Consider the following 288358-nt stretch of genomic DNA (forward strand, 5'->3'; position numbering starts at 1 on the left):
AAGTTCTGCTTTGTTTTTTTTTAGCTCTAACACCTGCTAATAATGCTAAAACTGATTAGGTTGGAATTGTTTGTAATAACTTGGCATTCACAACACTAGAATTACATCCAACCTTTCCAGTTCAATTGAATTTTAATAATTTTGGCAAGAAATATATTAGAGCTGATTAACTCTCAAGCTTTAAAAAGAATCTTCCTTTTCTGCAATGCAACAAGCTATTGAGTTCTGATTTTTAAAAGCACTGAAGCTGCCAGCATTGAAGGCCTAACATCCTCCCTAAATTATTATTATAAAGTGTTTCCCAAGTTCATTTCAGCAATCGGTCAGAATTAGAAGGTTCATGCGATGTGAGGTTAAAGGTGAAATAATTACAATAGATTGGCATGCTGGAAAATAAGTGTGGCTGGGAGGGCAGCAGGAGGGAGAGTTGGTGAACTCTATTACCAACGCTCCCTGGAGAAATCAAGCAGCCCCATGTCCTCATCTAGGATAATTGCAGCACTGAACACTCTGAGCAAAAGAGTTGATTCCCACACTCAAAGGGTGTGCCCTCTTGGAACAAATACACATAATGTAAGCAAATGGCAAAAATAGCATCAGGAATCTCTTTCACAAAACTTTCTATGGTAGGAAGGAAGACATGAAAAGATGGAAGTGTTCCTCCCATCTCAAATTTAAAAGCATAGCCATACAAAGTAACTACAACTGGATTATCAGTACTGTTTCAGACATTAACAGTTAAACGTCTCAAGACATTGTAACAGGTGATGCTTCACAGAACAATCACTTCTTGTATGAGCATCGTATATATAAACCCTTATGTGAGGACAAGTTAACCACAGCTTTAAAACGTAAAACAGAAACAGAACACTTGCTGGAAAAGCTCTGTGAATATTTTGAGTTGCTCTCGATCCAAGTCGTTAAAAATAAAACTGAGCTTCAAAACAGGTCGTGCTATTGATCAAAATCTAAGCACTGTGGATGGTGGGTTAGTGACGTCGTTAAGTCCAGACTGAAGTCCATAAAACACAGAGACAAGATGCTGCTCACACAGCAAGAAGGCCAACTTCGGCTGGAGAGGGAAGGGAGGCACAAGTCACCCACTTGGATGCTTCTGACTTCAGCTGTCACAGCAAAACGTATTTTCTCTCCGCTTTTTGCTATTTAAAATGTACTCCACATTTTACTAAAAATTTAAAGCAAAACTTATGTTCAAGAAACAAAAATTATACTATCCTATTAAATGCTTCTTTTGAAGCCCTGGCTAAATTACTTTGAAGTAAATGGACTCTGTGAGTGATGACAATGGAGGTGACGCTCTCAGTCTATCTCTTCCTCTGGTTTCTGTGTCATCTTCTCAGTTCTATTACACCCTGCAGAAGGTAGACAAGGAAGCAAAAGCCTCACAGATACCCGGTGTGCTGGACGGTCATAAACTCATCTAGACGCAGAACATTTTGGTTTTCACAGGCTTGGCTTTGGCGGGGGCGGGGCAGGGGGAGCTTATTCCCTAGGCTTTTTCTTCCGCATTTTTCCTGTCTTTTCCAGAATACTGTCATCAACCTACTTAGCCAAATAACCTAGAAACACAAAGTTGCCAGCACAAAGGAGTTCTTCCTCTCCATCCCAGGCCACACCTAAGCAGCCCTCAGCAAGTTATCAGATCCTAATTCCCAGATAGGTTACTTGCATTGTTTTCCCACTGTCCTTGTCACACAAGCTTGTGCCCCACCTGTGTGGCGACAGTATTGGGCCCACCTGCTTTCCTGTCCTGTTCTTCTCTCTCTACCTTACACAGCTAGATCAGCAACTCATCGACAACACAGAGTCCGACCCAAGGAATCTCATCGAACCACTGTGAGTGGCGTCACTGCTGCTGACAGGTTAAATTACAACCTCTTTAATTCCTTGCTCACAGGCTTCCATGATCTAAGCCCAGACTGACTCTCCATGACACCATCGTGGTTTTGTTGTATTCCTTGTGGTATTCCCAGGGCCCAGAAAAGTCTCCAGAATTAACGAATACCACAAAACAAGTAATAAATATCACAGGAGCGCTCCCATTGCTGACTGAGATACACAGCTGAGGACTTCTGTCTCGTTTCTGCCACTCCCTACTCAGCAATTTGTTCTCAACTAACATCAAAGGCTTCTGAACTTGCCGCACAAGCCTGCAGTTCCTTCCTCTGCCCCTGTGGGTTATGATAGGCTACACTTCTTTTAATACTCACTTGAACCACAGCCTGGAAGCATCCTCTAAATCCTCCTCATTGCTCCAGCCTTCCAAAGTATCCTGTTAAAAACCTTTAGCACTGAACTAAAGAAAACAGGAAGCTACTTAATCCTTTATTTTTAAATTATTCATAAATGCAAACATATATATATATATACACATAATCATAAAGGCTTCACATATGGATGGGATTCCATTTGAGGTAGATACTCCAAGTCCATTCTTACTGATGATTGTGTCTCATACCAAAGGCAATCAATAACAGTAACTGTTATGTAATCAAAGACTAAGTCGAGTCTGCCCAATATTATGCAATAGATAAAATTTACAAAAGCTGTTTCTTATACAGAATATAATAAGTTACATACATTTTTATTCAACATCATCAAAAATATATTGGCAACCTTTGTTTTCACATATTTACAATATAATCAAAGGCTTTTCATTTCTGTTTCAGCCCAATATTCTCTAAACACACTTGGTAATATAATTTTAATATCCTATAATGCTATAAAATAGCAGCATATTATATTATCATTGTTATTAGATATTTAGTATACATTTCATATATGTGGATATCATCTAAGTTGACTGTGTTTCAATTGCCAACCGTCCCTTTCCCTAGACACAAGCTGAAATATACACAGAATATTTCGACAGTGACTGGCTATTGAAATCATGATGAATTCTTTTAATTTTATAGCAGGATTAAAATTTTTGAAGTTTCTGTACATATATATGAATATATTTATAGTTTATAGTTACATAAATACTATATTGGTAGAAATGAGACCTCATAAAGTACTTTCATATGCATATAAAAGAAAACATGATCTTTCTAGTAAACCCAAGTCTAAATTTCTTTCATAAGTAATCAACAAATAGCTAAACATAGTATTAGTAAGAGATTCTGACAATGTGCTTAATGGATTATTTAATAAAAACTGAAAATTACAAAATCATTTGGCATTTTCTCTAAATACATAAGGATAGGAAGGCTAAAGGAATACTGCTTTATTTAACCAGCTGGATTCTTTGGTCCAGTGTCACCAAACTTATTCTATATGCAAAATACTAGAAATAGAAGGAATATGAAGACTATATACTTAGCAATTTTATAATTTATAAGGATTTTTATGGTCTGAAGATACACAAAATGTATTAGAAGCTTGAAAATCATTTTTTAAAAAGAACTTAACTGGTAGATTGTTCATGAGCTTACATCCAGTGAGCATCAGAAAGAATCTAGACAGTAGTTTGAAGGGATGAAGGCAGCTAAGACACAGCATACTAATTTAAGGATAAAGCAAATTAACCTGAGGCTGTGGACCTAAGTAGAGGAGATGGTAGGAGTATCTCCTATAGAAACTTTTTGTTATTGTGTATTTCTTATTGAATAAGAAAAATGTTAATTTTTCAATAGAGACACTTTTCTCCCATTGACTCTTATACTCATTTTTATTTATTGGTGTCATATAACTTGCTACTTCTATTTTAATAAGTATTTATGTACCAATCTCCTCAAAGTCTTTGAAAGCGTGTACTTGGTTGATACCACCTTTGAATTCCCAGAGTTTGAATTTAAAGTTAAAATGAACTTACACATACACTCTTCTCTCTAAAACTTTCTTGTCTTATATTACATGAATTCATTTAATTTTCTAGCACTAACATCCTATTCAAAAAGCAGGTTTGAGTCCTGCTCCATGTGGGTACTGTGCACTCGTGTCTGTGCCAGGGTACGTGCAAAGAGACATTTTACAAAGGGCAAGTCTTGTCTGTCTCTGCAGTTCACTAAACAATATGAGGTTTTACAACTGTGCTCTCTACAAGCACATGTATTCTGTTAGGTAAAACAATTCTGAGTTAATGGGCTCTGAGACAATGTAAAGTCAGTTCTTTTGAATGCTTATGACAACTCAAAGCACTGAAACTCTAAGAAGTGTAAACAGCATGAAGGTGGATGGGGTGGGGGAGACGTGGGAAACGTGAGGGGTGGGGTGGGGTGAGGGTGGAGTGGGGTGGGGGAGACGTGGGAAACGTGAAGGGTCCTGGGTGGGGTGGGAAGTAGTAGTGTTTCTTCAGGATTCCCAGAAGTTTGCATGGAGCAGGCTGACGTGTGTCACAGCTGAGGCATTACAAACAATAACAAGTAACAGCCTGGAGTTTCTAATACATAATTATATTTGAAGATTAAAAACACAGGCAGCAAAATCTTCAAATGAATTAAATAAGAAATGACTTGTAGCCAGGCCCACATTGTAACTGAAAACTTTGTCCAGATAGCCTAAAGAGTTCGAATGCCATGTAATCCCTGTATATTTAGCCCAAAATTAGGATTTATACATTAAGCTACAGTACATTAGTTACTCTCTTGTTCTACACACGTCATTCTTGTGAGAATTTCTGATGAGGAAAAAATTTCAAAATCTACGTCAAGGCTTAGAAACTTATGCTGTGTGAGCTGACGGGATGGCTCAGCTGATAAAGGTGACTGCCTTACAAGCCTGACAGGCGGCATTCACTTCCCAGAAGCCCCTTAATGGTGAAAGGAGAGAAACAACTCAAAGAGTTGACCTCTGACCCCCAAAACACATACACACACACACACACACACACACACACACACACACACACATACACGCACAGGCACACAAAAGTACAGATGCATTTGTACAGGCACACACCTTTAGGTTTTTAAAAATGTGTTGTTTTGGAAAGATCAAAGGACTGCATGGGAGGATTGGATGGAGGAAAAAGGAGGGCCAAAGATATGTGTGTGTGTGTGTGTGTGTGTGTGGAGAGAGAGAGAGAGAGAGAGAGAGAGAGAGAGAGAGAGAGAGAGAGAGAGAGAGAGAGAGAGAGATAGAGTGTTAAGTTTCCTTTTTTATACTTTTTATTATAATTTATTCACATTACATCCTGATTATTATCCCTTTGCTCTTATTTTCCTGTTCCCTCCCACCCTCCCTTTTCCACCCTATATCCCTCCCCTAGACCTCTGGCAGGTGGGCTCCTCCTCCCCCACCATCTGACCACAGGCCATCAGGTCTCATCAGGATAGCCTGCATCCTCTTTGTCTGTCTGTGTTCCCACAGGGCCTCTCCACCAAGGGGAAGTGATCAAATCACGGGCACCAGAGTTCATGTCAGAGGCAGGCCCCCATCCCACCCCCTTCCCCGCATGTAGAATCAGCTACATCTGAACAGGGTTCTAGGTTCTCTGCTTCCAGTGTCCCTGGTTGGAGCATCAGTCTGTGCAGGCTCCCTCCCTGCCTCCCCCTGGTCCTGGTCCGCCAGCCTTGATAGTCTCTCTGCTGAGCTCCTGACAAGCCTTCCCATCCTTCCAGCCCCCAGCTCTTCCATACAGCTCGCAGCACTTTGATGATATGTAGCATACATAAATGACCCCAAAAAATTCTACCAAGGAACTCCTACAACTGGTAACACATTCAGCAAAGTGGCTGGATACAAAATCGACTCAAAAAAATCAGGAGCCCTCCTGTATACAAACGACAAATGGGCTGAGGAAGAAATTAAGGAAACTACACCCTTTATAATAGCCACAAATAATATAAAGTATCTTGGTGTAACTCTAACCAAGCAAGTGAAAGACATGTATGAAAAACAAACAAATAAACAAACAAGAACCAAAAAAAATTCAAGTTTCTAAAGAAAGAAATTGAAGATATCAGAAGATGGAAAGTTCTCCCATGCTTGTGGATCAGGAGACTCAACATAGTAAAAATCTTTCCAAAAGCAGTCTACAGATTCAATGTAATTCCCATCAAAGATATAATTTTTAAAAGTTAAATCATTATAGAAATGTTTAAGACTTTTAAAAATATATTGCAATGTCACTTTCTCATCATATCTGCCTCAGTGCATAAAGTCAGATGTACACGTGTCTCGCTTGATTCTAAATTTGCAGGCTGCTGCAGAATTCTTGAAGGTTCGCCCATCTTTGACTCCCCAAGCTGGAAGTAACAATCGTGGGGGGAAGTTATGCTCAACCCTACCAGACAATATGCAACAAGCGTTCAGATGCTGTCCTATGAAGGCGTACGCTCTGAAGAAGTTGCCTCTGTGCTCCTCTCTTAAGAAACTTCACAAATGGTCAGCAGTGTTGCACTTTGCACAGGAAATATCTTAAGCTTTTATTCCCAGACTTCCTAGTGGACTATGGAGCATCACAGAGCTCAGCTTTATTGACTACACTCCAGCAACTGCTCTTTAAAGAAAACATGGTATCGGGAGGAGAAACAGCAAACTCCCCTACAGTACAGAAGACACCTTAGAAGTGGAATTTCAGATGTTCTCATTACACTGTATGTTCTGTTTTTGCAGCGTATCCTGGCACTGTGCTGTACGACTGTCGCACCCAGAGTTGTTGCAGTAACTGAGCAGCTGGGAGCAGTATCGCTAACCCAGGCTGAGCAGTCCAGATATATACATATATTCAGAATGTCTCAGGCTTTTGGCCGAATGACACAAACTATAGTCTAATAGTTACATGTACTTGGCTTTTATTATGAAGGTATGTGGTAATGTCAGTTCAGAACTGGTGTCAGATGAACCGCCCCACTCGCTGACTCTTAGAACTCACGGGGCTCTAGGTGCACAACTTGGGAAACATTGGAAAGAGCAGTACCTCAACGGAGCTCTCACTCCCTCTTGTGGCAAGTAAATGAAATGTGCAGACAGGAGCCTAGCGCCACTGTCCTCTGTGAGGCTCCACGCTGAGTGAAACAGATGCTGACACCCACAGCCAAACATTAGGAGTCTTGGGGGGCGGGGGAAGACAGAAGAAGACAAAGGAGACAAGAACTCCACAAGAAGATCAACAGAGTCAACTAACCTAGGCCCATGAGGGCTCACAGAGACTGAAGCACCAAGCAACGATCAGGCACGGACTGAAACTATGCTGCTAACGCATACATAACCGATTGATTGGCAGCTTGGTCTTCATTTGGGTCCGCTGGCAAGTGGAGTGGGGGCTGCCTCTCACATGGACTCACTGCCTGCTTTTAGGTCAGTTGCCCCTAGCTGGGCTGCCTTGTCTGGCCTCTGTGGGATAGGATGCTCTTAGTCCTGGTGTGACTACGTGTGCTGGGGTGCGTTGGTAAAAGGCGCAGGCTCGCCGGGCGGTGGTGGCGCATGCCTTTAATTCCAGCAGAGGCAAAGGCAGGAGGATCACTGTGAGTTCGAGGCCAGCCTGGTCTACAAAGTGAGTCCAGGACAACCAAGACTACACAGAGAGACCCTGTCTCAAAAAACCAAAAAAAAAAAAAAAAAAAAAAAAAGGAGGCTCCCTTTTTCTGAGGATAAGGGGAAGAATGGGACCCAGAGGAGAGGAGGGGGGTGCGTTTGGGATGTAAAGTGAATAAATAAATACATTTTTAAAAAGAAAGATTATGTGAATACCGCCCATCAGATTAAACTGAGCTTGAGTCCCCAAACCTGAACTATAAATCCTAAATAGAATTAATCAGATACAAAATGAGTTCTACTTCTTCAAGGAATTCACTAACAGGGAAATTCACCCTGATTTGGGGACTACATTGTTTAGTTTTGTTCAATATGCATCACTTCAAATGTCTATGCTTCTTCATACATAGTACTAAACTACCTGACTAAAGGCATCCAAAGTCTTCAGACCGGTGTAAACTAAAATCGCCGGCTTAGAACTCACACCTCTCTTGGACATTGTGGTCCCTGCTGGTCACTTAGTAACTGACTCCGTTTATCCGATAAACTGTGGTCTTGTAGAAGAGCTAGTGCTAAATATCTCATTTAACTTAGTAGTAACCCTGAACCGAGGACTCAAGACGATGGCAACTGAGATGTGACAAGAGATGCTATCACGTGTTTCCTGTAAGTGAAGAGGCATAAGTGTGATAGGATGCATCGACTTTATTACAATACGTTGTTGTAATTGCTTTGTTATGGGTTATTGTTGGCAATCTCCTGCAATGCTTTATGAATTGAGCTTTATAATTGGTACATATGTATAAAAAAAACTGTTTTGTGTACACGGAGTTTGGTACTATCTGTGATATCAGGCAGCCAGTGAGCTATATTAAGATATATCCCTTAAAGAAATCAAGGAACTGTTGTTGCTTCCACAGACACTTGTATTTTGATATCACTGAAAAATGGAACAGGGTGAGGTTTGGTGGTGGTCATCTATAATCCCAGCTGCTGTGAGATAGAAGCAGGAAGATCCTAAGTTCAAGACCAGCCTGACTACAAAACGAGCTCAAGGCCAGCCTGGTAATTTACGAGATGTGTCCATATGCCAAAAAGCAAGATTCTCAACATAAACGGTCCCTTTTGGGTTCTCCAAGACCAACTCAAGTAATCCAGTTGAAACGGCCTTATTTTAAAATTTAGACTGAAATTTAACTCAGATGTACTGTTCTCTGCTCCCAGTCACTGCACAGAGCCTTGACCTGCCTCTCCAAGAACTTCAGACCAGTACATCTGCCTAAACCTCCCCTACTCAATGTCTTACACCCTTGCCCATCACACTACACAATTCTACAATGTGTCCTGTTCATTTCCTTTAGGACAATTTCCAGTATCTAAACACACACACACACACACACACACACACACACACACACACTGCACACAATAAATGGAACCAGAGTATAAATGTTCACTTTACATCTGGGAGTCACATTCATAGGGACATTTCTAGAGATCAGAGTCTTTAACCTACAATAATTCACATCACACTTTAAAAGAAGTTAAAGTACTGAGCAACAGTTTCAGTGTGTGTCAAACCAGGAGTATTCTGCACACTGCCTCACTTGACCGTCACAATACCACTGATATAGAGTTTGTTACCTTCGGTTTATAGATGAAATCTTGACTCACCCAGGGTTGCGTGTCTCTCTCGGTGGCTCCAGTTCTTACAAATAGGTTTGTTTAGATCCCCAGGCCAATGCAGCTTACAGCTACCAAATAAGGACCTAATTCTGGCCCATGTTTTTCGGGTGACCTTTGAGTCTCAGATAAAGATAGCCTCTATGTCTACGCCTGACAACCTTCCTCTGAGTTCTGAGTTATTCCCAGTCCTCAAATATGAAAACATTCTCAGAGTAAACACATGAATATGAGGTCATTGGACCAATTTTCACTTCAGTCCCAGAATTATCATGATTATTATTTATAGCCTTTTATTGGGTGCTGTGTTGCATGATGAAATTCTGTAGAATTCTAATTGGACGGTATCATGAACCATTAGAAGCGTTTGAACACTCACTTCAATCTTTCCCCAATTATTTATTGAAAGCTATGAGCCAGTTCTGTGACAGACACGGGAGATGGCATGGACCAGTCATTAGAGTTTCTAGCTGTGGAATTCTAACTGCAGCGGGGATGTAATGGGATAAGAATCACAATAGGCGTTTAAAAGAGAAGGAAGAAGGGAGCAGAGCAGGAATCCACCATTCCCAGGAGGACTGGGGCTTGTCCCAGGAAGTGGCCAGTGAAAGATAAGATGAAAGAAGTTCCATGCAAAGGAAAGAGTGCAGGGACTTGGACAAACCCAAGGTACGTTAACAACAGTACCTTGTAGGGTATTTGATATGAGAAATGGGAGAAAGAAGGACAGGTTGGAAAAGACCTTTAAGTTGAGGAACTGAAGCCCTTTTATGAGGAAATCTGGGATCATAGTGAAACATCTTGTGAGTTTTACTAATAGCTCCACAGAACTGCATGGAAAGAGGCCATGATGTGAGTAAGACACCCACAGGGGCTGCTTCAGCGCCTAGTATAGAAGCAGTCAGCTGATTAAAGCACACACATTCAGCGGTACCTGAAAAACATGAGAACTGTTAAAATGGATAGGTGACAGGATTATTTATGTCATATATGTGCATACACATATATGATATAAGTCTGGAATGAAGGGGCAACTCAAAGACCAGCTAGACAAAAATCATCTATAAGCTACAAAATAATAAAGAAGAGGGTCTAAGTAAATGAGTGAAATATAAGTGTGTTTGGTATTTCAGGATTTCTCCTGGTTCCTGTGTTAGTCCTGATCTTAAATCCGGATATTTTGTAGTTTGGATAAAGATGAGGCTGTTTTCAACAGCAGTGTGGACAGCGGAAGCCTGGAGCGACTGTCTTAAAGCCAGCGTGGCACTCCCTAAGGCTTGGAGTGCGCCTGACTGTCTTAAAGCCAGCGTGGCGTTCCCTAAGGCTTGGAGTGCGCCTGAGAGTGAGGAAATGGCCTTTCCAACTTGGGCCTGGAGGAATGGCTGCCTCCAGTAAAGGTGAGGAAAGCGAGGAGGGTCACTCTGCCATGAGGGAGGTAGGGACCCAAGAACACACCATCCACATTCGCAAGTGTATCCATGGGGTGGGCACTCCAAGGAATCTGGAAATCTGCCATGAAGGAGACGGAGACTCCAGATGTTGTCATTGGTACCAGGTTCAATAAAGCCATCTGAGCCAAGGGGATAAAGAAGTGTCTTGTATAATGTACATGGACATTTGTCCAGAAAACATGATTAACTGCTGAATGTCAAATGAAGTTACAGCACCACCACCAACAGAGTGATTAATAAATATGCATGATTGCTCAATAAATATGCATGAGTGCTCAATAAATATGCATGAGTGCTCGGTGAACAGGATGGAAGAAGGGGAGGAAAGAGTGTAAGAGCCAGTGGAGGGGAAGAAGAACACAGAATGCTGTCTTCTGGACTTGAGAGAAGAATACGTAGCAGCTACAGCTGCCTGCACTGGGCCTGCCGACAATCAATCCTGGGTCAAGGAGGTGTTCACAGGTGTACCACTTCCTACGACGGAACCATTTGCTGCTAATGGATTCCGGGTCTGGGGGGTAAGAATAGACATGAGCTTCAGTCATGTACCAACTGATGAGCCCAAATGGAGAGTTCCACAGCTATTGTCATAGATGGTCCTGGTTAAAGTTAGTGGGTCATAAAAGGCACAAACATGAGAAAAGTACTTGGAGAGAGAGAGGAAGGAAGGTTGGCAATGGTGGTGGGGGTAACCAGACAAGGAGAGCGGAAAAATCAGAATGTATTTATGAAATTATCAAAGAAGCAAATTTGATAAAATTAATTTTTTAAATATAAGAATGACGAGACAACGCCTGACCTATTGTTTATTACTGCTCAGCTGTCTACCTTCTGAGGCACACAGAGGAACAGCTTCATTCAGAGGTCGTGCTGTTGTCTTAGCGTTTCTATGGCTATGATAAAACACCATGACCAAAAGCCACTTGGTAAGGAAAGAGTTTATTTCAGCCTGTGGTTCCACATCAAAGTCCATCCCTGAAAGAAGTCAGAGCAAGAATTCAAACAGGGCAACAACCTGGAGGCAGGAACTGATACAAAAGCCCTGAAGGAATATTGGTTATTTGCTTGCTCGCTAGTCAGGGCTTGATGACCCTGCTTTGTTATACACCCCAAGACCACAGGCCCAGGATGGCCCCACCCACAATGAGATGGGCCCTCCCACATCAACCACTAATTAGGAAAATGTGCCACAGGCTTGTCCACGAGCCAATCTGGTGGGCATGTTTTCTCAAATTGAGTCTTCCTCTTCCAAGTTACTTCAGTTTGTGTCAAGTTGACATAAAACTAACCAGCACAGCTGTATTGGTGACCAAAACAAAAGTCCAGTGGAAAAACAAAGTACACACACACACTACTCACAAGTACACATAAAGATAAAAAAAATGTTTTTGTTTATTTGATTTTAACATTTAAAAGAAGTAGTGAATGTCCAAAGCACCCAGAACAGAGAAGAAGGAATGGTGGTGGGATGACAGGTTATAACAGGAAGAAGTCACTAAAGACACAGGACTCCACAGGCTGAGGCACAGAACAAGACAGTTTGTGCACAGGGACAGAAGTTACCCAAGATAGAGGCAGAAATGTAGACAAGACTGTGAGTCAGTTTCCTATTTGGAAAACATCTTTAAGAGTATAAACCGAATGCTGAGGACTCACTTTAAACACTGCACAACGAAGCTCCTAAAACAAACCCCAACGGTGTTAGCGTATATGCATATAGTCTGTATTCCAGGGCCAGCAAGATGGCTCAGCAGGCAACAGTGCTTGCCTCCAGGTCTGACAACCTAATTTCCCTTGGTCCTACATAGTAGAAGGAGCAAACTGAGTCCATCAAATTGTCCTGACCTCCACACATACACCATAGCGCATGTGCACGCACACATATATACATACACACACACATTCTTAAAATTAAAAATTATGCAGAGAGTGAGAAAGAACCCTTAGAACACTCAGTCCCAAATGGGGTATACCCATCAAATCCCTCCCCTCAGAGCCCAGAGAGCCCTGCTGAAGAGAAGGCAGGAAAGTCTAAGAGCCGGAGGGTGTGGAGGACAGAAGCTGCAGCACAGTCTCCGTCCTCCCTTGTGTGGTTGGTAGGTTGGAGATGTGGAAACAGGCATCGGGGCCGTGAGCAGAATGAGACCGGAAGGACTTTATTAAGAAAATTTCCAGGCCGCTGAGGGTGGATCCTGACTCCTCCGATCAGGAGTGAGACTACCAAACCCACAGCAGTCCTTCATGTTCCCCAGGCCGCTGAGCGTGGATCCTGACTCCTCCGATCAGGAGTGAGACTACCAAACCCACAGCAATCCTTCATGTCCCCTCTACAGATCTCCAGGTTCACTGTCTACTCACACAAACGGCCTGAGGAGAAATGCCGAGACCTCAGATCTTTCTGAGTGTCAACATGTATAATTTCTCTCTCAAAGTAAGAAAAAAAAAAAAAAAAGGTTGGCCCAGATAAAATTATCAGCAAGTTTTAAAAGTGAAAGTAGAGAGAACAGTGCTTAAGCACATCCCTTTCAAGGAATAGGAACCCTACTCACCTCACTGTCTTCAAACAGGATGCACATGTGATGAGTGGTGGGGGGCGGGGAGCTTGCAGAAGCAGGACCAGCACAGGGCTGCTAAGGTGCCTCCTAATGCTGCAATATAAAGTAAAACTCTCAGATCTCAGACCCAGATAGACCTGAGCTCTTCTACAATTAGCTCTATGGCTTCTAATGGATATGTAATTTTCTATTTTATGAAATATAGACAGAAACGTCTGCTAGAGGTGTTGTAAGGGTTAAATATACCAAATCCCACAATAGATGGTATAAAGTAGGTATTCAGTAAATTTGCTTTTAAACCAAACTGTTGTTGCTATTGAAAGAAGAATTTATCTAACTTGTACTATTTACAATAATCACGGTCTAATCAGACTAGGTGCACACCAAGAGATTATTGATCTAAAATAAATGCATGTTGCACAAAGGGCTCTTCATTAGCTGTAAAAAAAAAAAAAAAAATGTCACTTAGGGAAGAAATTTGTGCAACTGGAGTCTATCATAAGCATAGTTAACCAGCAAAGAAATAATTCATGTTTCTCTCATATGTAGAGAAGAAAAGAAAGACAGTAACCAAGCGGCACTGAGAAAGAGACAGACTGAAAGAGGGGAAAAACACACCTTAACATAGGGGACAAAATTTTAGAGAAAAGGAAAGGAACTCAGAGAAACACACACACACACACACACCAAAAGTCGCAGTAACATCCATTAATTTGTATAACTAATGATAATGAAGAAACAAAAAAAGTGTATTTAATAGAAACAAATCTCTTCATGCTTGGTAATGACTTACTTATCACTTTAATCTGTACTAAAAGGGACTTTAAATCACTTTAAGATTCAACTGACCTTAAGAATAATTTCATTTTTTATTAGTTATTTACTAAAAGTCACCCAGCTAAGAACTTAATTTCTCCATAACAACCTAAAACTGGGTAGCTCTCATACGTACATCTTACTGTCAGTATTTAGGAGTTTCTAAGAATTCATTTGGGATCAATTTAATCACCAATGTGTACTAAGCCATCTGTGCTGAAGTAAATATTCTTGCTCCTGGTCACTAGATCAGATATTTCTTTGTCACAAAATATATACAAGACTTTCTCATTGTCTAAATATTAATTGTATTCAATATCACTGTCCCCTAAGAACTAAGCTTATGCCAAAGGTTGCACAGCATTAGATTATCTTCTCACAAAATTGTGAAATGAGTAATTGTTCTGGCAGCAGCTCCTTGTCGGCAGCAAAATCCAACACTTCTTTCTGATGTTATGTCCTCAGCAGTTTTCTTTTAAGACATCAGTAGAGGAAGCCCCTCAGCAAATCTTGACTCATGTGACATTTTAACTAGCTGCGATTCTCCACAATTACCATTTCTCTCATATTCCCATGAATATACAGACAGAACATCAAAGACAAATCAGTACGATATGAAAGAAAAATTTTGTGGGAATTATCATTAGAAAGTATGAGATTCATTCTGATTTAATACATACTAACTCTGTGGGTTGTAAGTTGCTCAGCCAGTTTTTTTCTCTGTGGATTGTACACACATTCTAGTCCTGTAGAGAACATAGCACAAAGCACCTTGAAGAACCTCCCATGAGTACCCAACAAACGCTACTTCACTTTAGACTTTCCCATAATAATAACTGCCCAACCTGCTTGATAGTTGCTGTTAATAGGAAGAACTCCATAAAAAGAAAATCCTACATTAAAAGCCCAGCTTTGCTCATACACCACCGATTACATTCCCTTGGCCCTACAATATTAGTCTTACTTATAGATAACATTTATACATCTCAGAGAGCTATGAGGAAGATAAGAGAGTAATTTTCCAAAAACATTATCTGTGTTTGTGAGATATATATATATCTCCTTTGATTGCTCTCCACTTTAGTTTTGAGATAGGGTCCCTTATTGAACCTTTAGTTCACGGATACAGTTAAGCTGGCTCACCAGTGCGCTAGAGACCCTCACACCTCCCTCCATGCCAAACCCCAGCAGCATGGTTGCACACACACACACACACACACCATCATCTCTGACTTTATGTGGGTGCTACAGATCCAAACTTAGGGTTTATGCTTGTGCAGGAAGCATTTACCAACTGAGCAATCTCCCTAGCTCCCAAGCCCAATACTGATTTTTTTTGAAGCACTTCTATGCCTGGAATTTAAAGTAAACAATATAGATTTTGTATAAATATTGCTTACTAAAGTCTTAATGGGTGTGAGAAAATGCATGTGCTTAGTACATTGAATCATACATGCGTCTTCAGATAGTCTTTACGTCTATTTGGTTGAGTCCCCCCACTTCATATCTTTTCTTTTGGTTTGGTTTGAACAGATCTATGAAAAGTGACGCCTGTAGTATCAAATCGGAAGATGTTAATGGAGTGAAATTTTACGCACCATTCTGAAAACACAATAGTAACTATTAATTTTCCCACTTATCAGTAGCAAGAATATGCTGATGGACTATTTGCTAAGATATCTAATGTTTGGCTGAGAATTATCAAAACAGTTTTCTATGAATACCTGTATTTGTGGAGCCTTTAAGAATGGACTCACAGCGTCTGTTGTTTTAGTGTTCGTACTGCCGTTGTTCTGCCCCTTCCAGTGAGAAGCTTTAGAAACGCAATGCATCATGACTGTGTGTGAAACTCCTAATTTCCTGTGAAATTTCTTCCTCAAGGGAGAGTAGAGAGGAGGAGGTGAAGAACAGGAGGAGAGGTGACCTCAAGTAGGCTGAGCAATAATAAAATGTAATGTCTTTAGATCCACAGGACCATAGGCTACTGTTCCTGTGGGCCATAGGCTAATGTTTCTGTGGACCATAGGCTAATGTTCCTGTGGACCACAGGCTAATGTTCCTGTGGGCCATAGGCTAATGTTCTTGGGGGCCATAACAAATGCTGTCTAACAAACTGTCCTCTGAGCTTGGGAACAGATGCTGGAACATCTGCTCCACAGTTCACAGAAAACAAGGCTAAGTGCGTTGGAGGATTCAGATGTGTTCTTAAGGAATTATATAGGCCTACTGTGCATTCGGGATACCCAACACTCTGATTAACAAAACATCTGGGAAACTTTAAATTGGCAGCTAAGTTTGAGAGCCTTTTTTGAAACAAAGGATAGGTGTGTCAGTTTTTATTCGTTATGAGGCTCCTGCAAGCTATTGGAAGATTTTTCACTCTATCTGACAGCTGCTAGCTGCAAATACAGGATCCCAGAGAAAAGCAAAGCCCCCTCCCCCCCCCAACATCACAATAAACACAGCAAGTTACCAGCAGTCCTAAGCATCTCAGGGTTGGGGTGGGAAGAGGAAATCATGTACCTTAGCCCTGCACCCACAAACCCAGAGCCCCAGTGTAAGCTCTCCACCCACACACAGCTGCGTGGCCCAGTTTTAAGCATGAGATCTTGAGAGGGAAAAGCTGGGAAAAAGAAACAGAGTGATTGCACAATTCCCAAATTTTTGCCAAAGTGCTCTACGGCTCGCCCTAGACACCCTCAATCTGGCTCTAGACAGGCCAAAGGGCTTCCCTTGATCTCCACAAGGCCAGAAGAAGGGCAGATGTAGCAGCCAAATGACTCTCCTGGGCCAGTCAGACTCAAGTTTAGCAGCCTTGGAACATCTGGATGCAGCAAAACCCCTGTGTCACTAATGCAGCGTCAGTCCAACATGAGGCGACATGATCTAAAGACAGTCGGCCTTTCAACCCTTCCACATACCCTTTCCCTATGTAAAAATGGTTTGTTTTCAATCAAGCTGAACAACAGGCTTCTCTCTTACACTGTCTTTTCAAAAAACAATTAGCTGTGAAAAAGCATTAAACTACGCTTAGTCAGTGAGGAACCTCTTATAGATATGGCCCCTGGTCCTCTCATTCTCCCTCATGCTCTGTCCCCATCTTTGTCTCTTATTCCCTGCCCTCTGCCCCTCTGGAGCAAATAAATCTCTTTTGTGCTGAGAACCAAGAACTTTGGTCTTGGGGTCCTAAGGCAATACTTTTACCTACAGAAACTACATACATGCCTTAGGTTTCTATTGCAATGATAAAACAAGGGCCCAGGCCAACTTGGTGAGGAAAGAGCTTCTTTCCTCTTAAACCTTATGGTCAAGCATCAAAGGAAGTCAGGGCAAGAACTCAAGACAAGAACCTGGAGACAGGACCTGAAGCAGAGGCCGTGGAGAAGCGCTGCGAACTGGCTTGCTCCCGTGGATGGCTCCACTTTGTACATAACCGGAGACCATATGCCTAGAGTGGTTCCGCCCACACTGGGCTGAACTCTCCCAAATCAATCATTAATCAAGAAAATGTCCCAGACTTCTGTACAGGCCAATTGGTTGGAGGTATTTTCTCAGTTAAAGTTCTCTCTTCCCAGATGTCCTTGGCTTGTGTAAAGTTGACAACAACAAACAAAAAAATCTAACTGGCACTTTTCCAATTTTCCTATACAATTAGACATGTGATTTACATTTACATTTAGCCCAGGTGCCGATGTAACATACCAAACAAAAGGAAAGTGTTCTTTAGGGACTGGGGAGATTAGCACCTTTGGTAAAGTGCTTGACTTGCAAGTATGAGGATATGAGTTCAAGTCCTGGAATGCACATAAAAATACAGAGCATGGTGGTATTTACTTATAAGCTTCACCATGAGGACTCAGCAGCTGGAGGATCCCTGGGCCTCCCTGCCCAGCCAGTCTAGCAGAATCTGTGAGCCCCAATTCGAAACTACATAAAGAGGGTAGGTGCCAATGGTCAATGGAAAGGATGTGAGAAACATCGTGCACACTTCAGCAACTCAGAAAGCTGTGTTGAGGGCTAACTCTAAACTACACCCAGCACCACCCGCATAACAGGCTTGGACAAGATGAACATCCTTAAAGAAGCCTGAGCAACCTCGAGGAAAGCAGGCTATTCAGTTTTCAAAAGGCACAACTTATTTTTATTCATTACAAAAGCAAACCGGCAGCCTGGAGATCCCCTTATTGGTATAGAAAGAAGTGGCTTTTATTATGTAAAACAGAAGGAAACAGCTTTACTCATTAAGAACATTTTAACTGTTTTTTTTGTTTGGTTGGGTTTTTTTTGTTTTGTTTTGTTTTGTTTTTTTGAGGAATCTTAGCGTGTCCTAAGGCTGCTGTTTTTAATTTTGCCCTTATCTGTGTTTCACCATCTGAGGTCATCGTTATGAGAGAGGATGGGGCCCTTACATTTCCTCGCTGTCTACAGATTTCTAGGTACTTGATTCTGGATGCTGATTGCCTACCTCCATTCTGTGTGCAATATTATTAGCAGAAGATTCTCCTAGCACAGTTCTGCCGGCTCTTAACCTGTGGACACTTTTCCTGTATTTGTGCTCAGCTTACCGCAGGCAGCTGCGGCTTCCTGTGCTAAGGTGATAACACTTGCCAGGCTTTGTTGTTGGCTGCTAGAGTGAATAGGGAGACCGTGCCCTCTGACCCAAGAGAAGTACAATAAAGCTTATCAGATCCTCACCAGATATCATTAGAGGAAGTGAGTTGAGGAGGCCACCTCGGTATAAAGCATATATTTTAGAAAGCTGTCACTGCTAATCTGCTGTGTTGTGGCATTAGACAATGGTTTCTGCAAATATCAGTCCTTCCAGACAATGACACCCTCCCAAGGTACACTGCAGTAAGCAGCAAGAAAAGCATATCAGGCCGTAAATTACTCTCGCCGAAAAAATATTCACACAATTATTGGGAATCAAGTCTGAACGTCATTAAGTAAAAAGGTCAATGACTAATGCAAAATTTTGTAAACTTTAAAACAGTAAGGTTCACTGTGTGTGTATGTGTGTGTGTAAGGGTGTTTTGCCTACATGTATGTCTGTGTACCAAATGTGTGCCTGGTGCCAGTGAAGGCCAGAAGAGAGCATTGGCTATGCCCTGGAGCTAAGACAGTTCTGAGCAGCTGTGTTGGCACCGGAGTGCAACAAGCCCTCTTAAGTGCCGAACTGTCTCTGCAGCCTTCTACTTAATTTCAAACTGTTCTTACTTTAGACAGCTTCAATCTACTCCTACAGATTTTGGAGCTTATTAGGAGAACTCCAGAATTTAGGTTTCTGTACCAAACAGCACAATTTTATAAAATGTTAACAATAAATACAAAATTCCTTCCTTTCTTTCTTTCTTTTTTTTTTTTTTTACAAACATTAAACTAGACAAATAAAACAAGACAGCTGCTTTTTCCCCCAGGGGCACTATTACCCACCATCTAGTCTATGGTCTATAATATAGTCTCGACTACAGTCTACAATATGCAACCCTCCAGCATTGCACAGAGTTCATATGGGGAGGTAAATTATGTCTCCCTTTTAAAGAAGTTTTTCTTTTTTAATATCATGAGAAAAAAAAATGGTGTAAATAATTTCAGAGGTTCATTGCAACACACAGAGCTCTAGACTCAGTTCTGCCCCTCAGGGTGACAACTAAGTGCTTCTGAACTACACTGAGTTCTAGTTTTACTCTAAATGAATTTTAAAAAAGAAAGAAAAGAAAAGAAAGAAAGGACTTGGGCAGAAAAATCACAACCATGTGAGGACTTCCTATTGGGACTCTCGGTGAGAGAAGTGTGGGAGAATGGGGAAATAGAGGGATCCAGAAGGTCCTAGAAACTGACAAGAAGAACATCATGATGGACAGATCTGGACCCAGCAGGGTCTGTACAACCTACTGCACCAATCAAGGACAATACATGCAGTATATATTGAACCCCTACTCAGATCTAGCCAATGGGCAGGACATTCTCCACAGTTGAGTGGAGAGCGGGGACTGACTCTGACATGAATTCTGGTGCCCCATATTTGACCAGTTGCCCTTGGTGGCACTTACAAAAAGAATAAGCAGGCTACCAAGATGAGACTTGATAGCCTCTGACCATATAGTGGAGGAGGAGGTCACCCTCAGTCACAGACCTAGGGGAGGAAAATAGGGTGAAAGAAGGAGGAAGGGAGGAGCAGGAGGAGACAAGTGAGGGGGAAACAATTGAGATGTAATCTGAATAAATTAATTAAATTTAAAAAATCACAACCATATAAGGGATTTATGCTTCTTACATGTACATAGAAACATGTGTCTTTCAACTCCAAAGTCTGGTAGAGCCAGAGGCAACAGAACAGGGATTTGTGTTTCAAATTTAAGTGTGGGTCAGCTGCATCAAAGCCAGAAGGCACTCTGTCCTCTCGCCATAGTCCTTTCTGACTTTATGACCAGGGGAAATCTCTTGGTGCCTAGAGATTCCTAGACTCTCTAGATACTCAGGGAGAGGAGGACAAACTAGACTTTACATTATGACTCCTGGAGAGGCCGTCTGAGCTCCTGGTTTATACCACTGCCTCAGAATCACAATGTGGCGACAGGAGCCAACATACTTGAGATGCACACTGGGCAGCGTGCTTCTGTTTCCAAGGAACCCTCAGGAGAGAAGACAACGTTTGTACTGTTAGGCAGCCTCTCCCTTGGCAGCTAGGGCTAAGAGTGAAGCATGGTTATTGGTTTTTCTGGGTGGTGTCCAAATGACTGATTTCTGTCTTAGCTACTTAAGAACACTGATGAGACCAAAAAGACTCCAATGAGACACACTGTCCCTTTGGAGGATACCTAATACAGCAAGCAGAGGCCAAATGAACTTAAGGCTGTTCCCTCATGAAGGCAGGCTTGTGAGGAGCTGGCATGGCTCTCCACCTGGGCGAATAGGCAGGTCCCGGCAGAACCCGGATGCTTGGAGTCCATGGAAAGCAAAGGCCAAGAGCTGGTATGCTACTGTTCTCAAGGATGCAGACAGATAGTGGCCTACAGACCTCTGTGGTGGAAGAAAGGTGTTCTAGCTTTGAGGAAAGATCCAGGAAAGACCCCTCCTATCAAGCCGTAGCACCTATAGGATGCTAGTAAGACCCAGGGTGTTCCAGAAGCACCAAGAACAACAGATTTGGGTAGCAATACTGCTACTTTAGGGGACGCGTAGTATAGCAAACCAGTACAAGAGAGGGAGTCATTGAGAACATCGAAGAAGAGCAGGCGGATGATTCTGGTAAGCAATGTGCACTGACAAATATGAATGGAAAGGGCAAATGGGAGGACTGGAGAGACAGCTCAGCAGTTAAAGACACTGATTGCTCTTCCAGAGGTCCCAGGTTCAAATCCCAGCACCCGGGTGGCAGCTCACAAGTGTCTGCAGCTCCAATATCTGACACTCTCACACAGACATACATATAGGCAAAACACCAAATCACATAACATCAAAGTAAATAAATTTAAAGGGAAAAGAGGGTAAATGACCTATCAAAAATATAAAACATTATAAATATTCAGAAACCCACTATTAAAACATTTAAAAAATTTTTAACCTGTTAAACAGTGCAAAACAAAGATGCTGAGTGAAAGCTCGTGACATTGCACAGCAGTAAACGTACTCAGCACAGAAGCTTGACTATCTGAGTGTGTTGTCCTGAGTCTATGGAAGAAGAGAAACTATTCCTAAAATTGTTCTCTGACCTTCACACATGCACTGTGGCACTTGAGTACACAACACACACACACACACACCATACACATGACAATAATAAATAAATAAAGACTTTCAATGAGATAAAGAAAATTACTCCTTGACAAATGAGAATTTCAACAAATGGAATGTTTTATCTCTTAACTGGAGCTGCATAATACAGCAAGCGAGTAGAAATTTCACGAAAGAATGCCAGCAGAAAATCTGGTAAAGCCCCCTTTAAAACAAACAAAAAAGAGCAAATTCAGAACAAGCCATTTAAATTGTCCAGTCAATGGAACAATGAAAAAAGGAAAGTGTGAAGCAGATCTAGGGAGTTGTGAGCTTCCATAATGTGTACCATAGAGGCTGAAGAGGAAGAAAGAAAAAAAAAATGAACCTGAAGTTTTGTTTGTTTACTTTTAATGGCCAAAAACTTTCCAAAACTAGGGGAAGGAGTGAATATCCAAGTGAAATGAGTCCAAATGACCCCACATTGAGATGACACAAACAGGTTCACAGAAAGCCATACAGTGGCTTAACCAGAAAAATCCAAAGATAAAGGGGACAGCAGCTTGTTACATGAAAGGAGAGCTCAGAGTGTCAGGGCATCTCTCTACAGGACCCTAGCAGAGCAGCATGGAGTGTGAAGACACCTGCCAGTGGGGGTGGGGACCAGGAGTCAATCCCGTATCTACAGAATGACCTACAGCACTGAAGGAAATACGAGACTTTCTCAGACAAACAAAAGCTGAGCATATCCATGTGCAACAGATCTGCTTCATAAGATGTAAGGGGAGGAGAGAGTCCTCAAGTGGGGACAGGAAGATGTAAGGGGAGGAGAGAGTCCTCAAGTGGGGACAGGAAGATGCTGAATGACAACAAAGCACGGGACCATATAAAGGGTGAAAAGGTAAAACCACTCACAAAATACAGACCACTGTAATGTGGTAACAAAGACACACGGAATGTTTTTAATTTTAGGATAGAACCAAAGGACAAAATAAAGAATATGCAGTAAAAAAAAAAAAAAAAAGATAGAGATGCAATTTGGGACCTCAATAACATAATGTGGAACTTGGAGAGATGGCTCAGTGCTAAAAGCCCTCATTGCTCTTGCAGAGGGCCCAAGCTGGCTCTCAGAATCCAACATGGCTGCTCACAACGTCCTGTAATACACCTCTTCCTGCCTCTTTAGACAGCTGCTATCATCATCATCATCATCATCATAAAAGCCAGTAATAACATAAAGTGGAGAAGAGCAAAACTATGGCTTTTATATAGTTGAACTTGTTATTATCAAATTAGATTGTTGTAAATATAAGAAATTTTAGGGTAGCTTTATGGTAACCAAAAAGGAAACAAGAAAAACAATATATATAGTTACACACACACACACACACACACACACACAATCATGACCCTACCAAAAAAACAAATATTAGTGGGAGAAAAAAAGCAAAAGAAAAATAAAGGAATCTCACACAACAGAAAACAATTTAACAAATAGAAATAATAAGTCCTTCTTTGTCAGTAATTAGATTGGGGAAGCAAAGAGGTGTCTCAGCGGTTAGAAGCACACACTGCTCTTGCAGGGGCCTGAGTTGGCTCCTAACACACAGGTGGGACAGCTCACACCCTCCTATAACTTCAGTTCTGTCGGATCAGAAGCTCTGTACGTTCGCTCAAATGCCCACACATACCAACACAGACACCACGTACACTGAACTAGAGTAATCACCAGAGCAGCTGGGTGGCTCTATGAAGCAGTGTCTTCCAGACACAACAGGACTGATACACATGTGAACTCACAGAGACTGTGGCAGGTACACACAGGGCCTGCAGGGGCTCAGGGTAAATGAGGTCCTAGCCCAAGAGGAGGAAGCAGACACAAGTCCTACACTTTCCAAAATGCTGTTTGTAATTGACTTGTACATGCAAATAAGCAAAAAACAGTTTTTATCCAATGGAGTCTCACTGAGTATACTACCAGTGCTTAAGAGTAGGCCCCTGCCCAGCAGTAGATGGTCAACACCAAAGGACCGTAGTGGTATTTGGGGGGCACTTTTTCCCTCATATTGCTTTAAGGTTTTTGGTGGTGGTGGTGGTGGTTTGGCTTGTCTTACTGGTCTTTTACTTGTACATTATGGTTTTATGGTTTCTAATTCCGTGTTTTTATGGTGTGTGTGTGATTCTTATGGTTTTTTTCCCTTTAATTCAGTTTGTGTTGTTTGTTTGTTTGCCAATTTTTTTGGCTAAACAGAAGGGAAAGGCATGGAATTGGGTAGGTAGGAAGGCAGGAATGGTCTAGGACGTGGGGCAGGGGAAAGGGTGATCAGAATGCATTGTCTGATAAAAATTTTTTTCAATTAAAAAATAAAGAAGCCAAAGTAGTTGTAGTTACACAAGAGAAAAAGTTAAAAAATAAAGGGAAAAGTAAATAAATATTTAAAATATAACTATTTTAGATATTTATATATATTACCTAAATGCAGTAAAGAGTAGGAGTTTTTTTAGTTTAAAAAAAGCAAATTCAACTGGAAGTTGTCTACAAAAGGGTCACTTTAGAGTAGGAACATAAGATGAAAGTAAAAAAAAAATATTCTAGGCACACAAAAACCAAAGGAGAATAAAAATGGCCAAACCTACATCAGAGAAAATGGGCAAGTCAAAAATTATGACAAGGGACAAAAGAAGGCATTTGTAATGACTACAGGGTCAATCCATTAGGAAGATGTAGTTGTTACAAGCCTGTGCACCAGCATCAGAACACCTGAGCATGGGACCCACACTGATGGGACCACGGGGAGAGACAAACACCAGCACAGCAGTGCGAGCCTGGGATGCCTCACTTTCAAAACTGGCAGAAAAAGCTAAAGAGAGGAGCTGAAAAGCGGCACAAATCAAATGCTGCAGTGTGTGTGTGTGTGTGTGTGTGTGTGTGTGTGTGTGTGTGTATGCACATACACATATGAATATTCCACCCAATTCTACCTGACCATACAATCTTTGCCACCTGGACATTTCTCTAAGACAGGACACACATGAGGACACAAAACAATCTCTAAACAAAGTAAAAATATTAAAATTATGCCAGAAACATTTCCAGCTAAAATGGAGTGAAACTAGATTTCAATAGCAGAAGGAAAACAGAAAAGTCACAGATGTATGGACTTAAGTGTGCTGTAGAACGAGCACTTCAGAAAAGAAATCAAAAGTGGAAAACACTTTGGAACAGTTGAAAACAAAAATAGAGAATAGAAAAATTTACAGTACACACACACACGTGTGCGCACACACACACTGATAAAATGGAAGTGTACAGAAGTAAAAAGATGAAGTATGTCAGAAAGTGTATTCCCATTCAATGATGGAACTGTAAAATGAACAAATTAGGTTTAAAAATAGGAGAGAGAAAGAGAGAGAGAGAGAGAGAGACAGAGAGACAGAGAGAGACAGAGAGAGACAGAGATAGAAAGAGAGGCAGAGAGAATAACATCAGAGTTTCAGAGATGAAATTAATAGAACAAAAACATTTTGGAAAAATAAGGTCAATAAATCTTTAGATCAACTAGAAAAAAGATTGAAGTAGCAAGTAATAAAATTAGAAATGTGAAAATCGAACAGCTGATACCATGGAAAGTTTTAGGACATAATGAACTGCTATGAAGAACAATGTTTTAAAACTTTGAATAGCCTGGTAAAAATAGTTTCATTCCAGACACAACATCCTAAAAAAACAAGTCATCAACAAGGAGAAGAAATATGTTCTAAAAGATTCTCTGTTCTCCTATAATATGTGAAGGCAATGCTAATGAAGTCTCCATTAGTGAGGGAGATGGACGCCAACTGGCCATCTCTTGTCACCAAACAAAGCTTCCAGCACCAGGACTGGGTTTCATTCAGTTGAGTTGTTGGCTGAAAGGGTCCCAAGGAAAACCCCAACATCACAGGCTGCTGCCAAGGCAGTAAGTTGGTCCTCACAAACTCCATTGCTGAAGACAATACACATACAACTCACAGAACCTGGAGAGGTTGAGCTGATGCCTACACAGAACCTTCCACCACCACTCCTACGTGCTAGTGTCTACTCAGACTACTAAGAGGGATGAAAACCCCAACACAAACACAAAACCTTTGATCTACAATATATCCTGCATGAAAAATATGTCAGAGCAATGGTGGCATAAAACTTGTGGGAATAAGCAACCAATGCCTTACAACCTACTCCCTGAGATGTAACCTGTACCTAACACTGCTTGGGTGACCCAAAACCAGAGATCAGATATTCCAGAGACTTACTGCTAGTGCTGGTGAAGAAGGAGGAGGAGGAAGAAGAGGAAGAAAAAAATGAACACCAAGAAGAGGAAGGGGAGTGGAAGAGTAGGAGAGGAAGAAGAAACAGAAAACAAGAAACAATAATCCTTAATGATATTCTGCTGTACTCATAGATGGGGGCCTTATTCGGCCACCATCAGAGAAGCTTCCTCCTACAGCAGATGGGAACAAATACAGAGAGCCACAGCCAGGGGAGAAAGAGAGACAGAGAGAGACAGAGACACAGAGAGAGACAGACATAGAGGGAGGGAGGGAGAGAGAGACAGAGAGACAGAGAGACACAGAGACAAAGACAGAGACACAGAGAGACAGAGACAGAGATGGAGGGAGGGAGGGAGGGAGGGAGAGAGACTGGGAGCTTGGAACACACAGCTCTAAATGAGATGTCTCAATCAAAAACACCATTCCTCAGGGCTCAGGGAACCCTGCAGAAAAGGACACAGAGGGAGCAAGGGAACAAAGGGGATAGAGGAAACTAGAAGAACCTCTAAACCAACTGAGCAACGCTCATGCGAACTCACAGAAGCTGAAACAGCACGAACGCGGCCCACACGGTCCTGCACCGGGTCGTCACATACACTATAGCTTTGGTTTAACTCGCTTATGCGATTGCTGGGTGTGTGAATGAATGGGTCTGACTTCTGCGCCTTCTCCTGGGGCTCCTTCATTTCTCTGTTGGCTTCCCTTGTCCAATTTCAGTATGATGGTTTTTGTTTTAGCTTTTATTTTATTGTGTATGTTTTGTTATCTATTAGAAACCTGTTATTTTCTAGTGGGAGACAGAAAGGAAGCAGATACAGATGAGGGAGGAGGCGGGAGAGAGCTGGGAAGAATAAATGGAGGGAAATTGTGTACAGATTATACTGTATTAGAAAATAATATGTTTAATTCAAGGGGGAAATTTTTAGATTCACCAAGACAAGAAAGATGTTTTCTTCAAGGCTGTCAAATGCAAATAGCCAAAACACCAAGAATGTAACATTTATATAATTCCTGATTGTGTCATGGTTCTTCTTGCTATGGGTAGTTTATTGTCCATATGTGTAATAATATAAATGTATATGTAAAAAGAAGAACAGTAGTGCTAGAAAAAGCTTTAAATGTCCATTTAGAATTTTCTTCATAAATAAAATCTCTAGAGAAATTAAAACAAATAAACCCTCGTACCCGTCTCCTGCCAATGAGAAGCTCAGGGTGTGATGATGCCAACGCTGGCCGTATACGAACCTCTGACGCTCAGGGCGTGGTGACGCCAATGCTGGCCGTGTGAGAACCTGTGACGCGCAGGGCGTGACGACATCAAAGCTGGCTGTGTGCGAACCCGTGAAGCACCGCCCACATACCCTTCTAAGCCGCTCTGGAAAGGAGTCTCCCAAACTCATGCTGCGGGGCCAGCAGCGGGGAGTAGCACATCCAGCTCTACACAGGAAGGAAATCTGCTGTACACAGCCACAGAGATGAGTCTTCAGGAGGGCGTCAAATAGAACACACCAGTCTCAGGACAAACAGTGCACGATTCTCTCTGTATGTGAGGTTCTCCAAGTAGTGAAATCCATTAAAGTGAAAAGCACGCTGGGATTTGTTAAGGACAGGCGAGCAGAAATAAATGCTACTCAATGGACGCAACGTCTCAGTCACACAACATGAAAAACACCCTAGAAACCAACTGGCCGTGAGAACCTGTACTTGAGAAGGTGACAACAAACGACAGTGGTTACACAGCACGTGCCTCACTTGGGTGATGTAGTCAATGACATAATTCAAAAACCAATCATTGGAACATTTGTATAAACTGTCTGGCTTTCTTATAACTGGATAAAAGGCAGCTCTTCCTGTGAGGTGTACCCTGTAGTCCTTGCCATATTTTGACATCTTACAAGCAACAAATAAGATGCTAACTTTTATCTAGAACCTCCCAACAACTGACTCCCACTCTCAATCTTGGATCCCAGAATAGCTTTAAAACTCTGAGCTTAACTCTAGCACTACCCTCCACATTTATGGATTTAAATGTTACTTTTAGATCTCTGTTCTCTGCATTTTTTTCATTTCCCCCCATAAGCCACGTATCTAATCACTGGCCTATGATAAAGCAGAACCCTGTCAGGTCCACATCTTATGAAAACAGCTTCAATAATCTGTTATAGAATCCTTTCTACAGTTTCTATTCTTGGTACCAATATCCTAACATTTAGTGAAAGCCCCCCTTTTTTTTTTAAAGGAACAAACTTACTTTATACAGAAAGGTGGACAGGTTCTATGGTAAACTGCATAGAACCTACAAGTACAAAATGTACTCTTACAGAAAACCAACCCTGAAAACTGACAGCTAGCAGCACTGGCTACTTCTCTTATAGAATCTGCGTCCAGGTCTAACTAGAAAAGCCATTATCCTATTCCTATGAGCTTTGTAACTTTAAATAAACTATGTATTTAGTTAGGTGTTTTTCCCCCTAAATGAAAAAAAAAAGATCATAAGTTTACCTCCAAATAAAGCTGTTGGGACATTGAGGACACAAAGTGCTCAGAATGGTGCCTATAGAAGGTAAGTGTTCCCAAAATACAAGCCGTTGGATGGCCTCTGCTTGTGTGTGTGTGTGTGTGTGTGTGTGTGTGTGTGTGTGTGTGTGTGTGTTCCCAGTCGCTCAGCTGAACATGGCTGAACATAGCTTCCATCCCATACTGTACCATCACGATCACCCAGCCCTCCTCCTTGAGTGGCTCCTTCTGTTTGCACCATGAAAAAACAATACAGTGTGGGACAGTAATGACCCCAGGGTTACAGAGGAAGAGTTGAGGGAGCGTCAAGCCTGGATGCCTCAAACAGGAGGACAGAAGGAGTTGGCTCCCTCCCCTAATTAAGTTGGTCCCCCCTCCCCCGCCCATGCGCCATCAACCCTGACAGTTATTAGGATTCAGTCCTGGTTTGACTTTACAAGGTCCCCGCCCAGCCCCTGCAACTCCGAGCATGCAGATGAAGCATCTTTCAACACCCCTGCCCTAGTCAAGGGCACAGGGCCACACAAACCTTACCCCAGAGACCCTGGCCACCTCCCCAGGGGAATAATTGACCTTTACTCCCAGGAAACTGAACCAGTTCTCCAAAGCTGTTCCCAGGTGTGTCCTGGCTTAGCTTCCCTCCCTCCAGTCCAGGCCTGGCTACCTGGGGCCTCTCCTCCAATGGCCTAAGCGATTACAATTACTAGGTACAGCAAGGATTATGAGGCACAGGGTGTAAAGCATTTCCATATACTGGAACCTATGAATGAAAAGTGCTGAATCCATTCACTCCTTATTTGTGATGTTACTGGATGTGGTTACTGTTGTTTCTCTGCTGATCTTTCTAACAATTTGATGGCACAGACAGGGCTAGATACAGAATGGCTCACTTCTGTTCCATTTGATCATGCCTTTTGTTTACGCATCAATGCAGCTACTGTACATTAAGCAGTTGTTTCACCTCACTAGCCATTGGTTTCTGAAATGTATAGTGTAATTTTATGTAAATCAGTGTTTCTCACACCCTTTTTCCATATATTCAGATACTGCAGACGTTCTCTTTTTTTTTTTTTTTTTTTTTTTTGGTTTTCGAGACAGGGTTTCTCTGTGTAGCCTTGGCTGTCCTGGACTCACTTTGTAGACCAGGCTGGCCTCAAACTCGCAGCAATCCGCCTGCCTCTGCCTCCCGAGTGCTGGGATTAAAGGCGTGTGCCACCACGCCCGGCTTCAGACGTTCTCTTATGAGCTGTAGAAAACAATGCAGACAAAAGAACAGCGACAAACTCTTTCCTTTTTTCCCCCAGCTTCAGAAAAGAGCATACACATTAGTGGGTGAACCACAAACAGCAGAGTGATACAATCTAGAAGGCCTCTTTCATCCAGACAGAACTCAAGTTCTGGGAGAATCCTTCGAGTATGTCCAAACCTTGACATTACAGTGCTTTGCCGTCTACACAGTTCACACTCAAGAGCCTGCAACTGTGTTACCAAAAACTGAGAAAAAAAAATTCATGTTTTAAATGAGTTTGTAACTCGGTATTGGCTCACTGTCTTTAGCCTGTGAGGTGGCATCTGCCATCCGGCTGCAGGTTGAACACTCCTGCTAAACAACCTAACCACAGAAGTCAACTGCAATTCCCCAGTGCTCTAACAGCCAATCATAGTGAGAACGCAAAGATTCAGTGAGTACTCTCAAGAACGAGCCTTCCACATGTGCTCAAGAGAACCGTGGTGACTATTCTGCAGGCTGTGAAGGACTAATAAGACAAAACTCTTCCTTAGTTATTCATATTTGCTAAATATATTGGCAAGGATATATGGAGGTAATTACTCAATTCCAAACCCAGGATATGTTTATACTCTTAACAGTAACTTTTAAGATATCAGAAATATCTCGATTATAGAATAATGATTCATTTCTAAAAGCATCCAAGTTTACATTGGGGTAATAGTTGAATATGGGCCTTTCTTGAATTAAAAAAATTGGTTTTTTTTTTCTCTCTTGGTTTTGGCATAAAGCAGACATAACTCTAAAATTATTTTCACTCCTAATTACTAGGATAAAAATGCTTTATTAACAAAAACATTTTGCGTCTTATCTTACTCCACTATTTGTGCAGGGCCTGCTATCCTCTTCTGCTGAGCTATCCCCAGGGAATATGTGCTACATTGGTGGCAAAGAGAACAATCCTCTAGGCACAGGATTTCCTGTTCGGTGGCTGCAAAGTCACAAGGACCTTGATTTGGAGTAACTTTGAGCCAAGTACTGAATACCAAGTAATAATAGCATATATTTGACAGACTCCAGATAAAAACCCAGGCCTAACTACAAAATAACATTTATTTTATTTCAATTTGTTTTAAATGCATTCACTTATATTTTTTTCAGTTCCAGGGAGTAAATGATACATCATATTCTTTTTAAAGTGTATATTCCCCTTTCTTTCCTTTCTTTCCTTTCTCTCTCTCTCTCTCTCTCTCCCTCTGTGTGTGTGTGTGTGTGTGTGTGTGTGTGTGTGTGTGTGTCTCCAAATCTGGGGCCTTTTTTTCCTTTTAGGCAAGCATAGTACCATAGGTTGAGATAAATTCACAACCACTTCAGGATATACATACATACATACATACATACATGCATGCATACATACATGCAGGCATATACACATGCATACATACATGCATACATACATACATGCATGCATACATACATACACCTTTTTATGACAGGCTAGAGCTCCAGGTGTCCTCAAAGATTATATGTATTTAAGAATTAATTACCTTGAGCTTTCTTCCAACCACATGCTGACACTGCAGGTGTATACCACCACATTTGTTTTATGCTGTGCTGGGAATCGAACAGAGAGGCTCCATGTATGCTAAGCAAGTTCTCTATTAATTGGCTACATTTTCAGCCAAAGAGTTATCTATTCTCAACCTAAGATAAGAAAATACAGCTATTGACTAAGTTAACGGCAAGACTATAAAGATAGCATGGCTATAGTGCTCTTATTTATTAAATCTTCCAGTTAACTCTCCTTTTTTTACACGATGATGTGACAATCATGTTTAAGATTAATTCTAAAAGAATGACGTCACATCTTAACCAGTAAACATTATAGTTTTCACAGATCTGAAGCCAGTTTAGAAACAATAAAGCAGTCCCAACAAGTGGATCCCAAGCGGGAAAGTCCTTAAGAAGGAGGAACTGCAATCACTTAACTAAACTGAGGCAATTTACCAGGAAAATGCTAGGGACCAACTCCTGCCAGGTACAGCACGAAGCTGCTGTAGAAAGCAGAGGCGGCAAATGTTGAGCGAAGAAAATTAGAATGTTCAAACGACAAACCCCCAAATCCCAATCTGAACTTTCAGGTAAGATGACATCCTTCTCGGCAAGGAACCCCACCAACTTCAAGGGACACAGTAAAGCCACTTAAATGAAAAGCACTCCGTAATCTATTACATGGGAAGAAATTGTAAGCTGCACCCTTCCAAGGTTCAAGTGAACGATAACAACAGGCTCCCGTGACTCTCTACGGCTCTTTTTATGTGTTTTTTTAATCACATTCTTTTACTTTTAAAAATACTACACAAGATACTAGATATCTTTAGGCCATTTTTAACGAAGTTGTCTTTGCTACATCTCTGCCCCTCCCCCCATTTCTTCCACCTCCTGCCATCCTCTTCCTCTCGGTCGTCTGTCATCCTCAGGCCCCATGTGTGCTTTCCCTACCTCTCGCCATTCCTCATTTCCTAGCTTGGCCCTCTCATGGCCACCTTTCTAGCTCTCTAGGGTCGGCCCACATTTTTCACCCTTTCACGTATAGACATGTGTGAATTGCTTCATTGAGAATCAGGACACGAGAAAGGATGTGGAGTTTGCGTCTTTACGAGCTGGCATCATCTGGCTTATACTTTGCATATCCATTAACTTTCCTACAAAAAGCACAATTCCATTTTTTTCTTTATAGTTGTATAAAGCTCCATTGCATATATATATGCACCATGTTTTAATCTGTTAATCTGTTCTTCTAAGCTGATTCCGCTTCTTTGCTAGTGTGAATAGAGCAGCAATGAGCATAGATGTGCAGGTTTGGTTTTTTTTTTTTTTTTTTTTTTTGTCATAGAATCTGGAATCTTTTGGGGATATAGTATATCTGGGTCACATAGTATATCTATTTTAATTTTTGGGAAAGTTTTATATGGACTTCTACAAAAGCTGTACCAATGTACACCCCTCCCACCAGTGAGTGAGTGTCTTCTTTGTGGCACCCTCCCAAGCATTTGTGATCAAATTTCCTGATGACAGCCATTCTGAGGGGATGAGGTGGTATCTCCAACAGCTTTGATTTGCATTTCCATAGGGACCAGTGATGTTAAACACTTTTGTAAACATTCATTGACTGTTTGTGTTTATTCTTTTGAACTCATTTCATTAGCCTACTTCCTAATTGGAAGATTCAAGGTTTGGGCACTTAAATTTAACCGTTTTTGGTAAATCCTTATATTAACCCCTCTGTGTGAAGCATATTTGGTAAAGATTCGTTCTCATTCTGTGGGGGAAAAATACTAAGGATAAAGAACGCAGCATCTATATACCACAATACCTGGACTCAAAATACACTACAGAGCTATTGTGACAAAGACAGCCTGGTGGCGGCCTTAACACAGATGGAGAGACCACTAAAACAACAGAGTATGAGATCTAGAGAGAAATTATCAAAGCTATGGCCGTCTAATTTTTTTCTAAGGTGCCAAAAACATACGGTGGAAAAAAAGACAGCCTATTTAACAAATAGTGCTCACAAAACTGCCTATCGGCTTACAGAAGAATAAATCTGGATGCATAATTTTCACCCTATAGAAAATCACTTTGGAAAAAAACCTGAAATTCTGAAACTTCTAAATGAAAACATATGGAATGTACTTCAAAATGTATGCATAGACAAGACCTTTATGGACAGAGCCTCAGTAGCACAGCTGCTGGGAGTCAGCTCTTTCCTTCCATCTTGTGGGTCTCAGGTCATCAGACTTAGCAGCAAAAGGTTTCGGCAAAAAACAAACTTAACTCAAAAATAATCTTCAATCTAAATTATGAAGCTATACATACTGTTTTAGTAACAAAACATTTCGTATCTTATCTTATTCCATTATTTGTGTAGGGCCAGTTACCCTCTCAGGCTATTCCCAGTGAACGCTGTTCTACATGAACAGCAAAGGGAACAATTCTTTTAATAAAGGCTTTCCTTTGGGTACGTGCTGAGCCAGCCAGCTGGCCCTCCACGGCTCTCCTGACACTTCATTACAGTTGCAGTGGAACGTCCTTAACTCCAGATGCCACTGGTCTAAAGGTAGGAAACCGGAAGAGAGCGACTAGTGAGAACACAGTTTGTGCCCACCTCCATTCCCTCTGCAAAAGATGAAATGTCTTGGTTCAATGTTCTCCAACAAACTTCCCCTGGCTTTATATACTGTTTGAACTGTCACATGGCTGTTTCTGAGTCTCTGCGAATAAAGAAAGTGGACTGATTACCTAAAGAAAGCAATATCGCTGAGCAGCCCACAACACCAAAAGTCTGCCCAAATGTAAATGTTGGGACTCTGTAAGAATTAAAAAGGGTGAGTCTATGCAAAAGGGAAAAAAAATAAGCTACCATCATATGCAGTGACATATGGAATATTCCAAAGCACCCTATGTGAAAGAAGCCAGACACAAAGACTTGCTACATAATCTAAGATATGCGTGTCATTAAGAAGAAGGTGAAACCAGCCTTGGGGGAGGGAGGCTGCCTGCAAAAACACATGAGGGGGAATATTTCTGATACTAAAGTGTTTTTTCATCTTGACTACAGTCATTGTTATCCCCTGTGAACTTGACAATAGTCCGTAAAACTGCACCCCCTAAAAACCTGAGCACTCTATGTATGTCACACTAAAATAAACTAAAACCATAGATGCTGCCTCTTGCAAAGCTGTCTCTTATTACAGGTCCCACTATTTCTCTTTCTCTCTGGGACCCTCAGTGCATTTTGAAACTCTGTCTGTCTTGGGATCTGGAATGAAGTCCTTTGCTTAAAGACCCTCCCAGACAAGTAGCCTTATCCTGGAAAACCATGTCAGCGGAGACTAGTTAGTTTAGAAGACATCCACATGCACCAGGAAGTTCCTGGAATAATCTTAGCACTTGTGTCAGCCCAAATCTGTTTCCCATGGTCAGCAGCAAAGCCTAGAGCCAGACTTGGCAGGCAACGGTCCCCTGGCTGCTCTCTCTGAATCTGGTGTGCCTGTGGAGGATGGCTAATTAATACAAAAGGGTGACCTAATGTGCATAATAGCCGTCACAGTTCAGTAAGAAGCCCTTTAGGAGATGTTAGGCGGACGGAATTTTACTGCATGGAAGCTCCCCTGCACAAAGTTCTGTGCTTTCATTCGAGGTTCTGAGCCTCTTTATGCTGTTTCCGTTATATTACTAATATTCTGGATCAAGAAAGTAAAATACTGAGTGTTTCCTTGTAGTACAAAAGTCCTGGCCGGGCATGGAGGCACACGCCTTTAATCCTAGCACTTGGGAGGCAGAGGCAGGTGGATCGCTGTGAGTTTGAGGTCAGCCTGGTCTACAAAGCGAGTCCATGACAGCCAAGGCTACACAGAGAAACTCTGTCTCAGCAAAACAAAACAAAACAAAAGTCCTACTGCTTATTTTAATTGGCATGGATATCCCCCTTTTGGTGTAAAGAATGCCTCCTCTCTGGCACCTAAGAGACTGAGGATAGGATTTTACGTCTGTTCCTACATGAGCACAGCCACTAGTGTGTAGAGGAAAAGCCACGCTGGCTGGAGGGGAAATGTGCAAAGCAAACACTGAAGTCAGACTGCAGTCACATGGGCCGTCTCCACAACACAGAAGTATTTGTTTCCTTGTTTGTTTTTGTTTTCATTTTCATTTTTTAAAACCTAATAACTTTCTAGGTGGCCACAATAGTGAATCTGAACATAATGTTGATTTTTTTAATCTCTTTCTCAATCTCAAAACTCTTAAGCAAGCATTTGATTTAAATTACTTTCATTGTTACTTTATACAGATAAATTGAAACATGATAGGAAAATGAGGGATGAGAAATAATGAGACCAAAATAACCTGAATGGAATTTTTATTTTAAGGTGACTTCACGAAAGTCGTTAGACATTTGAATGAATATTTGTCCTTATTGAAACAATGGACAATTCCCTGTGTCTGCTTCCACGATGTAAGTAGTGATTTGCTGCCGGCACCCACCCGCTCTTTAATCTTGGAAGGTCAGCTGGAGGTCACGCAGGGGGCTGCTCTGCCTTCAGAGTGTGCAGGACCTCACGTGTACCTTCAGAGTGTGCAGGAGCTCCCGTGTGCCTTCAGAGTGTGCAGGAGCTCCCGTGTGCCTTCAGAGTGTGCAGGAGCTCCCGTGTGCCTTCAGAGTGTGCAGGAGCTCCCGTGTGCCTTCAGAGTGTGCAGGACCTCACGTGTGCCTTCAGAGTGTGCAGGAGCTTCCGTGTGCCTTCAGAGTGTGCAGGACCTCACGTGTGTCTTCAGAGTGTGCAGGACCTCACGTGTGCCTTCAGAGTGTGCAGGACCTCACGTGTGCCTTCAGAGTGTGCAGGACCTCACGTGTGCCTTCAGAGTGTGCAGGACCTCATGTGTGCCTTCAGAGTGTGCAGGACCTCACGTGTGCCTTCAGAGTGTGCAGGACCTCACGTGTGCCTTCAGAGTGTGCAGGAGCTCCCGTGTGCCTTCAGAGTGTGCAGGACCTCCCGTGTGCCTCCGAGTGTGCAAGAGCTCCTGTGTTCCAGCAGCTCACCTCGTGAAGACTCCCTGAGAAACAGCTGTTCAGCTGAGTAACCAAACTTAAAACTCCAAAACAAAGCATTTCTATTAAAATAACTTGTTTTGGCACATCATTAGTGTTGTGCTATTATTAGTTTTAGCAAACAGATGTCTTCCTGCATAAAATCCAAGCCAGAAATATTTTTTCTCAAGTGGGCAACATGTTAAATTATACTTTTTTTCCAGACCTTAATAAGTTTTTAGAAAAAAATTGCAAAGTGGTTAAAAGAGCCATTTTGTGCAGACAAAACAATTTCAGGAAAACATTTAGCTTACTAATATTACAAAAGCTATTAACATGCATGCTCATGTTTTTTATTTAAAAATAAAATAATTTTAATTCAAAATAAGATATGCAATCTTACAATTCTATTATAATCAAAATTTTCATATACCTCTTTGTAACAGATGTCATTATAATTTAATTCTTTATGAAAGCAAGATAGTAAACAACAACTTTCCCAAAAGTTAGGCAGATTATTTATAACTTAATATGATGATTTTTCATTCCTTAAAGCTGACCGATATGTGTTAACATTCTTTCTAAAATGTGTATACTAATGTCAAAAATTAAAACTCCCAACAGAACCACCACGTACAAAGGCTGCAACTTTCTGCCTCAATTCAAAAAATTTTTCTTTTCCATTTTTCCACCTAAAACCACAATTCAATATGTTTTCCAATGTCAAAGTAATCTTTAACATTTTGGTTTTTGCAATTTTGTTTTTAAGAACATTAAGTGTATTTAAAACTAAAAGAAGTGTAGAAGACAAGTATGGAGACTGAAATACGTTCCTCCTCCTTTTCTTTTTTTTTTTAATATCACGGGCATTCCTAAATTTGCATCAATACCTGATTACCCATATAAATGTCATTTTCCCATCACCGACAGCCACGTAACCGTATCCTGCTCTATGGAATGCACAAGGAAGGATGAGAACAAGTTTCAGATCAATTCCTTGATGGAATAAAAAAAAAATCCTCTATTTTTCTTCTTTTGTCCCCCAGGGCTTCCACCAATGAGCCTGTTCACCTTCGGCAGACATGAAAGACAGGGCGGCAGGAACTTGAAGTCCTGATTGACCATAAGGAGAAGAGCCATTTAAATTCCCTGAACTGCTTGCCTGCATATAGAAAGTTCTTAACGAGGCAGGATAATCCCAGTCACTGTGTGTTGTATTTTTTATGTCTGCTTCGTCTACCTGATGCACCAGGTCTTAGGGTGCAGTTAAATCGTGTATAGAGTATGTGAACTGTGCTGGAGGTCACATTACTTTGCTCATTAAGCAAACTGGGAAGGATTTTTAATCCATGCAGTTCAGCCATGGATACCTCTGTCACCAATAGCTATGGTTTGGCAGGGTGCACTCCATAATTCATGTTGAACTTTAATTTCCAACACCATAATAGTAAAAGGCACAGGCCTCAGGGGGTAACTTGCTCATAAACCCCACTCCTGTGACCAGGACTAGAGTCTTACAGAGGTTTAAGGATGAGAGAATCACGCACTTGAAATTTTATTCTTCTTAGAAATGAATACACACAAACATGTATTCTAAACAAAATAGAAAATGAGAACTATTTTGGAAGTATAGATAAGGAGCCATCCTTATCAGATACCAAACTTATCAGCTCCCTGGCCTTGGACTTCCCAGTTTCCAGAACCAGGAAACACATCGCTATCCTTTATCAATTACCCATTCTGAAGTCATTGTTTGTAAGTACCAATGGACTAGCACATTATGCTTTCCCACGGAAATAAAACTCTGTGTGTGTGTGTGCGCGTGTGTGTGTGTGTGTGTGTGTGTGTGTGTGTGTGTGCGTGTGTGCGTGTGTTGTGTTACTTGGCATCAAACCCACTTCCCTCTCTAATTCATATAGAAGAGTCTGCCTCTAAGGTACACCCCAGCCCCTAAGTAACTGTTGACTAAAATAGCTGTGAATTATAATCACTTAATGAAAAGTGACTAAACTTTCACTCTAGAAACAGTTTTCCACTTCAAAGTCCTCCCCATGTCTTCAAGAGCAGCAGCTGAAGATGACTGCTAATCTTCCTGTGTTATAGCTGAATCCTTGACAATTCTATCTCATGGTACCAAGTCAAATGAAAACTTTTTGGCTGTTAACAGCTTTGTTGTTACTCAAAAAAAAATCACTTTTTTCTTTTATACATGGGACACATGGGTTAATTCCAAGGTATAGAAATATAATTAATGATATGAATTTAAATTATAATTTTTACTTTTTGACAGTATGTGATTTTTTCTTTCGTTTTTAATTTTCATTTTTATTAAATATTTTTACATATGCATTTATATTATTACACATATATATACACAATAAACTACCTACAGCAAGAAGAACTACGAACCAGTCAGAAATTATATATACATTACATTCATTATCAACTTAAAACATCTCTCTAGACCTAAAAACATCCTAATCCCGAAACAACTAAGCTTAATTGTAAAACTAAACTATCTGGTATTCAATCCCATCAGAAACTTGAGAAGGAATAAAATTGATTACCTGAGTGTGCAGGGAGTGTAGGTTAGGCAGCTTGACGATATGTGGAAATTTTCACACACACACAAAAAAAATAATGTTCACCAAAGAATTAGCCAGCTGAGCTGAGGACATATGTCAGGTTGGTAGAGTGAGTACCTAGTGCACTTGCCTTGGCTTTGACCCCCAGCGCTGAGTAAACAGGCATGGTGGCTCACACCTGTCATCCAAAAACTAACTATGGCCATGAAAGCTGAAAGATCAGAAGCTTAAGGTCACCCTCAGCTATGTGACAAGTTCAAGTCCAGCCTGAGTTACGCATGACACTGTTTCAAAAATAACAGTAACAGTAAAAATAATTAGGCGAACTAGTTCCACTAAGTCAAGGCTCAGAAGTCCCCACCTACCTACCTCCTCATTGCCAGTTCACTCAACAGGAAACACCGAGTGCACTAGGCCATTTAAGATCTCAGCAAAGATGACGATACACTGAGGAATCAAACAGTCTGCGAGTCCCCAAGAGATATGTAGAAAGATCTGTCGACACTGCAACCATACGGTAGCAAGGCTCTGTAGGATGCAACCATCGTGCACACTGCGGTGGTTTCTCACTGGGTTTTATTCTTGCAGGGAAACTACAGTCACAGAGGTCTGGCTTCTCTCAACAGTTGGCATCACCTGAGCACTCGCTCTCCATCACCTGCAATTCTCAGCTCCTGAAGACACTAGTTCCACTCTGTCATGATTTGACCATTTCAGCACAAAAGGCAGATGCCACAAGTAGCCTGCTTCTGTGTTCTCTCATTCTCAAACCTCCCAGCCCATCCATCTGGTAGGGGCTTTCTTGGGATTTCCTCTTGTTTTCTGTGGCATTCTTTCTCTCTTTTGTTTTATAATTTATTTTATGTAGCTATTAATAAGCCTTATAGTGGCTGACAATGTGCAGCCTGAATTTAATGACTAAGCTAGAAATGGTAATGCTTGCTCTGTGAATTAAATCCAGCCTAGTCTACACTGAGAGTTCCATGTCAGCCAGGCCTACACAGTGAGCCCTCTTTTCCAGAACAAAACAAAATAGGTGAATTATTATTTTCATGTTTTTAGGCAACTGAGAAAAGTGTAGCTGTGTAGGGTGGGACAGATGGGAATCAAAATTTGGGCACTAGCAATACAATGCAACCATTGCCCTCTGTTCAAAAATCACAGTCACGTTATAGAAAAGTATATGGTGGTGATCTGTTCCTTCAACCATTTTGAAAGCAAAGAACGAGAAACTCCCTTCTCTGTTACTTTTCACAGTTTGGGGACAGCTCGTGGCATAGAAGAAGCGGTGGTCACATTGCAGCTATAGTCAGGAATCAGAGAAGGATGAACGCTAGTATCCAACCAACTTGGACTTTCATGTTTAGTCTGGAACTGCTAATACAGGCAGGTCGGTGCTGCCCCTGTGCAGGGTGAGTCCTCCCTGCTCAGTTAAGGGTCACTAGAGAGACCCACACAGACAAACCCGGAGTTGTTCCCCACACGTTTCTAAATCCAGCTAAGTCAACAATGCAGATTAACTGTCACAACTAGCCTTACTTTCAGAAAGAGAAGCTTCCCTCCAGCAGCTGCTCTTTTTAAAAAAAAAAATATCTTTTTATAAAAGACCAATTTATTTATTTTATGAGTGCTCTATCTGCATGTACACCTGCCTGCCAGAAGAGGGCATCAGATCCCAAGATAGATGGTTGTGATCCACCATGTGGTTGCTGGGAATTGAACTCAGGTCCTCTGGAAGAGCAGACAGTGCTCTTAACATTGAGCCATCTCTCCAGGCCTGAGACCTCCTCTTTTCTGAAGAGGAAACAAAAGGTGAGTTGGTCTTCGGGAAAAGGGAGGTGGGGTTAGCTAGGAGGGGTGAATGGAGAGAAAACTGCAGTTGGTGTGTATTGAATGAGAGAAGAATCTGTTCAATTAGAGAAAAATTTTTATGATTTATTTTTGAACTTTATTATAATAATTGTTAAATTTTTTCTTTTGATTGATGTCCCTGAGGGTCTGTTGTGTTGGTCAGTTTTGAATCACTATGATAAGACACCAAAGTTTGAATAATATGAAGAAAAATTTACTTGGATCATAGTTTCAGATGCTTGAACCCAGAAGTCTCCTGACTCTGTTGTGTTTGGTCCTATGGTAAGGTATAGCATCATTGTGGATGGCACATCATGGAGCAAAGCTCCTCGCCCATGATGCTGTAAATCATCAGAGGACATAGAGAAGCTGAGACTTAAGTTTCCCTACAGTGACTCCACTAAGTCCCACCTTCAAAGAGTCCACCTGCTGTAGATAGTGTCCCACCAGCTAGGAACCAAGCTTTTAGCTCCTCTGCCTTCAAGAACTATAGCAAATGTGAAATCTAGTTTTGCCTCACAAAATGATAGAACTGTGATTGCAAACCCAAGTGTGGGGGAAAAGCAAAGTTTCCTAACCTGAGGTTTTCAGGCCGGTTAGTATTAGAGTGATGGAGTATGAGGCTCCAGGCGCTGAGCCCTGTGCGTTTGGTAAAGTCTTCGCAGATCTCGGCAATGCACATATGTATGCATGAAAACTGCTGATCTGCAATCTCACTAAAATCCAGTTTGAATCGCCTTGTTCCTCTGCTCCCTTTCTTTCAGTACCCAGAATCCATCAAGTCATACAACACATTTCATAGTCACTGTCTTTACTTCCTCAGCTCTACTTGGTCCTTTGCCATGCCCATGACTTCACAGAACCTTCTTGTGTATGCATCTCCAGTAGCTTCCTAATTCAAAATTCATTCATATATCTCATATTATCTCATAAGAGTAGGCTTTTTGTGGCATAAGATGCCAGTGGCTGCTCCACTCTTTTTTTTTTCAATATTAATTTATTCATATTACATCTCAGTTGTTAGCCCATCCCTTGTATCCTCCCATTCCTCCCTCTCTCCCACTTTCCCCTTACTCCCCTCCCCTATGACTGTGACTAAGGGGGACCTCCTCCCCCTGTATATGCTCATAGGGTATCAAGTCTCTTCTTGGTAGCCTGCTATCCTTCCTCTGAGTGCCACCAGGCCTCCCCATCCAGGGGACGTGGTCAAATATGGGCCACCAGAGTGTGTGTGAAAGTCAGACCCTACTCTCCACTCAACAGTGGAGAATGTCTTGTCCATCGCTAGATCTGATTAGGGGTTCCAAGTTTACTGCCCGTATTGTCCTTGGCTGATGTCATAGTTTGAGCAGAACCCCTGGGCCTAGATCCGCCTGTCATAATGTTCTTCTTGTAGGTTTCTAGGACCCTCTGGATCCTTCTATTTCCCCATTCTCCCATGCTTCTCTCACCTAGAGTCCCAATAGGATGTCCTCCTCTCTGACCCACTTTCCTGGTAAGTGAAGACTTTCATGGGACATGTCCCTTGGGCTAGTGTCCAGATATAAGTGATTATACACCATGTGACTCTCTCTGCTGCTGGGTGAGCTCAGGCCGCTCCACTCTTCTTGACTACGGCTACTGCTTCACTCTTTCCTGTTGAATCTGTGTTCTAAGACTTCCTGTCTCACTTCTAAAGTGTTCTTTTTGCAAGATTTCTGCCTCTATCCTTTTCCCTCCTTGCTAAATAAACTCTGGGTTTATGGTGTTTAACCTTCATTGTCAACCTGACTGCATTCAGAGTCACCTACGAAAGTTCTGAGTGTATCTGTGAAGGAGTTTCTAAAAGGATTAAATGAGCCGGGCAGCCCCAAGTCATTTTGTCCATTTCAACCACCGTCTTCGTTGGGGTTTCTATGGCTGTCAAGAGACGACTTGGCCACAGCAACTGTGGCTGGCTTACAGGTTCAAAAGTTTAGTCCTCTACCGTCATGAGGAAATACGGCGCTGGGCAGGCAGACACAGCGCTGGAGAATGAGCTGAGAGTTCTACATCTGGACCCACAGGCGGCAGGCAGAGAGAGTGAGCCGCTGGGCCTGCCTTGAGTTTCTGGAACCTCAAAGCTGACCCCTAGCAACACTCTAGCCAGGCCACATGTCCTAATCCTTTCCAATAATGCTGCTCCCTACGAGCCTATTGGGGCCAATTTTATTCCACCCACCACAGGCACCATTTCCACCTCGGACTTACCCACTAGATGCACATGTTGACAGCCAAATCCTGTCAGAACTTATGCCATGTCCATCTCTCTGTTGCTTCAAGACCCCTGAGTCCCAGTTTCCTGTCTTTCCTGCCAAATTTCTATCTCTTCTTGAAGTCCCAACTGATTATGAATGTTATCACTGAGTCTTCTAAATTAGAAAGCACCAAAAGTTTTTCTTAATTCTTCAAATTTCTGCTGCCATAAGAAATCAAGAATTTTTAGCATTTAGACAAAACTGTTCTTTTCAGGGGCCTTTGATTCATCCTTTTAGAAAATATTAATTGCCAAAAAAAGAAAAAATTAATTGTGCTGCTCTTATGTTCCTTTCACTGTTTTAATCACAATTAGAAAGACAAACATAAACCTACTCCTATTTTATATATTTTACATATGTGTGCATATATATTCTTCATCTTAGAGTTCTTTCTTTATAAAATGTAGTCAATATAAATAATATTGTTTTGCAAAAATGGGAAGGGCATGTAGACATACTAGCTTGCTCAATATTTCTCTATGATTTCTCTAATCTATGAGATAATTACTATTCCCATACTGCTATAACTTATATTTGTTGCTTTTTATTAAATATTGGCTTCTTATTATGCCATTGATATTATGGGTACATTAACATTGAAAAATAATAGCATAGTAGAATAGAATTTTAAGAAAATTAAAAGAAAAATTGTAAATACATACCTAACAATCATTGATTAATAATTTTAAAATAACTAATGAAAATCAGAATATCTTGACCTGATACTTGTATCTCAAAACTTAATAAAATACTGACTATATTAAAAACAAATGTCTTAAACTGTACATTTTAATGCATTTTATGTCCTGTTATTAGAAAAATACTTAGGCATGGATTTTTTTCACTTAAAATACAATGAAAACTGGACTTGGCAATGCATACATCTAATCCCAGCACTTGGGAGGTAGAGATAGGTGGATCTCTTTGAGTTTAAGGGCAGTCTGGCCTATATAGTGAGTTCAAGGCCAGCCAGAGCTACATAGTGAAATTTTGTCTCAAAAAAAAAAAAAAAAAAAAAGTCATAAGAGTTACAGAAGCTCTTACTCATGAAGAAGATGTAAATGCACAACAAAGGACTTTAACATATGTCTAGACACTGACTTCAAGCATGTTTTCTGTACTTAATGTAAGACAAAGCATAACTCAGGGTAAAGCTAACACAAACAATGCTGCTTTATGAGTCAGCGAAGGGAAAAGTTAAAAAAAATCTAGCTTACAAATCACACAATGTATCTTCAAAGGAGCAAGAGTATATTCTGCATGGCATTAAGTTATTCAATTATGGCTCATATCCTTTAAAGTGTATTTATAAAACAGAAAACAGAAACAGGAAACATTATATGTTTGATCTTCAGAGGTCAAATGTCTTTCATAACCTCCTGAAGAGAAAAGCCACCAACCGAAAGCCCTGAGCACAGAGACAGGAACTGCACACGTTACTGCCTTTCCTGTGTGAGGTTGTTTTCACTTCGAGTCCCCTTGATGGGGCTCAGCAGCAAACTTTAGTTTATACAGCTGACTCTGGATGGCTTAAGAACTTAGGCAGAGAACTGTTATTGCAAAGCACAAGATAATTGCATTGTCGAATTTCAGTTTAACACATCATCATTCGGGAGCTAAGTAAAAACTGATTACAAATAGGCCCTGACCGCATGCTTGCCAAGACAGCATCGGGTGCAGTGCTCTGCTGCCACCTAGTGGAATAAACATAGGATCCCAGTGCTGCCAAGAGACCTTTTTCACCCTATAGACCCACATACATTCACATAGATATCTACAAGACAGCCTTAGTGTCAAAGTAATTAAAATTATTTGGAAAAAAATTGAATATGGAAGCCATTGGATCTCAAACAACACCTCACCAACGTGTATCTTAATGAAAATGAAAATTAGCTTACTTTAAAACAAAAATCAGATTTTATTTTCATCAAAATTCTAAATTAAAAACTCCTTTGCTAAGGCAAAACCACCTATCCTTTTCCACATTCTGTCATCCATTCTCCAAAGTCATGTGTCGGTTAATTTAGCTGTGTTCGTTTTGTTTTATGTTCATGTCTGTGTCCTATAACAACTTCTTAAATCCTTGTGTTTGCTTCCCACAAGTGAGTTGAGGACTTGACCCTAACCCTGTTACTCTCATGAAAGAATTGCATTATACGTCTAGTTAAGCTGTCGCTGACGAGCATGTCCTGAGCGTGGCAATGCTGTTCAGAGGGTGCTGGATGGTAAACTACAAATTACTGCATGGTGATTCCGTTCTGCATCCCAGCAACATCCATCTCACTGATCTCTTGTTGTTGAAGACAAAGTCTGTTTCCCTCTAAGCCTAGTTCTCTGGATAAGAGAGCAGAGTAAAACTTCAATGGCAATATATGAGGGGTGTGTGTGTGTGTGTGTGTGTGTGTGTGTGTGTGTGTGTGTGTGTGTGTGTAAAATCTCTGGAGAAGAGAAGTGAAGAAGAGGAAGAAGGAGAAGGCAGAGAACACGAGGAAATATGAGAGTACACATTACATTACTCAACTGAGTTCTTGGTGTCAAGCAGAGCTGGCATCCCATGCAGCAGGGCCATCTTCAGAACTGTGTTTCAAAACAGCCAAGGGTGGGGCACTAAAGCCCCCAACCTTTTCAACTATGCCCAAATTCATACTGAAAGTCCTACTTCCTGGCTACAATTTCATTGCAAAGAAGTTAGGATGACTGATCATATGAGTGACATCTCAGCCTCACAGTAATCGGTCAACCTGGCAAATAAGAGTGCAGGGACCCATGGCCAGACATAAAGTAAGGTCCTGCCAAGTTGGGCTCATATGAAGTCCGTTAATCACCTGGCTACTGGGTTGAAACTATGATCCAAAGATTGCCTAAAGGATTACATCCAAGACCTTCTCAGGAGGTTTGTTTCTATCTATATTAATGATTTAACAAGAAGTTCTGAAAGTGTCTTAAAAGGAAACCTACTCAATACTTTTGGCACATCCTGTCTCATTTATCAGTGCCATTCTCCCAGGCACCGCCATCTGTAGAGCAATAGATGCTGTGATTGCTTTCTAATTATGGGACCAGGAACAATGAAGTCAAGAGGCCACAGACAGAAACCTCTGAAGACGTCCAAGTTTTTCAGCTATTTAGTTGCAGAGATAGAAAGCTAACTGGCATAGCATTATGTAGGTAAGTTAAACACTTTGTATATTCGCTCAAATTTTGAATATTTATCCTCCAGCCCCCCACTTTTTTTTCTTTCCCTCTGGAAAATGCTAGAGTATGTGCTCTCTAACCATAGAAGCAAACAAGTGAAGACAGCGTCACAGCCACAGAGAATCCTGTAAGGGGTGCACATCTTCAGCGTAACCTGTACACAAGTCTCATGCAGTAGCCAAAATTATCCAGAGCACCAGATCATTTATATTCCGAGGGCTACATAGAGCCATGTGACTGAGGCATGTCATCACAAGGACAAGCCACATGTGGCAAAAGCACGCTTTTCCATAGAGGCATGTAATGAATATAAGCTGAAGTAAATCCGTTTCTATCTGCATGGGAAGGACCATGAAAACATATTCCAAGAACAATCCTGCATTTTAAAGAAACTAAGTTCACAAGACTGTTGGCTTGGCTTCTTGGAGTTTCCTCACAAACCCTAAGAAATCTCACATGGCTCAGGTCTTGGACCCTGTTCCTCTTCCTTTCATTTTCTTACATAGGATATCCATACTGCATTTGATCTGAGATGTTGTCGATAAATCTGTCATTTGATGCCTGAGCAAATTGTAAACATAATGAATAATATTAGAAGAATGAAATCATTATGTATAATATACACTGCCACCAAGATCAACATTGAAACTATGTCCAATACTACTGTGTACATTATTGTGTTGATGAGAAAGATCTAGAGCAGTGGTTCTCAACCTTCCTAATAGAATTCCTCATGTTGTGGTGACCCCCAACCATAAAATTATTATTGTTGCTACTTCATAACTGTAATTTGCTAATTATGAATTATATGTAAATATCTATGTTCTCCAATGGTCTTAGGTGACACCTGTGAAAAGTTTTTGACACCCCCAAAGGGGTCACTGAGTGTTTGGTTTGGGGTCATGCAAATGAAACACCATGGGTGAGAAAACCTTTATTTCCAGGCAGAAAAAGAAACAAATACTGACATCACGGACACAGTCCAATGTAAGGGCATTGAAACTGTGACAACCAGTCTCTGCCAGAGTTAGTTTATATAGGCAAAAATCACAATTTGCTCAAGCAGGAGGTTGCCAAGGGAACAGGGTGGTCAGCAGTGCAGTTGGCTACAACTTAAACTAAATATTTTTTTTTAACTTTTTAGACAAATCAAGTCTTTTTGACCCCTATTCTGGCCAGTTTGGACATGGACAGCTGCAATTGTGGGTAGGGAATTCTCATTCTTGCTGATACGTTTAGTTGTAAACACAATCTGTGGCTGAAGTAACCTGGTTCAGGGTTACTTCAGGGAAGGAGCTGGAGGTATAGACATTGTTTCTTTAGTGAGCTTGACCTCATCCAGGGAGCCCTTCCGGAGCCAGAGTTGTAGGTCCTCTGTGATACAATGGAGTCTCATAGCCCTTTAACATAATGAAGTCTAGCTGCTGCTAATGTGGCCCATGTTAACCTGGGTCCTGTGTACGTGGGCCCTTCATTCCCTCCTCTGAAGTCATATCTGAATCAAATCCTTGACTCTGTTTCCCTGGTGGGTACAGCAGAATAATGAGTTCGGAGGATCATAAGTTTGACTGAAGATGAAAATTATTTATGCACAACCTGACCTTGTATGAAGATTCTTTTACATTAGCAATGAGCTGAAATGATGGGGCTGGTGAGCCTGAAATAAAAATATCTATAGTTATGCTGCTCAAAGTGAGCAGGCCTCAACATTGACCCAAAGGTTGAGGACCACTGATCTGGAGAATAGTTTGAAAAGAGACCCATATGATTAGCAGTTCTGGTCTCTTGTAGAATGTGAGTCCATATTTGCCCTTTCATAGGAACACAAATGTTTTGATGTCCTATGCAAGTTGGGAGTGATTTAAATCCCAAGGAAAAATTAAACATGGTCCCTTTATCAGATGAATGAATGAGTCTACCACAACCCCAAGATTCAGGCCTGAAAACAAGGAGTCATTAGTAAAGACAACAGGAGCTGGGTGCACCCACCTACAAGCTGAAACAAAGAGGATAAGAAACATAAGAACAACTCAAGTGCTCAGAGGCACTCGCCACAGGTGCACACATCAAAGCAGCTAACATGGACAGAGAAAGATGCCTAGGTGACAGGGCTTTCTGTGATTCATAAAATGACTTCTCCTTTGGTGCACAGGGCCTTGACTTGGCCAACGGTGGGTAGACTTGACTTCTGATGATATGGTTGACGCCTTTTGCCCTTTAACTGGGGGTTTGCTATGTTTCTGGTGACATCCATTGTCTCCCCACCTCTCTGCCCATGTCCTTGATGGGCTGGGCGAGAAGAGATAAACAGGGATCCATAATGTTTCAGTGGATCCATCTGCAGTGATACCCCTCCCCAATTTTCTTCTACGGAAGTAAAAACAGGGCAGGGTAATGCATCAGCTTGCTAATTTCTTTCTGTAATAAAACTAGGGACACTAGAGTGTGCACAAGTGTAAGTCTATTGCTAGAAATAATTCTAAAAATTAAGCAGAATCTGAAACTGTATATAAAGATTTATGAATTAAGCATAATAGATGAATTAAAATAGCCAGTTCTACCTACTCAGCTGAGGGAAAAAAGAAGTATAAATTGATGAAAATCTGGACCATGAATCCCTCCTAAGGGTTTATATGAACCATCAATAAAATAAGTATCTGCGGAATGGGAGAAGGTTGAACAATTTTTATAAACACAAATTCAGTTTGTATGAGAAAATCTCATTGCTTGCCAACTAGATAATGATTTCCTATCCTTCCATAGTAATCTTAAAATGGAATTTGAAAATCCACAGAATTCTGTAACACTCAAAAACTGACTGTTAGTTAAGGATACTATAATACAAGAGGAATCAAACCCATAGAATTGTTATCAGGACCTCCCTGGTGCACTAATAAAGCCAGAAGTATAAGGTAAGCAGTTAGTGTTCTATGGCCTTATGATATAAATAAATCCATTCCAAAGGCTTGTCCTCCTGTGCTGTAATACCTGTAGGAGATAACTTAGTGGGGAAATAAATTTAAAGGCAGTGAGGGGTCCACACAATACACAAACAGCTCTTTTAGTATGGATTCTAGAAGCTCTAGTTCTTTTCTTGCCTCTGGAGATAATATGTAAGGACTATCCAAGCTGCCTTTCCTTATAGAGCTCTAAATAGATTGGTTAGTTCATAATTGGGTAAACATTTTGGTTTTGCTGAAATTGCACTGGAATCATCAAGCGTTGTGCACAAGGATAGGGAGGAATTCAGAAATGAATTCCTTTTACCTGTGACCTAGCATGCCTATGCTGTAAACTTAGCGTTTTCATATGCTTTCCTAGGTTCTCCTCAGAAAGTGGAGAGAATTCAAGATTAGATTATCAAGTTCCTCACCCCATGCTTCAGGGTCGTTCTTCAGGCAGTGGAAGATGCTCCAGTAAGGGAGCTGAGGGAACCTACACGGGCACAGTTGTCAGTGCTACTGTTTTCTCTGAATGGGTAAAATCTACTTTTGTGTATGTGTGTGTGTGTGTGTGTATGTGTGTGTGTGTGTATGTGTGTGTGTGTGTGTGTGTGTGTCTTTTGCCAATTTTAAGCTGTGGGTTTTTTTTTTTTTTCAGTTTATATACATTCAACAAATTGTCTGTCTCTTCCTCATGATTAATACCCTCCTTTTTTTCCTTAGGCATTTTGATAACAGTCCAAATTAATGTTCAAGTAACACAAAATTGAGCAGCGACCTTCTCCCCTGGCTTATGTGCCTTTTCAATATTGTTTCAGACTCTATCCCCTACTTCTTTAAACAAACTTCCTTCTTTCTGGAAACCAGGAATTATAATCATAAACAACTTGCAAACCATCTAATAGTTGTTATTTTAATACTGTGTTCCTCCTTTCTTTAAAAAGTGATGTGCAAAGCCTTTCCTGTTTGTCCCATTAGCCTCACTCACAGCCTCTTCTCTCTTATCTCACAGCCAGCTTCAGGTCCTCGCTCCAGGCACTCCTTGCTTAGTGCTCTCGAGGCAGTAAGACCTGGGAGGATGGAGCTAATCAACGAGGCAGACTTGTCCCACACAATAGCCAACCTTATCCAGAGCATCAGACAATACAATTCTGAGGGTTAAGTACAATCGCATGCATGAAGCATACAGTCACAGGGACTAGCCCCACACATAGGCAAGCCACACATGGCAGACACGCTGCACGTGGTGGGCAAGCTGCATGGGGCAAGAACTTGCTTTTCTATAGAGGCATATACAAATAACCTGAAGTAAGCTCGCTACTACCCACTGCACCTTGGAGGAGCAAGGAAACGCAGCCCAAGAACACACCCGTGTAGTGAAGAAAGTGAGTTTGGAAGACTCTTGGCTTGCTTTCTTGGGGCTTTCTCACAAGTACTCAGAGAAATCACACTACTACATTCTTGGACTATGTTTGGACAACGTGTGTGGCTTGTGCTAAAGAAAAGCTGCCTCCGTCACCTAGGCTAGGCTATGGAGAGAGAAGAAAACATGGTACCAAGATATCCTTAGTGGCATGGCCCCAAGTGTCTGCTTCTTTCACTGAGCCCCACTCCTAGGTTTATCACTTCCTAAAGCCCTTCAGCTAGCGAGTGAGCTTTTAGTACAGGACCTGTGAAGGAAAGGTTGTTTTAATCCCAACCATAGGATTTAGAATGAGACAGTGGGACTGTAAAGTAGACTATCCTTTGTCTTACAGTGTCATGGGTGTTTGTGACAAAATTTAAAAAGGAAACCCATACGCAATAATTCATTTTTACTCTAGACCATGTAATCATGCTTAACCTTTATTTCTGCCACTGTATCACTCAATTTCTGCCTTCTCCTCTTCTTCCCCCCTTTCTCTACCCCTTCATAGACACACACACACACACACACACACACACACACACACCACACATAAACACACACACATATACACACCACACACATATACACACACACCACACACATACACACCACACACCACACACACACACCACACATAAACACACACATACACACACCACACACATATACACATACCACACACACACACTACACACACACAAACCACACACATACACACCACAACACACACACACACACCGTGTAAGTTCTTCAGCACACCCCTAGAGTTATGAAGTTTCTCATCCAGGACTGATACTGAGCACTAAGGACCCTCAGGTAGAGTACAGAGTTCCTGTCTAATTCTAGTACCATAGCCAAATTACTTCTCTGGGTCTCTTTGATACCTACACATACTCCACAGGGTAGCTGCACACATTTCCCATTACATTTGACAATAGTTCTCATTGCTTAATGCTTTATCTCTTTTCCAATCAAACAAGTTTTTAAAAAAAAAAATATTTCTTGGGGCTGGAGAGATGGCTTAACGGTTAAGAGTGCCAATTCCCCTTCCAGAGGGCCCAGGTTCAATTCCCAGCACCCACATGGTGATTCACACCTGTCCATAAATCATGCATGTGGCATACAGATATATATGCAGATAAAATACCAATATACACAAAGTAAATAAAAATTTTAATTAAAAATTTCTTTACTGTTTTCATCTGCTTTTCTTTCTCTACTTTCTTTTAAAATTTTCTATTAATTAGATATTGGATCTCATATACACCTTCACAGTGTTTGTATTTGAATTCTCTCTGTTTCTTTTTGTGTTGCCTGGTAATGGTTGGGTTTTCTTTCTGTTGCTTTAATGGGAGGGGGGACTTCCTCAGTTCCCACTATCCTCTTAGTCATCTGCTGTTATTTAAGTGTCATATTTTTTGCAGCATTTTAATTTTATAGGTTTAATCGATGTCTCTCTGAAAGATGTTATGATGCCTTTCATGCCTTCGTCTCTGCAGCATCTTGGGTTTTGGCTGCTTGATCTATGTGTGACTTCTTCATTTCTAGCTTATATTCAGTCTAGCTGAGGAGCAGAGCAAGGGTCTGAAGCCGAGGCTCTAAGTCTGCAGACCTTAGCAGCCCTTAGCATAATACACCACTGCTGCCTGCTTGTGTGCATGGGGCCTTGTAACGGAAAGTCCTGTTTTACTTCTCTAGTAAAATAAACCTTTGCTAATGTTCCTGGACTGACACAGTTGCCTAGATGTTAAATAAGAAAGGAGCAGCCTCCAATCAACTTTCCTTTAAAAAAAAAATTATCCTATAGCACCCTCTAATTGGCACAGATGGTTGACCCCATACTTCCATAGGCTCTTTTGGAATTCTTCAAATTAAATGGGATTGGTTTTTACTTTTTAGGCATAAGTTTTTTAGCATAAGTTCACCAGATTGCCATCATCAGTCATTACAATTTTCAAAATAATGTGTTTCCAGGAATCCCAGGGTTCTTATCAGGAAAGGGTAGGCCTTGTCATCTCCCTGAAGGTTATGTGATGTTCCTTAGAAGATCAGGGATTCCCCAGATCAGGGCTTGAGAGAACCCAGCTTAGAAGACAGCCCTCGCCATCTTATACCAAGCTCAGAGGCTACCTGGAAATGCCAGGTTTCAGCATCAACCGAAGGGTCCCACATCTCCTCCTGTTTTCTTTTATACAGGAGAGATGGCTTTACAGCCTTCAGCCTCTGTGCTGGGGACTGCTTGGTGTTGAACACGAACCCACCTGGCAGTGCCCTCAGTAATATCGCTCATCTGCTGTTTTAAAAATTGCATGAGGCAGGGTGCAAGCATTAGAAAAACAAACAAACACAGCATTATCGGATAGGTGTCGGTAACATAAGGGATTACTGAACCTACTTAACTGCTTAGTGGGTTGACATCTCAAGGATGTGCAGAATTTTTTGAGGGTATCAATAGTGATTGCAAATAACAGTTGATACATCGACATAAACAAAGCATTTCCCCTCAATACTATGCAAGTCTTTACATGTGTGGCAGTCGCTGGGTCTAGGACCTAGCAAGAGAGCTTGTCTGTTGCAGGAGGAATCCAAGGCTGTAAGCGGTAGATGTTCTCACCTGAATAAGCTCATCTCAGAAGTTCCCCGTCAGGTGTGTCTGGCCTGCGTGGCTGCTGTGTGATGGGACCGCTCATTTCAGTCTGGGTGCAGTGGCTTCCTCGTCCTTCTAGAGATAAGCCTGTGAAGTAAGCACGAGGGGCAAAGGCCTCTGGCAGCTGGATAATCTATGCACGAGGCTATTTTTAAGAAAAGGAAGTAACACTCAGGTTATTCCAGTAACAGTCTGATTGGCAGTGCATCTTGCAGGCCCTCGGGGGTAGAGTAGCTGCTTGATTAAAAAGAGGAATGGCCCTAAAGCATGGACAGGTGCCATTTCACCTGGCTGGAGTTACCACAGGAGTGTCTGTGGGCACTACAAAAAGCAAGGGGCAAGGATTAGAGGAATCTCAGTCCTCATTTTGGCATCCTTTAAGCGTGCAGTCACCCGTGTCAAGTTAGGAAGGCAGGGGAAGGGCTGGGGATGTCTCTCACCTGCGTAAAGAAGCTGAGGGATGAAACATCGTGTTAATTGTGTATCTGACGGTTAAAGGCTTGTCTGTGAAAGCTAAACTGGCTTTATTAATAGTTGCGAACATATTTCATTTGACCTGTGAGGTGGCTCCAAGATACATTAGCACTGACATTGTCTGCGATCTGTAAACAGTTTTGGGTCAAAAGCATAAACTGTTAGGAAAATCAAGTATTTAAACAAGTTTTGGGAAACCCGAAGCCCAGTGGCTTAACCCCCAAATGCCCTCAGGATGGCAGAGGGGGGAGGAGACTAGGCTCCAGGGAGGGCAGAATTCCAGTGCACATCCAACATCTTCCCATGCCCTAGAAGTTCACCAGTGCTGTCCTGCGTGTGTGCGGTGAGTGGGCACCTGCCGAAGGTGCCAGTCCACGGTGTTGCACTTGGGGCAATCTGTTGGGAAGGGCAGGGTTCATGTGGATGCTGTTGCCTCCGCCATGGGCGTGGCGACCCATGGTGCCTGCTTCTCCCATGGCCCATATGTAGCAGACTCACACCTGTGCGTGCAAGGCCAGGGATGGCACAGGCAGGGCTGGTGCCACCAGGCAGCTAGCTGCAGGGTGGGTGGGATCTTGTGAGACAGAGGGAGGCAAGTTATTCTATCCCAAGAGTGAATTGCACAGAGACTTGTCGTTGGTAAAGTCCTCTGCTGTGCTTCTGTGGAAAACGTTCCCTGTCTAAGTTTACCAAATCCTCATGGGGCGTGTTCTCAGTCCTGAGTTCTCGAAACTTGTTGGAGACATTGTCTCTGAAATAGGCTTCCACTGTCCATTAGTGGGCCAGGCAGGGAGGAGCAACGAATATCTCTCCAGTCTTGGGGCATATTTAGGGTGGCAAACCAGATCTGCAAGAGCAATTTTGTCCAAGGTGCATGGATGCCATTTTCCTTTACTGCCTGTCTGAATTCTTTAAAATCTGCAGTTTGGTGTGGGTACCAGTTAAGTGTTCTAACTGGGAATCTTTGGGACTCCTGAAATTCTGGCTTAGAATCGGAGTCATGAGTAGAAGCCCAGGCAGAATTCACCAGCATTTTACCTTGAGTTTTGTTTGTCTGTTTGTTTGTTTTTGCAACAGAATCATAGAGATTGCAAAGCTGTTTCCTGGGAGAATCACAGAGATTGCAAAGCTGTTTCCTGGGAGAGTTGGGGGTGAAAGGCCATAGAATTACTCAGCTTTTATTTTTCATTTTTTGGCAGGCTTTTGCGGGGTGTGATTTTGTTGACTAGAGGAAGGAGAAGCAGGGACCACTCCCTTTACCTTGGTGGGAGGTGGAGTAGGGGGAGGGGAGGGGAGGGTGATGGGTTATCTACTTTTATCATAGAGTTCTTGGGGGGCTGGGTTATTTTGTGGAGGAGGAGGTGAGTGGGGCTAATGGCTGGAGGATCTCCCAAAAGATATTTGGGCTTAAGGGTGGGTACATGGCTTTGATTTCCCATATTAATTTGGCGAGGGCCATGAGATGTGAGGTGGAGCAGGCTGTAGAGCCCTGATTCTCAGACTCAGCTGGCTGGAGAAAGGCAGTGTTTTGGGTGGGGCCTGTTTGAGTCAGTCCTAAGCACTGGAGGACTGCTGCTAAAATGGACAGAAAATGGGGAGAGGTTTTTCCTCCCTGGCTGTTTATTTCGGATGAGAGAAGTGCCATGAAATCAAGGTTGTAAATATTACTCATGTGAGGTGCTATCTGCAGCACATCCTCCCAAAACGAAGAGATTTGGTTTTTGGCTAAATAAATAAATAAATAAATAAATGTGCCATGACTTTAAAGAAGGTATGTGTCTCCCTAACTTGAGGGCCTTTTCTATGTGATGAATTGTTCCCTGTGATAGATTAAGATAGGAAGTGATGCTGGAAATAGTCAACACTCTTGAGGCAATTGTTCCAGGAGGGATTGGCACACTCCACCAAACACAAGTCTGATAGCAGATTCAAGAAGCTGGCAGCCATCCTAATGATGATTACATGGTCCCTGCATTACCAGGTTTTGTTTTGCTTTTTTTTTTTTCCTCTTCTTTTTCTGAGAAGCTAAAAGGTCATTGATTACACCCGAGTTGGGCTGGCAGGGTTCAGAAAGAGTGTAAGGAGCCTTCAGACAGGACTGGGGAGTGCCCTGACCAGGAGGCCTCTGCTGCTCCACAGACTGGGTCCAGTCCCGCATCCCTCTCAAGGCACAAAAAACAAAGTAGAAAAAATAGAAATGCCCCCCCTCAGAGTGTGGAGGCTCTTCGAGCCAGGGCATGCTCACCCTTTTTGACTCTAAACAGGGATTCTGTCACCCTACTTTGGGTGACAGCTGTCATTCTGCATCCTGTGGGAGCCGGGCCTTTCCCGCTTTCTCCCCCAGGAAGCTCTGGTCTCCCTCAAGCACAAAACTAGAAGTGCACGCTCCAGGGTAGAAAGGGGGTCAAAGGAGCTCAGGACTCCGAAAGCCAATCCAGGAGGCAATCCAGGACCCAATCCAGGTCTAGATAGATATTTTAAATTGATAATGACAGTATGTGATGGAGATTGGTTTACATTCAGAAATTTAGATGCACCAAGATAGGAAAGATGTCTTCTTCAAGGCTGTCAAATACAAATAGCGAAAACACTAAGAATGTAACACTTATATAATTCCTGATTGTATCATGGTTCTTCTTACTATAGGTAGTTTATTGTATATATGTGTAATAATATAAATGTATATGTAAAAAAATTAAAAAAGAATTTAAAAAATATATTTCTAGTAGAAGGCTGGAGAGATGGCTCAGAGGTCAAGAGCACTGGCTATTCCTCTGGAGGCCCTGAATTCAATTCTCAGCAACCTCATGGTGACTCATAACCATCTACAATAAGATCTGGTACCTTCTTCTGGCCTGCTGACTCACATGCAGGCAGAATACTGTATAAATAATAAATAAACGTATCGTTTTAAAAAAGATTTCTAATTGAGGCAGATGGTGGTGGCACATGCCTTTAGTCCCAGCACTCGGGAGGCAGAGGTAGGTGGGTCTCTGAGTTCTAGACCTGCCTGATCTACAGAGCAAGTTCTAGGACAACCAAGTCTACACAGAAAACCCAAGTCTCAACAAACAAAAAACAAAACAAATAAAAATAAAAATATTCTAGTATATTAGGTCTCCCTTAGCCCTGTTCCTGAAGTATTTTTGCACACACACAGCAGCCCCAGGCATGGTCAGTCCTCTCACGCCAATCTTGTTGTCCGTCATTTCTATGCTAATTACACATCCATGTTGAGAGCAGCAACTGACTTCTTCCTCTGAATTTGATTACTCTTCTTCCTTCTATGCCAACACTGTAAGTCTAGCTTCTTTACATCTCAAGTTGGAGATACACTAATTTACTAATATCTGCCTTCTACCGATAATTGTATTAATAATTAATTCATTAAACAAATTCATCAATTCATTGATTCTTGGGGGGAAATATGCCTTAGTAAGTAACATGAAGGAGAATAATGTAAATTTAAGGAGAAATTTTAATTCTTCAAGTTAAAACATTTGCAAAAAATATTACTCCTGTCACCAAAATTTCAAAAGACAAAGAAAGCATATGGAACAGTCACCTGACTCTAAAGCTGTTTCTACAGTTTTAACTGTCAGATATAAAAACAAATGTCATCCAGCTAGACTACAGTTCTGTTCAGCAATCTGTACTTTCTCTTTTTAACTCCTATGAGAACATGAATACTGTGAGTTTTACCATGCTTCAAAATGGAGTTAATGAACTGCAGTCAATTTATATATAATTTACAATTTAAGTATGCGAACTTTTTGAAAATAGTACTTATCACACATGAAGCAAATACCATTCTAAATAAAAGTGTAATAGCTTAAATATTTATTGCTGTTTGATTTTTCAATTCTTAAATAACTAAATGCATGCAGGCACCTTCAGGCACATGGAGAGCAGTGGTGAACAGTGAGTATTTGAACCACCATCAGAATGAAACCCAGCTCATTCTGTTCCGTAGAAGCTATGAATTAACTTAATTACTTCTGAGTCTTAAATTATAAATGCTAGTATATAAATACATTTACAATGTATTTGTTCTTGGGGTATTTTTTTTCCTTAATGTGTCTTGTTTTCCTTTGCTAATGTGTTTGACTGTTGCTGATGTTGGAAATATGGTAGTGTAGCTGTTAGGTCTTTATCAATACCAAAGCAAAACAAAGTTCACTCGGGTCAAACCATGGACCAGAGGGCCCCATGGCGTTGATGCAGATGTCTCACGCCTTGTCAGAGCTGCCGTAACCACCACCTTCACACCAGGCTTGGGCGTTTTCCTTTCCAGTTCTTGACCTGCTGCTCTAGTTGTCGGTTTCCTCCTTTGACAAGACAGGGTCGGTGCCTTCCTTGTTCCTGTAACCAAACCACCAAGCAGAGCTCTCTCCCACTTTCTGTTTCTTAGAGAGAATCCAGCAACACAGCTCCTCATTCAGGAACCGTGACTGAAACTGTTGACTAATATTTTAGGATAGCTTCAATTTGGGAGATAGAAAAGAAAGGTCAGACGCAATTTAAGGATTGTTGGGTCAACCTTTCATAGCTTGAAGAATCTTCCTCAAATTTAGAGGCTGTGATACTAACTGAACATCTAATATCCAATCCCTACTCGAAACTTTAGAGTTTCTCCTAGCTTTAAGACCAACACAGCCCAGCACACACACACACACACACACACCTAGCTGAGCTGCCTAGTGCTAGCCCTATCTCCTCCTCCTTCCCTCAGCTACTTACTCCTTGTATGGTGTTGTGAATCACTGGGAAATGTTTGTGGAATTCTGCACATCAACAGTCATGGTGAGATTTTTTTGTTTTTGTTTTTTTTGTTTGTTTGTTTTTTGTTTTTGTTTTTGTTTTGTTTTGTTTTTGTAAATTTTTTATGGACGAGAAATGCGCAGAACGTAAATTTAGCCTCCGGAGCCTACACTATAACTGGGTCTGTGACTGCCCTAACGTACAGATCACCAGTTGTGCCTAAGAGCAAATCAGCAAGAAGAATGCAGGTTTGCAGCTGTGCCTGTGGCTTCCGGCTTGGAAGTCTACAGGTAGACCTCGGGAATCCCCCCCCGCCCCGCCCCAACTCCTGCAAGGCAAGCTGGGGCAGAACCACCGTCACCACGGCAACCACGCGCTGCAACGCTGTTGCCATAGAGACCCAAGGTGCCTCCGAAAGCCTGGCGCGGAGGCGCAGAGGCAGCCGGGGATGCTTCGCGGAGGCGGTAAAGCCTCCGAAAGGCAAAGATACTTGAGCAAGAGCCTCATTCGGCAGCAAGACCAGGCGCTGAGCAGCAGCATCTATCTCCTGCGACAGATCGGTCCCACCGGCTTCCTACTGAGGGAGGAGGAGCCCGAAAGCGGGGATTTCCGAGTAACTACCGGACTGGGGTGGGGAGGGGTTGGGGAAGACAGGACACCTCAAGTGGACTTCACAATCCCTGAACAAACATGGGCCTCACACAAGTAGGAGTCATCCCCACAAATGCGCTCCAGACTTTAAAAGATGTGCAAGTTACAACCGAAAATAGTGTTTTCTAGAGAAGATTCTTTCTGGATAGTTAGGAACACAGATTGCGCCCAACTCCTGTAAGATGATGGACCTTAAGTTTTAGTATTAAAAACACTTATAGGAGAGGGTTATATGAACATCTGGTTCGCGGTATGCGTATTCCGGAAGCCTTGTTAATGCTCAGAAGCCCTGTGAGTAAAATGAAAATCCTGTTATCGTCTAAATGTTTGCTAATTAAAATCAGTTTCTCTGTAATAGTCTCTGTGATCATTTTCTTTTTACCCCCCCCCCCCCTTAAAACTGTAACATTTCATTAAAGGGTAGTTTAAATGTTGATACTTTTAGAGTATGTGTGTGGGTAAGAGTTCTGTCTCATTTTGCTATAAAAGAGAACAGATGTTTCATATTTACTTGTCCTGCTATTGTCTGTCAAAAATGAGCCACTGATCACCTTACCGTTGCTTTACACCTTACCCCTCTGTAGGTTTCTCAAAGGATACCTTTTCACTTTGCTGATTACACAGTTTATTGGGCTTAACACTTTTGATCTGTATAGTTTTGAATAAAACTAATCCTTTCTAACGAAAGTAAAGTTAAGTTACAAAAAAATAAAAAATAAATAAATGAGCAAGCCATCTTGCCAAAGGCATTAACAGAGGGAGAGCTTTTAGTTTTAGATTTAATCTCACTTGAGTACAGATGACCTTTAGAAAATGTGCTGCCATAGTGTCAGGTGTTAATCAAGGCAAAGAAGAAAGAAGTGCAAACCCAGCCTAGAATGTCAAGAGAGAATATTTCTCCTAAGGTCCCAGTCAATAATGACTCAGTTCAAGTCACTAAATCAATTAATGATTTAAGTCTCTTTTAATCTGGTTATTTTATCAATTAGTTTTGCCCTAACTCTTAAAGTTAACTGAGATGTTTTACTTTTCTTTTAAAGGTTTTGCTAGGAAACCCCCATGAATGCAACTGCCCCACGTTTCTGAAGAGGCGGGAACTGTGTAAGCACATATGCTGGTAAGTGACTGTTGGCAACAGTCTTCCACAGGAAGCATGCTTTACCACCTTTCCTGGCTTGACTACAACAAGAATAAAGAAGTTTGATATTGAGGGAATTAAGAGCTAAAATGGCCACAATTTACCAATGTGTGTCTTAGTATTGCGAGTATTCCATTTAAGTCTGAAAAGCGAGCTAATCAACTGAGGAACATTTAATAGTATAAAGTAGAAAAATACTGATATATATTACGGGCACAAATGTGATTATTTAACTATCAAGTCTATGGTTATCCTGAGACATTACTTTCTTCAACAACTTCCTGTCTCCTGAAACACACTGTCATGAAAATCTTGTTTGTTTTCTATATGTCAGGTTTCAGGCATTTTTCGCTTTCAGTATAAATATTTTGAGATAAAAATGAGGACTTTAACTGAACGATACCTCTGAAATCTGAAATTCCTACAGTGTTAAGGGAGCCTATGTACTGGGTAGGTACTTCCCACACGTGGAAGACAATCTCACCATTTAGGTAGTAGGCCCTACTTAAGTTTGCTTTGCCTTACTATACTCACACCAAAAAAAATCAGTAAATACACCCTTAAAACTATTTAATTTGACTTTTGTGGCACATGACTTTAATGCCAGCACTCAGGAGACAGAGATACTGGGATCTCTGTAAGTTCAAAGCCAGCCTGCTCTACAGAGTGAGTTCCAGGACAACCAAGGCTACACAGAGAAATCCTGTCTTGAAAAAAATTTTTAAATGTATTTCTGTGTGTGTGTGTGTGTGTGTGTGTGTGTGTGTGTGTGTAAGTGTGTGTGTTACCTGCCAGTGTGCATGCATGTACACCATGTGTGTGCCTGGTGCCCACAGAGGTCAGAAAAACATGTTGGATTCTCTGAAACTGAAATTACAGATGGTGGTGAACTGCCATATGGGTGTGGAGAATTGAGCCCAGGTCTTTGCAAGAACAAGTGTTGCTGCTGCTGCTGCTGCTGCTGCTGCTGCTGCTGCTGCTGCTGTTGTTGTTGTTTTCTGAGACAGGGTTTCTTTGTGTAGCCTTGTCCGTCCTGGACTCATTTTGTAGACCAAGCTGGTCTCAAACTCACAGCAATCCACCTGCCTCTGCTGGGGTTTAAAAGCATGCACCACCATACCTAGCTTAAGAACAAGTGCTCTTAACCACTGAGCTGTCTCTGCAGCCCCGGTAAATGCATGAGAGACCTGTGTATCTTGCTTTCTAACACTGTTCCTTGCCTGATTTGGGGCTGTTCCATTTTTGTCACTTTTTATTGCTTATCTACTGACACAGGTTATTGGTTCTATTTGAAAGAAAGATAAAGATACTGTCCTTTCAAATGAACAATGGTCATAACATTTACAATAGGTGTTTTCAATATTATCTATGACATAACAGGGTATTGTTATTCTTGTCTAATTATAATATACTATAAGTCATTTCGTATAATATTTTAACCATAAACTAAATGTATTATCCAAATATATAATGTATATTAATATTAATGTAATTAATGCTGAACCATGTTAGCTATATATTTTTTTAAAGTGTCTTTACTCCCTCTTTAAAAGTCACAATTTTAGTAAGATTTGAAAGTTTTCTACTGTGCATTGAAATGATGGATGTGGAAAAACAGGTATTTGGCATTCACTTGCAAGGAAGTCAAGAGAGTGCTGTGACTTCCTGGCTTCCTTCACCAGCCCTGGAAGGACTTGTGCCTTGAGAAAGAAAGGCAATCTCTCTCTCTCTCTAATCAGTCTGTTTAGCACAGACATAATGTGCCTGTCAATCTCACATCAATTTATCTTAAAACATAATTATAATTAACATAAAAGTGATTAAGTTTAAGTTTACTCATAACATTTTCTGCATTAAATAAGTCTCATTGTAGTCTACATGTTTAAACAATATTTTGAGATTATATAAAATAAATGCTTTAATTTTTTTTCTACTTGTGAATATTAGGGTGTTGTTGAAAAAATTCAAGCTTCCAAGGAATCATGAATGTAAGTTTCTGGCTTTTTCATTTTCTAAACTCTTAATAATTTGAAGCTAACAAAAATATGAACTTTTTATTGAAGCATTTCTAAACTTGACTGCCTATTTTCCTAAAGAATCTAGTAGCTATCTCTTACCAAACTTTTTCATGCTTCAGAAAGTTCAGTTTCTTCTTAAAACTGTATGTTTGAGCTGAGTGGTGGTGGCACAGGCCTTTAATCTCAGCATTCAGTAGGCAGAGGCAGTCAGATCTCTGAGTTTGAGGCCAGCCTGGTTTACAGATCGAGTTCTAGGACAGCCAGTGCTACACAGAGAAGGCCTGTCTAGAAAAACAAAAATCAAACAAACAAACAAACAAAAAACCATAAGTTTGTATATCCCACTCAAATCAGGTTCTTCGTGGAAACAGGGATGAGTGCCCCCAGAGACGGCTCTGCAGGTGGAACTGTTTGCATTGCAAGCCTAAGCCCAAGCACCTGAGTCTAGTCCTTGAACCCACATGGGGCAAGGATAGCCCCAACCCCTGCAATGCTGTCCTCTGAGATGTGTACAAGGATAGCCCCAACCCCTGCAATGCTGTCCTCTGAGATGTGTACAAGGTGGCAAATGCTCACCTGAAGGTGCGTGCACACATTAATAATAAAAGTGCATAAAAACTGACACAAAATAACAAGTGTTTCCTTGAAAATTTGTACAAGATTAAATTTTAAAAAAAGCAGAGATGAAACAATAGTGTTATCTGAAAGAAAATAATTTTCCTTATTCTAAGCAAAGATTCGTAGTGGTTTTGTATACAATTTTTGTATAGAATAGATAAAATTTGTCAGGTACAAGGATTGCAATGACACATAATGGCATTCAAACCTACTTTGGCTAAACCAGACATGCATACCTTTAATCCCAGTGCTCAAGAGGTAGAGGCCAGCAAATATCTGTGAGTTCAAGGCCAACTTGGTCTACAGAGTAAGGTCCAGGATGGCCAGAGCTACATAGTGAGTGAGACCCTGTCTCGGGGGGGGGGGGGGAGGAAGCAATACCAAAAACCAATTCAGCTGAAATTTTTGTGCACAAATGTTTAAATATTATTACAGTACTCAAATTGTGTTTTAAATACTTCAAAAATAGAAAAGAAAACATGCTTCATTATATAGATACTGTTGTCTTCGCAAAAGTACTACTTACAACTGAGGGGTTGTTGGTCTTCAGCCTAAGGGATTAATTTTGAATTTTAGTAACGAATGTTCATATTATTCATGAAGTATCAAAGTGACAACCTAATTTAATTTTTTAAATTCAACTATTATATACATATGATGTTAAAAATAATTAACATTTGTGTTTCACATGGAGTTTCCTCTTGGTCTCTTAAGTCCAGGTAGTCTTTCAGAAATGCCTCCTATTTTTTTTATTAGAACTCCAGTTGTTAATTTTGTACTGCTGACTGCCACCTAACGACAGGTCAGCATTTCCAACTGCCTTCTGGACAGCTCATTCTGAAGATCCCATGGGCATTCTGAGCAGCAGTTTTCCATGATTTGTGATTCTCTATCCTATGCCCTGTGTCACATACTGTCTCAGTCACTGTCCTGTTGCTATAAAGAGACACCATCACCAAGGAAACGCTTAGAAAAGGAAGCATTTGATTGGGGGGCTGCTTACAGCGTCGGAGGGTTAGTCCACTGTCACTGTGCAGCAGCAGGCAGGTGCTGCCGCAGAAGCTGAGAGCTACGTCTTGATCTGTAAGGAGGGGGCAGGGGGGGGGGGAGGGGGGGGCTTGGCATGAGCTTTTTGAAATGTTCAAAGCCCTCACCCAATGGCACACTTTCTCCCACAAGGCCAAGGCCACACCTACTAATCTGTCTAATTCTATCAAAGAGGACTCCTTGTAGACTAAGCATTCACATATATGGGCCTATGGAGGGCATTCTTCCTTAAACTACCACATAGTCTGACTTCCCCTTTTATGTCCTCTCTAAACCTAGAAATCATACAGGTTCTTTACTTGGCCTCCCACAGTCCTCTCCGTGTCCAGTTGTTCTGCAGATGCTGTTTATTTTGCATCTCGCCTTTTCCCAAGGGCTCCTTCCTGTGGTGTTCGTAGGACTGCTGAAGCACCCTCAGCCCTCACTGCTCCCGGCCACAGCTTCACTGTTCTCACAGCCTGTGCTTTGCACCTCCTTCCTCGGCTCTACAAATCCCTTCTGCACGATGACAGGCCTCTGCGGTCCCATGCGTACTTTCCTGCCTATTTCTACATTAAGTTTAAGTGCTGACTTCCTGCAAAAGTCTCATTCTTGCTGTTCTTAACGTTGCCTTCCCACGTCATTTTCACAAACTTCCATATTTCGGTTGAAGAATGGAAATACAAGATGAGTGATGTGTGAAATTTTGTAATTGCAGTTTTATTAACTGAGAAATAATTTAACAACATAGTTCAACTTAATACAGCAGAATAAAATGTAATTTGCAATTGGAGTAGAAACTAGAAACACTTATTCTTTCTTTTATTTTCTGTCCTCAAAATCTAGTGTGTGTCATAACTTCTCAGGATCTGTACTCAGACACTGTATTTCACTTGCTAACATTTGATCTGCCTCTTGACTAACGTATGAAAATGTCAATAAGGAAATTTATTACTTTATATGTTAAGTATGTCTGTTAGGTACATTTTATGAATTGAATAATGTGAATTGATGTGCATTTCTAATATTTTAATGTTTTCACTTCAAAGACAGCATTTATATATGAATCACTCTAACATTTCATGTGTTTTCTTAGCATATATTGAAGGCAGAAACCGTTGTTTTCCTAACAGTACAGAAAGTATAAAATGATTTAGATTGTCTATATACATTAATTTAGACATTTTATACTTCCTACTTAAATAACTATTTTAGACATTGAACTCTGTTTCTCTCAAAATTATATTCCTAATAAAACTTAAATCTAGTGATTTCTTTTTAATGCAATGGTATATGAAGTCATCTCTTCTTTTATTAAATTGCTTATAGATAAATAAAAACCATACTAAAAATAAAACTTTCAAATTCCCACCAAAGAATATACAAAAATAAAAATATACACAAAACTTTATTTTCTATGTTGCTTTTATGATTTTATACATGTATATTTAAACATAAACATATATGCACAGACCTATTTTGCAAGAATTCTGTATTCTGCTTTTCCCAAACAATTTCTGTCACTTCTTATTTTCACTTCTATGTACTTGTTGCAAATTCACCAGATGTCTAATGTTCCACTGAATATGGCATATTGAAATTAACCCCGAATTATTAGTTACTTCAATTCTGCTTTTTACAATCTTTTATATGAAGCTTTCTTGTTTTAATTTTTAGCATAACAGATTGTTGATTTTTAATATCTGTGTTAAGAATTTTTGATTGCTTCTCATGTGAATTGCTCTTTTAAATACTTTTCACTGAGCTGGCTGTAGTGGTGCAGGCCTTTAATCCCAAAACTTGGGAGGCAGAAGCAATTAGATCTCTAAGTTCAGGGTTAGCCTGCTCTACAAAGTGAATTTCAGGACAGCCCGGCCTATACAATGAAGCCCTATCTTGAAAAAAAAAAAAGTATAAATAAATAAATAATTTTCACTGATTTAACAGGCATTCAATGTATTAATATTTTTCTGTATATTTAAGTTCATGTTCAATATAACTTAAAGATATTAACCACATATTTAAGTCTCTAATAGAAATAGATATGCTAATATTACTGTAATTTTAGGACAAAGCAGACTGAGTCATACAAAATACAAAGTATGGCAGATGAAAATTACAATTTTATTCATTCACATCTCCTAAATTAAGCAAGAGAATTGTTTCCACTCTCCCATATGTCAAACATTTCTATACAGAATCCAAAATGACTCCAAACAATGTTTTAATTATAAAAAGTTTATACTTTCATTTATTACTATTTATTTAATAGATTTAATTTAATGTGTCTGCCTTATTCTTGTTTTAATTCACTTGAAAGAGGGATGAAAAAAAATTTTGGTAGTACACGGAGGCAACTGTGTGGCAATGCAGAGACCATTGATGCAAACCAAATACCATCCTCCAACCTACACCAACACAGCCTCACTGGATGCTGCCACAGCAAAAGCAAGAGCCAGAAAAATTACCAAGATTGTTGCCATTATTAAAAAAAAGAGAGATGGTTTTGGAAGGACTGAAACAATGAACATGAAAAGAAAAAGAAATAGGTTTAACGGCACGAAGAGGCTATGTGTAAAAATAAAATAAAACCCACGGAGGAACATAGGGAATGCAAGGAACACATTTGCAAAGATTGGTAATCTCGGAAGTGTTTTGAAAGAATGTTGTTTCATTCCAATAAACAGCCATAGGATAATTTATACATAAAGAAGTCTGAATAGCAAACGAGGAGATGGGTGATAGCCTTGCAAATTTCATTAGGAACAGAAAAGAAGTGAGTTAAAAAAGGGGCTCACACACTAAATACTACTTAATAAATATGCAAATGCTTTCTTTACCTGATTTTCTCAGACCACGAGAACTTTAAAAAAGTGGTAATTGTGCAATGGACTGAGATCATTAGACAAGGCTAGCTCCCTTGTTCTTACCTTACAGAATGTCCCTGTTGGTCTCATACATTGCTTTTGCTCATGGTCCCACAGTATTTCTTATACCATGCAGAACCGTTTCTGGCCAACATCTTTTGTGAAATTCTTAAATGTGCAATCCTCACTCTCTGCCTCCCTCCCTCCCTTCCTCCCTCCCTCCCTTCTCTCTCTCTCTCTCCCTCTCTCTCTCCCTCCCTCTCTCTCTGTCTCTCTCCCTCTCTGTCTCTCTCCCTCTCTCTCTGTCCCTCTTCCACCCTCCCTTCCTCCCCCTCCTCTCTCTAAGAGAGCGGATCCTGCTGTTTCTCTGTGACAAATAACCCTCCTCCTCCAAGGACTGGGTAATTAAAGTTTGATTTCCTCCCACACTCCACCTGCACGTGCCACATCACCTTGGGCCAGAAACAAAGGTTTTTGTATTGAAACAGAAATACCGTTTTTGTCTTTTGTTTTTTGTTTTTGCAGATCCTTCAGTGTTTAATTGGAGATTTTTCCAGGAAATCAGAGCTTTCACACTTGCATATGTTATTTAAGTTACATGTATTTAAGATAAACAGAAGCAAACAGGACTAACAACTGGAATTTAAATTGTGCTGTGGTAGGAGGAGAGGGCAGGCAAGCAAAGGAGCCATGGGTGGGGAGAAAGACTCTTCGGTTCTAGGACTAAAACTACATACACCACAGTTGTTTAGAAGAGCAGAAAGATGGAAGAAATTCATAAGTAAAGAATGCACATCCCAAGGGTCCAGTGCCTCAGAGGCTGTCCTGCGGAGCACTGTCCAAGTCCAAGTCTGACATGAATGAGATGACCAAAGCACTCTCCCCCCCCCCCCACCAAAGCACTCATTTCTATGGATACAAAAATAAACAGGAAATGAGGCACAAACAATCTGCCCCTCTGTTTCAAACTTAACAAACACTGGCTTTATGAGCCTGTTCCCATGCCCCTATTTTCTCTTTCTGTATTCTTAGTTTTTATTTTAATTCGTTTAAAACTGTATTCATTTCTCTATTTATGTTTGTGTATATATTTCTGAGTCTCTGTGTGTGTGTTCTATGTGGGGGCATCCGCCGAGTCCAGAGGAAGGTATTGGAATCCCTGGAGCTGGGAACTGAACCTGTGTTCTCTCCACGAGCAACACAGGCTCTTAAGCCCTGAGCCATCTCTGCAGCTCTCACTTTAACACTGTTGTATGTAGAAGGAGTACTTGCTTGCAGGCATATGGAAGGACCAAAAGATGTCATCATGCTGAGAATCCCAGGGTAAATATTATCGCATCCCAAGCCTATGGTACATCCTGCGCTATTGTCAGTAACAAGGCAGAGGGAAGGCAATAGCCTTATTTGTATAAATTACTCTTTTCTAACCACTTTTCCTTTAAAAAAAAAAAAAAAAAGTACAAACTGGTCAGCGTGACTATAATAGTCCAATTAGTACTATCTTTCTGATATTTGAAAGAAAATTATAGCTCACCCTTCTATTACATCCTTGTGTTTCCTTTCCTGCCACCAAATTCTCATGCTTTGATGTATTTTTCACTAGCTGCTTTCCAGCTGGGTCTTGTGGAAGGACAAATAAACGACTTGCTGCGGGGGATACATCAGGCCCAGACTCCCCAGCTTGGGGCGGGTGATGAGCATGCGCGTGTGGAGGAAGATGGCTGTCTTAAACAGAAAGACATCAGTGCAGGGGACATCTGCCCCATTTGTCAAGAGGTGCTGCTGGAGAAAAAACTCCCGGTCACCTTCTGCAGGTGACATTTGCCTTTGGATCCTGAAGGCTTACAAAGCTCTAGCTTAGTATTCCTATGAAATCACATTATGAGATGCCTTGGTAGAAAAAAAATAAGGTTCCTCAGTGTCTAATTTGTATTTCCTTTGTGTTCGTTTGTTCCCTAATATGTGTCTTGTGAGACACCCTGTTCTTCTAAATATTTCTAGGATATGTTCTAAAGGTAAAATTTTAAACTGTAAGTCAATAGTAATTTATTCCCGTGCTTTAAGTATTTGGAAATAGGAAGACATTTTGGGGTTTTTTAAAGCATTTTTACGTTTATTGACTGAGTGGCTTGGGGAATGGGTGGGGTCATGTGCATACCTTGGCGTGTGCGAAGGTCAGAGGGCAACACGCAGATGTTGTTTTTCTCCTCCACCACGTGTGTTCCAACGATCAGCTCAAACTCAGATGACTGCACATCCATCTCACCAGCCCTCCCTTTTTATTTATACAGGAGGAAAAAGTATACGACTGCAACAATCTATTTGAATGTAAAGAGTATTTCACTTTGAAGTTATAAGCATTCTTTTCAATTTTTAAGAAATTTTATCTTCTACTTAAGTTCAAATTTTTAACCTAGTAAAAACCTGCACTGACAGAATCTCATTCATACTATTCTTCATGGCACTCAGCAGTTGGACTTTAGAAACTGAGGCAGCCAAGCTAGGTGTCTTAGGTGTGTGCCTGTAACCCCAGCATTTGGGAGGCAGAGGCAGGCAAATCTCTGAGTTCAAGGCCAGCCTAGTCTACAAAGTGAGTCTAGGACAACCAGAGCTACACAGAGAAACCCTGTCTTAAAAACAACAACAAAGAGAGAGAGAGAGAGAGAGAGAGAGAGAGAGAGAGAGAGAGAGAGAGAGAGAGAGAGAGAGAGAAGAGAAAAGAAGAGAAGAGAAGAGAAGAGAAAAGAAGTTTGAGGGAGCCGTTTGCTGCTTAACCCTTTTCATTCGTTTTGCTCTTGAATATTTGCCAAATACTTGACTCCTATTTTGCGTGTTTTCATGTGGTGGCTCCTATAGTTAAAAAGAACTAGGTACTCCCCAAATATTGTTCAGCAGAGATTGCTCATTTGTCTAAGATGCTACCTGATTACTCAAAAAAGCGAGAGAGAAAAGTAGGGTCAGACTCCACCCTGTATTTAAAGAATTAATGTTTTAGTTTTGCTTTGTATTAAACCTACACTCATGCTGGCCTTATGAATGAAAAATAATTTAACAATGTGAAATATGTCACCATTTTCTTTAAATGAAGAAAACGTTGTATTGGAAACTCTGATAAAGATGATAAATTAGACTTCTGTCTATCCGTAATCCAGATATATCTAGAAGTCAGTTCAAGGTACTTTAAGGAATAAAGCTGCCCCCAGCGAGGTTTTAATTTATATAAATATTTATAGCAAATAAAACGATAAGTGATGAACTTGAATTTTATTTCCCATAGATTTGGCTGCGGCAATAACGTGCACATAAAATGCATGAAGATCTTAGCTAATTACCAAGATACGGTATCGGGAAGTTCCCTGGTAAAATGCCCACTATGCAGGGAAGAGTTTGCACCTCTAAAACTCATTTTGGAGGAGTTCAAGAACTCTAGCAAACTTATGACTACCTCTGAGAGAGAACGGCTAGACAAACACCTCGGAATTCCCTGTAATAACTGCGAGCAGCTGCCAATCGAGGGGACGTGCTACAAGTAAGTTCGCAGTAGTCACAGCTCTGAGCAGCAGAGCACTCGGCCTTTAAGCTGCTCGCTCTAGCCCCCCCCCTCCTTCAAACACTGTACTTCTCTTATGTGATGACAGCTCCTTTGGGATCTCATTTTGTTTTCCCCACTTTTGCAAGAGCATTGGCTTTGCGTTCTCGCGTGGGTTGACTACAAAGCAGCTCTGGCCTTCTTAGTTGTTTCTATGGCCTAGGTGAGTTTTCACGCTCAGGGCCCTGCTAGATATCTCACATCCTGTAACACCGTGGACTATGGATGAGGGGGTCGTTGCCAAAGTCTCCTAATAATCACCGAAGGAGGTGTGTGTGTGTGTGTGTGTGTATTGATTAGACTGGCTGAATTTATAATCGATTTCCACCTACCCAAAATTAGAAGCTACGTTTCCATCTGCCTTGTCTATGGGTTTTGTTTTATTCATATTCGCCTCAGTGATAACAAAAGCAATATTATTATTAGAGAAAGCAGTTTGACTGCTTTATGTATAACCCACAAACCTTCCTGTAAGTGCCACAGCTACCGAGTGCTGTACCTTGGTAAGTACCACAGCTACTGAGCTGCTATACCTTGGTAAGTACGATTTCTTTTAAGTTGTATATTTTTAAATCTTTCGTTTCAGTCTTCACTAAAATTTCCCTAATCCCATCACCTGTGAGGCAGAGGCAGGAGGGTATCTGAGTTTGAGGCCAGCCTGGTTTAAAAGCAAGTTCCAGGACAGCCAGAGCTGTAGAGATTAAACCCTGCCTCAAAAAGAAAAATTGCTGAAATATACAGTGTATTAGCAAAACTAAATATTTCTTTCAACATTCTGACTCATTCCAACAGCACTTTTATACCTTTGATCAATTTTAATCTTGTTTTCTGTCAGAAGAAAATTAATCATTAAGAAATAACTATGGAAAGAAATATAATTTTTTTAAAAAGAAAGAAAGAAATCACTATGGGAAGATGGCTGGCCTGAGAGGGCCCCAAGGAGCCATCTACCTTGAGCAAGAACAGGATTTGTACAGATATTTAGCATGAGGAGTGCTAGCCCGGGGATGTTGGATCTCGGAACTACTGTCTCCAGCAGCTGTTGTGTGGACAGTGGATTGGAAGAGTCAGGGATCAAATGTCGTACATGAGACACAAGGCTGTGAAGAGCAACGGTGGGGACAAAGCAGCAAACCCTTGACCCTTGTGCCCACGTATTCCTCAAAGGGTTAATGTGTGGCTCAGCTGATTCTATCAAAGATGGTCAAATACTGCGGTCATGTATCGGATGGATGGTGGTCAAATCCTCAGCCAGGGTGTTGTCTGTTTTCTGTCCCGGCATACTGTCCTTCCAGAAACTGCTAAGTCAAGTCTTTCTGTTCTGCGCTTCTCCGCTCCACGCCCAGTCACCTCTGAGGATAACTTCCCATCGCCTGGCTATGCACATGGCTAACAGCCACCAGTTCTGAGTTCCTTGATTACAAATCAAAGCTGTGTCTGTGACATGTGTGACTCCTCCTCCTGCTCTTTGCTTCAGGTACCGAACATGTCAGTCAGCCCAAAAGTGAATTCTGCTGAGCGTAAGCAGCAGCTTCCCCTTAGTTAGTGCGTCACGATGCAGCTGATTCATCTTTAGGTCAGTTCGTAAAACATCAGATGTATGTTAAGGTACAGAGCTACTTAAATTTTTTATCCCAGCACACTCAGATGTATCAAGTGAACTGCAACATTGCTCGTCTGTGATGTTAATTAGTAAGAATCTACATATGTGAATAGTAATAACGGACAAATTAGCACTTGTGTCTTCTAAAATGTCTGAGGACAATATTTCTCAGGGAAATAGCCTTCTAAACATTAGAAAAATTCAATTTAAAAATAATTTTTTGGCCATTTTCCACAATACTGTTTATTTGGTGACTCCTGTAACAAGGAAACTAAAATCACATGTGGTGAAATGCTTACTAATACCACAAGCTTCAAATTGGGCTTCTGTGAAAAAGAACATTTCATATTAATGGTTTTTGTTGAGAATTCACACAGTTATACTTTCTAATTTGTGGGGAGAAAAAAAGAATATGATTCTGTTGTCAAAGAATCCTGTTAATTGTAACCTCATTCTTCATGAAGCAACTGGAAGGCAGAGCTGCATAGACACATGACAAATCATGTGTCTGTGGGCTTAGAAGGCAGAAGAAAGAAATCACTGGGGCTGAAATTGGTCTGGAAAAGCATCCTGGGAAGGATGTGGGAGAGGCAAAGCAGTAACCGTCTCCCACGCATACCCACAGGCTTATCACAGGACTTGGGTACCAGGCTACAGCTCAGAGGGAGTTAAGCTTTTGATGATCTAAGGTTTCTTACCAATTGACCTTTAAGTAAGATGACCCTGGCCTGTATACACCCAATATAATCACAAGGCTCTTGAGCATGGAAGAAGGAGGGGATAGAGAGATAGAAATACGGCCATGGAAGAAAGACAGGAAGTGCTGTTAGTTACCTTAAAGATGTGGCAAGGACCCCAAGCTAGGAAGTGTAAGCTGCCTGTGGAGTATGATACAGCCAAGGAAACAGATGTCCCTCTGCAGCCTCAACAAGTGGCACAGCTGGGCAAACACCTTGCTCCTATCCCTTTGAGACACGTCCCGCCTCCATTTTTACAGAACTGTCCGGTAAAACTCTACGGAAGCAATAAGAAACTAACTCACAAGGCGACCAGTGTGGGCTTTGCCACGTGTGGGTCATCTGCAGGGAGAGGGGCCGACACTTTCACCTGAAGCCGTGGCAATGATTAGGTTTTTCTGTCCTGTGTTTTGATGTGTTGTATTCCAGGTGCACTGAGTGTGTAGAGTATCACTTATGCCAGGAATGCTTCGACAGCTGTTTCCATCCTCCCCACTCCTTTGCGTTTCGCGAGGTAAGATGACCTCGTTAAGTTCGTTGCGTCACTCAACACGTTCTGAGATCAGTAAATCTAAGAGCACGAAATGTACACAACACTCTGCAAGGAAGGAAGTGGCTTTCAGTTTTAACATTAAGTTTAGAATTCTCCTGTAAGTGTGTGCAAATCAACCAGTTTTTGTACTACTGGTGCTTTATAAAATCCATCAGCACAACAAGCATTGGGTGTCATAAAGAAACCTTAAAGAGCAGGCACGGTAGGCCTCAGCCTGAAAGGGAGCTGTAGAGACCCCAGCCTGTAGAGACCCCAGCCTGTAGGGACCCCAGCCTGTAGGGACCCCAGCCTGTAGGGACCCCAGCCTGTAGGGACCCCAGCCTGTAGAGACCCCAGCCTGTAGAGACCTCAGCCTGTAGGGACCCCAGCCTGTAGGGACCCCAGCCTGTAGGGACCCCAGCCTGTAGGGACCCCAGCCTGTAGAGACCCCAGCCTGTAGGGACCCCAGCCTGTAGGGACCCCAGCCTGTAGGGACCCCAGCCTGTAGGAACCCCAGCCTGTAGAGACCTCAGCCTGTAGGGACCCCAGCCTGTAGGGACCCCAGCCTGTAGGGACCCCAGCCTGTAGCGACCCCAGCCTGTAGGGACCCCAGCCTGTAGAGACCCCAGCCTGTAGGGACCCCAGCCTGTAGGGACCCCAGCCTGTAGAGACCCCAGCCTGTAGAGACCTCAGCCTGTAGGGACCCCAGCCTGTAGGGACCCCAGCCTGTAGAGACCTCAGCCTGTAGAGACCCCAGCCTGTAGAGACCCCAGCCTGTAGAGACCCCAGCCTGTAGAGACCCCAGCCTGTAGAGACCCCAGCCTGTAGGGACCCCAGCCTGTAGGGACCCCAGCCTGTAGAGACCCCAGCCTGTAGGGACCCCAGCCTGTAGGGACCCCAGCCTGTAGAGACCTCAGCCTGTAGGGACCCCAGCCTGTAGGGACCCCAGCCTGTAGGGACCCCAGCCTGTAGAGACCCCAGCCTGTAGGGACCCCAGCCTGTAGGGACCCCAGCCTGTAGGGACCCCAGCCTGTAGGGACCCCAGCCTGTAGGGACCCAGCCTGTAGGGACCTCAGCCTGTAGGGACCCCAGCCTGTAGAGACCCCAGCCTGTAGGGACCCCAGCCTGTAGGGACCCCAGCCTGTAGGGACCCCAGCCTGTAGAGACCCCAGCCTGTAGGGACCCCAGCCTGTAGAGACCTCAGCCTGTAGGGACCCCAGCCTGTAGAGACCCCAGCCTGTAGAGACCTCAGCCTGTAGGGACCCCATCCTGTAGGGACCCCAGCCTGTAGAGACCCCATCCTGTAGGAACCCCAGCCTGTAGGGACCCTAGCCTGTAGAGACCCCAGCCTGTAGGGACCCCAGCCTGTAGAGACCCCAGCCTGTAGAGACCCCAGCCTGTAGGGACCCCATCCTGTAGGGACCCCAGCCTGTAGGGACCCTAGCCTGTAGAGACCCCAGCCTGTAGGGACCCCAGCCTGTAGAGACCCCAGCCTGTAGAGACCCCAGCCTGTAGGGACCCCAGCCTGTAGAGACCCCAGCCTGTAGGGACCCCAGCCTGTAGGGACCCCAGCCTGTAGAGACCTCAGCCTGTAGGGACCCCAGCCTGTAGAGACCCCAGCCTGTAGAGACCTCAGCCTGTAGGGACCCCAGCCTGTAGGGACCCCAGCCTGTACGGACCCCAGCCTGTAGGGACCCCAGCCTGTAGGGACCCTAGCCTGTAGAGACCCCAGCCTGTAGGGACCCCAGCCTGTAGGGACCCCAGCCTGTAGAGACCCCAGCCTGTAGGGACCCCAGCCTGTAGAGACCCCAGCCTGTAGGGACCCCAGCCTGTAGGGACCCCAGCCTGTAGAGACCTCAGCCTGTAGGGACCCCAGCCTGTAGAGACCCCAGCCTGTAGGGACCCCAGCCTGTAGAGATCCCAGCCTGTAGGCAAGTTTATCATATTTCTGACACCATTATGGTTTTCCCTTAACATTTGTCATGCCCACAAATAATCATAGAAAAAGATTTTGTTTGTTTTTCACTCATTCCTTTATTAAGCAAATATCTACTGGACATCTGACATGTGACAGACACTATTCTGGGTTTTGATTTATAGCAGTGAACAGGCAAAGAATTTTTGTGGTAGTTCAGTGACATAATCATAGAAACGTTTAGGCGTCCTTTGAATTGTTCATTTTAAAAGTATCTTCTGAAGTTGGGTGTGGTGGCACAGACCTGTGATCCAAGCACTCAGGAGGCTAAGGTAGGACAGTCATATGTTTAAGGCCAGTATGAACTACTTATTGAAAGCTGACATTAAATATATAAATTTTATATATATGATATATATATATTTATATCCTGATGCCTTACACTTTTTCTTACTATAAAAATAAATCATCTATGATTATAATTAATATTTTTACATTAAGAAAAACTGGGTAAGCCAGAAAAATAACTCGGTGGGTAAAAGTGTTTTCTTTCAAGCCTAATGACCCGACTTCAACCCCTGGGACCTACATGGTCGACAGAGAGGACCTATTCCTGTAATTTAACACCTGTCTTCAATGCAAGTGCCATCTAATGTACACACACAAAATGTAGGGGCCGGGGGAGATGGAGAGGGAAGACAGTGACAGAGAGAACACTAAACAAGTGCATAATCAAATACGAGGAATAGAAGCAGTATTGTTGGGCATGGTGGTACACACATATAATCCCAGCTACTCAGAAGGCTGAGGGTTGCAAATTTGAAGCCAGTCTGGACAATTTAGGAAATCCTGCCTCAAAATTTACAAAAGAAGATACAAAACACTTTTTCAGTGGCTAAGATCCAAGTACTTGCCACTTCTCCAGAGGACCTGTACGGTGGCTCAGAACTCTACTGTAACTCCAGATACAAAGGACCCAGTGCCCTACTCTGCTTCTATGGGCACCAGGCATGCACATGGGACACAGATATGCATATAGGCAAACGACCCATATATATAAAAACTTTTAATTAAAAATAAATTAATGAATTCAAAGTTGTGGGTGTTGCTCAGTGTTCCATTGGTAAAAACCCTTATTGTCCAAAAAAGGAAATAAAGTCATTCTCATAGCCTCTCAGTAGGACATGAGGTTCACTAGTAATTTTAAGATGTTAAGTTAGTCTTATAGTATTTTACAATATGATATTATTAATATGCAGTCTTGATAATTTAATTAGAAAACAACTTTTTATGACTTAGAAAATAACATCTACTCTTTTTTTTTCCCACCCATTTCAGAAGAGAAACCAAAGGTGGAGATCAGTAGAAAAAAGATCAGATGTTGTAAAATGCTTAGATATTAAAAATGAGGGGGAAGCAAATACGCCACAGTTTCAAGAAAAGCAATGGTGAGAGACTCAGGAAAATGTACACTTCTTGTGTGATGGGATCTTTGAATCATATTTTGATTGGGTTGTATGTGTTCCTTGGTTTCATACTTACTAAGCAATTGCATATGTTATCCCAAGCAAGCTCACATCCCAGCAGAGAGCTAGGGTTTTGAGTCAGCCCACTGGAATCCAGACCTAGGTAAGCACACACTACCAAGATGGCTTCCGGGACACGAACTTCACCGCTCTCTGCACATCTTATCTCCGGGGTAATTTTGTACCCTACGGGCATATATCTGCAGAGTAATGGAGCATTAACTTTTCATCAACTATGTGAAATATGATCCAAAACAGCACCTTTAACTACACTTTTGTTCTTAAATACCATTTTGTCTGCTGTACCACTTGCTGATGGCACTGAATACCAGTTAATTCACAGTCTATCACTGTTATGGCAATCAGGACTTTTAAAGTTACACTGTTAGTCTAACAATATTGGGGTAAGCACCCCCATGAAATGAATTTTCTCACAAACTGTCATCTACCAATTGCCTTCAGTATCCCTGGTTATTTGAGTTTAGTGTTGTGCACTTCATCGGTTGACAAATAAATTGCTTTGGTTTCCTAAACGTATAACTATTTGCCCAAATTGAAATAATTTCAGCTTATGACCCTCAAAATGTTGTCATTCTTTTGACTTTAAAGTATAAACAAAAAATCTCATTAATTAATAAACTGTGTTTTTTGAAGTCAGGTTCTATACAACCAACAGATTTATAATTTCTGACTCAAGAAAACCTTGGGTTCCACTGTTTTATTTATATAGAAAATATGTGCTCTAAATTACTGCCTGATCTGCAATCACACATGAACATGTTTACCTTTACTCAGGCAATTTTACACACCAAAGCAAGTTGTAAAGTCGCTGCCTCTCCTGCTAATTACAAAGAAAAGCAAGCTGCTTGCTCCAGGGTACCAGTGTCGACTCTGTTTGAAGTCATTTTGTCTTGGTCAATATACAAGACTGCTACCATGTACTCACAAGGTAAGTGCCACGCCCCTTTCTACCGTGTACTCACAGGGTGAGTGCCACACTTCTTTCACTTTACTCTTCCTAATGGGCCATTTCTCATGAATGAAGTGGCAGTTGAAGTTTCTCCTTTTATTTTTTGGTTATGCTCTGTGCAAAGATGCTCACTGGCACAGTACATGTGGACCAGCTCCTGCAGAGAAGGTAGCCTGCCTTCATGACAAGTTTGCATTGAGCAGGACTTGATTCTTTATACACTGTCTAGTTAGGACAAATGCACGTTAACTGCGTTCTTTTATGGACTTTTGTTACGTGTAACCTAGAAAAGGCCTACAGCATCGTGCCATGTGTTTTCACAGCTCTCTAGACAAAGTAGAAATGCCTTCATTGAAAATTATTCATAAGAACTCACTAGAATCAAAGTCATATGTTGACAGCCATAGTTAATAATCATAGTTTTCCTGAAATAACATTGCTTACATAAACATGTAGAGTTTTAAAGTCATACTTTAATGGTCTGAGAGTGTTTTTATAACCAAAAAAAATCTCTCTGTGTGTTACTTAGTATCTCATGATAGCTAGACTCATCTGCAACTCAGTTGGTTATGACTTATTAATTTTTTCTTTCATTAGAAGTAATTAGCATAAACTAATACCTTGAATGGTGAGCTGCTAACAAAGCTAAAAAGGCACTATGCATAAGGGGCTGTGCATTTTACTGTGGAAGATGGAAATCAGTCAGTATAGGCACTGTATTTGTCAATTAACTTGTTCAAAATATTTTCATAAAACTTGATAAGTTAGAATTATCTTCCTCTTTGTTCAAAAGTTTCAATATACAAGTAGGCTGGAAACAGTTATGTAAGTAGTGTCACAGTCGGTCTATTAACTTACAGCCTTTCTGTTTCAAGTTTCACAGGAAATGCATTGACAACTGGTTATTTCACAAGTGCAATTCATGCCCTATTGATCGACAAGTCATATATAACCCTCTGACCTGGAAAGGGACAGCTGTGGATGGACAAGCACACACGCTGGCATCAAACAAAGACGTCGCCCATTTGTCAAAGCAGCAAGACCAAAATCTTTTTATTCCTGGTAGTGGATTAGTTTTAAAACAAAATAGAACTGGAATTTTACCTAACATTCCTCAGTGTGATTCTAAAATATTGACTACATTTCAAAATCCATCAGACAACTATCAGAATATAACAATAGATGATCTATGCTCAGTCAAATTAGATAATTCAGATTCAGGAAATCTAGCGCATGGCTATAAAGTCAGCCAACATTTCTCCACATGCCTGCAGGTTGCAGCCGCTGGGTCATTTGGGACAACGCCGCCTCAAACATTCCTTCCCTCCCTTTCTCCTAAGAATATTATTTGTCTCACTGGAAGGGAGAGCCCACACACCTGTGGCAAATACCATACTAGTCAGAGTCAAAAGACAACCAGAGGTTATGAACATATGAACTCTAAGTCAAAGAAATGTCTCAGAACTAAAGTAAGACAAGACAAGAGACCGAGTCCCTTACCTACAGAAGACTTACATCTTACTATCAACTGGGGCACGACCAAGTTTAGTTTGTCTAAAAGGCATAATAGTTCCATGGGAAAAGTTAGACAAAAACGTACTTGTCCACCCAGACGGCCTGCACATCCTCCTTCACAGACACCAAGTGCTGCACTGTCTTTAATAATGGAAGGAATTCAATTATGAAAAACAGCATGCTTATAACATCAGAAAAGTTTAAATATTTAATATGCAAAATATTTTATTTGTAGAACATAAGAATCTATGTACACACTTGACAAATGTATATAAAATACTCTATTGTCATTTTGCCTACCTGTCTGTGAATGACATACTGTGCTTACAGAGGTTACCCTGCTACACGGGAGACTAAGATAAATAGGTGTTTTAATGAGAATACTCAAGATGTTATCTATTGTGGATAATGAATAGAGCGTTCATATCTTGTTTTATGCTGACTAGTTTTTCCACTAAGGAAATAGATTTTTCCCTGCTTTGAGTTTCACTGCTCTAAAAGGGCCAGAGAATAACATTTCCTGCAAGACTGCTTCCAGGGAGCTACATAACTTCCCATTTTTCTTACACTAACAATCACTGAAAACCTATACAAAAATCCTAAAGGTGATTCTTTTTTTTTGTTTCCTTAAAGCAGTTTTATTGCATTTGAAATGAAACTATTACACACTTAGAGTGGTTTTGCCATTTTACTTTTAAGAAATATGCATTTTTATATTTTTTCTAATCCTGAGCTATTTTAAAATAATCATTGCTTCAAAATTTCATCTGCAAAATACAACTTTTAGATGCATTTTTATCTATTTATTTAGTTAGTTGCATGACTTTATGGTTTTTAAATCTTACTTTGTTAGAATCCTTAGTATTGAGAGGGAGGGTACACAGGATTACTCAGTAGACACTGACTGTATACTTTGAGGCAGGGTCTCTCACGAGGATGGGGGCTCACTGATTCAGCTAGATCTGGCTGTCCACTGAGCTCCAGGGATTCCTACTTGCCTTCAGTTCTGAGCTTACAACACTGCACCCAGTTTTGTTTGTTTCTTTGTTTCCTTGTTTTGGGTTTTGTTTGTTTGTTTCTTTGGGGCTTGGCTTTGTTTGTTTGTTTGTTTGTCACAGGCACTGAGGTTCAGGCTCAGATCCTCATGCTTATGCGACAAGCACTTTGTTGACTGAGCCATTTCCCAGCTCTTCAAATAGTGCTTTTTCTTTTACGTGTGTATGCGCATGAGTGCACACACGTAATGTCATGACTGTAGAGTGGAGAGGAGGACTTGCAGGAGTTAGCTCTTTCCTTCTAGCACGTGGGTTCCATGGCTGAGCTCAAGTCAACAAGCTTTTAGTCATGTGCATTAACTCACTAATGGATCCTGAAGGCCCCCAAATATTATTTTTAAACATCATGAAGTCACTGGATTTTATAATCTGTATCATGGACTGAAACCGCCCATGCTTTTGTTGTGATGATAATGGAGTACACAGTTCTGTGAAATAATTCTAAAACTATGGATGTTCTTTGAAAATGGCATCTGAAGAAGAATATTTAACATTTAGTTTTTAATGAACCAACTGTGCTTCCATTTAAAAGCTAAGAGTAAGAGTCAAAACAAAGAAAATGGCATTTGCACTTTTTAATTTTTATTGAAAATATTCTTCTCTCATGCGATACATTATGACCACAGTTACCCCTCCCTCCACTCCTCCCAGCTCACCACCATCTTCCCTCTCTAGATCCACTCACTTGTGCTTCCTCTTCAGAAAAGAGCTGACCTCCAAGAGGTGACAGCCAAACAGCACAAAACACGGTATAATAAGATAAGGCTGAGCAAGGCACCCAATAGGGGGAAGAGAATCAGAAAGGCACCTGCAGGCAAGATGTCCTGGGCAACAGGAGGACAGAGCCTGTGGGGGTGGCTAACCAGTGTCTGCTTTATCATGTACAGGAGCCCATGCCCTGTGCTGGCTGGACGGCTAGACACTGGAGACTGGGTAGCCCAGAGACCTAGGGCAGGACCAAACACAATGAGAAAAAAAAATCAAGGAAATGATTCCTAATGACATTCTGCTGTACCCGTAGGTCAGCGTGCCTTGTCCAGTTCGTCAGAGAGGCTTCCTCCACTGGGAGCTGGTGCCCAGACCCACAGCCAGACCGTGTGAAGAAGCGAAGTTTCCACTGAGTCCCTCCCCTCAGAGATGGGGAAGCCCATGAAAGGGCCGGGGAGGGGGGATTATAGGAGGCATTTGAATTTTGAAAAAGTATTAACTAGAGACTAATCAAAAAGAGAAAGTAATTGCAAAAATATACCAACAATGAATGAGCAGGAGCCACATTTTAAAACCGGATGGAAGTTTTGACACATTTCTGATATTAAAATGGATAGTCAGACCACTTGGTCAACAAACCAAGAATTTATCAAACTAATTGTTTGGAACATAGATTAAGGAAATGCCAAAGCAATTGTTAAGCCAGATATTATCTATTTTCCAACAATTATTTCAGTCCTCTCAAAAAACATCCCTAGGAAAAGGATGAAATGTTTTAGAGAAAGCAGAGCTGTAAGAGCTACAAAAGGACGAAATGACTGACACCCACATGCTAGACAAGAGGAACGATGCTGTGAAACAGCTTCATAAGAGAGGTAAAATGATGCTAGCCTATGGCAGCCAAACCTGGGAAGGTTTTACGATGACTTTGGGGGTTTTATTATTACAATAATATGCTACAAAACACACATGGTCTAATAGCAGTTCCTTAGGATGACAAACAGGAACAGTGATGACAGTTTGCGATGTGAATTTTGGTGACTCAAAGAGGAGAAGCTGGCAAATTTTGTTGTTGCTTTATTAGACAAATCCCAGGCAGAGTATCTTTCTGCTTATGACAAGGGAGAAACCCCTGGTCCCATTGACGTAGTACTGCCTCGTAGGCAGTGGTTTTCCTACCAGGCTGGGGAGCTCCTAGAACAATAACTAAGCCAGCGTGTAATGATGTGCCGGCACCGCCCTAACCCCCTCCACTAGGAGAGAAAAAAGATGCCCCATATCACTGCTAAGGCCACCCTGGGGGACTATTTCACTGCTAAGGCCACCCTGGGGGACTATTTGCCGTTCTCTTTCGTTTTAACCTTCTTACTCAACTGACCCATTCTGAAACCAAGGCCTAGGTCTTTGCTCCTCACAGTCAACTTAGAGTTGGTCAGTGTCCAAAGCTGGAGGATAGCATGGGACTCTGAGCTCTTTGCTCAAGCGATTATCATCTGACGCAACTAATGCCCAATACTGCATGTGCCAAATCCACATTGTGATGCATTGCAAATGAAACCAAGCCCCTTTACAATCCTTCAAGAGGGAAATGGAAGCCAAGTAAAGTTGAACTTCCTTCCCAAGTTGCTGTCAGTTTATCTCAGCAACAGAAAGCAAGCTAGGGTAAGTAACTGTTCAGACCCATACCTTCTCTCCCAACACCTAACAATACACAATAGTAGGATAATATCTTCTTAAAGATATTAGGCCATATGGGGACCAGCGCATCCCTGCCTGGGTTTATCAGTTGAGTTAGTAGCTCCAATAGCACACCTAGTGACCATAACAAAAGGCAAAGACAAATCCTGAGGGAGCACATGAAGTCTGATGGAAAACAAACAAAACACAACTGTGTTCAAAGAAGGGAATCATTAGCTTCTGCATTTTCAGAGAGGTCAAAAGAGTCTGGGCCACAGGTCTTAACAGAAAATCATTACTATAGTCTCTGTCCATGTGACTGGGTGGCCGGTTTTTCCTAGCCATGCTGTGAGCTTGGAATAACCTGCCCGCACTAGTTGGACATATATTATGACCTTTTCTGGAGCTTGGCCATACCACTAAGGTTCGGAGTGTTTATGTCGTCACCGGGGGAAAGTCCTCTAGCCTTCACATTTGGTGTTCAGTCACCCACAGCATTTCACTCTTGCTTTCCAGGGTAGCTGTGAGCTCACCAGTGCCCATCTGTTCTCACTACCATTAGAGTTCCTGGTTTGTTTGTTTTTTCAAAAGACTCATAACTCCCACCAACTAATGCATACCAGTCTCATCCAGTTCCTTACTTTTAACAACTGACCAGCAAGGCGTTTCCATAACTGGTCACTTACCTAATCTCAAAAGATGGCCTAGTTCCATAAACGGAAGAGGATCCTCATTGCCAAAATGCCGGAAGTGATCCAGGTCACAAACCCTGAAATCTCAATGGCTCTCTCAGACCTCTCCCATCAGCAGCTTCCAAAACGAATTGTTTAAATGCAATTTGGTGGGCTGGCTCTGTGCTCAGCAGTAATACCAACAAAAAGAAAGGGCCTGACTCCACCTGTGGTGGTTAGTTCTAATTGCTGACTTGAAGCGAACCAGATGCACCTGAGAAGAGAGTCTCAGTGAGGAACTGGCTGCACTGGGCTGGCCGTGGCTGGCAGATTGTCTTCACTGTTTTAACTGATATGGCAATGCTACTCTAAATACGCACATCGCCTTCTGGTAGTGGCCCAAATAAAAGGGCATGGAAGCCATGGAAGGCCTTTATTCTTGGTGGTGACAGACCAAAGTGACTCCATTTTTCTTAAAACCTCCATTTTGTACTAAGATGACCTAGTCCTGAACTCTGGATCCAGGAGAAACCACAGAATGTACACTTGGCACAAAAAATAGAATAATCAATCAGCTGGAAACTAGGAAAGTATCAAAAGTCCAGACACTACCTCAGATTTTCTAAAAGTTAACCATTTGTGGTCTGGCAAATAACAACAGCCAATCAGGGACAAATATGTCTGTCTGTTCAAATGTCATCCAGCCATATACTGTAAAACCAATTTCTTTGTCTAAAACCTATAAAAACTGTACATTTTCTAAATTCGGGGCTCTCATTCCCAATCCACTGTGTTGGTGAGGAAGGGAGTCCCTGTTCCAGGGCTTGAATAAACAATGCTCATGCACGTGCATTGGAAGTAGCTCCTGAGTGGCCTTCGGGGAATCTCAAGATGTGGGCATAACAGTGTCAAGTTCATCTATAATGGTGCTGCTGTTGCTAATTGCTTTGCTGCTTTAGATTCTGTGCTTATTGGTTTTATTTCAACTAGACACAAGCTAGTGTCATTTGGCAAGAGTGAACATCAGTCGAAAAACAATCATCCACTAGATTGCCCCGTGTGCAAGCCGATGGTGCGTTTTCTTGGTGGTTGACGTTGGAGGGCCCAGCTCACAGTACCTCCCCTAGATTGGTCGTCCTTGGCACTGAAAACAGACTGAGACATCCATGAGACACAAGCTAGTGAGCCACAGTGCTTTATGAGGTCTGCTTGAGGGCCTGCCTGCAGATCTTTGCCTTGAGTTTCCCCTGACTTCCCTCCATGGTGGACTATGATGCGGATATGCAAGCTGAAATAAACTCAAGTTGCTTTTTTGCTGGAATGTTCTATCATAGTAATAGAAACCCGACTACAACACGAAATGAAGACCAGAGACTCTGCAGAACCCTCCAGGCCTTAAGTGCAGGTTGAGACTGCTGAGGCACCCAGCCTCATGGACTGACTACCAGGTTCTCAGCTTGTCCGGTGTAAGGCAGCTGGAGTAGTCCAATAACATGGGATAAGCCAATTTAATAAACTCCCTTTCAATGGGGTTGCTCTATAAATTCCATTTCTCTACATTCTAGGGAACCCTGTAAAATGCTGATATCTTGTTTATCTTCTTTGCTTTTTTTACCTGTATACAAAATTTGGCAGTTAGAAGAGTATTACTCTTCAGCCCTGAGCATACTCCTGTCACAGTGAATTGTGGGCTCACTGTCATTGGAAGAACTTGACAGAGCCTGAAAAAACAAAGCCTCCCATTGATACTCATAATGAAATAAATGAATGCTCTCCCGTAAGCACTGATGGAGAAAGTTAGAGCAAGGTGCCCTTTAGGACATTACTGATAACATTGGGGGAAAGAAAAGCCCATGGCAATTCTTTTCTCATGTATAAATGTTGTCGCTCACTAGCTTCTTCCCTCCCAATTCCGTCGCAGTTAGAGTCATTTAACCAGCTCTGATCAAGGCTATAGGGAGAAGGTAAAAATAGTCTCTTCCTGCCTTAGACGGTGCAAATCTTCTGCATGTTCCAGGCTCTCCTCTGTAGCCAGAGTAGGTAGAAAGCCATGTCTTCCAAACTGTACCAGAACAATCTCTGTCACCATCGTTCTTGAAGTAAGCAAGTTTAGAGTTCAGAATGGGGGCTGGGGTGTGAATTTAAGATTAGAAGTAATGGCAACACAGTAGAGAATTACATAAGTGGGTAATCTCAACTAAGGGTGGGTAATGAGTAAACAGGACTTTTGATAGAGCTCTCAAGAGTGACAACATTTAAAGGTCAGTAACAGATGCTGGCTGAAGAGGCTGCGAGACAGCAGGGAGTGCTCCGATCTGAGAGCGAAGAGTGTAGGTTCAGTTGTGTGAGAGGAAGTGCCAGCAGTTTTAGCCAGGACAGCTTAAATGACTGTTGTGCACATGAAATGGGCTTGAAGGAAGAGTGGCTGGTGGGGACGTGGAAGCGGGGCATATCCATAACTGAACAATGCAGACCATGGCTGGGAGGAGAAAAACAGTCCACCCTGGAAAGGGGCATCTAATTCCTTCAAATATCCGCAATGTTTCCAAGTATCTGAAGTCACTGTTGTGTGCAGGTGTGATAAGTGATATTCTGACATTCAAGGGAGAAATATACAGGTTGTGGTACACTTTTCTGTTGTTTTTATTTTATTTATTTTATTCTATATTGCCCTGCCTTCTGCCATCAGATGCACAAAGCTTAACACGTAGGGAAGCATTAGAGGTTCTCTCATCTTTATGACAGAAATTAAGTGGTTGAAAATGTCTCACCTAAGATTGCAGTAAGTTGGAGACAAAAATGACAAAAAAAAAAAAAAAAGTTCCTATTCGCTTCTCTCTGATGGGACATGGTTTTGTATTCCCAACTTCTTAATTGACAGAACATTAACACTATTGTCAAGAATTTTGCTACGGGGCTCTCAGGAGTTGATACAAGCAAGCCACTCCAGTGGGAATAAATTAGCTTGCTTCTTACCAAAGATACACTGAAAGGTATCTCTATAACTATTATTATGACTAGTGGTATATATAAAAATGGGTGTGGCTTATATATATGGCAGAATGTCTTTGTTCAAAGAAACGATTATAAGGAAATACTCAGAGGTATGTGCTTGCGGGAATGATCAAAGGGGGTAATTAGAGCATTAACTAAAGGCACCTCTTTTTTCCCTAAGTGCTGACTAATGTGAAACCAGTTCTTCTTCTGTCTTCTTTTCATAAGTTAACCATTTCCTTCATGGTTAAAGTGTCATTAATGGACGGATAATGTTTGCCATTGCCAGGGATCATTCAACCCTTGTCCACTGTTTTAGATTAATTTGTTTTTATTTCATAGCATAAGTGTGTTGTCTACACAAGCACAGTGTAGGCCAAGAGAGGGCATCTGATTTCCTTTGAACTAGAACTGATCCCAGGTCTTCTGCAAGAGCAGCAAGTGCTCTCAATTGCTATGCAGCAGTACCTCCACGCCTTGGTCATTGTGGGCTGAAAAAAACATGCACATAAGCTTTTCTCACTGAGAAAATAGTTCCAGGGCGACTACTGGCTCGCTCTTACTTGGAGCCCAGGGTTACCTCCTTTCCCTGCTGGAGCTCAAACCCAGCGCGGTTGTCTCAGAAGCCTCCACGCCAAAGTTGACTGCACTTTGAATGGACAATCTGAAAAATATGTTGCAATTAAATTTGGAAGGTTGTCAAAAAATTGTGGAGTAACACCAAGACATCCCTTCCTTATCCTCACAGAATGACTAGGACATCCTGTTAGCAACCTGGACTGCTAGCCCTCTGGAGTCCAGTCAACACAGCTGTTCAGAGCTGCTGGCAAGCCACAGCGTTCAGTCATTTTCAACGGGCGGAACGTGTCTGTAGTAACCGCCTATGAACAAGAGTCTCTACCGCCGGGACCAGCCCTCTTAAAACAAAAAGCTCTAAAATCAGCCAGAATGCCCCTATATGTAGAAAAGGCCACCTAAAACCTGATGGCTGCAACCCTAACAGGAGGTAGCGTCTCAAAACCTGGCATCAGTCCTAAACAGTCAAAATCCAGTCACAGAGGTACACACCCGCACTACCAGAAGAGTGTCTGAAAACCCCTGAGCCACAAATGAGCTGTAGCTGGGTACGAAAGCTACCAGTGAGGTTTTGGGGCTCACACTGCAATTCAGAGACGCAACTCAACTCAAAGCCTTCCTTGCAGAGAAGGAGACGTTCTGCCACAATAATGAGTAAGAAACATGAAGTCACTTTTGCTCCTGGGCTCCAGTCAAATTGTCAAGGGGCAACGACCAGTAAGGGGGGAAAGCATGGTAAATGTTATTATTTGGGTGTGTGCATGATCCCTTGAGGATGAAGGAAGCCTTTTCAGGCTACACACGAAAAACATTTGATTCCTATAAAGACAGGATCACAGGCTTAGATCAATGAGAGTCTCAGTGCTTGAAAGGGTATTTTCAGTTTGTAAATAAACGCTGTCTTGTAACCATATACTTTAGAACTGAAAGAAATTTCCAAGATTTTTACTTACTCAATATCTTTGAAACCCTGAGAGAAAAGAGTAGAAGAGAGAATTCTGAAAGGAAACCCCAGACATACCCTCAGATCAGTCAGTATAATAGTTACTTACCAGAGTTTTTACAAATAGGGGTCAAAGATAATTTAAATAAGTTGGTTTATTCACAAATCAAATAACAGACTAAAGGCATGCTTTACTGGTATTTTAATAATCTAAACAAAAAACTCAAGGTAAAACTTCTTTTCACCCTGTGAATTACTGTGGAGCTATGAATTACAGATCTAAGCTAATTTGGCTTTCTCCCAGCTTAGATCCGTGAGGTTCTTGTGCTTTGTAGCTTTTCCTGTTCCAGGTCTTTCTCTCTGTTTCCTTCTCTCTCTCTCTCTCTCTCTCTCTCTCTCTCTCTCTCTCTCTCTCTCTCTCTCTCTCTCTCTGTTCTCTCTCTCTCTTCTCTGTTTCTCTCTCTCTCTCTCTCTCTCTCTCTCTCTCTCTCTCTCTTTCTCTCCTGATCTCACTTCGACCTCTTCCATGGCTGAACTCCCCAATTACTCTTTTAACTCCTCCTCCCCTGGCTGGCAGAAGTCCAGCCCTATTCTCTTCGCTGCTCAGTGACTGGTTGTAAAAATGCTTTATTGGCATATCAGGAGACAATTATGGAGCAGTGTTTACAGAGGATTGAGACAGGAGATTCTTAGAACAAGGATTGCAACCAGGTACAGAAATCAGCAATTTGAATTACACAATAACCTCATGCCTACAGGCCTGGCACTGTCTCCAAGCAAAACCAGTGCTAACTTTCTTGCACTGCTTGCCAGAGTCTTGCTCCCTGCTCTTCTGCCCAAGGTTGTGAGGTAAGGTAACCAGGCACCACTTGGCTTGACAGTTCCAACAGCTTCATCCATCAGTGCTGCCTGGAAGAGGAGGGTTTGTGTGCCTTTTCCCACACTGCAGCAGTCCCTGTACTGATTTCAAACCCAAGGCCAAGATCGACCGTCTTCCTACTCCCCTTAGTGGTACACAGCTCCTTTCTTCTAGGGTTGTCTTAAAAGTGAATGAAGGCTCAACACATTTCTAACATGAGGGGGTGACCAAATGTCCCCCTCCTGTCTTCATCACCTCCTTAAGTATGTATTCCATACATATGTGAAATTGTCTAAAAACAATTGAACTTTTAAGTACTAACAATAGAAACATCCCTTTAAAGTTTGGACCCTTACCAACTTTTTACAGCCTCCCTCCTATATCCCAAAGATGCTATAAAGACTGTTTAGTTTGTGGAAAGCCACTAGGCTTACCCTTTGCTCTTGTAAAGATAGCCCAGTACATGAATGGCAGCTCACTTGATGTGTTGGTGGGGCAGAAGTAAAGAATTTTATTATCATCATCGTCATACATTTTTCAGCATGTGATTTTTTTCCTAGATAATGTCCTGCATGTGCTAGAGAAGGTGTTCTCCTGCCATTAGAAGTAATGATATGTTTATTAAAAATTTGACCTTATAAAGGCCTTTAAGTCCATTGTTTCCAAATTAATCTAATTGTTCTTAGAGAAAATGATTGTTTTTATCTATCCATTATTGAAAATGAAGTATTGGAGTCCTTAACTATTTTTGTATTGCTGTAAAAATTTCCATGCAGACGTCAACATTTGTGGTATATTAAATACCCCAATGTTCAGGACACAATTATTTACAACTATTGGGTTTTTGATTGGCTAATGCTAAAAACATTGGTGTTATTGCATAGTTACTGACTTGAAGGCTGTCTTGTCTAAAACACCCACAGACAACCTGACATAGTTGTCCTGTATGCAGCATATTTTTAATCTTGAAAAATAGTAAAGAACAGTATTTGATTGGTCATTTTTAGTTTCAGGCACTGTACATCATTTGATTAGAGAATTTATTCTTTTGCATTTAAAGTAATGATTGATTTAAAAGACTTCTTATTGACATTTACCTTGTTTATTTAGTAATTCCTTTATTTTTTTTCCAGTTTTCCATCTTTCTCTATGGTCTGCTAAAATTTATAGTACAATGTTCTGATTCCTCTGGACTTAGATGCTAGACATGAGTACTGCACCCATGACAATCCCTTCCGACCTTCCACTCAGACCCAGCCCTAGGCAAGACATTACTACCACTGCCTTTAGGCTCAGAGAACATGGTGGAAGACAGAACAGGAAGTGTGTAAGAATGGAAGGCAGGGTGATGAGCTACAAAGGGCCATTTTCTCAACTCATATGATTGCCTGTAACTATTCTGGGCTCACACAAGACCCAGCAATAAGGAAGTGTTCGCGGGATTCTGCTCTTTCCCTCTGGTAGATTCTGTCAGGAACATCACTGCTTTTGGTTTTGTACCCACTGTTGAACCCACTAGACTCCAGTGGATAGCTCTAGAGGAATTACACACACACACACACACACACACACACACACACACACACACATACACACACATACATGCACACACACATACACACACACATGATATGAATTTGTGGAGAGAATGGTATGGGGTTAGAGTGGTCAGTATGTATTCCATACATGTGTGAAATTGTCTAAAAACAATTAAACTTTTAAGTACTAACAATAGAAACATCCCTTTAAAGTTTGGACCCTTACCAATATTTTACAGCCTCCCACCTATATCCCAAAGATGCTATAAAGACTCTTTAGTTTGTGGAAAGGTATTAAGCTATTACGATTACAGTTACTAGAAAGGAGGCCATGTGTATGCTCGTGCGTGTGTGTGTGTGTGGAGGTGTGTGTGTGTGTGTGTACTTGTGTGTGCATGTGTGTGTGTTTGTGTGAGAGATGCACTGGGTGGGTGTTGCATGTGCACTCACGTGTGGCACAGCACACACGTGTGTCTGCCACATGCACACATCTGTGGGTGCACACACAGACCATCCCTCCAGACGACACACAGGAGATCTTTTTCCTATCATCCTGCTGACATCACAATCTCTGCTTCTCGAAACACGTCAGCTATCTCCACTGAACAAAATCTATTACTGTGTAGTCATTAATATTTCTTACATTATTACAGAGGTATGATTGGAAACTAAGGGTGTTAAAGCACAGCTCCTGTTCACAGAGATCCTATGATCTTAGCAGACATACATAAGGTAAAAGTTATCGGTACGATGTAAGACCCTAGACCATCTCATACATGATTAACATGCAACCTTTCTTCTCTTTAAAAGTGAAATGTGTCTTGGGCAGATGGAGTTTTAGAAATTGTCTGGTTTACATTGAAATTGTTTTACTAAAATTAACTTTACTGGTATTAAATTTTGCCTTGACTTCTAAAAGAAAGCAACACAAGATATATAAGTCTCCATAAGAACAGGAACAAGCACAGTTTCTATTGTAAATAATTTACAGCTTGTTCTCTGACTGTAAAGGAAAATCACAAACGGGACTACTTTCTGAGGAACAGGAGTTTCAGAAAATAACTATATTGTATGGGTTAGTAATCATTAGCATAAAAATCACTTTTTAGAATCCTTTTAAAAATTAATTTGCCCTTTTTATCAACAAGAAAGAAAGCACAATAACTGGCCAGGCAAGTAGCTGTTTTCCCTGCTCTCCTTTTGTTATTGTAAATATAAGTATTCCCTAGAGCACTAAAGTCCTGAGTTACAAACCTCATGTGTTAACCACTGACATCTGCCTTAACAGTCAGTATTCAAAGCAATAGTACTTACTAAACAGTTAAAAAATATGTTGTATAAATATATGAAATATTTAAAAAATAAAAAGTATTTAATTATTCACAGAATAAAACACTTTAAAATTAGGAACAAACACTAAATGGAAAAAATAAGCAACAAGAAAATTTGTAAAAGCATAAATTAATAATTGAATTTTTCTCTAGTTAATGAACATAAACATTTCAGAGATTATCCAAGTTAGAAATACCATTTAATACAAGATGCTGATTAGTGGAGATAAACTTGAGCATAACTTTTAACAAGCACTGTTTTGCATAAGACAAAGATACATTGCTTAAACTGAAATGGAAATATAAAATAAAAAGTATTCTGAGACACTATTTGGCTTTAGCCACCATGGTGCTTTCCCGTGCTTGTAGTTTTGAATATTTTTTTAATGAAGTTGTCAGAGCATAACAAGCTTAGAGACTCCTGGGGCCCTTATTATCTGGTTTGTTTTGAATCAGGCTGTCTTCAGTTAGTCTAGCATTTTAATAAGGTCTACAAGGATTAGAGACGGGGAACACATGAATTATGAAACCCACTGTCAACCTGAACAACAGAAGGAAAAGAGCCAACTCATGAAAAAAAAAAAAAAAAAAAGGTTATTCCTACAAAATCAGGAATTCTTATTTAGCAATACAACTAGTGCAGTTGCAAAGGCCAGGCCATATGGGGTTCAGCTAAGAAAGGGTCTGTCCACATACACCTTACCATCTGAACAGAAATGCCAGAGTGTTCGCTTGTTTTAGTGAGAGATCTGCCACTACAATATTTTGACAACTGTCACCATAGGAACTGAGATCTTTAAGCACAGCTATTTCAGGAAGGAAGTTATTGACCCTGAAATGAGCTGTATGTACACATTAATGAGCTCATTCTAATGGTGATTTTTCCAAAATAGTTTGCATTTAGCCTTGTAAACTGTGATTGAGTTCTTGACTCGCTTTTCTGGAATTAAACTATAAAGATGTCTTTAAGGATCTGAATGAAATAAAGATAAGAATATCAAGGAACTAATCTTCATCTGAGAGCAAAGCAAATCCAAACCCGGCAGTGAAGCAGTTTCCTCTGCCCTCGCCCGGTGTGAGCGCATACTCCTGGAAAGAAGCTATCATGTCATGCATTCTGACAAAGGGATCTGTTATTAGATGCATAAAGAATTGTTAATTATGGAGCCAAGATAAAGCAACACTGTGGCCTAGTTTCATATTTTCCATTATGTAGCCAAAGGCACAGGACCCTGGTTATCTGGTCCAACTATTTGCTTGTTTGTTTTGTTTTTCAAGATAGGGTTTCTCTGTGTAGCCTTGGCTGTCCTAAACTTACTTTGTATACAAGGCTGGCCTCGAACTCACAGCATCTGCCTGCCTCTACCTCTCGAGTGCTGGGATTAAAGGCGCGTACCACCACTGCCCGGCCCTATCTGATCTAACTATTAATAACATAAGTAGAATCACTTTCCATAACATAAAAATATCCCTTGTCTCCACCCAACTTTTCTTTTCAGCTCTTTAGATTTCCCATCACTGTTTTCCTGAGATCAGAGTCTCTCAAGCAGCTCACGAGTCTCATTCCTTCGATGGCTGTACTTCTGATCATGACAGCCACACCTTTTCTCAGAATCCACCCTTGGTTGCATTTAACACCCAGGCCTTGGCACAAAGGTAACCAACGTCCTGCTTGGAGCTTGCAGGGCTCCAGGTAGAAGGCTGCAGCAGTGTCGGTGGAGTTAGCGTGTCTGCAGTACGGCAAGCTAAGTGACTTCAGTGTCCAACACGCACGACATCTACCCAAACGTAGCTCCGGACACATAATGAAAGGCACTGGAGAGGTCTAAAAACCTGGCAGCCAGGATGATGCTCTAAAGTATTCTAAAGCCTCAGATACCACCTGCCTGAGCCTAGACATTGTTCAGCTAGCTAAGAGAGGACCTTGGGAGTCGGTGTGAAGAGCCTTAGAGTTATCACTCAGTGTTAGGTCAAAAGACCAAAGGGTATTCTTAAGAGAGGTTTTATATCATTCTCTGTTAGAATTGAAAATTATAGTTTTAAAATGTCTGTGAGGGCAACGAATGCCATTCAATAGAAAACCAGTTGTCCATGCTCAGCTTCAACAGTAACGCTGGGAATTCTGCAAAGAGAAGAGCAAGGAGTTATCAGTTTCACTGTGTACACGTGGCTAATGCTATTGTGGGGCACCATGATTAAGAAATAAAGAGGAGCTGGGCAGTGGTGGCGCACGCCTCTAATCCCAGCACTTGGGAGGCAGAGGCAGGTGGATCGCTGTGAGTTCGAGGCCAGCCTGGTCTACAAAGTGAGTCCAGGACAGCCAGAGCTGTGTTACACAGAGAAACCCTGCCTGAAAACAAACCAAAACACAAAACACAAAACAAACAAACAAAAAAAGAGGAGTAAGGATTTACTAGATTAGGGAGGAAGACATTGCCTCTTAGTTGAAATTAAACACTACAACAAGTAAACACTACATTTAGATTGACTTTATTATCCTCAAAGAACTGGAACATTTTACAAACCTTTAGACTGTTCAAGAAATACAGTAACAGCAATAAATACACCGAAACATGAGATTTCTTTGATGGAAGAATACAAGGAAAAAAAAATAGAAACATCTGGGAACAAGAGGACGCGACATCAGCTCGAGATCTGAAGTGGAAACCGACAGTCAGCTCTCCCTGTGATGTCAGCCCACAGCAACAGGTAACTCAAGCCAGAGAAAGAAACATGGAGATGTGAGCTTCACCTTCCTGGGAAGTTTGGAAGGACAATATTTGAACCCCAAAACTTTAAAACATATATATATGTATATATGTATATATACATATATAGATATATATTATTAGCAGAGTATCCAAATACACAGAAACTGGCCTGACAGTAATTGCCAAAGCAAAGCAGAGCTCTTATTCCTCAGCATTTGTGATCTTTGTAGCATACTGTGAATTATAAAAGGGCATGATCCTTATTCAACTGCAGAAAGTCGTAAAAAAACGGGTCTTATAAAGTTTCAAGGTCATGTGTATTCAAAACTGCACATAGCTGTGCCTTTGTAAATGAATCCAGCTGATAGCTTTGCCTTCAAGATACATCCAAACTATGTACAAAGGATCTGTAAGTGTCAATGATTCGTAACCAAAATTGTCTCATTTACATATGCAAAAGTTCTGCACTGGCTTCCAATTTACAAATTTAAGGAAGTGGCGAGTAGTGCTGGTTTATCACTTGGGTTAAGAAAAAGTAGGTGGCTTGAGCTCTTTAGCAGGGAACCGTGAGCTGCTCGCCAATGAGAAGCCACAGTCTTCTGACGAGGAAAGGTAAACTGCCCAACACTCCCAATCAAAAACAGCAAGTGCAGGGGCTTGGGTTTTTATTTATTTATTTATTTATTTAATTTTAAAGTATTTTGTGAAATTAAAGTTCTACAGAAGCCCTTAGGATACACCATCTCATTTCCCTTAGACAAGGATGAGAGAAGTCACTGGCATACTCGGGTGACATACACTCATATGTTTATATGTGTATTTCATTGCCCAGTTGAGACATGAAACTTTTCTAAAGGTTAAGGAGAGACACTTGAAGTGTTGAGGAGGTGCAGCATTTTACATTACAGTTCCAAACCTCATTCCAAGATAAGCAATTTATCAATATATTGTGGGTTAAAAAAAAAAACAAAAAACAAAAAACCCAGCACGCAAAAGATAATGTTACATGCGAAATTCATTGTTCCAACGTGAAACACTAGGTCTATATTTTTAGTAACTGCACATCTGTTGAACTTGGCTAACAAAATGTACACTGAAGAAAGATGTCCCAAACCCTCCTAACGCACGTCTAAGTCAAAGGCACTTCCACAGAGCACTAACTCCTGAAACCTCTCCAAGTCATTTGTGTCCACGCAGCTCCTGATCTCCTTCTGTGCAAGACTGACAGAAAGCTTCCTCTAATACGCCTTAGCACTCTACCCCGAGTGGTAAGCATGCGCGCTACCCAAACACATATGAAGAGGGGTAACACACAGAACCATAGGCAAAGGTCTTTGCATTCTTTGGGTTAGATACAGAAAGCCAGGAGAGATGTGACAGGCAGGGTATGTCAGAAGTGACCAAAGAAAAAAACTGGCTGAAGTCTGTAGTCTCGTGGAGAAAAGCTGCTGACTTCCACCTTACAGCTATCTACAATTTTACAAATTCGGGGTGTCTGCTTTAGTTCCCTCAAACTTGTCTAGGTGGCTTGAATCTCTGCAGCTCACACAGCAGGGAGCGAGAACAGTTTCTTCCCACAGAGTAAAAGGGGGAGTAAAAGGGGGAGCTGCTGCACGCATGAGTCCTCCTGAAAACCTGTGAGCAGAGCGGGGTGGTGGATTGCGTTGAAGAGCTTTTGTTAGGAGAGTTGAGGACATATAATTAAAAACAGCTCCTGAGTTCACACTGAGAGAAGGACAGTGATAAATGCCTGACGCTGACAAGAGAGGCTGCCTGGGCTCAGGGAGCAGGGAAAACTGCCCCCCTTGAAACCCAGACTGCTTTCCTCTAACATCTTTTAAAAGTGTCAAAATTTAGAAATGTAACTCATACTACCCTGGGTTTGGGTTTTTTTTAATACCGGGAAATTGGCCTTTCCTTTCCTGGCCAAATACATGGAATATTTATTTCCTTTATCTCCTCCACATAGCCTATTTGCTTTTTGGCATTCACAAGAAATTTTCCTATTTTTTAAAATCAAGTTTGATAGTCTCTAAATGACTGAATTTGAATTGTGGAGATGACAAAAAGATGTATTAAAAGTCATTTTTAGCCTGTACGGATCAGTGAACCTTAGACTCGGAGCCTCCTCTCAGCTAGCAACTAAGGTCACTTCACTCGAAAATAAAAGACTAGATCATAGTTTTCTCAAATTCCTACAAAGGCAATACCTTATGTACTCTGTACACCTATGTTCCAAATCACCAGAGCTGGGCCTCCTCTTAGTGAACTAGGCGCTTTCTGCCCATGTTTTAGGAGCACAGGGTTTACTTTGGTGTTGACAATCCACAAACCATGAATCTTTTTTTAAAAAGTGCATTTGGTCCTTAACGTTCACCTAAATAAACATTTACCATGTTGTTGTTTTGAAGCACAGGCAGAAAAGGACATCATATCACGCTGCACGAGGATGAGGCTTTCTAAATGTTCCATGAGAGGCAAGGCAGAGGCAAGTTCGGAAAGCAACTTTAGCACACATTTCACAGTTGTAACCTTGAGAGTCCGCACCAATTGGCAAGCTCAGCAACGTTCTTACACAGCGTCTTCACATTGTTTTACATTTTGAAAACTTGGATATCTTCATCACTAAAAAAAAAAAAAAAAAAAAAGAGAAAAAAAGAAAAGAAAAACTGAACGGACGAGAGAGATCATTTCTGGTTTTTGAACGATTGTTTTGCTCGAGATGTGTCTAAGACCCATGAGACTGCTCAGTCTTAGCCTTCTAAGAAGCCTACACACCGCAGTTTACAAGAAGCAAGAACACACGCCAAGAGACTACGGAGAGACGAGGCTTGCATCATTAGTTCATGGGCATCAGTGGGCGTTCCTCTCGTTTCTTCCAGATGTTGGTCTTGCTATCTCTTTTGGCTAGTGGTGGTGGCCGGCCTCTCCTTTTAGTGGGAGATACATTGGCTTCAAAATCTTCCACAGTGCTTTTCCTTCCCAGAGACTCTTCCCCGGGGTGCTCGACAATAACTCCGCCACCTCCATCTAAGATATGCCTCAACGCGGGGTCCTCGGGGGAGCAGACGGTGGTTCCGCTCTCGCTGCTGCTCAGGTCTAAATCTTCCAGGTAGAGGATCTTGGGCTGATGCACGTTTTTGATGAATGTCTTCTCTCTCTCCAGCTTCCTGCTTGAATGATGCTCATTCATATCCACCCCAGAGTCTAGACTTGTGTCATTGCTCTGGGTTCTCTTGCCCTTTTTCAGGTCTATAAAGGAGTGCCTCACTTGCGCCACGGGCTTTCCGTCAAGAGACACGAACCACGCCCTAGGATGGGGAGAGGGCTTGCCTTTGGACAGCTCTAGGAGGGTCTGCTCTGAGATCCCCTGAAGTTCTGATGAAAAGGGAGTCATCACAACAGCTTCGTTTAGCGTTCCCGGCACAGACACGGACTCCAGCAAGCTGCTGGAGTATCGGCTCCAGTCTGAGGTCTGGGACGGCAAGCTCTGCTGACCTTCAAGCACAATGTCCTCTTCTGTGGTGTCTGGGGCCTGGGCATGAGAATGCATCGGCATTTTGGGTAGTGTCTGCGTAAAGTTCTCTCTGTTCGCTGGTTCCATCAGTTGGCCATAGACTAACTGTCCCTTCCTCGGCAAAGTGGCAGACTTAGCAGCAAGCAATTGCTCTGGTGTGGGGAAAAGGTCTGATGTCTGAAGGATGGCAATGGGCTGGCTGTAGATGTGCGTGAGCTGCTCGGGGATGTGGGAACGGCCATATGCCTCTTCGTTCCTTGTGAGATACCTCTTTTCCTCCCGAGCGTCAGCCAGCGATGGAGAGAGGTTGTTGTTAAGGTGCTTGGCTTGCTTGGTCCCTATAATTGGCTCCAAAGACTGTGTTGGGTTCCTCGAGTAGTTACTGTGATTGACCGACAGAAAGGAAACATCTTCGTTGTAGATTTTAAAATTGTCCCGAGTTTTCACCATAGGAACTCTTTCTTCTGCCTCCATCTTCGCGGCTTCTTTTTTCTGGGGGCTGTAGGAGGTTTTGGCATTGAATAGCTGTGGTTTGTCCTCGGCTTTCAGTGCAACTTTGACTGAAGTGATATGGTTTATGTGTGTTGTTGATGTCGTCTGGTCCCTCTTGAGGATCTCAAGCTTAGTGGCGTTTCTTTCTCTTTTCTGTGCTTTCCCACACTTCCCCCTAGAGTAGAAAAACAAAAGGCAAAGGATACAACCTATAAGATTCACCAAAGAACAGCATACCAAAATACACATCTAATGATGTTAGAATACATTTCTTTTGATTTCCCATCTACATATATTAAAGACTAAACAATTTATTTCTTTGTATTTTTTATTTTTATTTGCGTGTGTGTGTGTGCGTGCTCAGTGCCTAGAGCTGGAGTTAAAGGCAGATATGAGTGCTAGGCACAGAACTCATGTCCTTTGAAAGAACAAGTATTTTTGTTTTGATTTTTGTTTCTATTTATTTATTTATTTTTTGAAAATAGATTATGCTCTTATACAATACATTCCAGCCAGTTTCCCTTCCTTTCACCCTTCGAAGCTCCTCCTATCTGCCGTCTCCCCCATCTACTCCCCCTCCCTTTCCCTTCAGAAAAGAGCAGGCCTCCAAGAGACAACAACCAAACATGGCAAAATAAGACACAATAAGACAAGAAGAAAGCTCTCATAGTGAGACTGGACAAGGCAACCCAGCAGGTGGGAAATAGTCCCAAGAGCAGGCAACAGAGTCAGAGGCACACCCACTCCCACTGTTAGGAGCCCCACAAAACCACTGAGCTAACAGCCGTAATATACATGCAAAGGAGCTGGTGCAGACCCTTGCAGGCCCTGCGCTGGCAGATTCAGTAAGAACAATTGTGTTTAGCTGCTAAGCCATCTCTTCAGCCCCTAAGCAATTATTTCTATAAATGAACTTTATAATGCTCATAACATATTGTAATTTAACAGCTCTGTGTCTATGCACATAGATTAGTGCTGCTCTTACCTGCAATAACAAAGCAGTACAGCAAAAAACCCAATGATGATGACTACCGTGCCCCCTAGTATGGCTGTAAGGAACACTGTGTGGTAGGCAGTTATGTCTCTAGAATCTTCATTTATACCGGAACCTGCATGATTCAATGTAAACACAGAAAAACTGAATGGATTATTTTGGGTTAAGACTTTTAGAGTTTTTTTTTTTTTTTCCTGAATGAGGCAGAATGAGTGTGTGTTTTCACTTGCGTTGGTTTTTTTTCCCTTCTTGTGGTAGACGTCTGTGGGTAATGCACATTTTTCATGCCCTGTGGTATTAATCAACTGACTTGCTTCGACCAATGAATTTTGAGTGACTATGTGAACAGTTTTTTTTTTTTCCAAAATACCATCTGCCTTCAAACTGAACCTTTTGCCTAATAAACTGAATACCTATTCCCCGCCCTTTCTCCTTTGTGATGCTTTCATACCCTTGACCCAGAATAATACATATGTGTTATAAATTGGGGTTTCCTTGTGTTCAGGCTCCCCGCATAAGTGATGAATACTTTGTGGTACAACAGCACGGGCCATGCCTGTTGAAGATTTCTTGGCGAATGGCCACCGGCTTTCAGCCGCCTCTGTTCAAACTGTCAGATCAATGATCATTTTGTGTTTCGTCTCTCTGCTCTTTCAAAACAATCTGCAGGCACTATTTTCCCACAGCCTTTCCTCTCACGTTGCCTAGAGTCATCCTCCTTGGAAATATCAGGCACTGTGTGAGGAGAGACTGAAAAGGACTAGAGTCAGTGGCAGCCACCTGGTGAAGACAGTTTAGCAGGCTCCAGTCCGGTTTCTGGAACTGCCACAGTGTGTGCCTTCACCAGGCTCTTCAGCCTTCCCCAGGATCCTGCAAACTACACACATAGTCTTCACCTCCTAAAAAATTACTCAAAATGCTCTTATTGATTATAGCCACAGAGGCTCTAACTGAGCTGGGTAGAATTTATTCATAAAAACACAAACTTAAAAATACATAAACAAACTTCAGTCTTCACAGAGTCACTAGACATGACAGAGACTCAGAGTTCATGGAGTTTGATCCTTTGGCTGTGTGCACGAGAAAAGGAGGCGCTATTTCAACTTTTGTTTATCTGGTTCGCGGCAGTACTTAGCCTAAGCTGGAGGCCAGCTGATATCAACTACAGCATACTATGTGCATTAGTCTCTTAAATCACTTTGTTTCATTTTTACAATACCTCTGTCTCCTGGGGATGGAGCTGCTATCCAGTATCCCAAATGTGGTGCATCATAGGTCCAAATCAAGTGACTGCTATACTCCTTGACTGTTCCCCAGCCATGATGCACCCAAGCGCCTAAAACATGTGGTAAGTGAAAACAACAGTTAGTTATAGTTTTAGATCTTAGAGCTAAGGTATTAAAAAAACAGGAGCTTGCTGGTAGTCATGTAGAGAATACAGAACATTTCAGAAATTATAAATACCATGGCACTAAATATGTAAGATGATAAATATTAAATATTATATCATACTCACAATATAATTCATGCAAAATAACATAATGTGAATTATTTGTCATGACCAAAGGAAATAAAACCATTGTAACAAAACTCAACTTATGTACCCTGAGATACCTTTTAAGAATGTGAGGAATAAAATTCTAATTTAAAGGCTAGCTCAGACATAAAGTGCTTGAATCCAAGAGCTTAACCTCCATCAACAGACATGCAACAAGAAAGAAATAAATGCCAATTTGACAGATAGCTATTTATCACGTGTCCTGAGATTGTGGCTAAACACTTACAGCCTGTTTTGTGGCCTCATCACTTTAAGAACCATTGTTCTAATGCTACTGATAGTGTTTCCAGAATCATTTCTTCTCTATCCCAGAGCCACATCTATGAATGAATCAGACTTCACACGAAATTTTCATCCAAGATGTCTAAAGTTAAAGCAGGTCACCGCAGGCGCGGAGCGGTAACTGAGAGGCAAGCCCTGACCTGCTCCCACTTGCCATGGAGATTGGAGTCAGAAGATCAGCAGGAAAGGATTAAGTGACCAGCATAGGACGCAGACCACAGCAGCACTTGAGAGTAGGTGAGCCTGGGGTTGACGGCCCTCCCCAAGTGCCATTGGAAACCAGCGCCTTCCCACAAAACATTCCTCATGTAGCCCACATAGGAAAACACAGCCTCACACTAGATTTTGAAAAGCTCCAACTGTCTCTTAACTTTAAAAATGTCTGTCTGTTTCAATGTTTTGTCATCCATAGTAAAACAAATTGAGTAAAACCTAAACCTTTGATAAAGTTTTATGTACAAATAGCTAACACAGGTACTTAAAAGCCTGATATATATATATATATATATATATATATATATATATATATATATATATATATATATACACATATATATATATTAGCTTATTATCTACAAAATGTAAAATGGGCTCTATCATTTTTATCCTTAAGTCACACATCTGTACATGTTTATGGCGTACAGTAGAATTTCAGGAATATTCATAATGTGTAATGCACAACACATTACATTTAGGTGATGAGAACCTCTGCGCTCCTCTAGTTATCTTGGAACATATCAGAAATTATCAGAGCTAAGTGACCCCACGAGATCATGGAACACTAAAGCTAATCCCTTCTGACTGTTCCGTACCCCTCAAGCCCTGTTCACTCAAGCACTGTTTACAACAGCCCACATATGGAATCAGCTGTGTCTGCCAATGGACGAATGGGTAAAAAAAAATGTATCTATAAAAGATTAATTTAGTCAGTTACACAAAAGTGAATAAACTCAACCATTTGCAGCAATGTTGATCAATACTGATTAAAACTGAGCAATAAGATAGAGAAACTTGAGATGATAGAATGACACCGCCTCTTGCTTTTAGTTTAAGTTAAAATTAACATGGCATATATTATAAATCAATTACAAATTTATTATTACTATTATTATTATTATTATTATTATTATTAATTATTTGTGTGTGAGTGTGTGGGATGTGTGGGTGCATGGCATACCACTCACATGGAGGTCAAAAATCAACTTTGTAGAATAGATTCTTTCCTTCCATTCTTGCTTATGTAAACACCTTTCGGATATCTCACCAATGCTCAATTAACAGAGAATTCACTCAAAGGACCATTCAAGAAAGGACTTTGTCAGGAAGGAGGTCAGAGACCAGAACTGAACTAGCACATTCCTCTTTAAAGAAATTTGAAGACACTGAGTCCCAAATCACTTAAATGACTTGTCCCATGTGACACTGCTGGTAAGTAGACGAGACTCGGATCTCATTTGAACTTAACCCCAAACCTCTCAGTCGTCGATGACCACTATCAACTGTGTAGTTCCCTCTAATCTAAGCAGCACAGACATGCGCAGCTTTTCTTCCGCAGTGGGCATCTGTGTGGGTTCGGCCTTATTATCCTCTCTTTCATCTTCAGCGTCGTCTCGATACAAATCTCCCTTGGGTTTCCTTTCATGTCTTGTTCTCAGATGACATGGTGAGTTTGGGACTCCATACCACACCGACATGTGAACCAATCCTATATAAAATGTGTGTGTGTGTGTGTGTGTGTGTGTGTGTGTGTGTGTGTGTGTGTGTGTGTTCTTCTTGCACAAAGTCTATTCTTCAACACAGTGCATTGAAGGGATTGTATCTTCTCCACTAGTCTGCAACCTGGCTACGTGTACAGTCAGAAGATTTCAAAAATCCTGTCTAAGAAAGGTTTTAACATAGAGGAAATGGGCAAGAAAGGAAATAAAGCAAGTCCCGGGAAACTGTCCAGGCTCTGCAGCATGCTTTGCACAATGCCTTCCTACAGGACATAGTACCTTTTTTTTTTTTTTTTTTTTTTAACTTACACTATTACATGGGAATAAGAACAAAACTAAAAAGCTGCAAAGAGGAAACAGCCTCCCATTTGCCACCCAGGAAGCAAAATGCAGTTGGTACCTAAAGGCAGATTATCACTCCTTTCATCTCTTGTGCAATTTACTGTCATGACGTTAGCATACGCTTTTGATGGTCTTAACCATGCTCTTTGGCAAGCTTATACTACCTACTAAATTTTCATGAGGAAATAGTTTTTTAATATTAAATTATTTTTCCCTCAAAATGTTAGAGGGAAGACAAGCCAGCCTAGATGAATAATGTTGAATTGTTTGTTTGTTTTTACATAAGGTATACAATGGTTAATCTCTATCTCAGTTCTCAACCCAATGAGGTCTTGAATCACCTTGGGATATGGGTCGACTCTGGCGTGCCTTTGGTGAGTTATCTGAGAGGGCTAATGGAGTTAGACACACACACACTGTGGTTGGCACCAGTCACTGGGCTAGGATCCTGACTGGTGTAAAAAGGAGAAAGCGAGCTGAGCACCAGCCTTCCTCACTCTGTGCTTCCGAGAGTGTGGATGCAAACATGAGCAGCTGTCACAACCCCTCCCCTATGGCAGCTTCCCCACCATGGTGGGCTGTCGCGGCTATACGCCAAAATAAATCCTCTCTCCCTTAAGTTGCTTTAATCAGGTTATTTTATTACAACAATAGTAAAAGCAACCAAGGCAATGTCTTAGCATCATTTCCTCTCACAAACACATTTACCGGCGAGGCCGGTTATGGTCCTTAACAGAGTACACAAAACGGTAATGTGTGAAAACCTGGATTTGTACCAAACCCTAAAATGATATACCCAGATATCCAAAAGAAAAATACTCTAATTATTTACTTTTTGCTATCTTACCTATGTTCATATCAAATGTCCAAGCAGGTGTGCGATCTCCCATCTTTACATTCTTTGTATGGAGGAGAGGAAGAGAAATATGGATGGGGCCATCCACCTTTAATTCTTTGCCTCCAGAATATATTTTCACACATATTGCAGCAAGAGGAGTCAGCTCAATGTTTTCCAAACCTAAAAGAGAGTAAAATCTATTAGAATTATGCAGAGGAGCCGGGCAGTGGTGGCGCACGCCTTTAATCCCGGCTCTCGGGAGGCAGAGGCAGGCGGGTTGCTGTGAGTTCGAAGCCAGCCTGGTCTACAAAGTTAGTCCAGGACAGCCAAGGCTACATAGAGAAACCCTGTCTCGAAAAACAAAACAAAACAAAAAAACAAAAACAAATTATGCAGAGATTGTATATACATAATGTTATGTCTCAACTATGCTCAACTATGTTCATAGCTGCTTTATTTGTAATAGCCAGAAGCTAGAAACAACCCAGAATGGATGAAGAAACCATGGTACATCTACACAATGGAATACTACTTAGCTGTTAAAAACAAGGAAACCATGCAACTTTCAGACAGAGAGAGAAAACGAGAAAAGATTATCCTGAGCGAGGTAACCCAAACCCAGAAAGACACACATGGTATGTACTCACTTATAAGTGGATTTTGGCCATACAATACAGAAAAACTCAAAATGTTTAAAAGCAGGATTTTGAGAGGAAAGCTTATGTGGCCCTGGCCAAGTTTCATGAGCTTTGTCTTAAACACCCTCCAGCACAACGTGAGCTCACCTGTGACAGCCAGCATTGTCGCATTCCCGTAAATGCCTTTATTTCGTACACCCTCTAGCTTACATCTACCAAATTGTCAGCTGTCCTAGACTCTGACTCCTTCGAGAAACAGGCGTTGGGATACTTTGAGCAGGAACTGACTGGGGACCTAATCCCTGGAAACAACCACTGACGAAGTAGAAGCTTAATCCAGAAGCCAGCATGGAGGTGACGAAGGGGAATTCCGGGGCAAGCCCACTAGCCAAAGCAAGGAAATGGAGTGCTCAACACTTCTACGCCCGCCCCGTGTAAGAACGAAGCCTGTTTCGTAGACCAGGCAGTGCCCTCAAGCAGCCAGGCTTGTGACACAAGAGTGGGGCTCATCAGCCTGGGACACTGATATAATTTATAACATGTATTGTTTATATAATATACTCTTGTTACCCTCATTTCTAGATGTACCCAAAAGGAACTAAAAATTTGACACAACTGAAATACTCAAAGTTACAGATCGTCTGAGGCACTTAAAAACGGTGGAGTTTCAGGTAGGCTTACAAAGAATAGTAGAAATGGTATGGCAAATGGGGTTGTGTTTTTAATTAAAAGCAAAACTCCATTAATTTCTTAACCTTTAAATCATTAGAATCTATCACCAAAGCTGTGGAGTCTGGAAGACGAATCAGCTTTTATTAGCTAAGCTAGGTCATGTAGAAATTATGATTGCTTGTTCACCTCTGTAAATTTGGTCAACATAATGCATGGGTCACCTAAATAGCACACCTTCCCTGACACTTCCCACCCCCTTGCTAAGACTGCATAGAAAATCACACTGGGATATGCATCAAAGTCAAAGTTTCTAAATGAACTATTTTGAAATGTTTTATAAAACCACAATTTTTTTTTTTTTTTTGTATTTTGGCTTACTTGCTTTTGTTCAAATGGTATTTAATGAATTAAAATGAAAAGACATTTTGACTAATTCGATGTATAATGTATGTCAAAGACTTTGGTATAATTATTCTTTTTGGGGGGTTGTTTGTTTGTTTGGTTGGTTGGTTTTTGAGACACGGTTTCTCTGTGTAGCCTTGGCTGTCCTGGATCTCACTTTGTAGACCAGGCTGGCCTCGAACTCACAGAGATCCGCCTGCCTCCTGAGTGCTGGGATTAAAGGATCATGCCACCACACCCAGATTAATTATTGTTTTTTTGGATAAAAGTAAATTGCTTATAAATAATTTAATAGTGGATATTTCAAAAGCAACATGTAATTTACAAAGCTTAGATGAAAAGCAATGTGTAATATTATGCACCTAAATAAATAGTCTTTGATGGAAAATACATGTACTGATGCTTCTTAGAAATATGGTTACACATTTTAAAACTAGAAAATACCTGGTTTAAGAGTGATTCCAGTCGTATACAGAAAATTGTCCACCTTTAAAAACTGCTGTAGAACTGTTAGATAGCCAGTCACGTTGCTAATATGATGGTTGTCAGGAAGTTTAATGAAGGCTTTTGAAAACTGAACACTTGGTTGAGATTTGGCATCTGGACAAAGGAAATCACATTTAACACATAGACAAAATATATACATATTAAAAGCAGCATCACGGGAAGGTAAGTGCAAGGGGATTACAATCAGGATGTAATGTGAATAAATTATATTTAAAAACAGTCAGGACATCTTCTTTTTAATTAAATAACTTATTAAATTTACATCCCAGTCATAGCCCCCTCCCTCTCCTGCTGCTCCCACCCTCCCTCCCTCTTCCTCTATCCCCCCTCCCTCTCCTGCTGGTCCCACCCTCCCTCCCTCTTCCTCTATCCCCCCTCCCTCTCCTCCTGGTCCCACCCTCCCTCCCTCTTCCTCTATCCACCCCCTCCCCTGTTCCTTAGAGAAAGGACATTTTCTTTTAAAGGATGTGGTGATAATGATTTCTGAGTGTCACCAACATCTCACATAATTACTTCAAGTTCAGAACTGAGAGGCTCCCTTTTATATATTTATATAATGAGTATTTTTATTCCACAATAGTATCAATCTGTGAGCCAAAACGAGCCAGTGATATGTACACACATATATGTAAGAAACTTGAGTGTAGAGCAGAAGTCGTGGGGAAAGATGTCGGTGACATACAAATGCTATAAAGTTCTGGGCTCTAGAGAAGGTAGTGTACAGAATCCACACATCAGATCACCAAGCGCCTCCAGACTACAGCTGCCCAGAACTTCTTTGTGGCTTTTTTCAGGTCACGCTTCAGGGAAGCACACATTGACCATCCTCAGCTGGCATGGGCTGTAGCGGGAGTGGGTTGATGGTGTGTGTGGGAATGGGCCAAACAGTCCTCTGGTTCGTGCTTAATATGGGGCTAGTCCCAAACTGATGAGAAGGGAGGGTTTGTTTTTCTCCCACCACAGGGTCCTGTCCTGTCACCCAAAATGGGAGCTTGTTTGAAAACGCAGGTGATGTTGACAAGTTGAGAAGTGGAGAGGGAAAAAAAAAGTCTTCAATTATTTCAACTCAAGTCCTTCAGAGTAAGTTGTGCCCAAAGTTGACCCTGCTTTGTCAAAGAAAAATACTTTTTCTTTGGGCTTATGCTAGTTTAGGATGCGTTTCCAGTAACTTCAAAAATAACTGCCCTCAGGGCATTTAGCCACATACTGAAATGGGTAGATTTCTCCATCAGAGACCACACAGTAATTTTTACAAGTCGTCCAAATGCCAGATTCCAGAAATATACATACCACTTCATTTCATTGGTGTTGAATTGACTCTTTTCTGATATTTATCAATTGAGAACTCAGTGACATGTTGATATTTCTATAACCAACACAACTTAACAAGCCAAGGATCAATTCCAAAATTAAAATGGTAAATTATCAGATATATTACCTTTGGCCTTGAACTTTAATAAAATCACAGATAAAGGCACAAGTAATCATTTAAGTGATTAGGGTAAAATGTATCAAATTTTAAAGATTTGTATGATTATAAAAGAATACCGTACGATAATTTTCAAAATCGATTTCCAAGATTTTGCATAAAGGGAAAAATAATAACTGCAAAATACTGGAGCAAAACATCACAATTATATAGTCATTATTGTTTGGCTAAGATATTTGAGAAAATAATCTGGTATCTTCAGATTATTTGCATAACCTTTACATACGAAGATATCATAACAAAATTCACTATTCTTGTATGCTAACTTAAAAAAACAAACATTTTAAATGTGTGGCTGAGTCATGCTGAAGACACAAATTTCTTATAAGTAAAAACATGCATCATGTATAAATTATCTGCATTTCCTCAGAAAAGTTTCTAGTTTTTTCCATCCCTCTGTCCACAAATACCTTCAGGTATCCTGAGCACACTTCTATTATATAAACCAGATGCCTCCTCGGCCAAGTATTTTATAAGTGCTAAGAAAAGAAGTACGTAATTTGCAGAGAGGCGCAACGTCAGAAACATCTGTATCTAGTTTCATTAAAGCCTCAAACAGCACTAAACCAGGCCTCTCTGGAGCACATGGCTCCTGTTTACCGTCTAATCTCCACACACAGTGCTACGTCATATCCCGCCACATGCTGGCAAAACGAGCACCAAGTGCTTTAACATGTAGGGAAAGAGGATCTATCGCGTCCTTGCGTAGTAAGTCGCTCCAAGATTAATTAACCCCAAACTCAAGTTCCAACTTGAGTACTACTAAGTTTTCTCATGCAATGCTTCAGAAATGCCTAAGTGTGAGCGTCCACAAGCCATTCTTTAGGCCCTGCCTCTCTCAGCGGACTCATTCATGGAGATTTCTTGCCTTTTAGTCATTTCCATTACGTCAGAGCTGAGCACTAACTTATCAATGCAAATCAAACAGTTTGTAATTTATACATGTTATCAGTTTCTAGGATTTCGCATATGTAGTATGTGTCAAATGGGAAGCAGGCTGTCTGAGTTTCTCCTACGCGCCAACTAAGGGACACACAGAGGGAGAGGGGGCTTTCGGACTCTGTCTTGTGGGCATGCAAGCACCAAGTACCACAAATGAAGTCTGCCTACAAGACCCTGAACTCCCCAGTCACAGGCCTGTCCCCCATTAGCAGCCAGATTCATCTGGGCGGCACAGGAGGGAACAGTACCGAGTTAGGGAGCCTGAAGGTGTGGGAAACACGTTCTGTCCTTGTCACAAAAGTCCCACTGAGAGATAAGACATGAGGAGGACAGGAAATAATCTCCACTGTTTCCTTCCATCATATTATTCCCACATCCTGTGAGTACTACAGGTAATTATTTCCAATACACAAAAATATAATCTTATGATAAGAACTGGTTTAGATCCATACACAACTCAGACTTTTGCCAAGTTATAACCAACCCTGATTTCTCTTATAAAATAATAACTCTAAGGATTTCCTTACTAAAGAAGTATTACACTTACTTACCAGATAACTTTCCAGTAATCAAGACAGTGTCTTCAAAGAGCCATATATTTGCTTGGCTTTGCGGGAACAGTGAGAGTGTAACGGAAGAGTATACTGTGAAATAGGACAACACAATCAAAATATTTAATGTAGGCAAAACTGAGGCAGGTATAGTCCTGTCATAGTATGTCTCAAACCTTTCTTGATCTACCCAAAGGACTCTCCACCCTACTACAAAGACATCTGTTTGCTCATCCATATTCACTGCTGCTGTATATATAATATCCAGAACCCGGAAACAGCTGAGCTGCCTACCAGTTGATGACTGGATCATGAGAAAGTGGGACATTTACCCAATGGAATAGTACTCAGTTGTTAAGAAAAATGAAATTTGCAGGTAATCTGATGGAGGGAGCTCGAAACAATAATCCCATGTGAAGTAACTCGGAGCCCAAAAGACAAATATTTGTATGTTTTCTTTTGTTTTTTGTATGAATGTTAGATTTAAAGGCTTAGATACCTACGCGTTTTGATTAAAATCATCACAGAGGGTAGGTACCCAGTAAGTGTTCAAGGCAGAGGATGGGGCCTTCCAAGGAAGGGGAAATTGACTAAAGTTATAAAGAGATAAAGGGGGAAACTAGAACCGGAGGGTTACACGGGGAGGTGTGAGAGAGCACAGTAAGGGAGGGGCGATGCGGAGGGCCACTGACACTAGAGGCCTTTTCAAAGCCATATGGAAAACCTATTACAATAGAGGCTTCATAAAATACATACAACATTTTAAAGAAATTTGGATGGAATCATCCTATGACAGGAAAGACAACACACCTACTAGACATCTTAGGACGGTAAGTAAATCCCTCGGCGTCAGGAATGGGTTACGTCGTGTTGAGTCACTGGACAAAGGGGTCCCATAGATCCCCACCCCCAAACACCACAGGCAAGTGCCAAGGCTGCTGGTTACACTCACATCCTAACAGTAAAGGCTCTATTGCTGAAGATATCACATACTTACGTCACCAAACACAGAGACATCGAGCTGGTGACCAACTGATTGTAATTCGTGGTTCTGGGAAGTACTCTGCACACCCCCAGAGGAGAGGGGTACATCAACAGCACCCAGCTACAAACCCTGAGACCCACAACAGTGACTTGTCTGCAAGATAGACTGGTATCATAGTGGCCCATGTATTACAGGGCTAACCAACCGCTTTATTGAACTTAAGGTTCATTCCATGAGATTGAACCCATACCTAATATTGCTAACGTGACCAGGAACCTGAAACCAAATAGGTCATGGGCCCCAGGGGAAGCCTTGTATAATCATTCTGCTAATGGAATATAGCAATAAAATGGCGGCTAATGATATATTGCTATACCCATAGATCAGTGCCTTATTCTGCCCTCATTGGAGAAGCTTCTTTCAGGAAAGGATAATTACCACAGGCACCCACAAGTGGTCAATGTACAAGCCTCTGTGAAAGATAAAGTCCCTTCATAATTGCTGAGATCTCAGTACTTTAGTCAACCTTAATTTCACCACCAAGGAAAGGTATAGTGTTAAAAAAACTTTTGGAGTAGTTAAGTTAAGAAAGCAGAGGCTTTGTCAATGAAATTAGACTGCCTTAAAAAAAAAAAAAAAAAAAAAAAAAAAAGAGCCCCCAAAGCTCTTCCTTCCAGGTGAGGCCAAAGTGACCAGGTGACATCTATAAAAAAAAAAAAGTGGCTCTGCAAATCAGAAAGCAAGCTCTCTCCCCAGCGAACCCACTGGTGTTCAGTCTTGGTCTTCCTCGCTTCCAGAACTGTGTGAGATCTCTCTGCTGTTTACAAGCCACCTCATCCGCAGTGGATTGTTCTAGAATCCCAGACAAAGAGTGTTTTCTAGGGCTGGAGAGATGGCTCAGTGGTTAAGAGCACTCACTGCCTGCTCTTCCAAAGGACCTGGGTTCAATTCCCAGCACCCACATGGCAGCTCCCAACTGTCTGTAACTCCAAGATCTGACACCCTCACAGCAATGCACATAAATTAAAATTAAATAAAATATTTTTAAAAAAAAAAGGGTGTTTTCTACAAGTTCTCCTTCCCTCCTACACATGTTATATGGATGTCTTAGAGGTATTTTCATTTTCAGCTCAACAGATTCCCCTCCAACAAATAGAGAGGTCACTTACATTTGTTTTTTTTATGTGTAGTTGTTTCTTTTTAAAATTTATATATTTATTTTATATCTTGATCATCGCCCATCATCTTCGCCCTAGCCTTCCTCCCCTTCTCCTCAGAAAAGGGAGCCCCCCCTTACTCACCCACCCCAGCTCATCAGGACTGAGCTCATCCTCATCCACTGAGGCCAGCCAAGACAGCCCCACCATGAGGAAGTAATTGAAAGCAGGTGATAGAGTCCATGCCATAAACAGCACCTCCTCAACTCACTAAGGGACCCACATAAAAATCAAACTGCCTATTGGCTACAGGACCAGTCTGTGTATGCTCCGTGGAGCTTCAGTCTCCGCAAGCCTCCATGGGTTTAGGTTAGTTGACGCTGTTGGTCCTTTTGTGGTATAAATAAGTACTTACTTGGCATCCTTCCGGTTTTCCAAGGCAGAGGTGTCAAGACGTAGCCCTCTTTGTAAGCAATAATGGTTAAGCTGAGTCCTAATTGGTAGGGCACTTTTATCAATACTGCTCCATTGTTTCTGGTTACTGTAGAATTTGTCTTTGTGTAGTTAACAAACACCTCCACAACTGCTTGACTCAGGTACTGGCGACTGATGATGTCATTCACCTGGACTTTTAGCATAAATACAGACACTGGAAGAAACAAAACAAAACAAAACAAAACAGAAACTGAATAAGGTTGAACCCTAGAACATATGGCATTGCACATTAAAACGTCATTCAATATTTCTGAATAACAAGACAAAACTTTTTTTACACTTAAGAATATATATTTAACAGCTGTACAAAAGGGTAAAAGCAGTGCAACAAATTCATTATTCTTCCTAAACCAAAGTAAATTAGAATATTTTTTATTAATAAGGCACAGTAATATTATCCTAATTTTTGTCATTTAAAAGGAGAACAGTGAACTGCTCTTGAGGAAAATACATGTTTACTCTGTCTGCTTTCAACTTTACAGAATTTTAACACTACTTCAGCACACCCATTCAGGGCAAGGTCCTTTGCTTTCTGTTGGCTAAAGGCAGGGGATGCATTATTGTTTCAACTACATGAAATGTCACACAGAAACCTTTATCAAAATATGAAAAAAAAAAAAGCCTACACCATTCTTCCTTGCCTACACACGATTTCATGCTAATCAAGAGAAGACAATGATAATTAAAAGCAGCTCTACCCAGCCTGCTCGTCTCTGTCCTCAAGAACAGGTCTGCACTGTCTGGTCACTGGCATTTACCCCTGGTACCTGGCCACAAGCAAAGACCTTGCACAAGGATATGCCTGTGGGAGCAAGTACCGCAATGTCTTTGCCAAAGATGGTTTCTGTTTTCCCTGTACGGAGGCTCTGGGGCCAGGCAGGATCCATTACACCATTCCTTATATGTGTCACCACAGGTCCAAAGGCTGGGACCCCGGGAGAATGGAAATCACTCTAAAGTGACAAAACAAAGTTAACGCTAATGTTTGGTTGTTATCATGATCATTAGTAACAGTTTTTTCTTCTACAGTTGGAAAAGCACACCACAACCATCCCACGACTTTTGTCACTACCTCATTAAGGACTGATGATACTTTCATAAACAAACTCATTTTTTTTTTTTTTACTTAACACCATTTTATCAAGAAAGCACGTCAAGTAAAAAGAAAACTCCTAGTTACTGTTAACTGAGCCACACTACTCTCTCTCTGCTAACACAGCACTAGTTACTGTTAACTGAGCCACACTACTCTCTGCTAACACAGCACTAGTTACTGTTAACTGAGCCACACTACTCTCTGCTAACACAGCACTAGTTACTGTTGACTGAGCCACACTACTCTCTGCTAACACAGCACTAGTTACTGTTAACTGAGCCACACTACTCTCTGCTAACACAGCACTAGTTACTGTTAACTGAGCCACACTACTCTCTGCTAACACAGCACTAGTTACTGTTGACTGAGCCACACTACTCTCTGCTAACACAGCACTAGTTACTGTTAACTGAGCCACACTACTCTCTGCTAACACAGCACTAGTTACTGTTAACTGAGCCACACTACTCTCTGCTAACACAGCACTAGTTATAGTGTTAACTGAGCCACACTACTCTCTGCTAACACAGCACTAGTTACTGTTAACTGAGCCACACTACTCTCTGCTAACACAGCACTAGTTACTGTTAACTGAGCCACACTACTCTCTGCTAACACAGCACTAGTTACTGTTAACTGAGCCACACTACTCTCTGCTAACACAGCACTAGTTACTGTTAACTGAGCCACACTACTCTCTGCTAACACAGCACTAGTTAGTGTTAACTGAGCCACACTACTCTCTGCTAACACAGCACTAGTTACTGTTAACTGAGCCACAGTACTCTCTGCTAACACAGCACTAGTTACTATTGACTGAGCCACACTACTCTCTGCTAACACAGCACTAGTTACTGTTGACTGAGCCACACTACTCTCTGCTAACACAGCACTAGTTACTGTTAACTGAGCCACACTACTCTCTGCTAACACAGCACTAGTTACTGTTAACTGAGCCACACTACTCTCTGCTAACACAGCACTAGTTACTGTTGACTGAGCCACACTACTCTCTGCTAACACAGCACTAGTTACTGTTAACTGAGCCACACTACTCTCTGCTAACACAGCACTAGTTACTGTTAACTGAGCCACACTACTCTCTGCTAACACAGCACTAGTTATAGTGTTAACTGAGCCACACTACTCTCTGCTAACACAGCACTAGTTACTGTTAACTGAGCCACACTACTCTCTGCTAACACAGCACTAGTTACTGTTAACTGAGCCACACTACTCTCTGCTAACACAGCACTAGTTACTGTTAACTGAGCCACACTACTCTCTGCTAACACAGCACTAGTTACTGTTAACTGAGCCACACTACTCTCTGCTAACACAGCACTAGTTACTGTTAACTGAGCCACACTACTCTCTGCTAACACAGCACTAGTTACTGTTAACTGAGCCACACTACTCTCTGCTAACACAGCACTATCAGGCCTGTGTAGTCCAGCTTTGTTAAGCCACACTTCTCGTTGTTCTTGGATCATCTTATGTACAGACCTAGTGAACAGTCACCCCGTCCTCGGGAAGGCGCAGTTAAGCAGACTGAAAAACCAACTAGTTCTGCTCCTCCCCAGAGCCCAAATATGAGGTTAAAGGTCACATTGCTGTAGCTCAAAGAATATATTATTGCAATCATTACTCAGAACATTAATTCCAGACTAAATTAATCCCAACTAAAAAGAAAAAAAAAAGTGCCGCTATGCACATGCATAAACACGTACACACACCCCAAATAATGGCTTCCAACTTTTAAAAAGTTATTTATTTCATATTATAATATGATTATGTCATTTCTCCTTTCCCTTCCTTCCCTCCAAATCTTCTGATACAGCTCTCCTCTTGACTTCACAGTCCTGTTTTCAACAACTGTTGTCACACGCACACACGTATGTATATATGTGTGTGTGTGTATATATATATATATATATATTCCTAAACACATAAGTACAACCCACTCGGTCTGTATGGTGACACTTGTATATGTTTTCAGGGATGACCATTTGGCGTTAAATAACCAATCTGTGCCTTTTCCTGGCGATTACTAGCTCCTACCATTTGCAGCATTCCTTACTTTCCTTTCTGTAGGTTTGAGGCCCTCTGGGCTGATGGCTTCCAACTTAAATGGGAGCCATAACCCTGCAGAAGCAAAATATTTCCATGTACATAGCACAACGGCTTTCTACACTAAATATCCTTGAATGATTAGTATAAAAAAAAAATCTAAGTAGAGGTGGCATGCAGCTGCCACTCAGTCGGCCACCAGACCCACTGAGGTCAAATCTGCAGTACCTCAGGCAAAAATAAAGACACACAGAGGCTAACGGTGCTGGAACTAAACTATCCTAGAAAAACTCTGACATCTTTCTAGCCCACGTGTTTTTGGCATAATCCTTCCTGGGAGTTCCCTGCATTTATTAGGGCCAGAGGCTTGTCATTTGCTTCTAAAACACAAACCTTAAAGCTGCAGTGTACAAGTATAGATTGTTGCTTACAAGTATAAAATGTTGCTTAGTTTACGGCCCACATTATTTTGTATATGAGAAAGTAAATGAAGGAAGAATAATATTAAATACCCTCCCCCCCCCGCCGCAAAAAAAGAAAAAAGTCAAAGCAAAACCTCAGTAAATGCAAAAGTTAAAGGAATTTCCTATTTAAATTTGATAATGTACTTGTAGCAACAAAATATACTTAAAATAGCTCCTTCCATCCTGGACAAATAAAGCCTAAAGAGGGTTTTTATTAATTCATGTGATTCAAATATCAGTCTGAAAAAATTCTCAGAGCCTTTGGATAAGAGTATCCTAATGTGTGGATGCGATCCTAAAGGAAATTCACAAAATAATTGAAACTGCCATTTGCTCTAATTTTGTGAAATAACAGCCGAATAAAGAACACTGGCTCCAAATGGCCCAACTCGGGGCTCACCTGATAAAATGATGTAAAACAATCCCTCCCCGAAACGTGCTACAAATCTGATGAGAAAACAGACGTGGAGGTGGGGCAGGGGCAGATCATCAACACTACAACACCTGCCTGGTGACATCCGCTGCAGCTACACTTTCCATCACCTAACAAGCTTAGGGGAGAAGGAGATCCGGCCAGCAAACTCTTCTCTGGTCCATTGGAGAAAGACTAACCAGCTTTGCTTCCGCCCCAATTCCATCTCTCTCTCTCTCTCTCTCTCTCTCTCTCTCTCTCTCTCTCTCTCTCTCTCTCTCACTCTCACACACACACTCACACACACACACACACACACACACACACACACACACACACACACACACGGTTCATTGCTGGAACTACATGCTACTGTATTTGGTAACCCTGAAAGGTATCTCCTAATGCTAAGGCAGGGGTGGGGGGTGATCCTTCTGATGCCACTCTCATGCTCTTTGTCCCTCATTACTCCTTAGCTGTGATTGGCATCGCATTTACTGGTGTATCTCCACTCCACCAATGCTTAAAATAAATGTCCGTTTGCTATCTCGGGGCCTCTTTTCCCAACATGGTTTGTCTCTTACCCCAGTGTAAGATACGGCAAAAACATTTTGAAAAGAGGGGAAAGAAGCAAAACCTTGGATGAAAGCTTGAAAAGTCTTGTCAAAGCGATTCAGAAAAGCATAGGCTATAAAGAATTATCTGCTCGGGTCTGACTTCCACAGGGCAGCTGATGACGCACACAACACTGCATGTCCACAGAACCCCACAGCCCTACTCCCAACAGAAAGGCTTTGCCACTACCTGAAGTAGATCCCTTGATTAACTATATATAATTTTCAGTGAGCAATGCAATTGTCTCCATGATCTGTCTACTTTTCTCCATTGTTTATTCGGCTTTCTGTGAGTGTATTATTTTCCCTGTCACTTAATTATAATCATTATGTCATGCCCACATAATCTTCTTTTCAATATGTCACCATTAGTTTAAAAATGGTCCAATAACAAATGATTTCAAATGCACCAGAAAACATGTAATTTAAATACTGTTAAAAAAAAAAAAAAAACCCTAAAATTAAACAGCTGTTGCTGAGTGAGGTCCTGGGGTTACTGAGTACTACTTAGCATATGTATTAAGTTGTGTGGATCACTAAAGTCTACTGAACAGTAAAGCAACATAAGGAAATGTCCTTATAAAAGAACAGCTCCCTGCCCTACAGGCCTGGGTGATTCAGGTTCTGGAAAGGACTTTTAAAAAGAATCATAGGTATATGTTTGGCTGATACTAACATTTTGATGTGGGAGGGGTGAAAAATCATTACAATCCCACTGCTTTCTGAGAGAATCTGGCAACATGGCATGTGTTGTTTCCAAAATGTAGGTTACAACTGCGCAAAGAGGACACCACTGAAGATCCAGATTTCTCTGGTATAAAAACCAGCCTACATTTTCCCCAGGATGCCTCAAGCAACTGCGATAATTTCATTTGGTATACTGCAATGTTTCCCTAGAAACATTGGAAATTAAACAGTAAATACTTTAGTGAAATAAATTCAAAAGACTTTAGGAGAATATGTCTCAGTGAAAAATAAGCAGAAAATGAAGAATGTTCCGAATAGGAGCAAATGTTTACCCCTATGAATTCATTTAACAAATGCTCAGGGACTGCTGATTTCTGGTCACATCAGCACTGGGCTACTGTTAGGGATTGAAAAAAAAATAGAGAAGAAGGCTTTGGAAAAGTTTAGCCTGAGGAAAAACAACACGTGAGGGGTAAAGGCTGCAGAATTTCTGACGACAGTGATAGAAAAAGCTCTACTGAAACATACAAAAGCGTCTCCTACAGTAGCTAATGTGCTGCTCAACAAAATTAAGCACAAGTCACTCCAGAGCTGATAAGCTCACAGTTCCTACAAGAAGCCAAGATGTGGCTTGGGTATCTAGTTTGGAGTCAGTTTACACAAGTATTTTAAACAAGGACCACATTGACATTTCGAGTCCAGAGACTCAAGTAGAAGACCTGCCCAAGTATTCTCTGACTTTCTCTAGGACCTGAACTAAGGAACAGTCACAGTAAGAACTCCAGAGATGCCAAATTTCTGCCTCTGAATTCAGCCTTCAGTGGGGGCGTTCAGACGCCTTGTTTGCTCTCCATATACCACTTTAATACATTTAATATTCAGTTACAGAAATGTCTTAATATACAGCTGGGCATACAACTATCTTAAGCTATAAATACGAAACATCTGGTTCTCATTTAAACGTCTGTGTATTTATAACTCTGAGGAGAGATTAAACCAGACTTGGTTTCATTGAAGAGCATATCAATTCTCAGCGCCAGGCTGCATCCAGAATCCTCTGGCATCTGCCAACATTTTCCTGTGCAGCCTGTTTTCCTCTAATCCTGTCCTTCCATCATGCCCTGGCAAACTGCAGTCTGCGCACCAGCTCTGACCCACTGCCTGGCTTTATAACAAAACTCTCGTAATGCAGTCAACCCCACTCATCTGCAAATCTATGACTACCTTTCTTACACTTTTTTTTACAAGTTGACAGTTGTGCCAGTGACCAAACGGCCTGCAAAAACTAACGCGCCTAACATCTAGAATTTTACAGAAAAAGTTTGTAGGACCCCCCTCTATGTTGCTACACAATGGATCATTATTCATTAACCAAGACCAACTATACACTATGCTGGGTAGTTTTCTGTCAACTTGACAAGCTAGAGTCATCAGAAGGGAGGTAGCCTTGATTGAGAAAATGTCTCTGTAAGATGGGGCTGCAGACAAGCCTTTAGGACATTTTCTTATTGGTTGATGTGGAAGGGCCCAGTCCACTGTGGGTGGGACTACCCTGATCTTATGGTCCTGGGCTCTATAAGAAAGCAGTCTACTACACGAGCATAGAGAGCAAGCCAATAAATCACACCCCCTCCATGGCCTCCATGTCAGCTCCTGCCTCCAGGTTTCTTCCCTGTTTGAGTTCCTGACCTGACTTCCTTTGATGATGAACAGTGGTCTGGAAGCATAAGTCAAAGAAACCATTTCCTCAGGCTGCTTCGCTCATGGTCTGTTACCACAGCACTAGCAATCCTAGCGAAGACAACTTTTTTTGTTTGTTTTTCTAGACAGTGTTTCTCTGTGTAGCCTTGGCTATCCTGGACTCACTTCGTAGAGGAGGCTGGCCTCGAACTCACAGAGATCGACCTGCCTCTGCCTCCCAAGTGTGCACCACCACCGCCCGGCTGACAAACAACTTTTATAAAACCTCTGTGTTAGGTTTCAAACCTGGGACAAATGGCCATGATGCCTCTTTAACACATCAAAAGTGGACCTGGTGGCCAGGTTCTCCCTGCATCCCTCAGTCCCTAGCTGTTCCAAGGCCCTCCTGGCTGGCATGCCTAGCCCCCTACCCTGAACTCTCCATCCCAGGGGTTCAGTTGCTCTTTCCCCTGCTGTCCTTCCTTATATAACCTAACGATTTGTGTTACCTGCTCTCTCTGTACCATTGGGTCTCCTGGCTGCTGCACCTGGTTCGGCTGTTCTCCCCACATGGCCCAGCTCAGTCTGGTCACGTCCACTCTGGACTCTCCTGGGTGTCCCTGCCTCTGGCTAAGCTCTGCCACATATCACAACGAATTTTCTCCTCCACTATACCTAGGCACAGTCACGTCCTTTCCTCTCCTCTTTCTTTTTCATTCATCTGGTGCTGAAGCCCAGGACCAGTCATTTTCTTTCCTTTGTATTTCTTTTTGTCTTTTTTTTTTTTTCACTCGCTCTACCTATGGAAATTTCAGTCTACTACTCTTCAATTTAAGTCAAACACCCCCTTTTCAAATATGTTTTCCTCATGCCATCTCGATTCTATTCTGACAGGTCCCAGAGCACATGATACCCACTCGTGTTTGCTTGGCTTTCCACGTATCTGTCTTCTCACTCTGCAAAGCTAAGTTCCCACACGACTTCCTGTTCTTCTGGAGCTTGCTAAGGGTTGCCACGTGGATGTGCACTGGTTGGGAAAGGGTGAAGCAAGGAAAGGAAGCGGAGATGGGGAAAGAGAGTTGTAAAGAGGAGGATGAAGAAGACCGGAAGTGGCCAAGCGCCTGGGGAAAGCAGGTGGCACCGGGTCAGCAGGTGACACCGGGGTTCAGCAGGTGGCCCTGGGATCAGCAGGTGGCTCTGGGGTCAGCAGGTGGCACTGGGTCAGCAGGTGGCACTGGATTAGCAGGTGGCACTGGGTCAGCATGTGGCACTGGGTCAGCAGGTGGCACTGGGTCAGCAGGTGGCATGAGGGCTAGGCAGGTGGCACTGGATCAGCAGGTGGCACTTGGGTCAGCAGGTGGCTCTGGGTCAGCAGGTGGCACGAGTGCTAGGCAGGTGGCACCAGGGCTCAGCAAGTGGCACCAGGGTTCATCAGGAGTCCCCTGAAACCACCACTTGATTGTAATTCAGTACTAAATTCTGAGCCTAATCCACAGTTGCCAATGTGCATCACTACAATAACAATAAACATGGTTTCCTTTGCTTTTGAAAATTAGCATGACATTGCATGAGAACATTCAACCTGGGAAGTTTACTACAGAATGTACATGGGCAAAGCCTCTTAGACGTTAGATGAAACTTTTTTTTTTAGTCAGTTACAAATAAGCACCAACAGGGCAATTTTCCAAGCCTTTCTTGAAGGATGTGAGTTCAATTTCCCTGTTTTATTGAAACAAGAACAGAAAGTTTAGAAAGGAGCTGAGGACAGCAAAGGAACTTAGAAAGAGAAAGGACTGGATTCTGTAAGGCAGAGTGGAGAAGGCTTACACAGCTTAATTTCCACAGCGTTTCAAACAGACATACTAGCAACCTTCTGTTAAAGGTGCAAGTGGCACTGAATTAAAAAAACAAAAAACTCAGTAAAATAGAAAAGCCACCTTTTCATTGCTTGAGCCCCAGAATTAGATCCAAAAGTATTATTGGCTGTGGAGAGGGAAGGGAAAGGATGGGAAGCTGGGGGGAGGAGGGAAGGGGAGAGGAGGGAAGGGGAGAGGAGGGAAGGGGAGAGGAGGGAAGGGGAGAGGAGGGAAGGGGAGAGGAGGGAAGGGGAGAGGAAGGAAGGGGAGAGGAGGGAAGGGAAGAGGAGGGAAGGGAAGAGGAGGGAAGGGGAGAGGAGGGAAGGGGAGAGGTGGGGATGGGAGGAGAGAGGGGCAAATAAAGGAAAGAAGGAAGGAACAAAAAAACAGACAAAGAAACAAAGAAGGAAAAAAAGAGCAAACATGAAGCTTTCATCAATTGTTTCTTATACAATTTTAAATAATACTGGAACAAAATGGAAGCTAGCCATAAAACAAACAAACAAACAAACAAACAAAAAACAAAAAAAATGAGAATTTAGGATAGGAGGAGTATTAGGAAAAAAGACAACTCATGGGAATAATTTAAGCGCTTTTTGAAATCAGAGTTTTCTGATCTATTTCACACGAATTTGAATTTCTTAATAAAACTGCTACTTTAAAAAAAAAAAAAAAAAGGGGAATGATCCACATGACATTGGGAGAGAAATGAGCTAGGGACCTGAGTGGAAAGACAGTGAAGATGGGTGGAGATGATAGTAACGATCAAGGCACACTGTACATGTGCATGACGATGTCAGTGAGCACACGAACACAATGCTGTTAAACTAAAAGACAGCTGAAGACACAGCTGAGTGGTAGAGCACCAGCCCTGAGGTTGGGGGGGCCCTTTACGTCGGTGGAGTCACTTGGGACGCTGCAGTAGTGCTGTAGTGTGTGACTATGAAATGTCCCCCATGAGCCCGTGTGTTTGAGCACCTGGTCCCCTGCTTAGCGTGCTATTTGAGAAGCTTACCGGAGCCTCTTGGGTTGCGGTCTACCTGGTGAAGCTGGGTCAGTAAGGGTGATCTTTGAGGATTATGGCGCAGACCAGCTTCAATCTGGTTATCTGGAATCTTTCCACCAAGTTGCAGAAGCCTGTTGCCACCTGACCTTGCAGCTGTCCCTGCCACCTCACCTTCCCTCCCACGGTGCTTTTGTCCTCACACCGTGAGCCCAAAGAGATCCCTCCTCTCCTAGTTGCTTCTGTGAGGTGCTTTGTCACAGTGACGAGAAAGGTCCCCAACACAACCATTTTTAAAATGAGCATTTTTTTTTATCATGAGCCCTTGAGATCCAAGGTGTATATATGAACAGTTCTTTTGCTTTTACAGCTCAATAATACTTATGGTAGTTATAGGCTCAATTTTCTTAACCAATATATTTGATTAACAACTTAGTGACCAAGCATACATCACTTATAACCCGAGTAACCAAAACAATAGGAAATGAGGATTAATGGACACAATAACAAAACCGTAAGGATATCAGTTCCAAGGAATGATTCTCCTGGCACAATCAGCAGGATTTCTTCTGCTGGAACCTTGAGTAACCAGAATCCAGAACCTCAGCAGGAGCCGGAGCCCCCGAAGCCTTCCCTCGAGCGGTTCTCTCTAGGAGTGTCTCGAAGTGGAGTAATGAACAGCTAAAACTATCCCAAGTCTCCAAAAGCCCCTGCCTCCAGTTCTGGGCTCATTTATATATCTCCTCCCAGAGTCTGTTCACGGGATCTTTTCAGCTGGCAACAATTAAGCTCCCGCACGAGGTGGTTGGTCTTCTAGTGGATTAACCTCACCTGTTCTCTCACAAGCCATTCCAATCCCGCACTTGGGATCCTAAAAAACAGGTTTATCTCTCCTTCAGGTAGTGATGTACCCCGAGTCAGGTTTAAACACGTACTTACTGTAAGATGTGTTGTGTTCTAATTGGTACCATTTTAAACATAAACAAACCAGGTGTGAACATTTGCTATACACACACACACACACACACACACACACACACACACACACACACACACACACATGTTATCTACCAGGGATCTTTCAATAGCACTAATTGGACTACTACGTCTTTCAAATACATTGGTGGAAATAGATATGGAAAAGACAAAAATATCATCCAGGAAACCACAATTCTTGGGTGGTTCTCAATGTTCCCTCTCATGAATGAACAGTGGAAATTGGGTTAGATTCATTAACTAGGGCACAATGTTCCCTTGAGGACTGATTAAGTGTGAATTATTTGAGTTAGACATAGAGTGCTCTAGCTTTCTTTGAAAGTTAATGATGTCATGTTCTTAAGTTTGGTATAACTGATGGACAGAGACCAGATGAGACAAAGCACTTCCCAGGCCAATGGGAGAACTGTCCGCTGATATAGTTGATACTGAAAAGTGCTGCATCTAAGATTGAAAATGCCCCCAAGAAATTCCTCAAAATCTGTCCTCAAGATTTCCTAAAAGGACTTGAAATGACAGCTATAAGATTTCATTTGATATTCTTTACTATTGTGCTACATCTTTCCTTACACGTCTTGAAGCCAGGGGACCTGGGGTCAGGAAGAACCAGTTTCTGGGGTTGGAATTTACCCATCCCCAAAGAAAGGCTTGTAGGGCAGATCTCCCTGTGGGAAAGCCGGAGGCCTCTCTCTCATGTCAAAGGAAGAGCCCAACGCTGCCCGATGGTCATCAATCCTTAGCATTGTCCATTTCACAAAGACAATGTCTTTACCAATGGTATGCAATGCACACAAGTTCCAAACACACTGATGTTTGAAAATGCTAAAGTGTAAAAGGTGTTGATCTCAACATCAAAGACTGTGATCTTCACAGACTTCAGTTAGCATGGGGCCTTGAGTTTGTCTAAGTGCTTTTTTTGTAAACTCCCTATCTTTAATGGCTTCACAACTGATACTAGAAAGGAAGGGTATGAGCAGTTTTCTCTCTTAAAATGTATACAAAAGTTTAGCAGTTGAATAATGAAAGTGAGCCACATGGCTAAAAATCAATAAATACATCATGAGCTATTCCTAAAACAAAACCCCTAGAAGCTGAGATCTGAAACCACAACTCCCAAATAATATGCAAAACACAGCAAAATTATAAAATAGTCACAGGAGTTCCGGAAGCTATTTCTTTGTCCATATAAACACAACACACACTAACACCCACTGGGTACCACACAAGAGTTTGCAGTCTTAAAATTCTACCTCTTATCACTCAATTCAATTACATTACAGTTCTGCTCTGACAGACAGCAAACATAAACAATAACTTTATGTGAACTTAAAACAAGCTGAAGTCATTTGGAAAGAAGTAACTTTAATTGGCCTGTGGCCATTTTCATGGTTGGTGAAATGCTGTGGAGTGCCCTACTCACTCACAGAGTTGAGTGGGGTACCACTCTGGGTAGGTAGTCCTGAGATGCATAGCAAGCCAAGAGGAGAAAGTGGGTAAGCAGCATCCATCCATGGCTTCTACTACAGTTCCTGCCTCCAGGTTCCTGCCTTGAGTTCCTGCCCTGACTTTTCCTCAGCGATGGAGTATGGCCCGAGAATTATGATAAAGTATGAACTGAGAATTTTAAGATGAAATAAACTTTTTCCTCTCCAAGTTGTTTGTGACCGTGACATTTATGACAGCAATAGAAACTCTAATTAAGAAAAGTTGTGGGGAAGAAGTGCGGTGACAGTGTTCAGTCTTGTCACAGACTGTGTGAAGTTTCATGGTGCCTAATAGACACAGCTATCTCATTACATATCTAACAAATACATACATATTTTTCCTCAGCTGGTTAGTGTTATTGAAAATTAAGTTGTATGGACACAAAAAGAACTCACTAAGGCATCAAATAAGCTGAGTCAAGAAGGTTTAGGAGTCTCATGTTCCATACTCAATAAGCTATACTGTAGGCAAGATGTATTCTATTCGCTGAAAAAGAGACAAAGGAATAGTTATCTTTAAATATGTACACTTACTATCTAGAAATAATAATAATGTGGAGAAAAGTATAGACAAAATGTCTCAGAGTTCAGTTATCTGCACAATTAAATTATTCTGGTTAACAATGTTAAAGCAAGAAATCAGTCATGTACCAACTCTTCTTAACTTTTTATAAATTCTTTGTAAATTTCACATAATGCACCCCAATCTCATTCACCTCCCCATCCCTTTGTATCTACTCTCAACCCACGTAACTTTGCCCCTGGAAAAAATAAAATAAAAACAAAAAATAAAGAATTAAAATATTGTTGGGCTTGATGGTGCACGTCTGTAATCCTAGCACTCGGGGAGGCAGAGTCAGGTCAATCTCAGTGAGAGGCCAGCCTGGTCTACAAAGGGAATCCAAGACAGCCAAGGCTACACAGAGCCAAGGCCTTGAAAAACAAAACAAACCAAAGCAATATCTCGTGTGAGTTTGTCCCATAATATATCCTTTTGTCCACACATCTTTACTTGCGAATGTCCATTACCACTCTAGACTCTAGATTCTGGGCCTCTGGCTTCCACTACACCATTAGTACTGGATCCCGATGGGGACTGCTCTCAGATATCCTGCTGTGTCATGGAGATCCCACAGCTTTGTATCTGCAGGACTGAACCATTCACATCCTCCAGAAGTTCATAGATGGGGTAGATTTGGAGGGGGCCAACTAAAAGCCCTGGATCTGGGCCTGGGTGACAGCTGAGTTGGTGAGCTCCCCAACTCTCCCACACTCACACCACCAGGGCAAGCTCTCCAGGACTTCCCCAGCTAGCTCACCCAGTGCCTCAGCCAACAAGGGTCAAGGCCAGCTCTCCCCTTCTCATGCCCTGGGGATGGCTACCCACAGGTCCAGCTCTACTGTGCTACCCAGGGTCCACTCTCCTGAGCGCTACAGCCCTCAAGGGGTGGGGCCGGCTCTCCCGAGTGCCACAGCCAGCGAGAGGCAAGGCCGGCTCTGCACAACTCTTGGACGTCAACATTATCTCAGAGGCAGCCAAGACCAGAGACAGCCCCCCCCCATGGTCTTTGTGGTAACATGAGCCATGGGTAGCAACAAAGACCTCAGATGCTGCATGGCCATGGACCCAGATATGCCCCTTGGTGGCAGCACAGGCCAGCACTTCTCCATGGCTTCACAGGCTGCTCACACCCGGCTGTTCCTCTCCACTTTAGGTCTTCCACTCACCTCTCTTCATAGCGCTCACACCACCCCCTCTTATCTCTCTCCCATCCCTCCACCACATGCCTGCACACTGTAGTGGCTCCCATCGTGGGAGCTGCCATGCGGCAGCCAGGCCACTGTGTGTCTTCTTCATATATAAACGCTCAACAGCATACCTTACTAGAAGCATCTGAGAACGTTGCCTTTTACTTTAAAGGGGCTTGCATGGCAAGTGTGCGTGTCCACTTATTTTCTGAATACACAATTGGTTGCTTTTTTTTTTTTTTTTTCACAATTGGTTGCTTGAATATACGAAATAACGAATGTAATCTTGTTAGATCATATCAGTTCATGAAGTCAGGGGAAGCATCCAGTCAGTAAAGTACTTGCTGTGCACCATGAGGACCTCAGCTAGCTTGACACCCCAGCACCAATGTGAGAGCTGTGTGTCGTGGCAAATGATTATAATCCCTGTCTGCCCAGCAGGACCCCTGGGGCCTGATGACCATCAGCCTGGCCTAATTAGTGAACTCCAAGTTCACTGTGAGACTCTGTGTCAAAAAACAAGGTGCAGAGCAGCTGAGGAAGATATCTGATGTATATCTCTGGACTCCACGTGTGTGCACATACACATGCGTGTGCGCACACACACACAGACACGAACATATGCCACACAGAAGGATTACACATTCGTGTAGCGTGTTGCTGGTGTTACCTTTTCCAGAATGCTTAATCGCTTGACCTACGATGACAGTTCTCGACTCTGATTAAACTCAGACTTACCTGGAGAAATGTTACTTATATTCCTTGGGTCCATTCCGGTCTGCATTTAAGATGGGAACCAGTGAAAAATACTCTTACTATACAAGTTTTACTCTTATTGTCAAAGGTGCACAATGTTTTTAAAGTGCAAGCGAGGCTAAGAACCGCTGGGCCAGAGTGACAATCAGGCTTATCAGGTCTGACTTGAAACCATCCTGTCACGGTCCACATATAATTTTTCTTTTAATATAACAATGCAAATTAGATTTTTAAAAAATCTATCACCCTTTCATGGCTCCTTTGCTGGGTACTCTTGGAGGTGTGAGCACCCCAAAGTAACAGATACAGTGTGCTGACAAAGATAAAAGCTGACCTGGGGCAGCTGCGTCTTCTGATGACTATTGCCAGGTTACTGTTGGGGAAGAAGGAGAATTAACCACCGATTCCTAGTGTTTTCTGGTCTTTCACTTCTGTGTCTTTCCCATAGTGAAAATACCTGATTCTCTATGCGTTTATTCAATTCATTTCATTGCTGTATAGAAAATTTGGAATTTTGAAAAATCTAAAGGAAAATAAATTTTTCTTGTTTTAGTTCTCAGAATTTGATTCATACTCAGCACTTTTTAAAAACATAATGAATAATACAGATCTACAGAGCTTAGATTGCAGTGTGTGTGTGTGTGTGTGTGTGTGCGCGCGCGCGTGCGTGCACACACACACATGCACACATAAGCATAGATTAGGAAGAAACCCAGTGAACTGTGCCCGTTGACCATCTCAACAACCTCAAGAGCTCAGGGTCTGATTCACTACAGTTAAATGTTTAAGGAAGGGGACTAAAAAGAAAATTAACTACTAACCAATGTGATTGTGCTGTGTTTCTAAGATCTCATCATAAGCCTAAGTCCATGGTATTCAATATTCTTCAAAATTAGCATTATATGATTAAGACGGTTCCACGGGTCACTGGAATATCCTATTACAGAATGATTAGTGGTGTATAATTTCTCACATTTGCAAACAGTGCTTTAATTAAGATCTAAGTATCTTTGTCTGAGCCCTTGATTACTGTCTGGGAGGAGAAATAATAGGTCAAAGTATGGATGCTTCAAAGCTGCTTGATGTGAATTGCGAAAATGCTTTCCAGCTCTAGAAACCAGTTCATGTTTTCAGCAGAATACGCCTATCTTCTTTTACTATAGTCAATGTAACAAGGTAATTGTGCCGGTCTCCCCAGGGAGCCAGCATAACAGAGACTGTTCGATAAAGCTTTAAAATCAGCATGTTTTCTGGTAACTTATTTTTCCCTCCTTGTGTTGCTGTTTGCTTTTGTTTTTCACGACATCCTTTTTGTGGGCCGAGAGAACTCTTCTTACCAGGAAAATTAAAGACACAAACAACAGACAGCGAGCAAGAGGTTCCTGCATGTCCTTTTGATGCTTTGCAGTGGGTTCATACACTCCAATCGCAGGAAAATAAAGCAGAAATGGCTCAATAAGACCCCTTTCCTCTTAAAGAAGGATCCGTAGGAAGTACATTTTAATCAACGAAAAGAAAGCGGAGCTTACTTAGAAGCTGTCCGGTGCACACTGCATCCAGCATGTCATTTAGAAATGGTTTGGAACCTCCTGCCAGGGTTCCATTGAACCAGATGGAACCAAGGAGCAGGAAGAGTGGTCAGGTTTTTTAATGGAATGGGTCTCAGCATTTCTCCACGGGGAAAAATGTATGATTGTCCTGTAACCTGGCATCTGAAAGGAGTACTGGGCAGCCAAGAAAAATTCAGGTGCCAGGAGAACACGGTCTGCCGAAACCTTAGCCAATGCAAACTGACAGCAGGAGTCGGGTGTAGGGTGTGGAATTAATTACAAGCAGTACAGCCATTCATTTATTGATCCTTTTCAGTGCAAAGTAAATTAAAAGATCACAAAGGGCAAAGCAGACATGACACGATGCAAACACAATATACATTTCGCATGAAAGGAGAGTCCGTCCACAGGTAACACTTCAGCGTTAGATGCCAATTAAACTCACCTCAGTAAACCTTCCTGGATTATGAAAAAGTCAAGCCCAGTATGAGCAACACTGTGGGGTATGTGAGCCATGGGACCAGGCAAGAGAGCCAGGAGCGAGAGTAAGATCGAGATGTCCAAACCCTGAAAATCTCATCTTGAGACCAGCGGGACTAAGAACTGCTCTGGGCCTGCAAGCCCTGATGCATGGAGCCTTATGACCCCCACCTCTGCCATCCTCGAGGTAGTCCCGTAGCTTGATGGCCAGGTTTCCTATTTCCTTATAAGGACATGTCCAGCGCGCACCTGGCAATTCCTCTTCATGCAAATGAAGCATTCCCAGCATGTCAGCCCTAGCCAATGACAGAAAATGCCACCCCAAAAGTCCCTACCTACCTCCTCAAGGTTTATTTAGCCCTTACCCCGCTGCGCCCCCCTCCGGAAATAAAGGAAGGCTGTTTTCCTGAAAACCATGGGCCTTCCTCCCACACTGACCACTGGTCCAAGATCCTGCTACCCCACTAAGCTTCATTCCTTCCTGCCCAGCACGCAAAACTGCCTGGACATCCCAGGGAAGAAGCAGGCCGGGAATGGCACATGTCACACTAGTTTCTGTTTATCCATTGCACTTTTTAGTTATGTCAGCAAAGATATTAAATTTTAATGCATGCTAATACTGTATCTGATTTTCCTCGATTTCAAATTCATGGTAGTTCAAGCTCTAGTGAGAGGATCATATAAAACATGGGATGGACAGAGAATTACTGTTGTACCAAAAAGAAAAGAAAATATAAATTCTAGTCAAGATAAACTCTAGTCAAGGGGGCGACACAAGGATCTCCCTGGGAAGGGGAGATAGATTTCTCTGGTGGACTGGGGGCGGGTACACTTGGGAACAGGAGGGATCAAATGGGGGAGGGAAGTATTGGAAGCAGTGACTAGATTTGGGGGGCACTTGAGGGATGAGGTGAAAACCTAGTGCAGTGGAAACTCCATGAGATCTACAAAAGTAGCCCTAGCAAAGACTCCTAATAACGGGGGACAAGGAGCCTGAACTTGTCATCTTCTGTAACCAGGCAAGGCCTCAAGTGGAAGGATTGGGACAGCAACTCAGCCCCAAAACCTCTGACCTACAGATTGTCCTGCCTGCAGTGTGCTGGGACCATCATCAAAGAGACCAGAGAGACTTCACCCAGAAACTGATGGGAGCAGATACAGAGTCCCACAGCCAAACAGTGGGCAGAGCTCTGGGAGTCCTGGGGAAGAGTGGGAGGAAGGATTGGAGGAACCAGAGGAGCCAGGGACACATCAGGAGAACACAGCCCACAGAATGGGAGCTCACAGAGATCAGGGAGCCTGTAGGGGTCTGACCTGGGTCCTCTGCATATATGTTATGTCTGAATAGCTTGGTGTTCTTGTGGAAATCCTAACAGTGGGAGCAGGGGCTGTCCCTGACTCCTTTGCCTACTTGTGGGACTCTTTTCCTCCTACTAGGTTGCCTTGTCCAGCCTTGCTGTGATTATATGTTTCTGGGTTTTATGCCATGTTTGTCTGATGTACCTCGGAGGCTTGCTCCTCTCTGAGGAGGAGGGGATGGGGAGATCTTGGGGAGAGGAGAAGCATGCAGTTGGAGGGGGCAACACACTGGGGAGACGGGAGGGAGGGGAACTGCAGTCAGGATGTAATATATGAGAGAAGAATTTTAAAAATTAAAAAAAAAAGAATAGGTTGAGACTAAAAGTCAAAGAGTATATTACATAAATTCTAAAACCTAGAATTTGAGGTAAGGGCACACCTGGAAGAAAGGAACGCATGAGGAAAGTGTCACCAGGGTTTTCTTTCAAAGGGGAGAGAGAATTGCATGCGTTGTGAAAGGGGATGATGATGACAGACTCGCCCAGTAACCAAGAAAAACCGAACTGGGAGCAGTGGACCCATGCTGCCCACAAGGAAGGTCCAGCTGCTCTTGGCAAGACATTTGGGGTATTAAAAAGCCCCCCGGGGAGCAATTGGTAAAGCAAGCTGCATGGTGAGAAATTGGAGATGGCTACTTAAACATAGGATCAAAGGGGCAGGCGGGAGTGGGGTGGGGGTGGGGTGCGGGTGGGGTGGGGTGGGGTGCAGGTGGGGGTGGGGTGCGGGTGGGGTGCGGGTGGGGGTGGGGCGAATAAAAACTAGAGCAAAAGCTGTAGGAAGGAGCCAAAGCCAAAGCAAGCTGGCAAGCAGTCAGTGCAGTACCGGGGTTTGTAACGCGTGGAGATGTTTGTGCTTTGAGGGTAGTATTTACCTAACAATTATTTACTAAGCAGTATGTGTTGATTGGAGTGATAAGCTGTCACCAATGCCCGGCCAAGAAGAACAAAATTGATCCATATTCTATGAACAGAAAGTCTCTGGGAGGCTGCAGACAGATCAATAGGCCATTTCAATTGCTCGCAGGGAGCTTCGGTGAGGCAGACAGTAAGGCCAGGACACAAGGCCAGACCAAGGGCCGCCACAGCTCCTGACAGAAGGCCAGCTGATGTCAGAAGCACCGAGCAGGGGACAGGTGGAAAGGGGACCAAGCACTAGGCCCCTGTTCAAATTACGCTGTTTCTATAAAGCTAACCCGACCCAGTAAAACTTTTGTATAAGGACAACTTATATAATGTAACAGTCATGGTGATGCTTATTATTAACACTATAGCAACCAGATGCTGATCACATGACCCGCGTTTGTGAGTGACCAAAACACTTGATTTGCTTTCTTTCCTTCTGTCAAGCAAGTAAAATGAGTTGTACACTTAAACATTCTTTGAATTGATCTGGGATGAAATGGACAGAAAAGGTCTAATTTGAAGTAAAGATTTATTTAGTTAAATAAACATTGGCTAAGCAGAAAAGCCAACACTGGGAAGTGTTCTAGGCAGCTCACATATTAAGTCCCTTTTAAGTCTCACAAATCCTTCAGATATTATCTCCAATTTTAACATGACCAAAAAAATAATAATAATAAATTGTTCGACAACTCTCTATACAAAGTAGGGAAGAGTATTTCCCAGTTGTAAAAATCTTATTTTTAAGCTGTGTGGTGGTGACACACACCTTTAATTCTGGCAGTTGGGAGGCAGAGGCAGGCAGCTCTCTCTTAGTTCAAGGTCTGGTCTACATATGTCCCCCCCCCCCCACCCCCAGACAGCCAGAGCTATGTAGAGAGACCCTATCTCAAGAAACAAGACAAGCATATAAGAAAAATCTTATTTTTATGCAAGTAGAAGCACTTGAAATATCAAGATGATAGCAGCAGAAGCATGATAAACAATTGCTAGGGTAGATGTATGCACGGAACATAGAACATAGCTGAACCAAAAATTACTCCTCAACACTGATGTCCCTATTTGGTTTTGTCTCAGTGGCTGTGTAAGCTCCCATTGGACTCAACCTTCTTTAACCTGGGAGCTCGTATCGTAGAGAAGACTGTCTAATAAACAAACACTATTTGGCCATGATAACTCGTGGCTTCCTCTGCTTCTTACTTACAGACATGGAATGAATGGAAAGCCATTTCTGAATTCTTTTAATATGTGATTTTTTTTTGTTCATTTCAAGGAACATGCCTTATGTAGCACATTGCTTTGCTTTTTTAAAAAAAAGTGGTAAATTAAAATTGTTTAGATGGGCCTACCATACCAATTATAGGATTAAAGCAGCCTTAAATTTCACAGAGTACAGTGTGTTTGATCTGATCAATAGGGGAGTCAATCAGCTCCCTCCATTAGGAGGCTAATGTCCTTCTCCGGTGTGCAGCAGTGAGTACATTACTAGATAGAAGGACAATTCACTACTCCTTTGCGATTAAGTATTTGTGGGGAAGGGAAAAAAATTCATCTGCTTTCCAGCTGAATTTCTTTCTCAGGGCTCATATTTTAGTGACACTGCCCCAGCAATGGCCAATCCAGAGAGACAAAGGCCAGGACGTGAAACACTGTGGGTTCTTAAGTAAAATGCCATTTTTTTTCCCCAATAAGTTTTCCAAAGGAGCAGGGCAGCTTTAATTGGCTTATTTGTATGCTGAGAATACTGTTCACTCAAGCTAAGAAAACGAGGAAGACAGAAGCTACCGTTGTTTGATTTAGTCTTTCTCATGCACCAATTTATCCTCTCAGCAAAACGAAAGGAACCAAGGGGATACTGAAAGACTCAAGCTCAGGGATGGGCTCCTCACTAATTTTTTTTTTCTTTTCAACATATTTCCCTTGTTTGCTTTAGATGATGTTTCAAAGGCAATACTGTTTGTATGATTTCTTTAAAAAAGAAAACCAGAAATAATTTTATTCCATAAAATGACAGCACTTCTTAACTGAAGCATACATATACTTTTAGAGTGGAAAATAAAGCCACAAAAAACAAACAAACAAACAAAAAAAAACACAACAACAACACCAAAAAAACCCAAAAAAAAAAAAAAAAAAAACCCTAGTATCAGATAAGGTGGGGTACATTTCCTTTTTAGTTTATTCACCCTTTTCTAACATAATATCATGAAACTAAAAGTCTGTATGATAAAGATGGTCATATTTCTACAATACTTCCTAAAAATCACCCTAAGGATGTGTAGTGACAAGCATGCGGGTTCGGTCCTAGAATCCCAGGAAGGGGTGGGGGGCAGTGCTACCATGAGTTCACAGTCAGCCTGGGCCACAGTATGAACTCTCTGTAAATAAATAATAAATAAACAAAACAGGATGAGCATCCACTGAGTCCTAGGTGTCATATATGCACCATCTCTACCCCAATTCTGCCAGTAACTGTCATTAACCACATCTTCTGGACAAATAAATTTATTTGTTGTTCACCTAAAAATGTTCCATAAAAGATAAAAGATACGGATTTGAATTCTTTGTGCCGGTGTCTTAGCACCAAAACACACGTTTTGACTACCAAGTTGCATAGCCCTGGATGATTTCTCAGCCACCTCCGTCACACAGGGAAGCCGTGTGACTGGGCAGAGCCCAAGGCTGATGCTGAGCTTGGTGGAGGGTGAAGCCAGCCTCCTCACACCCCATGCCAGCCTCACCTCCCACCTTACCCTCCCTGTGCTCACACCTACCCATCTCATCCCTACCCAACCTCACAGCCCTGAAGTGTTACAGACTTAGCTACTCAGTTTTATAAAGAGCTCAGAAACATCGCATAGCTCCGTCATGCTTTTTGTGACCCACACAAATATAAACCTCACATTTGGTGGGTGTTGAGGACAAACTAGTCTATGAATGTGCAGTGTATATTTAGAAGTGGGTCTTATGTGTCAGAGGTCAGTATTTTTGAGAAGAGGGGCGGGGAAATGGAAAGATTCCTGTTTACAAGAAAGAATCCTAAGAATATCTAAATTAATCCTGTAGAGTGTGAGGAAAAACTGAAGGTGAGAAAAAGGAGGACAGCAGCAGTGGGGAGGCGTGCGGTCACAGCCTGGACCCAAAGGTGACAAACTAAGTGCTAGTGAGAGATTTTATTTTTTTAAGTTGAAGTGAAAAGAAACAGAAGTATAGAACTGGGAAAGAAACTTCCCCAAGAAGGCTCTACACTTGAGAATGGTACGTTGAAATATTGATATGGAAGAAACTGGCAATTCCCAATCAAAGTGTATCACAGGGTCGGTGAGCTCGTCATCTCCTAGTTCATAAGACTGCCAGGAGCATTTGCCCTGGACTCATAAATCTGGAATAAACCCTGTTAACTAAAAAGCATTTTGGAGCCATTGGTGTGTTTCTTTCTCATGCAACAGAAGACCAAGAAGATACAGTCCAGAGTCTCACACTAACAAGGAGACAATTACCAATAAGTGCCATTCTGCGTATTTCTTAGCCGCCTAATGTTAGGCGTTGTAGATATATAAAATGAGTGAGTCAATACAGTTATGATCTAAAGAATAACAAACAACTGGGCATGGAGACAAATTAAGCAACGTATTATCAGGCACAGACTCATCCAATAGAGAGTCTGAGGTGTCTGTTGAGAGACAATTGTGAGTGAGCAGAATTAGGTGGACTTCTGCTGGAGTTAGAATAAGGAGGAAGCCAGAGAGCACTGTAGGGAAGAAAGAGTCAACAGATGTAAAGTCTACCTGGCATCAAGAATCGTGTGGGAAATAACAGAGAGCTAGTTAAGACTCTTTCGGCCAGCAGCCATACAAATCCAGTCAGGAGTTGCTGATGCAAAGATGGGAATTCGTCCTCCTGAGGAATCCAAGAAGGTGATTTACAAAAGCAAGCCACAAAGATGGAAGTCATCCAGGCAGGTCTTAACTGGTAACCTTCCTCTTCTCTGCTTACAGAATACCTGACTCTTCAGGTAAAGGCCAAGGCTAAGCTCACCATCTCCATCACAAGTGTGGAAGGATGGGGCAGCATACACAGAAGGCGGGAAAGAGTGGACAAGGAAGGGGGACATCCACTGTGAGAGTGGACAGGGCAGGGGAAATGGCCCAAGACTAATGAAACAGTGGCCATATAGGAGGCATGGCAGAGAGTGATACAGCCAGAAATGTCCTGAGGAAGAAGACACAGGCAATCTGATGAGACTTGATGGACTGGAGTCAGTTGGTAGGGGAGAAGGGCTCGCCTTCTCTGAGGACTACGGGAGGCATGGGGGGAGGGAGGGACAGTGGGACTGACCAGGAGGAGATGAGGGAGGGGGCTACAATTGGGATGGAAGGTGAATAAATTATATATATATATGTGTGTGTGTATATATATATATATATGTGTGTGTGTGTGTGTATATATATATATATAGAGAGAGAGAGAGAGGGAGAGAGAGAGAGAGAGAGAGAAGTTACTAACAAAAAGGATGACTTTGGCCTAAATAAAAAAACAGAAACAAAAACAAAACACAGTTTTACCACCATACTGGGTAGCCATGGACATATAAATGTGTTACCTGAGCCAACATTAACAATGGAAGAGAATCTTCAGATCTGCCACACACACACAATCTATATGACTCACTTACTCATTTGTCATTTTTCTTCACCGATTCTCATACAGTTCTTTTTCAAGGTTTCAATAATTGTTTCATTCCAAAACTTCCCTGCTGAAAGTTAAATAGATATTAAGAGAGAGACAAGCTAAAGAGTTTCAGAATGAAAACCCAGATGTGTACGGTTTTCACATGGCCTCGCAAAGCAGGGTGAGCATGTATGTGTGCATGCGCATGCGTGTGCGCTTGTGTGTGTGTGTGTGTGTGTGTGTGTGTGTGTGTGCTTGAGTAAGGGTATTCATAAGAGAGATAGGTAAATGTGGTGACATTTTAACAGGTGCCCTATCTCTGAAGAGTATGTAAATATCCATCACTCTATTTCAACTTCCCCTCATATTTACAAATATTCATTATGAACAATTAATTGTTGGTGAGACAGGTAGAGGGCTGATGGAGACGTCTAGCATAGCAGCAATATGCTGAAATTCCATTTTTATATGAAAATTTATATTCTTCAGGGGAAAAAAGTGCCAGGAAGATGCAGAGCACAAGGCTGTTTGAATTAAAAGAGGCAAGGGAAGCCAATACACGATTAACCAGAGTCTAAACAGATGGCCAGGGGAAATGGCCGAGCAAGCAAAATAGCAGAACGGACACAAAGCCCACTGTGACTATTTAAGAAGCCAGAGAGAACCTAGACTCCATGATTATTTCTGGCTCTCTGGGTAGAATAATTGATGGAACGGTAGAACGGAGTTCTAAAGTAGTTAGGACAATGTCTTTTCACTGCGTAGATTAATAACTGATTTGCTGCTATTAATGACTGGGGTAGCAGAGCATTACCTTCCGCTTAGCCTCTGAAAGCCCAAAAAGACAGCAGCACACCATCCACGTACCCTGAGAATCCTGGTCCAGCCTGAGGGAGAACAGGCACAATCTGCCCATATGCTTCCATGGGCAGCCACCTGCCTCGTGTCTCAGCTCTCCCAGCCTGGAGGATTTAAAGAACTTAATGGACTTCTTTAAAATGTAGAAACTGCTATGCCAGAGTCCTTAAGTGTGTGTGTGTGTGGGGGGGGGGGGGGGAGAACAATATAACCTTTCTCTTCCTTTCTAAACTGTGAACCTCATAACAACAGAACTCATCTGTCATGTTTTAGCACCCAGACCCCAGGTGTTCTCAAATAAATAACTGAATAAAATGCATGAAAACAGAAGTACAGCTTACGGTCAGTTTGTTATCTTTTCTTCAGCACTGGAAATCCCCAGCTACATGGCCTCCTGTGTGAGCACATCTCCACCTTAACCTGAACTTCATGAATAGAATTCCTGATACATCGTGGGTCTCACAGGCCTCCTCACTCAGCAGAAAGAGGCATCCCTATGCGGAAAACCATATCTCACAGAAGTCTCCATTCGGATACCATAATGACGCTAAGTAATGAAACTTAGGGCTGCTGACAGGGAAAGAAGGCAGGTTAAGTGTTTTCATAAGGTTAGTACACGCCATAGAGAGGCAAGAGAGGGAGGTGTTAACAGACACCAAGACGCAGCCCGTCTGTTAGGTGATGTGGAGGACTGACAGGCTAAGAATATGAGAACATGTGGTCAGGGCCATGACACGCCCATGCTCTTAAGAGCAGAGAAAATTTTCTGCCATATGTTAATGTGCTGGCTGGTTTTTATGTCCACTTGACACAAGCCAGAGTCATTTTGGAAAAGGGAATCCCAATTTTCTCATTTGAGGCTCACCCTTCTTCTCGCCCATCCTCTCAGCTTCCTGCTCTGAAGAAACAAGAGCTGCAAGGTCCTGTCCCCAGGCATGGTGTCACCATGAACCGGGGACCAGAGCAAGCCCTTCCCTCCTTATATGGTTTCTGTTATGCATTTGGTGGCAGATACAAGACAAGTAACATCAGTAGCATGCACAGTATCTGACAAATAGTAGCAAAAGTAGTTGCTACTTTTATTTCAAGTTAAAAACATTCAGGGCTGGCGACTAGCTCAGTGTAGCATACATATCTAGAGTGCATTAAGGCTCTGGCTTTGATCTCTGGCTCTGGTTTAAATCTTGGGTTTGGAGGTTGGTTGGAATTTTTTTTTTTTTGATACAATACCTTATTATGTAGCACAGGCTATCCTCAGACTCTTCCTCCTCCTGCCTCCACCTCCCAAATGCTACAACTGCAGACATGTGCCTCCTTGCCACCTTCAGCACCGTCGTGTTAAGAAGTCTGGGGAAGACATTGGTTGTGCATGGTGTGGTGGGAAACTCTGCAGGAAGAGCTCAGGGAACCTTAGCACATAGCTGGCCTTTAAAGCACACTGCAGTAGATGAGGTCACCCCATGGAAGAAAAACTGAGAGCTAAATAAATAATAAATAAATAAAAACGAAAATATACTAATTTTTGTTATTGGATGTAAATATATTTAATGAGCATATATTATAATACCCAACAGCTTTTCATGGTCATATAATATGTAAATGCAGTTCTTTGATTTAACCATTAGATAGCAAGTTGCTCAAGAGTCATGGATTTTCTCCTGCATTTCTGGCAAGGAATGCTGATGGGAGAAGGGGAGGAACTGAGTCAAGACATTTTCCTCTGCTGTTGTCAAGCCTGCCTCGGAGCCACCAGATGCCTGCTGGACCCACACAGTCCCCGAAGTAGACCGTACATACAGGAATCCCAGAACTGAAATGGCCACCAGCTCATGGGTTTTCAGGGACATCTCCATCCTTGCGACATTTATGCCTTTCCCTCACATTCTTCTCTGAAGATGCAGTCTAATGGGGTCTAAACACGTACCTACCTACTGCTTATCTTCACATTTCCCCGTCTGGGTTTTCAAATGCAAGAATAATTTCTACAAGATAGATGCAGTCCTCAAAGCAGAGGCAGCCTTTCTCTCTTCACAGTACCAGCTTTTCCAAATCCATTAATTATTCCAGAAAGCCAAAGAGGCGTGAATGAAAAAAGTAAGAAAAATATGTTCCACTGAATTTAAAAGACAGTATTAGTTCCAAAGCCTGGCATACTGTTGGCAGTGAAAAGTGGTGGTTACCTCACAGACATAAATCTTTATGGGCTGAAGTTACGACTTTGACCTGCAAATTGTTTAAAGACCAAAGTTTACTATTAAGCTTTAAGTTTCATAAAAGCCTTTTTGCAGGAGTTTCTAACCGTGAGGTTATCCGTTGTTTGCTGGGACTGTTCAAGGCTTAGACTCAGGCCTGGCAGAGCGTGAAGACCAGAGTCATCCCCACAGCCTAGATGAAGGCCATTCGCTCAGTCTCGCTGCCTGTCCTTCAGTAAGCAACCAAGTGACAGATTATAGCCGCTGCCTAAGCAGCATGTTTGGGGGTAGAAGGTGCGCTGCCAGCTTACTGCCTAGCAGAACCTATACGTAAGCCAATTCCAAGTCATGTAACTTATCAAGGGTTATTATACAGGGCTATTACATATCGGTAGCCACTATACAAACAGAATTAAGCCAACCCTGAAAGAACTGCCCTGCCTGCAAGGCTATGTCCTAAGAACTTGCTGTTTTTAATCTGGAAGGGTCAAATCTATTTCTGTCAAGCATCCAAATCGTACCCATCACTTTTGCAAAAATAATAGAAAAATTCAGATGTTGAGAAAACGCGCACACACACACACAAATTATTTGAGGCTGAGTGATGCCTTTGTTCTTTTCCCAATGAGACCATTTAGAAATGTTTACCCAACCAGGGCAAGTGTTGTTAACCCTTCGGAGTACAGGGAATCTTGTAGACATTGAATGCTGGACAGCTGATGATGCACCCCTCTGACAGTTCTCATGAGCCCCCACATCCTTCCACCGGCTCCCTAGAACCCCTGCAAGGTAGTTAAGAGGAGCAAGGAATCCTTCACGTACGCTAGAAGAAGAACACTCGTCATGGAAACGGCCTTCCTTCTCCGGGGACCACCAGGTAAGTCGCAGAAAGGCCACCATGCATTTGTGTGACCTCTCTATGACCTTCCGGTAGTTCACTTCCCACACTGGCTTACTTCCTGCATTTGATAAGTTTCTAGACTCACGAGTCCTCTTCCCTCCCTGAAATGCAATAGCACAGAAACAATTTTAAAACCCACAATTCTTTTGACTTATAAAATTGAACCATGTGGTAATGAATGTCTTAAATTACAATAAAAACTTACTCTCATATTTGCTAAGAGTTAAATTAGATTGTCACTAATTAGTAGCTTTATTGGCTGTGGTAAGCACCAGGTGATACAATTTCTTCAAAGAACCTGTCTTAGCTCATCTTCACTTTTCAAACATCTCCAGAAAAATCTCTTAAGACAAGGTTATTTTCATTCTGCCCCAGAAGCCCAGATTCCCCAAATCCCGTAAAGTACAGATTCAGGTATAAGTGACAATAGGAACACCTCGGATTTTTTAGTTATCTATTTTCAATTTTTGATATTGCTTCACTGTAAACTGAATTTTAAAAGATTAGTTATTTCAGACATTATTATAATTTTTTCATATATAATTATAATGAAAGTTGAACTCCAATTAATACAAAGAAACACTAAGGCAGACATACTAGCTTATCCCTGTAATCCCAGGTGCTCAGGAGGCAAAAGCAGGAAGATTACAAGTTCAAGGCCAGCCACCACAACTTAGTAGTACCCTATCTCTAACTAAACTAAATAAAGGTTAGTGTAGTTTGTACTCTTGCCTAGAATGCTGAATCCTTTGGACTACAAGATGAAGGGAAGAAGAGGGTGGAGGAGAAGGAGGAAAGCAAGAAGAAAGAAGTTATATAAATCATAGCTTTTCTGCTAAACTTCCAGAATCCAATAGCACAAGTATACTATAAAATATAATTTGGAGGCTGGGTGGTGGGCGTGCACACTTGTAATCCCAGCACTCAGGGAGGCAGAGGCAGGTGTACCTCTGTAAGTTCACAGCTAGCCTGGTCTACAGAGTGAGTTCCAGAACAGCCAAAGCTACACTGAGAAACCCTGTCTCATATATATTATATATATGTAAATAAATAAATAAATTTGGGGTCAGGTATGATAATACATGCTTTTAATCCCAGTACTGAGAAGGCTGAAAAATGAGAATCCAAGACAGACTGGGCTACACAGTGAGACTCTGTCTGAAAACAAACAAACAAAGCAAAACAGAGGGCCAGGTAAAGTGACACATGCCTTTAATATCAACACTTAGGAGACAGAGGGCAGCCTAGTCTACAGATCAAGTTCCAGAACAGCCATGGCTACACAGAGAAACCATATTTTAACAAACAAACTGATTAATTAATTAATTTTTAAAAATTAAAAATAGAGGATAATAATTTGGGGAGCAATTAATTTAGGAGGCCAAATTTGTCTTTAAATGTATATATAACCTTGGAAATACATCCATCTAAATAAAAATGAGTAAACGTTTTTTACTTCAGGGACACATATTTAATTATTTACAATATTCATTTCACAGCACACGCTTTATCATTAACCCATATACAGTTTGTTTTGCCCACTTAAATAACTGGATGTGCTTGACATTTTCAGTGTGGTCTCTCTCTATTTCACTGTTACAGGAAACGCGTACTCATTTGGTAACTCTGCGAACTCTGCCTCGGTCACCCAGACATTTACAATCCAGTCCTACCAGTTCAAATGTGAAAGAAACGGAGCGTGTGTTCATGTTTTTGAAGAAATATAACCCACTTAACTCTACTGAGCCACATTCGGATACGCGACTTTGGACTGTTTCCTGAGAAACACGGGAGCAGGTAGACGTAGCGTGTGTCACAACATCACAACATCGAGGGAATCTGCATTCACAGGTGGGCTTCTTAGTGCAAACAACACTATAGGGAAAATAAAACAACCTATTTAGCCCTCTGATTTGTTACTGTCAGATCCGTACTACAAACAAGTGGGCAGATAAACTCGGGAGCAACAGCACTACAAAGAGGTCAAAGTGCGGATGTCGGGGATGTACCTCAGACACAGGTGGCCTTTGTAAGCTGAGCCCTGGGGTGAAGCTAGAAATTAGCCAGCTCCTAGCTGGCCAAGTGATCAGCCAGCTTCTGGGTCTGTACAGAGGAATGACAGCTGGCTTGGCCCAGTAAGCACTCCAAATTTCAGCAGAACAAATGATTAAAATACGTCCATTACGCCATGAGCAGTGGTGCATGCCCACAATCCCAGCATTCAAGAGACTGAAGCAGGAAAATCATAAATCTAAAGCCAGCCTGAGCTACATAAAAAGGTACAATCTTTTAAAAGAAAAATAAATAAAAAATATACAATTTAAGAAGAATTAAATAAATAAAGTAAAAATATAATTTTTAAACAGCATCCTTTTTTACTGAACTCTAAAATTCAAGCACAGTAGACTGTACTATTTGGCAAAAATTTTATTTAAAATTTAAATGGTTCCCTAGAGGATGCAAAACATAGAAATTTACTTGGGGTGGGGCATGTTGAAAAGAAACTGAAACGTCATTTGTAAGTGAAATTAATTTCATATCTGTGCGTTGGTTCGTTGGGTACCGAGGTGATTCTGCCACATTGGAAAGGACGGAAAGTGCTGGCCACTTGCTCATCATACCCCCCATGAGAGAACACTGGGAATCCCAAGTGAATGTGCTTCTAGTCCCAGGCATCGCTGGGCAGGAGTGAAGAGGACAGCCTAATAATAATAAAGGCAGCCATTAAAAAAAAGTCTGATGAGAACAGAGATCTCATGTCCTGGACATACAGACTATGTGCTCACAAAAGGCCAGTTCAAAAGGCATGCCCCAACAGAATCTTTTGTTCTTTGTTTTTGTTTTCCTGAAAGCAGGGTTTCTCTGTGTAGATTGCCTTGAACTCACAGAGATCATCCTGTTCCTGCTTGCAGAGTGCTGGGATCAAAGGCGTGTGCCACTGCCTGGCCCCAGAAAGAACCCCTTTCCCTAACTCAGGTTTCAATTAAACACTGAAATGCAGAACTTTCGTGGTTTTAGAACCTTCTTCGTGAATATGTGTTCCAAAAAATGTGTTCTGCCGATTGTAGATGAGCAACACTGTAGTCATTTTTTAGTTAAGGCGATTTGGACAAAAAACAAAAAAACTAGGCCAAGCAATTGAATGACATTAATACTGTGGCTGACCCAGTCAGACAGAACTTTGAAAGAGAATCAAGTTCAATATTTATGTTCTTGAGGGAAGAGTTTTGTTTCAGGAGAAAAAAAAAATTGTTACAGTTTCTAATGAGTCACATTAAGAACACTGTAAAAAAACGACCACAAAACCAACTGGACACTCAAGGTCGACACCATGGCATGTGGTTTTCAACCTGGAATCAACATCTACAAAACACACCCCGTGGTTGTTAAAACCCTAAGTGCCCACCTGGGAACGCGGCCTTTACAGCGTGAACACTTCCAAACGAAACCATTTCTCATCCCACTTCTCCTACGAAGTCTACAAATTCCTTGATTACAAAAAAAAAAGTACATAGGCCCCTTTTCACAGATGGGAGGGAGATTTAGACAGAAAATGATGGCTGACTAAGAGGGAGGAAAGCAAGGCTCGGCACCAGGGTACAAAGTTGCAAAATTGTAGACTGAGTAGGCAAATCAAAAAGTAGGGAAGAGAGCTGTAATGTTGTGTCATATGCTGGAAATGTGTCGCGAACACACTTTTGGTAACTATGAGGTGAAGACGGGCGTGACGCTTAGCGTGGCAATAGCTAACTATTTCACCGTGTGTGTCAGAATATCATACCGAGTACTTAGATAGGTACTGCACATTTTTTTCATACAAATATAGTTTCAAGTCAAGAGAAAAGTGTACATACTTCTGTCATTTAACTAACTAGTCACGAGATTAAGTGAGATAGGTCCCAGCTATGTAGAATAGTGCGTCATATCCAAGTGTTAAAGCATGCCATTTGGCCCAGCAGTTCCACTCCTAGGCATTTATTTACACAAGATGCACAAAAACCACGTCCGCACAAAGGCGAAAGGAGGCAGCAGCCGCAGTCACCAGAGACAAGCTAAATAATCGTAACAGAAAAGGCAACAAAATGACCTTATAGGCGCTTCTCAAATGGAGAACACTCCTCAGCAGCGAAGAGAATAAACTGCTAGCATGGTAGAAAATTAATGAAATAAAAAAGAAATACTGTACAGCTAGAGAAGAGGAACACGAAAGATGAATGATATGGGAATCCATGTTTGCATAATGACCCCAGAATGATCACAACAGCACAGAACTGTGGGTGAAGAGCAGGGATAACCTGGGAGAGGGGCGATGGAGACCTTCCAGTCAGGAGATGCACACTGCATGTCCAGAGAGGCATGCTTAGATGCAAACACCTATCTACCAAAGAGTAGTAACATGTACATTTACATGTGTGTGCATATCACCAGAAAAAAAAAAAAAAAAAAAAGAACTGTAACCGAAAAATCCATGTATTAGAAATGGTCAGATGTGTGAGTGAAACAGTAATAGCAGACTTTTGAAGATAAGTAACTGATACAATCTACCATGCTATTGTTTATTTTATATATATTCAACACACACACACACACACACACACACACACACACACACACACACAGAGACATAGATATATAGAGATATGTCACCAAAATACGTGATTAAACATTTTCAGACCACAAAAATTACTCTTTCCAGGATGCTATGTGCAAAAGACATCTGTAAAGAGGCATAGAGGGGCCCACATCTGTGCTTCTCATGGGGAATTTGAACGCCACTCATTATTTTCTCAGCTCCCCTCACCTCCAGCTCCACATGTGTCCCACCTAATGGGCCATCAGAGTGAATATGACACGGCTGTTGCAGCTCCCACCAGCTCCCAGCCTGATTCTTTGCTAGCCCCTGAAATATCTATTTCTAGCAAACACTGGCACAGATGGGGGAATCAAGATGTGTGCACGTGCTGGAGGGAGCAAAGAGGCTTCTCATCCTCCTCCTCAGACAATACTCCCAAGGGTAATGAGGAAGCAGAACCATACTTTTGAGAAGTAATATATTCACTTTTTGTTTGTTTGTTTTCTGAGACAGGGTTTCTCTGTGTTAGCCTTGGCTGTCCTGGACTCAGTTCACTTTTTAACCTTTCTTACTTCTCAACAACACAGATAAATTTTCAGAAGCGTAAACTGCAGAGAGTAACAACCAAGGCTAATGGTCAATTCCTTTGCTAAGACACACCACTCAATGTGTTTTAGTTATATCAAAATTTTTCCTGAGAAAAAAATTCCATAGTTTTCACTTCCCATGTCCAAGGCGTGAGGACTATCACAAAGAGGCAGAGAACAAATCAGGCGCAGCCACAACTATTTAAAGGTGTAATACGTTAATACCCACCTAGGCTGCAAGAGGATTACAAGTGCACTTAGGTTAGGAATCTTCTTGACAGAGCCTAGCAGCTGCCTCAAGTGTCAGTACCAATTAGCTCTGTACAGGCAGCCTAAAACAAACACTGAAATTAGCTAACAGTAAAGAGCCAAGCTTTCATACTTTATCATCTATACTGATAAATCTTTTCGTATAACATTTATTTTTATACAAAGTCTAATGAAGAACTTCACAAGATTAAATATTTAGCAAATACTTGGGGAGTGAGATCCCCGCCCCCCCCCCCCGCCCGACGATATCAACACAATCATCCATCTCTTCTCACTCATCCAATGAAGAGGTGAGTGTCTAGACATACCAAGTGCTTTCTAGGCGATAGAAACAGGGACCGCAACAAAGTCTACGCCCTTGCCGGCTTACTGAGGAGGGCCTGTGAGATGGTTCAGCAGGTCAAGGGATTGCCGCCAAGTCTGATGACCTGAGTTCAATCCCCCAGGGCCCATGTAGTGGAAGGAGAACCAGCTCCTGCTGACCTCCCCATCGTGAGTTCTGTGGCACCTACTCTCCCACATACATACATACATACATACATACATACATACATACACATATATACATACATACATACATACAAATAAATAAAAATTTTTAAAAGAAGGGCTTAGTGTAACAGGTGGGGTGTGAGGGATAAACCAGGGCAGAAGAGGCTGAAGGTGAGGAGTGAACCTGCAGACCCAGGCTCTTTAAGTTTCAGAACTCCACACAGAGAAAGCAGGAAGTGCACAAATCTGGCACCTGAACCCACTGAAAATGAAAGAAGCATTTGGCCACTGTGGCTTCTATGAAGAAGGCAGGCTTCTTGCCAGGCCAAGAGCTGCAGGAGGTAGAAACCAGAAAGGCTAGATCCCTCCACAGGATCGTCATGATGTGAGCATAGGCCACTCTCCTACTTAACACGTTTATAGAAATGTCTGGGTGAAGAGCAAAGGTTGAAATGTGGAGATCACAAAGAGCTCAGGGGGCATTTTACCTTCATTTGTGTATGGACTGTTGTCACTGTTTAATTGTCATCCCAATAGCTGACCGTAATCTACTGAGCTGTTCTTGTTTGCCACTGGACGGGGTGTTAGAGCCGTTGAGAAAGACAGCATGTGCTCCTCTTCAGACCTTAGTGTGAACTGCCAGACAGCAGATCCTTTACCTCAACCAAACTAAATAAAACAGGGGTGTCTGGCTTCCCAAATAATCATCCTTTTCCAAAGATCCCTCATAAATACCAGAAAGCAAATAGTGTAACTTTCACTCTAAATACAAAAGTCTCAAATTATTGCAGCTATTCAGAACATATTATGACATGGTAATCAAGGCCACTTCACAAATACTCCTGGCAGGCAACAATATCAGGAACCATGACGCTTATCAACACTCTCCCAGACTCCTACTGCACTGATGATGTAAGGAATCTCCCTTGTAATGAAAAAAAACGGTATCTCCAGCTTCCCCAGACTTACAGTGTATACCCGCCAGCTTCATGCATTCCACGGTGTCAGCATTTTCAGGTACACACAAACACACTGCATACTTTTCTCGTTTTAGCCACCTTTGAGTGCTATTAATCGGTTTAAGGGGGTGTCAGGAAACACATGCTTTCTCCTGCGCACTGTGCTCAAAGCACTCCAAGAAATTAAATCATCGGGGCTGTGTCATGAATCACAGCTGGCATGCCTCTGAACTGCTCTCTGATGATGAGCAAGCAAGATAAAAACTGAGATGCTGATTCCACTCTGCAGAATTTCATTTTCAGCATCTTCTATAATGTCACTAAGCAGGTTTTAAAAGAAATAAACAAACGAAAATCAGTGTTATAACACCGCTTATCTTGAGTTCGTGGCTTTTAATTTTAAAAACTCCCCTTTCTTCCCAAAGCCCAGGCAGAATCTACTGCGTAGAAAAAAGGTAACTAACTGGGTTGGGGGCTGGGTAAAGGCTATTTAAATGGATAACCCAGCTCTTTGCTTACCGCAGAGCTTTTAATGGGGGAGGGGAAGACAGAAAATAGGGGACTGTAATGGCCATATGTACTACACCCATATTTCATCACTCCCGCCGAATGTGTCAAGAGATAGCTCGCTTAAGTTCCACTACAAGGAGATTCCCCTGGGGGGGAGGGGCTGGCTATGCTTCCCAAGCATCAAAGCTCCAACGCTTACCCATCTGCCTCCCTCCCAACTCCCTTCCTTCAATTGCAAACTCCTGTTTCATTGTTTTCTTTCGCCTTATTGTACCAAATGCATTTTCTTTCTTTCTTTCTTTCTTTTTTCCCAAGCTGCTTTAAGCCTTTCCTGGGCTAAAAAGAGAAATATAATGAAATAAATCGAGATTCTCGCCGCCCCCCTCCCTGCTCCCTTCCCGGTTCTAAATTTAAATACAGCAGGCAGGGAGAAACAGTGCAAAAAGCTGTGTGGGTGTATATGGCAAGACTCCGTATCTAGGAGAGGGCTGAGAAACAGAATGGTAAAGGGATTTGAGAACGTGTGTGTGTGTGTGTGTGTGTGTGTGTGTGTGTGTGTGTGTGTGTGTGTGCGCGCGCGCGCGCGCGCGCCCTTCCGCCCGTTCGTCCACAGCAAGAAGGAAGGGAAAATAAAATTGATCAGTGTAAGCAGGCACCCACCCACCACGACACTCTCCACGCCCCACCCCACCCTTCTCAAGCCCACTGCAGTGCTCTGCGGGGAAGATTTCCCACCGAAGCAAAGAACCAAAGGCTGAATGGGCAACCTGGGAAAACGAGGAAGGGATGGGTATCATCAAGGATAAGCTAGGCGCATATGGGAGAGGAGCTAAGAATCCGGAGACGCTAGACGCGCGATTGCTGGCACAGACGCAAAGCAGGGCCGGGATGCTGAGACTTACCCGGAACCGTCAAAGTAGAAGATGCTCCGGGCACCTCTGGCCTCTCCTCCTCCTCCGCCTCCTCCCTCTGTTTTTGCTGTTGCTGCTGCTGCTGCTGCTGCTGCTGCTGGATGAGGCTGAGGTCGGAGCGGCTGAGCTCGGCTCTGGCGGCCGCGGGGACCAGCCGCGCCTTCAGCAGCACAGCGGCCAGGCCGAGGAGCAGGGCGCACGGGACGCGCGGGCAGAGCCTCGCCATGGCCGAGAGCCAGCGGGCCACGGAGGCATATTGCGGGGCTGCGGGCGGCGGCGGGCGCCAGGGCTGCGGAACCCAGCCGCGCCCGCTCCCTCGCTCGCTCGCTCGCTCCCCCTCGCGCCGTCTGCGGTGCACAGCCTCGGCGAGAGGAGGAGGAGCGGGCTGGAAGCAGGAGGATGGCGAGCGGCGTTCGCATCTTCGTGCACGTGACCGCCGCCGGGAGGGAGGGGCGAGCCGGACTCGGGCCCCAGCCACCACCCTGTGAGTGCCCAGATAGGTGATGCTAGTACTCAGTCGCTTAGCTAGGCGGAGACTAACAGGCGAGACTTTCTTGGGGCTGGAGGACCTCTGGACCCGCAATCTTTACGGAGGCAGGGAGATGTGTACAAAGTGAAATAAAATTCCTCCCACTTGTACCCACATCCATGGTTCAAAAGCCAGGCTCCTTTAAAGGAATCCTCTCTGCTGTGCCATGGCCCAGTTACAAGATAAACTCACCCTCTCCAGACTTTCAATAAACTTTCTTTTTCTGCTTAAATAAGGATTTCTTTCTTCATAACAATATTCGCAATTACACCTTTTCTAGTTGTAACCGAGACTTTTTATGTATTTTAGATTTTGTTTGTTTTGTTTTGTTTTGTTTTGAACGTCTTCCAGGCCTGATGGCCCTTAATTTTACTACTCAGGAGGCAGAGGCAGGCAGATACATATGAGTTCGAGGCCGACCTGTTCTCCATAGTGAGGACACCCAGGGCTACATCAAAAGATCGTATGCCCAAAAACAAAAAACAAAAACAAACAAACAAAAACCCACAAAGTCTTGCTTAACAAATACATACCTAGCACTTGAGTCAGGAACTTAGAATAAGTAAAACAAAATCCCTTCATTCAAAATGCTTACATTCAAAAAGCGGTATTTAAGCAAAATACAGTCCACCATTGTGGTTGCAACTGAAGATGCAATACATCTAGAACTTAACACAGAGTTGGAGGAAATTAAGTATGGTGTGTGGAAGACACAGAAAAGAAATTCACAGAGAAATCGAAATAACCAAGTCCTCTAAAACCTGGAAGGGAGGGGTGAGGCGGGGGGTGGGGTGGGATGGGGTGAGGTGGGCGCACAATGTGCTTGGCAAAGTGTGAAAGCAGTTGCCAGAGGAATTACTAATCCTTTTCTACAGGGACAGGAGAGTGGAGACAAACTGTTTAAAAATAACTAGCAGACTCTTGTATAGTACTTACTGTGTAGGGGACTGTTCCAGTGCTTCCCAGCTGGCAACTCCGGCCATCTTGGTTGCTCTATACACAGAGAGCTACACTAAAGACTGTTTTGAATGAGGTTAAGCAGGACAGAGATGCCCTACCAACCATGCAATTTTTTTTTTTTAGGGACCACTTTGCTATCAGCATGAAAGACAGATATGGAGAAGAGAGACAGCCACATCCGAGGCATTTGTTATTAAAAACAAAAACAAAAACAAAAACAAAAACAAAAACAAACCGAACAAATAGCAACAAGATATGGGAAGCCTCCAACCATGCATAAACCTGGAAACAGAAGAAGTAGGAGAATTGGTAAGCAGGGTTGGGACCACCAGGGATGGCTGGTTGCAGTGGCTGGGGAAGGGGTAAGCTGTGTCTAACTTGAGGTCTCTACAGGCAAATTGTCCCCTCTTACGGTCACTCCCCTCATTGTTCTCATCTTGGTGGGGACAACAGGCTGGCTACTCAGTGGTAGGAAATGAGTCAAGAACATAGAATGGTCAAGAATATAAAAATGAGCGAGGCAGTGGTGGTACACATCTTTAATCCCAGCACTGGGAGGCAGAGGCAGGCGGATCTTTGTGAGTTCGAGGCCAGACTAGTCTACAAAGTGCATCTGGGACTGCCAAGATAACACAGAGAAACCCTGTCTTGAAACACCATCCCGCCCCCCCCAAAAAAGAATATAAAAATGTCTATGTAAAATAAAATAATAACAGATATTTATAAACATTCCCTCCTTATATTATCAAAGCAACTCTAGAAAGTAACTCTCAGTTCAGTGATTGTGGCGCACGCCTTTAATCCCAGCACTCTGGAGGCAGACACAGGCAGATCTCTGAGTTTGAGGCAAGTCTGGTCTGCAGAGTGAGTCCAGGACAGCCAGGGGTACACAAAGAAGCCTTGTCTCAAACAAGCAAATAAAAACCAACAACAACAAAATCAGTATCTCAGGTGCATCTTAAACAATTATTTTACCTTAAAGTAAATGCATATTCCTTTACCAAGGTCCAGCTTTGGGGGGCGCAGGAAGGGGGGGATAGAAAAATATTTGTTAAAACGGAGCATTTGTAACTTTTACTGGTACATTGGTGGGTTTTAGTGTCATTTTAAATAGTTGTCCTAGATCACTTTTCTCCTTCCCTGCCTCCCTCCCTCCCTCCCTCCCCCCCTCTCTAAATTCAAAGAATGTTCTTCCAAATGAAAGACAATTTGTTGGAAAGGACTCTTGTTTTAGTTTCAAAAACAGCTTCAGTTAACTGGAGCTGGAGAGACAGCTCGGCGGTAAAGAGGCAGAAGACAGGTGGCACATTGTCATTTGGCATTTGTGTTGAAGCCCTAGATTGTAGTTAGATACCAGAAGTCTTGGTCTTACGGTTGCCAGGAGCCATTGAATTAGGGAAGTTCAGTAAGTGGGCAGGCTTTCTGGAAGGCAGTCTGGTATTTTGCAAAGTCTATACTGTGATGCGCCCCCAGAATTGCTTCCAGCCCTGGACACCCCACCCCTTTCTGTGCTGCTGTATCTCTCAAAAATTATGGCATGGTGTGAGCCCTCACAAACCTACAGGATCTTTGTGAAGATGCTCTGCTGTTCAGATGAATTAATTCCTGATGGATAAAGAAACTGTGGTACATTTACACTATGGAATACTACTCAGCTATTAAAAACAAGGAAATCCTGAAATTTGCAGGCAAATGGAAAGAACTAGAGATGCTCATCCTGAGTGAGTTAACCCAGAGTTAGACTCACATGGTATATACTTACTTACAATTGGACACCAGCCCAAAAGGGATGTCACATGACAGTCTTCACTTACCAGGAGATCGGGATAGATGTGGGTACTTCCTATTGGGACTCTAGGTGAGGGAAATATGGGAGAATGGGGAAATAGAATGATCTAGAGGGTCCTAGAAACCTACAAAAAGAACATCATGATGGACAGATCTGCACCCAAGGGTTTCTGCTCAAACTACTGCACCAATGAAGGACAATACATGCATTAACATTGAACTCCTACTCAGATCTAGCCAACGGACATTCTCCACAGTTGAGTACAGAGCGAGAACTGACTCTGACGTGAACTCTGTGCCCCATATTTGACCACCCCCCTTTGGTGGGGAGGCCTGGTGGCACTCAGAGAAAGGATAAGCAGGCTACCAGGATGAGACCTGATAGGCTGTGACCATATGGTGGGGGAGGAGGTCCCCTCCTGTCACAGACCTAGGGGAGGGGAATAGGGTGAAAGAGGGAGGGAGGGAGGGAGGCGCAGGAGGATACAAGTAAGGGGATAGCAATTGAAATGTAATCTAAATAGATTTTAAAAAACACCAAAATATTTTTCTATCCAATCATTTCTTTAAAAACAAAACTAACAAACAAGCAAACAAAAAACCCCATGAAGTGTATGTATGTTTTCTGCCACTTTTGTTATGTAACTATTGGGACAGGAAACCTAAAACTGTACATTAATGTTCTTTCAATGTGTCACGCTGTACAAAACATCTGCATCCAGCTTACTGTCCCTGTCTCCTCATTGTGATGACACTGATCACACTACAACAGCACTCTTGAAGCCCGGATGTAGGGCACTTTGTCCGCAGCAAGCTCACTTCATCTGTGTTGAGCCTTCCTGCCTGAAGCTCGTGGGGTCAGCGGCGTTTCAGACTCTGAAGCGCTAAGGGTCTTGACGCTGACTGCTGACTTCACAGCAGGCAGTCTGGGATACAGGAGCAATATGGATTCAGGTACTAAGATTTTTTGTTCCACTAGAGCTATAGATACATTTAAAAAATTAGAAAATGAAGAGGCAAATGTACATGACTTAAAGCAACCCCGATGGAATAAAAATAATAAAGTTCAGCACAGTGAAAATCGGAGATCATTCGCTCAGAAGTAAAAATATTCTTTCTTCATTTCCAGCAGATTTGTACTTACCCTAAGGGCTTCTGTTTTCTTAGTGTATGCTAGTATAGAAGCAATGGGGTGCACGATGACATCTGTTCACGGGTGTCACGTACCCTCTCCTCGCCCTCCCTCCCACCACTTGCCTTCCTCGTCCCCTTCAACTTTGTCATTTTCTCTATGTGTGCTATAACCAACAAGCAATAGGGAACACGCAGCATCTTTCTGATTCCTATTTCACTTGATGATCTCCATATGCCATTTCCTGCAAATGGCGGCATTCTTTGTTACAGAATAAAATTCTACTATAAATACATATCTCATTTATCCATCCATCCATTGACAAACTCCTAGATGGACAGTGCTGCACAGTGCTACAATAAACACGGATGATCAGCCGGGTGTGGTGGCGCACGCCTTTAATCCCAGCACTCAGGAGGCAGAGGCAGGTGGATCTCTGTGAGTTTGAGGCCAGCCTGGTCTACAAAGAGAGTTCCAGGACAGCCAAGGCTACACAGAGGAACCCTGTCTCAAAAAACAAACAAATTACACATACATGGATGATCAAGTGTGTACAGGGTGCTTAGCTGTGTTTACCTGCTATAGCAGGGTCATGCAATATTTCTGCTTTTAGTCTATTATGTAACCACCATACTGATTTCCACAGTAGCTATGCCGGCTTCTATTCTCCACAGCTATGACTAGGATTTGCCTCTCCATACACGCTCCCCAGCACTCGTTTGCTTGCTAGCTTGTTAAATGACAGCCACTCTGACTAGGTTGAAACTGAATCTCAGTGTAGTTTTGATTTACATTTTCCTGATGGCTAACATTGAACATTTTCCATGTATTTACAAGTCTCTTATACATCACCTTTGCAGAAATGCCTGAGTATTTTACTTGCTCATCTAAATGACTAGATGGTGTGGCTTTGTGGGGATCTTTACATACTCTAGGTTTTAGTTCTCTGTAGCAAGTTAAGCAGACACAGGTTTTCATCTGATCTGTAAGCTGCATCTTCACTATGCTGTTTCTTTTCATATGCAGAGGCCTTTTCATTTCAAGCAATCTCACTTGCCATTTCCAGAGCTGCTGACATGCCAAGAGTGTATTCTCCTCCCTAAGAATGTGACTTAACACTCCATTCCCTTTGCTTTTTGTCTGTTGGCTTCCTTCCTTTAGATAACTAACTCTTAAAATTGTGAACTTTCAGGGAGCTGTGTCGCCACCCCGAAGTCACTGTTTTGATGCGTCATTGCTGGCTCCTGTAATTGGGACCATAGGACAGAATGGAATGCACACACACGAAGCTGGCACCGTATGTTCAAGTTTATTGTACAGACCCAAGTTACACATTGGAGAAAAAAAAAAAAAGCGGAACATGGAACCTGCTTTCACTAACTTAAACCAAGTTAGCAAATGGCAGATTTCAGAACGGACTCATTTTATGTCTCACCCAATGTGGGTGATTGCCAGAGAAGCCAAAGAAAATTATCTTCCATGTTACTTAGAGGGCAAAGTAATTTGAGACACACAACTTTCAAGTTATCTTAATATACTGAAAGTGTTTTTAAAAGTTGGTAAGGAATAGTTCATTTTCCACCTAAAATAAAATGCAGAATGGATGGTTTAGAGGTAAAAATAACACCTGCATATCTACAACTACAGCAGAATTGCTCTTTTTTGCTAACAAAGAAATGCTAACAAATTTCTATTCAGATTAAGTTCACTGAATTAATAGTGACTTATATTATCTACGCTTTGTTACATTGTTATATTGCACTTCAGAACATTGACAACAGAATTCAAAGATCCAGTATCCCTCACAGGAAGTCCATGACACATCAGGAGTTACAGTGAATGCCAGTGTATACTGCAGATGGCACATCCACAGGTTCACGGTTCAAACAAAAGGACCAACAAGCTCGAAGAAATGGTTTACAAACCACTAGACATCAAGCAATTTCATTTACCACTTTAGATCTCATGATAATACATTTTTTGTTCATCTTTCCCCCTTACCCATCAAATTAAATGCACAAGCCACCCATGAGTGAAACCGCAGTGACATTCAGCTAGTCAATGCCAATCACAGGTATTCTAGGACAACTTTCTCTTGTTCTTCCACGAGGCTCTTCCCAGAATTCTTCCACGCGGGAGCAGGTGCCACCATAGCATTCTATTGCCCTACAAGAACCAGCTGCTCTACTGTAAGTTGCCACCGAAATCCCTCCTTAGGGTTAGGCTTGCTATCAGAACTCTTACTGCTCTCTTAAAACAGTAGCAAAACTCTTGTCTGCTATTAGTGAATTTCCTTATCATATAACAAATGTTGCATTCATGAGGATTAATTATTAATGAGTAATTTTAGAATACAGGTAGATTTAGGACTTGGCTGTTTCACCTTTAATAGAACATAATCAGAATTATGATGATAATTAAATATAATGGGGGAAAGCAACCCTCACACAGATGTTTTTAAAGTATTAACTCTAGAATACATATCTCTACAAGAGATCAGTATCAGTGCCAGTATATTTCATGTGTGTCAAATGCCCTCTGGATCAGTCAATTTTTTTAAACTTGGAAATGAATTCTAATTCTCAGTAAATTACAAATGTGAACCTAAAATAATTTCTTAATATTTTGTGGAATATATTCATATGCTGTTATAGAATAAAAGAAACTCAACTTTTTTTTCAGAGAGTTGACTTTGAAATTATGGTTCCTAATTTTATAGAAATACAAATTTATATTTTTTGAAAGAAAATCCATATTGTTGAAAAGTACACATCGAAATAATTTCCAGTTACAGCATCTTTCAATCTCTAGTAGAAAGTTACTCCTTGGCGTAGAAGCCATAATAGAAACAATTGTAAAAGAAAAAATAAAAACTAATGTTGATTCTATTGCCAAGGAATGAGTTTCATTGATTTTTCAGGAATGGCAGCTATTGTGTAGAAAGACAGAGGTGAGAGTTTGTATGGGCCAACTAGTGTGTGGGGGTGGGCAATACTTGGCTCTAAGATAAAAAATATTTCTTAAAAGAATTTAAATTTAAATTTCTTGGTTAAAAATATTTATTGCATATATATAATTGTGATCTTTCAAGCCATTAATATATTCTGTACCCCAAAAGTCATTAATTTAAAAATTCATTAAAGCTAGATATAGGGTCCTGTCTATATTCTAATTTCTACAATTCACCCAAATGTGCTTCATGTTATGAAAATATATCCTCCAAATGAGCTCAGCTGTATGCTCATGGAATTAACATAAGATATAGTGAGACAAATTTCAATTATTTTTAAAATGTAGAAAAATATTCAATTATTTAAGAGAAATATTTTTCATTGCTTAATGAAGACAGCAGTTTAAAAACCAATTAAAATTCTCTAGTGCATAACATGATGTAATTGCACAAAAATAGCTATAATTGATAGTCATCCTGGGGCCTTGAGGAACTGTGAATAAATCACTGCCACTTAAGACCATACCTTGCTACCTCTGCTGTCTTTATTAAAGCCCCAGAAAAGTGACTTAAGAAGTGTAAGAAAGCTTTAGAAGGTTTCCAGCAACATTAACTGCTTACAAAAGCACTTTTTTTTTAGCATTTATTCTGGCAGCCGAGGCAGGTTTTGAGCGCTGCCTTGCTTAACCTGAGCTTAACTCATGCTATCGCTAGAAGCAAACTAGTGAGCCACCTTTGGGATGCTGATTCCAAACGGTCCTTGTGGGGTAAAGGGCCGGAGATCCAGGTTCTTACAGGTTTTAACGATGATCTTGACCCCTTCTCAGTTTTGGAAATAGAAGGAAAATATGAGTACAGGAGGAAAATAATTTAACATTAATTAAAAGCTCCGGTCTAATTAAAGAATGTATCCTTATGAGCAATTTCAGCAGAAGGCTACAGAAAGAGTCATTCATTCAAACTTCTGTATGTTGCAAACAGCCGAACAAATGAAGTAGATGAACTTTAGAAACAACTTCCAACTCCTATGGCTTTAACCATCATGACTATTTAGCTGAACTCATGCTATTACTTAATGGGTATTTTTAATTATAGAGTTTTTCAGCATGAAATGGCTTAAAGGATTTCATATAGAATTTAAATTACAAAAGTTAAAATACAATAAAATACAAGGCAGGCTAAACATAAATAAAAACCTAATGTCCATATAAAAATACTGTACCGTTGTTAATACAGGAAGCCTGTCATCCTCATCCCTCCCCCCCCCCCCCAGCACTGAGGATTAACCCAGGGACTTGCACATGCTAAGCACACGCTAAGCACTTGCTAAGCACATGCTTTTGAAGTGAGCAATAGTCCTGGGAAAGAATCTCGATGGTACCGTGGTTTTTTTTTTTTAAGTTCTACTCTGTAAATATTAAAATCTAAGTCCATGCAACTGCAAAGTCTTCAGTAGCTTACGAACAAACTCAACTGTAGTGTAAAGTGTACTAACGTTCTAAATACCTGTGCAAAATTACTGACACTACGGTCTAAATCTGAATTAGTTTAAAATCCTAATTAACCTAACATATCACCGAAGAAGAGAGAGATCCCACATAGTAACTCGGAAACAGGAGCTAGAGAGGCACTATGCTACATAACGTGGTACGTCAGGCACTGTCTGTCTTATGGACACTGAGCAAGCATAGTCACTTGAAATGTCATTACTGAAATGCCTAAAAACACACATCCGTGTATTGAAGTAAATGTAATCTGAACCTATTCATGAAGAGACTGACTAATTATTCATTTCCGATTTGTGGGTAAACTGAGGCTACGGGGTGCCCTCAGCCATCCAGCCTCAGAATTCTGTTCTTCGTGAGAGATATTTAAAGCTATCGTCGAGGCGGCATGTGTGCAGGACGCGGGTGCAGTGTAGGGAGCGCAGTTATGTTTCCGAGTTCCCCTCACCATTCTCATGGGGCTGCAGCTGTTCTCTCTCTTGCTCTTCCTGGGGTGGTCGGACGCGTTTAAAGAAGCCCATCTGCCAGGTCAAGAAGAGGCACAGTTCTCACTAGGCAGCAGAGCACGGGATGCTAAGAGTACAATTGACTCTGGTACCACTTCGAAAATTCGGAGGGCATTTGTTGTTTAGTTTCCCACGCTGAAGCAAGTCCTATTGTGCCTCCCTTCCTTCTTGTCTTTACTCCTTTCCTCCTTTCCTCCACCGCCCCTGCCCTTTCTCTGCTATCCTGTCTTCCCACCACTTTAAAGCCCATTACTTACCCTGTACATTACAAACACCAAAACAGCTAGTAACAGCAGCCCTGCAAGCACTGCCAAGACAATCACCCACACAGGCACAGGCATGGGCGCTGGCTGAATGCCCCAGGTGATGTTAGTGGTGACCTGTTGGGGACAACACATTGAGATTTAACTAAATAACTAATGGACTTAGTGAGTCCTTGACTTACTTTAAATTTTTATCTTAGTGATACTCACATAATGTTCTTTTTTTACATATATAATTTAGTGAGTCCACGTTAGGCACCAATAGTGCTTGAGTACAACACACACACACACAGAGTACAACACACACATACATACACACACACAGTTACACACACACATACATACACACACACAGAGTCACACACACATACACACACAGTCACACACACACAGACATACACACACACAGTTACACACACACATACATACACACACACAGAGTCACACACACACACACACACAGTCACACACACACATACACACACAGTTACACACACACATACATACACACACAGAGTCACACACACATACACACACAGTCACACACACACATGCACACACACAGTTACACACACACATACATACACACACACAGAGCCACACACACACATACACACACAGTTACACACACACATACATACACACACAGAGTCACACACACATACACACAGTCACACACACATACACACACAGTCACACACACACAGACATACACACACACAGTCACACACACACAGACATACACACACACAGTCACACACACAAAATTACAAGGTTGGAAACTGACTACAATAAGTATTTTGAAGATATTTAAGTATTGTAATTTTGTGGAGAAGGTAACCCCAAAATATCCCCTGACAGATTAAATATACAGTCCACACCCTGTTACAAAGAGCACAGATTAAAGAAGAAGAAGGCTCTAGTAATTCCAGGCTAAGGGAGTCAGTCAGGAGTACCACAGGGCAGGAGCCAGGGCCAGTGAGACAGCTCGTCAGCTGAAGGCACTTGCTGCCACACCTGATGGCCCAGGTTCAATCCTCAGGTCCCAAATGATAAAAGGAGAAAATCGGTCCTGGGGAATTGTTCTTGGAACTGCGCGTGAACGCCGGGACATGCGCCGCGTCCACAGCAACAGCAAATGCAATTCAAGAAGAAGAAGGGGGGAAATATGCTTCCAATCCTACAGTACGTAATCCTCTCGAACAGCTTCCTTACTTTCACTCATTATGGTTAGGCCTCCGCTAGAAGCGCTCCACGCGTGTATCCACTCCCGAAGCCAGCGGCTTACCAGTGTGGAGTTGAAGAGGTCCTCGATGGGAAGATTCTTGTAAGGGAACTCTATGATGTTGAACGACGCGGACGACTTCAGGGCGTAGGAGTGGTTCTGCTTCTCCTTCTGCAGAGGAATAACAAGAGCACGGTGTCTTAGGCGGCAGGCCTCTGGCATCCCCTCGGAAGATGGGTAGCCCTGCCGGCACCTCTATCTGCTTACGTTCATAAACGTCTCGGTCCACAGCAGGGACTTCACATACAGAATCGCGCTCTTCCCCCTATCCAGGCGCCCCACCTGGCAGACGATCTGCAAGCACTTAGCAATCCCACAGCCCTGCGAGAACAAACCATTCACAAAGTAAGAGCACACTGCATTTTTGTTTTTAACATTTGAACACTAAGCATTCTAACACGACGGCCAAAGAGATTCTTCTGTATGCTGTAATGCTTAACAAACAGATCAATAGTTAACTGTGTTTCATCATCATCGTCATCATCATTACCCTCGTGTATCACATCCTGACTCAGTTTCTTCTCCTACTTCTCCTGGTCCTCACCCCTCCCCCCTCTTCTCTTCCTGAGACCTCCTCTCTTCCTCCATTTCCTTTCAGAAAAGAGCAGGCTTCCCTTGTTTTTGTTTGTTTGCTTGCTTGTTTTGAGACAGGGTCTTGCTACACAGCCTTGGCTGTCTTGGAACTCACAGAGGTATGCCTACCTTGCATCCCCAGTGCTGGGATTAAAGGCAGGTGCCACCACACCTGGCAAAAGCATTGTTTTTCCTTTTAGTGTAAATTATTCTAGAAACATAAGATTTATAGTACTAAAATGTTCACTTTTATGACAACCCAACATTGTTTAGGCAAACCCTGAACCTGGTAATTTTAAGACACAAATATCAGATTCCAGTAACTGTGGAAAAGCAAGCAGAGTAGTGAATCTTTAATGGCTATCCTGTGTGAGACCTGCAGAAAGGAAATCACATGCTGAGGACATCGGCCACAGTTAGTGTCTTCATCGGGACCTTGAAGGTTGGTGGCTAAGGGAAACAAATATCTGTCACCTTACATGTGCTGGCCACACTGCTCCATGTCACATGCACACACCTAACAGCCATGCTGTCTGGTGAGCGGCACCAGCAGCTGAGGAACAGGAAGGGAAGAAGTGCACTGCCTCCACCTCATAAAGGGCACCTGTTAAAGAAGCACAACTAACTCCACACTCAGTGGAAGGCCACGAACAAGGCCAAAGGGTCTGGACATGCTGCTTCTAGTCAGCTGCACAGGTCTCGTCAGGAGGGGTCAGCAATAACATAATAAACAGATTTTTAAAAGCTACCTCTGAGTAGATGAAAAAGTCTTATGTATTAAACAACAACAAACCACAAGCAAACTACACTAAAACCAATAAAGTTCTAATAAGCAAGTACAGAAACAAAAACAGAGCACAGATCTTACAGGGTCCAAGTTCAAAATAGAAATATAACTTGTAGTTTGTACACTTAGCAACACCATCAAAAAGAGCAAAAAAAAAAAAAAAAAAAAAAAAAGCATAACTAAAAGTGCAAAGCTAGTACACTAAAAACTATGTGGGTTTTTAAAATTTTGTTTTGTGTTTTGTTTTTGTGCAAACACTTTGAAAGGAATTCAAATATTATTGAAAGGAATGAAAGGAAACCTAACTGGATAGCCTGTGTTCTAGAACGCAAGAGTTCTCAAACAAGCTGCTAATGAGATACAAAAAGCCCTAAGAAACGTACCCTGATCCTAAAGTTTATAATGAGTCGCTAAAAACGCCAACCATCACAAATAACCTTAAAAAGGAAGAAAATAACCCAAATGCAGTGGTATGAGCTTGCAATCCCAACACTCAGGAAGCTGAGACAGGAGGGTAAGTAAAAGTTCCAGACCAACATGAGCTACAGTGAGATCTATGCTTGAAGGGAGGGAGGGAGGGAGGACAGGAGGGAGGGCAGGAGGGAGGACAGGAGGGAGGAAGGGAATTTTCAAACCTGCTAGAGAGCTATAGTAATGAGAACAACTTGTTCTCATCATTAAGAATGCACATATAAATCAACTAACTAGAAGTAAACAAGAAGTAGGGATGGATCATTCAATAAAGTAGCTGTGGGCAAGCTTAAGGACCTGAGTTCTGATCCCCAGCACCCACAGAATAAAATCAAGGTCTATAGAAGCACATGCCAGCAATCCTACTGTTAGGAAGGAAAGGACAGGAGAATCCCTGAGACTTGCTAGCCAGCTACTCTAGACAATAAAAGAGCTGCAGGTTCAGTGAGAGGCCCTATCTCTACAGAACACACTAGAAGGGAAGCTTCCGTCTGAAGAAGCTAATTACACACAAGCAAGTGGGTAAATGATCTACCTCAGGGCCCAGCTACACTACTCTTCAGTACATACCCCAAGGACCCTTACACCATGCTGCAGAGACACACCAATGCAGTCACTCCTGATGGCACACAGTTATGCCTATAGATCGGTGCCTAACTCAACCCACATCACAGAAGCTTCTCCTTACAGGAGATGGGAATTAACACAGAGACCCACAACTGTGCAGGGTGCAGGGTGAAAGCCTGAAGTGCTCAGCCCTAAATGGGCACCATGCACAAGACCTACACAGACTCAAGCCAAAAGGGGTCCCAGCACTGAGCGGAAACTGGACATGAGGCCTGACCCCTAACTAAGAAGGTATCAGGCCCCATGCCCAGCAACAGTTGGCCAGTACAAAAGGGATTCAATAGTATTTTTGTGGACTTTTTTCCATTTTGCTTTGTTTTGTCATGTTTTTGTCTTATTGGTCTTCTGTTTTTCTATTTTTTCTCTCCATTTTTGTGTTTTTGTGAGATTTCTGTGTGTCTGTGTTTCTTTTTTTGTTTTGTTTTGTTTTTTGTTTTTGTTTTTGTTTTTTTCTTCAAAGAGATAAAGAACATAAAGCCAGATGAGTAGGGAGATGGGGGAGAATCTGGGAGGAACTTGGGGAGGGAAAAATCTTATCAAGATATATTATATGAAAACACTTCAATATAAAAATTAATACTACCTATTTTTTTTAAGCAAAGAAGGGAAGAAAGAAGCCATGTGTGGGAGACAAGGCACATACAGAGAAATAGCGAGGGCCTAGAATGCGTGAGGTCACATTACATCCTCTGACAATGTTTTGTGAATATTTTATTTTCAGATATGTGTACCTGTGTAGGGATATGCCAACAAGAATGCAAGTGTCCTTCGAAACCAGAGGTGTCGGCTCTCTGTGGAGCTGTGGTTACAGGGAATCAAACTTAAGTCCTCCTTAGCCAACTGTAATTTTTCTCAGTCAGCTGAGAAAGTTCTGTAGGGACCTACGCATCAAAGGATCACTACAGGTTCTATGGCAAATAAACGCTAGGAGAGAGACGGGGCATAAAGTCAGAGGCCACAGCTGGTAGAAGTCAACAGAAGGGATGGAGTTGGTGCAAGTGGATTAGAATTAGGTGTTTTTTTCAAAGTGGATGGTGATGTAATTTACCAAAATGCAGGGTGTCGGTCCTGAGAGACAAAGAGGAAGGATTTATACAGAGAAGAGAGTTGATTTTCACTACATGTGATCTCACTGTGGAGAGAGAATCATTGTGAAAAACTCCATATTGTATTTTCAGATTTATTATTTTATGATAGACATTTAAGAGGAATTCTAATCAGCAGCTAACCAGAGCCTGAGGTTCAATGTAGGGGTTAGAGTTCTAAAACTGAAGAGCAAGGAGGAGATGTGGTGGCAGACAGGGAACCAGGAGATGCTGACGCCCTGAAAGTCATGATGTGAAGGAAGCTCAGTTATCTGAAAAATGAGCCTTTGACCCTAGCACTCAGTTATATAAAAACAGTGGTTGTGGGGCTGGCAAGATGGCTTAGCAGGTAAACGTTCTCATCAGCAAACTTGAGGACCCACATGTTGGAAGCTAAGAAGTACAGGCATTGGATAACCTGACTTAATTAAAGTTAAATCACTGAACTAATTATTCCCTTCAGACACTTTCGTTACTAGGCCTCCTGGTTCCTCCTGCAATGTGGCACTAAAGTGTCAAAGAGGAAGATGAGATCAAAAGGCTGGAAGATCAGTCAAGAAAGTCAGAATACAGAATGCTTTTATTAAACAATCTATTAAATGGGTCAGTTGAGAAGTCTCATTAACGTAACTAGGAATAAGAAGAGCAAGAAGATAGCCAGCACTCGGGAGGCAGGGGCAGGTGGATCTCTGTGAGTTTGAGGCCAGCCTGGTCTACAAAGCAAGTTCAGGACAGGCAGAGCTACAGAGAGAAACCCTGTCTCAAAAACCAAAAAGAAGAAGAGGAGGAGGACGAGGACAAGGAGGAGGAGGACCAAAAGACACACTGCTGAGATGTTATTTGTCTTCTGTCCTGTGATCCTGTATTTTTAGCTGCTGGTCCTTTGCGTACTTGAGAAGGCACTTACCAAAGTGTGAACATCTCCCTCGCTGACGGCGGTGACATCCCGCTTGGTGACAAGGTGATTTCGTTCACCTTGTGCAGCCGCTGTGTCATTCTTTTCGGGCGTCTGTAATGATGAGACATGAATTACATTGTAAAACAGAGGTAAAATGGTAACAGAAAACATTTCACATAGACACTTGGACATTAATACTTAAATATGATTAATATCCAAGCTATGAAAACGTGATACGTCAGAAAATTTACCACTTAATAGTTAGTGAACAGGGAAGACAGAAAATAAAAGACAATGTCATTAAATGTGCCCTACGAATGTTAGCTTTTCCAAACCACTGCTTTTCCCATGCATCCCCAGAGGGAAACTGATACCAATGCTGAGAGAACCTCAAATTCTACAGTATATCTACGAGTGCCAATTAGGAGTATTGAGTCTGATTTGTTTTGCATGTTGGAAACAAGAGTATCTCTATATAGCCCAGACTGGCCTTGACCACAAAACGTAATCCCAGATAACCTCAATCTTGTTATGGGATTACAGGTATGTGCCATCAAGCCTGGCTTATTTTATTTGTTTTCTGAACTTCTCTCAGACTATTTATGATGTAATATTCATATTCTTTCTTTCTCTCTCTCCCTCCCCACCCCCTCAGTTTTTTGAGACAGGTTTACTTTGTGTAGCCTTGGCAATCTTGGAAGCTGTAGACCAGGCTGGCCTCAAACTCAGAGATCAACCTGCCTCTTCCTCCTGAATGCTGGGATTAAAGGCCTCCACCACCACCACCACCCCACCTGGTGTGATGTTCTTAGTTAAATATATATTGTGGAACAAATATCACTGTCACCAAAAATGCATAAAGTCCTATAAAATGGCACTTTCCTACACTCTGCAGATCAAAAATCCCAAGTAAAATGGTATATCTCATTCTAAAAACAGAAATTCTACATCAAGGTAGCCTTAGATATGACACCATACATTTGATAAACTGAGATTGCAGTGAGTAGCCACTGAGCCACAGTAAAGAATAACTCCTGAGGCCTCCTGAACACTCACAGGCATGCGCTCCACGCCGATTTCACAGAATTGCTGCTTACCTGTTGCACAAATGGGCTAGTTTTTGGTGTGCTAGTTATGAACTAAAACACTTTTTTTTTTTTTTGCAGAGCTCATACATTAAGATAGCTTTTTTTTTTTTTTTTTAATTTCACGCATTTCATTTACATTTTTAGGAAGAAAATGAAAATCATGACAAGGAAGAGCTGTGTAAAGCTCAGTAACCTTAATTCTCAAGGGATTGATCTCGGTGTCTGCAGTGCAGTTCATTGGCCCGTCGATGTCATAGTGGAGGACGTACAGCAGAGTGTCGTTGTTGTAGCTGTAAGGCCACTGGAGATGGAGAATTGCCTTGCTGAATGAACTTGGGCCGTTGTTTCTCAGCTAATAAGGAAAAGAAAATGTGAGCGCCTCGAACGATGATGAGCTCTCTAGCCCTTCCTGGGTGTTTTTACTGGAAAGCAGATCTGCAATGGGGTCTGAGGAGCAGCAGCTTCTGCCGACAGACTTTGCACATGGCCATCACACACATAGGCCAAACAACAACCTACCAGGGTGAACATGTTAAGAACACAGCTAAGGCATTACTGACTGGTGACTTAATAGCCTTCTGATAGACAACAAAAAACTTGGCTTAATGACACATATCTCCAGTTTTTAGTCAGAACTTCAGAATGCCTTGGAGCACATACAAGGGATGTTCCTTTTATTCAGACAGAGTTATTTTGTGTTCTTTAAACACAAAGAGATTTGTGTATAAAAGTGAACTTATAAATAGTACTTCTGGTGCATGTTCAAGTTGTACAAACTCCACGTAAATATTACATAGGACTGGTTTTAAAAAGAAGTTTAACTGCTCTCTCCACTGGCTCCCCTCACTAGCTTTCTCTTGAGTCCAGTCACTAACTGCAAACCTCATAGATGTGCTGAACAGCGGGCCCGACATCTTCTTCAGTCTCGGGGTTTTCCTTGTACTCCCAGTTTGGAATTGGAAGAAAGATGTGATCTGGACTCGAAACTCTAAACAACAACCAAAGAAAACCTACCGTGAGTATCAAGCAACACAGTCGGTCCACTTCCCTAAGTGTTCTCTATTCAAAGGTATAAAATCAGTCCTAAGCTTTAAAAGCCTTAAAGGAAAAGCTTGCTAATGAACAAATGCATAACGGCGTGCATGAGACGAGCAGGTCAGAAACTGCTGCTAAAGCTCAGTCAGCATACTGTAAGGTTGTTGTTAGCATCCCTTCTCAGAAGACCACCAGAACGACCCTTGGGGCTCTGGAGCACTTTCAGTGCCTCATCCCTACGGAGCCTTGGAAACGCAGAGTGCGCTGGGCTGGCTGCCCACAAGAAGCCAGAGTCAGGTAGCCACACCTCAGAAGCAAACACAACAACAGGATGTTTAATTTGAGATTCTCACTTACCCTCTTATCTCAACAGCAGCCAAAACAGCAAGGTCGACTTTATAAGACACAACCGGACTTACATTGTCAAAAGAATTAGAGCTGAAAAGAGGAAAAAACATGCTCAGGACTGAACTGGGCCCCTTTATCATCAAAGTCATAAAAGGGAAAACTCAGGGGAGCGAAAACTAAAGACTTCAAAGCAACACAGACGCTAAAGCCCTACCAATTATTTTAACTGCCATTTAATTCAAAGATGATGAAACGTTTCCTAAGTGGTTAATTGTTTTATAAACTGAAATTGACAATACAATCATTTGTATAACTAAATACTTATTTAAGAATCCTATAATACAGTGCTGAAATTTTAATCAGCATTATTCCATCTTTAGATGGTAGTGTGTACGATATTTATAAGAAATAATGGCTATTTGATCCTAAATATTGCTTTCATACCTTTGGATTTTCAAGTCAAACTTCACAGATGTATCCATCTCTGACTGCTGGTGCACACTGAAACGAAGACCAGCAAGCAGCTGAAAGAGGGAAGGTGACAATAATGGTGGTCAGTGTCTTCTTCAAGTTAGAAACTTCAAGTTTGGTAGCCAAATAAAAAAGTGTGTTCTAAATTATACTTCTTGTGAGTTTATGGTAAAAGTGAACAAAATAATTACATCTTATTTTCCACTCAAGTCATAATGGGGGCTACTTAAAAATTATTAATTATAACCATGCTGACCCATGATATTAACTGTCTTTCTAAAAATTGCAATTTTCAATTTCCAATAAAAGCACTGGACAATTGAGTATTAGACTTGACTCAGGAAGCTGACAACTGACTTAGAAAGTCAGACTGGAAGTGCTGGAGGGTTAAAAGAGTTGAACAAAAAGCAGACTCTCCCCCTCAGCACCTTGCAAGGTCCCTTTCGCTAGCACCTAATTGCTAAGCCCTGAGTGGGTGGGGGAGAAACTGATTAACTTCAAAGAAAACAACCGATTGATCTACAGTTATAAAAAGAGAAGGCTTCTTGGGGATCACATAACTGGCATGAAAAAAATGACACCTCTGTGGGGCTACACTCACATTACAAAGCCTTGAGTTGGCGACTTAGAAAAACCAGGAATTGCTGTGCATGGTGGCCCATGCCTTCAGTCCCAGCATTGGGAGATTGGGGCTTTTGGGTCTCTGAGTTTGAGGCCAGCCTGGTTTACAAAGAGAATTTCAGAACAGTCAAGGCTACACAGAGAAATGCTGTCTTGAAAAACTAGATAGATAGATAGATAGATAGATAGATAGATAGATAGATAGATAGATAGATAAAAGGCACACGCCTTTAGACCCAGCACTCAGGGAAGCAGAGGCAGGCAGATCTCTGAGAGTTTGAGGGCAGCCTGGTCTACAAAGAGAGTCCAGGACAGCCAAGGCTACACAGAGAGACCATGTCATGAAAAAAGAAGGAGGAGGAGGAGGAAGACGAAGAGGAGGAAGAGAGAAGGAGAAGGCAAAGAAGTGGAGGAGGGAGGAGAGAAAGACAGAGAGGGAGACAGAGAGAGAGAGAGAGAGAGAGAGAGAGAGAGAGAGAGAGAGAGAGAGAGAGAGAGAGAGAGAGCAGGGAGAATAAGGGGAAGGAAAATAAAAACTCTTTTCTGGGAACATCTACACAGAATAACACCCGCGTGTGGAGACACTTAGAAGCATGCAATGCTTAGTCCGCAGCAACAGCTGTGCACACAGCTGACGTCAGTGCACCTGCCATTCAGTGACTCTGCTTGTAAAGCATCAGATATCCAGCCGTGTTTCCCTTAATTCCAGTGGCACACACATACTGCTTCCTTTCTAGGGGACTTGAGAAGAGCGTCTCTGGGAGCTTGGCTCCCTGCTCACTGTCAGAAGGCGAGCCTGGTCCAACTACTCTTCTCCTCCAAAGCCAGGCTTCAGGTTAATGATATAACACCATCCCACCTAGGAGTAACAGGCCCTGGCATTTGCTAGGATGGCTTTTAGGCACCCTGGCTCAAAACACTAAGCTTATAATCTTGGTCTTCAGTTTAAATCATATTTTTGTCTGTTTAACCCGACTTAAGGCAGTGTGGAAGAGTATAGAGTCCCATATAATTTTAGCATCCTTGTTAAAATGAGCAGAACGCGGCAAATAACTAGGCTCTAAATCAAAACTAATTTAAAGCTAATACTTGAAGGTTAAGTGAAATGGCTCAGTAGTGAGTGGGTAAAGACATGCGTGACCAATCCTGGTGGTCCAAGTTCAGTTCCCACGTCCTACATGATAGAAGGAGAGAACCAACTTCCAGAAGTTGTCCTCTGACCTGCACACAGCACATGGTCACACACATGCATGTAAATAAATGACGTTTTTAAATAAAAATATAGTTCCTAGAGCCACCATGGCAGTGCACTCCACCCTTCCAATGGCAGCGCTTAGTGGGCAAAGGAAGGAACAACTTGAGTTTGTGATCATGCTGAGGCTGCATAACAAGATCCCATCTTAAAAGCACACGCAAAGAAAACAGGGCTAAATACATAGCTCAGCAGTGAGCCATTGCCAAGCATGTGTAAGGTGCTGGACTAAGTCCTTAGCACCACACACACGCACACACACACACACGCATGTGTAAGGTGCTGGACTAAGCCCTTAGCACCACACACACACACACACACACACACACACACGTGTAAGGTGCTGGACTAAGTCCTTAGCACCACACACACGCACACACGCACACGTGTAAGGTGCTGGACTAAGCCCTTAGCACCACACACACACACACACACACGTGTAAGGTGCTGGACTAAGTCCTTAGCACTACACACACACACACACACGCACACACACTAACAAAGAAAAACCCAATTTATTTTGAAATTACTATAAACAAATGTAGAGGGGAAAAGACATAGTATTCTATTGATAAGGAGAAAAACCCATTCAATTAAAACTTCTTACTTGAGTTCCAGCCTTCATTGGGTTTCCAAGGTCACACACCACCTGCCGTGTTTGGTTTTCTGTCTTAAATGCACAGGAAAGTCTTGCTAAGGCCTTTGAAAGGCAAAAAAACAAAAGATTAAAATAAATAAATAAATAAGGATGAGTAGGGTTGGGATTTGAAAAGAGAATCAATAGTAGCACAAAAAAAAAAAAAAAAAAAAAAAAAAAAAAAGCAGAAACTACAAAGCCCTTACCCAATACTATGTAGATATTTAAATTCCTTTTTTTTTTTAATGAAGCAAATAAATCTATTTGAGCAAAAAGAGAAAGAAGCTAGGCTGTTGCAGCTGTTCCATGTACAAGCGTTGGGAAGACCCTGGAGGACTGATTCTGATCACAGTGCCTCTGACCAGCGGCATATCAGGAAGGCTTCCACACTGCATCTAGCTGAGCCCAGTTTTCAGACGCTTGCCTTGCAAACCTAATAATTCCACATCAGTATATTATGCTAGGTATGAGGCCTGAAGAGGATTCTGTGAGCTATGCACTCTATTGTCTAGTAATTTAGTTTTAGATAGGATGGCTAAGCTTGGGCTTCCCTAGATAGGGATGACCTCATTAATGTTTTGGTTTCGTTTGGTTTGGTTTTTCGAGACAGGGTTTTCTGTGTAGCCTTGGCTGTCCTGGACTCACTTTGTAGACCAAGCTGGCCTTGAACTCACAGCGATCTGCCTGCCTCTGCCTCCTGAGTGCTGGGATTAAAGGTGTGTGCCACCACCACCCCGGCAACCTCATTAATGTTAACAACGCCTGGGAGTGTCCAGAGGCAGCCTGCTTACTTCATTGTTTCGGACGACCCCGATGAAGTCAGCCTGCGGGGGGATGGTGACTATGAGCTCCGCCTCATAGGCTCCTTCTCCCTGGTTCTGCGCCTTCACCGTCAGTGTCAGAGGGTTGTCGTCCCCAATATAGATCTTCTTCTGATCGCTGGAAGTTAATTCAAATCCAACAATGAAAAGAGACTACCTGGGGAGTGGGTGGCTGCTCAAAGAAAGAGGAGATGAGGCATACTGCTGGCATCCTTTCCCGTCTCAGGAAAGCTCAAGGCTCCTCCACAGCTCAACAGAAAACAGAGACTTAGCACCCTGGGGTGCAATTTCAATGTTCCTTTCTGCTTTGCTGAATGCTGGTGCCAGTCACACATCACTGCTGTCTACCTGTATCTGTGCGTATACTTCTAATTCTTTGATTTTCTTGCTAAGAGGTGAACTATTCTTTTGCCATAATTCTCACAACAGTGTTCCATGTGTCATACTGAGTGGTTACGGACGCTCTCGGTGCAGGGCATGCCACAATGAAGTATATGAAGAAGATAAATAGGGCTCACAGGACAACCAGAGCTAATGGTCATGAATCCGCCGAGCCAGGCACCTAGTGAAACACACTGGGTGTTTTTAACCACTGTATTAATTGCTTTATTATGAAGAAAATCATAAGTTATTCTTTACTGTAAGTGACTCTCCTTCCAAAAAAACCCCTAGCATTTTGAATAGAAAGGTGTGTTTTTCCATTTAAATTTCTTATCTCATATATTTACTGCTTAGAGTAAAACTTACCTATCTACAGAAACTTCCAGTTTAGGTTTACAGACATTGTCTTCCCCACAGTCAAGTAGAATATGAGCCTAAAAGAAAGAGATATTATTTTCTAGTGAATCCTGGACACTCATCTCTAAAATGTCAGTGTAGTTATCAAGAATAAGGGGAAAAAACAGAATGAAATATAATTACTTAAAAAAATTGTATATCTCAAATTAGCTCTTAACATTTTCGAATAAAGTTTAGTACAAGAAGTGAGGGCTGGTTGTAACTGTGTTCCTGGCTAGCCTATATGAACAGGGACAACGTGAACATCCTTGTAAGGGTTCCTCATTATGATAGTGGCCTCTGCTGCTATCACAGAAACTGGTGCAAATATTAAGTTAAGAAGAAAATGGTCAAAATAAGTCCAGTATATGCAAACCCATTGGGAAATACATGAAACAAACAAGCAAAGAACCCCGAAGCATTAAAATAATAAGCCAGAAGAAAATCTAAACATTTTTTTTTCTGGCTCTGGCCAAGGGAATGTGCCTCAAAGAACAGTGTGAAAAAACCCTCTGAAGAGAAAGAATGCAAGAACACAGATCTTGGTAGATTACATAGAAGGAACAAATCATAAAGAAAAGAAAAGTCATTCTTGGTTTATTCGTTGCTATTTAGTGAGAACTTATCTAAAAAAAAAAAAGAATAGTAATAATAATGATAAAGATTTCTAAAATAATTCTAGAGCTATAAAGAAAAATAGTCATAGCCTATATAGCAAAACACTTATTATAAGGCACAGACAAGAAGTTACTTCTAAAGAGATTCTCAATTAAATATACACACCAAGAAGCTGAGATGTTAAATTAAGCATCAATACAATATCCATCCATCCCCAAGTAACAACTGCAAACACAGAAACTATGTTCACAAGTTCATTACTAATGGATAGCCAAAAAAAAAAAAAAAAAAAAAGACAAATACACTAAATTATCAAGGTACAAAACAAATGTTTGTTAAAATACATAAATTACACGCACTTTTTAAAAGATTTCAATTTGCCTTCTATGTTGTCAATATTAGCACTTTCAAATTCTACCCCCAGAAATAAAAGCTGCTTTTAAGGTCTTAGAAAGTTCAAGAAAAAATGATAAGGTAGGTGTATGCCTCTGAAGCCTATGATAGACCTAGTCCAAGGCATGTGACAAAATACAGGAGCGAGGTGGAAATACTATTTGGGAGCAGGCGGTCCTAAGGAAGTCCTGTTTTAGCCGAAGCCTTCCCCATAGAGTTCCGGCTTGAAGCTGGCAAAGCCTTTCTCTAATCTCAGTGCAAATATGGGCAGTGTGTGCAAGAACGAGCACAGAAGCTTCCTCCTCCCAGATGTTTAGTCTGTCATATAACACGCACGCACGCACGCACGCACGCACGCACGCACGCACGCACGCACACATACACGCACGCACGCACGCACGCACGCACACACACACACACGCACGCACGCACGCACGCACGCACGCACGCACGCACGCACGCACGCACGCACGCACACTCCACAACACATAATATACACCCAAGATAAATGAGGCGTTGTGGGTGTTTAGTAAGTACTAAAAACTGGACTTCCGTTGTTTCCCTTGGATCATTTCACTACTCTATGTGTGTGAAATGTGGCCCTGTCTTTCAGTGCACATGACTACTGAATAGGTTTAAAGATCTCAGACCTAAATATTCGGATCATTTCCCTTCTGGTTTCTTTAATTAAACGTCTACCAACACTGTGGAAGCAATCCCTCGTGACACTTAAGAAGACAAATGTAAAACTTTAACAAAAGGCCAGAGGGCGGGTAAGAAGTAACTCGCGAAGCGTATTACCTGCCGACTGACATTGGCTGGGGTGAACTGGTTCAGGATGGGTTGCAAGCCTGTTGGGTCAGCAGCCGTTCTCTGGTCCAGCCGGTACTCCATGAAAATAGTGATGGGAGTGAGTTTGTCTCTAAACTCAGATTCATCCTGAAACAAAAGAGCTTCAAGTTAAGGATGACACCAACCTCAACTGTTTGGAGAGAAACCCACAACTGGAGGGACCACAGAAGCTGCTGAACTCATTGCTCGAAGCTGTGGCCCTAACAGCCTCTGAGAAACTGTGCTAACCGTAGTAAGCATAAAGTCAAACTCAGATGGTTGATCAGTAAGAACTATTCGTCAAGGTTAGTGTTATGATGTAAAATGTCACACACACACACACACACACACACACACACACACATACATGACACATGTTAATTGTGTACCAAAGTTCTCTAAAGAAACTACATGTGCATAATAGCCTTCCACGAGCTGATCTCTGCCAACTATGGAGAGTGTAATACTTCAGAGTTGTTGTAGACTGTCATTAGTTCTTTTTAAATAACTCTTAGCGACACATCTGACTTACCTTGGCCATTGCTAGCTCAAACTACTAGAACCCATCAGGGACCCTGGTGGATCTCCCACCTCTAGCAACCAAAGAATGAGATAGAGATGTGAACGCTGTAGATTCTCCCCACTTCTCAAAGCTGACATCTGAAGCCCACAGAAGAGGGTCCACTGTCTTGGCCCCACCCACTTGATGGCCCCACCGGTCTCCCGCTGTTCTGTGTAACAGGAGCAACACTAATGTGGCTTTAAGTTGCCCGGCTGTTGCCCGACTTCCTTTCCTTTCAGCCTGCTGAAACTGCAGCTCACCTGCCCCTGCTCGCTCTGCTGAAATCACGTGTTTCTAAGCCTGTCTAGACATCTTTTGTGGTCACTTCTTTGATGGTGGCTGATATGTACACGCCCAGTTTGCTGGTGCCATGTTTTATATACCGCGTGTCGTTAAACGGTGTGTTCTTCGTTTGCGGTTCTTGTTTCTCTTTCAGCTAACTGAAAATGGGTCATACACAGTCTTCAAGTTTCTCTCGATTTAATAATTTAAGACTCATCCTTGCTTCTTCAGTGCCCGGGAGTGTGTTACCGGATGACAGTTTGTCTGTTCTAGGGTTTGTTTTTGTTAAATGATAACCCTATATAAGGACAAGACTTGCCAGTTCTGTGCTACCACGTTGTATTTCCAGAACCTTCATGCCAACGGGGAAGGATCATCAGCAACAAACGAGTTTCCTTCCATCACACCTTGGCTAGTTAACAAACACTGTCTGGCTTAGATTAAATTTAATTTGGATTTGTTGAAATTCATGACTGTCTCCTAAATCCTCAAGAGTGCATTATACCAAAGTGTTTTCTGTAGCCAAGTAACATGATCTTGCTTTTGTTGTTGTTTTACTTCTTTATTCGTGTAGAAAGCTCACCTTCTAAAATCTCCCCACCCCCACCCCCGCCCAGTTTTTCAAGACAGGGTTTCACTGTGTAGCCTTGGCTGTCCTGGACTCACTTTATAGACCAGGCTGGACTTGAACTCACAAAGATCCACCTGCCTCTGCCTCCTCAAGTGCTGGGATTAAAGGCGTGTGTCACCATGCCAGGCTGGTGTAAAGTTGTTTTTCTTGTTTGTTTGTTTGATTGTTTGTTTGTTTTGTTTTTTCTTTTTTATCAGCACTTGGAATGTGGAGACAGGAGGATCATGAATGCAAGGTCATCCTCAGCCACAAGGCAAGTTCAAGGCCAACCAAGATGTCAGAAGACACTGTCTCAAAAACAAGCAAAACCCCAAAACTAACTTCAACAAATGTTCCATTTTAAAAATAACTGTAGGCTGGGCATCGTGTGGTGCATGCCTTTAATCCCAACACTTGGGAGGCAGAGGCAGATGGGATCACTGTGAGTTTGAGGTCTTCCTGGTCTACAAAAAAGCATCTAGGACTGCCAAGAAAACACAGAGAAAACCTGTCTCAAAAAACCTAAAATAAATAAATATAGCTGTAGAATCACTCATATATAGCAATATATGTGACCCTATAGTTATTGGTTTTTCGTATCTTCTTATGACAGGTGTGTTATGAATGTCTAACACTATTCTTTTTTATCCAAGTTTTTTCCCAAATGTTGGTTATTTAGGAAATTTTGTAATTTGTCTCAATTTTACCTATCATTATGTCCTTCTCAATTTCAAATTTTATGTGTTTTTTCAAATTTGTGAAAAATCTCATATAAATTAAGTAGCATCTAAAGTACATGTACATTTTCCCTATATCTTACTTCTATGATAATCCACTGCAATTATCAAGAAATTTGGGATATTCCTTTAAAGAGATGGTAGGAAGCTCATTGCTACGTCTTTTTTTTTTTTCCTTTCTTTGCTTCAAAGTAAGTGTGGTGTGTGTGTGTGTGTGTGTATATGTGTGTGTGTATGTGTGTGTGTGTGTGTGTGTGTGTATGTATATGTGTGGTGGTGTGTGTGTGTGTGTGTGTGTGTATGTATATGTGTGTGTGTGTGTGTGTGTGTGTGTGTGTTGGGGAGGGGGAGAGTGTAGGTTGTTTCCTATGGGGCTGGAGAAATGAGTTCTTGATGCTCTTCCAGTGAGCCCATGTTCAGTTCCCAGTACCCACATGACAACTACAGCTCTGTAACCCGAGTTCCAGTTCCAGAGGCTGGAGTGCCGTCTCTGGCGTCCACAGTCAATGGGCAGACACATGGTGCAGATATACACATGGAAATGAAACAGCCACACACAATAATAAGTAAATAAACAAGTTCCTGCTTGACTGAACTTCACCTGGTTCCCAGATTGGATTAACCCCGTGCAAGGGTCCTGCACTTCCTCATGCCAGAGTCAGGATGTGTCTGTGCCAGGAGCCCTGCAGTGTCAGGCAAGCATCAAACAACCCTCGAGCTGCAGAAGGCCCCAGTTAAACCCCAATCCCTGGCCAGTGTCTACAATCAGACCCAACGCTGCTTCTGGCTCCATCTCTTGCCTCAAACTAGGCTCATCCAGTGGCTGACATCTCGGATTTTAAACTTAGCCACTGGAGGTATTTAGTGGATTGCTTACTTTTTGGTCACTGGACAGTTTTACAGACTTGAGAGTTCGGCAATATTTAAGATGTAAGGTTTATTCCCCCATGACTCATTCAGTGATACTGTAGCAGAAAAGCCCTCTTTGAACACCCGTCTGAGACGAATAACCTCTCTACCTCCTTCGTTAGTGTTGGCACCAGAAAGGCCCGTTTTCTCAAGCATGTTTCTCTGAGCTTTTCAGTTTGCCTAACCACCAGTTTGCAGAAAGGAAAAGTCATGCGCATGAGAGGGGGAAAGAGAAGAGAGAGCATCGCTTACCCGCAAGTAGGCGACCAGTTCCTCACACTGCATCTGTGCCCCCTTGAAAACTGTCATGTTCTTGGCGTGCCCCGGGGACCTGTTATGGAGAAACAGTGCTCGTCGGATTGCTCCCTTTTGCTTGAGTTTATCCAAAAGCAGCTCCACCTGGAAGTCTACACAAACCAGAGCGTTTATAACCAACACGTTCCGTCCCGGGAGATCTCTGTGCTAGCAATCTAGTTTCCCTGTGAGCAGAGATACTCGTTTCTGAAAGCTAACTTACCTCTAAATTCATTAAAATGCCTGGCCATTGTGGTAAGACAGTAACAAATTTATCCCAGAAACTAATAACTAAATGGCTTGCTTGTTCTCCCCTCCCCCCCCCAAAAAAAGCCAAATGCAATTATAATGACAGTGGTGAAACCAAGTTATCAGAGAAAAAATACTGACTTTTAATTTAAGCCAAGGGAAGGATGACCACAGAATGAAACAGGTGCAGACTGGTGGTAGAGTGCAGGAGACCCTGGTTCCATGCCCCTCACAGGCACAAACAACACACACAACTTGTACCCATTAATCCAAGTAATGAGTGTCCTGCCCATCTCAGTAAATATTAATTAGCGTATATCCATATCACTATAAAGCATACTATGAGCAGTGTGTAACACTTGCAACAGTGTTTCCAGTGAAGCTGCCCTTTACGGTGACAGCTGAATATGGCTCTCCTGAGGCATATGTGTGACCAAAGAGACACTGATGGGTTAAGAATTACTTAAAATGAGTCCACAGGCAATTGTTAGAATTGCTGCCTTCTAATACTTATTTCTTTAAGCAGTTTCTTAAAAAGAATTTATGATAGAAAGTTTCAAAATCTCAAGACTCTTTCTAAATGTCTTCAGATGTTTAATTTCGAGTGCAGGTATACTCCAGGTGGAGAGCTTTGTGGTCTTCACAGCTTCATTGTCTTCTCCTGCAGCTTCCCAGATCCACTGGGCTCACTGCACTGCAGGCTTCTCAGATCCACTGGGCTCGCTGCACCCCAGGCTTCTCAGATCCACTGGGCTCGCTGCACCCCAGGCTTCTCAGATCCACTGGGCTCACTGCACCGCAGGCTTCTCAGATCCACTGGGCTCACTGCACCGCAGGCTTCTCAGATCCACTGGGCTCACTGCACCGCAGGCTTCTCAGATCCACTGGGCTCGCTGCACCCCAGGCTTCTCAGATCCACTGGGCTCACTGCACCCCAGGCTTCCCAGATCCACTGGGCTCACTGCACCGCAGGCTTCCCAGATCCACTGGGTTCACTGCACCGCAGGCTTCCCAGATCCACTGGGCTCACTGCACCGCAGGCTTCTCCTCAGACTTGCTGTTTCCAGGTGTGGAAACCGTCCTAGGGACATCCCTCTGCTCTCCCATTTCCTTGTGGTCTCTGCAGAAATCTGGTGCTCCAGTGAGGTCCTCCTTGCCACCCTCTGCACATTCACACTGAGAGCAGCCAGCTCTTCTAGCATTCTTCTCTGCCCTATGCCTACTCAGTAGCAGAAGCCACTATCCACTCAACTGGCAAGCCTTGCTCCGAGGACCACATCAATCATTTCACCAGAGAAGGAATGGTGTTAGCTACTCAGACTACATGTAGCTGCACAAACTTCTCTCCCTCTCTCGGGAAAGGCTAAGGCCTTCCCTGGTTCTCAGGAGACCATGGACTCAAACAACAGCATTTCCCCGACACCTCAGTCACCTCACACCCTTCCCCACTCAGCATGCTAACTGCTGCCACCTATTTACCATTCTCACGCTCACACTGTTCAGTAACAAATACGCTGCCTCCGAAGTGGCCTACGAGCTGCCAAAGGATGCAGCAACTATGCGTAATTATGTATCTTACATGCCTTCAAGCATAAGCATTCAGATTAAGATGATAACCACAACAATAACTTGAGTGACTGCATTGTGTGCCCTGAAACACAAGCATTGTACCCGTAGTGCCATCAGCACACTGACTCTGCCCAAGATACTCACTGAGCCTCCTTGGAAGTGTTCCTTTGCCATCCGCCTTTAAGCAGAATCTGACATTAAAACTGCAAGGGAAGAAAAAAATGTTTTCAAATGTAAACCCTATAACCCAGTTCAGGTACACTACTGAATCCCACCCGAATCTCACATTTCTAATGTAACGATGTATCCAGGGTGGTGAGCGGTGGTTCTAGCAACCACTGTCCTCTCTCTCCTAGACACCAAAATCAGTGGGTTTTCCTGATCCTGAAGGCTGGTATAAAATGATGTGTGTCTGCATACAGCTGCTGACATCCGCCAACTTTAAGTCACCCACAGAATGGTTATAATGCTTAATACAATGTAAATACTGTGGGAATGTCTGCCAAATTGTATTTTGAAGGAATGACAGAAGAAGAAAAAAAGCCTGCACATACCCAGAAAAGATACAATATTTTCATACATTTCCACGCACAGTGGGTTGAACTGACAAATACAGGTGCAGAGAACGGATGGATGGTCTGCCTCACAAACGTCTCCATCTTCCTTCCTGTCTGAATATCCCTCTGGTATGTGCTTATGTGTTAAGTGTGTCTGTCTGTGTTTGTATGTACATGTATGCATACATTGAGGGAGGAGCTCATCTGTGTGTACACAGGTGGAGGTCAGGAGGTCCACTGTGGGTGTCTTCCCTCAATCATGCTTTGCCTAATTTTTGAGACATGGTCTCCTATTCATTGAGATGTGGTGTAAAATACATGTGTGACTCTGCGCCATGCCCACAGCTGTAAGAATAGGAATCTGCGGGTGCTCATGAAAAATGGGGTTTTATCTGCACACACAAGGCATCCTTATCATGAAAATGTAGCAAACATCATGAGAATTTCACACGCAAGACATACGATACAAACAGCTCAGACCAATTTTGACTAAATATGTGACACTTACTGAACATCCACCGGAAAGGTGAGCACAGAGGGAAACAGTAAAAATGGCAGCTAAAGCCTTAGCAGCTTGTTGCCAACCAGCAAAACAAAGCACTAGTGTTACATTCTGCTTAACGTAATCCAGTGGAAAACAAGAACTGCAAACCTGTCGTGTTTGTGGTACTAACGTCCTTCTTACACTTTTTTCAAGAAAGGTTTTTCCTATCTCCTCATGTGTCTGTGTCATCACACCAGCTCTATCTGACTTTTCTGTGTAAGGACGTGAAGAGTGTTCCGCAAGTCAAGCCGCTGTCACTGTACATGAGTCAAGACTTTTGTTGTTGTTTTGCTTTGTTTTCCGAGACATGGTTTCTCTGTGTAGCCTTGGCTGTCCTGGACTCGCATTGTAGACCAGGCTGGCCTCGAACTCACAGTTATCCACCTGCCTCTGCCTCCTGAGTGCTGCGATTAAAGGTGTGTGCCACCACCGCCTGGCTTGAGTCAAGACTTCTTACTAGTTAATTTTTACATTTGTTTTGACATACATGGAATTTTTAAAGTTTTTAAAATAACACGAGTCAATTAAATAAAAAAAAAATAACTATAGTACAGTTAAATGAAAATGTAGCAAAAATCATGAAAATACCATATGCAAGACAAAAAAGAAATTATGATACAGAGAACTCAGACACTAAATTTATTTAAAAAATAATATGTGTGTATGTGTAACGAGGAAAAGATCAACAAAATATTAAAGAAAAGTAATTTTTGTAACATTCACATATATGAAATATGAGAAAAAACACATACTGTTATAAACTTAAATTTTCAGAAAGGCCTGTTTATAATTAAGATTAAAATGTTTTGAGGTCTGTTTATCTTTCCCTTCTTTTTGACTATACTTTTGACCATATTTAGTACATTAAAAATCATTCTTATGTTAGCTTATAAACTATTTGTGGAAGCTTCTAGGTAGCTTCTTTGAAACTCGACTGTATAATCTAATGTGTAACATAGACAAAGACTGTGTTCATAGGAAGGGCCTTAGTGGCCTTTCAGCCCTGCCAGCTAACTCTGTGTTGCTCGTACAATGATTAAACTACTAGTCATCACAACTACTACTAAGCAAAGATCCTTACCAGGAAACTTTGAGAGCTGTCCCAGGCAATGGGCAGATTTTATTGTCTTGATTTAAAATGCTAGGATACACTTCAAGGCCAGCATTTACGGTGACAACGGGTCTGGCTCTAGTTTTAAGGAAAAATAAAAGGGAGGAAGCAGAAAAAGAGAGAGAAAATGTTATGTTTAATAGATTGGTTAAGTTCTCGTCCACCACCAATGCGATTCAATGCCCATCACCGTTGGGAATAGCAGCAACCATTGTACTAGCCTAAACGTAAACATCCGATGACCAGCTGTCTCATTTCACCCACAACTGACCTAATTCGGTCCTGCGTCTTGGCAAGTGCTCAATTCCAGGCAAGTAGGATGATTGGCCAGCCTATCTGAGCCCAGCACAATAAAGTGGAACTGTTACCAGCTGAGAGGACACGGTGAGGAACGTGAGCGCCATAAACATGCCTGTGCTGACAGACATTGTATGAGACACGAATAGCAATGCGGAAAGAGTGCCCACAGATAAAGGAAGCCTTCACAACCAAAGGCGGACTGGTTAATGAGCAGAATATATACAGAATGGCATTCATCGTGTGCTTACTGTGTGCTCTTCTTAAATATTTTTTTAACTTTTAGTTATGTGTATGGGAGATGGGGATGAGCACAGATGCCTGCAGGCACTGGAAGAGGGCATCAGAGCCCATGAAGATGGAGTGACAGGCCGTTTGAGTGGCCTGACAGGGGTGCTAGGAACCGAATGTGGGTGCTCTGCATGAGCAGTACATGTTCCCGGCTGTATTCTTAAAGGCTCAGTCATCTCTCCAACCCATGTTCGACCTTTAAAATTACTTGAATATTTACCTGATTCAAGTGTTTCTTTATTAACAATAATTTTTTAAATATTTTATTTTTATTTTTTTATTACATTACATCTCAATTGTTGTCCCCTCACCTGTATCCTCCCGTTCCTCCCTCCCTCCCACTTTTATCCTATTCTCCCACCCCCACCCAAGGTCTGTAACAGAAGGGGACCTCTTCCCCCACCATATGGTCACAGCCTATCAAGTCTCATCCTGGTAGCCTGCTTATCCTTTCTCTGAGTGCCACCAGGCTTCCCCGCCAAGGGGAAGTGGTCAAGTATGGGGCACCAGAGTTCATGTCAGAGTCAGTCCCACTCTCCATGCAACTGTGGAGAATGTGCCATCCATTGGCTAGATCTGAATAGGGGTTCAATGTTTACTGCATGTATTGTCCTTGGTTGGTGCAGTAGTTTGAGCAGACCCCCAGGTCCAGATCTGCCCATCATGATGATCTTCTAGTAGGTTTCTAGGACCCTCTGGATCCTTCCATTTCCCCATTCTCCCATATTCCCCTCATCTAGAGTCCCAATAGGAAGTCCCCGCATCTATCCTGATCTCCTGGTAATTTACCCTGTGGAATATTATTCAGCTATTAAAAACAAGAAAATCCTGAAATTTATGGGCAAATAGATGGAACTAGAAATGATCATCCTGAGTAAGTTAACCCAGACCCAGAAAGACTCATATGGTATATACTCACTTATAATTGGACACTAGCCCAAAAGGGATGTCCAATGAAAGTCTTCACTTGACAATAATTTTTTAAACTAAAATATATACTGATTGTTTCTTTTTTCTTTTTGGTTTTTCAAGACAGGGTTTCTGTGTGTACCCTTGGTTGTCCTAGACTCACTTTGTAGACCAGGCTGGCCTCGAACTCACAGCCTCTTCCTCCCTGAGTACTGGGATTACAGGCATGCACCATCACACCCAGCTCTACAATGAGTATTTCTATATCCTGAAAGTTCAATGTGAAATGCTATGGACTCTCAAACAAACAAAAAAATTCAGTACCAATGAGATGCTCAAAATGTTAGGCTATTACAAGTTTGGATTTTTAGACTAGAAATGCTTAACTGGCAAGTCTTTGCAAATACTTAAAAACTCATGAAATTCCAAAATCTCTAACATGTCTGGCTCCAAGCATTTCAAATAAGGGATATGCAACTGCTAAATATAGTTTTGCAAAATGAGAGGCACAACTCTAAGTTGTACACACACACACACACACACACACACACACACACACACACACAGATCAAGTCAATCCTAGAAATCTGGAAGCTTACTTCTCTGTGGCTATGATGCAGGTGATGGACTGCAGTGACATACTCCTCTGAAGACATATAATACTGAGGCACAAATACCAACTTAGTTTCAAGCCTCTTCTTGGAAAATGAAAATCTCTATCATCTTAGTTCATTTTTGTGGGGGTCTAGGGATAGAGCCCAGTGTTTTGTGTACACAAGGCAAGGACACACAAAAATGTGCTATTCATACATTTCTGGAGAGTTGCCAAACATGCAGCAGAATGTCTTCAAACAGAACTGAAGGGTAATGAGGGAAAATTCTGAATAAATTTTAAAATATTAAAAAAACTGTAGCTCTCTGTTCTTTCAGGGTTTCTTGAATATTTACTATTTATAGCAAACCTTGAGTAGAACAAATAACTTCAGCTGAGCAATGGTGGCTGGCTCACGCCATTAATCCCAGCACTTGGGAGGCAGAGGCAGGCGGATTGCTGTGAGTTCGAGGCCAGCCTGGTCTACAGAGCAAGTGCAGGACAGCCAGAGCTATAAAGAGAAACCCTGTCTCAAAAACAAACAAACAAACAAACAAACAAAATTGCCACTATTTCAAGAAAACTAAACTGAAACTCAAATGGGTGCTTAACTTAAACAGTTAAAATGATTCAGGGTACCCCTGTGTTAAGGAATATGGAACGTACCTGTATAAGACAGCTCGATCCACACCAAAAGCTCCAACAACTAAGTCTTGAGAGAGAGAAAAACATGTTAGTAATAAAAACTGTTTTAAAAATATGCATTACTCTATGGCATACTTAATGCTCCTGGGTTTTACTCTCGAAGCCAGAAGTTTTAAGATAATATTCACAAGGCAAAATTATTTCCAAATAGTGAATAAGCTCTCATCCTCAGTCAGAGTCTCACTCAGGTAAACAAGAATATTTTTAGGAGCTGAGAGACAGCTTGGTGATTTAGCTCTAGACATGGTAGTACAGGTGTTTATAATCCCAGCATGCCCCTACTAGAAGATGGAAGAATTTCTCAAAGCTCCCAGGCCAAGCCATGCAGCAGCATACAGACCCTGTTTCAAGTAAGGCAGAAGTGCAAGAGTCAACAACACAGAACCTCCTCACTCATTCAGAACCACAAATATAATCAAATACCACCCCACCACACACTGCAACACACACACACACACACACACACACACACACACACACACACACACACACGCCTTTGAAATAAAAAGTATAGAATTTTACCTAAGGAAATATTTAGAGGCATACAACAAAATTATACATATAGATATAAATACCAAAATATAAGATAAAATACGACACAGTTATTTGTTGGAATGGAAAACAAGAAATTCATGTTTTAGAATAATAAATGTTTGTGTTATTTTAAGGGAATAAAATACACAATGATATATATAATGCTTATAAAGCATGATGCTATTTCGGTAAATTAAAAATAGGTATATTTATATGGCGCACACACACACACAACACACACAACACACAACACATACATACAACACACAACACATACATACAACACACACAACACACAACACATACATACAACACACACAACACACACACAACACACACAACAGACACAACACACAACACACACACAACACACACAACACACACATACAACACACACAACACACACATGCAACACACACACAACACACACAACCCACACACACACAGACCGGGGAGATGGCTCTGTAGTTAAGAGCACTGGCTGCTGCTCTTCCTGCAGACACAGGTTCAGTTTGAACATCGACATGATGACTCACAATTGTCTATAACTACAGTTCTGGGAGATGTGACACCCTCCTCTAGCCCCTTTGAGCACTGAACATATAATGCACAAATATATATGCAGGTAAAATACTCATATATATGATAATAAAGCCCATAGATTATAGTTGCATATATGTATGTGTATATAATTTACGAATGTTCATATATGCACATACATATAAACGAACTAATTATGAATGAATGAATGAATGAATGAGCTGGGCATGGCGCTGCACATCCGTAATCACAGCCACTCAAAAGACAAGGGCAGGAGGATTGTGGGTACTGGGACAGCCTGTGGTGTATAACAAAAACCTGGCTCAAACAAACAATCACAGTGTATGAATGCATCAGGGGGAAAATGGAAAGATACACTTTACTAGATTAAGCTCTGTAATGCACATACTGTACTCATTTAAAAAAAAAAAAAAAAAAGCTCCGAAATTATGCCAACTCCCAGACAAACCTCTTGTCTTATTTCAAAAGCATGTCACCCAGCTTATACCCAGAACCCAGATTGGCTGTTTCAACCACAAAAGGCCATCTGGGTTTTCTAAATTTTACTTCACATAAAGAAAGGATCCATTTAGATCCTGCATCCATTGTAATACTGAAAAGGTGTAAGCATTTAGCTGATGGTCTCATTCCAGCAGATTAGTTCAATGAGAAACCTTGAACAATTTATCATTTCCAGTTACTTTTCACACCCACAAAATGGCCTTATCATGGCCTAATTTAACTTACACTCCACACAATTGTTATTGGAAAAATTCAGTAAAATGGTGCTTTTTTGTTTTGTTTTGTTTTTGTCTTGCATTGTTTTTAAATCAGAGTGATTGGTCCAGGCTATGCAGACGGCTCTGTGAGTAAAGTGCACAACGCATGAGGACTTGAGTTTGTATTCCCCCAGCACCCAAGGCAGATATGGTGCGATGCCTGTAATCCTAGCATGGGGTAGCGGGAAAGATGAGAGGATCTGTAGAGCTTGCTCAACCAACTTAGCCAAATTTATGAGCTCCAGTGACGGACCCTGTCTCAGAATATAAAGTGACAGAGAAAAACACTAGACATGACCTCTGGTCTCCACATGCAGGTACATTCAATGCAAGCATGCAGGCGCGCGCACACACACACACACACACACACACACACACACACACACACAATGATTGCACCAGTCCTTAAAAATACTAGTCCATTAAAAGCAAAAAGCAATAGCTGCCATTTTAAAAACGTGGAATGTGCATTTGGCTTTTGTTTATGGCTTCTATCATTTTTTTCCCTGATATTTTATTATAAGCCTTCAGGCAATAAAGGAGACTGTGTGTTTCATATTGCACACTCTCATAAAAACAGGGCTGTTTTCTTCCTGTCCCTGTTAGTGGTGACAGTAAAGTCTTCGTCAGTATTGAGACATTAAACGGAATGATGGACAAGAAAAGAAGACTTAACATTTTGGGAACTGAAAAGGCCTAGAGCCATACGTATTTAAAGTACCTGGGTATCCATTCCTGTCTACGTCTGTAGCTCCCTTCATTGAATAGCCAAAGCTTGGAGGCATGCTCTGAGCAGCCCACTGCCCCTCGAGGATCTGAGACGGCGCGGAGTTCAAGCCTGTTGACCTTCCATTGAAGATATAAACAAGTCCTTTTCTATCTCCGCCACCATATGGAGCAGCAATCGCAATATCTGTGGGAGGAGCGGAGCGGAGAGGATGACAGGGAGGAGAATGAACTAGAAACGTGGGCGGGGTGGCCGGAAGAGAGTCTCTGCGCTAATGTTATTCATACGACCCACACATTAGGAAAACTGTTGCATTGAAGCCCTGTAGAATAACAAGTCTAGGCCGTCAGGAGGCACATGCCTGTGATCCCAACACTCAAGACACTGATGCAGGAGGATTCTGAGTTCAAGGCCAGCCTGGGCTACAGAGTGAGATGCTAAAGAAGACACAAAACAAAACAAAAGTGGCATTCTAACTCAGGGAAAACGATGCAGAACTGACAGATGCACCCAGGCGTGACCTGGGACAAGAGACTCCAGCTTTCTGGACCTAAAGTGCATCACCTGAAATTGCAGATGGGGCTAAGAAGGCACGAAAACATTCAACTAAAGTTCCTTCTGACCCCTCCTTCTGGTTCATTCATGAGTTTAAAAGCTAGTTCATAATTTTGAAGGTTCTGGCTTCTTCATTTTGTTCAATGTATACGGAAACAACATGAAGATTTTTAATTCTTTAAAACAAAACCTGAATGGCAGTAATGTCATAGTGGCCACTCCTTTCCTAAAAATAAATATAATATAATATGCCAATTTCTCTTTTCTGTGATGTTACCAGCCTAAGAGACATGGATGTCTCTTTGGCTTCTAATGGCCACTTGGTACCAAATTGCTTCAATGTCCTTACTAAACCACCTTCTGCCTCCTCAGTGACATCTCATAAGATACCAAACATGCCTGAATTGCTCATTCTTTATGTGAGACCACCATGGCTGGGAATATCTCAAACACCATGGTAATCCCATTCTAGTATCCTTTTAAAAAGGACAGTTCCTACATTTATACACTCTATTGCATGCTGAGTTCCTTAAGAAGGTATGGGTGATGGTCTTTTTTTGTTTGTTGTTTTGTTTTCTTGGGGAAAGAAACTCCCTCTTGTAGACAGGCTGGCCTCAATCTCAGAGACCCACCTGCCTCTGCCTCTCAAGTGCTGGGATTAGAGGTGTGCCATCACTGCCTGGTGAGAATGTGTGTAGGCGATTACCCTCTGTGTTTCTTAGCGTTTTGCTTTGCTTGAGACAGCATCTCACTATGCAGCCTTGGCTGGCCTGGAACATGATATGAAGACCAGGCTGGCCCAAACTCACCGAGATGTGTGCCTCTGCCTCTAGAGTACTTGATTTAAAGGTGCGCACCACCACACCCAGCTTTGATTATCGCCTCCAATTTTTAGCACCTAGAAGACTGTCAGGTATCTACAAGCCCTAAGAATATGTTTTTTTTTAAAAAAAAAATATGTCCTTGCATTATGTAAATAGTCCTTTCAACCATTTCTAAATTTTAAAAGATAATTTCAAATTGGCACATGCATTAAGAAAATACTAAGTAATAATTTCCCAGCAAAAGATGGTGCTAATCTGTGAGAATAGTTAGTGTAAAGTGTCTCTTTGTAAAGCCTTCAGTACTCTAAGCGTACTTACTGTCTCCCCCTTGGCTGCCTGTTTGAAAAGACTTGCACTGTCAGGAAATCACTTCCTCTTTGACTGCATTAGATTGAGCTTTTTAGGTTTCATCCTGTCCCTCTGTCTTGTTGTGTTCTGTTGAGCAATTAATGACAAAAACTGCACTAAGTCGCCTTGAGTCTACGTAAAAATATGAAGCCTACCTAACTTATTGTTTTATTTTCCATATCCCCTTGGTTGTGGTTTTGATGTGAAGTGCCCTGTCCCCAACCCCCATAGGCTCGTGTGTTTGCACACTTGGCCTCCAACTGGTGGTGCTGTCCTGGAAGGCTGTGGAACATCACTGAGGTAGGCTCTAGCTGGAGGAAGAGGAGTGCTGTTTGGGGGAAGAGGCAGCAGGCCTTGAGGGTACCACCTGGCCTGGCTTCCTGTGTGTCCTCTGCACTCTGCCAGCAGACACAATGAGACCAGGTGCTTTTGCTCCTGCTGCCATTGCCGTCAAACTGTGAGCCAAGTAAACCCTCTTCCTTTAAGTTGCTTCATATCCAGTGATGGCAGCGAGTAACTACTGCACCTTGTGATGCTATCTAAGCGGGCGGAGGACTGGAACAGTGGTACTCATTGTTAGAGGATCTGGACAAAATTAGATTGGAATTAGCTAACAGTACATATGCGCATGTTTCCATAAACATAGCTCCGGCAATCTACTACAAAGACATTACGTCAGTTTCCTATAGACTTCCTCAGGTAGTTATCGTCAAACACCAAAACTTCTTTGTAAAATTCTTCACAAAACTTCAAAGATTTTTGCTGTTGTTTATGCATGGTGTTTTCAAAGACCATAACAAAAATATGAAATTAAGATGACAATGCCCAGGAAATGTCTTTAAAGTGACTGGACTACCTCTGGAACAAAGCAACAGCATATGTTTTAGCTGTTCCAGAAATCCCAGGAAACAGAGCCCAGCTACATCCAAGGGATTCACTAATTTTACACAAGCTAGAAAATCAAATACAATTTTCTTTCTTATCTCAAGGTTTTTATTATTAGTAAGTAATGATTTGGCCTGACCTACAGTGGTTTTTCCATAACTTGTTATGAGCTTTATTTTATAATTGTAAATGTTCTTCAATGAAGAAAAAAAAAAAAAAAAAAAAAGATTTAAGATTATTCTAGGAAGCAAATATACCCTGGGCTAGTTGTTCACTAAATCTGAAATCCTGTATGGTTATTCAAGTTGGTGTGTGACATCCAACTGCCCACATGGCAGGAGCTGAGGCATTGCCTTTCACTAGACAGTCAGAGTCATACTAACAAATTTCTCAAGTGTTCTTCTTAATAACTTTTTATTATATATGGGGACATACCCAAATATATTGCTGATTATGCAAACTAACCAACAATTCTTCTCTTCTTACTATTCTTTTACAAAAATCCTTGCAACCTATGTTTTATGTATCTAAATTTTGGTCTTTATTTCAGGTTCTGAAAAAGTGCTGCGTAGTAAAACTTTTGTTTTAAAGGTACCCTCTAACTACTGAAATGTGAACTGAAGCCCTTTACAAGTCCCCATGAAAATATATACAACCTTTCCAAGGTTTCACAGCCACTATAAAGCTATGACTATAAAAACATTAGTGGAAACTCATACCTGAGGTAGGTATTAAGTCACCATTACTTTAACAATGAACCTGGGAGCTGTTTTTCCACTTGGAGCCAAATGGACAGTAGAGGGCGCTGCCAGGCAGCAGGATGCAGAGGGTTCCCTGGGAGTGAAGACTCCTTATGAAAGCCAAATTTTGAAATCTTTTGTTCATTTTTGAAGAAGAAAAAAGCAACTTGTTTTTAAAACTAGTGTGAACAATGCTCTCTCTGTCTTTCAGGGAGGAGGTTTGCTCACTAGGAGCGTCTATAGTTTTATGACTTCTTCAAGTGACACAGAAAGTCACTTTGGTCTTACCGTTAAAACCGTCTTGGTCCAGGTCTCCCAAAGGAGCTACGGCACTTCCAAACCTGGCAAAAACCTCAAACCCATTCAGCTTGGTAGTCTGGAAGTCTCCTGAGGCTCTCTGCAGAGACACTGAGACCTGGCCCACCTCTTGGAGTTTCCCATCAGAGCCTCGGTCCATGAACAGAGGGGCTCCAATGAACACGTCTGCAAAACTGAAAGAAGAGAAAGTCCTTGCACACAAAATCAAACTCCATCTAACAGCATTTCCTTCAGTTTTCTATTTTATGCATATGGGTGGCAGTTTTCTATTTGTGTGTTTGGTTGGTTAGTTGGTTGATTGATTGGTTTAGGGTTTTGTCTGTTTGTTTGTTTGTCTGTTTGTTTGAAACAGGGTTTCTCTGTGTAACCCTGGCTGTCCTGAAACTCACTCTGTAAACCAGGCTGGCCTCAAACTCAGAGAGACCTGCCTGCTTCTGCTGGGTTTAAAGGCATGTCCTACCAGCACAGTGTACAGGTGCCTTGCCTGCATGTCATGTATGTGCCTGGTGCCCTCAGGTGCTAGAAAAGGGTGTTGGATCCCCTAGAAATGGAACTAAGATGCTCTGACCCACCATGTGGGTGCTGAGAACCAAACCCATGACCTCTGCAAGACAAGCCGGAGCGCTTGCCCACTGAGCAGTCTTTGCAGCCCGCATCAGCACATTCTTACTAAAACCCCTCTTTCTCACCAGTCTCCAGGCCCCACCCCTTTGCAAGCCTCTCATGGCTCAATGGCAGGGCATTCGTAAAATTACACTGTCATGGTTTAAGACAGCCGTTCTTAACCTATGGGTCTTAGGTCGAATAGCATACACCCTGAATATCAGATACTTACGTTACAACTCATAATAGTAGCAAAATTATAGTTATGAAGCTGCAATGAAATAATTTTATGGTTCGGTGTCATCACAGCATGAGGAACTGTATTAAAGTGTCACAGCATTAGGGAGGCTGAGAGTCACTGTGCTAGAGCTATTTTAAAACTTAGGACCAACTCAGAGGTTTTTCTCATATTCATGACTAGGGAGCATCAAATTTCTTTCTTAGAGTGACAGAAGACTAACAGGAAGGAAACAAACAGAAGAAATACTGTTTAGTTTTAGTCAAGCATTTGTAAACACAGAGGGAAATGGTTTCTGGAAACACTTTTTAAAAACTTACTCATCCCCATTAATGTCAGTGGCAGCTACAGAAAATCCAAAATATGCAGCCATCTGAAGAAGAAGATGGAACAAAGCATTTACCCTTCATGCAGCAGGATCAGGCAATCAACCTTTGTGTCTCACTGGAAGGCTGGTTTCTCTTTCAATCTCAATGTCTTTCTGTCTGCTTTGGTGGCGACTGGCTAATGAGGCTTTTTACGCACACTTCATGACCATCGTCCCGAGCCTCCACCACGAGGCTTCTCACCTTTCCCCCTCTCTCAAAGCCTAACACAACCCGGGAAGGATGCTCTAGCACAGGATACAGAAACCAGGAGAACTGTTTCTCTCTGCCCACTGTGAAACTTTCCCTTACTTGTTACCAACTCGTAACTTAATTCTCTAAGACAGGCAAAGTAGAATACTGTAACGTATCCGTACTTACTCAGAACGGCTCAACTATGTATATACTAGCAATAACACACACACCTGTGTTGTGCTTTTGGGCATCTAATAAAACTAAAATGTGTAGGTCATTCTTTTCTTCCCAACCCCTTTTTGGTAGTGGGAGTGGGGGTTATAACTCCAACAGTGGACCAGGCTGGCCTGCCTTTGCCTCCCTAGTGCTGGACTAAAGATGTCATCTGCCATTCTTTAAGGAAACGTTAATGACATCAAAGGGAAATTTTCTGCTTTCATGCATGTACAGTTTTAGTCTTAAAAAAAAAAATAGCGAACAGAAACAAGCTACAATATGAAAAGACAAAAAGATTTGCTATGCCAAAACATTTTGTTAAAAACAAAGATAAAAAACATCTAAAGGCAGCTGGGCAGTGGTGGCACACACCTTCAATCCCAGCATTCAGGAGGCAGAGGCAGGTGAGGTTGAGGCCTGACTAGTCTTCACAATGAGGTCCAGGAAAGTCAAGAGTACAGACAGAAACTCGACTTTGGAAAAACAAACACAGAACCTAAAGCCTATCAGAAGTCTATTTATAGTGTTGTATGTATCAGCTCATGAAGCCAGTTCCACAAAATGCTAACTGACAAAAGTAAGATACAGGGGCTGGAGAGATGGCTCAGAGGTTAAGAGCACTGGCTGCTCTTCCATAGGTCCTGAGTTTGATTCCCAGCAACCACATGGTGGCTCACAACCATCTATAGTCAGATCTGATGCCCTCCTCTGGTGGGCAGGTGTACATGCAGATAAGGCATTCTACACTAAATAGATAAATCTTAAAAGAAAAAAGATACAAACTTTAAACAGAAGAGACAAACTGTGGCTTTCACACACATGCACACAAGAGGGTAGTGAGAGCACCCTCCTTAGCTTGTGTCAGGTTAATCTGCAGATGGCGTCTATATTTTCACTTTCTACATTTCCTTCAGTGAATTGCTATAACGTAGTGTGAGATTTTAATAGCATACCTGTTCACCGGTAAAATTGTGTAAAGAGGACATATTTTTCCCATCATAAATATAAACCTGTGTAGAGAAACAAAAGCAATTGAAATAGTTAAATTAATGATAGCTCCAGATTGGGTGGGGGAGGGGTTGGGCATGTTTGTGGAGATATGTGCATGGGGAAAGGGTGCTTAGGTATATGTGTGGAAGTCAGAGGTCAAGGTTGACTGTCTTCATCCTTTTTTGAGAGTCTTTTTCTATACCTGGAGCTCATCTATTAACCTTATGAGTGACTAGTGAGCTCTAGGGAGCTAGCTGCCTGTCTCTTCACCCTAACCCACAGCACTGTGGTTACAGTATGATGGGCCTACATGCATGCTGGTTACAGTATGATGGGCCTATATTCACATGCATGCTGGTTACATTATGATGGGCCCATGTTCACACATGTGCTGGTTGCAGTATGATGGGCCTACATTCACATGCGTGATCCAAAGACAGGTCCTCGTGCTTGTGAGGCAAGAACTGTCCTATCCTCTGACCATCTCCCAGGCCCTGCCCCCGTGTTTAAAACCACATATTTCACTCCTACCATTCCCAAAGTCCTCGCTGCTCTTGGAACTCCTGAAACAAAATCTGGGAGAAGAAAATAAAATCATAGTTACTCATTTTTAAGACAAACACTGGACTTTACAGATATAGGTACTCTGCCAGAGAGATTTAAATTTTATTAATCCAATAGAAAACAAACTATAAATCGATGTTGCATACAGAACAACCTACCTTGCATTTTAAACCATGAAAACATAATTTGACATTATGGTTTCATTTAAACCATGAAGCATAATAAAGACATTATTAAGAACTCAAATAAGCCAAGCATGGTAGCACACATCTTTAATACTAATGCTTGGGAGGCAGAGGCAGGAGGATCTCTGTGGAGGCAGGCTGATTAAGTTTGAGGCCAGGCTGGTCTACAGAGTGATTTCAAGGACGGCCAGGAACTCAAATGCATGCAAGTGAGCCCTCAAGCCACTTGCTGTCCCACTAAACAGGAATAGAAAGACCATGTGCTGTAGCAAGAAGGAAGAGCAATGTTTAGAATAAGGAAAAACAATACGAAGTAAACTGAAATGAGGCTGGTGGCTGCGGCCAGAAGCAGCCTCCATCCCATCATGTCCAGCATCGCGACACTGACCTCTGGAGTAAGGCCAGGAGGACAGGGGTGGGGGAGGGATGACAGCTCGCTTCAGACTAAGCCATAGATCAACCCAGAAGAGGAAAAGCCTCTCCATCAGGTAGAACCAGCTCCAGCCCCACAACAGTCCTTGGGCACTTCCCCCCTCACCCCCTTGCCCGCCCCCCCTCAACATTTTCTTCCCTCCGTATATTCCACAGCAAGGGTTGCAAACTGCTAAAATTTCCATTGTCTTCTGTTTCAAATGCTTATTTAAAGAGGATTAGGGGCGCGGCAAGCTCTTCCTACCTTCAACGCCATCACCATTGAAGTCCCCCACGGCCACAGAATAACCTAGACAGGAATGGAAGGTGAGACACTGTGAGTCCCTTCAAAATGTCTGATTCTCCTTTTTCCTCTAGGGATAAAGAATTCATATGCATGTGACAGAAAAGAAAGAAAAAAGTCTTAAAGGCAGTGAGTCAGTGAAATACTGAAAATGGGAATCCTTATTAGAAAAATAAAAAAGAGTATTAAAAAACAGTAATTCTGCAGTTTGCCCAAAAGGCACAAGGAATAAGAGTCCCTCGGTCATGGAGTGCTACTTTTGTGCTGTGATTATTTCCATAAATAAAAAAGAAATTTAAAGAGTGAGGACAAACATTAATAAATCCTCAAACCAAAACCTGTGTCTAAGAATCTCAGTAGTCGACACGCCCAGGCTGTGGCTCGGCACAGCAGGTGGGCGGCTCGGCCTCTGTATCTCAGCATTATTACTTATAAAATGGGAGTAGGAATGGCACATTCTGTAGCCATGCAGTGATCACATGAGCAATGCAAAGAAAATCCTCAGGCAACGCCTACAACCCAGGAATAGCATTTCACAGTTACTTGTTATCACTAGCAGTGCATACATAAGTGCTTTCTTCAGTTTTTTTTTTATTTATTTTTATTTTTTTCATTTTATTAATTTATTCATATTACATCTCGATTGTTAGCCCTTCCCCTGTTTCCTCCCATTCTTCCCTCCCTCCCATTTCTCTCCTTCTCCCCTCTCCTATGTCTGTGACTGAAGGAGACCTCTTCCCCCTATATATGCTCTTAGAATATCAAGTCTCTTCTTGGTAACTTGCTATCCTTCCTCTGAGTGCCACCAGGTCTCCCCATCCAGGGGACATGATCAGAAAAGGGGCACCAGAGTTCATGTGAGAGTCAGATCTCACTCTCCACTCAACGATGGAGAATATCCTGTTCGCCGGCTAGGTCTTGGTAGGGGTTCGAAGCTTACTGCCTATATTCTCCTTGGCTGGTGCCTTAGTTTGAGGAGGACCCCAGGATCCAGATCTGCCTGTCTAAAGTTCTTCTTGTAGGTTTCCAGGACCCTGTGGGTCCTACTATTTCCCCTTTCTTCCATGCTACTCTTGCCTAAAGTCTCAATCGGATGTCCTCTCCTCTGACCCACTTTCTTGGTAAGTAAAAATTTTCATGGTACGTATCCCTTGGACTAGTGTTTTGATATAAGTGGGTATATACCGTTTGTCTCTTTTTGCTTCTGGGTGAACTCACTCATTATGATAATTTCTAGATCAATCCATTTGTCCACAAATTTCAGGAATTCCTCGTTTTTAATAGCTGAGTAGTATTCCATAGTGTAAATGTACCACAGTTTCTTTATCCATTCTTCTACTGAGGGACACTTAGGCTGTTTCCATGTTCTGGCTATTATGAATAAGGCAGCTATGAACATGGTTGAGCATATGTTCCTGTTGTGTGGTACAGCATTTTCTGGGTATATTCCAAGGAGTGGGATAGCTGGGTCTTGAGGAAGCCCTATTCTCATTTTTCTGAGAAAGTGCCAGATAGCTTTCCAAAGTGGTTGTACTAGTTTGCATTCCCACCAGCAATGAAGGAGTGTTCCTCTCTCTCCACATCCTCGCCAACATGTGGTGTCATTTGAGTTTTTGATCTTAGCCATTCTGATGGGTGTAAGATGGAATCTCAGTGTCGTTTTGATTTGCATTTCTCTGATGACTAACGAGGACGACCATTTCTTTAAGTGTTTCTCGGCCATTTGATATTCCTCTGTTGAGAATTCTCTGTTAAGTTCCAAGCCCCATTTCGCAATTGGGTTGTTTGGTTTGGTGGTGTTTAATTTCTTGAGTTCTTTATATATTCTGGATATTAAACCTTTGTCAGATGAAGGGTTGGTGAAGATCTTTTCCCATTCTGTAGGCTGTCGCTTTGTTCTCTTGACAGTGTCTCCTGCCTTACAGAAGCTTCTCAGCCTCATGAGGTCCCATTTATTAATTGTTGACATTAAGGCCTGGGCTGTTGGTGTACTGTTCAGGAAGCTGTTTCCTGTGCCAATGTGTTCCGGGCTCTTCCCCACTTTTTCCTCTAACTGAATTAATGTCTCTGGTTTTAAGTTGAGGTCTTTAATCCACTTGGACTTGAGTTTTGTGCATGGTGACAAATAAGGGTGCTTTCTTCCGTTTTAATTACTGAACTATAGCATAAACTAAGCATCCAAAGCCCATTTGATACTGTACGCCCCTTAGATGTTTTTTAAAGAATTAATCTATTTCACATAAACTATATTTTTACTTACAGTAGTATATGCAAAATAATAAGGCAAATATAAAACAACTCCATTTATCGGTCTCTATTTTGTGTTTACTTACCCAAATAACTGTCATCAAAAATTGCTTGTGCCGTCCGTGTTGCTAATTGGTTATTATATTTGATGCTATAGACATTAGGGTCATATTTGGAAATTATTTCTGCCACTTGATCCGAAATAAGCTGACCTGTGGAGGAGGGCAGACAGGAATGTGTGAAATGGCCTCTTAAGGGGACCTTCAGGGCACAAACAGGGGCAAACGTCCTGCTAGACATTATTATTTCTGCTGCTTTGTTTCACACACACACACACATATATATATAAGCCAGGCTGGTCTTGAACTTTCAATTTTTCTGTCTCAGCTCCTGACTAAACCAATCTTGACTAGACATTACTAGTTCTAATTATTAGTCTCAAATAGCCCTCAACCATAAAAAACAAAAAACAAAAAAATCTTATGTAAAAATAACTCTCTGTGAGCCAGGTGTGGTGGCACACACCTATAATCCCAGCACTTGGGAAGCAGAGGCAGGTGGATCGCCAGGAGTTCCAGGCCAGCCTGGTCTACAATGGGAGTCTGGGACAGCCATGGCTACGCAGAGAAACCCTATCTCAAAAACAAAACAAAACAACTCCGTAAATTGAGTCTTTTAGTTGTATATTGCAGGCCATTTATATAAACATGGTATCAGTATGCCATAGAAAGATGTGTCTCAAGTAAATAGCGGGGCCCTGAGAATTACAAAGTCCAGCTCCTTGCACAGTCGTTTTGCAGGAATACCCACCTCCCTTGGCCACACTGAGGGGCTTAGTAAGAAGAAAAACAGACTCGAGCTTGTAGGTTATGTCTGACTGCCCAAGCCCAGTGCTGGGGACTGAAGCCTCACAGGCCTGCTAAGCACTTCATCAGGAAGCTGCACACCCCGGGCAGCACTTAGGGGTGCTAAATCTAACACACCCCAGGCAGCACTTAGGGGTGCTAAATCTAACAAGCAGCAGCATCCCTTATTTCCTGGCCTGAAATTTAAGATGCTGCTTTTGTTTCACAGCCGTAAAACTCAATAAATAGCTACATAATCCATTGAGCCCACTTTCCTGCTCTAATCTGTGCCCCTCTAAGACTGGCCTGTGTGTTTGATACCTGGGTTTTCTGAACTCTTTCAATTTCTCATTTGTTCTGATTTCTCATCCCTCCCATTCCCTCTTCCTGCAGTAAATATCTCTCTTTTCTATCTCTTTCTAGATATGGAAGGAAAAGTGGGTAGCTTCCCACAAAGAACCTCATCTGGAAAAATCACGGAGTGAAAGAAAAAGTAAAATTCAAAGTTAGAAAGAATTTCAAAACGACAGTCATGTCCTTCCTAGTGCTTCCAAACAGACCCTTAGACTGGGCTCCTAAGACAGGGCGCTCTGGCCTTGTGAACTGCTCTCCTTAACAGACACTAAACAAGTAACAAATTAGCTACATAAGGGTGTGTCTCTAACAAATCAAGCAAGTGAAAATATTTTCCCATTTTAGTATGTCTTACATACATTATGTCTGCTAAATGATTTTTCTGTTTTTTCTACCTACTCCCTCAAACTGTCAGCAAGATGGTAGTATAGTTAAAGACTGTTCTAGATGGCTGGATAGTGTTTTATCTTTATATCATTGCCAATTTAATTACTTTTTTTAAATTGAGGTTTGTTTGTTTGTTTGTTTGTTTTTTAAGTTTTGAGACAGCGTCTCACAGACTAGCCTTGAGCTCACAGAGGTCTATTTGCCTACCTCTGCCTCCCAAGTGCTGGAATAAAAGGTGGTTTCGACTATGTCCAGCTAACATCTTCTAACTTTAAAGTCTTCTTGAGGGCAGTGATTAGAAAGATAAAGCAGCCAGGCATGGTGGCATAATCCTGTAATTCCAGCACTCTGGGAGGCAGAGGCAGGTGGATCTCTGTAAGTTCGAGGCCAGCCTGGTCTACAAAGTGAGTCCAGGACAGCCAAGGCTATGCAGAGAAACCCTGTCTTGAAAAGCAAAAAGCAAAAAATAAATTAAAAATTAAAGCAGTCATTTGGCTGTGTTTGGTTGAGTTTTTGTTTTTTGATTTGTTTGTGTTTTGGGTTGGTTTTTGTTTGTTTGTTTTTTGTTTTTGTTTGGTTTTGGTTTTTTGAGACAGGGTTTCGTGGTTTGGCACTAGCTGTCCTGGAAGTCACTCTGGCTTTGTATGTAGGCATGAGCCACCATTGCCCAGGTTCATTTGAGTGCTCTGATGAACAATTTAAAATCCTGAGTTTTCAGAAAGCTATACTTACTAATGTGTGTATCATGGCCTCTAGAATATTAAAAATAAAATATACACCACTTACCCAAAAAAAATTTTTTAATGATTTTATATCTTTACTTTCAATTTCCCTTTAAAACTGTTGATTTTCTATCTGAAATGTATACCATAGAAAGCACATCAAATTCCTTCCTAAGAAGATTGTATAACAGATCACTTATACACATAAACTATATTTACATTTCTTCCTTTAATATAACTTGGGATACCTCATGGACATGAGATTAGCCAAATATTCAGTTGGAAAATATGAACCTACCTTGCCAATAAAAGCTACCAGGACCACCAAGAAGGACTCTGTCAGCCTAGATCACAGAACAGAATGGAGATGCTTAAAACAACAAGCTCAGAGACAGAAATCAGTGCGCTCAACATTACCGACACTCATGCATATATCAAGTACACGTTATAGTTATAGCACAAGGCATTAACTGGGCCAACTGTTTCAGCAGTGTGTGGCAACGTTTCTAAAAGGAATTAAGAAGGAATTTAATAGCTTCATTTAACATGGAAACATAGTTTCTCAAGATCTGGGCTGCTCTGTACATTCTGAATGAAGTAATAGTGGAAATAGCCCTGTTTACAATAAGAACAGGATTGCTTCTTACCTTCCCATATTATATTTATGACTACCTAAGATAAGTTTTCGAATGATCACTGAGAAATGTTCCGCTAAAAAACAAACAAACAAACAAAACAAAACAAAACAACTATTTTAGTATCTCACAAACCTAGAGACATGTGGCTTCAGAGGGGAAATTTTAATAAGGACAGCAGCATTTTTCAAATCCCCAACAAGCTGAAGGGTCTAACTCAAGAGGTTCTGTGTTAGTTCATGATGGTGTCTTGGGACTTTTGTCTTGCTAAACACAAGACACTTCTTTCCACCCACATGTATACATAACTTTACATTCTAAGTTTATTGCTGCTGTTGCTGCTCTGGGTGCTGGTTTTTACTTTGAAACAGGGTCTCTTTGTGTAGCCAGGGTAGCTCTGAACTTGCAACCCTCTGCCTGAGCCTCTGGGGGTGTTGGGATTATGGGATGTGCCACCTCCCAGTTCCTGGAAGCTCTAGTTTTAATCAATGTATTTTTGCAACTTCTTCCAGGAAGGGTTAATGTTATCAGCTTAATATTCAAAACATTTAGACAGCTGACAAAAAAGATGCTCAAATGAACAAAAAAAAAAAAAAGTTATGAAGAAGCATAGTTAAGAAGTTTGTCTTTTAAACTGCTGATGAAATTTTTATTTAGATAGACTAAAAACAATCAAGTTTAAAGAGCATGTTAGTTTAATTAAAAATAGAATCCTGTTCATATGACTTTTCCACCATTGCTAAATTGCCTCAGCTTCACTTGGCACCTACAGACAAAAAAAATAAAATAAAATAAAAAAATAAAAAAAAACCCAGATGGCAAATAGATACATTTTTTCTGCTTTTATGTAATTAAACTAATTTTGGAACAAAATTCCTATTAAAAGCTTTTGTGAAAAACCAATTTCAGTTGAAAAAAAAACTGCAATATTCTATAAATTACCACAAGTGGAAATTTCAAGTGTGTTTGTGTGTATGTGTGCATGTCGGTGTTTTGAGTGCATATCTGTAAGTGTGTATGTGGGGGGGGGGCATGTGTATATACACTTATGCTTAGATATGTGTGTGAGTGCATGTATATATACACGTATGTGTTACAATTGGTTTCCAAAGCTGTAGAGATATGCCAACACATATGCTTGTGCATGTGTGCATGCACGTACATTGTACATGATATAATAATGGAGGAGTACATGGAGATCACAGGACAAATTTTTGGAGTCATTTCATATGGAGTCCAGGGATTGAACTCATGTCATCAGGCTTGGACGGCAAGCGCCTTAGCGGGATGAGCCGATCGCGCCTGCCCTGGGACCAGCAATGTCGTCACAGTCACCTCTTGTTGACTAAAGAGATTTATATTTTTCCCCATTCTCACTGTGGTATCTCATCATCTCAAGTGAGTACTGTGTGTAAAGGAGGGAATATTATAAGTCAAAGAATATCAAAATGAACAGACTGCTTCATTCTATTTTCATTAAAACATGAAAATTATAAAAAAGCTGAAGTAAGGACCATGCAGTTTTAAACCCTGTCGAGTCAGTAGAGGAGATGTCAGTCTATCTTAAATGAAAACTTACTTTAGTAAAATCAATGCTGAATCCTCCTTGACAAAATCCCTGTCCATCAGCATCGATGTTTTCTAAAATAAAAAGATTGGAAATATACACAAAACCCAACACAAGCAAATAACACAAAACAAAGCATGAAATAAACCTGCTATGGTTGAACCCAAGGTTTCTTTGAACAGCTCAGTCAGGCACCTGGGTACTAGCTCAGGGCCACCTCCCATCGGGCCAGTCACCAGAGACCAGACTTTTATTTATTATTTATTTTAAAGACAGAATCGCACTATGTAGTCCAAACTGGCCTCAGATTCGGGATCTCCCTTCCTCTGCTTTCCGTATGCTAGGATTACGGCACATGTCGCCAGAGCTGGGTCAAATTCAAATACTACCCACAGAAAGATTAGAGCTTCTTCTATCACACTGCATCAAAGATTGTGAGTATGCAAAAAAAATACATAACTTAAACTCTCACAAATTTTGTGACATGCAATATACATTCTCTGTTCTACTATATCTTGTTTTTGTTTTTGTTTTTAAAGATGCCCATAGTGACCTGTTATACATTAAAGGCCTGGGGCTAATATCTGCGAATGTAAGCCTTCTATCTGAAATGCTTCTTTCTTCCTACTATCTTACAGTGCTAGATCTTTCCTAAGTTATTAGGGAAAGCAGCAAAGAGATCTATACAGTCCCAACATATTTCCTATGTATATATTTTATAGATGATGATAAAATTTAAAAACTAGCCGGGGGGGGGGGTGGCGCATGCCTTCAATCCCAGCACTTTGGAGGCTGAGGCAGGTGGATCTCTGTGGGTTCCAGGACAGTCTGCATTACATAGTGAGTTCCAGGATAGCCAGGGCTACATCAAGAGACCCTGTCTCAAAACAAAACAAAACAAACAAACAAAACCAAAAACCAAAAAAACAAAAACAAACAAAAAGAACTATTAAAAAAAAAAAAACACGGTGCAGATTTTCAGAAAATTGCAATGCCCAAACTTAATGTTCTACGAACAGTAATATGCAAGTATTCCTGCAGCAATACTCGTAGGAGCTGATTAAGTTCAATTAAACTTGGCTCTCAAGGTGTCTTCCAATCACAGCAGTCATTAATTTGTCTTTCGGTAACTACTTCTATTTTTGTAAGTCTCAAGAAAAGTGAGCACTTTTGAACTAAGTAACTTACCAATTGATTAAAACTAACTTTAGTCATGAGCAATACTGCACCCATTAATAGAGATGCAGATGAATTTTTAAATTCTTCCCTTATTCAGTTAATACAAAAGCACATGCCCTGATGTTGCAAATATAGCATTAAGTTACTCTCACCCAAGTCACTCAAGTACAAATCAAAAATAGTTCATTTTAATCATAATGTCAAACTCCTAAGATTTCTCCCTCCCCCCACTCCTTTTGGTCAAAACAATTCGTTCAACACTTTTGAATCCATTTTTAAAAATCTGGGAACTGCCCCAAGATTACACAATGAGATACTTTTTGTTTTAAGAAGACGGCCACAAGCGTGTAACAGTACTCTAATGTAAATTTTTCTACCCAAGAGGGAATAGGAAAATGTGGACTGGGTTTCCTGTGTCTGGTGAATCATACCATGGAACTGTGCTTCCGCCTCAAGTCCACCGCACACGTCTTTCATCCTGGCTCTCTCTGGGGACCAAGCCTAAGCTCTCTGTCAAGACGTGCTTTTCTGATTCGTACTAAGTAATCATCTGCTTCCTTTGGTCTCCTGGGACATCCAACTGAAAACACGGCTTCCTTAAAATTTCCTCGACAGGCACACACTACGATGGGTGCTTCTGACAACTTTAAAATGCTCATGCTAAATACAACTTAGTTCAGCAAAGGGCTCCGTGTTTATCTCCACCACAGATCAATATGTCCCCGTCTTGTTAATCCTGGAAAGATTATGCAGTGACTGTGACAGTAAGGCCAACGAGTGTACATTCACACAACATTTTCCTTTTCTTTTTCTCTATTTGAAGTGATTTTATGCTGTGTACACAAGAGAATTTATGTCACCAGATCAGAGGCTGAGGACGACTAGTATTCCCAATTGGGTGGGAGCACCCGCTTAGTCTTAGAGTAACCGCTGAATTCTGCTCTCTGTCAGCGTCAGGCAGGACTTAGCATCCATACCCTTCTGTTCCTCTCAAAGTGCTTGTGGACAGCAAGTGCTTCCTTAATCAAATGGCAGAGATCCTCCAGGAGACCAGGGGCAAGGCCTTTGGACTTAAGGATTCTCAGGATTTTATTACCAGTCACAAAATGGACCTGTGCCACACCATGTGAGTCCCTCGGGATCACACCTATCTGGGACGAAGTCAGGCCTTTCCTGGCCAGTTTGTAAACCTGTTCCATCACCTCAGCCACGTGGGGACGCTACAACGGTAGGATATCGCCCAACTGAGATAGGCTCTCCTGGGAGTGTGCAAGTAACCCATCATGGCAGAAAAGAGAGCATTTTCTTTCCAAGTTTTATAATAGTCTTTGGAGAGATGTGACTATTAGTCACCATCTGTACAGGAGACTAATGCCTAGGGAAATTAAGTAACTTGACAATGGTCAACCAGCTAAGACTATGAGCCGGAATACTATTGGGCTGTGCTACCTCGATCAGGTGAGTGACTTTTCCCTTACTCAGACAATAGTGGAAGGGAAAAACTAGAAGCCTTAAGAGGGAAAAATGCAATATCCAAATATGGTCATCAAAACCAGAGATAATGAACAAAGCAATCAGTGGGAGCACAGTGCTGAAAGAGTCCTCACATCATGTGACTCAGGTAGTTCTCCCAGAGATGGATAGCTGGCTACTGTGTAAGGCCATGTATGGTCATGTATACTGTCCCTAGAAGCCAGAAGCAACCACAAGCAATAAGGAAGTTAGCAAAGAAAAGAAGCAGTGGAGTGCTTTATCCCGGCTGTAGATCATATGAAAAACAAAATCAATGAATCAGCAGCCAACCAAGCCAAACAAAATAAAACAAACAAACAAACAAAAAGCCAGAAACAAATCCCCGCACACACATACATACATAAACCAGCATAGCCAAGCCAGCAAAATTACAAAGAAGTAAGCAGGCAGCCTCACAAAACTGGACTCATCTTGTCCTGGACCATGCAGTTTACTAAAGCAGGAATAAAACACAAAATATCAAATGCTGCTAGGGTTGGGATGGGGCGGGGGGAGGGAGATGCAGTCAGCATGCAATGCATGAGAGAAGAAAAGAAGAAAACAAAAAGAGAAAAAAATAAATCAAATGGTACCTCAAAATATTGGTCAGGATCAGCATTTAGCCAACAATGGAGTGAGGGCTCAGCGTGGTTAGGGAAGGAGCCAGCGCTAGGGGTTCACTGTCAGAAGCATCTGAAGCTACGACTCAGGTTTCCAAGCTATCATCCCTCATTTGTCCACTCTGGATAAGCTGCCCTCTTCTCATGTGGAGCCTACAGGTATCTCATAGTCCAAAGATTTGACTGCATAGCATGTACTACAACCTGGTTTGCTAAAGAAAGGCATTTCCTCTGCTATGTGTTTTATGATGCTTTTCTTTGAGACATTTTAGTTAAATTAGAATCATAAACCTTTCCAGAAAAGAGTCAGACATTTAAGTATTTCAGGGGCCATATACTGTGTCAACTCCAGAGTGACTCAACTTCCTCTAAGTGTATAAGCAAATGGGTATGGCTATAGTCCCATAAAACAGTATTTTCAACAACAGGTTCACAGATCACAGATCACTATAGTTAGAACGGTAAGTATCTTAGAAAATAAGGCTTTGTTACTTCATAACTTTTTATGTTTAAAGCAAATAAATGTAAGCATTAAAAAGATACATGCCAGGCGGTGGTGGTGCATGCCTTTAATCCCAGCACAGAGGCAGGTGGATCTCTAAATTTGAGGCTAGCCTGGTCTACAGAGTTCTAGGATGGCCAAGGCTACACAGAGAAACCTTGTCCCAAGAAAACCAAAGAAGAAGAAAAAGAAGGGAGGGAGGAAGAGGAGGAGGAGGAGTCTCCTCCTGAGTCTCATGGGTGTGTAAGCATGTGTGTCTATGCAAGTCTGTATGTGTGTGTGTGCATGTACACACATATGTGTTCTGTGTCAGTTTTATTGACACACAGTGATGAGCTCTCTCCTTATGGCTATGAAGTTATGTTTTCAACATGAGGGTGTGTTTGAAATACAGACATTAAGAATACTAAGGCTGTCCTCACATTCTCCACACACTACATGTCACCTCAACACCCTCACAAATGTCGCACTGAGGAGACAGACGGCACCAAGCACTGAGGAGGAGACGGACGGCACGAAGCACTGAGACGGAGGATCATCAAGTGGTCATCTAAGAAATAATTGTTTAATAATAATTACAATTCCCTGGAGGTTCAAATACTTGGACCCTGGAAGACTGTGTCATTCCTTTGATCTGAGGTTATAGATCAGCTAACATGGAGAGGATGAACAGCAGGAAGAGCCTTAAGTGTTGTGATTTTGCTAATTAATTCTGTCAGCTCAACTATTTGCATCATAAGAGGTACTGGTAGACTACATGGAATCCACCATTTACTGGCACAGTTTTGCTGTTCATTGTTTGAGTTACTTACTATTAGTCATGCTCTGAAGTTACTACTTGGGAAATTGTTCTAAATAAATGATTCATAAAAGAAATTTTGTAGGGGTTGGAGAGATGGCTCAGAGGTTAACAGCACTGGCTGATCTTCCAAAGGTCCTGAGTTCAATTTCTAGCAACCACATGGTGGCTCACAACTATCTATAATGAGATCTGGTGTCCTCTTCTGGTACAAACCACTTTATACATAATAAATAAATAAATCTTAAAAAAAAAAGAAAGAAAGAAAGAAAGAAATTTAGTAGCACACAGGATTTAGCCTTACGTGCCGATGGACCATCCTGCAAAATATGCCCTATAGATGAGGCAAGACTGCAGTTGAACAATCTAGTTTGTTGCTTATCTGGTTGGTTGGTTGGTTGGTTTTGTTTTGTTTTTTCTAAGGCTGGGTCTCTCTGTATAACACTGACTGTCCTAGAACTCATTCTGTAAACAATGCTGGCCTCGAACTCATAGAGATGCACCTGCCTCTGACTTCCCAACTGCTGGGATTAAAGATGTGCACCACCACAGCCCGGCTCAGAGAATCTAGTTTTTGTCTTTGGCAAAAGAGGATGTATAATCAGGGCCAACCCAAGAAAATACAGGCTTGAAAAAGGTCTGGGATCTGCAGTGGAAGAAAGACATGCAGAAAAGGTGTGACCAAAACAATACCTGCTTAAAATTACCTGGGTATTATTTTCACTGGAATTTCAACTAACATCAGGGGAAAGCCTGAGGTTGTCAGAATAACCAACAGACAATTGAGCTTTTCAATGATAGTTGAAAATCAAATGAAAGCAAAGCCTGGAAAATTTAGTCTTAAGACACCTAAACACCATCTTCGCCTTCCTCTGCAAATCCCGGCTCACACCGTCACTCACACTGTCACTCACACCGTCACTCACACCGTCACTCACACCGTCATCATTTTCGTGTTTACTGTTATCATCATTACTCATCTGCAGCCATGTGTCTCAAACTTTGGGGTCCAAGAAAACTGCCTTATAGAGCTTGTTAAAAATGTAGGCTCCAAGGCTGATCTAGTGACTCAGGGTCTTTAACTGGGATGTTCATTCCTCCTTGAGAGACGCTCTCGCATGGGCATCTTTCTACTAACCATGACTGGCAATAACAGATTTCCAAAATCAGACATTAATTTTCACAAAACGAGGCTGACCAAACTGGGTTCTTAGAATCAATGAACATGATTAATTCACATTTGTAATTTCTGTGTATGAGCAAAGCTATTTTTCATTTCGCTCTGTCAAAGTCACAACGTCTATATATTTTGTCACACAAGCACACACACATATGCACCCACACAAAAGCCAGGCTCCTGGGGTCTCTTGCTAAGAGCATATATAGCTCTTCATACATACTTGACCTGCATGGAGCATACTCAACGGTCCTTGCTCCATCCTGAAGAAAGCAAGTTCCAACCGGCTCCCTCTCCTGCTTCACCTCGGTCCTCCAGTGGTACAGTGGAGCACAGGCCTGAAAACACAAGTTTCATCCGTGATACAAGAATCCTCTGAACAATGAAGAATCCTGATAGCTGTGCCAACTCAGAGTACAGCACTGAAAAATCCAAACCTAGTCTCTCCTTTACCACAGGAATAAATAAGATTTTTCAAGACATGGGTTTTTTTTTTGTTTGTTTGTTTGTTTGTTTTGTTTTCAGGTTCTTTCACCACTTTGAAGCGTTTCAGGTGAGATCAGGAGTAGATTTTTCTGAAAATTATACTTGTAGTCCACATTTTGTATATTCAGAAGTCAGCCAAGCCTACATTCCAAGCGACATTATTTCTAGGTACTGAGCTCAAGGTCACAGATTGGGCCAATTTCTGAACTAAATCGCATGTTCATGCTTATAGGAGACTTACCCTAAGCAAGTAAAAAGAACAATAAGCAAAAATGCCCCGCATCACTTCTTTTATGTACTTTCCAAAGAAACAGTCAACTTTCCAAAGATCTAATTTCAAAATCTCTTAGAAGTGGTAAAAGTCTTAGTGGCATGTAAGACTTGCCAAAAAAAAAAAAAAGTCTAAATTGCTAGAAGAAAGCTCAGAGCCGGGCGTTCTGGTGCACGCCTTTAATCTCAGCACTCAGGAGGCAGAGGCAGGTGGATTGCTGTGAGCTCGAGGCCAGCCTGGTCTACAAAGCGAGTCCAGGACAGCCAAGGCTACACAGAAAAACCCTGTTTCGAAAAATAAAAATAAAAATAAAAAATAAAAGAAAAAGAAAAAGAAAAAGAAAGAAAGCTCAGAATATTTCTATAACAACTTTTTAAAGAGAAACCCAGACCTTGGAAAATCTCATATCCACTCTGGTGAAACTAAAAGCAGGAGCCATTGCTTCTCTGCGTGTCCCTGGCTCCCCAGGGTGGACAAGCAGCATAGTCTGCTTGGTTTTGCTTTATTCATCTTTCTGCCTCACACACTCCTTCTCACACTTAGCATTTAGCTCTAAGGGCTAACATTCGATATGTCTTCTGCAGTGAGAATTTTCATTTCTTTAAGAATACAGAAATGTTATAGGAATGTGTTTTTGTTTTAATCTCAGGTGTGGGATATATGGCTGCTTCAGGCTGTCCATAGCAGCTGAGTATGATTTGCCTCATGCTCTGGCAGAGGCATGATTTTTTTCCAGCTGAAGACAGTTTACCTTTGGAATTCCGGGGACTCTTGAGAGGGTATTTAAACACCAGAGCCCCAGGAGAGCTGTGTTCGCTCCTGTTGCTGGATTTCTAGTGGTTGCTTGAAGATATCCTAACCATGAATATCAGATTTGCCCCAAAGAACTCGCCACCCCTAACCAGCAGGAAGTAGTCTAGTGATATTGACACCCCCTCTCCCCTCCATCCTTCTTTCTCTCCTACCTAGTGTTGGGGGTTGGAAGGGATGGGACAGGGGTCTTGTAGGGAGATAGGAAAAAGAACCCAATAAAATAGCCAAAACTCTGGCTACTGTCCTCTAATGTCCTACTGAAACATCAACACTTGAACAGATTTTCCCCTAATACTTAATCATCACATTTTAAAAAATGTCAAGTAAAAGTGAAATAATTAAAGAGGATTTGCTGAGAAAATGAAATTAAAATTGAACACTGAATGAGAGGAGATGGCTGGATAAAGATTTTAAAACATTCTCCAAGTAGAAGAGACATAAACAGGAGGTACTGATTAGAATGGCCTGGCCTATGAAAGAAATAAACCCAAAGACAGGTGTCATTGATATATTTAAGATAGATAGGGGTAACATAACAGAGAAAGACAACCCAAACCTCGTGCTGGCTCATTTATTTTTTTGTCGACTTCACACAGTCTAAAGCCAATTTTGGAAGAAGGAACTTCAACTGAAAAAAAGAATGCCCTCACCAAATTAGCATGTAGGGGCATCTTACTGATGGCCTACTGACGTGGGAGGACACAGCTCGATGCTGGTGGAGCCACCCCTGGGCTGGAGATGTTGAGTGCTATGAGAAATCAGGCTGTGAGAAACAACCCAGTAAACAGCACTCGTGCACGGCCTCGGCTTCAGTTCCTGCCTCCAGTCCTCCAGAACAATTCCTCCAGTTTTTACCCTGACTTCCTCGGAGGACGGACTATAAAGTGCACCTGTAAACTGAAATAACCTCCTCCTTGAGCTGCACTTGATCATGATGCTTTTATCACAGCAATAGAAACCCTAACTACAAATAAACACAAACAAACAAACTGATTTTAGTGATGCTTATATGCTAGTTTGGTTACAGTCAGAGACAGACAGCCACTTGTTTTCACTAAGAGGGGGAAAATGCCGAGTCCCTTAAGTCTTGCTGTGCAAGCAGGTTGGAGTTGGGGTATGAGAGGACGCTGACGGATAAGAAGAGCAACTGCGCTGGCCTGGATGAGCAATGGTGGTAGTTCGCTGCAGGGCTGATAACTTGGATGGTGACGTATTAATAGATGCCTGTGGGGGTGGATATATTTAGGTAGGGGTCACTGACAGAGTAGGAAGCCACACCTCCCAGCAAGCTGGAGAAGTCATCCAGGGATAAGTCACTTCTGCTGTTTTTCCACGTTCTTTGATAGAGGGGAAAAAGATTCCCACTTTGACCGCGCTCACTCCGAGTCCTCTATCAGACAGACAAATAGGGACAGCAGATAGAAAATTTAGCAATATCCCTTTAAAATCCTGGGGCCAACTAATAGCTAGGGATATTGATTTGGAGATTATGATTCACAGACTGTACTCAGAGGCATGGAACATGAAAGGAGCCTCTAGGTAAATGGTTCATTTAGAGAAACCAATGGAGCCTTTAGTTGAGCTCAGAAACACCCCAACATTTAGGAACTTGGTAGAAAAAGAAGCATTAACAGGGAAATTTAAAAGGTGAGCTGGGCAGGGCGGGGGGCGGGGGGGCGGGAATCAAACATGAACACATAGTGTCACATAAACAAAGATTTGAAAAAGACTAAACCCAGCATGGAGGCATGCAGTTGTAATCTCGGAACTTGAGAGGTAAAGGTCGGAAGACTGTGAGTTCAGAGACAGCCCTGTTACAGAGTGAGAGCCTGTGTTGCTGGCATTTGCTGCTTTGTGGGTCCCTTACTCTCTTTTACCCTTCTCCACCCGTCCAACCTCCAAACTCTAAGTAGGACAGAAAAAAAGGATAGAAGATAAAGGGGGTGTCATTCTGGCTGATTAGGGGCCTCAAGTTCCTTGGGGCAGAGTTGATCTTCACCAATTTCTTCTTGTCCTCCTCTCTTTGCATTCAACCACTTGACAAATTGTAACAAACCACAACCAACAGCAAACAGCAACCACCACCACCGCCGCCGCCACCACCACCAGAGGCAGCAGCCACCGCCGCCACTGCAGTCCCTCTTGGGGGCTCTCACATTTATGTGCTTTCTCAGGAGTCCCCATTATTCCAAATGTCATACATTTGCAGAAACTATCGGCAGCTAGCAAAATCATGCCCCTGCTAGAGCATGAGGCAAATCATAGTCAGCTGCTGTGGACAATATCCTACATCTAGGATTAATACAAAATCAATATTCCCATAACATCTCCGTGTTTTTAAAGAAACCAAAAACTCTCACTCAAGCTTGTCTCAAAAATGTGGGAGAGGGACTTAAAAAGTGTGCGCGGAGGAAGGATAGCAGCAAAAATGGCTCAGAGATGGCTCGTGAGTTAGAGCACTGGCTGCTTTTCCAGAGGACCCCTAAGTTAAGTCCCCAGAACCCACATGGCAGCTAACAACTGTCCATAACTCCAGGCTGGTCTCTGTTGGCACTGCATGCATGTAGTGCAGAGACATACAAGCAGGCAAAACATATAAAATAAATATGTTTTTTAAAGGTGTAAGTGTCTGGCAGGCACCCCTGCAATGCGGTGGAGAGATGAGAGGAAAGGAGAATGGAGCGGGGTGGGTTTGTACACAACGAAGAGAGGCCGAACTAGAAGAGCAAGGCTGGAGAGGCGCAGCCTAGTGCGTGCAGCCTGCACTGCCATGTGAGGCCACAGTGATATCCAGGCCATGCTGCCACCCATGTGTGCATCTGGGGCGCTACTGCAGCAGGGGTCTGGGTGGTATAGACGCCCACGGCCCACACTGAGCAGGGCCTGCCCCTTACTGTCCACTGCATTGAGACATGGGTGCAGGAGAGCTAAACAGACCTGGCCCTGGCAGCATGGGCACAGGGAGAGCTGGCAGGCTGACCAACTCAGCTGCCACCCAGGCCCAGATCCGGGGCTTTGAGCTGGCCCACCCCAACATCTACCCCATCTATGAGCTGCTGGTGAGCATGAAGGGGCTGGTCCTGCTGAACCAAAGCTATAAGGCGATAGCAGAATATCAGGGAGGAGTCTCGGGGCGGGAACAGTGGAAGCCAGAAGCCCGGAATCAGGCCAAGGACTCATCACAATAATCATTTGTGAGTAAAGCTGTTTGGACAAAAGGGTACACTGAGTTACACACCCCGCCACACACTGCAGCCTCCATGGAGGGATTTTTTGTTTGTTTGTTTTGTTTTGCAAGGGAAGTTAAAGGCGGATGTAGAAGGATTGGGAAATGAATAGCACTGAGGTATATGATGTGAAATCCATGAAGAATCAATAAAGACTTGTGCAAATAAAGAAATGGTGTGCGAGAGGACAGAGATTGGCTTTGCTCAGTGGCGCCAAGGGGCAAGAAAGATAAGAATTAAGTATCCACGAAGAAAATAAAACATCACGGCAGCATACATTTCTTTTTTTAAAAAATGATGTAGCAGTAAAAGTTTAGTAATCCTGAAGTCAGAGTGACTTGGCCTTGGCTCCCCATGCTTGTCTCAGGTCGGTGGGAGGAGAACGTTACAAACAGAGGTGGCTCATACTAAACAGAGCGTAAAAAACAACTGTTTGAGTGGAGGAATAAGAGTGTAACAGAGGGGAAGACTAGCGGGTCATTTCCAGTTCTGTAAAGAGTGTGAGAGCATGATTACCCAAAGGCATTTCATTCCTAAATGTGACAGAGAGAAAAGAACCAACGGGGATTACCAAATGGAGCGGGAAGAAATGAACATTGTGGGAAGGGGAGGGAGGGCGGGGGTAGGGGGTGGGGGAAGGGGGGTGGCGGGGGGGGGGGGAGCAGAAGAAACAGCATCCTGGTCTCAGGAGGCGAGCGTGAAAGCATGCTCACACAGACAGCCTTTGACCGGAGCTCTTACTTCTTTATACCTTTTACCAGTGGCCAGACCACGCTTCACTACCAACTTGGACACACAAAACTGCCCGTCCACCACATAAACTGACCCCACTCACCTGAAGAAGATGTTCCTAAAGACTTACCAAGATTTTATCCTGCTTTGACCTCACAGAGGCTCCAAACCACTGGTGGGACTTAAACTCCAGTGGGTCATCTTTGGCAAAATCTCGATTACCTGGAAAAGAGTGTTGGGAGTGAGAAACAAAACAGGCTGCTCCTAGCACAAGAGAATTTTCTTCCAGCCAGCTAGCTTTGGACTTGTGTACCAGGCTGAAGAGATGGCTCAGAGGGTAAGTAAGAGGCTGCTCTCCCAGAGGTCCTATGCTTAATTCCCAGCAACCACATGGTGGCTCACAGCCACCAATAATGTGATCTGATGCCCTCTTCCGGCATGCAAGTGTACATGCAGGCAGAGCACTGTATGCATAAAAATAAATAAATCTTCATGAACACCTTCATGAAAAAATAAACACCTTCATGAACATAAAGCATATATTTTCACCCACAAACAGGCATTTCAAGCCAGATATCTAAGATCCACTACAAGTCTTACTAAAATACCTATGTACCGCTTTCCCTCCAAGCAACGATCAGTACCCCATTCATAGCCACGTCATAGTTTAGTGAGTCCCTTGTATCTCTGGCTGTTTGTGATCTATTTTGGTCTGGTTTATAAGACCTTCATACCCCTCAAGTCACAACTATGTGTTCTCCCACTGCACACACGAATCTCAACAAAGCAGACTGCTGGGGTCTGGGACGCAGTTCCATGGCAGAATATGGCACACTATTGATTCTTAGTCTAGTGGGCATACTTCTACAAAGCCCCAAGAGATGTTCATTTGATATCTAAGTTTTCCCTTTCTCCAGTCTTCAGCCTATGGAACTAGGTAGTCTCATTTCTACACACAGCCTTTGCAGTCAAACTTCCTTCCTTCCACTTAAAAATCCACTGAAAATTCAGCTGATTTACATTCATGGCCAATATATGATGCCATGGTTTCTTTTTCTTTTTTTTCTTTTTTTTTTTTTTCTTTTTTCTTTTTTAAGATCTATTTATTTGTTATGTATTATATATACAGTTTTCTACCTGCATGTACACCTACATGCAAGAAGAGGGCACCAGATCTCATACAGATGGTTGAGAGCAACCATGTGGTTACTGAGAATTGAACTCAGGTCCCTTGGAAGAGCAGCCAGCACTCTTACCCTCTGAGCCATCTCTCCAGCCCGATGCCATGGTTTCTTAGGTGTCTAATACTGTTGGGGGTTGGCTTGATGCGATGTACTCTAATGCTGATTACTGCCCTCCCCCAAGATCTGGTTGCAGCAGAGATGAGTACAATCCTCATGCACATTGGCCTTTGTAGTGTAAACTTTGCTCTATGTAATTCAAAGTTGCTGATACCTGTGACTGAGAAGAAGAGAAGTAGGCGGAGCTTAGGTTCCTGGGCTTGGGGGAAGATGGGGACCACTAAGCAGGAGAGAAGAGAAGGCTGGAAAGGAGCTCGCCACTGCGCAGGGTGGACTAGGAGCATGTGGCCAAGGGAAGTGTGCCCTGAGGACAGACGGATGAAGCAGAAGCTGCCTAGGAGTCATCAGATTGGCAAGGGACTGGCATTTATGTGGGTTTTAAGGGTAGTAAAATTAGAATAGCTCAGAACCTGCCCAGCACAGAGCCTACAACTTAATAACAAATTATAGTCTCTCTGTGCCAATCATTGGAGAAATGGCTGGTTAAAGAAAACTGCCACCCTAACATAAAGAACTCAAGTCACAGTACATGCTGGCGCTTTCTCAGAAAACTGGGGATAAGGCTTCCTCAAGACCCAGCTATTCCACTCCCTGGAATATACCCAGAAGATGCTCCACCACAAATCAAAGACATTTGCTCAACTATGTTCATAGCAGTTTTATCCATAATAGCCAGATTCTGGAAACAACATTGATATCCCTCAGTAGAAGAATGGATAAAGAAACTGTGGTGCATTTACACTATGGAATACTACTCAGCTATTAAAAACAAGAAAATCTTGAAACTTGCAGGCAAATGGTTGGAACTAGAAATGATCATCCTGAGTGAGTTAACCCAGACCCAGAAAGATACACATGGTATATACTCACTTATAATTGGATACTAGCCCAACATGGATGTCCCCTGAAAGTCTTCACTCAGTGGGACAGATGCTGGGACTTGCTACTGGGACTCTAGGTGAGATAGGTATGAGAGAATGGGGAGACAGAAGGACTCAAAGGGTCCTGGATCCCTCCAAGAAGACCATCAAGGCCGAGGATCTGGACCCAGAGGAGTCTGCACAAAGCTACTGTACCAACTACGGACAATGCATGCAGTAAACCTAGACTCCCTATTGATATCTAGCAAATGGACAGCACATTCTCCACAGCTGTGCTGAAAGCGAGGACATGAACTCTAGTGCACCGTATTTGACCACTTCCCCTTGGTGGGGAGGCCTGGTGGCACTCAGAGGAAGGATAAGCAGGCTATCTGGATGAGACCTGACAGACTGTGATCATAAGGTTGGGGAGGAGGTCCCTTTCTGTCACAGACCTAGGGGAAAAGAATAGAGTGAAAGAGGGAGGGAAGGAAGAACGGGAAGATACAAGTGAGGGGATAACAATTGAGATGTAATCTCAACAGATGACTTAAATAAGTAGAAAAAGAAAACTGCCGCCATATTAATTTCCTTCGTACATTTTTATTATTAACCATTTTATAATCAATGCCCCACATTGACGTTGTAGTATTGTTATTAGACTCTTGTGCGTTGTTAAGTAGTAAAAGCTCATCACAGCCACCATGGTCTCTTTAAAAAAAACAAAAACAAAAAAAGCAGACAGACACATATAGACAACAGACAAGGCACAGACAGTTGGAGAAATGGTTCAGCGTTATAAACATACCCTACTGATCCAGAGGACCCAAGTTCATCTCCCACCTTGCAAGGTGACTCTAATGACCTCCGAGGGCATCTGCATACACATGGTACATGCCCACTCACAGACACTCAAAATCACATACAATTAAAATAAGTAAATAAGTAATAAATAAACAAATAAAGCCGCCGGGGGTGGGGGCACACGCCTGTAATCCCAGCACTCGGGAGGCAGAGGCAGGTGGATCGATGCGAGTTCGAGGCCAGCCTGGTCTACAAGGTGAGTCCAGGACAGCCAAGGCTACACAGAGAAACTCTGTCTCGAAAAACCAAAAATAAAATAAGAGATAAATAAATAAATATAAAAAAAAATAAAGCTTTGAAAACAATATAGATACAAAATGGTATAGACAATACCTCCTCCACTACCTCGCTAAGTCTCAGCCACCCGCCATCCCTGGGACACAGCTCCTTCTTGCAGACCACCGCAGTGGGTTTCTGGGAGGCAAGTTAGTTCCTAGTGCTCCAAGGGACTCTCCCTTGGAACCTGGAGACTCTAGACAGCTTTAGCCCTGACTCTACTAGCCACCTGGAAAAGCAATGGCCGAAACTCTTCCTGAGCCTGAACGAAGGCTGAGCACAGCATGGATCAACTCCTGGAAGCTGCTGTCCTCAGCCTCACCCCCGCCAGGCGGAGAGACCATCAGGCAGTAAGTCACTGACAGAAGATTGAGAACATCTGCCTGTTGTTAGTCTCTAGGTGTATATGCAGCGACCCTTGTTTGACGGGAGGAACATGTGCCCCACCTAAGGATAAGTTCCTGGCGACTCTCTTCCTTTTTGATAAGGGCCAGATCCAGAGCTAACACTCCATCTCCTGCTTGGGGACATTCCGTTTCATAAACAGCCATGACTGTACCAGATGCCATGGTTTCCAGTGTGTGGACATTCTGGTGGGCCCTGGGACCTCAGAGCCAATCCATGCCATGGCTGCCAGGTTTGCTTCCTGCGCCCGCCTTTCTCTTGAAGTGGGCTGCTGCAGAGGGGGAGGAAGTGGTGCCTCCAGCTGAATGCCTTCCATGGGGCAAGCCTTCTGGAGACGTACAGGGCAGTGTCTACGTGGAAGAGTGAGGCAATATGGGTGCTGACCCTTTTTAAGGATACTAAGAAAAAACTAGAGTTTGGGATTTTTGCAAAGTGTGTCTGGTTTTGAGGGAAGAAGACAGAAGAACCTGGAAGCTGTCACAAACAGCCCGAAGAGAGACGTGGAGGGATGGGGGCCCTTTGGCCTCATGTATATGGCTGAACATAACCCATAGGTTACTCCTGAGACCACTGCCCTGGCTGGTACCAGTTTCTATTCCACCGAGTTCTACAGTACACGAGACCACACCCAAGGAGTCTGCAGCGCTTCGTCTGGATGTTTGCGGTCAACCCACTGCTGACCGAAGATGTCCGAGCCACAGCAGCCATCCTTGAGGTGGACGCTCTGACCTTCAGGATGTCAAGCAGCAGAGTCCTCCAGAATGCAGTGCAAGCATAGAGCAACACCCTAGGGTGAAGAGCAAGGGCGTTGCAGCCCTGACACCAGAGGAGGCACAGTCCCTGCAAGCCCAAGTCAGGACCAGAGCCACACTGGTGCCCAGAGCCTGGGCCCCCTGCAAAAGAACTGCATTTCCCCCTGCCAGAGGACTTCAAGTACTTTTCTCAGAACTCACTTCCTCTTTACAAACGAATCATGTAATGAAAAGGGAGGTTTTCCTAGAACCAGGGCAGCCTTCCTCCTATGCCTTTTCCCTCTGCAGAGTTTTTCTTCCCTTTGCTTGCTTTTGCCTCTGTACAGCTCACGGTGAGGGTGAGAGGTACTCGCTGTTACTAATAAGATCAAGAAGGGACACCCCACAGTGTGTCCCCAAGTGTCTGGGTTCCTGTTGTGAAGTTTAAAATATACTATAGAATAGAAGGATCCAGCGGGTCCTAGAAACCTACAAGAAAAACATTATGATGGGCAGATCTGGGCGTAGGGGTTCTGTTCAAACTACTGCACCAACCAAGGACAATACACGCAGTAAACATCGAACCCCTACTCTGATCTAGCCAATGGACAGCACATTCTCCACAGTTGTGTGGAGAGTGGGGACTGACTCTGACATGAACTCTGGTTCCCCGTATTTGACCACTTGCCCTTGGGGGGGAAGGCCTGGTGGCGCTCAGAGAAAGAATAAGCAGGCTACCAAGATGAGACTTGATAGCCTATGACCTTATAGTAGGGGAGGAGGTCCCCCTCAGTCACAGACATAGAGGAGGGGAATAGGGTGAAAGTGGGAGGGAGGGAGGGATGGGAGGATACAAGTGATGGATAACAACTGAGATGTAATCTGAATAAATTAATTAAATTAAAAAATAAAAAGAGAAAGAATTATTTTGTTGTTGTGTTGTTGTTGTTTGTGTTGTTGTGTTGTTGTTGTTGTTGTTGAAGACAGGGTTCTCTGTGTAGCCCTGGGTGTTCTGGAACTCACTCTGTATACTTGGGTGGCCTCAAAGTCAGAGATCTGCCTGCCTCTAGCTCCCGAGTACTGGGATTAAAGGCATCTGCTACTACTCCTAAAAGAAAGAAAGAAAAAAAAAAAAGAAAGAAAGAAAGAAAGAAAGAAAGAAAGAAAGAAAAAAGCTCTTGCCAAGATGACCCTGAAGGATCTGTCTGTCTCTGGATATGGGGATTAATATGAACTGGGCAAGGGCACAGGAAATGCATGCATATTATATACATATATATTTGGTTTTATGCTTATCAACAAGTATAAAACCCATAGTTCTCTCTTCATATGAAAAACTATTTACCACTTAGTGAGAACAAACGAACACCAATGGGGGAGGGAGTTTTATTTTGTTGTTTGTCTTTTGCATCAGATATGTGGTGGGTTTTTTTTGTTGTTGTTGTTTTTGGGTTTTTTTGGTGTTTCTTGATCAAAGCAGAAATTTTAAAAGCCAATTTGAGGAAGGCATGGTTGTGTAAGCCTGTAATCCCAGCACTCAGGACACTGAGGCAGGGGAATCATGAGTTTGATGTCTGCCTACACAGCAAGCAGAACTCCTGTCTTCAAAAGAAAAAAAAAGTAAATATTAGAAGGTCGTGTTTCTTCCTGACACTGCCGCCCTTTAATACAGCTCCTCATGTGGTGGTGACCCCTGACTATAAAATTATATTCATTGCTACCTCACAGCTATAATTTTGCTACTGTTATGAACTGTAATGTAAATATTTCTGGAGAGAGAGGCTTGCCAAAAGGGTCAAGGCCCACAGACTGAGAACCACCGCCCTTAGAGGAAGTGGGGCTGCAGAGAAGGGCACTCACTCCAAAAGCCACTTTGGAGATTCTCTACGACTTAGAAATGTTCCGAATCTGCAGCCATGCCTCAGAGCCCCGCGTGATTAACGTTTTCAGTTACACAGCTGGAAAGATGGTGGAGCAGTTGAAAGCACTGCCTGCTCTTCCAGGGGATCCCGGTTTGATTCCCAGTACCCACATGGAGGGACTCAACCATCTGTGTCTCCAGTTCCAAAGGATCCATTGTCCTCTTCCGACTTCCATGCGCACTGCCCACATGATGCACGTATTAAACACACAGGCAAAACACTCACACACATAAAATAAAAATAAATAAATCTTCACAAACTTTCCCAGTATATCACTATGCATAGCTGATTACAATGAGCTGGCCTATATTGACACCCAAAGTTAAGTCAACAGTCATAAAAGTCACACATGCACACATCATCTGCTGCTGTCGCTGCCTCCAGATGCAACGGTGTCAACTGCAAATCGGCATCCTTTCAGAAAGCTCGCTCCAAAGGAAGTTTGTCTTCAGTAATCAGAACTTTTCTCTCTCTGCAGAGATCAAGTCTTAAAATACTGGATTCCACATCAGACAGTGGCTTTGCTGAAAGCAAGTGTGAATAGAGTGGGCAGGGGAAAGCAAGGAGAGGAGAGGCTGCTCTCCAAACAAACCCACAAACAGCTCATTCAGGACCTGGCTGGGCCTGGCAGCCACTCTGGACCACACAAGAGAAGTAAATATTTTGAGTCACAGCCCTGAAGTCACCACTGTCATTGTCGCTATGCTGGGAACCCCAGGTTTCCAGACTGAGTTGCCACTGTTCAAAAGGAAACAAAACACAGACCAGGGGTGCTGGGACCGGAAAAAATGCACTTTGCTAGTTGGGTGGTTGTTTTTGGTTTGTTTTTGTTTTTGTTTTGTGGGGGGTTTTTTGGTTTGGTGTTTTGGGTTTTAGTTGTTGTTGTTTTGTTTTGTTTTGTTATTTTTAACCTCAAACATCACTTCACCTCAAGATTGCAAAGATTTCTTATCCATAATTACAAAATGTGTTGGATGACTGGCTCATATTACCTAAATAAGCTGCGGAGAAGGACTGGGCATAGCGGCATACCTTTAAACCAGCACTCGGGAGGCAGGGGCAGCCAGGACAGCCAGGGCAACACAGTGAAACACTGTCTCCAAAACAATAAATAAATACAATGAATATAATCGTGAGGCAAAATCACTAGAGACTTGAAAATTACACACCTATTTTTTTTTCAAGTTTCCAAAATTTGCTATTTGCACCTTACCAAACTCCCATGAGGAAACTCTTAAGGATAGAAGCCATGACAGAACTAAATATAGTTAACATCAGGCTGAGTTTACCTTAAAGCTAAGTGTTTGGTCTCTTCTTTTTATGGCTGAAAGACAACTTTTAGAACAAGATTACGCCATTCTTTTAAAAAAGAGAAACACTAAAATGTTAAGAAGAAATGAGAGTGTAAATCTTTATTTTGAAGTTAAATGTAGTTTTGGTCATTTATTTTTCTATTCTTTACCATGGCTTCTATGAATAAAGAGATGACTTAGGTCCCTAGAAAATTTGGTGGGGCTTTTGGGGGGGGCTTTTGTTGTTATTGGGTTTTTTGATATTTTTATTTTTTTATTTTTTTGCTAAAATAAGTTATTAAGACAATGTCATCCCACGTTAATCCTTGAACAAACCAGTTCATAAACCTACTTAAGCAGGCTTTGAACTTCAAACTCAGATATTACTAAAAAATAAGTTAAGTTGAAAGAAAAATCTCACAATAGAACTTAATACTTATGTGAAAATTCAGACGTCAGAGGAAGAAATCTCTTTGATAATTCATCAAATCCTTTGTCTAAACGCTAGGAATGTTTCCAGTAAATGAGACACAAGGCCTTTGCTGTCTGTGGTGGAGAAGCACAGATGTCAGAGCGATGTGGCCGTGACTGTCGACCATCGTGGCTGATCTGCCTCTCGTGTGCCCCTCCCTTGTGCTTTGTGTGTGTCCCTCCCAAAACCACAAGCTGTTGCTAATTCCCACAGAACTCTCTGGAAACATCATTTACCTACGACAGCTATCCTCTAAAGACAAACAAGAGGCAGCAGAGTACATCCGGAAGGAACAGGCTGATGCTCATTTGCTGGGTACCACCATTGTCTATTTATAGCTGCTCAGAGCCCCCCCACCCCCCCGCCCTTCATCCCCAAGAAGGCTCTGCAGGAACACAGCACAAAGCACAGGCCTGTGAGAGGGCACTGTTCTCTCAGTGCTGGACTGTTTCCTTCTAGTGCTGGGGAGGAAGTGATCTGAAAGCTTCAAACAGTTTCAAACAAAATCTCTTTACTGGAGATTTTAAAAGAAAATAAATAAATAAATAAATAGACTCAACCCTCGGTCTTGAAAGAATGGGTATGAGTTGGATCAGACTGTGAGAAGGATTTAAAGGGATCATGTGAAACTGACTTGTCATATGCTGTGGATGTTAAATAAAACACTACTAAATAAGTTAGTTAATCATTAATAAAAGAACTGGATCCAATCATTTATTCCTGAGGTGCTTGTCAGATCTTCAGTCACACAATTGTGAACCAGAGGATGGTTGATTGATTCCATCAGGAGATATTTGTTCATTAAAGAGAAATATTTGGTCTAAATTCTTGTAGCAAAAAAAAAAAAAAATGATTATGTTTCATTTGTTTCAAGATTGTAATATATAAGTCTACTGTGGGTGTACAATTTAAACATGTATCTCTGAGAGACAGAAAAACTCACCAAATGGAGGAAGCTAAACTTTCAGGAAGCTGTTTTAGAGTCTACCCAAGTGCTTTACTTCCAACAAGCTGGAAAGTGTAGGCCACAAAGGCCGTTTTCACATTTGTTATTTAAAGCAAAGCCTAGAAATGTGCAGAGAAATAACTCCACAGCACTCTTCTGGGTGAGAGCCTGCAAGGCCAGGCTTGTCCGCTGCCTGCGGCCGAAACCTTCTAGAAACAAGCTAGAGTCTTGCAGCAGCAAGACCCACGCAGGACGGAAAAAGAGGGCTTCTACATCTGGCCCTCTCTAGGACGAAGATAGAGCTTTCTTCTGCCTTTAAGGGACATCATTTGCAAGCTTGCAGTCAAGCTTGTGTTTCCTAGGAGAGAGACATGTCTGTCTTCCTTCCCCACAGCAGATCAGTGACCAATGTGTCTGGAAGGGAGAGGGAGGGGCAGGCATGTGTCACATATGCAGTAGGATGGATGGATGTGCACACCCGTGCTCATGTACGCAGAAGCCAGGAAACCGGTGTCCTCCCTCCTTCCCCACCCTCTCTGCCTTGTTCCTTTGAGACTGGGTCTCTCACTGCACCTGGAGCTAGGCTGGCAGTCAGCATGCCCTGGGGACCCTCCTGTCTCTGCCCACCACAGAGCTGGCAGAAGAAGCACCTGAGGGCCACTTCCACCTGGAAAGATTGATTGATTGATTGATATAAAATTGGGCAGTAATCGATCTGTTAGTAACATCTGCTTCCTTGGAAAAGGAAAACATGTGACGATGAGAGGGTTTTCCCAACAGTCACAATAACAGAGCTTAAAATGTAAGCTAAGACATAGCTCGCTCAACAGCCACAATTACCTGTACTTCTTTCCTTTCTCATAATTCCCTTTTCATTATGATTATTCTTTACCTAGCTTTAGTACGGGCTGTAATGAATGGTCCATTCTTCCCCTACATAGTGCTATGCGGTCTCTAAAGTGAATTCATGGGTATGAATCCTTTGATCCATATGACAGCGCTGCTTTCTCCTACAAACCGGGAAACTGATCCTAGCAAATGTGAACCTCGCTCCCAGGGTCACCCAGTAAGGATCAGAGCCCGAACCCCAGTCCTCAAAGTCAAGTCTGCATTCCAAACTTCTAAGTCAAGTTTGCAGCTGCCATCAGAAAAAGAACCAGAGAAGGAGCAAAGCCTATTTATACAAACAGCTCTTGCTGGAAGCAGCTTTCAGCATAACCAATATCAAGTTTTATAACATGTAAAGAGACTCTGGCCAATAGAATGTCACCCCTCTATGACAGATGCGCATCCTACTTCCCAGACGAATACGGAAAATCGTGTGACGTAAAAGACTCGGCAGCTGTGGCCAGACACAGAACCCTGAACTGCCTGGGTGTGTATCCAAGAGGAAGGGACAGTCATCAGTAGAGTCAGGCAGCATGGAAGCCTGTGGACACAGCTGGCTGGCCTTAGTAACAAGTCCTGCTTTCCCGCTCCTGGCTGCTCACTTAGCGCAGTGAGATCCGTCTTAGATATTTAACTTCTAGGACTGACTGTGATAGACCTGTGCAGTTTAAAGGCATCTAGGGATGAAGGGGGAGCTCACTGGTCGCGTTCTCCACACACAGGCTCCTTAGTTCAATGGCCAGCAATAAAAATAAAATAAAATAAAAAAAGAAAGAAACTAGGGTTGAGATAACTTATGACACCAGCAGTAGGAAACTAATATTGACTTGAACACAAAACAGGAGTAACAGACTACATTAGCCTACTATATGGGTAGTCTTCTCTCTCATCTATACCCATATGTACCCACGCAGTGTTTTGGTTGCACGGATGTATTTGTGCCATGTGTATGCCTCATACCCACAGATCAGGTGCCGTAGAACTGCAGTTACAGATGGTTGTGAGCCACGATGTGGGTGCTGAGAAACAATCCTCAGAACTCTACAAGGTCAACAAGTGCTCGTCACTGCTGAACCGTCTCCCCGGCCTCGCCCTACGCTTTTAACAAATATATAAGAATATACCAACAGAAATGTATAAAGGAGCCTGAACATTTTATTCCAGTGATGTAAATACAAAATTCGAACTAACTCTCATCTTCATTAGGCTAACCTAACATTTTTTTTTTACTGCCACCCACCTTCATTGACGTTGAAATCTGTTCCAAAATCCTGTCATCAGTAACACAATATAATTTTTCCACTACATTTTAGATAAAAACTTGTTGATGTTTTTTCTAAGTCACCTAAATCTATTTGAATACTCAAGATGATCTCTCAGCTATTTTTTTTTTTTTTCATCACACCAAGGCTGGGATACACTGCTGATAAGAGGAGTGGTGATCCGCAGTGGTCAATGAGTCATGCATCACGGAGAAACAGCAGAAATCGCCACAGTTGAGAGCTCCCTCTTCCCACAGGAGATATAAGCTTACCTTAATAGATTTTCCCAGAATGTTTACAGATTAACCAATACAATAGAGATACACAGAATTGCTACAGCAAAACACCCACAAATCATTTACATAGGTAAGACTCCCTCTGGACATGGGGTGATGATGTTACAAGGATGCTACTTTTTAAAGACGATTAATTTACTTTTATTTATGCAAATGAGTATTTTTGCCTGCACACATGTATGTGTACCATGTGAGTGACTGAGTGTTATGAATGGTTCTAAAATGCCAACTAGGTCCTGGGAACTGAACCTCAGTCCTCTGCAAGAGCCACAAGTGTTCTTAAACACTGAGCCATCTCTCCAGCCCTGTTGCTACATTAAAACAAAAACAAGTCAAGAAAAAGGAACAAATGGGCCAGGTATGGTGCCACAGGACTTTAACCACAGCTCTCAGAAGGTAGAGGCAGGCAGAGAGAGATCTGCGAGTTCAAAGCCAGCCTTAGCTATATAACAAGCTCCAAGCTAGTCAAGGACACATAGTAAGATCCTGCCTCCAAAACAAAACAATCAGCCAAACGGCATAAGTTAAGAGCATGCGTCAAGGGTTTTACCTGTTGAGTCGAACTCAATGGGCTGACACCGGCGGCTCGAAGAACAGTCACATTTGAGGACTTGCCCGCCTTCAACAATCCCAGGCTGGGTTGTGTTTGCTTTTGGGGCTCCCACCAGGAGAAACATCCTGCTAAAACACAAAAGGGCAAGTGACATTTCAAGTGACACAAAGCATAAGATCTACCACAGTATGGTTTATGACCCAACATTCTTTTGATATTATCGACAAATACTTTTAAAAACTATTCTCAGATGGCATAATTTCCTCATAACAAGATAATTTCTGTTGCATTTACTTAAAAATGTACATTATCAACATTGTACATCTTAATAGTTTAGATTTTTTTATTTTATGTTATGCGTGTTTTGCCTGTGTGTACGTCTGTGCACAACATTCATGCCTGGTACCTAAGGAGTTCAGAAGAGGGGTGTATTGGATGCCTGGTACCTAAGGAGCTCAGAAGAGGAGGTGTATTGGATGCCTGGTACCTAAGGAGTTCAGAAGAGGGGGTGTATTGGATGCCTTGGAACTGAAGTAAAAGACGATTATGAACAGCTTGTGGATGCTGGGAATTGAACCTGGGTCCACAAAAAGAACAACCAGTGCTCCTAACCAGTGGGTCATCTCTTCAGCCCCAAACTGTACATGTTAAGTGCATACAGTGTCTTGGGCCAGTGAGATAGTAAAGATGCTTGCTGCCAAATCTGAAGACCGAGTTCAGTTCCCAGAAGCTATGTAAGGTAGAAGAAAACTGACTCCTTAAAGTTGCCCTTTGACCTCCATGCATGTTCGCCATGGTCCACATGCCTACAAACACACACACACAATGTACTTTTTCCCCTAAGTCATTCCCACCCACCTTTTTAGAACAAAATCTCAGCATATGGCTGACATGGAATTTTGGAGATCACCCCATCCCTGCCTCCAGTTACTAAGATTAAAAGCATGCACAAGAAGACACCTGAACTACTTTTTTTTTTTCCTATTCATTCAAAAATAATGTGGAGGCTTGAAAATATTTGCTACATCAGTCTCAGTTCTGCCACTAAGGACGCCTGCTCTAGACACTGCCCTCTCCACAAGAACGCAAGCCAACGAGCACCGGACATTACTATGACGGACACAGACAACTGGGTAAGAGAGGAGTTCTTAGAAATGAGGCCAGGCCTTCCTTAGATAACAGAATATTCACCTTCAGGGAATGGAGAGGAAAGGGTTCTCTCCAGGAAGGTGTCACAGGAGAACAGAAGGGAGACCTTTCTGAGATAAAGAACTCAGGGAAATGATCTCTGAAGATCGCACAGTGGGTTGAGAGGAGCTGGCTTAGAAGAGTGTTTGCTGTGGAGGGGGTAAGAAGGGGGGTAAAGGGGGAGGGAGGTAAATGAGGGAGGGAGGTGAAGGGGGAGGGAGGTGAAGGGGGGAGGGAGGTGAAACGGGGAGGGAGGTGAAGGGGGAGGGAGGTGAAGGTGGAGGGAGGTGAAGGGGGAAGGGAGGTGAAGGGGTGGGGGAGGGAGGTGAAAGAGTGGGGGAGGGAGGTGAAAGAGTGGGGGAGGGAGGTGAAGGGATGGGGAAGGGAGGTAAGGGGTGGGGGAGGGAAGTAAGGGGTGGAGGAGGGGGGTAAGGGGGAGGTGAAGGAGTAGAGGGAGGGAGGTGAAGGGGTGGGGGAAGGGAGGTGAAGGGATGGGGGAGGGAGGTGAAGGAGTGGGGAAGGGAGGTAAGGGGTGGGAGAGGGAGGTAAGGGGTGGAGGAGGCGGGTAAGGGGGGAGGTGAAGGAGTAGGGGGAAGGGAGGTGAAGGGGTGGGGGAAGGGAGGTGAAGGAGTAGGGGACGGAGGTGAAGGAGTGGGGGAGGGAGGTGAAGGGATGGGGGAGGGAGGTGAAGGAGTGGGGAAGGGAGGTAAGGGATGGGGGAGGGAGGTAAGGGGGGAAGTGAAGGAGTTGGGGGAGGGAGGTGAAGGGGTGGGGGAAGGGAGGTGAAGGAGTGGGGAAGGGAGGTAAGGGATGGGGGAGGGAGGTAAGGGGTGGGGGAGGGAGGTAAGGGGTGGGGGAGGGAGGTAAGGGGGAGGTGAAGGAGTAGGGGGAAGGGAGATGAAGGAGTGGGGAAGGGAGGTAAGGGATGGGGGAGGGAGGTGAAGGAGTGGGGAAGGGAGGTAAGGGGTGGGGGAGTGTGGTAAGGGGGGAGGTGAAGGAGTAGGGGGAGGGAGGTGAAGGGGTGGGGAAAGGGAGGTGAAAAGGTGGAGCAGGAGGTAAGGGGGGGAAGTGAAGGGGTAGGGGAAAGGGAGGTGAAGGGGGGAGGTGAAGGGTGTGGACATAAAGATCCTGGATAGGAAAAGAACTTAGTTCTCTAAGGCAGAAGAGACAAGGGGCATGGCTAAGAAGGAGAAAGCAGGTTGGGAGTGGTACAAATTAGTCCGGGAGCCAGGCAAAAGCTAAGTTATGAAGTGCCCTTCAGTCACAGTAAAATCATCAGTTTTGTCGCAGTTGCATTTTTTCCATTTTTTTATTATTATTTTTCTTTTTTTACATATCCATTTGTATTATTACACATAAAATACAATATACAACATACAGCAAGAAGAACCACGAGACAACCAGGAATTATATAAATGTTACATTCATCGTGATTTGGCTATTTGTATTTGGCAGCCTTGAAGAAAGCATCTTTCCTATCTTGGTGCATCTAAAATTCTAGATGTAAATCTATATCTATAATATCTCATCTCTATCACTTTAAAACATCTCTCTAAACCTAAGAACATCTTACTCCCTAAACAACTAAGCTTGATTATATAAATAAACTATCTGGTGTTCAACACCATCAGAGACTTGAGAAGGAATAAAACTTAATTACCTGAGTAGACAGGAAGTGCATGTCAGCAGTTTCCAAAATGAAAAAAAAAGAAATGACAGAGACAGTTTGCTGCCTGAACAGTCACCCAAAACTCTCTATAATGTTGAGGTATTTACCCATACAACTCAATTATAACACAAGATTTACTTCCAATACTTTGAAAGTGCTACTGTAGGCTGTTTAGGATAATTAAGTAATTGTTAATTGATCAAATCAAGGTCATGTCAGTCACTCATCTATTTTTATCATGAGATTATGCATCCTAGGTTTAACAGACAGATATGAATCTACAGATATATAAGGTAAAACAGTTAGATAAGGTCTTCAAAAGCCTCAGACACGTACAGAAAATGGCATTTAAACATTTTTTAAATTAATTTTAAAGATTTTTTGACAAGATAGGTTAACTTCTGAGAACACCCAGCCTACCTCAAAGAAGATGATGAGCATCGGTTGCATTTAAAACCTTAGGAAAGGTGACGTTCTTGCCATTGGAGAATTAAAGAAAAAGACAAAATGGAACAAAGAAAGCAAACTGGGTGGGGGAGGGGCGGGAGGAGGGGGGCAACTGACCTCTGTTAGCCTAAGGAGATGGAGAAGGAGAAGGGAGAGACTTGACAAACACCAAGAGTCAACTGAGCAGAGAGGTAGCACCAGGCCGGTCAGCAAGGGAAACACCAGCCAACTCCCCCCCCCCGCCCCCCCCCAAGTCTAAGATGTCAGCTGGGCAAGCAGGGAGGGGGAAGGCCAACCCCAGAAAAACATGCACTCAGTTCTCAGCCTGTGCTACTCCTATGCCTGCAGGACACCTAGTTAAGTCCAACACCAAGAGGAGATCTGTGCCCAGAAGGAGTTCAGAGAGAAGACAGCCAACGAGGCAAGGAAGAAAGAGGGGGCAGGGCATCATAAAAGAAAACTCTCCACGTTACTGACAGACTTAATTTAGAGGTATCAAAAAGGGCCTGCCATGAGGTAGCAGTAAATAGATTATGTCAGCACCACCATCTTGTTTAGCTAAACAAGTCGCTTAAGTTCTACCAAGTCAGAGTCACAAAATTATAATTATGAACCAACACACATCTTAAATATGAAATGTACTTATCATAATTTTTAAAAATTAGTTTCAGCCTCACTTACTCTGAGTGGTAGCACCTCACCTAAATCAAGCAGAAGGCTGCCAGGGGACGGCGAGGGAACGCGTGCCCTTTACTCTGACACTTATCTTGAACCCCACACATTCAAAATGCAATGAAACTCCAAATCAGGCCATGCCCTGTTCAACAAATCTTTATGAGGTCAGATTTAGCAGTAGTAAGACACCAGTGCTGCCTCCCTCCCTCTCTCTCTCTCTCTCTCTCTCTCTCTCTCTCTCTCTCTCTCTCTCTCTCTCTCTCTCTCATCATAGCAAAATGATTCTGAGTAAGAAATCAGTTTTGTTTTCACACAGCAAGAATCTTTCACAAGGAGAAAAAAAGAAAAAGAAAAGGTTGAGTGTGAGATTTAAGGACCCGCAAGATAAAGCTATTCCCTGTCATTGCAATCCCCTGGGCGCTTTCAGAACATGCTGGTTAACATATGCAAATTAGAACATGCAGTTTTTGCTGTATACAAATTCACAAAGGCAAATCTAGCTGTCAATATGTAAGTCATACGTGTGTGTGTGTGTGTGTGTGTGTGTGTGTGTGTGTGTGTGTGTGTGTGTGGTTTGGATATGCAGCTGACACAGCCTCGACACACATCCCTGGAGACTGAGACTAGGTCTCTAGTACCACAGAGTCAGGCAGCCCATGTGATGGAGGGCTTTGCCTAGTCTGCAAGAACAAAGAAACAAAACAAAACAAAAGCTCTAAATTCAGTCCCTAGTACCACCTAAAACTAGGTGTGATGGCACATGCCTATAATCACATCAAAAGTTTACAGTCATCTTTGGCTACATATAGTGCTACATGCCAAGTTCGGAGCCAGCCTGAACTACATGAAACCCTCTCTCAAAAACATTTTTTAACTGAGACTGGAGATACCATAAATGTCCATTTTTATCTAAAAATTTTCCTGTGTACTCTGAGAAAGAGAATAATTCAGGCAATTGTGCTGCTTTTCTTTTTCTTTTCTTTCTTTTTTTTTTTTTGTTGTTGTTCTAATAAAACTTTATTTACACAGATAAGCAGTGGGCACATGTGGTCCATGAACTGTGATTTTTCCAATCCGTGGTTTCATCAATGAGGAACTGGGACAAGAGCTCAGAAGAGAGGTGAATGCAGTGGTTTGAATGTAAAAAGCCCCTCACAGGCTCGGGTATTTTAACACTCAAACCCCAGTCAGTGGTGAAATTTGAGGCAGTTACGGAAACTTTAGTAGATGTTGGACTTGGTGAAGGAAGTACATCAAGGGGACGGACTTGTGAGTTAACAGCTTCACCCTGTTGTGGTTCACTCACTATCCTTTGTGTTTGCAGTTGAAACTGTGACCTCTCAGCTTCTCACTCCAGCTACCTGCTGCCATGCCTTCTCTGCCATACAGATGATATCTCTGGAACTGTAAGCACAAATAAACTTTCCCTTTTCTGAGTTGTTTCTGGCCTTGGTGTTTTAACACAGCAACAGAGAAGTAATAACAGAGAGGAAGGCTCTGTGGGATGTGGGGAGAGGGGGACCCCAGAACCTCCTCCCTCCATGTGATGCTGTGAATTCTACAACACACCCCTCCCCTAACCCTCCACAGTGTCCGTGGTTCCCTACGCTCCACTCTGCCTTTCTCTCTGACCACCTGAAGGTTGAAATGAAAGCTTTGGGATGAGGAGAGGGAGATGGCTGAGTCATAAGGTCATCAGTGATGTGGTTAGTTGGGACCATCTGTCCACTGCTCTGTTGTTGTTGTTGTTTTGGTTTAGGTTTTGGTTTTGTTTTGTTTTTTCTCCCCAGACAGGGTTTCTCTGTGTAACCTTGGTTGTCCTGGACTTACTTTGTAGACCAGACTGGCCTCGAACTCACAGAGATCTGCCTGCCTCTGCCTCCCCGAGTGCTGGGATTACAGTGCTCGTGCACTGCTTTTTTTTTTAATTAATTTATTCAGATTACATCTCAATTGTTGTCCCCTCACTTTTATCTTCCCATTCCTCCCTCCCTCCCTCTTTCACCCTATTCCCCTCCCCTAGGTCTGTGACAGAAGGTGACCTCCTTCTCCACCATATGGTCACAGCCTATCAGGTCTCATCCTGGTAGCCTGCTTACCCTTCCTCTGAGCGCCACCAGGCCTCCCCACGAAGGGGAAGTGGTCAAAAATGGGGTCCCAAGTTCATGTCAGAGTCAGTCCCCACTCTTCATACAACTGTGAAGAATGTCCTGTCCCTTGGCTAGATCTGAGTAGGGGTTCAATGTTTACTGCATGTATTGTCCCTCAGTCGAAGAATGGATAAAGAAACTGTGGTACATTACACTATGGAATACTACTCTGCTATTAAAAACAAGGAAATGTGGACAAATGGATGGAACTAGAAATGATCATCCTGAGTGAGTTAACCCAGAAGCAGAAAGACTCACATGGTATATACTCACTTATAATTGGACACTAGCCCAAAAGGTATGTCCCCTGAAAGTCTTCACTTACCAGGAGATCAGGACAGATGCAGGGACTTCATATTGGGACTCTAGGTGAGGGAAATATGGGAGAATGGGAAATAGAAGGATCCAGAGGGTCCTCAAAACCCACAAGAAAAACATCATGATGGACAGATCTCAACCCAGGGGGGTCTGCTCAACCTACTGCACCGTGTACTGCTTTTTAAAGACCTCTGTACCTAGAAAGTGACATGGGTCCTTCCTGCAGAGTTCCTTTTTTTTTTTTTTTAAGATTTATTTGTTTGTTTGTTTATTATATATTCAGTGCTCTGGATGCATTTATTTATTTATTTATTTTAATTATATATTCAGTGCTCTGGATGCATGTACACCTGCAGGCCAGAAGAGGACATCAGATCACATTATAGATGGTTATGAGGCACCACATGGTTGCTGGGAATTGAACTCAGGACCTCTGGAGGAGCGGTCAGTGCCCTTACCCTCTGAGCCACCGCAGCCCACTTCTAGATTGCCATTTGTCTGCTTCCTTTTAGAGCTTGCCATAATTTTTGTCGAAACTACCCATTACTTGCAAAGAAGTGCTTATTTGACTGTGGGGCTCTAATTCACCCTTCTGCCTGGGCAGGCAGCAGCACATTCATGAGCTAGAGGTCTCTGTCTTACACTAACCACACTTCAATAAGTCATTTCCAAAGCACTCCAACGCTTGGGTCACAGAATCATACTTTCCTAAACATGCAATTATTTAAATTATCCTTAAAATAATTCCTGTACGTAAAGATTCTATTTAGTTTTGAACTTCAGATATTTTCTTGACTTGGCAACTGTAAAACACTCCTTAGTTATTTGGGGGCGGCCTCTGGCGAAAGCAGAAGAAAGGGCACAGTAGGAGAGGGCACTGGATAAAAATGTCACTCTTGGCAGCCCACAGCGTGAGTGCTCAGGAGGAGGCTGGGCGGCAGGCTTGCATCAGACTGTGTGCACATTACAGGCAAGAAAGGATGGCAGTTAGAAAAGCTAATGCTGCTGCTCAGCCGGGCCTCCCTACTCATCCCCGCATATGCAGTTTTGACAACAGTGGGGGTGCTCCGAAGGAGCCCGCATGCGCATGCGCAGTCTTGCCCACTGGTTCAAGTCATAGAAACAAGAGAATAGTAAAGAAGGAACATGTGAGGACTGTCAGGATCTAAATCCCAAGTTAGTGATTTTAAGAAAGAAAGAAACAAAGAAAGAAGCAGCAAGCAGGTAGAGAGACTCGCTGCCGATCCTGACTATCTGAGTTCTATCCCCAGGACCCACTTGGTAGAAAGACAGCACTCTCATAATTTATCCTCTGACCTAGAGGACATGTGCACCATGTTGGCCGCATATGCTCATACTTACAACACACACACACACACACACACACACACACACACACACACACACACAAAATAAATAAATAAATAAATAAATAGAATGTAATAAAATTAAGATTAAAAAAAAAAAAAAAAAAGGATGAGCCAGGCAGTCGTAGTAAATGCCTTTAATCCCAGCACTTGGGAGGCAGAGAGAAACAGATTTTTATAAATTCGAGGCCAGCCTCGTCTACAGAGTGAGTTCCAGGACAGCCAAGGCTACACATAGAAACCCTGTCTGGAAAAAACAGAGACAGACAGAGAGACAGAGACAGACAGAGAGGCAGAGAGAGAGAGAGAGAGAGAGGCAGAGAGAGAGAGAGAGAGAAAGAAAGAAAGAAGAAGGAGGAGGAGGAGAAGAAATGAAATGGAAATTTGGAGAAAGTAAAGAATCTTCCAAAAGAGTTATATATTCAAAAAAATCCCATTTTTGTGGAGGACATAAAGTGGTAAAAAGATGCTAAGAAAACTAAGGAAGCCGGATGGTGGTGACGCACACCTTTAATCCCAGCATTTGGCAGACAGAGGCGGGAAGATCTTTGAGTTCCAAGCCAGTCTGGCCTACAGAGTGAGTTCTAGGAAAGCCAGGACTTCACAGAGAAAAAAAAGAAAAAAAGAAAAAGAAAAAAGAGGAGGAGGAGGAGAAATTAAGCACTACAAAAAGCTGTTTGTGCTAGCGCGCGCACACACACACGCACGCACGGACGCACGCGCGGGCGCGCACACACCTATCAATGAAACACTTTCTAAAAAGCAAGCAGTGTTGCTTAAAAGTCAGTAAAACTGCTGATTGTTTATAGCAGCTTCACTAGGGTAAAAGAAGTGACAGAATAGAGAAGCTGTATGCAGTGTGCTCAGCAGCACCACCCAGTGCAAACAGGAGGGGATGACTCACAAACAAGGCAGGTCAGCGGGAGAAGCCACTGGAAATCTCTGTTCTCACTTCTTGGGAACAGAGCAGAGGTACAGCATTCTGTCGTTACTTAAAAGAAAGTCTTTCCCAGTTGTCCAGCAGATAAATGAAAACTAAAAATGTCTGGAAGCTTTGAAATAATACAAGATGACACCATCAGCATTCAAAACAGCAGTTGGTATAATTAATAAGCTATTTCCTAATGAAATAGACAGTGAATTTAAAATCTACTTTTAAAGGAGCTTTCTTCCCTCGGTGTTCTCAAAGGGCCATTAATGCTCAAGTAATTAACTCAAACGAAAAAAAAAAGGAAAAGCAAAGGGCAGGAAAGCTGGCTCACATCCTTTGCTAGCAAAGTAGACACGTGGGGAGCCAGGTCAAGGTTGCATAGGGCTGGTGAGACCTCACTGAAAAACATGTAAAATTTGAAGCTAAGCAACATAAGATCCAACGTGCCTTCCACTTTCTCCTCATAGACTCCATCTCACTCCAAAAAAATGTTTGCCCAGGAACATAACCAAGAGACACATCTTCACTAGTGCTTTCAGATAACTCGGTTTATTTCCACTAATGACCCCTTAGGACTCCAGAAATAAGAGTGCTATTCATATGTTGTCAAGGAGTAGGAGGGTGATGAGAGAGATGCAGCTGGAAAAGAAAGGGAAGGGGGAGGGAGGGAGGGAAGGAGGGAGGGAGGGAGGGAAGGAAGGAGGGAGGGAGAGACAAAGAGAGAGACAGAGAGAGAGAGAGAGAGACAGAGAGAAGAATGGAAGTCAAAAGATGGGAAGAAAACCTGAGTTAGGGAGGGGGAGGGATGGGAAGGGAAAGAAGTGACAGTGACAAGAGCTTCGGACACTGCACTGCGGTGAGGATAGCCTCCAGATGCACTTCCTACCCAGGGCAGTGCAGGAAGGGTAGTGGCTTCACAGAATGGAAGCCTGGCTACCAAGCAGGGCAGCTGGCCAAACAATGACAAGTCCATTTTCAAACTTTCCAAATGAACTAAGTTATTTGGCTGCTTTCCACGCTGACCTTTCCAAGATAAAGCATGTTTCATATATGTATGTAGCTGACGCTAGGGTGACCGATGGGCCCTCCCCAAAAGGAAATGCTGAAAAATAAATACAGTTTACGTTCATAAAAAGAAATGTGTATAAAATAGTTGGGGTGTGATTCAAGTTCCAGATTTGTTCAACCACACAAACAAACGCTTCAAGTCAACAAGCGTGAAAAGCCAAATGGAAGCAGTAACTACCAAATTTCACACATTTTCTCTAGAACTCACAGAAATATGCCTGCCTCTGCCTCCCTGAGCTGGGAAGAAAGATATCCACCATCACATCTGCTCAATAAATCAATGTTTTTTTTTTTCTCCAAGAGAGGGTTTCTCTGTGTAGCCTTGGCTGTGTGGACTCGCTTTGTAGACCAGGCTGGCCTCGAACTCACAGAGATCCGCCTGCGTCTACCTCCCTGAGCTGGGATTACAGGCGTGTGCCATAGTGCCCAGCTTAATGATCTTAATCAAAAGTAACAGACCTAAGATTTGCTTCCCAGATAAGAAAAACTGTGGCTTAAGCATATGTATTATTTACGATGGAAAAAAAGAAACCAACACAGTACTAGTCACATTCACATTTATGAAAATATATGCTAAAGTCTTTTTTGAAGGTGGCAGTATGTTTACAGGTCTCACTCTGTAGCCAAAGCTAGACAGCCTGGAACTCACTACATAGCCCAGGCTGGCCTCAAACTCGTGACAGTCTTCTCCCGCCTCAGGCACCTGAGTGTAAGCATCACTGCTTTCGGACATTTTCTAAAGTACTGTGACAATGAGTGCAACACTGAAATCTTAAAAAGCAGAAACCTCAGGAGGCCTTAATCTAGGTTTGGATTTTTCTCTGCCAATGGAACTACTGTTGAAAGAATTTAGCAACAGAATATCAAGATTTAAAAAAACAAAACAAAACAATGTTTCAGAAATATAAAACCAGTAGAAACTTATAAGGCATTTTGCCGATTTAAGAGCCAAATGATAAGTGGAATAATTAAAGAGCCTCTCAGCAGCCCAGCCCCAAGGTCAAGTAAGAAGCAGAGAGAGAGAGGCGAGGAAACATTACCAGGGAAGGCTGGAGGCCCTTCTGCCTGGTGACTAAGCGGTGACTAATCTCAGAGGAGTGTAGTAGGAGAGACAAAGTAAAATAGAGAATGAGAGGGAGGGATGTGAAATCATCTCCAGGGCAACAGAGAAGAAGAGGGTTCCATTAATAGACACGGAGGTGAGGCTGATATCTCTTGATGCAAATGCAATTCAGTTTTAGACAAAATGAGTTGACATGGCTAATCCAGGCTAAGTGATCCGCAAGCTATTGCAATATTGTTTCTAATGGAGAAAAAAAGAACTTGAAACTAGGGCGTTTTTCTGCATTTGGAGACATGGCCTCATCACCCAGGCAGGCCTGGAACTTAGTATATAGCTGGGGCAAGCCTTGAACTCCTGATGCTCCTGCCTCCACCTCTGGAGTGCTAAGATGACAGGTGTGCACCACAATGCCCAGCATCATCTTCCTGGTTCTGCTTAGCACTTCTTCTTAATTAATATCGATGCACTCATCCCCACAACAATATGGAGATAATATTATCACTCATAATCTTGTATTGTAAGAAAAAGAAGGTATGAAACCATTTCATGGTATTTAGATCCCTGAAGCTGCAATAGTTTGAAATCACTGCTACTCGACTCACTAAATCAGTACTTTTTTACACGGGGGGGTGGGGTGGGGGGTGGGGGGGTGGGCAGGGAAGGTGGGGGGGTGGGGAGGGGTGGGCAGGGGGGGGGGGGGTGGGGGGTGGGGGGGGTGGGGGGGCAGGGGGGTGGGGGGGGTGGGCAGGGGGGGGCCCTTTTCCATTAACAAACACTTGACTGTACAGTTTTCCTTTAAGAGTTTATGGTGCTATTATATAACAATATATGTAACTGAAAACAAAACAGCTTGCTGAATTTAGGCCTTTAATAAGATTAAGCATAATTTTATTTCATTGGGATTTGTTGGGGATGGTGGTGGTTCAAGACAGGGTTTCTCTGCCTCCTGAGTGGTAATATTAAAGCTATCCATCACCGCTGCCCAGCATTTTGTTTGATTGTTTGTTTAAGGTTAAGCATAGTTTTGTAATAATCTTCATTTAATCTGAAAAGGTCAATAAGTATAAACCTTTATCTGTGTTGGGGGAGAGGGGGCGGCTAAAAGTTGCTTTCTATTTTTTAAGTTAGGCTGGTCTCTTGGTACCAAAGTTGCTGGTGACTATTTCAAAACATGATACGCAATCTCTCAATTCCACAATATTTTACAATTAAGACCCATGCATGAGTTCATGTAAACACAAAGTCATATAAATGTGTGAGCTTATAGCAGCATATTCATATGGCCATATGTTTTCCAAAGATTTACAATAGTAAATACCACCAACAGCTCAGGACTTCTGTTTTCCATGGGAAGCGGGGGGGGGGGGGGGGGGGGGGATCAAAAACTTGCCAGCTTCCTCTGTTCCTACCATGTATTGGATACTAAACCTTTGCCATAGAAAACAGAAGCAAACAACAATATTAATAACAATAAACAGTTAATGGCGTTTGTCAAACACTCCATCCACTCTGAAGTATTTAAGTGCTAGTTCCTAATTAACGTAAGGCAGAGAATATCTTTTCAGTCAGAAAATTCTGCATAATTAAATCTAAAGGGTGCAGCCTGGGAGCAAGTAGAATACCCATGACATAAGAAGCATGCACTTAAAAACACCTGGAAAAGAGAGAGTTTTAAGTGGTGAAGTAATCAAGTGATTAGAAGGAAGAGATGTGGGTATAGCTCAGAGAGGGGTGCGGCAGAGACCCAGAAGACCCCCCAAAAAATGTCAATCAAGTGATTAGAAGGAAGAGATGCGGGTATAGCTCAGAGAGGGGTGCGGCAGAGACCCAGAAGACCCCCCAAAATGTCAATAAAGTGATTAGATGGAAGAGATGCTGGTATAGCTCAGAGAGGGGTGTGGCAGAGACCCAGAAGACCCCCCCCCCAAAATGTCAACTACATCAACTCAGAGTGGTTAAAGTTGTTTGCAGTTGGTGCTTCTATCATTTTTTGGAGAATGTGAGCTCAGGTCTCTCAGAAAGCATTGACGGTGGGAAGAAAGCCCTGGGCTACATGAACAGTGGCTAGGTGAACAATTGCACCCAAGCTACATGTTGCTTTAAAGACTGGTACCAAGGACGATGCTCTGCAGTATTCAAGAAAATGGTGACAAGATCCCTGAAGACCGCTCTAACAACCACAGACAAACACTTGGGTCACCTTCAAATGAAGCATACATCAGAAAAATAAATAAATAAATAAATAAATAAGGTCCTATCCAAGTCCTGACCATCAATTTCATACTGTGCCCCTCCCCCAAATGGATATCTTGCGGGGGGGGGGGGGGGATTATAGTAAGAAAAATGTGTTGTTACCACTTATAAGCACTGAGAAATAACCAAAGGAACGGTTTCTTTCAAAAACGGTATATTATATTTCATAAAACATCAATTAAATCTAACACTAACACGCAAGGGTAAGAATGATGCCAGCAGCCCCGTGTGGTGGCGCACACCTGTAATGCCAGCACTCTGAGAGGCAGAAGCAGTCGGATCTCTGTTGAGTTCAAGTCCAGCCTGGCCTACAAGTTGAGTCCAAGACAGCCAAGACTACATAGAGAAACCCTGTCTCGAAGAAGGAAAAAAAAGAAAGAAAGAAAGAAAGAAAGAAAGAAAGAAAGAAAGAAAGAAAGAAAGAAAGAAAAAAGAAAAAAAGAAAGATGCCGGCGATGGGTCAAAGACAACTTTTAATCCAAAAATAACAATAGCTGTTACAAGTCCTCAGGGATGTTGCAACCAACACGGGACGTGGGTAATTTGAACGCCCATGTGAACTGCTGGATTCTTCAGTACTGAAATGACCTGCAGCGAGTGAAAAATCAGCAAACACCCTCGTTCTTTCTGAACAATGACCTAAAATAGTGGACTAGAAAAAGGAGCAGATGACGCATTCCATTCATCTGGTCGACCTCAAACTACTCAAAGGTCTCACAGTCCTTGACAATTTAGTCAATTTAGTCATCGGAGTGTCTAGAAATGAGAGGTGGGGGGGGATATGACTAAGGAAGGTAAGGGCTAGTTTTGGAGGCCAAAAGGTCCTGGAGAAAAAGAAATTTTGGGACCAAGAGAAACAAGTCACAGAACGGCAGAGACCGCCAAAAGTCCCTCAGGACCAGCCGGTTCTGATTTCTTGCTTTTCCAGGATGTTTAGCAGTGCTGCTTTGAATCTCTCTCCCACTATCCCCAGCCAATCAGGAAAAAAAGTTGGGGATGGGATGAAAGTGGACGGTGAATGCTAGGTTAGGTCACTCCCCACAAATGTTTCATCCACGCAGGACCTGAGCCAGCCGCGGGATAGAGTGGATAGGCCGGTTTATTTGGGGCGGGAGGACCCTGGAGCCAAAGGCTGGGTGCGGATCGGCTGGGTAGGGGCGCGCCGTGCGGGGGATGGGGCTCCTGGGGACTCCAGCGCGGCCACTTACGAGGACTTGCTGGGCACGAAGAAGTCCACGGCGAATCCGAAGTAACTTCCCTCGGGGCCGGCGTACTCGGCGGGGCTTTCGACGTCCAGGTTGAAGGCGCTAGCGAGGGGCAGCAGGAGGCCGGGTAGCAGCAGCAGGACGCCGCCGGGGCGAGGGCGTAGCAGCAGCGGCCTGGGAGCAGCCATCGCTGGGGCGCGAGCGCGCGCGCGCGGGGCGCGGAGCCCAAAAAGCTTACAAGCCTTGTCCCCGGTGCACGGTGGCCGCGGCCCGCCGCCTGAGCGCGTCCCGAGTGCTGTGCAGTGCTGTGCGCTTGCGGTCAAGGGCGGCCGGGTGGCAGGGAGACTAGAGGCTGAGCTGGGTGGCCACCCCGGAGGCGCGGGGCGCGACGCGGGACTCGGGCTCGGCCGCTGGCTCCCGCGGGGGCCGGCGCTGAGAACTGGCGGGGCGAGCGCGGTACCTCTGGGCTGGGAGCTGGCCCGGCTGGGGGAGGAGGCCCGGGAGGAGGAGGAGCCGGCAAGGCCGGGACGCCCGCCGAAAGAGGAAGTCGCGCGCACGGTGGCCTCCCACCGGAGAAGGCCGAGCGCACTTCCGTGCGCGCAGGCAGAGGGTCCTCGGAGGCCGCCCTGGGACCGTGACCCAGATCCAAAGGACCTGGGAGCCCACCCCCACCCCACCCCCGAAACCCTGCAAGGAGGGGAGGAAGGAGGGAGATGGTGACACTTAAAAGAAGGAGGCCCAGGCACACCTCGGTCCCGGGTTCCTTCTGGAACTTCTGTGCGACTTTTGTTTAGGAATGCGGAAAGCGTTTTCGCTTCTCTCACTCCTACCACTTAGCCCGGCAGGCGCTCACCAGCAGAACTCTGTAATTACATGCCGTTTCCCTCCCACCCTCCACACACTGAACTTAATTATAAACTCCCAGAAGGCTAGCATCGCTCCTCCCGATGCTGTAAGTGACACTACTGGATCTCACTGGCTGGCAAAAGAGTTGGTAAGGCAAAGGTTAGGTGATGAGCCTTTCAGATCCATCCAGGAGAGCCCAAGCCTTATTCGTGGATTCTCTTTCTGTCTCTGTCTCTCTTTGTGTAGGTCTCTCTGCCTTCCTCCCTCTCCCTCCCTCTTTTCCTGGCTGTCCTGGAACTCACTCTATGAACCAGGCTGGTTTCCAACTCACAGAGATCTGCCTGCCTCTCCCAGTGCTGGGACACACTGACTATTCTTGGATTCCTCCTAGGAGGGATGATGTTTTGGAAAACAGATGATCAGTTTAGGAAGTCCAGGTAGACATGACTTTAGAGCTGGCAGAAGAAAGGGCAGCCGCGGACCAGGACCAGAGTGGGCCGAGTGGTCCTTCCGGACAGAAATCGTGACCTGCTTCTTTACGATTCCAACTCCTTCCACCTAATCAATAAACTTTAAAACCGGTGAATGACTAAAGAGTAAAGCTTGCTCAGAGCTTGGGGCTGGAAGAGGTAGCTCAACAGTCAGCAGGACCCGCCGCTCTTTGTAGAATGATAACGGCTTGAGGATATGTGTTCCTTAAATGTGACTAAACTACAGAGCTGTACTTACTGCGTGGCTGTATTCATTTAAGTCCCGTCTTAATACAGTACCTTACCCACAAAAACCCCAAGTCTGGAAGTCACTCGATGTGCTTTCTAGGGTCCAGCGCCCACAGGCTGACTCACAAAAGCCTGGAACTCCAGTTCCAAGGCCACTCCTTGTCTCTGTGTACGTCAGACACATGTACGAGGGACACAGATAGACACACAGACGAAACACACATACACAGAAAATAAATTTTTTAAAGTTTGCTTAGAGTTTTCCTGTATTGTGTATCAAGCGCTAAAGAAATAATAGTGAATGGACTGGGTATGGTGGCAAACACTTTTAATCCTAGTGCTGGGAGTCAGAGACAGGCCTATGTCCAGGCTGGATAGGTCTACATGTGAGACCTTGTCTCAGGAGGAAGAAGAGGAGGAGGAAGAAGAAGGGAGGAGGAGGAAAGAGGAATTTAGTGAATAGGACAAAAATGGTAAAATATAAATGTATCATGTGGGCTTGAGTACTTACATGTAAGGTATTAAGGAATTTTGAACTATTTCCCCAAAGTAATTATTAAAAATCAATCACAGACTAAGCACAGAGTCAGGAGGAGTCCTTGAGTCCAGTCAACATAAAGAGAGTCCTGTCTCAAACAAGAGAAAAGTATCTTTAGTGGCAACATGCATTCACCTAATAACATTAAGTAATTCTGTGCAGTGTCATGTATGTACTTAATTGAGTAGATCAGTTTGATTTTTTTTTTTAATTTCATTATAAAATACAGCGAAAAATTGCTGGGAGATCTCATCAGTCACAGGCCAGCGTCTATGTAAAAGCCATTTCAGAGGCGGGAAATTCTATTCACATGCTTACACAGGACATCCTTGGCTGCTTTTCGTTCCTTGTCACCGTTTCGGATCGGAGTCTGGGCTTAAGAAGGACAATGATTCACAGATAGCAAGGCTATTCTGTGCACACCAGGCGTTCTCTGTATTTCATGCTGAAAACCACACTGCTTCTCAGGCACGCGCCCTCAGCTCTAAAGATGAGGGGAGCCTGGGGTTTTCCCAGTCCTGTTCAGATGGCCAACATGCACACATTTTTAAAGGGGATCATGACTTTTACTGAACAAGAATGAAAAATTACAGCATCTTGAAAACTCCTTGAGGAGATTTGCCCCCCCCCCTTTTTTTTTTCATGACAGGGTTTCTCTGTGTAGCCTTGGCTTTCCAGACTCTCTTTGTAGACCAGGCTGGCCTCGAACTCACAGAGGTTCGTCTGCCTCTGCCTCTGCCTCTGCCTCCCCAAACGCTGGGATTACAGGCGTGTACCACAGCACACAACTTAGTACAGTCTTTTAACCACAAAAATTCCAGGCCTGGGAGCTTTCCTTTGTGCCCTTTCTCATGTGCTTTTCCACTACAGAACAATAAAATTAGGGCTTAGATGCAGAAAGCTGAGCATTTCCTGTATGTTTAGAGTTTGCTAATAATATTTTTCCCTTCCTTTTTTTTCTGTCTTTTTTTTTTTTTTTAAGTGTGGTGGGGTAGAAGACAGTCTAATATTTTAGCCAAGGTTAGACTGGAACTCATTATTCTCCTGTCTCATCTTCCAAGTGCTGATATCACACAAGCGAGCCACTCACTATACACAGGTGGAATTTCTGCTCTGCCTCCACCTCCCCCCCCCCCCTCTCCCCCACCATATTGACCACGGCTTCCTGCACCCAAAACTAGCCCCTCCTCTCCCCCCTCCCATTCCCGCAGTCTCTCTGCAGTTGAGCATTCTCAAGGTCATTACCTTGAACCCCTGATCCTCCTGTTTCCTGCTGGGATTTCAGGTGTCTATCACTGTGCCTGCTCTGCAATTTTTTAAACTAAAACATTAGAAGAACGCAGTTCTTCAGTCACGGGTACTTATGCTGTGAATCACAAATAGTGTCATGGGATAGTTGGAAATGTGGCCAGCAAGTCTACAAATGACTGCTAATGCTTTCCACCCCCGGTTCCTCTTGGTATCAACTTGACCTTGCTGTTAATGGATGTTATAAGCCAGATTTCAGAAAATGTGTTTCCTTCAAGTTTATGACAAATGTAAAAATGTATAAGCAGACGAAGCCTTACAAATGGTAGTGCAGGTTCTGATTGTATAGACAGCCAGAGATGCCAATTCGCATTGTCAGTGGATTCTTCAAGAGGCTGATGGGAAGAAGGGTACCCTAACTCTCAGGAAGTCTAGATCCTCTCTCTTCTCTACAGCAGCTGCCGGGAGCTTGGCAGTGTGGAGAACCACACAGCTGCTTTGTGAGCGTGGAACACGGACTTAGCAATGGAGGTTATGGCCTAAGAATCACAGAACAGAAAGCGAGTCTCTGATAACTGGGAAGCCCCACTCCAGCCTTGGATGATAAGTCCTTACAGCGCACTATGAGAGAAAAACAGCGCCTCCGTCTTTGTTTATGATGCTATTATTTATGTTGTCAATTGTACTTTTATTTTTCTTTTTTTTTTAAAGAATTATTTATTTTGCAAGGCAAGGGTGGCAAACGCCTTTAATATCAGCACTAGGGGGGCAGAGGAAGGAACATATCTAAGTTTGAGGCTACCTCTGTCTACAGAGAGAGAGTTTCAGGACAGCCAGGGCTTTACAGAGAAACCTTGTTCCCCCCCACCAAAAAAAAGAAAAAAGAAAAAGAAAAAGAAAAGAAAGAAAGATTCACTTTATGGATATAGGTATTTAGTCTTCATGTACATCTGCACACCAGAAGAGGGAGTCGGATCCCATGGGACTACAGTTATAGATGGTTGCGAGGCACCGAGACGGGGGCTGGGTATTGAACTCAGGACCTCTGGAAGAACAGCCAGTGCTCTTAACTCCTAAACTGTCTCTCAATGACCTCACAGTAACTGATACACACACTAGTTTTCTTAACAAGACATTAAAAGTAAGTGCCAGATATTTGTATTCTTGCCTGGTTTACATGGATGGAGATATTGATAGATGATAGATAGATACATAGATAGATAGATATTCCATTCCTAGCTGATTGGTTTGTTTAAATAGCTAAAAACAGCAGCATTTTCTGGCAGTTTTCTTGTTAATCAAAGTTATTATTTATTGAAGCCAGAAAGTTCCTTTTCTAATGACTGGGAGTTTTAGATACCCTGTAGAAGGTCCCCCAATGGCTGGGATTATTATAACAAATATGAGGCAGGCATGGTGGCGCATGCCTTTGATCCCAGCACTTAGGAGGCAGAGGCAAGTGGATCTCTGTGAGTTCGAGGCCAGCCTGGTCTACTGAGTCCAGGACAGCCAAGGCTACACAGAGAAATCCTCTCTCAAAAAAAAAAAAAAAAAAAAGGTAAAATTCTTGTGGGTGATCCTCTACTTTTTGGAGCCTTCCTTGCTTTGTGCCTTTAAATGATTCACTTGGGGCTTTTCCTAAAGTCACCACTATTCCTTCCTCTAAAGCTAAAGGAATAATTAGGAATTTCTACCTCTCTATCACCATAGAAGTGTGCCAGGGGATTTTCATGACATGTCAAACATTTGGATTTAACAGGAAATGATTATGTTCACTAATATGGAGCTCTTAATTACATAATTGAATTAATTATGAATTGATCACAGGAGCAAAATGAATCAAAGGCTTGGTAGGGTTGAGCATTTGTGTGTGTGTGTGTGTGTGTGTGTGTGTGTGTGTGTGTGTGTGTGTGCGCGCGCACGAAGGATAATGTTATTTCTACATTTAGATTTTTCTTTCTTTTTAGTTTTGAAGCAGTAATTACTGCTATAAAGAAAGTTACCCAGATTAATTCTACCACTTAGGTATAAGTTAGAGGCCTGGAAGCCCAGTTACCATTGTTGCTTTTTTACTCCAATTATCTCATTTTCGGTGCTGCTGTTTTTGTTGTTGTTATTCAGACAAGGTCTCACCACTTAGCCCCCATTGCTGGGAATGCAGCTCAGTGGTAGAGGGTCTCTCTGATGTCATAATGCCCTGGGTTCAAGCCTCAGCGCGCGCGCGCGCGCACACACACACACACACACACACACACACACACACACACAGCCTATGTAGCCCAGTCTGGACTTAAACTCAATCCTCCTGTTTATGCCTCCCTACTGCTAGGACTAAGGTATGCACCAGGCTTTATTTTAGCTATCCTATTTCCATATAAATTATCTTAAATAAAAATTGTAGGCAGATATTTTAATGAGATAGTCTCTACAGAGAATACATATTTTCGTAAACCTAGGTCAGTTTCAGACAAACTTAGGGAAGAAACTTTTAAGGATAGCTTAATGGTTATGGCTGGTCCAAAATGTAACAGTAAATGACATTCATTAGGACGAAATTAAGCACCTGGATGGTGGTGATGCACAATTTTAATCCCAGCACTGGGGAGGTATAGGTAATGGAGCTCTGAGTCTGGGGCCAACCTGGCCTAGAGCAAATCCCAGGACAGCCAGGGCTACACAGAGAAATCCTGTCTTCTGGGAAAGGAAGGAAGGCAGGAAGAAAGAAAGAAAGAAAGAAAGAAAGAAAGAAAGAAAGAAAGAAAGAAAGCTAGAAAACGGATAATGGTTGAACAGGGATAAAGCATTCCAAAAGAATTTTCTGAGACAATGGAAATAGTCATATTTAAACTCTCCAACTACTTGCATCGCCTTAGTAGTAGCATTGCATTAGCTACTAAGTACTGAAATGCTACTCATATGGCTGGAAATTTAAATTGTAATGCAAAATATTTCAGTGTCACACGTGGCCAGGGGCTCCCAAGCTGGGCAGAATGGCTGCAAATGGTACTCTTTCCAGCGGTGGAGAATCAGGCAACAGATCCTCAAGTCCTTTCCAACTTATCCTTCCAGAGCTGCGAGTATCAGTTTGGTTAAAGGTAATTTTTTTTCCTCTCCATTTCTGCACTGTTTGTACCTGGATTTTCCAGTTCTAGCGTTTGGGAGATTTTCATTCACTAGTTCAGTCATTACACAGGAAAAAGTACAGTACAACTGGAAGAAAAATAAAGAGAAGACAGGCAGCCAGAAATTGCTCTGGTACCAACACCCCACCTTCTCTCTTGTAATTTTTATGCCCTTGACAGCTATGTCAAGCTGGGACACATAGCTTCTTTCTAGCCGTGCCAAGGCACTAATCTGTGACTGCCAAGCCCTGCGTGCAGGGAATTCAAGGTTTACCAGTGGTTTCTCCATTCAGAAGGAACAAAGTCACAGAAACGTGTTCACTTATCCTGGAGCAGGACCTGAGGCTGACTCGATCTTCAGTAAGTGAGTGATGCTCTTTGTGCATCTGGGAGTGTCTCCATTCTTCCCAGTGTCCAGTGTCCCTAGGGGTTCTCAAAGGGACTTCAGCCAACACTGAACTCCATCTCACTGGCACCCCACTTTCTGTTCAACTCACCCTGAGCGTACTGTGTCCTGGTCTGAAGATACAGCTTGACCCCTTTTATATTTATTTCACGAAGTAATCCACTATGGGAAGGTGCAGCCAGCAGGACTCCATAGAACATTTGAGAATACTGGCAGAAGGTGATGATGTTTCAGGGTGATATGAGGAGGACCAGCTAACCAGTTAAAATAGAATAATTCTTTTTTTGAAACAGGTCTCTCTGTGTAGCCCTGGTTGACCTGAGCTCATTTTGTAGACCAGGATGGCCTTGAACTCACAGTGATCTGCCTGCCTCTGCCTCCTGAGTGCTGGGATTAAAGGTGTGCGCCACTATGCCTGGCTTAAAGTAGAATACTAAATATTGCTTCTTTCTTTCTTTCTTTTTTCTTTTCTTTTTTTTTTTTTTTTCTTAACTTTATTTTTCAAGACAGACTTTTTCTGTGTAGCCTTAGCTGTGCTGGACTCACTTTGCACACCAGGCTGTCCTCAAACTCACAAACATCCGCCTGCTCTGCCTCCCCTGCTGCGATTACAGGTGTACGCCACCACACCCAGCTCTTTCTTTTCTTATTTTAAGGTCTCACAGAGCTCAGGTTCACATCATATTTGCTATGTAGTAGAGAACGACCTTCAACTTCTAATTCTCCTGCCTCAGCTCTAATGCTAGGGCCACAAGCACGAGGTGTTGACTTAGCTCTGTGCAATGATAAGGCTGCACGCAGGCACTCTACCACCTGAGCTAGGGAAGATTTCACTGAGGGGAAAAGACCCTCCTCCAGAGAGGACGCACTTCCTAGTAGCAACCCAGATACAGGGGGGAGGGGGCGAAGGAAAACCACCAATTTCTAGAAATGTATCCAAGTTCCCCTGCAGCCCTGGTGCTGACTGCATCTGCTCTGTTTCTCGTCACGGCCCTGCTGCAGGAAAGATTTGGGAGAGAAGGCAGATGAAAAGAGAAAGAGGAGGAAGGACCTCTCTTTATGGAGGAATTAAAATGTAACTGTAAGTTTTGGGCTTTTGTTATTTTTATCTGCGTGAAGTGAAAGCTACCATGCACAGCAACTATAAGCTAATTAAACGCGGAAAGTTATTAATACAAAAGAGTTATGTGTCACCCTAGGATTTTCTCATTCAACTCTTTAGAGAGAGAGAGAGAGAAGACAGGCAAAGCTAAAAAGCAAAATCACTTACCTTTTAATTTAAACCAAGCTGCTTAGACCTGCCCCAGCAGCTTTGTGATGCCTGCTCTATACAAGCAGGGCCTAAGCCCCAGTGGTCCACAGATCCTCACTCAAAATGCCCAGACTCGGAGAAAACAGACGTTATCATAATTTTTACTGTCTCAAAGACAGCAAGCCTCCCTCTTAAGCTCTATTTAGATTCAGTTGGCACATGTGACAAGGCCAGGGAATTCATTCTTTCTTCCTCTCTGGTTTTAATTTTTATTTTATTTTACCCAGTCACATAGGGCCATTTTCACACACGTGTGTAATGTACACCGAGTGTATTTCCCCATCTACTGCTCTCCCTTTCTCATTCCTTTCCCTCTCACTGGTCCCCTATGGTCCCCTAGACAGCTTTCCTTCCACTTTCATGTTATCTGCACACATATTTACCTATAAATGACACACAAAGTAGAGAGATCGTGAGATAGTTGTCTTTTTGAGGTTGACTTAGTGTAATATGATTGTCCCCAGTTTCCTGCAAATGAGCTAGCTTGGTTCTCCTTGACAGCCATGTTTACACACCAGATTTTACTTATTACCTTGTTGGTGAACACCTGTGCAGGTTCCATGGCACCGCTATTGTCAGTGAGGCTCCATAAACACTGAGGCCTAAGTATCTCTGCAGCATGCTGCCTTGGAGGCTTTCGGGTAACACCCAGGAGTGGCTGGGTCAGGTGGTAGGTTTACTGGTTTTGAGAAACTTCATACTTTCCTAAAGTAGCTGCACTGACTTAGCTTCCACCAGCTGAGCGTAGGGCTCCCTTTGATTCAGACCCTCACTAACGTGATGACTGCCATGTTGACGGCAGTGAGCTAGAATCCCAGGGGTAATTGTATTTTCATTTCTCTGATGGCCAGTGAGGTCGAATAGTTTTCATGCTTAGTGGCTAATTGTATTTCATAGTTGAAGTGCTATCGCTTATTTTGTTGCTCCATTTATTAATTGGGTTGTTGGGTTTTTTGGTGTTTAGTGTGTTGAAAAAAAATTTTTTTTGAGACAAGGTTTCTCTAAGTAGAGCTGGCTGAACTAGAACTAGCTCTGCAGATTAAGCTGATCTCAAACGCAGAGAGTTGCCTGCTGAATTCCTACTCAGGGGATGTGATTCTCTCTCTCTCTCTCTCTCTCTGAGAATTCACCCAGTGTGTTTCTGTTCACAATGTCTAGTTTTTAATAAACTTTCATATCCATTTTGGCTTGGTAAATACTTTAACTCCTGTACCTTGGGCACTCAACACTATACAAATACACACACACACACACACACAGAGAGAGAGAGAGAGAGAGAGAGAGAGAGAGAGAGAGAGGTGGGGGGGAAGAACCAGAATTGGTTAAGAGAAACTTAGTTTTAAATTCTGCCCTAACTTTGCCTTGAGTGATTCTGATTAAAACGAGGCTCTTAATCAAACACGGTGATGAACCAGGCGTGGCGAAACATACCTGTAACCCCAGGACTCTGGAGTCAGAGGGAGGAGGTTCTGAAATTTAAGGCAATGCTTCGCTCAGAGTCAGCTTGAAGACAGCTTGACCTACATGATACCTTGTCCAAAAACGCCAAAACCAAGGCAAACAAAACAACCCAAAATAAATCCCTCAATAGAAAAATAAATGCGATGGACAAAATAAAGGCAGGCCGAAGCAGCCAACCTGAGAAGGCAGGAGTAGAGTGCAATTCAAATGCTCATCTCAGGAGAAAACTGGGACCCAAACATGCCCACAGCTGCACAGTTGTTGTGTTGGGAGCAAAGGGAAAGCCACTGTCCTATCCACGCTTCCACCTCTACTCCAGAGATTTGTCGCCATATTTACAGACTGTATACAGGTTCAAAAGGTCACAATTAAAATAAAGTATCTCCTGAGACAGCATATCCTCAGAAATTCTCAAGAAAAATACTGGGTGACAATGATTGAATAAGGCACAAAAGTGTTTTCTTTTCTTTTTTTTTTTTTTTTTTTTTTTGGCATTTTATTTTATTTTTTTTTAATTAATTTATTCTTGTTATATCTCAATGTTTATCCCATCCCTTGTATCCTCCCATTCCTACCCCCCCCCCCCATTTTCCCCTTATTTCTCTCCCCTATGACTGTTCCTGAGGGGGATTACCTCCCCGTGTATATTCTCATAGGGTATCAAGTCTCTTCTTGGCTACCTGCTGTCCTTCCTCTGAGTGCCACCAGGTCTCCGCCTCCAGGGGACATGGTCAAATGTGAGGCACCAGAGTACATGAGAAAGTCATATCACACTCTCCACTCAACTGTGGAGAATATTCTGACCATTGGCTAGATCTGGGAAGGGGTTTAAAGCTTACCTCCTGTATTGTCCTTGGCTGGTGTCTTAGTTTGAGTGGGACCCCTGGGCCCAAATCTGCCTATCATATTGTTCTACTTGTAGATTTCTAGGACCCTCTGTATCCTTTTATTTTGCTATTCTCCCATGCGTCTCTCATTTAGAGTCCCAGTAGGATGCCTTCCCCTCTGTCCCAGTTTCCTGGTAAGTGAAGGCTTTCGTGGGACATGCTCCTTGGGCTAGTATGCAGATATAAGTGAGTATATACCATTTGATTCTTTCTGCTTCTGGGTTAACTCACTCATTATGATCATTTCTAGCTCAATCCATTTATCCACAAATTTCGGGAATTCCTTGTTTTTAATAGCTGAGTAGTATTCCATAGTGTATATGTATCACATTTTCTTTATCCATTCTTCTACTGAGGGACACTTAGGCTGTTTCCATGTTCTGGCTATTATGAATAAGGCTGCTATGAACATGGTTGAGCAAATTTTCTTGTTGTGTGCTGGAGCATCTTCTGGGTATATTCCAAGGAGTGGAATAGCTGGGTCTTGAGGAAGCCCTATTCCCATTTTTCTGAGATAGCACCAGATAGATTTCCAAAGTGGCTGTACTAGTTTGCATTCCCACCAGCAATGAAGGAGTGTTCCTCTCTCCCCACATCCTCGCCAGCATGTGGTGTCGCTTGAGTTTTTGATCTTAGCCATTCTGATGGGAAAAATGTTTTCTTTAAAAAAAAAAAGGTATTAGCCGGGCATAGAGGTGCATACCTTTAATCTCAGCACTTGGAAGGCAGAGGCAGACAGATCTCCGTGAGCTCCAGGCTAGTTTGTTCCACATAGAGAGTTCCTAGACAGTCAGGGCTACATAGAAAGACCCTATCTCAAAAGAGGGGTGTGTGTGTGTGTGAAAAAGTACTTAATAAATTAAAATGTGATTAGCTTTCTTGTTCTCTCATGTTAAAATATTTTACTATACTTCCTTGCACTTAACATTTATTTTGGATTTCTCCCCACTTTTGATTTAAATGGAAGGAAAAGTTTGCCAAGGTTCATGACTTCCTGAGTCAGCAAGTAAATTTCCCATTAATCTCCCAGCTGAGTGAGTCACCACCCCCGGGTTGGGGAAGTCAGTCTTGGCCATCTGGGCTGCTGAGAAACAACACAGTCAATTAGTCTAGACAGCTCGGGTGCAGGCACCAGGCCATGTATGGTATCGTTTCCCACTTCCCACTGGTAGAACCTAGAAACTCTTGTGGGGATATGTAAAAAGATTCCAGATTTAGCAGAAGAAAAAATGCAGGGTGTGCAGACAAATTTGGATTACACAAAACAACGGAAGCTTCTAACCATACGTGCGTTCTGTGTGCTACTCAGGACTTATTTTCATACACACAGAAAGGGGAATTGTTTATCTGACATTTGTTTTGTATTAGGCAGCCTATGTTCCGTGTGGCAGCCTTACATGGATAGATGTTGTATGTTCCATGCACCCCGTCATCCCTCTGAGTGCCCTAGAGGTAGATGGAAGACCGCTTTCCTGAACTTTAGAGAATCCTCGAATGCTGGGTTGTTCTTTCATCTTTTATTAGCCGGGCAATTACTGTCTAACATCAGAGAAAGACAAAATTGACGACTGACAAGAATGCCTCCAAGACTGCTTCTCCTGCAGTGGGAGGCTTGGGGAAATCCAGACTCTCAGCCATGCCTGATTGCTAACAGTGCTTTGCTGGGAAAGGCTGTGCTGGCCACCAGAGGCCTGGGGTTGTCAGTGGCAAGGCTTCTGGTGTTTCCCTAGTTTTAATGGGCGTGACAGTGTCTTGTGGAGACTCTGAAACTTGAATGACTTGGGTACATTCCCTCTAAATACAAAATTTGAACTGCACGGGTGGGAGCTAAGTGTCATGTTGTAATTCCTCAGTTGCTTTCTAAGCTTGGCTAACCCTGAGAATGGCTGTCAGCTGAGTCACATGTATAGCAGGTAATGTTTATCACAGGAGGCAATTTGGGGGGAAAAAGGGACTTACAATGTTGGTTATTACACATTCAGTGGGTTTTTTTCACCTTTCTTTCTCTTCCTTCCTTCCTTCCTTTCTTTCTTTTTTTTTTTCTTTTCTTTTCTTTTTTTTTTTTTTTTTTTCTTTCTTTTTTTCTTTCTTTTCTGGACTGTTTGCTGTTGCTTTTGAGTCAGGGCCTCATGTAGTTCAGGCTGGCCTTGATCTCACTTTATATTCAACTTAACCCTTGATCTTTCTGCCTCCGCCTTCCGAGTCCTGGGAGTGCAGGTAGGGAAAGGGCACTTCGCTCAGGACAGTCACATTCTTTTCCTTTTAGTGTGGCCTTGAGGCTGTGGTTTGACCCAGCAGCAGCAAGCTCTGCTAGTGAGCCCACTTTCCGTTAAGTCCTCCAAGCAACTGAGAAAAACAATGCATTTCTACCAAATAGTTTCCAGGTTTGGAAATTTTATCTGTAAATCATGCTTGTCGGAAAAATACTTTTCCATGGAACTAAAATAATTCATTTTTCCTAATACTTCTAGAGGAAGCCAAATAACCATCGCCTCTGTGCGGTTCATGTTGGGAAAAAAAAAAAAAACCTGGAATTTCTGGTGTATTTCTCTTGTGAGATTTGGCTAGAGTGAGGAATATATAGAAGACGTCAGACCTTTAAGTTGTTTCCCATAAAGATATGTCAACATTATAGTCATCCATTTAATGCCATCTTCCTTAAATCACCATTTTCTCTTCTGTACAGTCTTACTTAAACTAAGGAATCTTCTTCTTCTTCCTCTTTCTTTTTCTTTCTTTCTTTTTCTTTTTCTTTTGTTCTTTGTTTGTTTGTTTGTTTGTTTGTTTTTAGTTTTATTTCATTGAAACAGGGTTTCTCTGTGTAGCCTTCCTATCCTATAGACCAGGCTGGCCTTGAACTCACAGAGATCCACCTGCCTTTGCCTCCCAATGCTGGAATTAATGTCTATGCCACCAGCACCCTGACTATGGAATGTTCTTTGTGTATCTTGTACTTTACTCTGGAGTGCTTATCCATGCTTAACTTTTTTTTTTTAACTTTTGAAATTTTTTTTCTTGGTCTGCTTCATCCATTCTTGCCCTGCCTAAGCACTCCATCGCTTCCTACTCAACCCCATCTTACAATTTACTGATTATAATTCAACAAGATGTTTATTTGTTTATTCATTTATTACTGTTTTGCAGCTTTGGCAGTTGAGCCCAGAACCAGGAGCCTGTCAGATAAGCTCTCCGCTACTGAGCAAGGGAGGGCATTCTAGAATACGTGACCCATGTGTTGGGTTTGGGGTGGAAGCTGAGAAAACTCACTTTATACATAGAAGCTGAACATGAAAGCTCAGGGAGGCAGCCAGTTCAGGGTCTGAACCTCATCCTTGAGTGGAAGTTGTATTGCATATTTAAAGATGAGAACTTCAATTAGCTCATAGGAGGGGATGGTGGAATAGGATGGTAAGCTCTGACTCAAGTTATTTTGCTAACAAGAAGTTCTAGTTAACCTTGAAAATGTGCCTGGCAGTTGGGTGTAACTGGGCTTATGGTTTGGGAATTTTTGCTGATAATAAAATCATAGGGTGTGTTGGTCATAAGCATAGTTTACGGTCAACCTCTTTTCTATCAGCAACGAGCTGAGACGCTGGGGCTGGTGGGCCTGAAATAAGAAATGCCTACAGCTATGCTGCCCCAAAGGAGCAGGCCTCAATACCATGTTCTTTTTTCCTTCACCTTTCTCTCTCACCCATTACCGAGTCTTTGGGAAACAACTCTAAGAAGTCTACAAGTGTTCCTGCCCCCCACTCACTGCTTCAAAGGCTACCAACTTGAAAATATAGCTCAGAAGAGGTGGCTGGCAACTTGTTTTGAGAACCCTTAACTGTCCTTTCAGAAAATGTTTGCCCCATGGTATGTGAGAGCAAAAGAAAAATCAGTTTGAGATCTGTTCTTCCTACAAAGTTAACCAGCTGAAAATGTGTGTATGAGTGTGTGTGTGTGTGTGTATGTATGTGTGTATGTGTGTGTGTATGAGTGTGTGTGTGTGTATGAGTGTATGTGAGTGTATGAGTGTGTGTGTACGTGTGTATGAGTGTGTGTATGAGTGTGTGTGTGTCTGTGTGTGCTCTAAACAATGAGCATCTGCTCTTCCTTCCATAAAAGGCTCGACATCATGTTCCTAAAACAGCCCACAGCGCACACGGCAGGACACTGTACATACAATGTGGTAACGAGCCAGGAACTGTGACTGTTAACCAGCCACTGTTCTCAAACCCACTGAACTGTTACAACTTTACAGCGAAACAAACAAGCCTAACACTAGCTGTATTTCTTAAGGAAAACTAAAACTCAGAAAGGGCACTTGGGAGGCAGAGGCAGGAAGATCACTATGAGTTCGAGGCCAGCCTGGTCTACAAAGTGAGTCCAGGACAGCCAGGACTACAAGAGAAACTCCGTCTTGAAAAACAAGAAACAAACCACAAGCAAACAAACCAAAAAAGGACTCAGAAAGGAGGGATTTGCCCAGGGGCCCATTGGTTAATTACATAATTTAAAAAATGAACCGAAGCAAACGAGAAGTCAACTAATGAGTGCATATCTGTGCATCCTGCCTTTCTGAATTTTGTGGGGCATCTGCCCGGCTCTACTGCCTTTTGTATTTCTAGGATATGACCCAATCATAAAGGATCCTATATTTAAGTATTAGTGGTGAGAAATACATTAGCTGTAGTTTTGTTCAGAATAAATAAACCTAGAGCTAAAGACTTTTTGCCCCTTTTTAAAACTTGTCTTACAAACATTACATTAAATAACAACGCACTGCCGTAAGAATTGGCTCCCTTCCCCTGTGTTCTTCCAACCTTTCTGATTACAAAACTCACCCATTTGTGTTATTACCTCAGCTCACATGTACTAGTCTTCAGCAAAGAACGGCCAGCCTTAGGTGCTGTATTTCTGTTGCTGGGATTAAACCATGACTAAAAGCAATTTGAGGAGGAAATGCTTTTAGCTTACAGGTTATGCAGGAACTCAAGGCAGGAAGCTGGAGAAGGAAATGAATCAGAAACCAGCGGGGAAAGGTTGTTTCCTGGGTTGCTTTCTTCTGACACACCCAGCCACTTTCTTAGACAACCCAGGACTACCTTCCAAGGGATGGCACCACTCACGGTGGACTAAGTCCTCCCGTGGATCAATCACTAAACAAGAAAACACTCGCTGTCGCACCTGCAGGCCAGCACCCTCGGATACGCCTGCAGGCCTGCACCCGAGGATATGCCTGCAGGCCAGTCTGCTAGAGGCAGCTCCTTAATTGAGGCCGCGTTTTCCCAAGTGACTCTAATCTGTGTCAAATTGACATTTAAACCAACTGACAGCAGGAAAACAACTTTTAGTGACATCATTCATACTAATTTCCAAGTTCACTTTGTTATTTTGGCTACTTACTTATTTAGGCAGGGCTACGCATCCTCTTTCAATAATATTTATGTACCTTAAAAAAAACCAGGCTCATGCCAGTAGCAAATACAAGACCAACACCTAAAAGATAAAGGTTTGCGCTAAACAGTTTCTTCTAGAATGCTATTTAGCCTGTGATTCTACACTCAACATACCTTCAAAGATCTATAGGTGGTTGTCTCTTAGGACAATAATAGTGTGTGTGTGTGTGTGTGTGTGTGTGTGTGTGAGTGAGAGAGAGAGAGAGAGAGAGAGAGAGAGAGAGAGAGAGAGAGAGAGAGATCCTTGAATGCCCTTTTTCTGTGCAATTCAATTTATCAATCTATTTGCATTCATTTATTTATCCACCTTTCTGTCTACCTTTACAAAAGTGACTTTTGTTCCTGGGGAGACAATGAGCAGTGAAAATACCTTATTTTGTAAAGCTACAGTTTTTGTTGTCAAGAAGTTTTCAAACTTCATTAGCCAGGTGGTGGTGGCAGTGGCTGCATTAGCCATGTGGTGGTGGTGGTTGTGGTGGCAGTGGCAGTGGCGGTGGCGGCGGTGGCAGTGGCAGCAGTGGCGCATGCCTTTAATCCCAGCACTGGGGAGGCAGAGGCAGGTGGATCTCTGTGAGTTTGAAGCCAGCCTGGTCTACGAAGAGAGTTCCAGGACAGCCAAGACTAGAAATGTTGTGATCTAAGGGATGGATGCGACGAAGTCACACTATGTAACAAATGTTGTGTAAGAGGTTTATTGGGGAGGAGGTATACAGAGGCCACCTCTGAACAGGGGTGGAGGGGAAGAGAGATGGGGAGAGGTCGGACTGACTGGTTTTTTATACAACACATGCACACAGGGAGGAAACTGTGTATTACACCTTAGCAGCTGTTGATAATGTATTCTGCTGTCACTAGGCCCCTGGGGCAGGCAGTGGAGGAGCCTCCTTGCTAACGGGGGGGTGGGGGGGGGGTTTAAATTTCAAGACTTACCTGGGTGTGAAGGGGGGACCTTTTAGGTATTAGTTAGCATTTGCTTTTTTTTTTTTTTCCCATGAAAACAGGCTTTCACTTTCTTTACACTATTAAAAACAGATCAGCTTGAATTATGGCTGCTGCACCTCCTACTGTGTTTTTACACTGGGGACAAAGTACAATTAATTACTGCACTGTCCCAGCTGCCTTTCTGGTTGTGTGACTTTATTTCATAGGTCACACACAACCACAGGAGACCAAGCACTTGATGCTCAGACCTGTTTCTTTCAGGCAACCACTAACATTTTGAGTATTTTATACATGAGTTATAATGGGCCATAATGAGTGTGGAGATCATGGTTTGAGAGAATAACCACCCTCAGATTCTGTAAGGGGAAAACTAGTAGCTGTGAGGCGATGCAGGACTATAATACAGGTAAAACAACAACATACTCATCATTCCTCTCTTCATAGATACTTGCCTAGGGACTGTGACATCTGAAAAATACGTACATGCTACCTACGTGCACACGCTGTTTAATGCTCATGTGCAATATATATATATATATATATATATATATATATATATATAAAATGTTTAATATAACAAACCTCTTAAGAAAGTTGTTATGTGAGCTGGAGAGCTGTTTCAGTGGTTAAGAGCACTCAGGATTCTTGCAGAGGGTCTGAGTTTGGTTCTCAGCACCATGTGGCTGCTATAGCTTGGTGATCATAGCCTAGAACTTTCAGGAGTAAGCTGAGCTTTGAATTTTGGTTCCGCCATTCACAGCTAATGGACCTTCAGCATCTGCCATAACCTCTTGTGGATGGATTTTTTTTTCACTTTTTCTTTCATTCTTTTTGTTGTTGTTGTTGTTGTTGTTGTTGTTCTGCCTGTATTTGTTCCTGCCTGACAGAAGAGGGCACCAGATCTCATCATAGATGGTTGTGAGCCACCGTGTGGTTGCTGAGAATTGAACTCAGGACCTCTGGAAGAGCAGTCAGTGCTCTTAACTTCTGAGCCATCTCTCCAGCTCCCACTTTTTCTTGCTAGCCCCTTTTCATATTTACATGCTCCCTCTTTCATAAAAAATTGCATTTTCTACACATTTCTCTTCTTTCTCTCTGTGTTGCCTTATTTTCCAAGTACAGACTTTGCAGCCTGTACCTTACTATTCTGCATCCTCAAGCTCTGGGAGAGTCTAATTATGTTTAAATTCCTGGTGGCCCTAACTCACAACAAGTTACTTCTTATGTGTCTTAAAATTCATCCAAAATTGTTTTGGCTGTAGGAACTTCCTGTGGTCTTATTTATAAAACGACTATTTCGGAATGTTCTCTCATCTGTTTCGATTGGACGTTCCGTGGCTATGCCTCAGTGCAACTGTCTAGACAGAGATGTTCTGCTGCGAGCACAGGGGCAGACACTTTCATTCTCCATCTTACCAGCAGCGGAGGCCTGGCTTGGCCATCTTTTGGGCTAGCCAGATTCTGGGCAGGCCACTACAGGACGGAGGGACTGCAGCGAGAAACCGTGAGCTATGCGTTGCAAGCGTTCCCACACTCTAAAGAGCAGCCGCCATTTTTCCCTTTGGCAAACCCCTTCTACTTCCCTCGGGAGAGAGGATGCCCTTTCACTGTGTGTGCCAGTAAACATGGTCTCCTCTGTCGAAGTCTGGCTTCTGTCTCTTTACGGTGCCTCAGAAATCCAACAACCCAGAATGTCAAGTTTTATTCATTCATTCACTTGTTCATTCATTTGTTCGTTATTTTTAACAGTGGTAGGGCTTGAATCTGGGACCTTACAAATACTAAGTAAGAGCTATACCACTGAGCCACAGCTCCAAATGATCTTGACCTTCTGCCTCTCATCTCCTAACCCCTCTACCTTCTCATCTACCGGGTTTACATATATATAGCCCCACACTAGGGTTATGTGACACTGGAGTTAGAGCCTGGCGTTTGGGGCATGCTAAGCAAGCACTGTGCCATACAAGCTACATTCCCAGCTCCTTAAAAGAAAAGGCTCCATCTCAACTCTTGTTGCACTTTAGTTGAGGTCTTTTTGCCCCCTCTCCCTGCTTCTAGGGACATAAATCATGACCTCATGCAAGCAAAGCAAGAACTTGACCAGCTAAGCTGTTTCCCTAGCCCTCTGGGGAGCCTTAAAGTCCAAATCCCTAGACTCTAATCACTCTGTTTAGGTTTCATAACCTTCATGAGGTAAAACTTGGTCAAAAAGTTGTGTCTTCCTCTCTCCCTCTTCCTCCTCCTCTTCTTCCTCCCCCTCCTCTTCTTCTTCCAGCTTTTAGGGACTTGATTTTCCTTTCATTTCCCCTTTGCTCAGGTGTCTGCAGAGCAGCTCAGGACCACTCAGTGGTGGCTCCGACCTACTCGGTGGCCTGCGCTGTGGGAGCTACTGAGCAGTCCTCAGTGGCTGGCTAGTCCTCACTAGGGAACTGCTGGATGGGTACAGAGGGCACCTGCACACCATCAGACTAGTCTGCTACCTCTGGCTGAGCAGCGGTGAACTCAGGAGCTGGCGCAGTCCATTCACCCTGCAATTCCTCCTTAGTCACAGCCTTCTCAGCAGCAGCCTGCTCCTCCTCCTCAGTCTCCTCTGGGTAGTAGAGTAGCAGTAAATATCAGGCATAACCTCCCATGGGTACTCACAGGAGATAATACCACGCATGCGGAGTACTTTCCCGGCCAGCATCCACCTCCACATCAGACCCACTGAGTGAGCTCCCTTGTTGCATGGGATGGCAATGTCTACATAGCGCAGGGGGAAACCCGTGTTGCGCAGAGCGATGGTTGGCAGGTTGACGCAAGAGGCCTCTGTGAGGGGCTGGTGGTCAGCCCTGGGGTCAGTCACCACTAGAAGCCATGGCTCCCTGAAGGCTGCTTGGTTCTGGTTGGTGAAGGTCCCAGGTGTGAAGCGGCCAGCAATGGGAGTGGCTCCAGTGGCAGCAGTGAACTTCAGCACAGCTCGCTGGCCAGTGTTCCTGGAGATGACACTGACGTCATTAGGGTTTTCAGTGGCAACAATAGCTCGAGCTGCATGCAGGTCCTCAGATTTATGGCGTAGATACCATCACTCTTCCTTGTGCAGATGTATTGCTCCATCTGAAAGTCAAAGTTGGTGCCACCTAAGTGGGTTCCTGCAGCAAGGAATTTGAGGACATCCTCGTCCTTCATCTGTAGGACATCAAGGGCTCCTGACATTGTGTAAGCTTCCTTTTAAGTTACGACAGGAATCAAGAACAACGCCGTATGAACCCATCCCTGGGCAGCGCGGAAAGGCTACAGTTTCGTCTTAGTGCTTAGCAATTTCCCATTCCTTTTTGCAAGTTTATTTGGTATTTAAGATACAATTCATATTGTCTTGCTAATAGCTAAAGGTATTGATGGGAAGAATTCTCTAGTCTAAAATGTCCCAGAATCATTTTCTTGAATTTTCTGTGTCTGTGTTTTTTAAATAGGGCTGATAGAATCATAGCCACACAGAGTTTGATAAAGATTAAATGAGACGTGACTTTAAGTGCTCATATGCATGTTCAAGTACACACATATATATGCATACATTGTCTAGCTTTATCATGAGCTCTCTAGAGTCCTCTTGCGTTAAACCATCAATCATGATATTAATATTTCATTAAATCAACAATTGCTGAGTTTTCTGCAGCTCGCTAAATTTGGTAATTGATTTTGTACTTGTTCCACAGCAGTGTTTGCTTTTCAATGGCTTGCTCCTAGCAAACAAGTGAGCCTTAGCTGGTTACAGCTTACCAGTGTGTGTTAGTCAGCTTTCTGTCGCTGCTTTCTGTCACTGCATTCACTTCTGGTGGGAACAGGCTGGTTTCAGAGGTTTCAGCCCTTGATGAGCTAGCTGGCCTCCTGGTTTTGGACTTGTGATGAGGCAATCGTTACAGTGGGCATGTGCAGTGGGGCAAAAAATTATCATTGCTGGATTCTTTGGCCTTAGATGACTCTCCCTCCCTCTCTCTGTCTCTCTCTCTCTCTGTCTGTCTCTGTCTCTCTGTGTGTGTGTGTGTGTGTGTGTGTGTGTGTGTGTGTGTGGTGTGGTGTGTGTGAGTGTAGGGAGTATGCTTAGCAAATCAGTTCTAACCATTTACCCTAAAAGCTAAGAAAGAATAGTGTTGTAATGGAACTTTAATCAGCATAGCTATACCAGCAAAACAAAAGATTAGATTTTTAGCTCTGTATTTGCTGCTACTGACATAACTCTTAGCTTGAGGAGGGAGAGTGAGAAAGGAGAGGATACACATAAATGGAATAAAGAGTGCTGACCTCGGGGCAAGATCTCACCCAGCTAAGGTTCCAATTTGTGAAAAGGAATTAAAGAAAAATCTTAGAGCTGTGTGTCTGATTTTGGGGGCAGCCTGGTCTACAGATTCAGTGTCAGGACAGCCAAGTGTAGGCCGTGAAGGAAAGCGCTGAAAACAGAAAGCTGATGAGGATGTGATTGAAGAAAGGGACCATGTTCCAGCCCCCAGCAAGCAGCAGAACTTGACAGGTTATGGCACATGGTTCTAGCTTTAGAGTTAAGGACAGAAGAAAGGGCTGTGGAATTTCCCTCCATGACCAAGGAAAGCTGCAGAGGCCAGGCATACGTCAGGGGTGTCCCTGTATGGGGGCCTAGAGAGGTCATTGCGTGAAGTTGTGAAGGTGACACCTGGATTGCCTTAGAGGCCCCCAAAATGTTAGAGATGCCAGAGCCATGGGATACCTGCAGAAGTACACAGTTAACAGAAAAGTGAAACCAGCCCAAAAGATCGAAGTGTGTTGCATTTAACAAAGTGGAAAGGAGTTGGAGATCTGAAGACCATATTGACTTCAGACATGGAGATTCAGAGTTTGGAGTTCACCCAGCTGGCTTTAGATCTTGCTTTGGTCCAGTATTTCCTCACTGTGCTCCCTCTTCTCCCATTTGGAATTTTAATATATATCCTGTGCCATTATACGTTGGAGGAATGTGATCTGCTTTTTCGTTTTGATTTTACAGGAGATTACAGTTTAGATTACATGAGTCTCAGAAGAGACTTTGAACTTTGGACTTTGAACAAGTTTGAGACTGTTATAGCCTATGGGGAATTTTGAAGTTGGACTAAATGCATTTTTTTTCATTATGCTATTGGTACAGGCCCACAAGGGGCGAGATGTGGAATGTTGTGGTTTAAGAGAAAATGGTCCCCACAGGTTCATAGGGAGCGGCACTATTAGGAGGTGTGGCCTTGTTGGAGAAACTGTGTTACCAAGGTTGGCTTTGAGCTCTCTGAAAAGCTCAAGCCAGGCCTAGTGGCTCACTGTCTCTTCTTGTTACCTGTGGATCCAGATGTAGAACTCTCAGCTGCCTCTCTACCACCATGTCTGCCTTGTGTGCCGCCATGTTTCCCACCGCAATGATAAGGGACTAAACCTTTGAATTACATGAGAGCCAGCCCCAATCAAATGTTTAAGAGTTGCCATGGTCGTGGTGTCTCTTCACAGCAATGGAAACCCGAAGGCAATACTCCACACTTGGGAGGCCAGCTTAAGCTATACAGTGAGTTCTAGGACAGCCAGAGCTACACGGAGAAACCTTGTCTTGGAAAACCAAACCAAAACAAACAAGAAGATATTTGCTCTTCAGTCTAATTGTTCCTGGAACTCAAGGTGGCTTCGAAAGAGAGTGACTTGGTGCAAACATGAGCGGTGGAAAATAGCAGCAGAGAAGTGGTGGGGTTTTATTTACCCCCTGTTTTAGTTACCCACTGAATACCGGTAGGCTCGAGTGAAGAGTCTTTTCTTTGTCCTTACAACAAAAGCAATTACATCATGGCCCAGGAAGAAAAGAAAAGGGGGCCTGGTCTACGGAGCGAGTCCAGGACAGCCAAGGCTACACAGAGAGACCCTGTCTCAACAAAACAAAACAAACAAACAAAGAAGGGTCTAGGGTCACATCCTCCTCTGAGGACACACCTTTGTGACGCAAGGACCTCCCACAGTCGGGTTCTTACCATAACCCGATAGTAGCAGCCTAGGAATGAAGCCAACAACACATGGCTTTGGGGAGACAGTCAGGATCCCAACTCTATAACTAAATCCATTTGCGTTCTAGCTGAAAAAAATATTTTTGAAAAGACAGGGGGATACCTCTCTGTCAGGCTAGCAAACTGAGAGAAGGAAAGCAAATCCTCAAGAAAGCCAAAGTTCGTGAGACTGCAGCAAGCTTAGTGGCCATTTAGCTTTCAGTGCCAAATTCTAAAAGCTAAATCTTAACACTGAAGATTCAGTTTTTAATGTAGGCCAATCATTGAGAACTTCCAAGATGGCGGCCAATCATTGAGAATTTCCAAGATGGCACCTCTAGCAAAGTGTCCTTTATGGGTGTTTGTTGTACAGCAGTTTCCGTTGAGACTAAAACTGTCCACCATGGATGGGGGCTCATTAAGGTGCAGGGTGTTAGAAAGGAGGTAATAGCAGGATACTCTAAAAAGGGAGCTTGTGAAGACACAGGATGCTCACAGCATGTTCTGAGGGGAGGAGAAACATTCTATCCTATAGGAGGCTCCATAAATCCACACAGCAAACAACTCAATAGCTTTAGGAAATTACTGAAACTGACCAGACACTCTAGGCCACTCCCCAATATATTTAACTATAAGGACTGGTGAGACTCACTCTCGTAGGAGCTGAGCTGCCTAGAATAGGCTCACACCAGCTGTCCTGGATAGTTGCTTGTTTATTCTTTTTTTTTTTTTAATTAGTTTTTTTTTAATTTTTATTAATTTATTCTTGTTACATCTTAATGGTTATCCCATCCCTTGTATCCTCCCATTCTTCCCTCCCTCCCATTTTCCCCTTATTCCCCTCCCCTATGACTGTTCCTGAGAGGGATTACCTTCCCCTGTACAATACAGGTGGTAAACTTTAAACCCCTACCCAGATCTAGCCAATGGTCAGAACATTCTCCACAGTTGAGTGGAGAGTGTGATATGACTTTCTCATGCACTCTGGTGTCTCACATTTGACCATGTCCCCTGGAGGGGGAGACCTGGTGGCACTCAGAGGAAGGACAGCACGTTACCAAGAAGAGACTTGATACCCTATGTCCTTGTTTATTCTTACTGACAGGTTTAGACAAGAAACTTTGCCTTGTTTCTTTCAGCATACTTTTCCTCTCAGTGTGCTCTCTACATATTCGTGAGTTCAGCAAATACCAGTGGTCCGTTTCTTTTGTTCCAGGCACTAGTGTGGGTGTGAGAACATAATCACTGGAAAGAAAAATCAGTGTGTTGGACCTAAAGACCTTACCACCTAAACATTTCACATGTAAGGGTTAATCCTGATAAAAGAAAAGTCCTAAAAGGTTGAGCCAAGAGAAGACAAAGAGATGTTACTTAGTAGCTATAGGTAGAATAAACAAAGACTATATTGAAATACTGACTTAGGTGTGACTGTTGACTGGTGCTTGCTCACAAAATCTGCAAGCCTGGAGCCCACCCTACAGCCTGCAGACAGCTCAACAGGTTGAAGAGTATACTTTCCAGACAGTTCCTTTATCCAAGCCTCTTCCAGGCTCTTCTTGCCTGGTCTTCTATCCCTTTTGTCTGGTTTTGGTTTTGGTTTTGTTTTGTTGTTGTTGCTGTTGCTGTTGCTGTTTTTAAAGACAGGGTTTCTCTGTGTAGCCTTGGCTGTCCTGGAATTCACTCTGTAGACCAGGCTGGCCTCCAACTCACAGAAATCCACCTGCCTCTGTCTCCCGAGTGCCGGGCTTAAAGGTGTGCGCCACCACTGCCCCGCCTGGTCAGTAAGAAGTCACATGGGTTTGTGGAGGGTCAAGGCTTTCTAGCATAGTCTCTGTTATGAGTAGTTGCGATTGCAAACATCACTTTCTTTGTAATTATATTTCATTGTCTTGTCCTTTCCAACAAGGATAAGATCTTCTGGCTTACTGTGCTGGATTTCTCTACTTTATTGCCATAAGCAAATCGTCAGCTCTATACCCGATGCTGGTCTCTCTCCTTCTTCTCTCCTTAACATCATTTAGAAATTATTAGTATCTGGAGGAGTCCTTAAAAAGACTGGCTGAAACATACAGGAGAGTGTCTACCCCTTTTCTCCTTATGGCATTGTCAACTACTGCTTGTTAAGTTTGGGGAGTTAAACTGATCTGTACCTGAGTTTCCTGATCTATAAAATGGGTATAATGTTAAACCCATGCCAGGCTTGCAGAGAGAATTAACTACAGCACATAGCTGATCGGAAACTCTTAGCAGGTGCGCGCTCTCTCTCTCTCTCTCTCTCCCTCTCTCTCTCTCTCTCTCTCTCTCTCTCTCTCTCTCTCTCTCTCTCTCTCTCTCTCTCTCCCTTTAATAATTTTAATTACTTAATTATCATTAATGTGTATGTCATGTGTATGTGAGCATATGTGTTTGTATGACTTTTGTGGAGCTGGCTCTCTCCTTCCACTTTTATATGGATTCTGGGGAGTCAAATCATCAGCCTGTGATTGCTGAGCCATCTCCCCAGCCCCAGGGGCTGTCTCCGTAGTGTAGCACTTGCCTGGGATGTCTGAGGCCTGGGTTTGATCCCAAGCACCACACACACACACACACACACACACACACACACACACACACACAGAGAGAGAGAGAGAGAGAGACAGAGACAGAGACAGAGACAGAGACACAGAGACAGACAGACAGAGAGACAGAGACAGACAATGTTAGAGACAGACAGAAAGACAAAGAGATGGGGGTAGAGGTGAGGGGACTGGTAACTGGAAAGGCCAAAACATAAAATGTTGAGATTTACACAAACACACACACACACACACACACACACACACACACACACCTAGGGAGGAGAGGATTCCTAAGGTCAATTCCAATGGCCAATGATTTAAATCAACTATACCTATCTAGTAGAACTTAAATAACATTCACACACAAAAAAAGGGTTCAAAAATCTTCCAGAAACCTGAGTGAATGGGGTTCAAAGAAGGCATAGAAGCACTGTGGCCTTTCCGACAGGCGTCACTCCAGGCATCTAGCTCCTCATCCTTATTCCTCACAATGTTCCCTAGAGTTAGGTAGGAAATGTTTCCCTGAGTTCTGTGAGACACTTAACTAAATTAATCAGACTGGGTGACGGGGAAGTGGAAGCTCTGAGTAGTAGCCAACTACTCAGGGTTGCAGGTAAAACCACCTGGAAACTTGCAAATGGCATCTAACAAGGGCTGGAGTTCTAAGCCTGAAGACATAAGGATTGAATTGGGTTAGAGGACATCCTGCTAATGTCCACGGCTGCAGAATCACTCGCTTGCTTTTGGCAGGCAGAAGTCTGTGTACACTATGATATAAGAATGAACAGAGCTGGGCACCATGGCGCACGCCTTTAATCCCAGCACTCGGGAGGCAGAGGCAGGTGATCGCTGTGAGTTCGAGGCCAGCCTGGTCTACAAAGAGAGTCCAGGACAGGCAAGGCTACACAGAGAGACCCTACCTTAAAAAACAACAAGAATAAACAGGCGGTGGCATCTTTGTTTCGATAGGAGAGGCAAAGACCTCCCTTAGTGATGAGCACCCCACAGAGCTGTTGGGAGCCACAGAAATTGGAGTAATCAAGGCAGAATCAGGGCACAGCCTCCAACGTCCACAGCGAGAAAGTAGCAGGGCTGTGAAACAGTGGACGGAGTAATTGACTCCCAGCTGCCCTGGCTCCTGGACCACTTCCAGGTGGTAGATCAGGGGTGAGTTGAGAAAGTCCCTCACAGAGGAAGCGATGACCTGGCTGTACTCCCCTGAGTCACGAGGTTGTAGAGAACAAAATAGCTTTTGCTCAATGGACCAAAGAGAAAAGGGATTTCCTTAATGTCTAACTCTTGAATCAGCCACTGTTGGCTTAAGAGGAAGAAAAAGACACCCACAGGTTGTGTAGGGACAAACAAAACGATAAAGTTGTCGAGAAAGTTTAAGAAGGGAAGTTCATTGGTTTATGTAACTAAACCAGCCAGGTTGTGAGCAGCTCCTAGCTTGCAGTTTCTTGGCTCAGCCCTAAACTCTGTGTCAGGTCCGAGTGTACAATGTAATAGGCTCCTCCCAGTGACAAGAGTGCTGGGACAGAGTTCAGCATGACGGAAGCTGCCTGCCACCCTGGTGGCTCCAACAAAGTCTGTTTGTGAACTAGCAATGGCCTATGAATGATGCTCTCTTTGTCTAAGTGTGGCCCATGTGTGGCCCTCCATGGGTCCTGGATACAATTAGCTGCATCGGAGACACCTGGGTTAGCCGTGGGGCGAGAGGGAATTTCCAAACCAAAATGTGGCTGTTGCCCAATGTACAGTAGGTAGGTTTTCCTACAATTTTCAATCTTGCCTTAGGCACTGTTACCATGCTGGTCTTTTGGTTTTTGGTTTTTTTAAATACACAGTTGGCATCTTGAGAAAACATACTCCTCTTCTGGCATTCATTAAAAGGGTGAATAGTAATTGTCCCACACTCCTGCCTGAATAGCTAGCTCTGTGTACACCAGTCCTTTGGCCTATAATTCTAGCTACAATCCTGGGGTCGCCACTACACACTTTTGTCCTGTCTCTCTGTTGTTATGCAGACACCAGAAGTAATAAATGACCTGGCCAATGAGTCAGTCACTTGGCGACTGTTTCCACTGAGATCTGACACAGTCAGAAGCATTTGAGCATCCACTGGCTTGAAAAGAGGAATTATTCTTGGCAAGTATGAAGCCACTGCATTCATGTTATTTACAGTCATGTTCTGAACAACACTGGGCTGACTGGAAGGGATGGTATAAGCCCTCAGTGGAGAGCCTAGTCACTGAACACTCCAGTTTAATAAAAAATTAGTATTATTGTTGTTGTTATTATTATTATTACTGGTTTTTGCTTTTTTTTTCCAGACAGAGTTTCTCTGTTTAGTCTTGGCTGTCCTAGACTTGCTTTGTAGACCAGGCTGGTCTCAAACTCACAGAGATCCACCTACCTCTGCCTCCTTGAGTGCTGGGATTAAAGGTATATGAACCATGCCCCAGCTAATTTTTCAATTTTTTTTTCTTTAGAGACAAGGTTTCTCTGTGTAGCCTTGGTTGTCCTAGACTCACTTTGTAAACCAGGCTGGCCTCAAACTCACAGTGATCCGCCTGCCCCTGTCTCCCGAGTGCTGTGATTAAAGGCGTGCGCCACCACGCCTGGCTTTAGTTTTTCAATTTTTTATTGTTTTATTATTTTAGGTTTATGAGTGTTTTGCCTATATGTATAATGAAAATGCAGTTTCAAGTGTGTCTGGTTGCTTTTGACAGATAGGCCTATGCCATTTATTCTTCTGAACACAGGCAACTCCAGAACAGTAGATTTTCTACCTTTCAATTGTAACTAAGAGGGTAACTTTATCAATTTAGATGCTGAGAAATATCCATTTAAAAATGAGGCCTGTGGCTTGAGTTTTAATCCTGAGAATAGGTGTGTGTGTGTGTATGTGTGTGTGTATGTGTGTGTGTTTGTGTGTGTGTATGTGTGTGTATCTGTGTGTGTGTGTTGTGTGTGTGTATGTGTGTGTATCTGTGTGTGTTTGTGTGTTTAGAAGGAAGGTAACTTTGGGGTTTTCTATTGCTAGTAGTATAGGAAGCTACTATGTCTAATAACTACATTCTGAATGTACCTGATTTTTTTTTTTTTTTTTTGTAAGACATTACTTCTAATTAATTCTGACTCAGCCTCCCAGGAAATAATCATTCCATTCTTTCAGGCCTGAATTTACCTGACAAGGAATCTTTCATTGCCATATTAATACTTTGATGCCTCCCACACCTCTGTCATGCTTTCTTAGTAAGGGATTTGTCATAGTAATAAAGTGAACTTAAAAAAATATGTCCAAGAATTAAAAAAAAATTTTTTTAGAGATAAATTGGCTGTCCTGGAACTGCTCTGTGAACGAGGCTGGCCTCAAACTCATAAAAATCTGCCTGCCTCTGCCTCCCACTTGGTGAAATTTAGAATTAGAATTAGAAAAAAAAAAAAAAAAAAATATATATATATATATATATATATATATAAAATTCCTCTTCCTGTCCCTCTTTGCAGCTATTTTTCTCCTTCTCTCCCTCCCAAATCCATGTCCTCTTATTCTTTGTTACTGTTATATAAACATATGAATACATATAAATACAAACTGCTGAGTCTGTAGTGTCGCTTATTTGTGTATGATTTAAGGGCTGACCACTTTGTGTTGGGTAACCAATGAAGAGGATCATCTCTAGGGAAGACTGACTTCTTACTCTCTCAGTATTCTTTAGGTACTTGTAGTTCTTTGTCTGGGATCCTGGGAGAGCCCTCTCTTGTATCCTGGGAGAGCCCCCCCTCCCCCTGCATGTTAGAATGTCCGTTGATGACGTCCTTATTCTGATCTTGTGTGGGTAGCCATGTTGTCAAGGTGTTTACTTAGTTAAGGCAAATACCTTGCATGACCAAAAACAACTCACATCTTACAGCTTGTAGTCCATCATCGAGGGCAGGAACTCAAGGTAGGAGCGAGGAGGTAGGAACTGGCGCTGAGGCCACAGAGGAGTGCTGCTGGCTGGCTTGCTCAGTCTGCTCTCTTATGGTACGCAGGACCACTGCCCACAGTGAGCACAGCCCTCCCACATCAGCCATCAATTAAGAAAATGTCCCACGGGCTTGCTCCACAGGCCAGTCTGGTAGGGATGTTTTTCTCAATTGAGATTCCTTCTTCAAAAAGGTCAAGGTCAAGTTGACATAAAACTAACCAGCTCCGGTAGCATAGGTGAAGCGTCCCTGGCCTTTCGGGGAGATACAACCTCACAGCAGATTTCCTGGTCTTCTGTCTCTCATAATCTTTCTTCCTCATCTCAGTGAAGTGCTCGCTGAGCCTCAGGTGTGGAAGTTGCGCTGCAGGTGTATCTATCGGGTTGAGCACCCCACGAGGAGGTCGCTGGTCCCCGCGTTCTGCCCAGTTGAGGCTTTCTATTGTGGTCTCCATCTTTCGCGAAGAGAAGCTTCTTTGATGGGCGGCGAGAGCTGCTCTTATCTCTGGGTCTAAGGATGAGTATTTGGGACACAGTTTGGAATTATGCCTGGTGCTAGTGGCAGTAGGTTCTCCTTTAAGGATCAAGATGTCAGCAGCCCCGGGTAACTGGCTGGGTCTCCAGCGCCTCCTACTGTCCAGCCCTTCAGTTCCAAGATATGAGTGTCCCTATTGCACCCTAAGTGATAGCTTGTCATTCTGCTTCTAAGAGTCACAGCTGGGTAGAACTATTGCTTGATTTCCCCCCTTGGCAGCTTAGATAGCAGCTTAAAAGCTAGTCCCGGGAGAGGAGGCATTCAGGTCAGATCTAGTTTAGATGTGTTTGTTTGTTTGTTTGTTTGTTGAGACAGGGTTTCTCTATATAATAGAGCCCTGGTATTCCTGGAACTCACTCTGTAGACCAGGCTGGCCTCGAGCTCAGAGATAGATCTACCTGCCTCTACCCCCTAAATTCTGGGATTAAAAGTCGGTGCCACTACACCAGGCCTTCAGGTCCATTTTGGATCCTTGAGTCCTGTGTTCAAAGTGCATGGTGTCTTCAGCAGTAGGTACTTAACCTTTAACCCCTGGGAAGAAGCAACCAAGGGCAACAGCAATAGTTACCATTGAAGGGACTCTAGCCAGCCTGAGCTTGGCAAATACAGCGTGGCAGGCCTTGCTCTTCTCCCCCAGTCCCTCTGCTTTGCTAAAAAACCAGTCACATTACATTCCTAAAGCTAGACACCAAGGTCTAGTCCCTTATTTGGCCACTTCCTCCTCCTGAGGCTGACAACCAACGTCCAGCCTTGGATTGAAATACTGAAGTCCAGCAATCAAACTCACCCTTTGGCTTATCTAATTAACATGCCCAATTAAATTTAAACACCTCATCCTATCACGGAGTTTCCCTTTTACCTTTATAAACTGCCATTTGCTTATGGGCCACATCTGTCTCCTCTCTGTCCAGAGGCAGTCCTCGTCCCCTCCTCCCCGCAAATACCCCTTTTCCTTCTCCACTGTTCCTTTCCCCTCTTCCTCATCCTCTACTCCTGGTGTTTTCTCTTATTCCTGCCCTTTGTCCCTCTGGGACAAATAAATCTCCTTTGTGTTGAGAACTCAGTAGCCTGAGCCGATGCCATTCCCTACAAATATTGTTTGGGGAGTCTCTTGGATTCCTCTAACCACAACGGGAAAGGGGGTTTCTCATGCCTGAGGCTTGGATTTTTGTTAGTCTGTGGCTCTTGGCAGGATCATCACCAGTGCAAGTGGCATAACTTCATAAGCTAAATTTTTATTTTTGTGCCTAGGTGTATCCCTAAGGCCAGAGGATTCGTGGGGTCCCCTAGAACTGCAATTCCAGATCATTGCGGTCTGCCATGTAGGGCCTGGGGATCATGTCCAGATAATCTGGACGATCTTAAGTTCTGAGCCATCTCTCCAACCCCATAAACTGACCTTGTAAAAGAAAAAAGCATTAAGGAGTGAGAATAGAGGAGGCACACATATACATACAAGAGAATTTTGTCACCTTAATCTATCTTTTAATGGAAAAATACAAGTAGAGGATGCTCTTTGATATTGCAGAAGGCTGTCTAGTTGTGTGCCCATACAACTCATTTGTAACAAAATAAAAGCCAAATTTAAAAAGTTGCTGGGTTGTAGAATCCATACCACACGATGACAAAGGAGCTGTCATGATTATTTTTCATGACAAATAATTGGGTTATAAAGGAAGGCGATCTTTGTGGTCTAGCTCTGCTACCCCTGGCTGTGTGACCCTGGACAGCTTTTTAAGCTCTTATTCTCCAGGCAGGAGATAATATTAAGAGAATTTTTTTTTCTGAGTTAACTGAGGGTGACAACTGAATATAGAGAAAAAAAGTTTCAGTGGTGCCCTTGCTCGCTGTAAAGTGCAGTGCATGCTGTGGTCACTGCTGTCATCAGAATTTCATTCAGGGCCGTCAGTAAGATTGGCTGTTAACCCACAGTCCACACATCTGCTATTCGTTGTTCTATAACCGAGGACAGGATGCCCTTTCACTCCTCACCACATTCTTTTTTTTTAAAGAAATTATTATTTTTACTTATTCTTTGAAAATTTCATACACTGAATTTTGATCATATTTTTTTTTGTTCCTCAACTCTCCCAAGCCCTCCCTCCCTTCTCTGCTCATCCAACTTCATAGATACATAGATAATAGATAAATAGGTAGATAGATAGACAGACAGACAGACAGACAGACAGACAGACAGACAGACATCTTCTAGTGGAGTCTTTTATGTATAAAATCATATCATCTGAAAATAAAGATACTGTGTCTGCTTTCCTTTCTATTTCTCTCCCCTGGATTTCCTTCAGTTGTCTGCTCTGGCTTAGACTTTAAGTACTTATTAAATAGAGAGAGAGAGTGGACATCCTTGTCTTGTTTCCGAGCTTACTGGGGTTGTTCTTAAGCCTCTGTTTAGGCTGACACTGGCTGTTGGTTTGCTATTAATTGCTTTTATTATGTTCAGGTATGATGTTTGTGTCCCTAGGACTTCTGTCATATAAGAAAGTTGAATTTTGTCAAAGGCTTTTTCTGCATCTAACAAAACGGTCTTACGGCTTTGGTTTTTCAGTTTACATATGTGGAATGACACTTGTTGATTTATATATGTTGGACCATCCCTGTATTTCTGGGGTGGGTCAAAGTTTATTATGGTGGATAATCCTTTCAGTGTGTTATTGGATTCAGTTTGCAAGTAGTTTATGAAGAAATTTTGCATCTGGGTTCATAAAGGATGTGAGATATGATCATTGATGGACACAGATGGACAGAATTGGCTTAAAATGAAAAGCTGAGAAGGATGGTGCTAGGGGACTTGAGTCTGCAACAAGATATGGAGGCCCCAGAGAACTGAGGCGGGTGGGAAGAGGGACTCCTGCAGGCAGGCCGAATGGGAGGAGGACTCCTGCAGGCAGGCTGAATGGGAGGAGGACTCCTGCAGGCAGGCCGAATGGGAGGAGGACTCCTGCAGGCAGGCCGAATGGGAGGAGGACTCCTGCAGGCAGGCTGAATGGGAGGAGGATTCCTGCAGGCAGGCTGAATGGGAGGAGGACTCCTGCAGGCAGGCTGAATGGGAGGAGGACTCCTGCAGGCAGGCTGAATGGGAGGAGGACTCCTGCAGGCAGGCTGAATGGGAGGAGGACTCCTGTAGGCAGGCTGAAGCAGACTAAAAGTAAATCTGGAAAGACTGGAAGGCAGGACGGAAAGGATAGTGAAAATTGCCTACCAGTGTCTCAACCCAGTATGGCCACTGAGGGTTTCTGATAAAAAGTGTTTCTGCAGATATGAGGCTGACACAAAGAAGTGGAGGTGTGCTAGACCCGCGAGCTGAGAGAGTAGACGCGAAGGACCTAAGAGGACCCTAGGTCTGCACCAGGAGACCTCACTATGTTTTTCCTTCTTTTCTTTTCTTTTCCTTCTTTCTTTCTTTCTTTTTATGGGGGTATTTATTTTGTTTTGTTTTGTGTTTGTTTTTGGTTTTTGGTTTCAAGACAGGGTTTCTCTGTGTAGCCTTGGCTGTCCTGGATTCACTTTGTAGACCAGGCTGGCCTCGAACTCACAGTGATCCACTAGCCTTTGCCTCCCGGAATGCTGGGATTAAAGGCATGAGCCAGCGTGCCTGGATCCTTCCTTCCTTCCCTCCTTACTTCCTTCCTTTCTTTCCATCTCCTTTCTTTATTTTTTTCTTTTTTAAATACAGGGTCTCTCTCCATAGCCCTGGATGTCCTGGAACTCACTATGTTGATCAGGCTGGCCTCAACTTACAGAGATCAGCCTGCCTCTGCCTCCCAACTTCTGGGATCCAGGAATGTGCCAACATGACAGGCAATCTCACTGTACATGTATATTTTAACTTTTTACCAATTCTTTGTGAATTTCATATCATGTACCCCATCCACACTCACTTCTTTGTATCTGTCCTTCGTCCCTGTGTATCTGCCCTTTACCCTTGCAACTTCCTCCCCCAAAGTAAATAAAACAAAGTAGAATGAAAAAAAAAATTATGCCATGGAAGTTGAAGTGTATCACAGTATGTCACACAGTATAGCCTTTTGTCCACCCATTTTTACTTGTAAATGTTCATTGCAACAAGTCATTGGTTTGTTTTGAGTCCTCTGGCTTCTGCTACGTTATCGTATAGACATAGCTTCTGGTTTCTTTGAAGACTCACTTGTGTCATGTGAATGTGTTTTTTGTTTTGGTCCCTCGTGTTAGGTGTGAGAATGTTTTTCCACCTCCGAAGATTGTCTTGTTTCTGTTTGTTATGGGAAAACAGACAACACATGAAAGGGCATGTGATGTTTTGCTGGAAGCTATCTTGTGAGAGGTTGTACAATATGGTCTCCTGCGAGGGGCGTGGGTTTTACTAGCTGCAAAAACTACCTTGTGTGGACTCTGGGAGGAGATAAATAGAAGCCCACAGACATGGGGGCAGCACTGCTGCATCGCTGCACCTTGCATCATTTACAACCCTTCCCTGGTATTCGTTTTTCAACACTTCGCTTTGCTGAGAGAAATGCTCCAGAGAGAATGTCTCGTGGCACTCTGGCTGAGTCCGCTGACTCATGCCAGGTTGGGGGAGTTTTCCTGTTTCTGCTGGATCGTGCCAATGCTACTGATTCGTGTTGCTGTTTGGTGTTTGCTTTTTGACTGGAGTGCTAGTATCCTGACAATGCAGAGTGGAATCACCCTAAGGAACTACATCTAAAAAGGTCCACATCCCCTTCCCCTATTAACCTTCATTCTCTCCTACATCTGGTTGGTGGGTTGGAAGCGAGGCAGAAGCATTTAAGAACCCTAAGTAAAGTAGGTTTATGAAAAATCTAAGCCTACGCTGTCTATACTGGATCCTCATGAGGACTCCTCTCAGATATCCTACTGTTGCCCTGTGCCATGGAGATCCTGAAGTTGTAGATCTGCAGGACCAGCCTTTCATGTGCTCCAGCAGATCATAGATGGGGTAGATGGGGTGGGCCAACTCAAAGCCCTGGATCTGGACCTGGGAGGTAGCTAAGTGGGTCAGCCTACCAGACCAGCTCTCGTGCACCTGGATCATTAGGGTGAACTCTGCAGCAAGGCCCCGGATAGCTCACCCAATGCTGCAGCTGGCAAGGGAGCAGGGTCAGCTCTCCTGGTCTCATAACCTCCTCACCCTCACCTTCAGCTCCACTGTGTTACCCAAGCAAGGTGCAGAGCCCACTTTCCAAGTGCTACAGTTGGTGAGAGGCAGGGACAGCTCTCCTGCCTGCTGCAGGTGTCAAAGGGGGTGGGGAGGATAGCTCTGCCTAAGCCACACCACCCCACAGCACACAGGACAAAGGCAGCTCTCCCAGGCTCATGCTCTTGGGGGCATCTCCCCATTACCACAATTCTACTGTGTTGCCCAATCAAGGGGCAGGGCCAGCTCAGCACACTGCCTCAGGCAGCAGTCCATACCAGGGGCGTCTGCGTGGCCTTCGGTGACAACATGAGCCTGGGACATCATCACAGACCCTAGCTGCCATAAGACTATGGACCAAGACATGGCCCTTGATGGCAGCCCTGGCCAGGACCTAATCACAGCTTCCTCATATATGCCTGTCCCTCAAGGCCTTCGAGTCTCCTGTTCACCTTTCTCCACAGTGTACAAACCCCTCAGCTTCACTTTCTTCTCCATCTCTCCATCACATATTCATCCATCATAGTGGCACCCATGGGAGATGCTTGAGTGTCTTCCTTCCAGCTTCCTCCTCACTATATTCTTAAAGCCTGTTTTCTGATCTCCATAAAAAGGGACTTAGCTTGACTAACGGCTCAGTGACAGAATTCTCTCTCACCTGCATCTCACCTCTCTCCCTGGAAGAGGAGTGCCTTGTTTGACTGATGTGTTAAGGGACAGAGAGCAGAATGTGTGGCCAGTGCTAACTGGATACAACCTGATATACTCTGCATAGTCAGTTGTGGCCTCTGGGGAAGACTGTAGCATGTCTAGGACATCTGTGACAGGTGGATAATAAGTCTACTTCACAGGTAAAAGATAGGTGGGGGAAGAGGTCCCCTTCAGTCAGAGGTCTAGGAGAGGGGAATAGGGTGAAAGCAGGAGGGGAAAGAACAGGAAGGTACAAGTGAGGGGATAACAATTGGGATATAATATGAATAAATTATAATACATTAAAATTTTTAAATAATGAAAAATTATCATGCTGGAAAAAATTTTAATTAAAAAAAAAGATAATGTCATATTTTCCAACCTAGTTTATTTTTTTTATCAGTAGTAAAACTGGCATGCCTGTAAGAATATGAATTTGCTACTCCCCCGCCCTTCTTTCTTGATTTTGACTTAAAAGGAGAATCATATAGGAGTTCCTATATTTTCTAGATCTGCTTTGTGTCCTCTGTTCTAGCAGATGGCTGCAAGTGATGTATAACTACTCACTCACACCTTCTTTGGCTTGATGGGGTTGAAATACAGTACAAAAAAAAAAAATCAGTTTTGATCCAGCAAGATTGTGTGAGGACACTTGTCTCCCAGGGCCTGAGAATCCGAGTTCAATTCCTGGATACCATAGGTGGAAAGAAAACCAACTGAAGCGGGTGGTTGTCCGTGGCATGTGTGCAACCCTCCTAATAAATAACTAGTTAACAAAATGAAGAGGTTTCATAAATAATGGTAACAAATGGTAAGTAATTATAGTAAGGGAAGTAAAGTAAAACATTATGGAAAATTCAAAGAAGGGGCAATCGCTACTATATGGACGTTTCCAACCAACAAAGAAATAAACAAATAGAAGAGATAGTCTTTAATATGGCTGTTGCCTTAACAAGTTGAGCTGGGATAGGGGTCAGGAAGCCTTCTAAGCAAGGAGCAGAGCCATGAAAGTGGGACAGGGTAAGGAGTATGTGTGGGAGGGGAGGGAGGAGAGCAAGAGGTGTCCAGAGAGGCTGCCAATGAAGCTGGTCCCCTGTCTGTGCATAACCAGACAGGAGAGATGAAGATGGGAGGAGAGAGGGAGGGAGGGAGGGAGGGAGGGAGGGAGGGAGGGAGGGAGGGAAGGAAAGAGAGATAGTTACTATGTGAAATTGGCCCACATAATTGATTATGAGTGCTGAGAAACCTCACAAACAGAACCACCTCTCAAAATATAGTCCAAGTCTGAAGGCAGAGCCATGGGGACTGATGATGTAACTTCCTGCTCAAGCTGGCAGGCTTCATGCCTGCCTTTCCCCTCCTTTCTCCTGCCTTCTCCTCCTCTCAGTACCTTTTATGCCCTTCGGTCGCTCACTGATTAGATGATTCCCCTCCACAGAGGTGGGAATGGTGGTCTCCCTTTAGGGCCTGCACAATCAGTCAGCTTGGTAGACCAGACATGACCAGAAACAGTGCTTCCTCTGGGCACCTTACAGCCGTCGGACCGACACCTAATGGTAACCAATGGCTCAGATGACTCAATTAGCTCAGGCTTGAATACCAGCTAGAAATACCAGCAGGACATTTAGGTAAATGACTCTAGCTACTTTTAGCTCATTTTGTCCTTCCTGTGGGGGTAGAGGTAAAACTCCCTCAGCAATTTTATGAGTTACTACCTAAGTGACATGGAAGACTTCACGTAACCTTTCTCAACCAAGTGTCCTAATGTGCCATAGGGTTCTAAAAATTAGGTGCATTTGACACAGCTCTAGATTGTGTGCTCCAGGTTCTAAGAAACTATAGTTGTCACCATCAGCACCCTTCTAGAGATAAGGCCAAATGCCAACAGCAGCATTGCCACTTACTTGATACCTGAACCTTGATTTTCTCATCTGTAAAATGGGGACAATACTTAACTATTGATATCTTCAAATTTTATGGCATAATCTGCATCTGAAACCCTTTAAAAGTCTAATATTAGTAGGATTTTTAAACTTTTTTTTTTCTGAGACAGGATCTCGTGTCACCAAGGGCAACCTCAAACTCATTATGTAGCTGAGGATGGTCTTGAACACCTGCTCATCTGGCCTTTACCTCCCAAGTGCTGGATACCGTAAGGTAGTTTGCTGTGGCGCTGCAGATTGAACGTAGCCCTTCGCACGTGGTAGGCAGCACTGAACTCACTGAGCTCTATCCCTGTCCACTTGTGAAGTCTTCCCGAGCCCTTAAATGTAAGGCTTTCATGGTGGCAGCTGGTGTGCCTTCAACACAGCACAAATGTTACCTATACTGCTGCCATTACTACTGCAGCAGCCTTAGGAAGACACATCACCTTTACATCCTCATTGAGGGCTCCTCAGAGGATTTTCTCAGTGTCTGGGCCATGTTAAAATTGCACATAGAGTAGAAACATATGCAGATATTGAAACAGAGGGCCTCTAAGAGACGCCTGCTGTGAGGATCAGAAACACAGTTTTATATTTAGTGATTAAAGCAATGATGGATAGAAGGTACCAGGCAGCAGGCGTGATGTTGTAGAGGAGTTCATTATATGAGCATGGGGGGAAAGGGAAAGGAGGGAGGGGCATGAGAGAGCGAGCGAGAGAGAGAGCGAGAGAGAGAGAGAGAGAGAGAGAGAGAGAGAGAGAGAGAGAGAGAGCAAGAGAGACAGAGAGAGAGAGAGAGAGCAAGAGAGAGAGAGAAGTAGAGAGGCTGGTTGACAGTGTAGAGAGAGGGGTAGAGAGAGCCAGCCACGTGGAGGGTCTGTCCTTTTATATGGCCCTGGGCAGGGTCACACCCCATGTGGCAGGTAAGTGATGACATCATAGGTAGGTGGACTGAAGCTAACACACAGGGCATCTGGACTAAGAGTGTGCTTAGGATAATATATACATTTGAGATTTGAGGGAACACTGGGGGGGAAAAAGTACTACCAAGAAGCAATGCAGGTGAATGGAAAAAGAAGAAGAAGAAGAAAAGAAAGAAAGAAAGAAAGAAAGAAAAAGGAATATGGCTTCTCCTAGGTATGGTGGAGAACAGACTTTAATATGTGGGAGAGGACAGCCAGCGGCAGGGACACCTGAGGGTGTCCAGAGTGGGTATATAACCAGACTGAGGTGTGTCACGTGAGGAGGGCTAGGAGAGGAACCAGGTACAATGCTCAGGATGCCCAAAGATACAAAAAAGAGCAGGTAACCAAAATGGTTGAATTATATAGGGAAGGGCAGCACAGTCTCCAAGGCTGGAGTTTAGGATGGGGGTGGGGTATGCCAGGCAGGAGGACCATGTAACCTGTAGGGACTGAGGGGTGCAGGGAGGCCCAGGCAGCCAGGTCTGCTTTGAACCCTAACCATAGGTATTTACTCAGAGCAGGGGAGAGGAAGAAGAGAGGCTGAAAAGAAACATGTGAAGGGAACATTGTGCAGGAGACCCAGAGGAGCCAAGTAACTGGCACCAAGGAGGAAGAAAGTGACAGAAGAGCCGAATGTTTCACTGTTCTCAATGGTGCGTAAAGGCCCGAGGAAAACTGTGTGTCGTCAAGTGTAGGGTAGGTGGAGACTTTTGAAGAAATTATTTTTAGAAAGAAAACTAAGGATGGAGTCCAAATTTCAAGAAACTGATAAAATTGAGTGAGTGATAGGAAAGTGAAAGCTCGATGGTAGCCTCCTTTTTAATGTTTTCCAATGAGAATGAGGAAACACAGAGCAAACAGTAACTAGCAGTGTGATGGGGTCAAGACACGTGTCCTTACAAGAGGGAGGATAGTCCTAGGAATTCAAACAGGAAGAGCAAATGAAAACACCATCAGGAAGGTTCTTGGTGGAACAACCTCAGCGAGAGAAGGTGGGAAGAATGACCACAGACCTTAGCCTGAGCCTCCCAGTGACAACAGACCTTAGCCTGAGCCTCCCAGTGACAACAGACCTTAGTCTGAGCCTCCCAATGACCACAGACCTTAGCCTGAGCCTCCCAGTGACCACAGACCTTAGGCTGAGCCTCCCAGTGACCACAGACCTTAGGCTGAGCCTCACAATGGCAAAGAATGGCCTGTTCCTTGGAAGTCCCAGAGAAGGACTGGGCAGACACGTTAGGAAGAGACACGGAGGCACAGAAAATGAAATATGCAAAGACAGCTGTGCATCTTGGATCTTACTGGTTAATGAGAAAGTGAGAGCTACACTGCTGCCTGGGCATAAGAGGGAATTGCTGTCATAACAAACAGACCCAGGAAAGCGGGGAAACCGAAGGGTAAAGAGAGTCCAGCACAGGAACAGATGTCGTCAGGATTGAAGCGAAGACAGTGCTCTGGACGATAGAGAACTTGAGGTCAGGATACAGGATCTTAAGGGTCAAGGTCGTGAATGCAGAATATCTGTGAGCTGGTGTCTCGGGAAGCTGGGCTAGGCAGGGGCCTTGGGAAGTGGAGCTTCTGGCTCAGGAAGCTGAAATGCAGTGAGGGAAGTTATGCAGTTGTGCTGAGCACATGTGCACTATGAGAGGGGCCCCTGCAGGCCCGACACTGTAGACAGTGGTTCTTGTAAATGTTACCAAATCTTTGTTCATTTGTTTTCTCGTTTCTAATATTAGAACTGTGGGCTGGAGAGATGGCTCAGTAGATAAGAGCACTGACTGCTCTTCCAGAGGTCTTGAGTTCAATTCCCAGCTCACAACCATCTATAATGAGATCTGATGCCCTCTTCTGGCCTGAGGTGTACACGCAGGCAGGGCACTATATACATAATAAAAAATAAATAAATCTTTTTTATTTTATTTAAGTAATTTATTTAGATTATGTCTCAATTGTTATCCCCTCACTTGTATCTTTCAGTTCCCCCTCCCTCCCTCCCTCTTTTACCCTATTCCCCCCCCTAGGTCTGTGACAGAAGGGGACCTCCTCCCTCACCATATGACCACAGCCTATCAGGTCTCATCCTGATAGCCTGCTTCCCCTTCCTCTGAGTGGCACCAGGCCTCCCCACCAAGGGGAGGTGGTCAAATATGGGGCACCAGAGTTCATGTCAGAGTCAGTCCCCGCTCTCCACACAACTGCGGAGAATGTGTTGTCCATTGGCTAGATCTGAATAGGGGTCTAGGCTTACTGCATGCATTGTCCTTGGATGGTACAGTAGCTTTGCAGGCCCCCTGGGTCCAGATCTGCCAGCCTTGATGGTCTTCTTGTAGGAAATAAATAAATCTTAAAAAATAAAAATTAAAATAAAGAAAAAGAAATAAATAAAAATAGAACTGCTGTGTGGATTGACTGGAGAAATATATGTAAAGTGTTTGAGGATAATGGTATATATAGTGCCTATTACTATTTAGTATTTCAGACACTCCACAAATCCAACTGTAGTGTGTAAATAAAGGCTTAGAAAAGCCTAGGGCAACAGAGCTAGGCACCCTCTCTGCCCTGCTCATAACTAACGTCTCGCTTGTCCTAGTCTAAGTCCTGCCATGTGGCTGCTCAATTTCATCCATACATCTTCTTCAGAATCCTGGGGAGAATCTCCCAGAGTTCCCCTCTCTCTCCGGAACTCCCACCTCCTTATGTCCCGCCTCAGCTAACAGGCCATCAGCTTTTTATTGACAGGTGATGCTTCCATACAGACGCAGGAGATTCCTACTACAGTAGTGTTCCTCATTTTTGTTTGTTTGTTTCTTAGTTTGCTTTTTGAGACAGGGTTTCTCTGTGTAGCCCTGGTTGTCCTGGACTTGCTTTGTAGATGAGGTTGGCCTTGAACTCAGAGAGATCCACCTACCTCTGCCTCCCTAGTGCTGGGATTAAAGGTGTGCACCACCATCGCCTGGCTGCTGTTTTATACTTTTATCGAAAGTGTAAAATAAAAATATCTTTTCCTATCCAAACTTTAAAAAAAAGATTTATTTATTATGTATACAACGTTCTGCATGTGTGCCTACACAGGGCACCAGATCTCATTATAGATGGTTGTGAACCACCATGTGGTTGCTGGGAATAGAACTCAGGACCTTTGGGAGAACAGCCAGGGCTCTTAAACTTCTGTGCCATCTCTCCAGTCTCCCTTATCCAAACTTTCTAACATCAAAGTTTTTTTTTTTTTAATATCTGCTTATTTGGCAAATAACATTTTTTTTCTACTGGATCCCCCCCCCCCCCCCCGCCCAATCAGGGATTCTCTGTGTTATCTTGGCTGTCCTGGACTGCTTTGTAGATCAAGCTGGCTTCAAACTTACAGAGATCCACCTGTCTCCGCCTCCCAAGTGTTGGAATTAAAGGTGCACACCACCACTACTCGGCTACTGAGTTTTTGTTTGTTTGTTTGGTTGGTTTCAGGGTTTCTCTGTGTAGTCTGTCCTGTTCTCTGTGTAGTCTGTCCTGGACTCACTTTGTAAACTAGGCTGGCCTTGAACTGAGAGATCTGGCAGCCTCTGCCTTTCAAACGCTGGGATTAATGACTACTGGGTTATTTTTATATCTTTATTTTTTTTCAAAGATTTATTTATTATTTATACAGTATTCTGCCCACACATGTGCCTTCCCACCACAAGAAGACACCAGATCTCATGACAGGTGGTTGTGAGCCACCATGTGGTTGCTGGGAATTGAACTCAGGATCTTCGGAAGAGCAAACGGTGCTCTTAACCTCTGAGCCATCTCTCCAGCCTCTATATCTTTATTTTTAAAATATATTTTATTAATTTATTCATATTACATCTCAGTTGTTATCCCATCCCTTGTATCCTCCCATTCCTCCCTCCCTCCCATATTCCCCTTACTTCCCTCCCCTATGACTGTGACTGAGGGGGACCTCCTCCCCCTGTATATGCTCATAGGGTATCAAGTCTCTTCTTGGTACCCTGCTGTCCTTCCTCTGAGTGCCACCAGGTCTCCCCCTCCAGGGGATGAGGTCAAATATGGGGCACCAGAGTTCATGTGAAAGTCAGTCCCCACTCTCCACTCAACTGTGGAGAATGTCCTGTCCATTGGCTAGATCTGGGTAGGGGTTTGAAGTTTACTGCACATATTGTCCTTGGCTGGTGCCATATATCTTTATTTTTTTAAAATACTTCTTACATTTATTTATTTTGAGTGCTGCATGCACTCTTGTGTGTGTGTGTGTGTGCGCGCGCGCGCGCGCGCACATGTGTCACAAGTGGCTGTCAGAGGAGAACTTGGGGAAGTTGTTTGTCTCCTTCTAACATGTAGGCTCCGGGAATTGAACTCATGTTGTCAGGCTTTGGTGGGAAGTGCCCTTATGGCTGAGGTGTCTCACTGATTTGTTTTTGTTGTTCTTGTTTTGTCCTTTTTAGGCACAGTCTTTTCTTGGCAATGCTGGTCTCAAAACTGTGGGCCTTGACTATAGATTCTCTGTCTCTACTTTCCAAGTGCTAGGATTATTAATGTGTGCCACCAGGCCCAACTTCTTCTTTTTTTTTTTAATAAATTTTAATTTATTATAATTTATTCAGATTACATCCTGAATGTTATCCCCTCTATTGTATCTTCCCATTCCCACCCTCCTTCCCTCTCCCGCCCTATTCCGCTCCCCTAGACCTTTGGCAGAAGGGGACCTCCTCCCCCACCATATTCAGGTCTCATCCAGATAGCCGGCTTCCCCTTCCTCTGTGTGCCCACTGGGCCTCCCCACCAAGGGGAAGTGGTCAAATCAGGGGCACCAGAGTTCATGTCAGAGGCAGTCCTCGCTCTATGCACAACCATGGGGAATGAGCTGTTCATTGGTTAGAGCTGAACAGAGGTCTAAGTTTACTGCATGCATTGTCCTTGGTTGGCACAGTAATTTGTGCAGGCCCCCCTGGGTCCAGATCCACCAGGCTTGATGATCTCCCTTGTGGGGCTCTTGAACCCTCTGGGTCCTTCCATCTCCCCATTCTTCTATACCAGGCTCATTGCTCCACCCTAGCAGCAGTCTCAGCATCTGTCCCAATCCCCTTCAGGGTGGAGTCTCTCAGGGGACATCTGTGCTGGGCTAATATCCACTTATAAGTGAATATATACCATGCGTGTCTTTCTGGGTCTGGGTTACTTCACTCAGGATGATTGTTCCTAGTTCTGTCCCTTTATTTGCCTGCAAATTTCAAGGTTTCCTTGTTTAATTGCTAAGTAGTCTTCTGTTGTGTAAATGTACCCCAGTTTCTTTATCCATTCTTCAGTTGAGGGACATCTAGGTTGTTTCCGGATTCTGGCTATTATGAATAAGGCTACTGTGAACATACTTGAGCAAATGTCATTGTTGTGTGCTGGAGCATCTTTCAGGTATATACCAAGGAGTCGTATAGCTGGGTCTTGAGGTAGCATTCATCTCAATTTTCTGAGAAAGCACCAGATTGATTTCCAAAGTGGTGGTACAAGTTTGCACTCCCACCAGCAATGGAGGAGTGTTCCCCTTTCTCCACATCCTCACCAGCATGCGCTGTCACTTGTGTTTTTTATCTTAGTCATTCTGATAGGTGTAAGATGGAATCTCAGAGTTGTTTTGATTTGCATTTCCCTGATGACTAAAGATATTGAGCATTTCTTTAAGTGTTTCTCAGCCATTCAATATTCCTCTGTTGGGAATTCTCTGTTTAGCTCTGTAGCCCATTTTTTAATTGGATAATTTGGTTTGATGATGTTAATTTTCTGGAGTTCTTCATATATTTGTCAGATGTAGGGTTGGTGAAGATCTTTTCCCAGTCTGTAGGCTTTCATTTTGTCCTGTTGACAGTGTTCTTTGCCTTACAGAGCTTTTCAGTTTCGTGAGGTCCCATTTATTAATTGTTGATCTTAGAGCCTGAGCTGTTGGTGTTCTGTTCAGGAAGTTGTCTCCTGTGCCAGTGAGTTCTAGACTCTTCCCAACTTTCTCTTCTAACAGATTTAGTGTGTCTGGTTTTGTGTTGAGGTCTTTAATTCACTTGGACTTTAGTTTTGTGCAGGGTGATAAATATGGATCCACTTGCATTTTTCTACACGTAGACATCTAGTTAGATCAGCACCATTGTTGAAGATGCTATCTTTTTTCCAGTGTATGTATTTAGCTTCTTTGTTAAAAATCACATGTCCATAGATGTGTGGGTTTATTTCTGGCTCTTTGATGTGATTCCATTGATCAACCAGCTTATTTCTATGCCAGTGCCATACAGTTTTTTATTATTGTTGCTCTGTAGTACAGCTTGAGATCAGGCATGGAGATTCCTCCAGAAGATCTTTTATTGTACAGAATTGTTTTAGCTATTCTGAGTTTTTTTTCTTTCTCCATATGAAGTTGAGAATTGATCTTTCTAGGTCTGTAAAGAATTGTGTAAGTATTTTGATAGCAATTGCATTGAATCTGTAGATTGCTTTTGGTAAGATGGCCATTTTTACTATGTTGATTCTCCTGATCCATGAGCATGGGAGATCTTTCCATCTTCTGATATCTTTTGTGTCAACTTGACACAAGCTAAAGTCATTGTAAGAGGAGGGACCCTCAATTAAAATACACCTCCATAGGGGAGAGGAATAGGGTGAAAGGGGGAGGGAAAGGGGAATGAGAAGATTCAAGCAAGGGGATAACAACTGGGATGTAATCTGATTACATTATTTAAAAAATAAAATAAAATTCACATTTTAAAAATGCCTCCTTAAAATCAGGCTATAGGCAAGTCTGTCAGAGATTCTCTTAATCAGTGATTGATTAGGAGGACCCAGCCCACTGTGGGTGATGACATCCCTGGGCTGGTAACCCTGGGTGCTGTAAGAAGGCAGGATGAGCAAGCCATGAGAAGCTAGCCAGTAAGCAGCAGCCTTCCATGGCCTCTGCGTCAGCCCCTGTCTCCAGGTCCCTGCCTGGCTTGAGTTCCTGTTCCCGCATTCTGTGATGATGGACTGTGGTGTAGAAGCATAAGGAGAGTAAACCCTGCCCTCCCCAAATGTCTTTGGAATTTTATCACAACAACAGTAACCCTGACTAAGACGATGATTATTATACAGTTGAAATTTATTATGACATCAGAAACAGAATTTTCACACAGCTCTCATTGACTAACGAAGGGTTCCAGCAAACTTTTTTAAACTGTTTTTAAATTAACTTGAGAAATATACATTTAATAGTCAAAGTAACAGTCCGGTGTGGTGATGCATGCCTTTAGTCCCTTGGGAGGGACTTGTGGGTCAGAGACAGGTCTGTGAGTTCAAGGCCAGCCTGGTCTACAAAGTGAATCTGAGACATCCAAGGGTATACAGAGGAACCCTGCCTCAAGAAACCAAAACACCAAAAAACCAAATAAAACAACAACAAACAAACAAACAAAACCCAAAAAAATCAAAGCAACAAAAGGTTGTCCGGAATTGTATCAGAAGTCTAAACTGAGCCAGATTAGGGTAGTTTGAAATAGTAGGAACTTAGTTTTATTAATTTATTAATCAAATTTATAACATTAAATATGAAAAATCCATATAATGAAAACAATTTCATTAAAAAAATAATGTAAACATGACACATTTTGTGGAAATGTATTTTTGTGGAAAAAAACAATATATAAAAAAGACTCTAATAGTAACTTGTAGCACCATACTATAAAACTCAGTACATTGATTGACTGAAGTGTGGTTGGAGATTTTTTTTTAAGCTTCATTTCTTATAGTCTTACATATTTTTTTCAAATTAAAAATACTTTAAAAAATATTTTTAGCAGGGAAGGGAAAAGCATCTCATGTAGGTCAGGCTGTCCTGGCCTCAAGTTACTATGTAGCCGTGATGTCTTTACCCTTCAAATTCTAGAATTACAAGATGTCCCACCATGATGTGCTGATATTGCTTTTTGGGGTCAGGGTGGAGCATGTTGTTCTAGTTAGCCTCGAACTGGTGGCTCTTCATCCTTTAGTCTCGTGAGTTCTGGGAATACAGACACGCCTGACTCTATCTTTTCAAAATGTGCCTATTATAGGAAAATACTGTTAATGTGCACAGAGCCCTTTGCCTCCCTTGGTTGGGAGGGTGTTCTATTGTTAAGAACTTGATTTTTAGAGTCCACACTGACCAAGGGCGGTTACAGGAAGTTCCCTGTCACAGTGTCACTGAAAGGAGGAGACAAGAGGAGGCCTCAGCAGCTCAGTTTTACTCCAGCTAGCGTAATTCCCCCGCATTAGTCATCCCTCAGGGGCTTTCTGGAAACTAGAGTTTTAACTGGATGAAGGGTGTTATTATTCTCCTGAGACTGGATAGCAGCCTATTGACACATTAACATTATGTTCCTTGATTAAATAGGATTGAACGCTTTCTTCAGAGCAGAGAGGGAAGGCAGGGAGAATGGGACTTTAGACCCAGGAATGTGAACCACAGGACCAGGACTGTTGGTGAGGGAATTTTATGGGGATCTCTGAGCAGTGAGGAGGAAGTTTTAAGGCAAATTTCCTTTCCCAGGAAGAATGAAAAGAAGCAAATGGGAATATTATCAAGCTAAATTTGATTTCCCCCCTCCCTAAGTTAGGGTTTTCTTCCTACAGTATCTGGGCTACTTGGTATCAATGTAGAAAAGTACTTGCAACTCCAGAGAAATTAGCTGTTACTTTGTTTTCTTATTGAATCACATTTGGTAAATTGTTCTACAGTTTCCAAAAGGAAAAGGAATTTGACATTTGGGTGAGGGATTACACAGTAAGTGGCTTGTGCTAGAGAGGTGACGAGGGCTCGGTGATTAGGAGCATGTTGTTCTTGCAGAGGACCTGGGTTTGAGTTCCAGCACCCACGTGGTGGCTCACAACCACCCACAGCTTCTGTTCCAGAAGGTTCCATGTCCTCTGCTGACCTCCGAGGGCACCAAGCACTCACATGGTGCATATTCATTCTTGCAGGCAAAATACTCACTCATAAAATGAATAAATCTTTTAAAAAGGAAGGGAGGGAGGGAGGGAGGGAGGAGGGGAGTTTATCAAGCTTATTCTGCGGCTGGGTGTACAGCTCAGCAGTACAGCACTTACATGGCATGTGTGAGAACCTGGGTTCAGTGCCCCACATCACCACCACAAGGACATGCTAAGTTGTGAGAATTCTATCTTCGTTAGTGGTTTTAATCTTGGAGAGAAGAGTGTTCAAAGAAGGCAGATGTTACTGAGTTGTTTAAGCATCCTAGTTTGGAAGTGTTTCTGCTTGTATGTGGCGTTGCTGTCTGGCAGGTGATAGGAGTCTGAAGTCCTCAACAACATCACTAAATGATGAATTTTCTTGTTGTGTCAATACCAAAGGAACTGAACTGGGTGATGCCTAACAAGGCCATATCTTGTAATCTTTCCAAAAGTTCCATCAACTGGGACCAAGTATTCAAACATAAAGTCTGTGGGGGTCATTCTCATTCACCCATCACATTCCTGTACCTTTAAAAAAGTGCTTTTTAATTTTTTTCCATTGCTCTAGTTACATAGCCATCAGCTATGTATTAATTACTGGTCCCTTTCTCTGGGCACTACTTTATGACCTTATGTCACTCTTCAGCTCTTTAGCCATTCACAGTGGAGGAGTTATGGGGAAGAGAAAGTGTTCAAAGTATAATAAGGGGAATAAAGTTGGGCCTGGCCATGGATACATAACCCCTGCTATTCAGGGATCAACTGCAGTAGGATGGTGTATCGAGGCTTGCCTGGGCTACAGGTAAATTCAAGGCCACTCTGGGCAGCACAGTGAAAAAGGTATAAAAAGGCCAGAAAGGAAGACTGGGTGGCTCAGAGATAACTCATCTATTTAGCATGCAGGAAGCTTCAGTCCTGTCCTGGGGGAAAAGAAAAAGAGCGAAGCTGCAGATGTAGCTTAACAGTTAAGAGCATTTACTGATCTTCCAGAGTACCTGGGTGGGTTTCCCAGCACTCACATGGAGGCTCTCAACCACTTGTAATTGCCTATGCTTCTGGATGCCTCAGGCAACAGAATGAAGCTTCCCTACAACAAAGCACTGGGGCTGAATCTGACTTAAGAAGCTCTAGGTGAAAGAGGTAAGGAAGAATGGGGAAATAGAAGGATCCAGAGAGTTCCAGAATCCTACAAGACCATTAAGGCTGGTGGATCTGGACCTAGGGTGCCTGCACAAGCTACTGCACCAACCAAGGACAATGCATGCAGTAAACCTAGACCCCCTATTCAGATCTAGCCAATGGACAACACATTCTCCGCAGTTGTGTGGAGAGTGGGGACTGACTCTGACATGAACTCTGGTGCACCCTATTTGACCACTTCCCCTTGGTGGGGAGGCCTGGTGGCACTCAGAGGAAGGGTAAGCTGGCTACCAGGAAGAGACCTAATAGGCTGTGATCACATGGTGAGGGAGGAGGTCCCCTTCTGTCACAGCCTAGGGGAGGGGAGTAGGGTGAAAGAGGGGTAAGGGGGAACTGGAAGATACGATTGAGATGTAATCTGAATAAATTACTTAAATTTTTTTTTTAAAAAGAAGCCAATAAAATAAAATAATAAAACAAAACAAACCAGGCGTGGTGGCACATGCCTGTAATTCCAGCACTCAGGAGGCAGAGGCAGGCAGATCTCTGTCATTTCATTCAAGGCCAGTCTGGTCTACAAAGGGAGTCCTGGACAGCCAAGGCTACACAGAGAAACCCTGTCTTGAAAAACCAAAAAAAAAAAAAAAAAAAAAAAAAAAAAAAAAAAATATATATATATATATATAAAGTAAAATAAAAAATAAATAAAAGTAAAACCACAACAAAGCAAAGCAAAATAACAAGAAAACCCCTATAACACCTTGTAGGAGTAACCAACATCTCGTCTCCAGAGAGAGAAGATGGGGATGAGAGGCGAGAGTGAATGGCTTGGGAGCTGTAAGAGAACTGACGGTGAGAAACTGTTTATGGTCCCAAAGCAACCTGGAGGGAAGTTCCCACGCCAGTAAGGAAGGCTTGATAATGACTTGGATATAGGCACGTGGTTTTCCTTTATATTTCTTGCTTTTGTCTTTTCTCTAGTAGTAGAGGCAAATGCTGAACCAGGAACTGTACATATGTTTTGTATGTATGTATGTATGTATGTATGTATGTATATGAATGCTTTATCTGCATGTACACCTACAAGCCAGAAGAGGGCACCGGATCTGATTATAGATGGTTGTGAGCCACCATGTGGTTCCTGGGAATCAAACTCAGGACCTCTGGAAGTGCAGCCACCGGCCACCTCTCCAGCCCCTGTACACGTGTTATTAACTCAGCCCTAACACCTCAACGGACATATGGTGGAGAATATGAACTCATGATCCCATCTGAGTTATCTCTGGTGGGATAACTTACTCATCATTATGAGGATTTTAGTTTAAAGGACAGGCCCAAGGTTTCTTTAGAAAGCATTAAAAGCAAACCAAAAGGGGTATGCAGATGTTTTTGTCTAACCGAGTCTCGAGGCTTGGCACTCAGGAGGACCACTATAAAAGATGATAATCCGTGCATGGGTTATGCTTAATATTTGTTGGGATCATATTATATTGTGACACAGGAGGACAGGGCAGAAGCTCTATCTTATGTTCCTGAGATACAAGAATAAATAAATGATAAATGAAATTGAGCCATTTTAGATTTTATTAGAATTTGATCTGCTTGATGGCAATCCCTTGGGAAATTAGCCATCTCTACTCTAGGAACCTGAGGTCAAATGCCCCGGCTAGCTTACCTTCTGTGAGACCTCCTCCTTTAGCTAACAGCTGATCTTAGCTTCTGTTCCACTGCGTGCTCGTGCAAAGCCCCTTGCAGCTGCTGCTGAAGATAAGAGGGCGCAGCTTTTGCCGTCAAAGCCCCTTGGTCTAACTGCTCAGGCATACACTTGGGCCTCTGAAAACTTGAGTCTTCGCTGACTGGAATGAAGACTTTAAGTTGCCTATAAAGTGTGTCTGAGTTATAATCTCTGGTGAGCTGCCTGTGACAATACCAAGGGTTGTTTGGAACATTTATACTCATCCCCATAGCCAGCCCATTATCTACAAATGAGAAAACCAAGAGCCAAAATCAAGGATGCTGCCCAGTTAGCAGAAGTAAAAGAAGGTGAGAGCTGACGAGGACTTTGCCTGTTCATCAGTGTGACTGGTAAAATTATTACTTCATTAATGTCCCTGATATTTCCTTTGGGGATACTAAAAAATAATCTTCACAAAAAAATCTTCACGGATCAGCAGAAAATAGTGAAATAGATGGAATGGTATAAAAGCAACAAACACAAAAACTGTTTAATTTTTTTTTTTTTACAAAAAAAAATGAGAGTATGGAATTTGAGGCCTAATGAACAAGGCACATGGGGGACAGGTGGCAAGCTGCCATGTGACTCTGGACTCCTGAAGTGGGGAGTATGGAAATAGCATGAAAATGCCTTGGAGCAGGGATAAGAGTCAACCCTGGACCACTAAATTAGTTAC

At 42.7% G+C, this 288358-nt stretch overlaps 3 protein-coding genes, 1 non-coding gene and 1 pseudogene across 6 annotated transcripts; 1 reads left to right on the top strand and 4 right to left on the bottom strand.

Annotated features, from left to right (window-relative positions):
• Window positions 1-58852: 58852 nt before the first annotated feature.
• Window positions 58853-79582, top strand: Zswim2 (zinc finger SWIM-type containing 2). The gene is made up of 9 exons (XM_051166351.1): window positions 58853-59055; window positions 60134-60210; window positions 62179-62219; window positions 68364-68574; window positions 70038-70289; window positions 73119-73203; window positions 76475-76584; window positions 77458-77611; window positions 78508-79582. The coding sequence occupies exons 1-9, from the start codon at window positions 58891-58893 to the stop codon at window positions 79315-79317; spliced, it is 1905 nt and encodes a 634-aa protein (XP_051022308.1). The 5' UTR covers window positions 58853-58890; the 3' UTR covers window positions 79318-79582.
• A 17441-nt stretch (window positions 79583-97023) lies between these two features.
• On the bottom strand, window positions 97024-148140 carry Fam171b (family with sequence similarity 171 member B). Its single transcript, XM_051166561.1, has 8 exons — window positions 147857-148140; window positions 111707-111940; window positions 109150-109242; window positions 106105-106260; window positions 103958-104128; window positions 100433-100549; window positions 99205-99328; window positions 97024-98394 (listed from the first exon to the last, which is right to left on the bottom strand). Exons 1-8 carry the CDS (start codon window positions 148089-148091, stop codon window positions 97050-97052), a joined length of 2475 nt encoding a protein of 824 aa, XP_051022518.1. The 5' UTR covers window positions 148092-148140; the 3' UTR covers window positions 97024-97049.
• LOC127207813 (small nucleolar RNA SNORD60) lies at window positions 101083-101163 on the bottom strand. Its single transcript, XR_007833013.1, has one exon. It is a non-coding gene; the product is annotated as a small nucleolar RNA SNORD60 (small nucleolar RNA).
• Window positions 148141-157105: 8965 nt separating the features above from the next.
• Window positions 157106-237413, bottom strand: Itgav (integrin subunit alpha V). Of its 3 annotated transcripts, none has more exons than XM_051166117.1 (30): window positions 237136-237413; window positions 222796-222923; window positions 210861-210952; window positions 205425-205539; window positions 199425-199486; window positions 197509-197554; window positions 194989-195114; window positions 192617-192661; window positions 191723-191766; window positions 191155-191211; window positions 189746-189798; window positions 188555-188757; window positions 184909-185100; window positions 182296-182341; window positions 179511-179618; window positions 177473-177531; window positions 175469-175623; window positions 172087-172224; window positions 170245-170312; window positions 169468-169615; window positions 168647-168739; window positions 166140-166219; window positions 165705-165785; window positions 165195-165300; window positions 164506-164664; window positions 163234-163335; window positions 158991-159104; window positions 158787-158894; window positions 157493-157615; window positions 157106-157250 (listed from the first exon to the last, which is right to left on the bottom strand). In XM_051166117.1, exons 1-30 carry the CDS (start codon window positions 237318-237320, stop codon window positions 157155-157157), a joined length of 3132 nt encoding a protein of 1043 aa, XP_051022074.1. In that variant the 5' UTR covers window positions 237321-237413; the 3' UTR covers window positions 157106-157154. The 3 variants fall into 3 exon arrangements, with proteins under 3 accessions (XP_051022074.1, XP_051022073.1, XP_051022072.1); XM_051166116.1 differs by having other exon boundaries at window positions 222796-222926; window positions 237136-237412; XM_051166115.1 differs by lacking the exons at window positions 157106-157250; window positions 157493-157615; window positions 158787-158894; window positions 158991-159104 and having other exon boundaries at window positions 163185-163335; window positions 237136-237409.
• Window positions 237414-256390: 18977 nt separating this feature from the next.
• Window positions 256391-257252, bottom strand: LOC127207521 (40S ribosomal protein SA-like; annotated as a pseudogene).
• Window positions 257253-288358: the final 31106 nt, after the last annotated feature.

This window comes from Acomys russatus, chromosome 24, assembly GCF_903995435.1.
Source record: "Acomys russatus chromosome 24, mAcoRus1.1, whole genome shotgun sequence".
In the NCBI taxonomy this organism is placed as follows: domain Eukaryota; kingdom Metazoa; phylum Chordata; class Mammalia; order Rodentia; family Muridae; genus Acomys; species Acomys russatus.

Bases quoted from the DNA above. Each gene is read 5' to 3' on its own strand.
- Fam171b (XM_051166561.1), bottom strand. From the start codon at position 148,091: ATGGCGAGGCTCTGCCCGCGCGTCCCGTGCGCCCTGCTCCTCGGCCTG. The intron at 109,243-111,706 runs GTAAGTACTTAT...CCTATTTCACAG, and splicing joins GAAAACCGGAAGGATGCCAA to TATACTCTTCCGTTACACTC. The intron at 98,395-99,204 runs GTAAGAGCAGCA...TTTCTACTCTAG, and splicing joins GTACTGCTTTGTTATTGCAG to GGGGAAGTGTGGGAAAGCAC.
- Itgav (XM_051166116.1), bottom strand. From the start codon at position 237,320: ATGGCTGCTCCCAGGCCGCTGCTGCTACGCCCTCGCCCCGGCGGCGTC. The intron at 210,953-222,795 runs GTAAAACCCTTG...ACTCTTTTCCAG, and splicing joins CATTGAGTTCGACTCAACAG to GTAATCGAGATTTTGCCAAA. The intron at 175,624-177,472 runs GTGAGTATCTTG...TGGTTTGTGTAG, and splicing joins AACACTTCCAAGGAGGCTCA to ACTTCCAGGTGGAGCTGCTT.
- Zswim2 (XM_051166351.1), top strand. From the start codon at position 58,891: ATGCTTCGCGGAGGCGGTAAAGCCTCCGAAAGGCAAAGATACTTGAGC. The intron at 76,585-77,457 runs GTGAGAGACTCA...ACCTTTACTCAG, and splicing joins CAGTTTCAAGAAAAGCAATG to GCAATTTTACACACCAAAGC. The intron at 77,612-78,507 runs GTAAGTGCCACG...TTCTGTTTCAAG, and splicing joins TGCTACCATGTACTCACAAG to TTTCACAGGAAATGCATTGA.